This window comes from Carassius gibelio, chromosome B17 (assembly GCF_023724105.1).
Source record: "Carassius gibelio isolate Cgi1373 ecotype wild population from Czech Republic chromosome B17, carGib1.2-hapl.c, whole genome shotgun sequence".
Lineage (NCBI taxonomy): Eukaryota > Metazoa > Chordata > Actinopteri > Cypriniformes > Cyprinidae > Carassius > Carassius gibelio.
In genome coordinates this window covers 23,592,627-23,877,637 of record NC_068412.1, presented here as the reverse complement: position 1 = coordinate 23,877,637, position 285,011 = coordinate 23,592,627, and the positions used below count along the sequence as shown (strand labels likewise).

General features: G+C 36.7%; 16 protein-coding genes and 2 long non-coding RNA genes across 40 annotated transcripts; 10 read left to right on the top strand and 8 right to left on the bottom strand.

Moving 5' to 3' along the window:
• Positions 1 to 15,196: 15,196 nt before the first annotated feature.
• On the top strand, positions 15,197 to 20,308 carry gpn1 (GPN-loop GTPase 1). 2 transcript variants are annotated; one of them, XM_052581237.1, is made up of 14 exons: positions 15,197 to 15,406; positions 15,621 to 15,714; positions 16,191 to 16,230; positions 16,625 to 16,691; positions 16,792 to 16,829; positions 16,916 to 16,994; positions 17,091 to 17,185; positions 17,389 to 17,434; positions 17,645 to 17,791; positions 17,950 to 18,032; positions 18,882 to 18,921; positions 19,124 to 19,214; positions 19,622 to 19,726; positions 19,817 to 20,308. In XM_052581237.1, exons 1-14 carry the CDS (start codon positions 15,224 to 15,226, stop codon positions 19,906 to 19,908), a joined length of 1,200 nt encoding a protein of 399 aa, XP_052437197.1. In that variant the 5' UTR covers positions 15,197 to 15,223; the 3' UTR covers positions 19,909 to 20,308. The 2 variants fall into 2 exon arrangements, with proteins under 2 accessions (XP_052437197.1, XP_052437198.1); XM_052581238.1 differs by having other exon boundaries at positions 15,198 to 15,406; positions 19,631 to 19,726.
• A 116-nt stretch (positions 20,309 to 20,424) lies between these two features.
• Positions 20,425 to 24,073, bottom strand: LOC127976653 (uncharacterized). The gene is made up of 3 exons (XR_008157903.1): positions 23,701 to 24,073; positions 22,647 to 22,891; positions 20,425 to 20,558 (listed from the first exon to the last, which is right to left on the bottom strand). It is a non-coding gene; the product is annotated as an uncharacterized LOC127976653 (long non-coding RNA).
• Positions 24,074 to 26,056: 1,983 nt separating this feature from the next.
• stmn4l (stathmin-like 4, like) lies at positions 26,057 to 30,119 on the top strand. 2 transcript variants are annotated; one of them, XM_052581240.1, is made up of 7 exons: positions 26,057 to 26,146; positions 27,523 to 27,581; positions 27,712 to 27,807; positions 27,996 to 28,201; positions 28,390 to 28,581; positions 28,865 to 28,882; positions 29,563 to 30,119. In XM_052581240.1, exons 2-7 carry the CDS (start codon positions 27,569 to 27,571, stop codon positions 29,569 to 29,571), a joined length of 534 nt encoding a protein of 177 aa, XP_052437200.1. In that variant the 5' UTR covers positions 26,057 to 26,146; positions 27,523 to 27,568; the 3' UTR covers positions 29,572 to 30,119. The 2 variants fall into 2 exon arrangements, with proteins under 2 accessions (XP_052437200.1, XP_052437199.1); XM_052581239.1 differs by lacking the exon at positions 29,563 to 30,119 and having other exon boundaries at positions 26,085 to 26,156; positions 28,865 to 29,495.
• Positions 30,120 to 30,371: 252 nt separating this feature from the next.
• il17a/f1 (interleukin 17a/f1) lies at positions 30,372 to 31,491 on the bottom strand. Its single transcript, XM_052579982.1, has 3 exons — positions 31,447 to 31,491; positions 31,125 to 31,330; positions 30,372 to 30,792 (listed from the first exon to the last, which is right to left on the bottom strand). Exons 1-3 carry the CDS (start codon positions 31,489 to 31,491, stop codon positions 30,564 to 30,566), a joined length of 480 nt encoding a protein of 159 aa, XP_052435942.1. The 3' UTR covers positions 30,372 to 30,563.
• A 5,755-nt stretch (positions 31,492 to 37,246) lies between these two features.
• Positions 37,247 to 38,290, top strand: LOC127976540 (interleukin-17A-like). Its single transcript, XM_052581013.1, has 3 exons — positions 37,247 to 37,298; positions 37,481 to 37,647; positions 37,972 to 38,290. The coding sequence occupies exons 1-3, from the start codon at positions 37,266 to 37,268 to the stop codon at positions 38,192 to 38,194; spliced, it is 423 nt and encodes a 140-aa protein (XP_052436973.1). The 5' UTR covers positions 37,247 to 37,265; the 3' UTR covers positions 38,195 to 38,290.
• A 3,203-nt stretch (positions 38,291 to 41,493) lies between these two features.
• LOC127976539 (leucine-rich repeat-containing protein 57) lies at positions 41,494 to 46,273 on the top strand. 3 transcript variants are annotated; one of them, XM_052581011.1, is made up of 7 exons: positions 41,494 to 41,760; positions 42,231 to 42,317; positions 42,442 to 42,576; positions 42,659 to 42,794; positions 43,460 to 43,728; positions 43,821 to 44,006; positions 44,990 to 46,273. In XM_052581011.1, exons 3-7 carry the CDS (start codon positions 42,493 to 42,495, stop codon positions 45,029 to 45,031), a joined length of 717 nt encoding a protein of 238 aa, XP_052436971.1. In that variant the 5' UTR covers positions 41,494 to 41,760; positions 42,231 to 42,317; positions 42,442 to 42,492; the 3' UTR covers positions 45,032 to 46,273. The 3 variants fall into 3 exon arrangements, with proteins under 3 accessions (XP_052436971.1, XP_052436972.1, XP_052436970.1); XM_052581012.1 differs by lacking the exon at positions 42,231 to 42,317 and having other exon boundaries at positions 42,477 to 42,576; XM_052581010.1 differs by lacking the exon at positions 42,231 to 42,317 and having other exon boundaries at positions 41,495 to 41,760.
• A 486-nt stretch (positions 46,274 to 46,759) lies between these two features.
• Positions 46,760 to 50,374, bottom strand: LOC127976538 (breast cancer metastasis-suppressor 1-like protein-A). Of its 2 annotated transcripts, none has more exons than XM_052581007.1 (10): positions 49,880 to 50,374; positions 49,320 to 49,410; positions 49,085 to 49,230; positions 48,878 to 48,957; positions 48,563 to 48,659; positions 48,392 to 48,481; positions 48,241 to 48,305; positions 48,128 to 48,167; positions 47,789 to 47,915; positions 46,760 to 47,701 (listed from the first exon to the last, which is right to left on the bottom strand). In XM_052581007.1, the coding sequence occupies exons 1-10, from the start codon at positions 50,013 to 50,015 to the stop codon at positions 47,584 to 47,586; spliced, it is 990 nt and encodes a 329-aa protein (XP_052436967.1). In that variant the 5' UTR covers positions 50,016 to 50,374; the 3' UTR covers positions 46,760 to 47,583. The 2 variants fall into 2 exon arrangements, with proteins under 2 accessions (XP_052436967.1, XP_052436969.1); XM_052581009.1 differs by having other exon boundaries at positions 49,085 to 49,212; positions 49,880 to 50,373.
• Positions 50,375 to 51,569: 1,195 nt separating this feature from the next.
• LOC127976178 (ral GTPase-activating protein subunit alpha-1) lies at positions 51,570 to 123,720 on the top strand. 11 transcript variants are annotated; one of them, XR_008157744.1, is made up of 43 exons: positions 51,570 to 51,907; positions 57,524 to 57,634; positions 58,818 to 58,867; positions 59,427 to 59,484; positions 61,342 to 61,385; positions 61,658 to 61,841; positions 62,634 to 62,749; positions 63,068 to 63,206; positions 63,346 to 63,554; positions 63,939 to 64,184; positions 64,490 to 64,660; positions 65,289 to 65,417; positions 65,569 to 65,717; positions 65,809 to 65,932; positions 66,096 to 66,333; positions 66,482 to 66,646; positions 68,250 to 68,390; positions 69,665 to 70,903; positions 72,813 to 72,937; positions 73,242 to 73,455; positions 73,543 to 73,719; positions 74,804 to 74,956; positions 75,064 to 75,257; positions 75,374 to 75,472; positions 75,630 to 75,785; positions 75,867 to 75,995; positions 76,129 to 76,254; positions 79,002 to 79,060; positions 79,885 to 79,993; positions 80,678 to 80,788; positions 80,871 to 80,939; positions 81,670 to 81,801; positions 81,967 to 82,150; positions 83,765 to 84,752; positions 100,433 to 100,504; positions 100,670 to 100,793; positions 100,926 to 101,081; positions 106,963 to 107,121; positions 109,034 to 109,161; positions 118,878 to 119,002; positions 119,916 to 119,946; positions 121,278 to 121,392; positions 121,912 to 122,058. XR_008157744.1 is itself a non-coding variant. In XM_052580420.1 (42 exons), exons 1-41 carry the CDS (start codon positions 51,769 to 51,771, stop codon positions 119,942 to 119,944), a joined length of 7,470 nt encoding a protein of 2,489 aa, XP_052436380.1. In that variant the 5' UTR covers positions 51,570 to 51,768; the 3' UTR covers positions 119,945 to 119,946; positions 121,912 to 122,058. The 11 variants fall into 11 exon arrangements, 9 of the variants coding, with proteins under 9 accessions (XP_052436380.1, XP_052436379.1, XP_052436378.1 ...); XR_008157745.1 differs by having other exon boundaries at positions 121,278 to 121,342; positions 121,912 to 121,961; XM_052580420.1 differs by lacking the exon at positions 121,278 to 121,392.
• A 1,088-nt stretch (positions 123,721 to 124,808) lies between these two features.
• LOC127976182 (insulinoma-associated protein 2-like) lies at positions 124,809 to 126,716 on the bottom strand. Its single transcript, XM_052580439.1, has one exon. It carries the CDS (start codon positions 126,634 to 126,636, stop codon positions 125,101 to 125,103), a length of 1,536 nt encoding a protein of 511 aa, XP_052436399.1. The 5' UTR covers positions 126,637 to 126,716; the 3' UTR covers positions 124,809 to 125,100.
• A 6,861-nt stretch (positions 126,717 to 133,577) lies between these two features.
• LOC127976184 (NF-kappa-B inhibitor alpha) lies at positions 133,578 to 136,055 on the top strand. The gene is made up of 6 exons (XM_052580441.1): positions 133,578 to 133,845; positions 134,575 to 134,680; positions 134,789 to 134,996; positions 135,088 to 135,176; positions 135,267 to 135,533; positions 135,627 to 136,055. The coding sequence occupies exons 1-6, from the start codon at positions 133,625 to 133,627 to the stop codon at positions 135,660 to 135,662; spliced, it is 927 nt and encodes a 308-aa protein (XP_052436401.1). The 5' UTR covers positions 133,578 to 133,624; the 3' UTR covers positions 135,663 to 136,055.
• Positions 136,056 to 137,562: 1,507 nt separating this feature from the next.
• On the bottom strand, positions 137,563 to 141,610 carry LOC127976186 (proteasome subunit alpha type-6). The gene is made up of 7 exons (XM_052580444.1): positions 141,442 to 141,610; positions 140,884 to 140,978; positions 140,626 to 140,707; positions 140,340 to 140,495; positions 138,595 to 138,773; positions 138,405 to 138,499; positions 137,563 to 137,763 (listed from the first exon to the last, which is right to left on the bottom strand). The coding sequence occupies exons 1-7, from the start codon at positions 141,515 to 141,517 to the stop codon at positions 137,706 to 137,708; spliced, it is 741 nt and encodes a 246-aa protein (XP_052436404.1). The 5' UTR covers positions 141,518 to 141,610; the 3' UTR covers positions 137,563 to 137,705.
• A 1,102-nt stretch (positions 141,611 to 142,712) lies between these two features.
• LOC127976181 (mitochondrial ribonuclease P catalytic subunit) lies at positions 142,713 to 157,968 on the bottom strand. The gene is made up of 7 exons (XM_052580438.1): positions 156,598 to 157,968; positions 156,461 to 156,508; positions 156,235 to 156,367; positions 148,171 to 148,278; positions 144,353 to 144,501; positions 142,984 to 143,179; positions 142,713 to 142,907 (listed from the first exon to the last, which is right to left on the bottom strand). The coding sequence occupies exons 1-7, from the start codon at positions 157,593 to 157,595 to the stop codon at positions 142,776 to 142,778; spliced, it is 1,764 nt and encodes a 587-aa protein (XP_052436398.1). The 5' UTR covers positions 157,596 to 157,968; the 3' UTR covers positions 142,713 to 142,775.
• A 56-nt stretch (positions 157,969 to 158,024) lies between these two features.
• Positions 158,025 to 162,480, top strand: LOC127976188 (uncharacterized). 2 transcript variants are annotated; one of them, XR_008157747.1, is made up of 8 exons: positions 158,025 to 158,217; positions 158,920 to 159,051; positions 161,050 to 161,154; positions 161,267 to 161,424; positions 161,509 to 161,606; positions 161,721 to 161,789; positions 161,876 to 161,975; positions 162,208 to 162,480. It is a non-coding gene; the product is annotated as an uncharacterized LOC127976188 (long non-coding RNA). The 2 variants fall into 2 exon arrangements; XR_008157746.1 differs by having other exon boundaries at positions 158,027 to 158,217; positions 161,876 to 162,480.
• Positions 162,474 to 165,014, bottom strand: LOC127976187 (protein FAM177A1). Its single transcript, XM_052580445.1, has 5 exons — positions 164,864 to 165,014; positions 164,330 to 164,509; positions 164,169 to 164,235; positions 164,002 to 164,099; positions 162,474 to 163,871 (listed from the first exon to the last, which is right to left on the bottom strand). Exons 1-5 carry the CDS (start codon positions 164,930 to 164,932, stop codon positions 163,671 to 163,673), a joined length of 615 nt encoding a protein of 204 aa, XP_052436405.1. The 5' UTR covers positions 164,933 to 165,014; the 3' UTR covers positions 162,474 to 163,670.
• A 1,799-nt stretch (positions 165,015 to 166,813) lies between these two features.
• Positions 166,814 to 176,108, top strand: LOC127976183 (F-box only protein 33-like). Its single transcript, XM_052580440.1, has 4 exons — positions 166,814 to 167,372; positions 168,987 to 169,097; positions 170,154 to 170,821; positions 171,635 to 176,108. Exons 1-4 carry the CDS (start codon positions 166,963 to 166,965, stop codon positions 171,898 to 171,900), a joined length of 1,455 nt encoding a protein of 484 aa, XP_052436400.1. The 5' UTR covers positions 166,814 to 166,962; the 3' UTR covers positions 171,901 to 176,108.
• Positions 176,109 to 176,711: 603 nt separating this feature from the next.
• ctage5 (CTAGE family, member 5) lies at positions 176,712 to 195,184 on the bottom strand. 7 transcript variants are annotated; one of them, XM_052580431.1, is made up of 30 exons: positions 194,929 to 195,182; positions 194,616 to 194,749; positions 194,375 to 194,467; positions 192,735 to 194,061; positions 189,879 to 192,383; positions 189,411 to 189,719; positions 189,123 to 189,196; positions 186,117 to 186,248; positions 185,996 to 186,017; positions 185,798 to 185,886; positions 185,620 to 185,691; positions 185,387 to 185,497; positions 185,204 to 185,275; positions 185,012 to 185,116; positions 184,752 to 184,874; positions 183,922 to 184,027; positions 183,784 to 183,830; positions 183,501 to 183,591; positions 183,037 to 183,175; positions 182,823 to 182,924; positions 182,594 to 182,654; positions 181,995 to 182,030; positions 181,841 to 181,908; positions 181,678 to 181,748; positions 181,461 to 181,589; positions 180,291 to 180,416; positions 179,017 to 179,136; positions 178,613 to 178,665; positions 178,346 to 178,538; positions 176,712 to 177,548 (listed from the first exon to the last, which is right to left on the bottom strand). In XM_052580431.1, exons 1-30 carry the CDS (start codon positions 195,035 to 195,037, stop codon positions 177,367 to 177,369), a joined length of 6,801 nt encoding a protein of 2,266 aa, XP_052436391.1. In that variant the 5' UTR covers positions 195,038 to 195,182; the 3' UTR covers positions 176,712 to 177,366. The 7 variants fall into 7 exon arrangements, with proteins under 7 accessions (XP_052436391.1, XP_052436390.1, XP_052436388.1 ...); XM_052580430.1 differs by having other exon boundaries at positions 189,879 to 192,032; positions 192,384 to 194,061; positions 194,929 to 195,181; XM_052580428.1 differs by having other exon boundaries at positions 189,879 to 194,061.
• A 1,108-nt stretch (positions 195,185 to 196,292) lies between these two features.
• Positions 196,293 to 199,264, top strand: gemin2 (gem (nuclear organelle) associated protein 2). The gene is made up of 10 exons (XM_052580443.1): positions 196,293 to 196,551; positions 197,127 to 197,211; positions 197,299 to 197,388; positions 197,507 to 197,566; positions 197,950 to 198,063; positions 198,220 to 198,264; positions 198,358 to 198,426; positions 198,613 to 198,723; positions 198,858 to 198,916; positions 199,012 to 199,264. The coding sequence occupies exons 1-10, from the start codon at positions 196,433 to 196,435 to the stop codon at positions 199,046 to 199,048; spliced, it is 789 nt and encodes a 262-aa protein (XP_052436403.1). The 5' UTR covers positions 196,293 to 196,432; the 3' UTR covers positions 199,049 to 199,264.
• A 1,697-nt stretch (positions 199,265 to 200,961) lies between these two features.
• On the top strand, positions 200,962 to 206,937 carry LOC127976180 (pinin-like). The gene is made up of 9 exons (XM_052580437.1): positions 200,962 to 201,137; positions 202,158 to 202,229; positions 202,312 to 202,380; positions 202,489 to 202,564; positions 202,669 to 202,763; positions 202,885 to 202,960; positions 203,213 to 203,368; positions 203,486 to 203,624; positions 205,245 to 206,937. The coding sequence occupies exons 1-9, from the start codon at positions 201,025 to 201,027 to the stop codon at positions 206,441 to 206,443; spliced, it is 1,995 nt and encodes a 664-aa protein (XP_052436397.1). The 5' UTR covers positions 200,962 to 201,024; the 3' UTR covers positions 206,444 to 206,937.
• The last annotated feature ends 78,074 nt before the right edge of the window (positions 206,938 to 285,011 follow it).

The window sequence follows — 285,011 nt, the reverse complement described above, 5'->3', positions numbered from 1 at the left end:
CTAGTCAAATGTACATTAATTTAATCGTACTCTACGGTACATGAACAGTGTTGTCATCCGCAATCGTTACGACCATAATATGAGACTTCTTCCACTTGTTTTGTGATTTGTAAACCCGCACTTCAAGTTACCCACCATATTTCTTTTATAATCTTTTATATATCCCTTTGCACAAAATTGTGCAAAAACATTGTAGGACAAGGTTTTCACACTGACAGCTGTCAAAGTGAGACAGTGAGCAGCTCTGCAACAGTAACTAAGGGGGGGCGGAGCTTACTGATAGGTCAACTGCGGTATGCAAGAGAAATCCACAAAGATTGGCCTAAGCAATGCAAATACAGTTTGCATACATTTAATGTAAGAGGATTGATAGTAAATAGGAAAATAAACCCAAAACCAGACATTTTAGGTGGAAAAACCCAGCCAGGAGATGTCCAGGACAAAAAGCCACACTTCAGCAAGACAAAAAAGCAAGACAGGTCCTTGTCAAATCTTAGAGGCCATATAATAAATCCATCTGGCTTCATACTACAAAAACATTCTCCATTGAGTGCATACAGGAAATTTCTTTGTTTTGTTTTAGAATTGCCTTTTACTTGGAAGAGTGGGCAAAGTCAATTCACTAGTGACTTCCACCCATAGTTAAAAACTTCCAAAACGGAAACACACCTCCATTACTGGTAATGTAAGACTGGAAAAGAATACATCCCATGATCTTTGTCAGAGTCACTTATACTGTTGCTAATGGACATGAGGGCTCTGTCTTACAACCTCAATAAACCCAGCTTAACTGCTGTCCACTTTAAGCTCTTTTAGTCCATGTTTATAGCCACTTTAGTGCCTCTCCAGATAGTGCAGCTGCAAACTAATAACATCAGCTGGCTGTTGTAGAACACGGATGTGAAGTTTCCTGCTTAGCACAAACTTCCCACCCCTGAAAAAGTACCGCTCTGTCATAGCTTAACATTTCTGACTCCAGCGCTGCATGTTGACACTAGTCAAGAATGATCAGCATCTTGAATCTGGTTAAGTTGATGTACTGTAACATATGTTATCTTAAGGGTGTACAAATCTAAGAGGTACACCTTATTTGTCCCTAAATGGTGCATAATAGTTCCTTAAACAGTATCTACTGTACATGTACATGTAAAAGTGACTTACTGAAATATTCCCTGCTTTGTATATGTAAATATACAAAAAAAAAAAACAGCACACAATGTTGTAAGGGTTTTGCCCAGTATACATGACAGTACATACCTGTAAACAAAATCCACACTGATTCAACAGATATTAAGTATGATTGCGGTGTTTAATAGATTAACCTTGTCTTCAGAAATAAATGTCCTGAAAAGAAGGGACTTCAGATCCAGTTGTGATTGTTAACTAATATTAATAACAAAAACTTCTATATTTTCTATGTGTTCATGAAAGAAAATGCAGCAGATGCAGTGAAGAGAGAGTAGGTTAGTGTGATATAGAAGGAAAGAGAGACAATGTGTGTCACATGAAGAGCATTTAAATTAGTCCTCCATAAATTGTGCAAAACTAAATCTCTTCATCCTAAAAAGAGAGACGGATACCTTCAATCGGCCATGATGAAGTACTTCAAGTGCCTGTGGATTTTATGATATTGCCAGCTTGATTTGTTCCTAAACTGATTTGTTTTTTCTTCTTGTGGTCTGGGATTGATCAAATTTGTCTCCAGCACCACATTTCAAATGCACTGATCCTTCGAACTGTCTTGTTTCCTTAACATCACACTCTTACAGCAGTAGGTGACTATGGAAAAGATCAAACTGTGCATAAGCCAAATCTTGATTGAAAGGGAAATGTGTTTAGATTTAAAAACCTTGTCCATTGATTTCATCGCCGACTTTCCCATTGGGATACTTCGCTTGACCTCCATGGTTGATGCGGCCTCTGTATTCACTATAGATCCAAGTAGACTGAAGTCATTAACAACTTTTATTTCATTAGATATTAATTTCTGTACTAATTATTTAAACTTTCTAGTGTTGAAAAAGATAGAAAGCGTTTCCTGCTTTCGAAGATGCTTGTTTTACAAACAAGGCCCAGTTTGACGCCGGATTTGCACATCGTTTATTTCTTAAGGATAATGGAACCGCAGGCGGTGAGCAAAACTGCTTCAAATATCTCTGTGTTGTTAACTTAGCTATCGGCGCGTAAGCACATCAAGTAAACAACATGCGATGTTGTCATCAAACTGCACTTTCCACATGTACAGCTTAAAAAAAATACAAAAAATAAAAAGACGACATAAATTGGAACTAAGTCATTTTCCAAAACCGCTAAGCAAATATATACAGTTTCAGTACATACCACATAGAGACGTTGTTGCTGATGCTGCTCTTGTTAAATTTCAGCCTCTGGATCTGATTCTGGATCATAAATATACGCAGAATCTGACTGTTAGCCATGGTTTGTTATGGTTGGTTTTGTCCTCACGATAATGTCACAGCTTCCGAACGCTCTCAACTCAAAAGCCTACTGGCACTCGTGATTCTTCGGTACAGACTATCTTTCTCTTATAAATATAATAAAACTAAAGACTTTTTGGAGTTATGAAGGATGCAGTACTACTCTATAGGTACTCAAGATTAACAGGATATTGAGTGAAAACGAGCATTTCACCCCCCCCCCCCCCCCCCACCCCCTTTAACATATTGCCTGTTTATTAGTGCTTATAAAGTACATATAATGCATGAATTCCATAATCCTACCCAATAGCCTAAACTTAACAACTAGTTTATAAACTATTAATAAGCAGCAATTAAGGGGTTATTTGTGGCAAAAGTCATAGTTAATGGTTAGTTAATAGTGAGAAATGGGCTCTAAAATAAAGTGTGAATGCAAAAGGTTTCACTCTATGAACGCGTTAATAAGCATTTTTTAAAACTGTGACATTATTTTACACACCCTTCAACCATCGATCATTAAAAAGACATTTTAAAAGTGTAAAAGCATTAAAGGTATAGTACACCCAAAAATACAAATTCTGTAATAAATTACTCACCCTCATGTTGTACCTAACCCGTAAGACCTTTGTTCATCTTCGGAACAAAAATTAAGATATTTTTGATGGAATCTGACAGTTCTCAGACCCTACATAGACAGCAAGAATATTATGATCAATGCACTAAAATGTATTAAGGACATTTAACGTAATTTTAGGAAGCTACGAGAATACTTTTTATTATTGTAGACAACACTGATTACGTTGATAACGTTTTGAGGTACTCTCCAAGATTGCAGAAGACTGTACCTCGGGGAGAAGAATTGTTTAAAGAATTTGAGCATTTGAGTAGCTTCGTAAGATTGCAGTTGAACCCCTGATGTTCACTGCCATTTAAAACTATGGGATAAGTAAGATTTTTTAAATACTTTTATTCAGCAAGGATGCACTGAATTGATCAAAATATATTTCAAACAAACACCATGTTCTACAACACTCTTCTAACTTTATATTCATAAAAAAAGCCTGAAGACTGGAGTGACAGTGACATGCCTACCTCCTGGAGAGGATTCTCCGATCATCCACCACTGTTGTCCTCTGTGGATATCCAGGCCTTTTTATGTTGCCTAGCTCACTAGTGCATTATTTTTTCTCAGAATGTACCAATCTGTTGATCTGACCACTGCTAATGTTCGTGCTATCTCTCTGATGGATTTGTTTTGTTTTTGAAGCCTAACAATTGTTTGTTTCACTTGCACAGAGAGCTCTTTTGACCACATGATGTGGGTTCACAGCAACAGCTTTCAAATGCAAATGCCACACTTAGAATCAACTCTAGAGCTTTTACCTGCTTCATTGATGCAGGAATATGAAGGAACAGCCCACAACTGTTCATTAAACAGCTTTTGAGTCAACTGTCCAAATACTTCTGGTCCTTTGAGGGAGGTACATATTAAAGAGCTGTAATTCCTTAACCGTTCCACCAAATTTTGATGTGAATACTCTTAAATCAAAGCTCATAGAGTGTGCACTGTAAGCCCATATTCATTATATAACTTTATATACAGCAGAAACGTTATTACAATAGGAATAAGTTACTGTAGACACTATTCTAATTGTGCTGTTTTTACAATGACTCTAAAGATATGGTCTTTGTCTAACAACGACAAACGACAACAATAAAAAAACATAAAACATTTTAATACTGCAAAACCTTTGACTGTCCTGTTTGTCCTTATCCCTTGTGGAAATATGCTATGGGAAAATCTGAAACCACACAATGGAATGAATTTCAGCCAAAAGTGGGGAACTCTTTTTTTTTTTTTCTCCACACTGGGACTCCGCTATTGTTAATCCTCTTTTCTGGTGATGAAATTTAAACCCTGCTGCCTTCATTCGCCCTCTTCTCAGCCATTCCAACGCTCTTACTCACAGTGCTCACTTCTTTCAGTCACATGAAGGGGTTAAAACTGTGAGTTATTCCCTGGATATGAACTCCTTGACCCCTGTACTCTCTCTCCTTATGTATCCATGTGCTCTGGATAAATAGGCAGCTCTCACCGGGGACCACTATGAGCGATGGTTTTACTCTTTACAAAGTCAAACTAAAGGAAAACATTTCTTTTTATTTTCCTCCAAGGAAATCATAGCTACTATGAGCCCCTAGATTGAACTGAAGGTATACATACACATATTTCTTTTAACCAAGACTACTGGCTTCAAACAAGGTAATATAGATGGTGATGGTTATACAATCCATAATTAATACCATCCAGCTGGTATGAAAATAATAGAACAATCGTCCTTATTTTATTCTAGTTTCCATGGTGTGTTTTCACTGTGGCAAAAATACAGTTTAAACATATTGCTAATATAAATGTTCAAATATTAATCTGCAATATATTTAGCATATATCTGAAATATAGTTGGACCAAAAAAGGAATGGCGGTTGGTTATATTAAGTAATTTGCCGCATGTAAAATGCAGACAGGGAGTTGAGTGGTGGCTGCTGTTGTCGAAATGGATCTCTTCACATCTGAGTCTCTTTTTTTCCCTATAACTTTGACAGAGCAGTGCTTCAGACATATACTGCACTATACCTGAGTGCAAGTCCACTGTCAGCTGTAGAGACTTATTTTTTCTCCAGATGGGATGTGATTCTCCAACCTGTTTTTATTGAAAGCCTTTACATCTCAGGTACAGTATATCATTACACCACTTTTACAGTTGATGTGATGAGAGATGGATAAAAAAAAATGCTATGTGACTAGATAGAATAAGTCTATCTCGAGCAATGGGTGGCTCAATTTATACTTTATTTTATTAGACTTTGGGTCATAGTGAGAAATATTGTCTTACTTTTTCTGTGCCATCTAAAAGAATTTATATAGTTGTCGAACTCTGCGTCAGAGTTTTATTTAGTGTTAAAGGAATAGTTCACCCCCCCAAAAAAAAAAACATTTTCTAAAAGTTTAGTCATCCTTAGGCCATCTAAGATGTTTATAAATGTTCTTCTTCATCAGAACAGATTTGGGGAAATTTAGCATTACATAATTTGTTCACCATTAGATCCTCTGCAGTGAATGGGTGCCGTCAGAATGAGAGTCCAAACAGCTGATAAAACATCACAATAATTCACAAGTAATCCTCATGACTCCAGTTAATCAGTTAACAGTTTGTGAAGAGAAAAGCTGTGCAAGAAACAAATCCATCATTAAGATTTTTGTAACTTCAAACCTTCTCTTCGAGCTAAAAAGTCTTTCATCCATAATATTGCTTTCTCCTGTGAAAAAAAAATCATTTAATCTGAATCAGGAGAAAAACATCCACAGAACAGTCCAAAAGAGTCCTTAACAAATAAGACAACAGGGAACAGACTTTGTTTTTTTGTTTTTACAGTAGGAAACTTTTTTTATGGATTACGGAATGGTATTTTGGCCAGAAATAACATTTTAATAAAGTTAAAATGCCTTTATTTGTTTCTTATAAAAATGCAGCTTTTCAATTCACGAGACATTAGTTAATGGGCTGGAGTCATGTGGATTACTTGTGGATAATTGTGATGTTTTTATCAGCTGTTTGGACTCTCATTCTGACGGCACCCATTCACTGCAGGGGATCCATTGGATCCATTGGAAAAAATAAAATACAAAACTCTGGGTGAGTACATTTCAATTTTTGATTGAACTATTCCTTTAAACAAAGACACTCATAAAACTCCCTTTGCTTTCATATGTAGCCACTTTTGAGCAAAGCTGCTTTTGATTAAGGCTGCAGTGGGCAATGTGCTAAACCTTTTATTCATCATGAATCTGACAATAGCAATGAATCTGGCACAATTCACAAACCACAATGTGTTGTGCAATTTGCACACACACACACACTAAATGGAAATTATAAGCAATGATATTTTCTTGAAAATTCTGGTTTGTCCACTGCAACGAATATTTGTATGCACTCCTAGTTTTGCATGGAGATGGATTTGTTGAAAGCTACTACAGCCAGCTATCAAACGCTTGAACTGCAACATCACCTTTTCCACATATGGCTGCCGGGAGACAAGGCATTGCTCTTAAATATCCCAGCAGGCACCGCCGTCTTTTTGTGAGTGACTTCCATGCTTCTTGAGATGATGTGGAGAGGCTGACTGGAAGGAAAATAAACAGAGCCTGTCCTTTATTTGACCTTCATCAATGGGCAGCATAGGATTTCCACCACTCATAAACAATGAGGCAACCAGGGAGGTCTGCTGACATCATCACTCCAGAAAGGAAGTCTAGGGGAAATCGATAGTGTGCAGAAAGAATAAAAGTACTGTGTAAGGGTGTTTCCATTCACAGTTTGATTACTGCTATTGTGTTTACTTATGTTTTCAGTACATACAGTACATTTTCTGCTACTGTATTGCTCTGACGTGATTCGAAATTAAATAGCTACCTTGCTCAAGGGCATAACAGTGGCAGCTAATGAATCACCTCTTTGGAGTTTGAACCTACAACCTTCGGGTCGCCGACCCACATTTTTTAACCACCAAACTATCTATCCTTCATCCACTTTGTGTAAGGTTTGGAATTATTGACTAAAAAGTGAAAGATCAGGAACAAGTTCAGCTAAAAATTAAATTCTGTCATCATTTACAACGCTTGTGAACTTTCAAACCCCTTCTTTCTGCCATAAAAAAGAAATATGTTAGGAATAATATAAAATGTAATCATATTAAGTTATTTCAACACTGTAAAGATTCAGAAATGACAAAAAAGCACCATAAAAACAGTTGATGCAACTTGTTAGGTCTTTCATATTTTTGTAAATATATAATATTAAACATATTTCAAGATATATATATATATATACACACACACACACAAACAGAATTTTTTAAATTGTATTACTGCTAATATTTATTTAAAAATATATATATATTAATATAATTAATACGTTTATACATTTTAGTTAGTTGTATTTAGTCAATCATTTTTTAAATGTCAATCTAAATATTTATACTGTCCAAATATACACTTAAAAAGAACATTTAGCATTTATTATTGCATTTGCATTTTTGCATTTTTGCATTTTTGTATGTTTTGTAATTTTAATGTTTAAAATGAATATACTTTGAATAATAATAAAAAAACTGTATGTTTCATTACCTGCAATCGCTATATTTCACTTGACAATGAAATGCTATAGCTATCAAATTTTCTGCATTACAGTTGCTCGCAACATTAAAGCTTTAGCAACATTAAACATTTTGGTTTCTGAAGCTATTGTTTTGACAATGGCAATATGATGTATTAGGCATGATAATTTTTGTGGAGATTTTATGAAGCTTTTGTTTTTTTGCAGTCATTTATGGAACTTTGAAACTTACTACTGAAAAGAGCAACATTGTGTATTCTATCTCCTTATTTATTTATTTATTGAAGACAGAAAGTAATTTGATGCGTAAATGATAACATCTTTTTTTTTAATCTTTTTTTTTTTTTTTACTTTTCCTTCAATAATATAACTCTAATAAAAGAGAGAGGTCAAAATTTCATAAACAACCATGACTGTCTCAAACTCAGATAATGCTTATTGAATAAGGCAGGGGAAAATATGAAATTATGCCCATAGCATTTTCCAATGAATGGGAATCACAAAATTGTCAATGAATAGACTCATATGAGATCGATTTGGGTTCATGTGTCAAGAACGATTCCAGAACAACAGGAAGTGCTACACAATAAAAAAATAAAAAACACCAGATGGAAGTTAATTGCTTCATATTTTGTTATCAAAGCCTGTTGCACAAAATGGAAGCAACTCCCAAGATATCTGGTTTGCATGAGGACATCCGTTGACGTGTTCCACAACCTTTGTGACTTAAGTATTTTTATCCAAGGACGTGTTGGATCCTGACTGGTTTGACTGGTGAATGTGTGTGACTCAGCTGACATGAGCATCTTTCCCAGCAGAGGTGTGGTGCTGCGGCTTTTTTTTTTTTTTTTTTTGCAGAGGAGGATGAACTATTGTTCTCTGATTCCTCCTTTAGCCATCCATCTCTCACTTCCACACATACACACATATCACTTCCTACAACTTGTCTACTTGATATGTGAATCTGGATCACTGGTTCTCAGTTCACAGAGAGTTTTGTCTAGTCTTCTTCTTTCTTTTTTAATCAAGAGGAAAAAAACAGACATCAACCTTTTAAAATGGTACTGATATAAATGTACTGATATAAATTATTTTTTAATTTAGTGCATTAAACCCACTAAGAACTGTTGAATTTGCATATTTTAGATGAACTCTGCCTTTAAGTGCCATTAGAAAGTCTTAAATAACCAACCACAAACTCCTACCACCACCTGATGGTAAAGTAAAAACACGATTGAATCTGAACCACCTTTAAGGGAGTTTCCTTTTTGTCAGATTTGTTCGGACTAAAATAATTACATTTTATGGAACAGGGTCTGGTGTAAAAGTGAGAAAACCTTTGGAAATAACATCCATGCGCAGGTTAGGATACAGTCAAATTTTCCGGCCCTCTCAAGCTCAGAAAATGAGATCCGAGAAACCCTTGAGACAAAAAAACGAGGGAAATCTCAGTCAAAACATTTCTATTTAAAATTAACTACAAAAAAAACCTTGCAGAGCACAGTGAGATGAGTGTCGTGTTTTTCTTTTGCTAAAGTTTGGAGAAAGTCCCTCTCTAGGTCTGCATCATCACTCCACATCTCTGCCTCGCCATCTGTTTGGATAGCTTGAGAGCTTCCTGTCTGTCATTGTAGAGGTTTTGAAGGTGCAATAACAGAGGAAGAGAGAGGCCATGTTGAAAAGCATGCAGCTTCTCTACAACATGCCTTTTCCCATCCGATCATCAAGTGAGGGCAATAGTTTCATTGAATATCCTGTTTGATCAAAGTTTAAGTGTGTGAAGAGAAGGAATTATGGTTTCCTATGCTTTACAGGAATTTAAAAATCATGCTACATGCTGAAACTGATATCGAGGATACTAAAGCAGATGGCAACAAATGTGTCATCACTACAGGAGGTTTTTTTTAGGCGTTTCCGACAAAAATGCTTACTGCAAAACAAAAGGAATGAGTTAGCCAGAAAGCGATCTGGCACATGCAACCTGGCTGTGGTTTGGATCTTTCATTGTACAATGAGATGCTGTAAACACACATACAAGCCTGTGACATTTCATGGTGACCAAGACAGTTCACAGATCACCACTGTCAAGATCCAGACAGCACACAATAAGAGCAACATAAATGTTCTAGTTGTGCAGATTTCTAAGACTTTGTGTGAGAGACATAAAGCAAAAATTTAAGTCAATGTGCACCTATTATTCTCATTTTTGGCTGTTAAATATCATTCTCTATTCCACATTAGCTATGACACATTTGAGAACCAATGCCTTTTGCTGTCATTGATGATTTTTATATGTAAATGTGGAAGTGAATGAGATTCTGGAGCTTCAGTGAAGGGAAATGCACAGTATGCACACATACTGTTATTTGTAGTTGTGATAGTTCACCATATTGTCCTATATCTGTCTATTTGTCCAAAAAAAAAAAAAAAAAAGCATCAGGTTAATAAAAGTTTTTTGTGTGTGTGATGAGCTGTTGGATCTGGGGAATTTCTTGCTAGATAAATTGTTTTCAACCTAACTTAATTAAGAAATAGATTATGGAGTTTTGTGTATAACAAAGGTATACTGTTAAATTAAAAATTGTGATTTATCCTGATTTATGTGATTTGTTTTTATTTTGTGTGTGTGTGTTCATGGTGCATACCAATAGCAATACTGTGAAATTTATAATTGGGATTCATCTTGATTTATGTAATTTATTCACAATATATATATGTATTTTCAATACATTTATAAATATTTATTTAGTTAGTTAGTATTTAAAGAAATAAAAATAATTTTGTAGAGCAAGTGTTGCACTTTTTTCTAGATTTGAAGTGTAAGTTCTTTAGCAGAAATATATAAATATAATATATAATGTCAGATAATTTTACATTTTTTTCCATATACTTTTTTTCTGATAATATATAATTTATGTTTGAAATATTATTGAAATATTTTTAAGAAGTATACAGTTATTCAAATTATTCTTGAGCTTTGCCAAATGTAAAGTGTAATATTTACAGTATAACCCAAATTATTCATTTTTTTCCGTGGAGCAACTTGTGGTAATCATCCGCTGAATTAAGACAAAGACTTGAAATGCTTTCAGAACCATTAGCATAAAGAGAAAAAAAATGTAACAGCTGCTCTGAAATGTGAGAACAACATTTTAGAAAAACAAATGGAGCAGGTTTCTCATGAATCTGACACCTACTGTTCCATGGACGAGTGCCTCTCGCCATCAAGAGGAAATTACCTGTTTACATGTAAGGATATGCAACTAGGGGGAGTCCAGTATCAAATAGCACCTCTTAAGGAAGCAATTAGACATATTTTATGCTGTGATTTCTCAAAATGCTCAGGGTCAAACAAAATGAGTGCACACTATACACCAAATAAGGGTTGCTATGAAGACAAATGCATTATATACAGTGCATGAGCCTCCCTATGCAGTGATGGCATATTTCTTTTCATTGCAGTCCTATTACAGTTGCATTTGGCTGTTTGCCGACTATGACTTCAGTGCTTCCATCATAGCTGGGAAATTTTGGAAACCCCTGCCTCAGACATAAATATGAACTTGTTTCAATATGGAATATCTGAGGTTATAATGATGGGTGTTTTTTGTACCTTCTTTTGGTGTCGCTCCTCTGACATCATTATGGAATGATACCCAGTGATGTAACAATTGAAAAATCACACACAGATTTGAATGTATCAATGTTTCTGAATGCACTCGTGTGGCGAACCAATAGGTGTTTTCCAGGTGGTTTTAGGTTTATTTGTTCTTACTAGAGCCAAACGAATCCACACTCACACAGAATATATTGAGATATTCTGGGTTCTTGATATGGACATTCCTTCAATATAATGAAATAATATTTTTCACAACCAGAGAATTATATGTTATGTAATTTGTTTACAAAAAAATGAGCATCTAAATACTTTTTTTGAAGTACTGCAGGGTTATTAAAAATATATATAAAAACATTTCTTGTTTTAATTGAGTTTTAACTAAAAACGAATTAAAAACTATATGAAAAATACAAAAAATGACAATAAATAAAATAAAAATACAATGAAAAAATTATTTTGTAAAGTAATAGTATAATATAGTACGTCAGTGATAATACAATTGCACTGCTGTTTGTGGAAAGTGTAAAATATTCTCTAAAAAAGCATGTTTTAAGGACATGGCCTGTATTAGATATTTTCATTGCACTGAATATATCGGTGTAGGATTTACTTGAAACAATTTTCCCTTAAACAATTGCTAGTAAATTGCACAAATAATTACAAATATACTTTCGAAGTAGAAAGACTTCAAAATAGTATTTTCTTGTCAAATGTACTCCAGCAATCTTTGTTTTATTTACAACTATGAAAACAAATTGAAAATCATATTACAATATGCTTGAGTCTATGACATTTAGCGGACTCATGTTGATATACGTCTGTTGTCTTTGAAGGTCTTTTTGAGGTCTCTCTTTGATCGCGGATTAAAGGTCACCGGCAGAAGCCTTTCATTTTCCCTTAGATTCTTCACTAGACAACATGTTTGCTTTCACTGTCTCCAAAATCTGATTAAACCGACAAGACCTGAGAAGAGTCCCGTAGAGGCCATAAGTCTGAGATCAAACGGAAACTGACATCACCTAAATGGGGTTTAAGTTCATGACCTGTAACCACAAAGTCAACCCTGCACGAGTGCCATGCCGGCCACAAACCAATACTGACATCCAACACTAGATTTATCACCGATGCAAGCATCACTATTGCTCACACTTAGGTTTATGGGTTTCTAAAGCACATTGTGTTGGTGCTATAATATTTGCAATGACAATTATCACTATTAATATTTCTCATATTTGTATTGCACATAAATAAAACAACTGTCAGTATCCTCCATGCTTTATAAGGAATATTAGATCTACATGCAGCAGACTCAACTGAAATAAATGATAAGCAACAAAGGAATACAACATTCAGTCTCGGATTTCGTCGAGAAGTATCATCTTCTCCACTCTGGATTGCTCATAATGAATTCAAACCACATGCACATTTCATTTTCCATTACTCAGAGCATTACGGAAGAGGCTGGAGACCAGCGGGGGTCTCTGAAAGAAGCCATCAGTACAGTATCTGTCTCGCTGTAATCGTATGCATCTGCAAAGCACATTTAGAGTGCATATGACCTTTTAAACAAAGCTACAGATGCATTATGTCCAAAAGAAATCATTTATTTAATGTATTCATGATTTTCGAGGAGAAACTGCCAATATTGGATGGAACGTGGATCAGGTTTGTGTCCAAGGGAAAGGAAATTTATCTCAGTGTGTTAAACAAATTAAATATGCTCTCCATGAGAAAACAAACCACATTTGCTATCAAAAAACTGAAATATTGTAATGTTTGTGTTTAAAACAAGAAGAAAACAATTTGCCAGTGGGCTAAATAAAATAAACAACATTCAAGATGTAGCACAAAATTTGTCTAAAACTATTTAAAAACAATTTATACAATTAAGAAAATAGCAAAAAAAAAACATCTCAGAAATTGCTAGTAAATCCACCCCATGCCCCCCCACCCTAAAAAGGAAAAAAAAGAAAAAGACTATGTCACATATTATTTATAGTATTCTCCTGTCAAACATATTTATTTACAACTTTTTAAAATAATTTTTTACATTGTGTGTGTGTATATATATATATATATATATATATATATATATATATATATATATATTGTTTTTCAGTAAATGAGATATCGGTGAAACATGATTTACTTGCAGAAAATGTTGATTATCAACCTCAGGATGTCAAATTAATATTACAGAAATATTAATAAATACTAACTATAAAACCATAAAGATAAAAAAAATGAAATTTTAAGAAGAAAGGGTTGCCAATTTAGCCTAAATAAATTAGCTGTTTATATTTAGATATTTTAACTGGAAAACAAGACAAAAGTTCAAGGTATCTGTATCTTGTATGAACAATGTCCATTATCTGAAATGTCCTATATGAACAATGCATTTTATTTTGAAAAATTATATCTAAAGATACTGTGCAAAAAACATGGTTATTTATGGAAGAAAGTAGATAATGGCAGGTCATGTTCTTGACATTTCAACTGAATACCAGCCAAAAGAGACAGAGTTCTCAATATGAGACAGAATGCATCCAGTAACAATGGTTCCAAAAGCTGTTACTGGGACAAACCCTTTCAAAAGATATACCTTTGTACCTTCTTTACCCTAAAGGATATATTTAAGTTCCAATGCTACATACCTAAAGTGTATATATTAGTATCTAAATTAGTACCTTTTGAAAAGGTACCGCCCCAGGCTTTGTATATGAGTATATGAACAACTCTTGAAGAGATCAGTAAACAATAATAAATCTGTCATCAGACTCACCATGAAAAGACTAGTAAGGAATTTTGTTGGTCAGTTGTTGATGGAGAAAGTGTGAACAGTTCTAAACACTGAAATATACTGGAATATATACTGACAGTACATCTGACTGGTTCGCAGTTAGTTGCTCTAAAAGTGTAGCATTTAGAATGCCTGCAAGCATACCATGTTTGATCTCATGTAGTCCATCTACTCTAAGAATATGAGGCAAGCTTACATAGTGTCTTGTAGCTTATCTAGAGCCACCAGCGCTGACACCTTCATGTAAAGAGCCTCTCATACAGACACGGCTGAATAAATCTGTTAAATAATACACACAGAGCACACTAACCTAGCTCTCTACAGTGATGTTTTTCTAGGAGTAAACCATCTGAAGGCCCTGTGCACACTAGCTGTTTGCCCTAGCAAGACTCAGTCTGTGTTAATGCAGCACTGACATGAGGAAGAGCAGAGCCGTATGGAAAAAAACACCAAGGGTTCATGTTTGTGTGGATACAGACAAGATATATAAAGGCTATTTTTAGCATATACAAACGGTGCCAGCAAATGCTTTAGATAATGGGAAAAACAGTAACAGGGAAAATGCATATGTCACGTTTACATATGGAAATAATACTTAGGTGAATCTCAGTTGAGTTATATTCCACCCCCAAATCAAGATAATAAACAAAACATAAAATGTTCTTGACTTAAGACATGAATTAAGCAGACTCCCATTAGTGTAATGTGAATGGGAAAAAAAAAAATCTCACAGTAATGGAAATCATCCTGTCGAGAATCTTTTTTTAAAAAAAGAAATTGATACTAAAATTAGTACAACAAATACTCCTAATTTAATTCCACTTATATTCAGGAGGTTAATTGTTATGAAAATATATATATATAATAATTAATAGTCTGAATAACAGTAATTGATCATTTTATTATTATTATTATTATCATCATCATCATCATCATTATTGTTATTATCATTGTGTAATTCAAATACTAATACTTAAATTTTTTTAATTTGGGAAATAAAATTATCCAAATAATAATAATAAAAACTATTTGAATGTCTCTCATCCTATTCACAATCAGTCGCGTTTTATAAAATCAAAGAAAATCCTATTGAATCTGCTTCCATCTAGTGGTCGTGTGTAATAATGACAGGATGGTTTTCGGCATTTTACGCCAGTATACTTTACGGTTAGTTTCCAGCAGTAGAAGCAGCATGGCGACTGCAGCAGCAGATATTAGCGACGGAGCTTCAAATGAAAGTGATAAATGTAAAGAAGATGGAGATAATAACCCAACACCGAGCCAGAGTTCATCTAACGAACAGAGCACAGAACCGAAACCGGTGTGTCTCATAGTTTTAGGCATGGCTGGGTCAGGAAAAACAACGTTTGTGCAGGTAAGGCTGTTTTTATATTTTTTATTATGTAACGTTAACATTTACTCGATTAAAATAAGATTCTGTCAGTTAAATATGATAAGTAATTCTGATAATATTATCTTAACTATTACGGATCATGGAGAAATCCAAAACACATTAACTTGAATTTCTGATGGGCAATAATTATTTACAAATCAACGTAGCTTATATATAGTGTTTCTTGTTTTGTCAGAGGCTCACCGCTTACCTGCACTCCAAGAAAACACCTCCATATGTGATCAATCTAGATCCTGCAGTTCACGAGGTCCCTTTTCCAGCCAACATCGGTATGTTATTGTCAACAACTTAACCTTACTCCTTTTCTGTGCTGCTTCTCGTACCTGAGCGAAAAAAGTTCAAATCCAAACTACTCCACTTCATTATTTTAGTGATTTTACAAGTCGCTTATGACACTTAACTAATTTTTTTGTGGTTGTTAGCATATAATTTTTTTTTAATTCAAATTAGAAGGAAAAAGGAAATGTTAAAAGCCAAATGAGTTGCCAAATAGATTTAGAAAATAATCTTGACGTTTTGAGAACATATTAAAAATCCAGAATGATTTGAGAGCAGTGCTTTAATATAACAGATTGGCACTGGAGCCAGGACCATGTCACAGCAGTGGAGTTACGCTCAGGGTTCATTTATTAATTAAATGATAAAAAAAATAAGATGCTTTTGGTTTTTATTGTGAATAAATGTTCATGATTGGTTGATTAGATTAATGTCAAAGATTATGTCTGATTGTGTTTTTTCCTTACAGACATCAGAGACACGGTCAATTACAAAGAAGTCATGAAACAGTATCCTTTCGGTTTGAAATGAGGCACCTTGTGCTGTGAATCATAATTGTCATGCATCATTTCACTGAAATTTGGATAGTTTTACTAAACATTTAAACCTTCACTTTACATCTTTACACAGCCCACAGTCATGGAAAACTTGAAATATTAGGGATATGTAAGATTACGATTTCCAGACCTGGACAACTTGCATATATTAAAAAAAAAAGGAAATATGTATAGTTGGTTTCTAAATTTTTTTTTTTTTTTAAATAATATAATTATGCACAGCTTTTAGTGAGTGCATTCTCTATTAAATCATTTTTTAAAATCCTTATCCAGTGAATCACAAATGACTGGAAAAGTTATAGAAATTCAGCTTCATGTCATCCGCTTGTCTTTGACTCTAGTACAGATATGGTTTAGGGCCGAATGGAGGAATCGTCACATCTCTCAATCTGTTTGCGACACGATTTGATCAGGTAGAATTGCATTTGAAGAATCCAGTAGATGGCACTTTTGTACACATTTATATCCACATACTTCTGTTTTAGCTTACCATTTCTGTCTCTCCTCTGTTAGGTCATGAAGTTTATTGAGAAAAAGCAAAGTAACCACCAGTAAGTTTGTGTTTAGTAGATTTAGGTGATATCCTTGTATATTTCTTATTGCTACAGTCTCATGCATGGAATATTCTTCTTTGCAGATATGTTTTGATTGACACTCCTGGACAGATAGAAGTGTTCACATGGTCTGCATCTGGAACCATCATAACTGAAGCACTGGTCTGTGACTCTCACTCTTAGTCTGGTTTATTGTTACTTAGATATTTCTGCATTGCTTAATTTGGAGTGTTAAACAGTATAAAGTTTCCTTTCTAGGCCTCTTCTTTTCCCTGTGTGGTTATTTATGTGATGGACACGTCTCGAAGTGTAAATCCGGTCACCTTTATGTCCAACATGCTCTACGCCTGCAGGTCAGTGTCTCAGATTAGTTTTTTTATTTCTTTTTTATGCACTATTTTTGCAATATAAACTTCACTAAACATGTTCATGTTGTTTTCGAGTTCAGTGCATATCTTAGTGTTACATTCGACTGTATAATTCAGTGTTGACGGCAGGATGAAAGTTGTCATGATTTGTGTAGATCTTACCAAAATATCTTGTTTTTTTTCTCTAGCATTCTCTACAAGACCAAGCTACCTTTCATAGTTGCCATGAACAAGGTAATGTAATAATACAATGGTTTTGCTTAATGGTATTTTCTCAATGGCTTTTGCTGATAACTGATATCTAGAAAGCAAGATGACCGATATATATATTGGATGATACATACAAACAGTTTCTGTTCAAAGATTAAACAGCAGGTTTTATCCATTGACAAGGCTGTTGGTGGATAACACATGTAAACATGTATTCCTCTGCATCTTTATCAGACTGACATCATTGATCACAGTTTTGCGGTGGAGTGGATGCAGGACTTTGAGGTGTTCCAGGATGCTTTGAATCAGGAGACGTCCTACGTCAGTAACCTGACCCGCTCTATGAGTCTCGTCCTGGATGAGTTCTACACCAACCTGAGGGTGACTTCATATTCATCATATTCTCCACTCTAGATTTGTAAATCTAATTGCTTAGAAAAACATTCAGTCATTTAGTTATTATAAGCTAGCACCATCAGAGTTGCAAGAGTGTTTTGTGCCTTTGCAGGAGCGTAACGGACTCTCTTTGTGTCCTGCAGGTTGTCGGTGTGTCTGCAGTCACGGGATCTGGGCTTGATGAACTGTTCGTACATGTTGCTGATGCTGCTAAAGAGTATGAAACGTATGTATCCCAACACGAAATTCAAACTTAGACTATTGACTAAAACGTTTGTAAACACTATAATAGAATATAAATGCTACTAATATAGCACTGTTTTCTACACTGAAAACACTTAGCATGGCCCAAGAAGCTGCTCTTCAGAAAGAATAAAAATACAAATATTTTTGGTCTTTTTAATTGGTGTCAAATTTAATTTGTATGGATATTGAATAAATTTTACCACTATAAATATATATATATATTTTTATCTAGCTAGATATGATCAAAAGACATCTATTTTAATAGCACTTTCAGTTTTGGTCTAATATTATGGAAATATGGTGCCGATTCATTGTAATGTTTATTATAATGATGTATGGGTTGTTAACCTGCACCTGTTTTCTTAATGCACTGGTCACAGTACTTTACATACATGTATTTGTTCATAATGTACATATAATTCCTACATTGCATTCTTATTTATATTTTGTACATACTCTGCTCAATTCTGTATATAGCAACTCTACTGTACATTCTGGTAATACAAGGTAACTACATGGGGTAGGGTTAGGTTTAGGGGTAGGTTCAGGGTTTGTACCTAGTTATTACATAGTTATTGTAATTACTATAATAAGTACATAGTATGTACATGAGGAACAGGACTGTAAAATAAAGTGCTACCCTTATATGTATACTATACTATATTCTTTCACTTCTGGTTAGATGCTAACTGCATTTCATTAGCTCTGTACTTGTACTCCGCATAATGACAAAAAAGTTGAATCTAATCTAAGGACAATATAGATTTATGTTTAAAGATGAATGATTGCTTTTTTATGTAAACAGTTGATGTGTTTTAATGTCTTGCAGCGAGTATCGCCCTGAATATGAACGTCTACACAGAGAGTTGGTGAGTAATCGCTGATGTAGGCTGATGTACTAGTCATAAATCAGCCACCCATTCCACAAATATCCTTCCAGCACTTATTAAACTATATATTTTTTTGAAACTATATAGATGTTATTTCAAAGGCAAATAAAAATGTCATTTTTTTTGTTCGATAAGAAAAGGTGAAGTCCGACTGTTATGAATGTTTTCATCTCACACTCAGGCTGAAGCTCAGAATCAGAAACAACAGGAGCAGTTGGAACGCCTTCGGAAGGACATGGGAGCAGTTTCCATGGAAACAGCAGTTCCTACCGGTACATTCATTCAGAACGGTCACGTCTCTGTTCATTCAAAAAAAAAAGACATTTGAAAGTCATTAATCAACTTTGATCTCTTCACATATAACGTAAGATCTGATATTTAGATGAGATCACAAAGGTGTTTTAAATTTGTTTAGAAAAGTGAGTGGGCTGAAGTTTAGGGTTGGCAAGATTTTATTTTAAGAAGTCTCAAGGCTGCATTCCTTTGGTCAAAAGTACAGTAAAAACAGTAATATTGTAAAATATCACTGTTTACTGTTAAATACATCCTTGCAGAATAGAATAAATATCCTGTTTCAGCATTCATCTGGTCTTTGAGAGTGATTCGTCATTAGCATTGTCTTCAAAATTGATACATGTATCCTTTATACACTGGCACATCTGGTTATTTTATTCTTCAAAAACCCCAGATCTTGGTGGACCCAGTGACCTCATCTTTAATCGCGGGAACCCTGATGAAGATGAGGAAGACGCTGACAGTGATACCGATGACATCGATCACACGGGTGAGGATGCTTCAGATGGTTCTTGAAGAACCATAATTGCTGTCACACCATGGAACACACATGCTTATGATGTCACTTTTCCCCCAACAGTCACAGAAGAAAGTAAAGAGGCCGGTGCTTTCAGCACTTTTCTGAAGGAGAGAAAGGATATAGTGCAGGTGCGCAACAGGAAGTCAAATTAAAGGCAGGAAATGGTCACTATGTTTGTATACTGTTCCCCATCATTGACCTTTCCACATTGAAAGACTCTAAAATAAGTTGTTATAGCTCACTTGTGGCTACTTGCTCATCCTTGCCTGCGCTGAGATTTCAGAACTGCAAATAAAGACATTTGTGTTAGAATATAAAAACAGGTTAAGGATGTATAAGCATGTTTTCAAGAAAAATGTCAGAACATAACTTATCTTTTGCGTAATATATTTATGTACACTCTACAGTCTTAATTGGCTGTTAATAAAATGTAGTATTGCCTAACAACCTGGAACAGAACAAAATCTGCAGTTTCTATTCTGACTTCCTGTACCTTTAAAGTTCACGTTTCTATGATGGGAAATAAAATATTTTTTATATATATACATACAAGATCTGCTTTGCTGTGAACTTTCTGCTGTGTCTTTTCATAATGCTCTTGGAGTAAGAAGTGTTCAGCGTGTGCTGAGAAGACGGGTGGGCAGTAGTGGATTTGAAGCCATATGGCTGAAGGATCCTGTGGGTGTAGTGAGACCGTGGGATACATCTTCACGCCTTCATGAATTAAGATCTTGTAGACCTTCACATGTGTGAAATACCACTCGGCCAGACCTTCAGCTTTCAATATCTTTGAATGAGAGTACTGGAGAGGTAATGAAAAGTCAACTTTTAGAGGAAATGACTTAAACATTTATTTACTGTTCTTTTGTTCACTGTATAGATGCTAGAATGACCTTGATTTAATAATTTGCATGCTGAAATTGCAGTCAGCTATTCAATCAGCTAAGTGCTGTTTTAAGATTGGCTTTTAGATATATAGATGGATAGATCTTTTTGGGCCAGTTATTTCAAAAAAATATCACTGCTTAATTCACCTTTCCACAAATCAAGGCCTCAAATAGGTGCAGAAATTGTAAGTTCATAATGACACTAATGTTGCACGCACTGCAAAAATGAATATCTTGCACAGTGTTTTGGTACATTTACTGGAGATGCAAAATTAAGATACGAAGTCTAAAACGGAACAAAGTTAGGTTTTCTGAGCTATTTGGTAAAAATGTATTCTTGTTTTAATTACAAACTTCTCAAAGTAAATTGATCTTTATTTAAGAATCTTTTAGACATTTACATTTGCAAACGAGACAAAATAACTGAGGATGGACTACCTTGTGTGATCAAAATGTAAAAGTAATTCCCATATTCTAGTGGTTAGGAGCAGATGTTAGAACCTGTTTATTTTAATAAGATTATATAAAAAGATCTGTTGGCAGCTGTATTTTTTTAACTTTATACATTTAGAGGACATTGTTGTATTATGTGCCCTTCAATTTATGAATTAAATTATTAATGTAATTTAATAAAACCTGCAAACAATAACCTGCACACATATAAGGATTTTTTTAAATTGTGGTGATTGATTGTCACTATAGGCTACTTCAAGACTCATTCATTGCATCATTGATTTGTATTTTCTCAGAGGATTGCTTTAATAGTAGTCGTCTGTGCTTTTGAAGACATTGAAAGGTCATATTCTCACTGCCATAAGCTCCACTCGGTGCAACTGCAGACTCTTAACTTCAGTCTGTAAGTTTCTAGAATAGAGTAGTCGTGAACAGATGCGTGCACGCTTTGGCTGTGTGGGTGACTCATCACAATCTGAGGCGTGTAGGTTGTGTGGCAAACCTAACAATGGCAGATGCCTTTGGATTTTCACAGAGCGTGAGTCACTATGTGGTTGAGTTTACCAGCGCTCAATCTTAACACCACCCTTGCATGCTGCCACCACACACATACACATACAAATTCTCGTTAGCCAAACATAAAAGGAGAAAGGATGAGTTGAATGGAAGCGGGAAGTGTCAGGACGCCTACTATAATTGCATGCCTGGGAGGAAGATCATTGCCTGGTGAAATGCAAAAGTCAGTTATAACTGGTTTCTACCGGTCCAATGTTAACGGTCAAAGAGGTACAGTATTTCGTAATTGTTCATTCATAGACACCACTGCACTGCTTGGATGGCAGTAATACTGTATAATACTGTACTGTGCATGCACTTGATGGCCAACAAATGCTTTCCAAGAGAGGAAAGAATAGAATCTGTTACTATTGCATATTGGAACATCGGAATGACATATTATTATTATTTATGTGTATAGTGCATTCATGTGCATATTCATGTGTATAGTGTGGTATTCAAGGAATACTGAATAATATTATGCAACCATTCACTAGGATCCATTGGTGAGCAAGTGATGTATGCTACATTTTTCCAAAACTGTTCTGATGAAGAAACAAACGCATCTATATCTTGGATGTCCTAAATAAAACTTCAGCAAATTTTTATATTAGGGTGAACTAGTCCATTATTAATGCATGCCATTGTGGACCATTTTAAGACCAAACTACAAAATCACTGCCAAGAAAAAAAGACAAAAATTTATTCAAGTGCTACACTTAATATTAAGTGTAATACTTCACTGTATTGAAATATCAAGTGCTACATTTAATAGTAAGTATGGTAGTATGCTATTCCAAACTTACTGATTATGTGATGAAAACAAAATAAATGGATGCCATTCACTGAATTAAACATACACTGAGGTCAAGTGGCAACAATAATAGCATGTTACTGTTTAAAACACTCATCATGATATTGCATTGCTGCTTCACATACTATTTTTAAGAAATAGCAAGTGCTGTTCAGTACACCATATTCCATTTTCAACATACCTGAAGTCTTTATCTTTTTTTGACTGTATGTGATGTCATCATCTTTTGTTCTCTGTTTATTTCTAGTAAACAGCATGTTTATGTAGATTTTGTTGACCGTAAGTCCAGGCCTGAGAGATACTGACATCCAGAGTTAAAAGCCATGAGTCATGCAGCACGCGACCATTAGAGTGATGTCATGTCCTGAGTTTAGAGCCTGCAGATATGACCTACTCTCCCATCACACTGAGCAGAGCGCTTCGCACCTAGAATAAAGAATCAGATCACGTAGAGCTTTGACTTATACGTTTAAATTCGAAATGCTTTACAGCTACAAATGATACATAATGGATTGTAACATTTGGACATGTGGATTGAATGTCAAGGCTGCAGAAGAAAAGTAGAGTTCTAATGCCTCAAAAATAAATTGTACATTTATTGCAACATAAATCGACTTGGTATTTAGAAAAACAACACTTGTCCTAAGAATGTAATTTAGCAACAAAAAATCAACATTATTTAGTTGACCTTGATATATGCCACTGTAGACAGTTTTGAGACCAAAATACAACATCAATGCCAGGAAAAAGACAAGCATTTGTGCATTTTTGACTCAAAACAAAGCAGGACTGTGAATTATTCATTGTTTTGGTCTGTATTATTCAGGAGGGGTGTGTCAGCATGAGCTCATCACAATATGTTCTAATATAATTTAGCTGGAACACCGTAATATTCCTCTTAAGCAAAGTGTTCCCATCAGTCATTCTGCCACCAGTAGACTGATGTGTTACTGATGTCAGGATACTGAACTGCAGCTGTGCTTTACTGTGTATGTATAAAAATGATTTAGAAAAATGAAAAGTATTCTGTATAAATCTCTTATGCTCCATTATCACCAAATCTTGAACTTAGTCTTTTTGTTTTGTTTTTCAACTTGTTTTTGAACAGTAAAAAAACATTATTTGTGGATAATTTACACAGTTTTCAGATAAAAACTATGATCAGTTCCAAAAAAAAAATATATATCCCAAAACGTAAAAAAAAAATTGCGTTGCAAGTTTTTTTTTTTTTTCACCTGTATGGCTTGTGCTTGTATGCATGATTAGCTTCATCATCGTCATCATCCTCACTGCTGTCAGGTCAGATGTGAACTGGAAACTGCATCATTCTGACTTGAGAATCCAGCGCACCGCTCCTGATTGGCTGGAAATGACATCATAGCAGGGTTACCAGAGATGATCAGGCTTTCCTTGCGGGCACATTGTTTTCTTTCAGTACATCCCCCACCCTTATTTTCAGTCCCTCGTTGTCACTCAGCAAAGGATTTTGATGCACCTTTTGCATACAATTCCCAGTATGTGTTCTTTTTTGTCCTTCATGTCTGTGTGAATCAGTTCCAGGACCTCGTTTGCTGCATTCTTTTCTCTGTTGCCATGTGAAAAGGAAAAATCCTGTATCTTTGCACACGACTCTCAACCTAGCAGACAGCTGGATGACATCATCGCTAGAGCACTGCCGTCTCCCCTCCCCCTGTGGCCCCCTTCAGTGATCACATCCAGCATATACGAAACCCAACACTCCCCTCCAGTTTACATGGTTGGCACATACATGTGCTTATATAACATTTTAATGTATTATTAACTGCAAAAAAAAATAATTAATTAATTAAACTAAACAAATAATTATGCAGGTTTTTATTTTGCATTTATCCATGTGCATTGAGTTCCATTGTTCTATTCACTTACATCTTGGTTGGAGATGTATGGCAGGTAATTTAGTTTCGTTTGATATTGTAAGTGCCTGATGTCAGTGTTCTTGAAGCCACTGGGAAGTAAAGTAGGTACAGTGTGTTCTGTTCCGCCATATTCAACATCCATATCAGACCGCTGGGAATATTTCCACCTCACCTGAGAGACCTCTAAACTGCAAACAGGTTCAGATAAGGGCCTTATATGGATGCTGAAATCATCAAAGAGTACCCTGCACATTACTGGCCACATTCACACGGCAACAGAATTACAGTTGCCAGTCTTGTATTTCATTAAAGGGATAGTTAAGCCCCAAATTTTATTTTTTGTCATCATTTACTTAGCTTCATGTTGTTCCAAACCTGTATGAGTTTCTTTCTTCTGTTTGAATGCAAAAGAAGATATTTTGAAGACTGTAGATAACCATTTGCTGGTAGCCATTTACTTCCATAGTAAAAAAAAAACAAAAAAAAGCATGGAAATCAATGGCGACCATACTCTCAGAACAACACGCTTCTGTGCATTTAAGTTCTCCATTCTTTACCGAGGTATAAAAGCTTCCGTCGGTTAATTAAGATTTAATAGATGAAGCTGCGCCTCAACTGAACTTTTGTATTTTCAAATGTGATACAGTTCATACAGACTGTATTCAAGCCTCTATAATACAGCAACGTGCAAAACTGCGAAGTCTTATCACATTTGACAATACAAAAGTTCAGTTGAGGCGCAGCTTCATCTATCAAATCTTAACACACATGAAGGTATGTGTATGAAAAGGAAATTTTGAGACTCAGTGCGGTTGTCAATTTAAAAAATATCGACATTGTGAATAGAGCCTTTTACAAATCCCATACTTAAATGTCATAAACCTCATGAAGAAACTATGAACTCTTGAAATTAGAGATGCAACAGGCATATATTAAATATAATCTTGGTTGTAAAATCAGGTTTTTCTTCATAAAAGGAATGCAATGTTCTACAAGCTGTTTTTGGAATTGTTAAAACACCAGTAATTGATTTGGCACAGGACCAGAGCAACAGATGGGCCATTGACAGACTGTTCAAACAGGCCCAGTCTGCCCGTATCCAGACGAGCATGTTGGCAAGGTTACTGTGTCATAGTCATCAACAAGACTCCAGCCATGAGTGAGTGAGAAGATGACACATAAATCCCTGTCCTCCTCCGTTTTTAGACATGACATTTCGAACAGCTCCCCAAACCAGACAGAACTGGATTAGCAAATGATGCTGCACGTAATTAAATTCAAAACTGAAATGAACTAAAAAATTTATTAATGGATTCCAAGTCTTTATTTGCTAAGGAATGACATAAGGGAAAGCAAATGAAATAATCTTTGTGCTATTTTTAATAGCTCCAAATAGCCAGTTTTCCATTAAAAAAAAAAAAAAAAAAAAGAAAGAAAGAAAATATACTAATATTATTCAATATTTCTTAATTATTTTTGTTTTACCACATTTAAACATTTAAGAAGAAATAATGTTTTCTCTGCATAAAGCTGCAGAATCTATGCTCTTTCTTTCTCTGAAACCAGCTTTCAACAAAGAGTTAACCACCCCCTATCTGCACTCCAAGGCATTCTGGCCCATCAGGAGCCTGCATCCCTCTCGACCAATCAGAGTGCTAGGAGGTGATGTCATGCTTTATCTAGCAGAGGTGGTGCTGATGCTGCTAGGCTGAGCATCCAAACAGCAGCAGACTGTCAGACTGGACGTCAGGGAAAGACTCTGACAGAAGATCACAGCACACAGCCGGTGAGTTAAGGTAATATTGTATACCATAATCTGTTGTACTATTCTTTTGCAGGACAAACGGAGACTGGTGATCTGTTGGACTAAAGTTTTATTCACTATAGAAAGATACAATAATTCTATTTTTGCTCTGTTTTTAATAGCTTAGTAATCTAGTTTGGCATTTCCTTAGATTATGTTGTATTGGAGATTTTCATGCTTGCAAGATTTAGAGCATGCAGTCGAGTTTATCAGCCTTTTATATGTGCATAAATGCATATATAAACATGATTGTTTTGGGATTTGCGACTGTTAAGTGTCTTAATAGCATATCAGAATCAATTTAGCAATTGGTCTTGTGATATTGTGCATGAAATTACATTAGTCTAAAGAAAAGATGTGCATTGCATAGTGTAAAGTGCATATTTGTGTCAGGTGAAAAATAGCTTTGTGGAAAAAGTGCATTGCTAAATTTAAAAAGGCAATGTAGGGCAAAGTGTGTATTTGAACACACAATGGACTTAGAGGTCCTGCAGTGAGCGTGCTAGTCTGCGCTGTGGGTGGTACTGAGAGGTGAGATTATATAGTTTGTTGGTGTGCAAAAGGCCACAGCCCCTTCATAGAGCAGCACTTCCTTTGCTTTCAAAACAACAAGCGTTTATTCCGATCAGAAAGCAGTGGGAGGTTAAAAAATGACTTGCTTTGTGAGCTACAAACAAAAGCATGTGAATTTTTTATTTGTCTAATGTAAATGACAATGCTAACAGGGTTGTCTACCAAAGCGTGTATTATTTATTATATCAGCTGTGTTGCTGGCATCAGTAAATTAGGAGGGTTTTCACTTTGTGTGCATACAGTGTGTTAGAGAAAATGATGCATTGTGGAATCAACAGGTTTGCCTATTATGTTATCAGTTGACCCCTAAAAGTTTTTAAATGTTTTAAAGAATAAGCCTTTGCATTGAAAATGTCAGAAAGTTTCAGAGGTGTTAGCGGGTGCAGCAATCGTGAGCGTGGGAAATGAGGGGGCACAGCAAGGGCAGAGGCAGGATGAACAAGAGAGACTGATAGAGAAGGCACGTAGGTTGAGAATCGTACACCCTGAACAATCCTAATTCATTCATGCTGTCTTCTGCGAACGATTGCCATCAAGTATATTACGGGTGAATTTATTTGCTACCTATTTGTTTTGTGAATTTAAATATATAAAGTATGTATACTACTATGAGCTTAGATAAAAAGTGCTTTTTTAGTATAAAGGTTTGATTTGTGCTTGTTATTCACAATCTGCATTCGCTTGTGATGCTAAACCTTTATGCGACCTTTATGTGAGGACAAAGACATCCAGAGGAATCGATTGACTGTGGTTTCTGATTACATCATCGTTTCTCTCTCCTGTAGGATCAGCTGAGTTTGAAACGCCTCAGAGGACTCAGAAGAAGGAAAAATGACTCTTGCAGGTGCGTGTACATCCAGCTGCTCGTTCGCATGTGAACTTGCGAGTGTTTAATGGAGCTGAAGGAATGATGTGTGAGCACATGGCATCAGTGATGATGTTACCTCAAAATAACTCTGTCTCTCTTTTTGCAGCATACAGAGAGAAGATGAAGGAGCTCCCTCTAGTGTCTCTCTTCTGCTCATGCTTCCTACCAGAGCCTCGGGAAAAGCCCACCAAGAAAACACAAGGTACCTCAAGTCACCTTTAAAGGTGTTAATCTTGCATCGTTTCAGATAGATTTCCTTGTTTTTACATATTCCAGTGAGCTAAATGGAACATTTTACTGTATTTACAATCAGTTCTCAATTAAGTAGTTTAAAATTAGTTGCATTAGCATATATCCTTCAAATCAGTCATTGTTGATTTTCTGTTGTAGATGTTGTGGACCTCAACCTGGGCATCATTAAAGACATGGAGGTGATCGAGCTAAACAAGAGGTCATCGGGCCAGGCTTTTGAGGTCATCCTCAGACCTCCATCCTTTGACGGTCAGAGGGAATTCCATCCCACTTTCCCACCTCGCAGAGACCCCTCACTGGAGGAGATCCAGAAGAAACTGGATGCAGCCGAAGAGAGAAGAAAGGTAAGGAACAGAGATGTTTTTGTGGACGATACTCTCAGTATCAGTTAGTTAGCAATTAGTAATTATTCAGTTTTAATAACTTTAGATTAAAAGATCTAATATTTATATTTTATTTTAATATAATGCAACTGTACCGATAATGGATATGCTTCTATTTGAGTCTCATATAAAATGCATTGTCTCTGCAGTGTCAGGAAGCTGAACTTCTGAAGCACTTGGCTGAGAAGAGAGAGCATGAACGAGAGGTGGCCCAGAAAGCCATAGAGGAACACAACAACTTCATCAAGATGGCCAAAGAAAAGCTGGAGCAAAGAATGGAGATTAACAAAGAGAACCGGGAGGCCCACATCGCTGCCATGCTGGAACGTCTTCAGGAGAAGGTACAGTGGATTTTGACATCCAAATCCAGTTCCATTTTAAAGGTGCAGTGTGTTATTTCTGCACAACTAGTGGGACAAAATGGAATTGTTAGATGTTTGTTTGAGCAGCCCAACATAGTAATAAAAAGCACAGTTGATGGCATGAGTTTAGGGCGAGATCATCTGAATCAGTTTTGCAATTTCATTTGGTGCCACTAGGTAGACCTTTTCAAATCTTAAACACTTAAGAGTTAATTGGGCTATTATTTAATAGTTCTTCTTCTTTTTTCTTGTGTTTTTCCAGGACAAGCATGCTGAGGAGGTGAGAAAAACAAGGAACAGATGGAGCTGGAATGGCAGTAGAATGATATGAATCAAGAGCATTTCTTGTCCAGAATTTTCAAGAGAATCAACAAAACAAGGCCTAGCTAAGAAAGGCTGTTTTTTTTTGGAATTGGAAATGATTCGAAGGCCTATCATATGATATTTGAAGAGAAAGATTCTTCTTGTCTGCTGCCAGGCGAAGCACTGGATGTTGAATTGGGAATCAATTAGAAAATGCGAAAAATTCGTTTGATTTGTTTGCCGCCAAACTGTGTTCATGAGTAAATATCTATCCCTATAGTCTTTAATAATGGCTTTGCATGTACTGATGGGATATATCAATAACGAACGACAAAACAGATGTGTATTTGTGTTGTACTGCTGTGAATTAGCTGTTTGTAACAATGTCATTCAGTGTGGTCATTTGTACTTAGTACTGTAGCTTGGCTTTGTATTTATGTGTCTTAGTTTGTGTTGGTTTCTTGAAAGGATCATTAGCAGAATAATTGTTAGTTACCTGACAACAAATAGTGTATTAAATAAAAGTGGCCGATATCAACGTTTTAATGCTTGCATGCCGTGATACACATGATAAAACTTGTGAAAAGCCATTTGGTGTGTGACCGTGTGGTTTTTGTCCTGTTATTAATTGCTATATCTCTGAACTTTATGTTCCAGGTGCCTTGAGATCTTCTCACAACACATGCTGATCATATCGGAGACCATTCACCAAAGGACTGTCTATCACGCTGAGCTTATTAGCTTGGATCATAAGAGATTAGGACTCTGAAACCAGATTATGATATCGCTATATCATTGTGAGGTACGATGGCCATGTTGTCAGATGAACAGAACTGGCTGGCCAGCAAAGATTGTGATGGAATCTTTACTACCTTAAATCTGAGAAACGCAGAGACGTGTTTGTCTCTGCAATGAGCTTGTATGCCATTAGTGCCACAAAAGAGTGAATGTGAGTGGTAACTTTGTGTGTTTCTGACTATTTGGATGACGTTTGGACGGTTTCATGTACTTTGCCCCTGTGGATGCAGTCAGTTTGTCTTCTGTTCTGTCTTTAAGGCTCTATTTTTTGGTCAACTGCTCAAGCTTTTGCCGCTGTACATATGTTCACTTGCCTCATGATCAGCTGGTTCCTGATTTGGCTATATAATTCTGTACAGAAATTGTGATATATTTTAGAGGCCGAGGGAATTAAAGGACTGCTGGTATAGTTTTATCCTGGTGACTTTCTCATTATTGATTTTTTTAGTTTTTTCCGAAATATAAAAAAAATAGACCATCAGAACAATATATATTTTTTCTTATTTATTGCATCAGTCCTAACATTAACAGTCAATAAATAAATACTTAGTACAAAATAATTAAAAAATAAAAATAAAAATCCAGTGAAAATAAATATCCTACATTTGAAAGCACATGACATAAATACATTAGATTATTAGATGGATCAAGTCGGGTGAAGGGTTGAACTTGAATTGTACTATTGGCAAATATATAATCCATAAAATATCATGAACAAATATATATCCTACATTTTGCAAACATGTATACAAGATAATAAATAAATTATAAAGTCATAAGTCTTAACCCTTACGTTCTGGATTCGTATTACACTAATGATAAAAAGATAAAAAATCTATAACTCCATCAGGTCCCACATTTTAAACTTGTTGTACATTTGGACGAACGCAGGTGCATCCCACTGCAATGGTTTTGTACTCAAGTTTTAAGGAGTAGTTCTGCTTTTCTCCTCGAATTTTCCTCAAGACCATGATTTGGGTGTAAATGGGTTTGGAATGGAAATCCTCAGCGCCTCCTAGCAAACATCCAGTCAGCGAACATTTCGCCTCTGCGATGCTAGAAGGGTACAGGCTGTCATCATGTGTAAACCTATGAAACAATATGAATCATGTGAAATTTTAGGTAAGCGGGTTGCAACAGTCATATTCTACACACGTGTATGTGGATGTGATACTGAAATGACAGTTCATCTTCATCAAATCATACAAAAATGAACATTCCATAAAGAACCATTTCGGGTTCCGCAAAAAAACTTTTTTTAGTGAACAGTTCTTAGTGTGAAGAATATTTTAATAATCAATAGAACCTTTTTCCACAATAAAGAATATTTTTGTGGAATGGAAAAGTTCCATGGATCATGAAGTTTCTTCAATAAAAATAAAGAATCTTTCTTTTTAAGGGTTTATAAGTCAAGGTCTTACGTGTAGGTCCATGGAGAGATGGAGTCGTTGTTGATTGGATGGATCGGGTTGGCCGAGGATTTGAACTCAGGATCCAAGATCAACCGGTATGATGAGGATGGAAGGGATTCTTCTGATGACTTGTGGTTTGCTTTCTTCTGAAGAGGTTTTGAAGGTGCCCCCTCAGCTCCAAGTGATATTAAAACGAGCCCCATCATACAAGCCACCTGTGAAACACAGACATTGTCATTTCAGACTCAGTCGTAGTAGCATTGCGACTTGAGCAGCAAAAATCCTTAGGAGATAGTTAGCAGGTCGTCTTCGACATTTCAGCAATACTTACCATGAAGAACTGGATGTGTAGCGCTGATGACATAGTTGCATTCATTTGACCTCTGATGTCTTCTGTCAGTCTTAGGTCTCGCTGCTCTACATTTGAAGTGGTATGTGCAGTTTATATAGAGAGGCCTGTTCGCGGCGGTGTAGGTGCACTTCCTGTGATGAATTCTACCCTTTGATGGTATTTTATGTTGTCAATTTCAAAGTGTCAGCAAAAACCACTTTGAGTGCATTGTCACTACAATCACAGTGCTATTTTCATTTCCCAATATGTGGCTGACAAAGGGGTTTTATATACAATATTTAAACTCATTATATAATAAATAAATAAATGCATGTTGGTAGAGATTTTCTCAGAACTAACGTCATTTTACCACCCCATGGAGTTTGATGCCACCACAGGAAAAACAATTAAAAAGATAATCTCCACTTTTTAACCCACAATTCTGACTTTTTTACTCACAATTCCGGTTTTTATATTTGCATGCATTTCTAAGAAAAAAAAGGCAGAATTGTGAGATACAATCTCAGAAATCTACAAAAAAAATCAGAATTGCAAGATTTACAGTAAACTCAGATTTCTGAATTTTTTCTTGCAATTTTGTGTTCATATCTCACAATGATATAGAAGCTTGATTCTGCAATGGAATAAAAAAAAGTGATTTAAACTTATCACCTCACAATTTTCTTTCAATATTTATTTTAAATATCACAATTCTCACAATACTTTACTTCTTAGAATTGAGACTTCTTCAGATTTTTTCTTCCCAGAAGAGATATAAATATATGTATATCTCACAGTTCCAACCTTTATCTCACAATTCAATTCATTTCTGACAGTTGCGAGGGAAAAAAGAAATTCCCAATTACAATTCTTATTTTTTGTTTCATGGGTGAAACGTCCTTCCACACTTTTCTAAGCCTGCTATTAAATATAACCAACAGGACATATTTAGAGGATGTATGAAGTCATTGATGTCATACACATTCCTCTTACATTTTACAAACAGAAAATTATTTTTGAATAGATTTTGGTCAAATATTTAGTAACTTTTTATTTCACAGAAATGCTATTTTGTTTGATATTCCGTTAATGCAAATATATTCATACATTTTGTGTTTTTGAAGTGTCTAAATACATAGCAACCATTAAATACCAACATAACCTACTTTCATTGACCGCCTTCTCATAATCACTCAGATCAGAAGGCATATATTAGTATGATGAAATAAATTCTTGCTGGGTATGATTCTGTCCACTATACGTCAGCTCCCACATTGCCTTCTGTTAATGCCAGCAACCTCAATTGACATAGTTTGCAAAAAATCATATCGACTTGAAGACTTCCGCCCTAGTGTCTGTAATGGCTTGCATGTCTCCGATGCAGAGTTTCCCACCGGTGCTGGTTTACGATTGCGTCAGTTGCACAGCAATTGCGGTTTTACCCTCTACTACTCTGAAATTTCTAAGGATTGTGGGGAAAAGACAATGCAGCATGTTCGTGACTCAGAACTGAGGGCGATGGACATGCAAGTGACAGTAATACAATAAAAGTAATCCCCTAAAACAGTATGACAGCAAAAATTAGTGTGGTTTGTACTTTATTCAACATGTACTGTGTATTATGATTTAACTTAAAGAGACAGTGCCACCAAAATGAAAATTCTGTCATGTCATTTGAAACCAGTGTGACTTTATTTAATCTGGAACAGGAAAAAAAAAAAACAAATATGATGAATGCTCGGGTCTAAAAAAACATTGGACCCCACTGACATTCATTTTATGGACAAAAAAATATATATATGTTCCACTAAAATTTGTAAAAAAAAAAAAAAAATTATTAAATTATTAAATAAAAAGCCGGTGACAGATCTTTCATTTTTGAATGAAATAGTATGCCTTTAAAAGAAATACCATGATTCATCATCTTAGATCATTAAACTCCCAATGTTACCTAAAAACCATTGGAAATGTGACTCAGGCCTCTGACCTACTTCTTGGCGTTTCAAAGGGTCCAGGAATCTTAGATCTCCTACTTTATTACTCATGAATATGGTTTCCGTTACTTAACGTCCAGGAATAGGGGCTTTTATAGTGACCCACATAAGACCACAAATTTGGAGAATCTTTAAAAGAGCTGAAATCAATGACCTAAATTTCCACACTACATATTAGTTGCATCATTTGCATCATTTTCATCACTTGTGAGATTATTTCCACATGCTACTCTAGATTTTTACTACGGAAGGCATATTGTAATTATTTGATTCCGCATTGCCAGCTGATTAATCACAAAGTGGGAGAACCTTAAAGTTTCATATTTGAATAAGACAGTGATGAAGTTCAACTAAAAAGCATTAGCAGCTCAAAGCATAAGAAGCCATTTTTATTATTATTATTAAAGCAATTAATACTCTTATATTGTCAATGGTTTTCTTTTGGCTAATGTATTTTATTAGGGTGAAATTACACAATACAAGGCCAACTGATATGTCTAAAAAGATCTTTGCTACATTTTCCTTTTACCAAAAGCAGAATGGTAAAATGAGGTCAGCGATTTGCTGAGTAGCTTCCGCTCATGTAAATGGTTCGTCATCAGTCAATTTGAAAGCAAGTTGAGCAACCTACACAGAGAGGATTCCCGCATTGGGAGCTGCCACATCAAAGAAAGGCATGTCAGTGGCATAACTCTTGGTTTAGCCACAGGGTGCCCATGATAAAACTGCCCATTAATGGACATCACTCACTCAAACCCATTAACTGTCATCTTTGCAAAATGTGGTTTTATACTTTTTGAATGGCTGCTTAATTATTCCTAAATGAAGCATTTATAAATGTAAGATTTAAGACACACTTTTCCAAACAAACTCACATTATACTTAATCAAAATATTTCAAAACAAATACACCAAATTCAGAATACTGACCAAAAAAGGAGCTGTCTTTGCTAATGTGAATGGTTATGTGGGTGGTGAAAATAGGCCGGTTCACACTGTAGTGTTCAGATGCTATAGATCTCACCGCATAGAGACACTGTATCTTTGAAAACAATCTATCAAGAGCACTTCTCACTTTGATGCTGGGATAAGCTCCCATGCATAAGCACATACCAGCCACAGCGTCTATATAAGAATAAGCATGATTTACATTTTGCATGTATGCTTCTGCATGACGGAATTTCCAGAAAGACTGTTGAGATGGGAAATAGCTTAATGATCACTTTAGATTTTTGGTTTTGATTTTGGCATGTATTTGATAAAAGAGAGCATTGCATTGTTTTGTCATTGTTTTTGCTCATTCATATAGTTACAAATATTTGTTGATACACTGGCATAGCCTGTTTATTCATGCATTGTATTGGTTCAGTACTGATCTGAATCAAATGAGAGAAATGCAAAGACAGTGAGTAAAAGTAAAGTTGTAACATCATTTTACAGATGTATACAATTACATTCTGTTCTTTTCCATATAAAAAGTTTAATTTGTGGAAAGAACAAACATGGCTTCAACAATGTGCATTTAATTTGACTAATTTGCAATGGTTAAATATTCTAACCAGCATAAATTCCCTGCTCAAGGTTTCCAGCTAACAAAAATATGCTCTATGAATGTTTTGTTAAGATAACAATTAAAGGGTAACTCCACCCCAAAATGAAAATTTCTTACCCTCATGTATTTCCAAACCCGTAAAAGCTTTGTTCATCTTCAGAACACAATTTAAGATATTTTGGATGAAAACCTGGAGGCTTGTGACTGTCCCATAGACTGCTAAGTAAATAACACTTTCAAGGTCCAGAAAAGTATTAAAAGCATCGTCAGAATAGTCCATCTGCCATCAGTGGTTCAACGATAACGTTATGAAGCGTCGACAATATTTTTTTTGTACGTAAATAAATATAATGATAAGATAATGACTTTATTCAAGAATTTGTATCTTCCGTGTCACTTCACATCAGCGTAGCAGCATTTTGGCAAATCTGAGCTGTACGCAAGCAGCGTTATTTTTGTTTCATTAGCATACAAAAAGTATTGTCACCACTTCATAACATTACGGTTGAACCACTGATGGCAGATGGACTACTCTTATGAAGTTTTTCATACTTTTCTGGACCTTGATAGCGCATTTTACTAGGTAGTCTATAGGACAGTCACAAGCCTCCCGGATTTCATCTAAAATATCATAAATTATGATCAGAAGACAAGCTTAGCTTTTATGGGTTCGGAACGACATGGGGGTGATTAATGAAAGAAAATTTCATTTTGGGATGGAGTATCCCTTTAAGCAATAAAATAGTTATTTTTGAATATTCTCTGAATGTTCAAAAGCTCCAGTTTTATATGTGTAAAAAACTTTTTTTTTTATGGTTACGTGAATGTTAGAGACAACATTAAGGGGGACGTTTCATTTCATTATCAATAAGTTTTATTTTTAATGTTCTCTAAACCATCTTAGATGAACATCTAACTAAAATGTTTCTGAAAAAAATATTCCATAAATTATGTATAATAATGTTTTGTTTTGTTGTAACAATTTGAGAAATTAAAGACGAGATAACTTAGAATGAACATTCTATGACTGTTATTAGAAGAATGTTTGTCCATAACTTTGCCATCATGTAAAGCAAATTTCCCTGTTAGCTGAGTTAGTGGCTGTCTAGTTGGTGAAAAGATAGACAAACTATCCAGTAAAATTAAAGGGGTAGCTCTCTCAAAATTGAAACTTGTGTCATCATTTACTCACTCTGGTCTTGTTTCAAATCTGTATGACTTTCTTTCTTCTATGGAACATAAAAGATGATCATTTGAGAAGTATCTTCTATGGATGACATCACTGGTAACCAAAATAGTTTGGTTACCAACTTTCTTCAAAATAGCTTTTGTTGTTGTTGTTGTTGTTGTTCCACGAAAGAAGGTTACACAACATTATGGTGTGTAAATTATGAAAGATTTTCTTCTTTGGTTAAACTATCCCTTTAGATAACAACCAACAGTCTTTAAGGTGGTCTTAGTTGTCTCATGGGTGCAAACCAACCAACCGTGATAGAATACAAGCATTCAGTGCTTGTCTTTTGTGCTTTCTCAGTCAGAAAGCAGGAAATGTATGTTTATTTTTAATAGGAAATATATTCATCCATTTGGTTTATCCATTAGGCTGACTGTAGAAACCCATCATCACAAAGACCAGATAAAAACCTTAATTCATCATTTAAGAACTTTTAATCTTGCAAAAGTGTCACTATAAAAAAAAGGAAAAACAAAGGGTTTTCATAGTTGTTAATAAGACAGATACAATTATATGTTTTTAAAGAAATTACTATTTCACTGTGACTATATTAATTGTATTAGTGACATTCAAATCCATTTTTCAGTGTATTAAACTGGCATGAAATTAACGCAAGTTGCGTTTAATAAAAAATTCTAAATGATTCTCCATGCGTAAAACCTAATCAGACAAGACACAACCAAATAAAGTTCTGAAGTGTGACTAAAAGATTGATCAGAATCCAAAATCTTGATAACTCACCCCAAAAGCCTGATTATTATGATTCAGCATTTTTTGTTTCCCACTGAAATTCGGTGAAATGGATCCGCAACAATGCCAACATAGACTGATCTTTAATCCGTAGGTCAGATTACTGGCAGTGAGAGGAAAAATGTAGGTCTAAACGTAGCATCAATCACCTATCAATCTGATCTGATGAGGGAATCCAGGTCAGAGGTAGGCCATATTATCTATGCAATCACGATCAAGCATTGCATAAATAGATGGGGTGAAAGAGAATCATTTTCACATCACAAGAGAATAGGAAGAGGGCATTAAAGATGTTTCTGAGCTTCTTCAACGCCAAATACATGGTGAGATGATAACTTAACTCTGTTAGCGATGCTAATATGCTAGCACTATATGCTTGCTTTACTAGAGATTAATCTTTTTAGAATGAAGTTTAAATGTAATATGTGGTGAAAAAAAGAGTCCTCCGCTCAGAAATGGTTTGATTTCAATGAAATATAAGAACAGATATTGATTTTTCTTTTAGGTCATGCTGAGCTGTGTGCTGGCGAACCTCACATTGGCCAAACAAGGGCAGAAAAAAATATGTGACACTAGTTTGACGATTTCCAATGAGATTCATGCCTCTCTGGATGCAGACTCAAAGGGAAATGGCAACATCCACAACCGCTCATTATCTGCATGGACCTGGATGTAAGTTAAAAAGTCAATAAATGATACATTCGCCAAACTCAAAAGTGAATCAAAAAGTACTTGGATTTAGAATTACAGAGGTAGAATGATGTTTAAATGTTTTTTGTCTACGCAAATCATTTACAGTTCATGGCATACTGAAAGTTTGATGATGTACTGTATTGTTTGGGAGGTTAACATCAAGCTAGCTCTCATGGCTACTATGTGAGCATTTTTAAGATACAATGGGCCATGTGACCTCAGTGCGAAACAAAGATAGGTCTTGGTTAGTTCTGTGGGTTTTATCTCAGAGCAATTATAGCTTCTTGTTTTCTCTGCTTTCAGACCGAAGTATTCACCACGCAGAATACCACAGGTCATCTTTGAAGCCCAGTGCAGTTCAGAACATTGCACCCTTCCCAATGGCGTGGATATGAGACTGAACTCATTGCCCATTTATCAGGAGATCCTGGTGCTAAACCAGGATACGGAGGACAGGAAGTGCTTCAGGGCGACTTTTGAGAGAGTAATAGTGGGCTGTACATGTGTGTGGGCCAAATCCTCCTAAAATTACTTGATTGTTTCCATGTTAGAACTTATTTATTTGTTCCAAAGAAGCTGCGACTTTTAATATAGTTCCCGAATTAAACTTGTATTAAATTTTGCATTTATTGATTTGGCAGACACTTGGCAGATATTTATGTATTTAGTATTATTATAAAATATTTAAACATATTTTTGATAGTTTTATAGTAATCATAACATTTATCTATTACTGTCACGATCTTTATTGTGAACTCTCTGAAGTCTTGAGGTAGTTAAACATCGTAACACTTTATTTACATTTTTGGATTAAAATTGTTTTGCTGAAAAAAACATAAAATAAAAGAAATACCAAAAAAAAAAAACATGCTGTCCAGCTAATTAACATATGTGTGAATATTTAGCAAATTTTTCCTTCTGAACGTTCTCTGATAGTTTAAAAATACTTTTCTTGGTTATGTGCATGTGAAGGGATCATTCCATTTTATGATTTTGCAAACATACAGGAACGTTACTTTAGAATTTTCCATGAACATTTTGCAACAAATTTAAAAACAACAACAAAAAAAGAAAAGTTAGCATTTGTAACATTTTTAAAAATGTTAGACGAGCATCCAACTAACTTACAGTACTGGAAGAACGTTTGTTCAAAACGTTGATGTTAATGATACATGGGGCATCATTTTGAGCAATTTTGCCAGGCAACTTTTTTGAGTAAAGTTTCTTGGACACTATCTCATTGAGAATAGATAACACACTTCTATAGGGATATTTTAGATCGGTCGTGGCTCCTGTGTCATACCTGGTTGTCCATTCATGACAACATTGCTCAAAAAGTTACCCTGTGTCTCATCAGCCTGAGAGAACCTCGCCAGAACATTAGCCAATCTTCTGAGAACATTCTGTGTTAACTGGGTAAACTCTGCTATATAATATACTTCTATCCAATATAGAAGTTGCATTTAACATATATTATAATACACGAGTATTGTCTCTTAAGTCTTATCAGAATACCCTGTTGCTGAAACAGCATAAGGAAGACAAAAAGTGCAGCTTTTGAGAGAGTAATAGTGGGCTGTACGTGTGTGTGGGCCAAAACCTCCTAAAATTACTATGTTTCCATGTTAGAATGAACTTATTTATTTGTTCCATTTATGTATTTAGTATTATTATAAAATATTTAAACGTTTTTGATAGATTTATATTACTCGTATCATTCATCTATCACTGTCACAATCATTATGTGAACTCTTTGTAAGTCTTGAGGTAGTTAAACTTCTATACGTTTTTCAGAAACATTTTTGGATGTAAATGGTTTTGCTGAAAAACCATAAAATAAAAGAAATGCAAAAAAAATATGTGTGAATATTTTGCCAATTTTTCCTTCTGACTTTCTCTGATAATGTAAAAATATTTTTCTTGGTTATGTGCATGTGAAGGGAGCATTCCACTTTATTGCAAACATACAGGAACGTTACTTTTGAATTTTCTCTGAACATTTTGCAACAAGTTAAAAAACAACAGCAAAAACAAAGAAAAATTTACATTTTGTAACACTTTTAAAAATGTTAGACGAGCATCCAACTAAACATTTGGGTGGGGGGGGGGTTCTATGAATGATGCATAAATCATTATCATGTGATGTTTTGTTAAAATCTTTAAAGACTAGATAGCTTACAGTACTGGAAGAACGTTTGTTCAAAACTTTGATGCTGATGATACATGGGGCATCACTTTTTCGAGCAATGTTTCTTGGACACTTCGGACAGCCTGAAAGAACCTCGCCAGAACATTAGCCAATCTTCTGAGAACATTCTGCGGTAACTGGGTAGACTCTGCTCTATACTATACTTCTATCAAATATAGAAGTTGCATTACACACATATTATAATACACCAGTATTGTCTCTTAAGTCTTTATCCGAATACCCTGTTGCTGAAACAGGATATGGAAGACAAAAAATGCTTAAGTGCAACTTTTGCAAGAGTAATAGTGTACGTGTGTGCAGACCGAAACTTCCTAAAATTTCTTGTTTGTTTCAATGTTACAATATACTTAATAACTTGTTTCAGACTTGTGCTTTTACATGTGTATTAATGTGCACTGTAATTTTAATATTTTAAGTTATTACTAATATTTCACTGCTGGTTATATATGCTCTATATCATCATATATGTGATGAATAAAAATCTTCAATCTTGAATCTTTTGTAGACAAAATAGTTCCTGAATTACAGTTTTATTATATATTTTTGTTTATTAATTTAGCAGAAACTTATGTTAAAAAAGGAAAAAAAGAAAGAGTAATGAAACACGAAATTTTTATATATATATATATATATATTTGTATTTGACCAATTAATAAGTGACAATTAACATTTTATGAATTTATGAATATGTGTATAATAGCTTGTCACTGGAGAAAAACTGGGGAACAGTTTGACCTTATGTATGCCTAAAAGCTGCATTAATATCTTAAAATAGTAACTTAAAAATGTACCTATAAAGTACTACTATAAACCGTTTTTTAACCTTGATGTAAAAAGCTGTACATAGCTACTGCCCCAATGAAGGTGTGGCACCCTTAAAATTTTATTTTATTAACCGATGCTTTAGTTAGAAGAGAGAAACTAGTTGTTATATAATAAAGTAACTAAATAGCAACAATTGCATCTTTAACCACATGTCAGGAGTCAGGACGTGGATGTGGTCTCTGACACTCAACACTGTACAGCCCTGACAAACATTCACTATGGTAACCATAGTATCTGTTATAGACAATATTAGTTGTTGTTACTAACAATCATTGTCACCAATGTCATCCAAAAAGAACATAACTGAATCAAAGCTATTCTGAATGTTTCATACAGTTGAAGTTTTCTATTGTCGTAGACATCGTTTCAATATATGATGTGCATATTCCATGTTTGTTTTTTTCTATTGTGAGTATATCATTTTGATGAAATATCATCTAACATAAGTAGCTGGTTAAGAATTGTCTGACAACTTAATTTAGTTTAAATTTGCAATCCTGTTATCTTATTTATGAATAACAGAGCAGTGAATGGGATGATTTATTATTATTTTAACGTATTAATAGCTGGAGTACACTTAAATATGGTAACCCCAAATCTGTGTACGTTTTATAAGGGAGACCAGTTATTTATAATGCATAACATGAATGCATAGCAAATTTAGATGTAACGTAAATGTAACAGTGACTGTACAAGTCATTGAGGCCGTGTCACAGCCGAGCCACTAAGTGGCGATATACAGGAAACGGAGGATACATTGTCTACTACCGCTACTTAGCGGACGGGAGGTGCAATTACACGCTAGCGCTTCAGTCAACTGTCTGTTTATACATAAGCAAACATCATCCTGGGGATGGACAAAGTTCCTTAGATCCCCATTTGATCACCATCTTGGATCACCATCCGATAATATTTTATTACTGGGTTGAACATTTATAAAGCGCTGAATGAAGGTTCTTCAGCTCTAGCCAACGGTATTTTGTAAACTTTTCCTGCTGTAACGTTACACATAGTCAAACTGTGGATTCACAGATAGCCAGTCAAGCTAGCTGGCTAAGGTAAATATTAAGTTACTCTGAAATAAAACACAAATGGTTTTCAGTCGCGCATGTGCAGGTTTAGACTTCGCGCTAAAGTGCTGAAAGATTATATTTAGCTCTGCAAAGCAAAGACTGTTCAGTCTCCATGTGTTTGTTTGTTTGTTTGTTTGTAGCTCAGAAATGATTAACGTTACGTCATCTGGATTATATTATCTACTACTATGTTTTACTCTGGCAACTATATATAACTACGATTTTATCTTAAATGTTCAAGTAGTGTTTTACGAAATAATTTGTGAATGAATGAGTCGGTGAATTAATCTAATTAATGTGTATTACTACTGGAACCGTGTTTAAGTTGCTATTTTTCATAACTCATTCTATTATATTTTCTAAACTGTAAGAGTTGAAGGGTTAGTTCACCAAAAATTTATATTTTGTTATCATTTACTCGTCGTAAATTTGTTTCAACTTTCCAATTCTTGAAGCCAGTGGCTACCAGCAACTGTTCGGTTACCAACATTCTGTAAATTATTTCTATTATGTTCAACAAAAGAAAGAAACTCAGAACTTTGGTGAGTAAATTACCGAATTTTTATTTTTGGGTGAACTATTCCTTTAGATAATGATCACTACACAATAACCTTGGTAACTAACTAGCTGACTTTATATATAATTTTTTTTTTTTAATCTAACTAGTCTTCCAGAGGATTTACTGATATCAAATTTGGCAGCATCCAGATCCTGTAAATGGGGAACAGTGCGCTCAAAGCTCATTTGGAAACATCTGAGAAGACTGGAGTCTTTCAGCTGACTGGAAAGGGTTTGACAGAGGTGCTAATAGGCTTGTCGTAAACATTTTCACCACTCTGATCGTCATGGACTATTAACAGCTCACATGTCTTTGTTCATGTAGTTCCCAGAGGAGCTGCAGAAACTCACCGGAAACCTGCGGACTGTCGATCTGTCCAACAACAAAATCGAGGTGCTTCCAGCATTCATAGGAGTCTTCCAGCAGCTCAAGAGTCTCACCATAAGCAGCAATAAACTGAGTAAGTGTACACAAATAGCTAAATATGGCCAACATAAAGATCAACTTATCATTCTACACTTTTATTTTTTTGTTTGTTAATTTTTTGCCATTTTTTAGAATTAAATATTCTCATTTTGCTTCTGTACTTTTAAAGCTTTTTATGTAGATTACCTCTGTTGTGATTGGCTATCTATCTTTGCATGTGAAAGTAGTGATCCCCTGTCAAACTGATGAATAGTGAACTATTTTGGGGTAGTTAACGACAGACATGTTCATAATAGCTAATAAGAATTTATAATAATTTTTGATGAGTATTGGGGAAAGATTTATGCTGGCCAATGTTTTCTTTGAAGTTTTCCCCATTTTTAAATCAGTTTTTGACCTTCACTAATTAATTTGTGTACATTTGTTATTATTTAACTGTAATTTTTCTAATTGAATATATATTTAAAATGTAATTTATTCCTGTGATGCAAAGCTGAATTTCAGCAGCCATTACTTCAGTCTTCAATGTCACATGATCCTTCAGAATTAATTCTAACGTTCTGATTCGCTGCTCATTAAACATGTCTTACTGTGGTTTCTACATAGTAAATCAAAGTCATATTATTGCACAGTATTCTGTATTCTATGATATTAACCCTTAAGCACTCCAACAGTATATGATTTTTTTTATGTGTGCAGCCAGTCTACCAAACGACATCGGGAAACTCAAGAAGCTGGAGACTCTTATTTTAAATGGGAACCAGTTGAATCAGCTTCCTTCATCGGTGGGTCAGCTCAAGTCCTTGCGCACCCTAAGCCTCTCTGGGAATTACTTCAAGGAGTTTCCTAGTGGACTCGGCACCCTTCGCCAGCTCGATGTGCTGGACCTGTCCAAGAATAAGATCCAGGTGGTTCCTGCAGAAGTGGCCGAACTGCAAGCCATTGAAATCAACCTCAATCAGAACCAGGTGAGGTTTTTTTGTTTGGTTTTTATGTTCAGGAACTGTGCTGGTATAGATGTGTCAGGGTGAATTTTTGCGCTGTGTTTGTTCTGTTTCAGATTTCGACCCTGTCTCCAGAGGTGTCTCGTGCTCCCAGACTGAAGGTCTTACGGCTGGAGGAGAACTGTCTGGAGCTCTCCTCTATCCCACCCTCCATCCTCTCAGACTCTCAGGTGTCCCTGCTGTCCGTGGAGGGCAACTTATTCGAAGTTAAAACGTTGCGTGACCTAGAAGGATATGATAAAGTAAGTTTGTCTACTCTTATAGCTCTAAAACCTTTTATAAGAAGGCATAAAAATAGTTTTTTTTTCTTTTTAGTTTAGATTCTAGGTCCAGTGTTAATAGTCAGTTTTGTGTGTCTCATCCTCTTAAATAAATATCACGTTTTTCCAAGTTGGAGAATACCACAGTTTAAGTTTGAATGTAAAACAAAACTGGTCCAATTATTTGTTTTTGAAACAAAGTCAAATTCCGCAAAACCTAACCAGTCACTTCAGCAAGGTGCAATAGGATTTTAGAAGCGGCAAAAATCCAGGAAGAGATAATACTATAATTTCCCCCAAATATAATCATTTATTAATCTTAGAGCAATTTTAATGTTTCAAGCAGTGCTGTTTACACTGTAGATGTTATTTTGTGTGTGTGTTGTTGATTCTGAATGAAGATTTGACATCTAGTTCTAGTCTAGTCCACTTGTTATTAGTTCGCCCAAAACATATCTTACTTCCAGGTGTCAACAGGGCATCAGTTGAAAGCTTTATGAGTTTGATTTTCACTATGAGATTTTTATTACAATCAAGTTATAAGCAAACTTTTCATTTTCCAAAATAAGCAGATTGTTTATAATTACACTTACTTTAAACTGAAAAAATTCATTAAAATACGATACGATAATAATAAGACATTTTTCTTCAGAATCAAATAATCATATTAGAATGATTTCTGAAAGATCATGTGACACTTTTAATAAACTCAGTTTTAGAATTGAACAATAAAAAGCCGTTATTATAAATTGTAACAATATTTTACTATATATATATTTTTTGCTGTATTTGTGAGAAAAAAAAGCAGCCTTGATGAGCAAGATTGCATTTCAAAAACTGGAAAAAACGTGATTTAGGAGCCTAATGCCAATCTACATTAAAAAGACATTTTGAGCATTTTTTTTTTATACTTCATCTTTCTTGCATAGTAATATAATGACTTGCTTTAATCTTTTGTTTTTCAGTACATGGAACGTTTCACTGCAACCAAAAAGAAATTTGCGTGAACAGTCAGAGGCTTGCTGCAGATGTCCTCGGATCTGGGCTTACCGTTGAAAGGTTTCAGCTGAGACTGCTTGTGAAAACAGCGGGATGAGAATGGAAAAATGGTCAAGACTGCTTCACAACTCGGTAGAATGATGGCTAAGAAACCTCAGCCCTGCTGCTCATCAAATTACAATACAGTCAGCAGTGTATGGACCTTGCATCATTCTTTCTTTTGCAAAGATTTTATTAACCGAAATATAATGCAGACTCAGCTTCATGAGGACATTTATACTGGAGAATGGTTTGTTCTGTATATCCAGGTGCACTAATGCCACGTCTGTTTATAGAACATCCTTCTTTCAGAGAACTAACTAAAATATTATACGTCATGTAACCTTGTTTCTATTGCTGAGCATTTATTGATTCATTTATTTTGATTGAGCTGTGGTCTCAACTTCCATCAAGTGATATTTATGAAGCAGCCATTTTTTTTTCTGACAACAAAGGCTGCATATGAGTTTCAGTGTTGATTACTGTCCATGAAATGCCAGTCGATATTTATATTTATAACACAACATTCAGTTTTAATTCAGTGCACTTTGCTTTTATACATTCTGCATGTTTTCTTACCATAAAAGTGTGTAACTCAAAAAGCATTTTAGTGAAGGATTATGTATTTTCATGCAGTTTTTGAGATCTAAATCTATTGTTCTTTATGGTCATGTCTATGTTTGCATCTATCTTTTGCACACTTGAATGGCATCTCATTTGTTTAAAGCGATAGTTTATTAAAAAATTAAAATCCTGTTAACATTTACTCAGCCTAAAGTTGTTCCAAACCTGTATGACTTTCTTTCTTTTGCTGAACACAAATGAAGATATTTTGAAGAATGTGGGTAACTAAACAGGTTCTGGTCCCTATTGACTTCCATAGAATTTGTAATGTTGACAGTTTTCATTTTTGGGTGAACTATCTCTTTAGCCTAGTTTGTCTTTCAGTGAATGAATGCATGCACACTAATGGGAATTTTATAATCATAAATGTAACCTATTCCCCAAAAGCAGCCATGAGTGACTTTAACTCTAATGCAGCATTTGTAAAATACATGTTCCTTCTTCTCAACATACTATGTCAGTACATTGTTTTTATGCTGCAACATTCAGCCACAGAATAAAGGTTGCACTGTATTAAAATTACAACATCTTCAAGCTAATTGTACCTGAATGTTCCTTTCAGGATGAATAAAGTGCATCTATCGGTCTTTCTCCTGTACAGTATTATTACACTTGTGATTTTTGATGCAAGCAAATAGTGTGTGCTACATAAGACAGCTCAGGACATATCAATGATTCAAATGATTGCTTTTAAAGAAGTCATTTCAGTTATTATGAATTGTTTTTATCAGCTTTTTGTGATCTTATTCTGATGGCACCCATTTGCTGTAGAGGATCCATTGGTCATGAGCACATGATGCAATGCTAAATTTCCCCAAATTTTTCAGATGATGAAACAAACTCGTATACATCTTGGAGGACCTGAGGGTGAGTATATTTTCATTTTCAGATGAACTATTCCTTTAATGCTAACATGAGTCTGTTTTAATATTATCACTCCACTAAATAAGTTGTGCAAGGATTATAACATTACACACCTTTCCATTACAGATCTACTTCCCTGTCTCTTCGTAAACCCATTCTAAGAGGATATACGATATCTATATATCAATATAAATAAAAGACAACAAAGGTGTGATACTGAATTCTGTATTTGTAATTTTGTTCAATGTGAATTCATAATAACTCAAAAAATACATTCAGAACAGGCCTTTCAGAAATATGTATGAATCAGGAAAATCAAGAAATAAAAAAACTAAAGGCACATTACAACAAAAAAACAAAGGGTGGTGCTATAACCCAACATAGAAAAGAACACTGAACTAATGACCAGAGCTGAAATGCACATTACAATGCAATTCTCCATATATAAATGACTCTTTAGACTGTAAATAGAGCAGCAAGATCACAGCTTCCTAGAACACAATGAACAGTAAACAGCTGTTCAAAGAGCTGAGACTCCGAAAAAGTGTGATAACGTCTTGTTTATTCACTCCTTAAATACTTCAAATATCTGTATTTTATATAGGATGTTGCACAAGCAAGACCGTTTCAATATAAGCCACCAAAAATGGCAAACAAACTGTTTCATTAGTTTCTGAACACAGTGATGCGGCAGAAATATAAAAAACGTAGGAAACCATTTGCTAGCCAGACATGGCATTACAAATAACTACACGTCAGAACTGAAATGGAAAATGAGCCCAGTCAACAAAATACAAAAGTCCCACATTTCATGGTAATAACTACACCAGTAATTATATATATTTTTTTTACCTGTTTGGTGTAATACTCTTTTAAATGGTGTTGCATTGAATATATACAATAAAATAATATAAACTTTCCTCACATTACACATAATTCCAATGTGTCTGTTTTTAAACATCAAAAAAGGTATTTAAATCATGATATACTGTACAGAAAATGACACTATTAAACATATCAGACCTCAGGTAGATCAGGCATGTTTTATGGTGTATTTGCCTTTCTGAAGCTGTGAGATGTAGAGTTTTGACTTGCTCCCATCGACCCGTTTGAACCAGACTTCATCGTGATTGATTGTAGTTATTACAGCGCTGTTTGAAACAGAAGACGGGGGAAAAATAACTGACAAATGGGCTGCAAAATAATCAATATGAGCTCGGTCATTCTGGATCCCTCACCTCGTAGGATACTCGTCTTTCTTGTCGATACATATGGCTTGTCCACGACTGTACCATTCTCCGTCGTAAAACAAGCGTCCATCCTCCGAGCGGGCATTGTGCTGGTGTTTGTCACTCTTTGAAGAGACTAGAGCAAATTTAGCAAGTTCTATTATTACGAATGACACAAAAAACAACTTTAACATTACATAATAAAGAACCTATAGGATAAGCTGAAGAGAGCTTAAAAGACCAACTGTAGTAATTAGTATTTAACTACTAAATAATGTAATATTATATTAGAAAAATAATATACTTCAATATAGTTATGAAAATAGTAGCACAGAGAAATGATCTTACCATCAGTCTTTACTCTGTGAGGTCCTAATGTTGCCATGGCCTACAAGATATTAACATAAAACATCATTTCTTTTACAATAATAATATTTTCGTTATATTTTTGACAGTCTAACCTTTCGAATAGCAGTCCAGTCTTCCAGTATATCCAGGTCTTGCAGCATGTAAACTATATATGGCCGTGCACATGTTAAGAAATGTACAAATGACAGACTTTTCAAGCAAATTCTGATTATAGGTACATGAACAGGTTGAAGTAAAGGATATCTGACACAACGACAGGCTTTTTCTTTTTCTCTGGACTGAAGGGATCTTTCTTCTTATTTTTTCTTGATTGTAACTCATCGTTCCAGAGCTCTGTATGGGAAATATGACAAAGGTTGTATAAACAACTCAATAAAAAACCAAATTATTTGTGACTATTCACAATATCAATACCTGAGGTAATATCTATACTGTGCCGGTCTTCCTCTAAACGTCTGATCTTCTCTTCTAATTCACTTTGCACCGTATCAAATAATAACAGTTTTTCACTCTAGAAGAGATCATGTGAAACAAATTTAGAAGTTTGTTTAAATAAATGCATATATTAATGTGGTAACTGGCAGGCTTTTAGTGCTGTTAAGAGTATAAAACAGCTTCAAGTAATATAAATACTCTTGTATGGCTATGTTATGAAGACTCAACAAGACATTTCAGACATGCAACGTTGTTTAGGTGATAGTTGTGATAGAAGACATCTGTAAAGCTCACCTCCCAGTGCTGGAACGCTGCTTGGGTTTCACAGTTGTATTTATTCTTCACGGATTCCAAGCACAATTCTCTGTAGATACCTGCGCATGAATGTATTATTTCAACAATGAGACAATGCACTTTCTTACCTAGAAAAAAAACCAACTCGTATAAATGCACAAAATCAAAGAACAATAATCCAATGTTCAGTTTGGACATCAGACCGACCTGCAACTTTAGTTCTAATCTGCATGTTCTCCTGAAGATTTGCAAGGGGTTCCAGGTACTCTGGTGCCTTTCCTGACATCACTTCCTGAAGTTTGGCATCAACTTGATTCAGTCTCTCTTTATATAACCTACAGAAATTATGACCACTTAGTGACCAGTGTGGAAAAGTTTGTATGTAACTTGTAAATAACATATTCATAGACAGATTAAACACAAACAAGAGGATGGTACATACTGGTCTTTGAGGTCAGTGAACTGTTTTTCTAGATTAGTCATTTCGTCAATGCATTCCATCCTTCTTCTTTCACAGTCCTCATCGTCCATTTCTGCGTGTAAAATTTTTTATATATTTTTTTTCATTTAAAGTAACAGTTTACCCAAAAATGAGGACTTGATGAAAATTTGTTGATGAGTTTGTTTCTTTATCAAACCACATATGGAGAAACTTTGCATCACTTGCTTACCAATGGATCCTCTGCAGTGAATGGGTGCCATCAGGATGAGATTCAAGTCACAATACATTAATTAATAGTCTTGGGTCATATGGAAGATTTGTGGAAGACTTATCAGCTGTTTGGATTCTCATTCTGATGGCACCCATTCACTGCATAGTGAATTATGTAATGCGAAATTTTTTGCTCATACGAAGAAACAAACCCTTCTACATACTGAATTCTGTAATTAATTTTTTTCTAATTTGCATGGTTCTTGTTTTGCAATTTTAAGTGCAATGCATTTTAACATGTATCCATCTATTCCCATATATCTACGTAGTGAAAACCAAACGTCTCTCACCTGAACTTTCCCCATCTTCAGAGGCAGACGAGCTCTCAGTATCCTCATCTTCTGAGCTGCTCCCCTCTTGCTCTGCGAAATCCACCTCCATCTCTTCATGGTTGCTCTCCTTCTTTTCTCTCGAATGCACTGGCATCCCTTCTTTTTTTAAACTTAGACTACCGACAAATCTACTGAACTACTTCTCACAAATCAATCTTTTATGCAAGCAGATGTGTTTGTTAGCTTGATGTTATTGCTAAAAACAAAACAGACTTATACACGTCTAACGTTAGGTGTATCATGCTAACAAACGTTCGAATCCTGCAAATTACCAGTAACGTCAGTTGTCGTTTAGTCTAGATATGATGGAAAGAAAACAGGCATCTCTTGCTTATTAAATTGCTTGACCTATTTTAATACTTTAGCAAACCACAAAAAAGTACCCACTGTTTTGCTTTTTTAAACCCATGCCACCCTCTGAAAAGCTGGGACGCTGGCGCGTAATGTGCGCTGTTGTAGCACTCTGGGGTTTGTAGTTTTTATGGTGGCACCGATCCTTCCGGTACTATTGTTCTTAGCGGACTAAAGAACTACATTTCCCCGTTGTCACTCGTCCTGTGGAGAGCGTGTTTACGGCTGCAAATACAGGCTGTATAAACTGATGGACGACTGGATGAAATGATTGTGTTGTTTTATGCTGTATCAAGTAAACTTATAAAATCGAATTTATTATTAACCAGTTTTAACCAAATTCATTTTCAGACAATTTCACAATGCAACAATAATTCAGAATCTCCAAACATTATCATACACTTATTATTATTATTTTTTTTTTTTTTTTACATTTCTTTTTATTAATTTATTCTCAAAGTAATATATCACTCAAAATAACATTTCTAATATATAAAAAACACAAATACTTTTTCCTAACTGTTTTGGAAAAATTAAACAATTAAGATAAAGTTGAAAGATTTATTGTGTTTTCATTCATTCATCAATTCATTCATTCATTATATAATATATAAATATACTAACCAATACAGAACAGTATCAGGGCAGGGAAACAGCTTACAACTTATATCACTATTATCTTAAGATTATTAAAAACCTGGAACTTGTGTAGCATGTAAATTATTTTCCTCATGAACCAACAAAAATTAAAAAGAGGTTAAATTCAGAGGTTATTTCATTAAATAATCTATTTCACTCTGAAGTATATGTTATATTTAAGTTATACATGTAAGTATATGTTTATACTTTTAAATATGTAATAAAACACCACAAAAAGAAAATGCTTATTTTGTATTTTATTCTTTTTTTTTCGGTCAACCTCGGTCTATTCGGCAAGTTTTTTTTTCAGCAGAAAACGTCAGGGGTTGTTTTCAGTCTTGAAGAAATGAGCACAATAAATTAATACACTTATGGCATACAATGAAAACAAAAATGGTATATTAATTAAAACAGCTTACATAAAAGAAATACATAAAAAACATGAATGCAAAAACACATAGGCTAATAAACATATCTCACTACAACCGTATAGAAATGTCTTATACATTTTTTTTTCTATCATACTTAAAAATGAATTAATAGATATAGTTTATGAATGTGTAATGTTTCTCCTGTGCTGTGGATTCGATGACGTCTGAGCGTTGAATGACTCTGGCCTCGATTAAGCTGTTTTTCATGTCGCGTCGTCCGCCATGTTTTCAGATCTTCTTCAGAGAGGTGTGTGTAGTTCACAAGACACACACACACAGAGGAGGGCTGGCTGCTCTTTTCTTTTGTCTGACCTCCTCTGCAAAAATGCACGCCTCACTTCTATTTCCTCAAGTTTCCTCACAACCCATAACACCTTTCGAGCCGTAAATCTGACAACCCCTTCCATGTTTAAGGGGAATTAACGGATGATTATCATTAGCTCTTCAAAACATCTCGGAATGTTCTCTAAAAAACCTCATGGAGATGTCAGGAAATCGACACAGAAAGTGCTGGACCCCAAGAAGGACGTGCTGACAAGATTGAAACATCTGAGAATCGTTATTGGTGAGAAATAACATTATTTGTACGTTACTCGTGTTATGGTCCCAGTATTGTTTTGCAGGGAGCTAACACGCTAAGCACAGGAGAATGAAGGCACCATCAGCAATGGGGTGTTTACCAGTATTTTATGTTGAAAACATTTGACAATTTTTGACAGGGTTATCTTTAGAAGCGTGGCCAGGTATGCGGTGGTTTTATAGTGTTTTGAGTCGATCTGTTGTATGGTTGAGTGTTTTTATGTCTTTGCTGTGGGTGTTGTTTTGATATAACACATGGATTGGTTTGTCACAGAAACCTCTTTAGTTGTCAGTGAATCTGTTGAGAAGATGTTCTGCATGGACTTTTCACTTTTTTCACTTTTTTTTTTATACTAACTTACTAACTAACTATAGTTATCCAAATAAATAATTGTCATTCCAATGTTAGGTTTGTATATATATATATATATATATATATATATATATATATATATATATATATATATATATATATATATATATATATATATTTTATGTCAGTCACCCAATCGAAATTGAATGATTCACTCAGATTCACTGAGAATCAAATAATGATGATCAGCATGCAATGTGCATTCTGCAAATTGTAAACAATTATATTTACTCTTTTACACACATTTGCCCAAACATGCAATATGCCTAAATTAATAAGAAATTCAAATCTGGTATGAACTATGACTAATTGTTCAGAGATCTGAACTTATTGTTTTGAAGAATATAAAACAAAAACCCATTGTTGAACTGAGTCAGAGCAATTGGGAAAAACTGGAAATGTAGATTTACAGTCTCTCAATATCGACAAGAACTGTCAGGTTTGTGGTCTGTCATTCTTAAAACAATAAAGGTCAAATCGCCTGGAGATTTCTTCTCGATTAGTAGTCATGTTTTGGGTGGGGACAGCAAAGATACTGTTCTTCAGGACTGGGTGGGACGTCACAGAATAACAGAAATAAACCAGCACTTCCTTTGGGATTTGTCAAGGAAGTCAGAGAAGGAGTCTGTCTTAGGCCGGTTCCCTCAGATTCATGAGTTGTTTAGCTTTAAAGCTGCACTGGCTTCCTGAATGTTGGACATGAAGATGGTTTATGTAACAAGGCAGATTCTTCAGTGAAGGTGCAGTGTCTGTGGTTAAAGAGTCCTGTTTGAGGTGTTGGTCGACCCTGGAGTGGCTACTGTCCAATCACGACCCTGTTTCCTGAATTGCTTTCTGTGGTGTTATCTGGCTTCCTGGTGCCATTGTGTTATGCTAATGATGTTTAGAAACTGAAAACTATGTGATGTTGCTACGAACGGCAAGGAAAAGGTGAAAAGGGGAATTGTTAAAATGTCTGTGATTGTTTCATATAGTAACACTTGTGTAACATCAAATACTATGCGTTGATGTTGTAATGTGACTGATTAATGTGTATTATGTACATTATGGTATCATGATCCAGATATCGGTTTAATGTTGTATGACCATGTCCCAGCTGATTGATTCTACCCTGAATTTACAGCAATGGTGCATTTTTTATTATGTTTGGTCCATTTATTTTTTTCACTATAAAATGATAGACTCACCATTCATATATGAAACGCTATTCATTTAATGCTTCCACTTATTGTGGCCTAGATAAGAGCCTGTGCACAACAGTTTTTGTGCATTTGGGGACCTGAGGAAGTGAAATGTAGCCTAAATAAATGCAAACACACCGTTTGAGATTTTAAGAACTACCTTTAACTTAATACAAGTGGGACTGTTTGAACTGTGTGAACTTCTGTGTGAACTTCTGCATCTGTACATTAGCTTTTCTGTACAACAGATCAATCGGCATCCTTAGCATGCTGCCATTGAGAATTGCTGATGTGAACAACAGTCATATTTTATGTGAAGTCATTAAATGGGCTCTCAAAGGATTGCTGCACACTCAATAATTGTGAACTACCAAAGATCTTAAGGTTGATTGATATAGATATTGAAATGACTGCATCACTATTACTACGGCGCATATTTGGGGTTAGAGATTTGAACAAAAAAAAACAAAAAAACATGTGATTTGACCTGCACCATTTGTACTATGGATATTAAAGGTCTCTCATTAAGAAGAGTAATGCTATTGCTTTTCTAAGCAATTCAAATAATGATACAAAAATTCCATAGACTTCCATCCTTTTTACTTAACATCTTGACATCAGAAGGAGTGTATTTAGTTCTGCACCCTCATACATTGTGCGTACCTTGAAATTGACAGTTTGGGAGCGTCTGTGGCGTCGTTCTTTTCATGGTGTTCAGTTCATCTTTAAAGATGAGGGCCATTATCTTTGAGTGATTCTAATACACCGTCAGGCACTTGGGCTCGCTGCTGTGTTCTATTTTAGACCACAAATATTTCCGACAGCCAGTGTAGCACCATCCGTTGGTCTGTTCTCTCTCATGTTGTGTAGTTTAAGCCAAAATTCCCCTCCGTCTGTCTGTTCTCAAAGATTATTGAAATACATCACAATCTGTAAAATTCGTAGGGCTCTGGTTCACTACTGCACTGTTAATCATTATCAGTTTGAATAAGGGAAGGACATTGTGAGGATTTTTGTAACTGAGTACCCAAAGAGATCAAATTATTAATAAATCAAAGTTCAAATGGTTTCTAAAAAATAGCTATTAATAATGTTCATTCATTATTATTCATTAGCATTATTTTTGACATCCCTATATAATGGTGTTGTCAGTTACTATAAAACATAAACCAAAACCAAAAATAATTATTTTATTAATGTGCATGTAAAATATATATATATATATATATATATATATATTGTTTTATTTGCACATCATTAATAATGCCCTTATAAATAGTTTTTTTTTGAACGTGACATGAAAGAAATGCATTAATGAAAACATCAGGTTTTGACAATGTCAATAAAAAAAAAAAAAATGGAATTGTGCATGCTTTCTTGTACAGTATGTTTCTCATGTTTCTGTTTTCTTTGTAATCTCTTTATGAAAGACAATCCTCATTCTGTGGGTTGCAGGCAAGAGTGAATCATTTTGAGAAGATCAAACAGTATTTTTACTCTCTCAGTATTTCTAGCATGCCCAAAGTGATTTGCTGAACACGTATGACTCCTCAACTGCTAATGCTGTCTCCGTAATGGCATAAGTAACCCTTGGTCTGAATATTTATCAGAGTTTATCTGCACCAGGTCTCTGCATTGGCTCTGGTGTTCATGTTGGCTCCCAGATCTATAAACAGACCGGAGCGGGCACTTGACTGTGGTCTGAGCGTGCGACCAGAACCAGCTGCATTAGGGGTGATGAGTCGAGCTGGACTGCGTGGAGGAGCTTTAAAGTACAAATATTGACTTGTGTTGCTGGGCTGCGGCTTGCAATAGACATCAGCATCAGTAAAGAGACCTGCACGCATCCTGATTTCTGAAAGAGACCAATCTGAAGCTGGACAGATTGTGTTCATGAAAGAGAGACAGAGCATAAAGGGGCATTTTACACTGTACACATTTGTTTGTCAAGATCTTGGGGATCTTTTGATCTATGATTTCATGCATAAATGCAAGAAATTTGTTTTTTAGATTAATATAAAGTATGCATTTATTTTGCATGCTTCTCTTTGTAAAACTAACATTTTAATTAAGCCACGCTTAAGATATTAAAGAGCCAGTAAGATGAAAATTCTAAGCTTCCTATCACTGTTTATAAGTCCTGTACATTAGGTTTAAATCCATCCAAGGTTAAAAAACATTGTCATTTTGTCAAAATATCATTTTAAAATTACCTCAATTCTCAGAGATCCCCAAACGGTTCGCGCGAAGCTGTTCAAAAGATTCAGTTTCCTTAAACACCACCTTTCGGTAGCATACTGTGTTTTGATTGGTCATCTAACATAGTCAGGTTTGGTTGGTTATTCCTCACACACCTCCATGGTAAACTATGCGTTAGCATCTGTTTGGGGTGAATTATGTTTTATGTGTGGGTGTATTCAAGCCGTGCGCTTCAGTTTGAATCTGAATAGCGCGTTCAGCGCGGGGGCGTGGTCACATATAACGAAGGGAGACATGAAAAACAGACATCGCGTTGTCTTCATATGGATTACTTTATCACAGAATATCTGTTAGCAGCACTTGTTTAGTTTTAAAGTAGACATGTCAAGCTTTCTATAGATATCTCTCTCATGTCTCTTCGTTAAGTATTCACGGAGTTACACTGAATTTTAATGATGTGTTTGTACATGACGATCAGCGCATACAGGCTGCAGACAGCACAAATACTGATAAGACGCTCGGGAGAAAAAAGACACATAACTTCATAATCATACTTCGCGTTGTGATTCGGAGATGCTCGTTGTTCTAAATGAAGTTGGTAATGAACCATCTTTTATGGCAAACGCTTTTGAAAATCCCGCTGTACTCACCGAGATTAGAAAAGCAGTCATCAGTGAAATGTTGTGAACACAACAAAAGGGATTTGTTGTACTGCTCTGGTATTGTGGTGAAAATGAATTTTAGCCATTGGTTCTTCTGATCTTCATTCTTTGGCAGTGAAAATAAAACAAAAGGTCTCCTCGACATGATGCTCTTACACCAAACAGAGCGTCTGTGTGTGTGTGTGTGGGGGGGGGCAGGTCAGAGTTTCGTTTCTCCCAAGACGGTAGGCGGAGATTATTATGCAAAGTGTTCCTAGTGACGTACATAGAGATGGGCAAAAGATTTGAAATCTATAACGAGTCGTTTCAGCGATTCAGAGTCGACTCCTTACTTTAGAAGCCAATAACTTTATAAATCCTGTACTTTTTGGTTTAATTATTTGCACATTGTTTACACAGATGGACAGCTACATCATACACTGTAATACATGTAATTTTTGATTTCCCATCTGTGTGGCTCTTTAAGCACGAGTTGGATCAGATAGTGAAGGAATGGCAGCAACAAGTAGGCATTTGAGTACATTGGTAGTACAGATGATTTTCCCTTGCCACTGTTGTCTTTATCTTGTTTATTGGAGTTTGTAGGACATGTTTCTCTGCAAAACCACTGAGAGTCATATTTATTATGAAAAGTGCTGCACAAATAAAATTGATATCAATTGAAATATTTATATCCATATGTATACATTAAAGATCACTGAGTCAACTACACAATAAAAAAATTCCAGATAATATTTTAATCATTTGCTTTATACAACGGAAATATAAAAGCCAGTTATTGTATTTTTAAACAACATGTTGGTTATTATCACTCGTAATAATATTTTTCTCACACTCAGTATAATGGGCTGTTAAGTTATACATTAAAATATGTTTCTAGCTGCCTTTACATTTATTCAGTGCAATGGGATTATCATATTTGGGGGTTCTTGGCATCCAAACATTTAAGAAAAATAATGTATCAGAGAATGTTTGTCAGTGCTGACTGACTGCACACTGAAATATTAGCACAATAAAGTGCTTTCCAAGAAGTTTACATCTTACATTAATTATTTGAGACATGTTTTTAAAACACCACCAAGAAAATCATTCAGTTTTAAATTGTACAACTCTACACAAATGATATCACAAAGAAAAAAAAAAATGTCCTAAAATCATTAGTTGATTCATTGTTTTTTGTTTTGTAGAAAATGCGGAGCCTGCTGAACTCAAACACCTCTTCGAGCAGAATTACTCCCACATCTACTACGTGTTCTTTGAAAACTTCGTCACCATCGAGGTTAACCTGAAACAGAAAGGTTTGTATCTATCACCCATCTAGTGAGAATGTTCTCTGCTCTGTTGTTTGATAGTTTAATGTTTTTTAAGGTTTCGATTGTCTTGTTTTTCAGCTGACCTACTCATTGTGTGCTCTCAGCAAACACACAGTCAGAAGTCACAGTTGTAGTGTGCAAGTTTCCATGAAATGGCTTGTGATGAAATCTAGCCAGCCCCCAGTTAGCCATGTCCGTTCACACGGGCTCATTATAGTGCACAGAGAGTGCTATACACTGCACAGTTGCTCATTGAGTATTCAGAGAGCTGCTCACTGTCTTTGACCTCCCGTTTGATGTCTTAACATTTTCCCTTGTTCTGTTGCAGCTATGGTTCAGGTTGTTCAGATTGCTTCATACAAGCATTTGTCCCAGTATTTTCCCCTATGTACTTTCTTTATAATTTCATTTTTTAGGTAGTTTGCCTTGTTTTTTGTAGGACACTCAAACAGGACAGGACAGAAAAGGTGAGAGAGGTGGAATGGGTTTCGTGCTTTAACTTTTGCCACTTACTTAATATGCGTTCTTGTCTTACTCTTTGTGTAAAAGAGTAAAAACAGATATGTTATTATTCAGATAGTTGGCTAAAAACCTTTAGGGTTTAAGTTTAACTAACTTGTTCAGCAAGACTTTTTTCCAGACTGTTAGATAATTGTAGGAGGACCTAGCTTGCATTGAAAACATTTGCAATTCATTATGAATTGTGTTGTTGTTTTTTTGTTTTTCATAGAGTAGGTTCTTAATGTTGCAATGAAACGAAAGTTATGTCAGAAATGTTCTTCCCTTTTGTGGTGACTGCGTTAAATGGATTATTGTATTTATATACAATACTCTCTCTCTTTCTCTCTCTCTCTCTCTCTCTCTCTCTCTCTCTCTCTCTCTCTATATATATATATATATATATGAATGAATTGTGAAGATATCTGACCTTGCATTTTGCCTTTTGGTTTTAATAATAATATAATTAAACACACACACATTTTTCAATAAAATTGATGAAGAATATTGTTTTGATCTCCTGGTCTTGATGCCACATGTTGAGTGTCCCATGTCTCCTGCAGAGATGCGTAATCCTTGTTTGTTGAACTATTAATAGCAGCGCTGTGGGTTTCTGTGATCCCTTGGTGACGTTCTGTATGTTTTGTGTCCGTTTTTCTTTTTCCTACAGGTCACAAATCGCAAAGAGAAGAGCTTGATTCTATCCTTTTTATTTTTGAGGTAAGAAATATACATAATCATTGATGGCTATTTAAAAGCATTAGTTCAACCTCATCAGCTTTGACTCCCATCTGGCGCAATATGAATGTTCGCACTGTTACGAGATCCACTAAGATCATGTTTACTGAGGAATCAGTAATGAGATCATTGATAAGAGAGCTTGACGTGCACCTGACAGATAACTGTGAGTCTCTCACACAGAAAACAGGTGTTCTTTACCACACCCTAAATGCTTCTTATGAGTCACGCTGTAGCTTTTTCTCACCTGGTATGCCCCTATGGGCTGTTTGTAATGGTGAAGGCTTGAGACACTTCAGATGCCCCATCATGATGAGACAGGTGTGATTACCGTGTGTAGAGGAGCTATTGCAACATCACAGCCTGTTGTCACAAGGAAGTCCAGTAATGCGTGTTTGCACAAATCTGTTCATCTGTTTTGAAATGTAAAAATATGCTACACTCACAACATTTTTTTCTTCTCTTGTTACATTGATTGAGTTGTTTAAATGCATGTGCTAACATGATCACATATAGTCAACTCCATGTGCTTACCTTGCAGAAAATCCTACAGCTGTTACCAGAACGAATACAAGGAAGATGGCAGTTCCACAGCATAGGTGAACGTTTCTACTTTTGTAAATGCTGCTGTTTAACAGTTAGGGGTAGATACAGTTTTTAAAAGAAGTATCTTACTCTCACCAAGGCTGCATTTATTTGATGGAAAATACTGTAGAAACTGTAACATTGTGAAACTTTTTTCTATTAGCAGCCATTACTTCACAAGATCATTCAGAGATCATTACAATATACTGATTTGATGCTTAAGAAACATTTCGTATTATTATCAATGTTGAATATAGTTGTGCTGCTTAAATATATTTGTGGAACTGTTTTTTTTTTCAGAATAGAAAGTTCAAAATAAAAACATTTATTTGAAATCTAATTTTTTATAACATTATAAATGTCCTTACCGTCACTTTTGTCAATTTAATGCTTCCTTGCTGAAGTAAAAGTGTTTATTTAAAAAAAAAAATATATATATATTAGTCTTCCTTGTTAAGTTTAAGACATTATAAAATGTGTTAATGCACATTATACCTCTATGCTGAAAATTGTTTAGTATTTCACATGCCAGTTTATCGAAACCAAAAAGGGACTCTTATTATGAAGTTCCGGGCTGTGGGGGGTTGTTGTTGAACATGCGTTGTGACCAAGGGGCAAGGAACTCGACCGGAAGTTGAAGTCGGGTGGGGGCTGCCATCTTTTAGCAGAACTTCACTTGCGTTAGCATTCCCATTGACTCCCATTCATTTTGGCGTCACTTTGACAGCGAATAACTTTACATCTGAGGCGTTTAAAGACTCCGTTTGTCCATTATTTATTTCTAAAGATACACGACAATGTATGAAGGGCTCCATTACCTTCTATGTTACATTATGGCCCCGTATAAACAGTTTTTGTAAAAAATAGGCTAACGATTGCGTCATAACCACTCGGCTCTCTGTCGCATTACCGTACAGACAGGTGGAGAAGTTTGCAGGCAATTAACTTAATATGGTGTACTGGCGTTACAGTTTAAAATACTATACAAAATAATTCATCAGAATACTTACTCCTGCTCACTCACGACAAAGAACTCTCCGCTCAAGCTCGCCGTCTCTGCAAAATTAACGATGGCAGTTTGCACGCACAGCCACTTAGAAGATTTACATCTGGCAGACAGGTTGTTGACGTCGTCAAGCTTAGTTTGAGTCTGCGCGTCAGAAACGGAAGTGCTAAAAAACGGTAAAACCGGGCTTCATTTGTCTCAATTGAGTTCCAATGGGGTCACTGTGTCCATTTCTTTTACTGTCTATGGTTGTGACGAGGTGTGTTGAAGAGGAATAAATGGAGTGTTTTATTTTGTATAACATTCCTGACCCCAAACTTTTGAATGGTAGTGTAAATGGAGTGTAGCTTTGGACTATTAAAATAGTGAGCTTTCACGATAAAAAAAAAAAAAAAACTGAAACCAAGTCGCAGAAATCTTATTTTCACATGGAAGAGATCTGATGGTGATACTTCGTGCCTGGTTGGGGTGGTCGTCATATCATGTATTGTCCGGTGGTCTCTCCTTTTCCTCTGCTCTAAAGTCTTTTAGCAGAAGGATACATAGACCACCAAGATAAACACAGATAATGCCAAGGACCTGGGGCCCAGAAACACCCAGATCTGACCGAGAACTCTGACATTACAGTCCTTCATCAGTGAGATAAACAATATGTGACAATAACAATAACATGAAGGATTTTCAGATTTATTTGACTTTGCTCTTTTCTTAATAAACCCACATTCCATACAATCAGATAAACATCACTGACAGATTATAAACAAAGAGACCAGAGCAAACATGTTTTCCAGAATGATCTAGTAAGCCAGCTCATTTATAAACTATAAACTTGTTCCTCGGATTAAACTACTGTGTTGCTTCATAGGTCTCATTCTGAAGAAACTGCTACACACTGGAAACTCCCTAAAGGTATTGAATGTCTAAATAATTACATAACTTACATTATATAAAAGGTCAAAATCTCAGTAAACATGGTCATTGTATGAGTAATTATTCTTTTGTTTTTAATTTTAAATAAATATTTTGAAGTCCTTATTTTCTTAAATGGTTTTGTCTTAGAGTGTATAATTATTCAGTACATGTTAAGTTTTTTTTTTTTTTTTTTTGCCGACATAACCAAGGTTGTGAAGGCTGCCAAAAGTCTTTTTAACCAATAATGTGGTTGTATGTGTGGTGTATAGATCCGGAGGGAAGGGGTGCGTCTCTTCCTTCTGTGGATGCAGGCTCTGCAGCACAACGCTCTGAGAGAGCAGCTCTGGATCTTCGCCTGTCTAATCCCAGGATTCCCTGCACCACAGTCTGAGCTAGGCCCTCGAACACTGGATAATCTGATCAGCCCTCCTCTTAACCTTCAGGAGCGTGAAGGTTTGTTTGTAGTCTCTCGCATCTTATTTCCCAATCAGATAATAAAGGAACAAAAACTGATAAGCAACATCTTCCCCAGATTTTTTTGTATTATTTTTTTATACACTTTTGTAAAATTTTATGTAGTCTCTAAATGACACAGATCATGTTATTTAAGATTTCCCTCACCAAAACAGTCAAAATGTCATTTTTCATGACTACTTGAAATTAAACAGGATGTTTTTTTGTTTTTTTTTTGCCTCTGTAGCTTTAAGACTTATTTAAATTACCTTTGTTGGCTATATTAAAATGTTTATTAATGTTTATAATTATTTGTTTTAATTTCAATTTTAGCTTAAATTTCACTGTGTGCTTTTGTCTTTTTTTTCTAGTTTTAATTTTTTTTTCTGTTGATCTTTTTTTTGTTGTTGTTGTTATTCAATTATGAATTTAGTTTTATGTTTGCATGTAGAGGAGTTGTTGCAACATCCCAGATGTTGTTATTTAATTATAATTTTAGTATTTATTGTCTGTTAGTTGCCAAAGCAATGTTTCTAATATTCATTCATTCATTTTTAACAACAGATTGATTTACATCAGATTGATAGCAATTAACAAATTATTTGTAATTATTTTAGTTGTTTAGTTGTTAATAAATAACAAAACTGTCTCATTGTTGTGATACCATAACCGCAACTACTTCTGAATGACTCGGTTGTGCAGTTTAGCTTCAGTTAATGTTTTGTGTGGAGTGTGCAGGAAGATTTGTGTTAAGTATTTTCAAGGTAAACATATTGTCATCCATTTCTGCAGCTCAAGTGACCCCGGAGGAGATCAGTCCCCTGGTGCCGCCCCAATCAGGAGACAAATCCCAGGAAGATCTAACTGGCTACTTCCTGGAGGCTCTACTAAAATACATGGTAAACCAGGTACTCCCCTCCTCCTACTAACACTGCTGATGCTAACACGGCTGGCGCAGACCCAACGCTACAGCTGCGGAAAGCAAACTTACATGCCACTGACCCCAGATCTGCATGCATTTGATGCCAGATACCTCTGCTGCAGCGATGTGTTTCCCTGGCGCTGTAACGGCTGCTCTGCTTCACGCCCTCCCTATCATAAACAACAGCACCATGCACTGCCTGCCGTCACCAACTCCACTGTCCTCCACCAAACACAAACAGGCTCTTCTGTCCCAGCTGTTATGTATGTGCTCAGCTTTCCATGTGTGTTCTGTCTCCCTACAGGCCAAAAGCCTAGAATGGAAGTGCAAGGAGAACCACGAGAAGGGGTTTGCCTTCTTGTTCGCCAATTTCAAAAAGTATTACCTGCCCCATATCTTCCCCAACTTCTCCAAGGAGACCAGTTTGTACAATCCAATTCTGGGTAAGAGATAATGATCATTCGTTTTTGCCAAAGCAAACCTAAATTTAATTTCTCCTTGTTCTGAGGAAATATTTATCCAGTTATAACTGCTCAGGATGATAAGATGTCTAATTTGGATTTGTGTCCTGTTTTATAAAAGAGGTTCCACCCATGAGACCAAAGCCTTACTACACAGTTGTAAAAAGAGACCCAGAGACCAATGAAGCCCTGTACTGCACTAAAGAGAACTTCCTCAATGCCAGAGTCATATTTATCCGCTGGCTGGTCTCCTTCTGGCTTGAGCCGCGGACAAACACAGGAACACACATCCCTGGCATGGAAGGAGAAAACGTGCCAAAGAACATCCAGGTAGCAACACACAGATCTTCAGATGTGTGATGCTGTAATGGTTTTAATGTAGTTTTAGGGTTGGTGGGGTTTTTAAAAGGGATAGTTAATCCAAAAATGAAAATCTACAGGTTATCAAAGCTTCCATAAAGGCATTGTAAAACAAATCCTGATTAATCAAGCACTGTAGTCCAAGACTTGTGAAGAGATACATTTACTTCATGTGATGAATAGATTTAAATGGATCGTTCATCCAAAAAAAAAAAGATTCTGTTATTAATTACACAACCTCATGTTGTTCCAAACCTGTAAAACTTCGATCATCTTCGGAACACAAATTAAGATATTTTGATGCATTCTGAGAGCTCTCTGTCCCTCCCATAGACAGCATTGCTTCTGTTTCAGAGAGCGGCGGCAGGCATGGCTGCCCGTGGGGAGGATGGTGGCCCCAGACAAGATGGTCTGGATGGGGGTGGAACTGGCGATCCGGAGCAGTCTCACTCCAACACCAGCACCCTGACAGAAAGAGAGCCCAGCTCCTCCAGCCTCTGCAGCATGGACGAAGAACACCTCACTGACATTGAGGTGGTGCGCCGGGTCCTGTGCTCCTCTAGAACCAATGTCAACTTTATCACTGAAATCTTTCGACAGGTAATTCTAAATCATTGAAAGAGAAAGAAGTCTGCAACATTTTGAAGAAGTTGCATTGAGAGACGTTGATTGTTCTGATCAGGGACTTCTTTGTCCTAAGGTGATTGGAGTTCACAAAGAGGAACTGCTGTGTGAGAATTGTTAAACCATATTATGAAGATCTCAAAGTCCCTATTCAGAATGGTGCACTTGATGTATACAAAAGCCTTTTTTTAGTGCGACTTCTTTAGTCACTGATACCTCTAAGTACAGACTATCTGTACACTGATTCTGTGAATATAAGACTGTATTATATTTTTTTGCAGGCGTTTCTGCTGCCCATGTGTGAGGCCGCAGCCATGCGTAAGGTGGTGCGAGTGTATCAAGAGTGGATCTCTCTGCAGGATAAGCCTGTGTTTATGAGAGAGCCAGAGGAAGACCGATTCACAGGCCAGCTGGACTCAACCCACGAGCAGAGAACTGATAAAGAGGAGGAGGTAGGTGTCTCTGAAGTTGACAACAGAGGAACGCCAAGGTGGTTATTACACACTGAGTCAGCCTGAACAACAGCTTGGTCCCTGTTTTTTTGCATCAGGCATAACAGTGGTGGTATTGGCTAATGTCCACTTTTTTTTTAATTATTGGCTTCCGTCTAGCTAAGTTGATGTAAGAAGCTTATATCAGGGATAATTTTTTCCCAATTCAAAAAGTGTGTACTTTTTCTAAGCCAAGTTTCTGAAGTTTATAAAAATAGTATTTATTAACAGTATGGTTTTATTTATTTTAAAACACAGGATTAAATGGTCCACTGAGGTATTAAATAGGCGCCAGCATTTTTTACTGTCTATTATATTATAGTATATAACAATGCATTATAGAATAGTATATTATAGTGTGTTATATTATACCATTGATGATTACAACATTTAAATCAACAATGACATTTATTTTATTTGTAATAATATATAATATTGTAAAAATAATATTTGTAAGAATATTTTTTTTATTAAACGGATAAAACAGCAAATGTTTCTATATTGACCCTCTAAGCAATTATCGGTTATTAATTCTGTACTGCTGTTGTTTAAACACCAGTCATCAATGTCTGTTCTGTTTTGTGTGTAGGATATTGGGCTCACGGTGTCCGTTCACAATCAAAACCCTAATTGGTGTAGTAGGAATTCTGGGAGTAAATCCTCTGATTCTGAGGAATTGGAGTATAATGTCCATGCTGGTGTCCAGGCCACACTACAGGTAAGTTTAGGTGTTGGTGTGCAGGTGATTTACGATCTAGACTGGAAACCAAATGATTGTTGGTTGTAGATTGTAGGTTCAAACCCTGTGAAAATAGTTGACTCCTTCCATCTCTGTTCACCACTACAGTCTTTTTTTATTTTTTATACAGGTTTTCATCACCAACTCCTCTAACGTCTTCCTCCTGGAGGCAGCCAATGAGCTGAAGTCACTTCTGGAAGAGCAGGTCGACATGTGCAAGCGTGTGCTCAATATATACCGCAGTCTGGTCATGCATGAAACCATGAACCAGAAGACCTGGTATGACCATGAAACTGCACTTCATTACTCGGGTCTCCGGTGTCTGCTTTGTAATATCTGCTCATCCTGATTGTATTTGTGTCTGTCGCAGGGAGCAGATCTTGCTGGTGTTGCTGAGGGTAACTGAGTGTGTGATGAAGAGGCCTCCATCTATTATGCCACATGGGAAGAAGAGTAACACTTTATCGGGCCGTTTAGCTGGGGCCGTTTTTCAGGTACCACCCCACAGCAGTTCGCTTTTAAATAAAAATTATAAATACTAAAACTTAATTAACTAAAATAACTTGTTAATAATTAAATGAATTAATATGTAAATAAATAAATTAAAATAATTTCTGGTTCATATGTTGAAGTGTCTGATGTAGTCTTCCTGTTCAGACTCTGATCGTGGCCTGGATCAAAGGGAATCTGAATGTGTACATCTCTCGGGAGCTGTGGGACGACCTGCTGTCTGTACTCTCATCTCTAACCTGCTGGGAGGAGCTGGTCACTGAGTGGTCCCTCACCATGGAGACACTTACCAAGGTACTAGCACGCAACCTTTACAGCCTGGACCTGAACGAGCTGCCCCTGGACAAGCTCAGTGAGCAGAAACAGAAAAAACACAAAGGCAAAGGTGAGTTTCTACAAAAATACAAAATCACATTGCATACTTTTAATGCTTGCACACAGACGAAGGTAGTTGCACAACATGCCAACTTAAGCTCTCATACCAGCTTCACTATCATACATATACATGATATATTTGTCCATGCTACCTCTAGGTGGCGCCCACGAGTGCCAGAAAATCACTGTGGATAGGTCGTTCTCCAAAGGCTGGAGTCGAGACCCACCAGGCCAGGTTGCTGTTATGAGACAGCGTAGCGCTACCACTGCGGGCTCACCAGGCATCGAGAAGGCCAGAAGCATCGTCAGACAGAAGACAGTGGGTGAGTGTGCTTCAAACACTTCTTGTCTTCTCTTCCTGTCAGTTTAAACCTATTTTAGGTTGTTTCAAATGGTGCAACCTTTGCTTATGTTTTTACTCTGTTAGCCTGGTTCAGAAAGATAAGGAGGGGCAAAGATGTAGATATTTACAAGGAGAGAGCATGATTGTGTTAAACGATGTCCTTTGAGGTGTAGTCACATTAGTGTAATTTCGGCAAAAGTTTGTGGGCAAGAATGTCTGTTGTCAATAGTATCAAGATGTATGAAGCACCTCATAAGCAGATATCTTTTTTTAAACCAAGCAGCTTTTCAACACAATCCGAATAGTGTTTTCACGTAACCAACTTGAACCTATTGCGAAAATATATCATCCTAAAACGATATTCCATATCTATTGAAATTTTGCAAAGTATGATAAATGTGACTGCACAGATTGCATCATACTTGGCATGCACTTTTTTTGTCAGTGTTACACTTGTTTTAGTGTATTATGATAGTGTAATGTAATACAGTTGCTTTTGATACCCTATACTCTATTGCATACTTTGTCCATTAGCTTCTAGTTAAACTCACTATTACTACTGCTATTATGGCTATACTTACAACATTGTGAAGCTGAATAACTCACAAACTCCTTTTTATATTACAAGGACTGTGGGTAATATTAACCTATAAAGCATGGACTGATGTACAATAAAGCACTACTGCTCAAAGGTTTGGGGTTGCTAAGATTTTAAAATGTTTTTGAAAGAAGTTTCTTATTTTCCAGTATAATACATTCCTGTGATGGCAAAGCTGAAATTAACAGTGTCACATGATCCTTCAGAAATCATTTTAATATGCTGATTTGCTGCTTAAGAAAGATTTCTTATTATTCTCAATGTTAAACACAGTTGTGCTGCTTAATATTTTTGTCCAAAAGAAAAGCATTTGTTTGAAATAGAAATATTTCATTACAATAACAGTGTATTTAACATTCTGATTAACTTGATTCATCCTTACTGAATAAAAGTATTTTATCAAAAGTAAAAAAAAAAAATGTTTTTTTACTGATCCCAGACTTTTGGACAGTTGTGTGTGTACTGCATTGCATCTTGGTGCTTTCACATACTATTTTCAACACTGTCTGATGATAGAAATTTCTATTTTGTGATATTAATACCTTAATATATGTCACCTAACACCTAATCTAGCAGACTACATAGTGCACATAGTTTGTAAATGGGAGTGCAGCCTTAGGCTAAATAAAACGCTGTCATGTGACTTATCCAAAACAAGATGGAATGTCTTTAACACGTCATGTTTCTCCCATACACTTCACAATCTAGATATACCAGTGACATGATGTTCATGTGTATGTCAGTGCTGATCTGATATGCACAGATAAGGTCACTTCTTTACCTCTACTTTGCAATGCTCACTGCTTTCTGCCATCACTTTCTCTTTTTCTCTCTCTCTCCATTATGTCTTTCTCTTCACTAACTTCTCCCGTGTCCCTCCATCACTTCTTATCTCTCTTTGTCCCATTTCCCTTTCTCTCTCACACTCTCCATCTTCTTGTCGTTCTTCTCTTTTTCTCTTCCTGGGTGTGTGCGCGGTCTGTAGCTCTGCGTAGTTGCTCTACGGGGGACAGTCTGCTGTCCTCAGCCTTTATCCGCAGTGCTAAAAGCGCACCTGTCCTGATCCACCCCGTACACCCTCTCCTGCCTGATTCTGTCCTCACTCCCCTAGCTGACGAGCTGTCAGGTAGAGCCCTCTACGCCTGTATCGGCACTCTCGCCTCTGACTGCGTCCCAGCCTATGGATGTGCATGTTTATGTATGTGTGCTACACTTCCTCTAGTTAGCGCCCCCTGCATGTCTGTTTTATGTGTAGTATAGTCATTTTAATTTAATAGAACTGAATGAGTGTTTTGTGTGTTTAATGTGCAATATTTCCTTCTCATTCATCATCACTTTAAAGCCTCATGCATTGATGCAAATGCTTTCTGACAGGATGAATGTTTTGGTCACATTTATCCACAAATTCATATTTTGACGAAATACAAAATAAATGTAATGCTACTTTTACCATTATATTTTCCCATCTGGATTCATTTTATTTTTTTATTATTAGTTTTTTGGCTAGAAATGCATTAAAAAAATGAAAAAGTTTTACTATACAGTACAATTTGTTAAAAATTTTTAATTTAGTAGTCATCATAAACTTAACAATAAATATATATTTTCTTTACATATATTAGTCTAGTTTAATGGTCATTTCTTAATATACCCTTATAATTGTTCAAAAATTAAATAAAATGTAATTTTTTATTTAATTTTAATTTTTTATTTAATTGTTCAGAGTACATAAATGTTAATTCATTAGTTAAACTTAAATTAAACACCTATTAATATCTGTGGAAATTAGCATTTACATCTTATAATAATGCAAGTTAAGGGTTATTCTTTGTTAGTTTGGGGTGGAACATGTCCCAGACATTTCTTTGTGTGCACTTCACCCAACAGAACTATTCCTGCATGTGTGTGTTTGTGTCTGTACTGGTTTTTTTTCCTCGTCTTTGAAAATCTACAGTATTATCCTTCTTGCATCACCATTCATCCAATATAATCCCTCTTCACACCCAGAACGTTTGAGAAAAATACCCTCTACAGCATTTACCTAAATTTCATGATCATAATATTTATCTTGAAAAACTGAGAGAATGTCAAAATAGAAGCATTCATTTATGTTTCTTTTAAAGAGATTTGCTTTATTTTTGCTTGTGATCTTATATGTTTAATTTACCTTTTGAGGTTAATTTTTTAATTTCAGTAGATTTAATTATGTTTGCATGTGGTTTTGCATGTAAAATGTAGCCACTGTGGATCATTTAATATGATAACACTTTCTAGGTCTTTTCATCACCTCTTAGGTATCTGAAATTTTAAAACTTGTGTCTTTAAGATAATATTACTCAACATATTGCTGAATAAACACACTTTAAACATGCTGACCAATATATATCTGTTCGTGTACAGACCTGGAGGAACCTCCCATTGTCCAGCGCGGGTCACGGATCCGCCACTGCTCTCAAAGTGAGGAGACCCCATCATCCGAGGTGTTTCCCGCTTCCGGTGAGCTGGAGCAGCCTCCGCTCCCCCGCAGCAGCAGCGCTTCTGACATCATGGAGCCCTTCATCGCAGAACGGGTCAAAGGTGCACTTCCTGTCTCTGACAGTCCCTCTCTCTCCTCTCCCTTTACCACCACCACCACTGAGTCCCCCCACAGTTCCCCCGTCCCACACCAGCTTACTGACCCACACCAACCCCCCGACAGCCAGGCATCCCTGGAGGTGGGCGAAAGCATCTATGACCATCTCTGCCAGATGCCAGGGCAGCAACCCCCCTTTATCCCTGATTGGTCCTGTCCAGCAGCGACCTTGACCAATCAGATCGAGGGAGAAGGGGAGGAGGACGTCTTCAGCGCTTTTGGAGAGATTTGTAGCAAAGAGGACAAAGTGGAAGCAGGTGTAGATAACAGGCAGATGCAGTTTTGGGGCAGTGGAGATTGGGCGCTAGAATGGGATAAAGAGATGGAGCAGAGTGAGAAAAGTTTTTACGAGTGTTTAGAAGAATGTGATTGGGATTTAAGTGTTAGTACGCAGCCAGCAGAGGGCAGCAAAGTCACACAGTTACACCGGCAGAATGCCACTGACAGGGCTAGCGAGAGCGAGCTTAGTCCGCAGGCTTCCCAGGTTGTACCGAGGCCCAAGCTATCCCATCCTGACCCCAAAAAACACCACAGCGGTGGTGTCCACGTCAGCTTCCGCCCATCCACAGAGTCTGTGCAGTTCCACAACCCTCTGGACCCCAAAGAGGCACCCTGGAAGACCCGTCTCCGCCGTCTCGGCCACTTCAGCAGCCACTCGGTTGGGGCAAGCGGGGCAGCGGCGAAGGGTGTGGGGGAGGGGGTCACCTGTTGCGAGGCGGTCGAGCGGGATAGAGGCTCAATCAGCGGGGCTAGACGCGGCCGACTCGGCCGCCCGACTCTCCGCCCACGGGGGTCCCGTTCTAGGTCTCAGGAGTCAGGGTGCAGCCCATCACGGCAGCAGCAGGCGGCGCTGTTGGGCGGGGTGTATAAGTCTATGGTCCACGCTCTCTCCAAACCCAAGGCCCAGGCGGCGTCGCCCCAGCGCCACAGCAAAGCGCCTCCCTCTGAGGCCCACCTGAAGGACCTGTACACTCACGTTATGGGCTATTTTGGAAGAAAAACATCAGGTGAGGACTCGGTCGGCTCGATGTCAACATGGAAGACATGCAAAATGTGAACAAAGCGCCTGTGCGTTTTCCCTTTTTTTCTCTCTTTTCTTGTGACTGTTTGATTTTTGCTGAATGTGGATTGAATTGAAGCCTTTTTTTTTGTATTTTCGTTCAAAGTAGCTCAATTCCAAAAAAAAAAAGACTCCCAAAAGACCAACGGTCCCCTACCTGTGGGACGGCTTCCCCTCCTCCTCAAGCTTCTGGGACCTAATCTCTGCTGCCCCTATTCCCCTGGATGCTGCATGCGGCCTCGTGCCTACCTCCCCGCCCTCTGTCAATCTCTCACACATCTACATGCACACACATGCTCACTGACACATTCATAAAACACAGTGATCTTTAAAACAAGCTAATGTTATGTGTTTTAATTTGTACAAATCTTAATAATATAATTTTACTGAATAGTGCACCCAAAAATGATAATTCGTTCATTTTTTTTATAACCTCGGAATTTGCAATGTTTTGTATGGCCAGTAGAGAGCAGCACTATCATTCTCAGAGTGAAGTCTTGTGGTACTGTGTGTTAAAAGCTTGGCTGTAGTGTAGTAGCAGGCATCACATTAGGATGGCTCCTGTGGACAGTTCAATTGCACAAGCTGTTAGTTAATCAGGGCCCTTGTGACTTAAACACAGCTTGTTGTCTAAACTAACCAGACTTCTAGAAGTATCCAAATGCCCAAAGTCACCACCCTGCTGTATTGGTATGATTTGTTGTTAACCAGTAGTTCACTAACCCTTTGCTTTTGGGATGAAGGCTGCCTCGTCTTGCTGTGGGTGGCTCCTCTAACATACTCACTGCTGTCTCACTTTAACCTCAGTCAGCATAAGGCTCACTAACTCTTAGGTTTGGACTTCCAGGGTTTGCTCTGTCTCTCTCTCCCTGTTTGTCTCTGTTTGGGGACTGCATGAACTGTGAGTAACTGCATCGCTTCAAAGCTGAAATCAGTTTTGTGGTTGGCTTCCATTTAAGATTTTGTTTTCCTGTATGTGTTCTGGTTTAGTGTTTTATGAGTTTAATGTCAATGGATTTTGGTTGTGTTTAAAGGGCAATAGTGCTTAGTTTCATTCGCTCAGTTTTTCACCACAAACTATTTTACTGTGTTGTTTAACATAGATTCAAGCATCACATCCATGATTATTTGGTTTCATGCTAATTTTAGCAGATTTTACAAGTTTAAAAAGGAAAACAGTCACTCCTCTTCAAATGTTTGGGGTCAGTATGATGTATTTATATGTTTATTTTTTAAAGACTTACAATAAGGATGTATTAAATCAATAAAGATGTACAGTGAAGTTGTATAAACAAAGGTTTATAATATATATATAAAATGGTGCTTTGAACTTTCTATTAATTAAAAAATCCTATAAAAGAAATGTATCACAGTTTTCACAAAAATATGGAAAATATCAGTTTTCCAAAAGAAGATTGGAGTAATTACTGATGAAAATTCACAGGGATAAATTGCTTTTTTAAATACATGATTAAATATTAAAGATTTTAAATTGCAATAATTTACGATATTATTTTTTATGATATAAAACACCATACCCACCCCAAAACTATGAAGTAAAATATCAATTTAAAAATAAATCTATAAAAGATATGGAAAAAAGCGAATGTAAAACACGAGCAAAAAACTAAATGGCACTGTTGTCCTTTAAGAAAAACGTGTTTATTTACTCACTGTCCCCAAACTCAAATAAACAAATTGATAATTATATTCAAGAGCTGTAGAGAGAGTCAGACACCGCTACAAAGAGAGAGAGTCATTTAGTATATGTCATTCTGCTAGGTCACCTGTTTTTGCACCCTTTTTGGGAAGTACCTGTAAAATACCGATGTGTCTTTCTGTGCCTGTTGACTCAGCCAATAAAGATGAGCTGACACCGAAGATGAGGCCCATGTCCAACGATGCTGGCAGCAGCAACCCTAATGTCAGTGACCTCATGGACGAGTTCATCCAGGAGAGACTGAGGGCCAGAAGCACTTCTGTATGTCCATGCAAACATTCAGTATGCTTAGTTTCTAAAAGTACATCTCATTAAAGCATAGTTCCATCTAAACTTGAACTGCTTAGATGGTAGAAAAATCAAATAGTTTAAATATTTAAATTTAATGCAGTCTTTTCTTCATAATGAATCACACTAAATGATCGCTTTAGATTGAAATGCTTGATAATTATTGTAAACAACTAAGCAAATATAGGATCACATATCTGCTAAATGCTGCATAATGCTTAACTAATTATATATATTATTTGTACTGTATATTATGGTTTTCCTATGTTCTTTTTAGGGTATGACGAGGCGTGGAAGTAGCCCAGGAAGTCTGGAGATCCCCAAAGATCTACCAGAGCTCCTGAACCGTCAGAACGCCACGCGTCCTGCAGACGACCCCGGTGTGCCCTCTGAGTGGACCTCCCCAGCCAGTGCCAGTGGAAGTGACCTCATAAGCTCCGACAGCCAATCAGATTCCTTCAATGCTTTTCAGTATGACAGCAAATTTGAAAGTAAGTCGTTCAGGTGGAATTTAAAGGGACAAGCCAGTATTGGGTTTTAAAAGAAGTTGATAATGAACCTCATGTGTTTGTCTGCAGATTTCAGCTTCCCCCCTGAAACGTCTGCTATGGCCTATGTGGATCAGGATGGTTTGGGAGGAGCAGGTCAGACCGCAGAGGAACAGGAGCTTTCCAGTCTCACAACACTCCACATAGACTCAGAGACCAGCAGCCTCAGTCAGCACGGCCTGTCAGCTGACACTGTCACCATTACTGGTACACACTCATATACAACACAAGATAACTGAAAGTTTGTGTGTTATGAACTGCTATCATCGCTGTGAGAAACATAGATAACCAAAGTCATCATTTTAAGAAGTCTATAATTTTAGGGGATGGAATGATTGTATGTAGTTATTAGTAAATAAAAAAGGAAATTAAATGAATAGATTAAATAAATGTGAAGACTGTATATTAAACTGGCATTTAATTCAGTGTAAGTTCTTGTGGTTTGAAATTCGAATTTAAAAACTTGCAAATACATACCATTTGTAAATGCATATTTGATGATTTTTCAGTATTGTATTATTTGATTTCAAACCATTCACAAGTTTTCTTTAGGTTTACGTTTCAATTTTAACATGCACAGAACAACACATATGTTGTAGTTGCATTGCATGTAATTCAAGAATGTGAACTGCTCACCGAATGTAGATTCTGCAGAAACCAGCAGCAATGAGAAACACATTATACTGTAAAAGGCAAATAATTCATTATCAGTAGTGGTTCCCTCGGGCAATTATCCCAGATTGCTTTCATTCCGATTGCATACCATACTCAAGTCCACACAAACGACATAAATTCTAACCTTTATATTCAAGAGCACTAGGGTGTTTCCAAACTAACCTAACCAACGAACATTCCCCATGTTAAAGGGATAGTTCACCCAGAAATGAAAACTTTATCATTTACTCACCCTCATGTCATTCCAAACCTGTATGAGTTTCTTTCTTATGTTGAACACAAAAGAAGATATTTTTAAGAATGCTGCTAATCAAACAGTTCATTGACTTCAGTGGGAACCAACAACTGTTTGGTTCTTGAGAATTCTTCAAAATATCTTCTTTTGTGTTCAACATAAGAGGTAAACTCATACAGATTCGGAACAACATGAGAGTGAGTAAATGATGACAAAAATAACTATTCCTTTAAGTGTACAGAAAGTTTCTTTGGGTAAAAGCATCTGCTGCTTGATTCCTTGCTTCAGAACACTCTGGTATCAGTCACCGTGTTCCCATTGCAACGCATTTCTGTGTCATGTTTAGAGATCTAAGTGTTGATGTTCTTGATTTTTCCTCAGGTTCTGAGAGTGCGTCTCCAATGCACTCTCTGGGAGGCTCACGATCACAGACGCCATCCCCCGCCACGCTGACTGCTGAACACGTCCAGCATAAAGATCTACAGCTGGATGAGAAAATGCACCACTCTGTGCTGCAGACCCCTGATGACCTTGGTAACATATAGATAGATAGATAGATAAACATACTTAACTGTGAATATGCAAACTAGTACTCTATCTGTTGCATTTTTGTAATGAGCCTGCTTGATTGTACTTTTCAGAAACCAGTGAGTTTCCGACAGAGGACTGTAGTGTGATGGCTGGCGGCACTCTGTCCGGCTGGCATGCAGATGTCGCCACAGTGATGTGGAGGAGAATGCTAGGAATTCTGGGAGATGTCAACTCCATCAAGGACCCTGAGATCCACGCACAGGTCTTTGACTACCTCTGTGAACTCTGGCAGAACCTGGCCAAGGTGAACGCACACACATTCAGAATCCTTCAGAGTGCTCCGAAAAGATGATTTAGAGTGCCGTTACTAATCAAAAACCACTTGAAACATTCTCATGTGTTTCATTTTTGTTTCTCTAGATCCGAGACAATCTCGGGATCTCTCTTGACAACCAGTCGTCTCCACCTCCGCCAGATCTGATTCCACCTCTGCGGATTCTGACTCCCTGGCTTTTCAAAGTGAGTTCATCAATATTTTCAGCAAATCCACTTTACTGTTTATCATGGTTGACTATTACTTTATTATTTTTTTTTGTTTATTACCATACTTTATTAGATCTGTGCGTCTGTCGATTATATAAATTGTTTATAAAGGTTTTGTGCTGTCTATGTGCAGGCCACTATGTTGGGCGAACGCTATAAGCAGGGGAAACTCCATGCCTATAAGCTCATCTGTAAGATAATGAAGAGAAGACAGGATGTTTCACCTAACTCTGACTTCCTTACGCACTTCTACAACATCATGCACTGCGGCTTGCTTCACCAAGACCAGGTGTGTTTGTGTGTACCTGGTCAACATATGGCTTGACAACTTTGCACAAAACTTTTGTTGACCTCTTCCTCTAACTCCCAGGACATTGTGAACACCATCATTAAGCACTGCTCTCCACGTTTCTTCTCTATCGGACTTCCTGGTGCCACTATGCTCATTCTGGACTTCATCGTGGCAGCGAGTCGTGTAACTGCCTGCTCGTCCCTCAATGTGAGAAACCACCAAACTGCTTTCAGATATCACTGCCTCTGCATGCGTTAACATCTATGCACATGTGTTTGTAAATGTTACATCCAATGTGCCTTTAACTTGCTGTTGTCAATTGCTTTTGTCTTTCTCGCAGGCTCCACGGGTGGAGGCTCAGATCTTGTTGGGTTCCCTGGTGTGCCTCCCAAACTTGTACAATGAACTTCCTGCCCTGCACCCCACAACTGCTGAAATCCTCATGACGAAATTCACAGATGTCAAGGTATCACATCCTAGCCCAGGAAATGTTTGTATAAATAATACTTAAGAATATAAAAGCAAAAAAAATTCTGGATGTGCCAAGATGCATGGATGTAGTAGTGAGGTCAGGTTTTCTACCTCGTTTTTTCCTTATAATAATAGTTTTTTTATATATATATATATATATATAGTTTATTAATTATTTTATGGTTTTAATTATTATTTATTTAATTATTTAATTGGGCATTGTGCTTGGTGGGTTGACCAAAAATCTGTATCACTATTTTTTCTTTGACAGTGCCTTTATTAATCAGAACCATGAAACAGTTGCAGATCCTCTGCATTTTAATCACGATCCAAACAAACATGCTAAATGTGGCATAAACAGTTTTTGATGTAAATTAGATTGCATAATTTCAAAATTTTAAGCAAAAATACAATGGTCTAAACATAGCTTTGTGAAATGATGCTACTTAAAAACATCTGTACGAATCAAAAACAGCAGATGGGCTGAATAAGACACAAATTCACTCTCTGACAGCAGGTGGCGCTTATGGACCAGCAGTGCTGCTGTCTTTTTTTGGTTACTGCTTTTAACAAAGCACCCTTTTTTAAATGCTACATTAATATGCATTATATGGAGGGAAGATGAATCGAAAATACCATCTAAGCTTTTCTGAAGACAGTCAGTTCCTCTCCGAGATACATTCATATAAAGCCCTACCCACAATTCAGTATTTAAGATTTTCTTCCAGTATTTTGCGCATGATGAAGTGAGTTTGCTCTACCTTCTACAATAGTTGTTTCGTTATTCCATCTACTAAACAGTTTGGAAAATATGCAGTTTTGTGCATCTTCGCTACAAGTAATATCTGATTTCATTCAACTACATTTTGACCACTGACTCCCTCATGTGCTTTTATCCTTCATCTGAGTTTAACCTCTGATCCACCGCCTGCCCTTATGCAAATCCAAGTGGCTGAATGTATGCCACTCCAACGGTTGTTTAGAGTGCAGGGAAATCTGCTGTAATTGTTCCTGCCCACACTAATGTGCTAATGGGTGATCAGCAATGCAGGGTGCATTGAGCCAAGCTCCATAGAGCTGTTGTTATTGTGTTGCCGTGTTGTTCTGAGCAACGATAAGGAGCTAATGCCATGCGTGGAGGCGTCCATCACTCGCATGCAGAAATTCACATGATGGCATCTGATAACCAGGAGCAGGCCATGAATGACAAGAGCATGGTTAACGTGATCCTTTTCTGTGCGTGTGTGTGCGCGTGGACAGATGCTTCTTTTCCAGATGGTTGGATATGTCATGTTCCGAGTTGCCAGATTGCTGGTTTTATGTCAGATTTTGTGTCTGTTGTGAACGGTCCTGATCATTATCTGTTTGTCTGTCTGCATTATCTCGCTCTGGTGGGAGTGTGTGGGGTATTGTGTATGTTTCTGTGAGCGAATGTGCTGTGTGGCTGGGTGCATATTATCTGACATGCTCTAGATGGAATGAAATTGATCGGTATCAGGATGTCGCCAGATCCTTGAACAGGATTTTATGCACCCTGTATTTTCATTGACTGTCATTCATTATTGTTTATTTGTTCTGACGCAAGGGTGTATTAAATTGATCACAAGTACCAATAAAAACATTTATAATGTTGCACATTTACATTTAATAATTTAGCAGACGCTTTTATCCAAAGCAACTTTCAAATGTGAACAATAGAAGCAGTCAGACCAACAAGAGAACAACAACAGTATACAAGTGCCATGACAAGTCTCAGTTAGTCAGTTAGTTAGTTGCAAAATATTTATATTCCAAATAAATGCTGTTCTTTTGTTTTGCTTTCAGCATTGATAATAAGAAATGTTTGTGATCATGTAAAGACTGGAGTAGTGTGTGCTTAAAATTCAGTGTTGTTATTACTAGAATAAATTACACTTTCAAATCATTTAAAACTGAAAGATATGGAATAAAAAGGTTATTTCATCACAATTCTGACTCCCTTTTTTTTTTTTTTTTTTTTTCAATTTTGAGAAAAAACTTTCTTTGATGGAGGAAAAAAATCTAAATTGCAAGATATAAACAAGCTTTCATATAAATACGTTACTTTAAATTGTAATATAATTTCACAGTATTAGTATTTATTAGTTACTGTACTTTTGAAAAATAAATTTGGCCTTGGTGAGCATAATAGACTCCAAACTTTTGGATAATAGACTCCAATAGACTCCATAATAGACTCCAAACTTTTGGTGATGTGCATCTCTTATATTTAATATTATATTAGACATTTTTAATATTATCTAATTGTTTAAATTATATACAGTATATATATATATATATATATATATATATATATATATATAATTTTTTTTTTTTAAATATATATACACATACAATATATCTTTTTAAAAATATACTGTATATATTTACAAAAAATGATAATTTTCTATGTGTATCGAATGTACATATGATACAGTTTTATATATATATATATATATATATATATATATATATATATATATATATATATATATATATATATATATATTTATATATATATATATATATATATTTATATATATATATATTTATATATATATATATATATATTTATATATATTTATATTTATATATGTGTGTGTGTGTGTGTGTGTGTGTGTTTGTATATAATTTCATTTAAATTTTTAGGGCACTTAAATGTGTGAAAAATAAAAAAATAAAATATGATTCCATTAATAGTGATTGTTTTGTCTTCTGTTTCAGGAGCATATAATCAAGCACATCCTGACCTCTGCCAGAGATGAGCCTTCTGCACCAGCAAGGTACAAGCCCTGAACACAAAAACTTAATCCTAGTCAAAGCTGACTTAGAAGTTAACACATTTACTCTGGCATGTTGTGCTGTAGTGCTTAGGTAAATGCTCACAGCAAATGTAGCAAGTTCCAGGTCCAGGTGCATCCTCCTTGTTAGATTTGGATTTTTAAAATAAAACAAGTACACACCCCATGGCAGACAGATTAATAACTCTGTACATTACGGTCAGTGTTCGACTGGTGTGGGGCTATGTGTCTGGTCATATCTAGACAGATTAGGAGCAGTGTCATTTATAGTAATCCAGGACTCAGTAGGATTAGAGTGGATTCTGATGGGGCTCACGCCATTAGAAGGCCCCATAACTCCCGGTGGAAAAAGTTTGGGTGTTTTTCAGGGAAAAGCTAAGGAAGCCTTAGATCATAGAAGGAGCAGACAGGAGGCAGGATTAAATATCTTTATGGTCTAGTGGTTCGTACACGTGCCCCAACACATTGAGCTGTAGGCCTCATTCAAGCCATGCACATTTGAGTCACATTTTTATTTTATTAAATTTTTTTATGTGCAAAATGTATGTATAGATGCAGAAGAAAAACACTTTTATTCAGCAAGGATACTTTAAGTTGATAAGAAGTGATAGTTAAGGCAAATAATGAAAATAAATACATGTAAATAGTTAAAAATATATATATATATTTAAATACACACAGATTTTTACTTTTTTATTAATGTTAATAAATGTTTTAGCTTGAAGTAAATTATTTACAATGCAGATGTAAACATTTCCTTTTCCATATCTAAAGCACAAATATTATGTCTTTGTTTCTTCTTGCAGGTGTGTGGCTCTCTGTAGTCTGGGTATTTGGCTCTGTGAAGAACTGGTTCATGGCACTCAGCATCCGCAGATCAAAGAAGCTCTTAATGTCATCTGTGTCACTCTCAAGGTAATGGATGCTTGATTATACAACAAAATGTACATCTATTCTGCTGTTAAAGATTGATTATAAATGGAATAGTAGCATCTGTGTTGTAAAAGAACCTTCACTGGCAACATAAGTGAGCACAGCAGAGAAATGATGGCATTGCCCTTGGCCTGAGTCTTCTGAAGCCGTTCCTGATGCCTGGGCTCACTGCACTGGCACAAGTGTGTTCTGTTCATCCAGAAGAAGATTATTCCATACTCCCTGCACCCACCCCTACCAGCCTTCCTAAATCTGGACCGTCAACATGTTTGGCTTCTCTGCTTCTCACAGACAGAAGGCTAATCCACTGAAGAATGCACGCTTCAGAGACTTCGAGGAATTATTGCATTTCTGTCTGAAATGAAGGCTAGGGCCAACAGACACACACACATATACACACATACTCAAACTCTGGTCCAATCAGAAAAGTCTGTTTGAGATCGGGTCGATTCTATTGGCTTTTCAGAGAATCAGGTGTCAGTGGAGGGTTAGACATGAGGGTCTCTCTCCTTTGGGTGCGTTCCATGAAGCAGAATTAGGCAAAGACTCTTTGTCTTAATCAGCTCAGATGAGGCCCACGACAGTTTTTCTGTTTTACTCCACACGTCTGAGCACATTAAAGTTGCTGATTGCATCCATTTTAACCATTAAATACCTTTCTTCCAGTTCTCAAATAAAACCGTTGCTCTGGTGGCCTCAGACATTTTGCACCTGCTCATCAATTATGTGGACGAACTCCAGAAATTCCCGCCTGACACTCCAAAGAAAATAGTGGAGGTAAAGTCAGTAACACCACAAGTGAGCTGAATTTTAAGTTAACCATGGTTTAAATGTGTGATGTTTATTTTCTGCTTTTTAGGTCCTTATTGCAACCATCACTTACCTTCTTCCAGCCACAGAGTCCTCCCCTCATGAGCTGGACAAGAGGGTATGTCTTAACAAATGCACCCCAACACAATGAAAGAACACTCTCATGTTCATGTGAAATAAATGCTTTTTTTCAACCAACAGCTCATGATGGTTTTTATTAAAAAGAAAGTACACTTAAAAACAGAACAGTTTGTCCTGTCCAGAAGGCAGTGCATCAAGCAATTTTCCTGTACTTACTAAAAAGAAATGCTTTATAAAGCAACTAAACAGCGTGTTTGCAACATTATGAAGAAATGTGATGGGTTTGTGTGAGGAAGAGGCTTAAATCGTCATAACTGTTTTAGTTGACATTAGGGTAATGCAGAGTTTCCATTTTTGGGTGTACTGTTACTTTAAATTGGTCACCAGATTTACTGACTTTCATCATATTTATATATATCATTTACTTTGACTTTTACATTTTTACCAAACAATCTATTTTAAATAAATTTTGAATAAAAAATGTTTAGTTGAAAAACGTAACACTGTTTCTACAAAAGATATTAAGCAGCACTGTTTTTAAAACTGATAATAAGTAATGTTTCTTGAGCAGTAAATCAGCATATTAGAATGATTTCTAGAATGGTTTAGAAGGATCATGTGGCACTTAAAACTGGAGTGATGGCTGCTGAAGAAATTTTATTTGCAGGAATAAATTAAATTTTTAAATCTATAAAAAAATAGAAAGCATTTATTTTCAATAATTTTTGTAGTAATTTATTGATTTATTTTTCTTTGACTCTTTCCAGCTGGTCGTGTCTCTGCTGCTATGCTTGCTGGACTGGGTGATGGCTCTACCTCCAACAACTCTCCTGCAGCCGGTCCAAGGATCCTCAGACAAGGAAAAAACTGACAAGTCCATCCTCAGCTGCATCTATAAAGTATGAGGACAGCGCACACATCTGCTATTAAACAGAATTTTTATATCTCAATATGCATCATTTTATTTTGTATCGCTCTTAATTTTTTTTTTTAACTCGACACATAAACAAGTGCACCCCACTCTTTATTTCTTTGTATTTCTAACCCATCTGTCCACCCCTCAGGTCCTCCATGGCTGTGTATATGGAGCTCAGAGCTTCAGTAACCCCAGTTACTTCCCCATTCCCCTGTCAGACTTGAGCAGCCCAGACTACGACCCCTTCCTGCTACTGGAGAACCTGAAGGAGCCAGAGCCACTTCATTCACCCGACTCTGAACGCTCCTCTAAACTGCAGCCCGTCACTGAAGGTGAGCGCATGTCTTCGGCCTCTCTCTTGTTCTTGTTTTGACCTCCCCAGTTTCAATTTTTGAAAATGAACACAATTTTTGACCAGTAATACATTATTGTCGGTCAAAATGACCTAAACTTATTTTGTCATGTAATTTGATTAAATAACAACTTTTTACTTGGACTTTTTAACATACAACAAAATGTATAATTTCTCGCTGTTGCTGCAGGATAAGACAAATACATGGGGAAAGACAGCTTGTTGCACAGTATTAACCATCACCCACCACATTTCTCCTATCTTTATCACCTTCTGTAGTTAAAACAAGCAGAACAAATCAGAAGAAGCAGGAATGAACTAGTTAAATGTCTTCATCACCGAATCTGTTTGCTCCCTCATGCTAGTTTCGGTGTGTATCAGGGAGAGCACGGGTTTGAGATTGACAGCAGGGGGCTGGTTTCCTTTGCTGCCGTTGCTGTGTCTTTGTCCATCAGGCGAAAATAACTAATCATTACAACCCTGAGTGAGACATGTATCCAGCACTTTCCTACCCTCTTTACTCTTGAAATTACTCCTAGCACTAGATTCTTGGTAGATCGGAGGGCACTCGGCGGCTGAGGTGGTCCGTACAGAAGACTGCTTCATCAGGATAAAATCCCTCCCCCTGAGAGCTCCGGTCTAAGAATGTTTTGGCTCATTAAGGCAGTAGAGAGTGTCGCTGAATGTGTTTGGTGTGGTGTGTTGATTGGGGGGGAGTGGGCCTCTGGCACGTCGAGTGTACTGGTATTGGGCTGCTCTCTGCATGGTTTCTTTGTGAGTTCTGGCAGTGTGTGAAGAAGGAGTGTCTCCATCGGGAGCTTCTTACCAGCATCTAGGCATCTGCACCTCTCCCCAGGCATCCTGCATTCTTCATCACACCCTAATGTTCCTGTATTGACACGAGCCGTCTGCACCTTCAGTCATCTCGGCTCCGCAGGAGTTTAACACTGATAGATCTGAAAACCACTACATCCCTGATGAAACGAGTGCCTAAACTCTATTGCTTTACTTGTTACTAACACCTTTTCATCATCCCTGCAGTCTCTCCATCTCTCTCACTTTCTGATTTTTGATTAAATTCTACACAATAGATTTAGGGATGGATCACCAAGATTAGTCGATAGTGAGGTCAGCTACCTAAATGTAAATTTTTTTTTTTTTTTTTTTTTTTTTTTTTACAATTTCTTAATTTGTTCGATTTTTTTATTTTATTTCAATATGTTTAATGTTCCTAATGTTCCTGTTAGCTTGCACAGTAAAATTTCTCTAAAAAGTTACATGTGTGTTGTGTCTAAAGTACTACTAAAATGTTCAAATTGTACCATAATGCTTGTTCTTTTTGCTCCATCTTGTTGATCACATGAAACATGCCATTTTATGCAATCTGTATTATATCTCATAATAAAGATTGGTCAATAAGATGTTCGGTCAAGTTAATCTAATTCCTAGAGAAAATATTTAAACTGAGCTTGAACACCGAAGTAGTGGGATATGTAGTAACTTGATGGGCACTCTAATTGTCTTTGAAAATCTCTAGAAATGTCTGCACATACAACTTCCTTAAATAGATCTTTGGCTTTCTTTCTGTTTGTAGTGAGGAGTCGTATTCAGCAAGGCCTGATTTCAATTGCGGCACGCACAGTCATATCCCACCTGGTCAACCACCTGGGTCACTATCCGATGAGTGGTGGTCCAGCCACTCTGACCAGCCAGGTATGCGAGAACCAGGATAACCCGTACAGCGAGAGCGCAGACCTGACCCCTGAACTCTTCGACGCACCCAACTTGCAGTTCTTTGTGCTCAATGGCACCACCCTGCTGTCCTATCTACAGATCCGCGCAGAGGACGGCCTGCCCGGTGGCGGGATGTCAGCTGGCCTCACCACCACCAGTGCCTGTGTTCGAGTGATCGTGAGGGACATTTCCGGAAAACACTCCTGGGACTCTGCTGTACTGTATGGCCCACCTCATTGCATCACTCCTAGTCAAACTTTGCACCTCTACTCGTCATCCAATCAAGCAGGGGGCGATAGAGAACGTGGCCAAGATGAGGACAGTCTAGAAAGAAGCAATCAAGAAGAACCAGATGATGGTACTTTTCAGGAGAACGAGGAGGACCTGGATGAGCACGTGGAGGATGTGAAAGAAGACCGGGAGGAGGAAGAACTTGAGGAAGAGGATGAGGAGGAAGAGGCAGGGCTGGAACTGATGGCCCCACAGGCCAAACGGCAGTGCAGAGAGGTGATCCCAAGCTGGGACTCCCTGCATGATGGAGAGGACTCCCTGGATGAAATGTTGCAGTACCTGGGATACTCCAGCCCAGAGTGCCTGCAACGTACTGGCGCACTGCTCAACATTCCAGCTCCGCCGCCCACCTGCGTGTCCGAGAAGCAGGAGAACGAAGTCATTAATGCCATCCTGAAGCAGTGTGCCGAAGAGCGGGACTTTACGCTGCATCGTGGGAATGACCTGAACATGAGGGCCGTAGTACAGCAAGAGCCAAGCCCACAGAGACCACAGTCAGCCTTTTACTACTGCAAACTGCTCCTCAACATACTAGGCATGAACTCCTGGGAGAAGAGGTAAGACTCTGAACTGAACTGAACTAAGTCTGAACACATTCCAGTTGCAAATGTTTGGGAATCCTTCAGGGCAGGGGTTCTGGAGGCCCCCCAGAACTAAAAGACACACCCAATTCAGATTTTCCAGTGTCTCTTCTAGCTGAGCTGATGAGTTGAATCAGGTGTGTTAGATGAGGCAGGCATGTAAAATATGCAGTGCGGAGTGGTCTCCAGAACAGGTTTGAAAGCCCCTGATATAGAGTATACATAAGTACAAGTCGTATATGCAACAACGTGTTATGGGATGGTGTACCCCAGCGTTTCCCAACGGTGTCCTGGGAGGCACCCCAAAAGTACACATTTTGGATGCTTCCCTTATCTGAGCCATTTCAGGTCTTGAAGTCTCTGCTAATGAGCAGAGTTGATTCAGGTGTGTTTGATTAGGAAGAGTTTGAAAATGTGTAGTATTGGGGTTCCTCCAGGAACAGAATGGACAACAGTGGTTGCAGGTATGGGATAGTAACTCAAAATTGTAATGTCAAACATGTATAGGAGGGATCCTTCAAAAAATTCAAACACCAGGAATCGTGTTGTGCCAATGTGGTTCCCCATGCTAGATTTGTTATTTAAAAAAATAAATAAAATAACATTTTAATCCTGTCCGAATCTGCCACAATTTCTCACACAACCTCTGTAATAATTCTATAGTAAAATTTTCTGTTTTTGCTTCTGTTTTCTGGCAAACTCAGCGATCCTTACAAATTACTGCATATATACTTAGAATAATCATCATAAATGTGCTCACTACTTGAGTTGCAACTGGCTTGACAGGAGTTCAGCACCCGAAGTCACGTTTATTTTATTGCAGTGTATTTTTTAATTGTTCATTATTTTTAAAAAGCCTGTCTCAAGAATCAGTTATCAAGTTTTTAATTTCATCATGTTCATGTCAAAATCAACAGAAAAGTTTATTGTGTTGTCTGTTGTTAGAGTGTGCTACCAAAGCTAGTCACTTTTTATTTTATTTTTTGTCAATATTGAGTTTTTGGGCAGTGTATTACTAATAACCATTTTACCATAATTCCGCCAATTCTGTTGTGTCTTTATGTTAGCATTGTTTAACCACCATATTAGAGAGTTTAATAATTTGGTCTAGGAATGAAGTGATCAGCAACAATTCATCAAACCATCCTGCCATTTTTTTCCCCAAAGAATCACACTTTTTTTTTTTTTTTGCTTGAGTTTGTTAGCACAATCTGGGAGACGCTGTTGTTGAAGGCCGATAATTCATGTAAACATCCTGTTTGCTCGCACCTCTCCCTGATTGCGCAGAGCCATGTTAATCTTCTTTAAACAGTCAACATTTTTCTGATTAGCTTATCAACCAATAGAGACTACAGTGGTGTTCACTCACTGCCCAAACCTCAGTTTCCGTCCCAATCCAAAATGCCTAATGGTTCCCCTCAATGCGTTTGACTGTGAGGGTTCAATGATCCCATTCCATTTTGTGGTATTACAGAGAATGGTTAAATATTTCCAGATGACAAATAATTGGAAAATTGGGGTTATTTTTCACCTTGAATGTAATGGCATTAATTGTAATGATATACATTCTCTGTGTTACGTGATTTAATGAAGGAAAATTGTTTTTTCACCATTCCCTCTTAGAGTTTTCAGGAGAGAAAAAGCTTTTCTTTAGCAGCTCTGCGTGAATGGTGTGTGTGTGTGTGTGTGTATGTGTGTGTGTATACGCAGCTTTTATGGGGGGATTAATTCTTGAGGGGTCTGTTATCTACTGAGCAGCAGCGGTACTTTTCATTCTTGCCTGATACGTCAGGTGAAAATAAAAGGCTGCTACCTTTCGAATGTGGCTGGAGGGTTATTATGAGTTGGAGAGCTGGGAGAAAATGCATAGGGGCTGTTTAATGAGGAATTGTCCTGCTGCCGCTCTCCAGGCATTCATGTATCATTTATCCGTGGTCAGAGACTAAGGCATTGCAATCCGCCGGGCCATTGTGTGTGTGAGCGCGCGCCTAATGTCGGCCTTTTATGCCGTTCGCGCATTCGCCTCCTGAAATGGCTCACTTTCAATGGAGAAAATGAAGACCATTACATTGCAACAAGCTAATAAAGAGACTCCTGCTCAAAGAAAAGGAGAACAAAACAAAAAGTCCTTTTAGAGAGCATCGTGTGGCTTTTCCACATGACTCACGCGGCCACTTGGAGGGAGTGAAAGATAAAGAGGGGGAGAGGGAGAAAGTAACTGAACTCTGAACTATAAAAGCTACAGACGGAAGGAAGTCGCATTATCCTAATTTATTATCTCATTTTTAGTTTTTTTCATGACGTGTAGGTTTTTGTTTTACGGCTCATCGCGTCATAAGGTGTTTTTCACCGCAGGATCTTCTGTTGTTTGTTTTCATTTGCGTTTCTGTCGTGGGGTCAGATCTTCCGGGAGACTGTGAGAAAAACAAAGAAGACTGTAATTAAGCAGGCGGCCGCTTAATGAAATAGACTCTAACTCTAACTGACAGACTAGAGCAGCTCTTCTCTCGCTTAATGAAAGAGATCTAACACACAGTCTAGAGTAGCGCTTCTCTGAAAGGGGGTCTGCGAATAATAGCTAGAGTGTCTAACTGTCATTAGGGCTCAAGCCTGGAGGGCGAGAGCCCTATTGTTTTCCTTAGGATTATTTAGGGCTCAAGCCCAAAGGGCGAGAGGCCTATTGTTTTCCTTAGGATTATTTTTTATTATTATTATTATTATTATTATTATTTTTTTCCAACGTCTCGGGGGCTTTTGGGGCCCTTAACGTGCTTAAAAAGTCTTGAAAATTGGCACACAGATTGGAACCTGCGGCCATTAGGGCCGGGCAGAGACTGATACACGGGCGTGGCACAGGGGCTCTACAGCGCCCCCTGGAATATGGAGGGCCATATATCATACATTCTTGCTCGTAGACGTATGAAACTCGGTACACATATAAATCTCATCAATCCAAACAACTTTTGTATTGCATATCATGGGCTCCGCCCAACAGGAAGTTGGCTATTTAGGGTTTAGTATTCAAATTTTTCGTCAAAGTTGTGGGGGCTTTTGGGGTCCTTAACATACTCAAAAACTCTTGAAAATTTGCGCACACTTTGGAATCTGTGGCCTTTAGGAGCCTGCAGAGGCTGGGACCCGGGCGTGGCACAGGGGCTCTACGGCGCCCCCTGGAACACAGTCAGAAATGTTGATGTATAGCTCACACATACTTGCACATATTCATATGAAACTCAGTACACATATAGATCTCATCGTGCCGAACAACTTTCGTATTGCATGTCATAGGCTCCACCCAACAGGAAGTCAGCTATTTAGAGTTATGTAAAAAGCGCATGCTCTGGAATTTGAAATACTTGTCATAGGTTTTTTTCTCGATTGCCGCCAAACTCGGTCAACATGATCTCAAGACACTGGGGATGAAAAATTGCCAGGGGATTTTTGATATCTCGAACGGTTTGCTCGTGGCGAGGCGTTGAAATTATGGCGAGAAATGAGAAACAGGAAGTGTCTAATACCATCCACATACATTTCCTGATTTTAATCAAACTTCATCAGATTATTCGTTGTATAATGTCGATCGCATATATGTGACTATTAGGAGTCAAAGTTATAGCGCCACCAACTGGCAGAAGGAAGTGTGTCATTTTCAAAATGATTTTAATTCAGCATCTTATTATTACTCGATTTGCTTCAAACTTCATCAGAATAATGTTAAAACACAGCTGATATAAATCTGTAAAGGGGGATATTGATATCTAAAAAATTGTTGCCGTGGCAACATGTCAAACTGGAATACTTCTCAGGTGATTTTGAGGCAAATAACATACTTAGAATTTCACAAAACTCTGAACACACATCAGTATTTCTGATAGGAACTTAAATTGTGAATGGATTTTGGATAGCTTGAATGGTTTTGCCGTGGTGATTTTTTTAAATGACCTTACAAAGGGAATCATTATTGTATTTTTAAATTGCAGCTTCCAAACACGTCAAAGAATTTTTTCATACAGATGAAAAAGTCATTCTGAGGAAATATGCATAGTTTCACGACTTTACAACACTGTATGGATAACAGAAAATTAAAAAACTGTCAGACATCTCATCTCACTCTGTCCCTCTGTTTGAGTATATGTGCTTCAGACTTCCATTGTCTGAGAGAAATAGCGCCCCTACAGGTTCAATTCCCGAACTTTTACTTTCACTTTTAAATCGGTTAAAAATACAAACAAATACTTAGATTTAATTCACACTGACAAGCTAAACCAACATATCTGATTATTACCGGTTCAGGGCTCATGGATAAATTATTTCTGGCCAGAGATACGTGAGAAATAGGAGAGATGAATCACCGCTGTGATCACGAGCGTCTGGAGTAAAGAGCTCAGAGAAAACGAATTTATTCCTGTTTTAAAGCTTTTAAAAATAAATTATTACAGCGATATCACACAATCAACCAATTAGAACACACCAAGAGCTAAATTAAGATGTTTTTGAACTGTTTGTGTGAAAATGAAATATTTGTCGCTGCCTAACTGAAATCACCGCCTCCGATCAGCGCGTACAGTGTCCAGCTCAAAACAAACGAATTTATTCTTGTTTAAGAGCTTTTTTAAATAAAATATTACCACAAATGCACACAATAAACCCATTGTAACACAACAAGAGCTAAATGCAGGTGTTTGTGACCTGTTTAAGTGTGCAAGACTATTTGAAAGCGCGACTGGCAGAATAACATATATCTCTCGAGCTGCAGGATTCTGGCTTTCGTCGTACGAACGAACACATAACGGACAAGATTATTTCAAAACACATAATAGCTTGGCGACTATAAACGAAAACAGCCACGTGAACATAAACTGGATCTACTGGATTTGAATATTAAAGTGACCACATTTACCACTTGCTTCTGTCTTCAATTTTAATCTATATAAAAAAGGAAACTCATTCGACTTGGCTGCTTTTTTAATGTGTGCGTATTTATTTATTTATCTTTTTATACATTTTGTATAATTTCATAGTTTGTGTATTACAATAAAAACAAAATCTCATGGATGTAACAGTACATCTGTTCAGCTCACAGATCAATACTAAGCTGTAATGCAAGCAGAACTTTCACAAATGCTTATGAGTCATTTAAGGATTTGATAACACTGTAAAATAATTTCTAATTTGTTAACATTAGCAAATGCATTGATAACACTTTATAATAACTGCACTCATTAGTAAATAGTCAGTTCATGCTTTATAAAGCCTTGTCCCAATATTAATAGTCAGTAGTAAGCAGTTTATAAATACAGCTATAAATAGCTTGTCATTGGTTTATAAGCACATTTATTAAAAAGAAGAGTAAGTTATCTTCCTATGAAAAATAAAAGATAAAAAATAAACAAACAACAACACAGATTGATACAGAACTCAGAAATTTTATTGTGGATTTATGATAAAATCAGCCTGTAAATGAATTCATACTCCTCCTCATACTACTCCATACTCCTTTTTCAACATGATGCCAATATACTGAGATGTTAAATTGTGAATGGGTTTAGGATAGCTTAAATGGTGTTGCCATAGAGATTTATTAAAGTAACATAAAAAAATACAATAGTTATTTTACTATATCTTTACAAATTTTCATTCTAACTCTTCATAATTTTTTATATAAGTAGAAGTCCTCATTTGAAGGAAGCACAGTAAGTTTCATAGCTTTATTTTTTTCAAGAGCCAGCATAAAATTAAAACTATCATAACTTATAAATCAAGCTTGCAATTCTTAGTACCTATAATGGCCACCAGAGGGAGCTATATGATTACTTTTAAATAATTATTGTAGAAACTAGTTTGATTTAAATCATTTATAGAAATCTTTCAAATAAAATAATATGTATTTTAGGAATTTTACTGATAAAATGACCCTCACTTAATTAGAATAACAAGCTGAAGTATTGTGAACTGTATAATGAATTTTGGATAGCTTGAATGGTTTTGTCGTGGTGATTTTTTGAAATAATAGTAAAAAAGGAACCAGTAAATGTCTTTTTATTTTTTTAAAGTGCAGCTTCTAAACACTTCAAAAAAAAAAATGTACACATAGAAGACAATTCATTCTGAGGCATATTTCCTCAGAATGACTGGTCTCATGACAATAGTTTCATGACTATACAACACTGTATGGATGATAGAAAATTAAAAAACTATCATACATCTGATGTCACTCAGTCCCACTGTCACTGTGGGTAGTGTGTGTGTGTGTGTGTGTGTGTTAAGTGAATTAGGTGTGAAACTATCAGAGAGCATTTAGTCTCCAGCGCCAACATTTTACAGAACTGCCACTTTCCTGGAGTCTCCAGAATTACTCTGTGTCATGTTCTGAGAGACTTAAGATTCCAAAAAATGATTTAATTAGAATACCATGAAGTATTGTGAAATACTATATATTAAGTCTTTATATATAGGCTTTATGAACTGATTAGAGTGACTCGTGAAGGACCAGCACCACCTCCTCTTGTTCGATGGTTTGAGGAGTATATCTTCCAGAATCTGGGATTAAGATTTAGGAGCTCATTTTTATTCCACCTCCTTTCCTGAAAGTCTGTCTTGCAGAATTGACTAAAAATTAATCTTCACATTATTTCCTAATTATTTTGCAATTCTTTTTGTCAGTTCTTCTTGACCTGTTTTTCTCTTCCAGCTTTCCTGGACTATTGTATAGCACTCATAAATGATTAAATAAAAAATAATGGTAGTTATTAAGATTGATATGGTTTGGAATTGGTAAAATTTGCTTGGAAAAAAAATCACAATAAAACAATGTTTTAATGTTTAAGTTTGGAATATTAACTGACATGAATGAATGCTATATAAATATTGTTCATGTTAACATAATGTTTATGAATGGAATCTTATTGTAAAGTGTTACTAAAGTTATATATATATATTGTTCTGTGAATGTGATTTTAAAGTCTAGATCAGTGGTTCCCAACCACGTTCCTGGAGGCCCCCCAACACTGCATGTTTTCCATGTCTCCTTAATCAAACACACATGATTCAGTTCGTCAGCTCATTAGTACAGACTCCAAGACTGGACATGGTTGTGTTAGACAAAGGAGAGATGCAAAATGTGCAGTGTTGGGGGGCCTCCAGGAATGTGGTTGGGAACCACTGGTCTAGATGATTCGGATTAACCCTTTAACTGCCATATCCTTTAAAACCTCACTGCCAGAGGGATATTGTGAATGCATGTGCCCGCTGGGCACAGTTTACCTGATGCCACCGGGGGTGGCGATGGCATTGGTGGCTTGAGCCCGCCATCGCTGCTTGCAGCTATATTTGTTATTATTAGGGGCCAAGCCCAGAGGGCTGTAGCCCCTATTGTATCTGTACGTTTTATTATTATTATTATTATTCTTCTTCTTCTTCTTCTTCTTCTCGTCCAATGGGAGTCTATGGTAGCCCTATGAAGGGAAAAAGGGAAAATGATGAAATTTGGCACACTTGTAGAGATGACCATTATTAGTGATCTGACCAACTTTGGGGTCTCTAGGGCAAACTCTATAGCGCCACCACCAGCTCAAAAATTCAACATTCAAACATTAATAACTCTTGAACCACTAATTCTATTAAAATAAAACTTAGTACATCTGTTTTGTCTCTTCATGGAGATTCCATTCCATATCTTACATTAAGACTCCGCCCATTACAGTAGCAGCCATTTTGAAAAGTACAGTAATCAGTCTAAACACTACTCCTCCTTCAAAATTGGTCCAATTCTTCTGAAATTTGGCACAGATAATCTTTGGACTGAGCCGCACAGAATAGACTGAACAGAATTTTTTGAACACTAGTGAAAAAAAAAGTTATGATGCTGTGAACTTACAGAGGTTGACCTCAAATCGGTTGAGATGCTGTATCTCGGCCAAACTTTGATCAATCGATACCAATCTTGGTACACTTCATCTACACCATGATCTGGGGGTCCATGCTAAATTTGGGAACAGCGCCACCTATGGGTGTTGAGATACCAAAAATGCACTTTTTAGCTTATAACTTCTGAACAATTCATCAGAAAATTATGATCTTGATGTCTATGGTTTCTGTAGATCATTTCGAATCTGTGGATGTCAATTTTGTCAAGACCACCTGGACCACCCGTCCGCCATTTTGAAATTTGTCAAAAATTGCTCTAACTTTTGAACTACTGTACAAATCTTCACAAAAATCGATAGGCATCATCAACACCATGTGCCGGAAGTACCCCGGAAGTTGGAAGACAGCGCCACCTAGTGTTCAAGAGATATAACGATTCTTGCAAAACCCCTTATAACTACTGTAAATGTTGATCGATTTTTGTTATTTTTATGTCATTTTATTCCTTTGGTTATGCCGATTCTGAGGATGTCTCAATTGTCATTTTCCAACATGGCGTCTGTCCGCCATATTGAATGGAATGAAATACAGTTTTTTCACTACTCCTCCCTGAAATCTTGTTCAATTTTGTTAAAAATTTTATCAGATGAACTTCAGACCGGGCCTGACAGAAATGACTCAACAGATTTTTGATATTCACTCCCGTTCCAGAGATGTACAGCTCCGAAGTTGACCGTGCCTGTGCTTGTTGATTTATGCTAGTTAGCTTAGCATGCTAATGAACTAAAATGCTAACACTTTTCTATTCACTCTAATGGGTCTCTTGAGCAATCTGGTTAACTTTGACAATGTTAGCATTTTTTAGCGTAGCATGCTAATCTGGCTAAAATGCTACTTCGGGCTTGTGAGAGAGATCATTCTCACACCTTAACTTCTCTTCTGTGCCGTGTAAGTTGTGTGTCAACTAATGTGGCACACTTAGCTAAGGCGTTGGTACTGAACCTGTGAGGTTGTGGGTTCAAAACCTGTATGGGAAAAGTTTAAAATTGGGTATAAAGTTGTCATTTCAATTCCTTTATTACATGGGTAAGAGCTGTACTAAAGTTTCTTAATATGGGATCAAAAATAAGTGTGTTTTTGTAACTTCATTCTGCGTTCGTTCTCATCAGACCTTCTGATTTCACCTTATCTGTAATTCTGAATCTATCTGTTCTGTAAAAAGTGCTGAAAAAGTTGCTTGAAAAACCCTTAAAAGCCAAAGAGCAATAAGGGCTTGGCCCCAGAAAGGCTGCTTGCAGCTTTAATTATTATTATTTTTCTTCAAGGTTTCGGGGGCTTTTGGGGCCCTTAACATGCTTAAAAAGTCTTGAAAATTGGCACACACATTGGAACCTGCGGCCATTAGGGCCGGGCAGAGACTGATACACGGGCGTGGCACAGGGGCTCTACAGCGCCCCCTGGAATACTGAGGGCCATATATCATACATACTTGCACGTAGACGCACGAAACTCGGTACACATGTAGATCTCATCAAACCAAACAACTTTCGTATTGCATATCATAGGCTCCGCCCAACAGGAAGTTGGATATTTAGCGTTTAGTATTCATATTTTTCGTCAAAGTTGTGGGGGCTTTTGGGGTCCTTAACATACTCAAAAACTCTTGAAAATTTGCGCACACTTTGGAATCTGTGGCCTTTAGGAGCCTGCAGAGGCTGGGACCCGGGCGTGGCACAGGGGCTCTACGGCGCCCCCTGGATCACAGTCAGAAATGTTGATGCATAGCTCACACATACTTGCACATATTAATATCAAACTCAGTACACATATAGATCTCATCGTGCCGAACAACTTTCGTATTGCATGTCATAGGCTCCACCCAACAGGAAGTCAGCTATTTAGAGTTATGTAAAAAGCGCATGCTCTGGAATTTGAAATACTTGTCATAGGGTTTTTTGCCGATTGACACCAAACTCGGTCAACATGATCTCAAGACATTGGGGATGAAAAATTGCCAGGGGATTTTTGATATCTCAAACGGTTTGCTCGTAGTGAGGCGTTGAATTTATGGCGAGAATTGAGAAACAGGATGTGTCTAATACCATCCACATACATTTCCTAATTGTTATAAAACTTCATCAGATTATTCATTGTATGATGTCGATCGCATATATGTGACTATTAAGAGTCAAAGTTATAGCGCCACCAACTGGCAGCAGGAAGTGTGTCATTTTCAAAATGCTTTGAATTCAGCATCTTATTTTTACTCGATTTGCTTCAAACTTCATCAGAATAATGTTAAAACACAGCCTATATTAATCTGCAAGGGGGATATTGATATCTAAAAATATTGTTGCCGTGGCAACATGTCAAACTGGAATACTTCTCAGGTGATTTTGAGGCATATAACATGCTTAGAATTTCATCAAACTCAGAACACATATCAGTATTAGTGACAGCTAGACACTGGCAAAAGTTCATAAGAGGGCGTGGAAGAGGCACTCTATAGCGCCACCTTTTGTCAAAAGTGGGGGGGTTAGTTTTAGCTACAGACACCAAACTCAGTACAAAAATTGTTCTTATCAAGACGGACAACTTTCTAATTCACAGTCATTAGCTACGACCAACAGGAAGTCGGCTATTTTGATTTGAATGTGGATTGTTTTTTACATTTAGCTGTGAATTAATGCATACTGCTCAGAGGAGAGTAACACTATAAACACCAAACTTTGTCTACATGTTGAAAAAACATTGAGGAACTTAAATTGTGAATGGGTTTTGGATAGCTTGGATGGTTTTGTCGTGGTGATTTTTTTAAATGACAGTAAAAATGGAATTATTAATTTTCCTGCATTTTTAAATTCCAAACACTTCAAAACATTTTTTCATACAGAAAAGAAAGTTATTCTGAGTAAATATGCATAGTTTCATGACTTTACAACACTGTATGGATAACAGAAAATTAAAAAACTGTCAGACATCTCATCTCACTCTGTCCCTCTGTTTGAGTGTGTGTGCTTAGACTTCCATTGTCTGAGAGAAATAGCGCCCCTACAGGTGCATATCCTGAACTAAAAAAGGGAGGAGACTCTCTTTTGGTTTCACTTTTAAATCGGTTAAAATACAAAATAATACTTGGATTTAATTCACACTGACAAGCTAAACCAACATATATGATTATTACCAGGTCAGGGCTCATTAATAATGGATGTGTGGTCAGTGATACGTGAGAAACACGAGAGATGAATCACCGCTCTGAGCAGGAGCGTGTGGAATGATGAGCTCAGAAAAACGAGTTTATTCTTGTTTTATAGCTATTAAAAATAAAGTATTGCAGCGATATCACACAATTCACCAATTAGAACACACCAAGAGCTAAATTAAGATGTTTTTGAACTGTTTGTGTGATAATGAAATATTCGCGGCTGCCTATCTGAAATCACTGCCTCCGATCAGCGCGCACAGTGTCACAAGTTCAAAACAAACGAATTTATTCTTGTTTAAGAGCTTTTTAAAATAAATTATCGCCATAAATGCACACTATACACCCATTATAACACAACACGAGCTAAATACAGGTGTTTGTTACCCGTTTAAGTGTGCAAGACTATTTGAAAGCGCGACTGGCAGAATAACATATATCTCTCGAGCTGCAGGATTCTGCCTTTCGTCGTAAGAACGAACACATCACGGACAAGATTATTTCAAAACACATAATAGCTTGGCTAATATAAACGAAAACAGCCAAGTGAACATAAACTGTTGAGAAATAAATCTGAAGTGGATCTACTGGATTTTAATATTAATTGACCGCATATACCAGCTGCTTCTGTCTTCAATTTTAATCTATATAAAAAATTAAACTCATTAATCTTGGCTGCTTTTTTAATGTGTGTATGTATTTATTTATTATTTTGCTCTAACAAGACTTAATCTATATTTAATTAAATCAATTACATTTTATTTTACATTTGATTTGTCCATTTCTGCATCTAAACGCCTAAAAACCTAAAACATGCTCTATTATATTATTGTTAGCAATTTCTTTATCGTCCAATTTATCTGGTGAACACACTTTTATTTTCATAATAAACTTTTTTGTTAGATTATACACAGTTGCAGTGGTCTATAATAAATATTAACAGGTTTTATTCAAGCTGTTTAGAATGATTGCCATAGGATAATTTTTTTAATGTAAATCCATACAGCTATAAATAGCTTGTTCTTGGTTTATAAGCACATTTATTAAAAAGGAGAGTAAAGGGTCAGTTATCTTCCTATGAAAAATAAAAAAATAAAAATAAACAAAAAACAACACAGATTGATACAGAACTCAGAAATGTTATTGTGGATTTATGATAAACTCAGCCTGTAAATGAATTCATTCTCCTCCAAGAAGACACAAGTAGTTCACACCTGTTTTACTGTTTTAACATGAAGCCATATACTGAAGATGTTCAATTTCGAATGGGTTTAGGATACCTTAAATGGTGTGGCCATAGCGATTTATTAAAGTAACATAAACAAAATACAATAGTTATTTTACTATATCTTTAAAAAAATTTTAATTCCAACTCTTCATAATTTTTTATATACGTAGGAGTCATCATTTGAAGGAAGCACAGTAAGTTTCATAGCTTTATCATTTTCAAGAGCCAGCATAAAATTAAAACTATCATAACATATAAATCAAGCTTGCAATTCTTAGTACCAATAATGGCCACCAGATGGCGCTATAGGATTACTTTTAAATAATTATTGTAGAAACAAGTATGATTTAAATCATTTATAGAAATCTTTCAAAGAAAAATAATATGTATTTTACTGATAAAATGACCCTCACTTAATTAGAATAATATGCTGAAGTATTGTGAAAACTGTGTATTAAGAATAATTCTTTATAGGCTTTATGGACAGATAAGTTTGGAGTGACTCTTGAAGGATCAGCACCACATCCTCTTTTACCACTGTTTAAAGAATTTATCTTACAGAACAGGTGCGAATGAATTTTGGATAGCTTGAATGGTTTTGTCGTGGTGATTTTTTGAAATAACAGTAAAAAAGGAACCAGTAAATGTCTTTTATTTTTTTAAGTGCAGCTTCTAAACACTTCAACAAAATGTACACATAGAAGACAAGTCATGCTGAGGAAATATGCATAGTTTCATGACTATACAACACTATATGGATGATAGAAAATTAAAAAACTACCATACATCTGATGTCATTGTCCCTCTGGGTAATGTGTGTGTGTGTGTGTGTTAAGTGTGTGTGCTGAGTTTGTGTGAATGTGTGGGAGAGGGGATGGGCTTGGTGTCAGAGAGAGAGAGAGAGAGAGAGAGAGAGAGAGGGGGGGGGGGGGGGGGGGACTTAATCATCTCTTTAATCACCAGCAGAAAAAAAAGCAATTTGGTGTTGTTGTTGTTTTTTCATCATTACAGCTTAAGAAATATCTTAGGCCTCAACATCAACTGTTGCTAGCCTACTCCCAAAATTAATAGTCATTAGTAAGCATTTTATAAATACAGCTATAATTAAATTGTTCATAGTTTATATGCACATTAATTTTGAGGAGATTAAAGGCTGTAATCTTCCTAAAAAAAAATAAAAAATAAAAAATAAAAAAATAAACAAACACAGAACTCAGAAACATTTATTTCAAGATGCAATAAAAGAAAACTGTACACTATATATATATATATATATATATATATATATATACACAATTAAATAAGTTTATATTTAATTTTTTTTATCAAGTGTACAGCTAATAATAATAATAATAATAATAACAATAATAATAATGCATTTTATTTAAGGCGCCTTTCAAACCACTCAAGGTCACCGTACAACAAGTAACAACAGTAACAATATTAAAACAAAAAATAACAGCAAATAACAATGTCAATAAAAAACCACAATAATATTAGAATAGCACAACATATTGTGGAATACTATATTAAGACTTTATATATAGGCTTTATGAACAGATAGGTTTTGTGAAGTGAAGTGAAGTGACATTCAGCCAAATATGGTGACCCATACTCAGAATTTGTGCTCTGCATTTAACCCATCCGAAATGCACACACACAGAGCAGTGAACACACACACACACACACACTGTGAGCACACACCCGGAGCAGTGGGCAGCCATTTATGCTGCGGCGCCCGGGGAGCAGTTGGGGGTTCGATGCCTTGCTCAAGGGCACCTAAGTCGTGGTATTGAAGGTGGAGAGAGAACTGTTCATGCACTACCCCCACCCCCGATTCCGTCCGGCCCGAGAATAGAACTCACAACCCTTCGATTGGGAGTCCAACCCTCTAACCATTAGGCCACGACTTCCCTAAATGAAATAACTGCCATGAATCTTACATTAATTTATTTTGTTAAATATTAATATTCCATTTTTGAGAATGGTAAATGGTAAATGGACTGCATTTATATAGCGCTTTCAACAGACCACATGGCCGCTTTACAATTTGCCTCACATTCACCCATTCACACATCGACGGCGGTGTCTGCCATACAAGGCACCATCCAGCTCGTCAGGAGCAGCTGGGGTTAGGTGTCTTGCTCAAGGACACCTCGACACTTGGTCAGGTGGAGCCGGGGATCGAACCACCAACCTTCCGGTTTGTAGACAACCTACATGAACCACTGAGCCACTGCCGCCCCAATTTGAGAGATTCTTGAAGTACTAGCATCACCTCCTCTTGTACAACGGTTTGAGGAATATATCTTCCAGATAGTACCGCCGCTCCCTATATGCAGAATACGCAGTCTTCGTAGGGCACCAACTCCCAGAGGGGGCACCATCCCAGTAGCTCAAAAAAAATAAAACATGCGCCATTCTCCCATCCGCGCTCGCGACCGCTCGGACATTTGCGGATGAATGTTCGTAATTGATGGATGGACATCTATGCCAGGGTAAAAGACATCAGCAATCCAGCACAGAGAAAAGAAAAATAAAGTAAAAAACAAAACAAAAACAGGCATAAAGTTGTCTTGACATTGGACATTCGAGAGTCTCAAATTTAGGGACCGTCTCTAAAGTTACATGTGATATTGTTATACACTTTTCTAACGTCAGTAGCATTTGAAGAGAATGACTTACAGTCATAAAAACAACTGTAATTGTTCATCTAGGTGACAGCTATAATGCACCATTAAATTAAATGTTTGATATTTATTAAAACAAACTGTAAGTCATATGTACATTATGCTACTTTTTCACATGGGCTCAAAAGCAAATTTGAAGCTCAATAGCATTTGAGGAGAAAGACTTGCAGTCATAAACCAATTGTAATGTGTTCATTTAGGTGTCAGCTACGATGCACAACTTATACATTTTTTATATATATTAAAATAAAGTGTTACTAAAGTTATATATATATATATTGTTCTGTGTATGTGATTTCAAAGTCTAGACGGGTTGGATTAACCCTTTAACTGCCATATCCCTTAAAATTTGATTGCCAGAGGGTTACTGTAAATGCTTATGCCCGCTGGGCACAGTTTTCCCGATGCCACCGGGTGGTGTTGCACTGACGGCTTGAGCCCGCCATCGCTGCTTGCAGCTATATTTCTATCTATCGTTCTGTCTATAGTTCTATTATTGTTCTTCTCTGTCTGTCATATATGTCCATCTATATATCTTTTTTTATTACATTAATGCTATTGTTGATCGCCTGTCTATGTGTAAGCTAATTAACCTGAAGTGATCGAAGATGAGTCATCTGCTAGAATATTTCTCTTCATTAGCTCTTACGTTTAAATGTCCTGTCTCCAGGAACAGTTTCCACCTGCTGAAGAAGAACGAAAAACTACTGAGAGAGCTGAAGAATCTGGATTCAAGGCAGTGGTATGTTATGCCACTTTCTATTCAGTGTTGTTTCTTTTTAAGCTATTAGGAATGATCTTGTCAGGGCAAAGGGATATGATTTTCTGAAGTCTGTGAGACCACCTAACAAAAGTGCATAACCTGTTTTGCTCCTAAATATACTTTCTTCTCTATTTGCTTTTTCAGTCGTGAAACGCACAAGATTGCTGTGTTTTACGTGGCAGAGGGGCAGGAAGACAAGCACTCGATTCTGTCCAACACCGCCGGGAGTCAGGCCTATGAGGACTTTGTGTCAGGCCTGGGCTGGGAGGTAACATCTTGATAATGAATTGCTGGGTGGCAATTCATTAATAAATGTCCTAATTATATATTCAAATATGACTCACAATATTTATATGATATTAAGGCATGGGCCCTAACAAATTATTTCCTCATTGTTCAGGTGAACTTGACAAGTCATTGTGGTTTCATGGGCGGCCTGCAGAGGAACAAGAGCACGGGTTTGACCATGCCTTACTTTGCCACCTCTACAGTCGAAGTGATGTTTCACGTTTCCACACGCATGCCTCCGGACTCAGACGACTCACTCACTAAAAAGGTAAACTCATAGAAGTCGCCATTTCGAAACCAACGTACGATTTTAGTCCGGTAACAGGTTACAGGACAAATTTCCACAGGAGTTTAGTATTATTTAGATACTATTTTAGCATTTTGAATTTGCTTTTGTTTTTATGTTTTCAGGTTTCATGGTAGTTAAAGTTTCAGTAATTTTGTTATGTGCTTATGCCATTTAATTAGTAGGTTTTTTTTGTAAATCTATTTAGTTTCTATTTATTTGTGTTTCATTTATTAGTAAATCATCCCTTTTTTTCAGTTAGTTGCCAAGAAAGTATTTTGATGTTTAACATTTTTTATATATATATTTATTTAATATTGATTGCATTCAATTGTAGTTCTAGTTTTAATTAACAGTAAAAAAACAGATTTGTATTCTGTATGACATACTATCTAAAGTATGTAAAACTAGTATTTCTGAACAGTAGGTATGTCTACATGGACACTTTTTGCTTCCAACGAAATGAATTCATTCTGATTGACGAATCCGAACGTAGTGTTTACATGAACGCTGAATAAAGTGAAATTGTTGATTTGCGCATTTATATCTTACAAGCTTCTGATTCTGATTTACTCTTTGACATGCGCACACTATTTGAATATACAGAGTTTCCCCACTGTTGTCGCATGCTGTTTTAAAATCCACACGTGATATTTACCTATTTTGGGTTCTAATTAAGTGACGAACAGAGCATGAACTGTTGTGCAGTACTGTTTACTTGTTTTGTTTTTGTTTTTACTGTTTACTGTCGTCTGTTGATGAGTCTTAAACAAGGACTGGTGGGATGTTGTCCTGCTCCACTTCACAGACGCTGAGTGAAAGGGGAGTTTTATGATGATTAAACACTCATTTATTACACTTTATTCACCAGGAAGAACAGCTCCTTCCACGCGTCATATGTCATTACGCTATTTTTACGTCACTGCACATGCGCAGTACTTTCCAGTTTCGGTTTTCATTCCGATCAAGTGTTTACATGTCCTCTCGCTCAGATTACAAAAGGAATAAACCACCCCTTACAGTCCGATCGAAATTTTAGTCGGATCGGGCTGATTCAAACTGATTGACGTGTTCACATGTGACTTTTTTAATTCTGATTGTGCTTCTATTCCAATTACGATCGGATTAGTACGGTCCATGTTAACACAGCTTGTGTTATTTTTTACGTCTACGGGTTCAAAACATCTAAATAACCAATTTTGCAGATTGGCCAACTAGACTGAAGCTTTGCCTCATGAACACTTTGTCTGCATAGTGCCCCAATCTAAAAGGAACAAGGAGAAATCTTGTTTTCCAAAAGCGGATGATTCTCGAAAGAGTTAAACTTCCCCCCTTCCAGCTCACCTGTGGCAGGCTTTTTAGATTGTGGTCTGTGTCATTCTTTCATAGCTCTTCTATCTAGAGTTGTCTCCAGCAGTGCGGCTCTGCTCCTCCTGTGCGGTGGATGAAGTGGGACACAGAACCTCAGTGACCTGTGTGTTCACACCTCATCATTAAACCTAACCCAGGCTAATCTGAGGGGTTGGACACTTATACCTGCAGAGAGCTGCGTTTTTCAGTTTCTGGGTTCCCCGTGGAGAGAAAAGGTCCTATCTGCTATCAGAACAGAGAAAAGGAGAAAGTAATGACTCCTAACAGCCGTACTTTATTCTCTCATTCTGCCTCTTCCACTGGCTTTTATCTTGTCTCTCTTTTACTTAAAGAGGGATGTCGCACCCTTTCTTTTTCGCACTCTTCCTCGCAGTCGATGTGACCTTATGGAGAAACATTGCTCTCTAGTTTTTCTCTTTGTAATGGTGTTAAGGCACTTTTTTGCCCAGTGGGGTTTTATAAATTAAACTCTCTTTAAACATAATTTTTGCATTCTGACTAGTTTATGTCTACTAATAAAATCCAACAGTGTACACACATCTCAATTGATGAACTGTTTAACGGTATTCAATGGTGGAAATGACGATAGCAAAAAGATTACTTTGTCTTGCTCAGGCTAATTCAGTGGCAAACTTGTATCCTAAATATGCACAGTTAATATTTTTATATTGTCTTGCATAAATCGACACAATCAGATTTGGACTGGAAATGATGCAAGTAAAATATTTTGTGCAAGTAATATTTACTTTTCTTTACATATGATGGTAAACAGGTATAACTTTTGTAGAAAAAATAGACAAAATCATTAATATTATAATTAATGGCAAAATTGTTAATGGTAATGAGAAAGTTTTTATATATATATATATTGCTCGATACTTTTTTAAATGTTAGTATTAGTATTAAAAAATGCCAATATGTTTATTGTGGATTTTCATGTTTTAAGATTGAAGTTCTGGATCTGGGACAAAGGTAGAATCCCTTTATCCATTAAGCATGTTTTATTAGGTTGTGCTGGTGTTAACCCTTTGAGAAAACTAACTAACTCTTTTAGTTAACTCTTTTAGCTGTTTTGGAATTTCGAACTAAAATAAATGATAAAAACATGATATAATTTAGCCATAATTGTTTTCACTGTGAAAATAGCCACATAAGTTGGAATGGCATTAAACACAAACAAACTGAGACAAAAAGGTAAACAACAAAATAAGAGTAGCAGAAATAAAGGCATGGTAAAAAGTAGCCATGCCAAGTCAGACAAATATATAACAAAAAGAACTGTTACAAGTTGTTAGTTTTAATAAAAATCAACCCCTGGGACATTAAAGTGTCCGTACTTGAAGAAACACCCGCAAATGTAAGTCTGCATGGGTATTTTTTTCAATTCACATTGGCAGCACAAATCTAATAATGTGCAGCATTACCTTTAATGAGCTTGGCTGGAAGGCTGTGATATGGGGCTGTTTGTGGTGCGGCCAGCCCCATGCCGAATGACCAATCGCTTGTCATTAGAGCTGTCCCCTCACTTCCTCACCCATACGTCTTCTGGGGCAGAGACGAGGCGATAAGGTGCTAATGCGCCCCAAAGACTTAATGAACGCAGATAGAAATGTGATATTGGGGAGGGAGGGAGGGCTACAGTGGACCGTAAGAGGGACATTTCATGGGGCGCTTATTGGGTAGTAAAGGGGGGCTCTAAATAGATTACCACGTTTAGTCTGAAATGGTCTCGCCTACAGCTTATTGTATCTTCTCTGTTTTTATGAGCTGGGCAGGTATGCTGAAAGGGGGGTTGTGGGATATTGTCGGGAAGATGTTGGACTGTAATTGGCTTTAAGCAGAAGGATGACAAGATGTTAGGTCCGTTTTTGTGGCCCACTTTTTTAAAGCAATATTTGTCCCTGTTGAGAGAAATGGAGGATTACGAATGACATGCAAATTAAAGTCAACATGATTTTACTTGTGTGCCATATTTCTGACTAAAACTCAGAAAATACTTAATCAGAAAGAAATGTAGAACTGTAGATTTGCAGATCAGTATTAGATTGATCTTCATATAGAAGTTAAAACAGACCAGCGAGAGGGTGATTTTAAATGATTTTAAATTAGTGAAATGAAAATTCAGAGAGAAAATTAAAAAGCAACATAGATGTACCATGTTGCTCCTGTAACACAATTTCTCATTACGGACACTTTTTCTGTTCATTTTTTCTGGTTTTTCTTGTTCAGTTCATCACTTCTTTTCCTGTACATTTGTACAAATTTGAGCTCAAATGATTGTAAAATGTACAAATGCACCAAACAGTGTTTACAAGAAACTATCTTTTTTTTTTAAATCAATTTAAACTATCTTTTTTTTTTTTTTTTTTTTTCATTTTAATGCATCCTTGCTGAATAAAAGTATAGTTTTTTTTTATCTTACTGACCCTAATCTTCTAAACAGTAGCAAAAATTGTTAAAGGGTTAAAGTCATCTAAAATATGTCACATATACATGAGTTTTTTAGGAGGAAAATAAAATGCAGAACTATACAAAACGTATCTTTTTAACACCGTAAAATCAAGGATTTATTCATTCATTACCATAACTGTGGTAAGCCAAATCACTTGTCTTCTATAATTCAAACTTTTCTTTTTTCTCTGTTTTTGTGTCATTGAAGTGACTGAGCTCATCTTGCAATAATAAATTTAATTCAGATCTGTATATCTTCTCATCAAAGGAAGGGCCTTTTGAAGTTCTACCAGAATGTTGCCACGATCTCCACTATGGGCCGCCAATCGAATGTGGCATTTCTCAGAATGATATAACATGATTAAACAAAGATGGCTGAGAGATGAAAGAAATCTCTCAGTCCAGACCACCTTATCGTCCAATAAAACTCCAATCATTTTGTCACACGGACACACACCCTGGAACTAAATGGCAGTCCCTGGTCTGCGGCAGTGCAGCTGAAGGCTGGATGTAATTCATGGCTGTAATCTGAGCACGAGGCATGAGGTGAAGTGGCGTGTGGGACGGTTGAGCCAGTGAAGGGGTTTTGGACTGCCGTCCATGCCCTGCAGGGGAGCTGAGGGGACCTCCACGCCATACACTGCTATAGTCCACCCAAATTAGATTGGGTCTGTCCCTGTGCTTCTTTGCCTATCATGACTTCTCAGAGGCAAATTGGATTTGCAAGGGCTGCTGGAGAGGTTATCCAGAGCATGATCTTCCGATAGCAACTCTAAACCATGTTAACTAGACACTAAAGCGTGTCAGCGCAGCCGCTGGTGCCACAGCACACACACATTGATTTCTCTGCTTTTTTTTCTTTCTTCTACTTACAGCTGCTGTTTATACTCTCTGAACGGTTAAAAAAAGTTTACTTGCCAATTGAAAGTGAATTGAGAAAATTTGTCAGCCGTTATTGTCCATGAAAATTATAATGAAAAAAAATATATTCTAGAATATATTTATTAAATATGATTTAATTATAATTATTTTAAAAATTAAATAATCTGTGAAATTAATAAATATTATTTTTTAAATATATTTATTTTTATTATATATTTATTGTCTTTCTGGCACACAATTTTGACTTAATTCAGAGAATTTATTGTATAAAAAACATTTACACTTGCCAATTGCAAGGGATTTGAGAAAATTTAGTGGCCATAAATTTTGTTTGTACTTCATCAAAATAAATCAGCACATATGTTTTTATTAAATATTTGTATTAAATCTATTATTTATCATAATGTTAAATAGTTTTATTTTTATTTTGTACTTTTATCTACTTATTATTTGTTATTTATATATTATTATTATTTTGTTACCTTAAGGCAGTTATGGCAATTATTTTGCTGCTTTGATTTTTTTGTTGTTGAACCATATAAAAACTAGTCACTCACTGCTATATTCATATGAAGGTCGTAGGGTATTCATTTTGGACCTGTTCAGCTTCACGTTCCTATGATCCTTGCTGTTTTAAGTAACTTGAGCCATAATTGCAAAGCTGTTAAAGAAATAAACAATGTCCATTGCTGAGTCCAAAGGACAGAGTTTGTCATTGACTGCATAAAGGTTGCAGCCGTCGCCCGGGACAGTTGACGGGTCGCTGCGCCCATGGCCCTGGCAGTGATTGAGCAGGTCCCGGGGAGATGGAGTGATCGGTGGAAGATAGATGAGAGGAGGAGAGACGGCAAGGTTAATAACACTGGAGTGGATAGCACTGTACCACGGCTACATGCAGTCAAGATTCAGTTCAAACCAGTTCAGTTTTTTATTTGTTTTGGAGAGCATGACGGTCATAAAATATGACCAGCATAGAAAACTCAAGGCTTCTTGTATTGTTTCAGAGTAAACTGACCCCACAATGAAAGTGAGGTATCACCATTCAGCATTAAGTTACTATAGAGGAACCATATCTTTGATAAGTATGCTTTAAATCTGTTTTGACAAAACCATAATCTTAATGACATCTTTTATGTATTCTCTCTCTCTCTCCATACAGCTGAGACACTTGGGTAACGATGAAGTGCACATCGTTTGGTCCGAGCACTCGCGGGACTACCGGAGAGGCATCATTCCTACTGAGTTTGGAGACGTGCTCATCATCATCTACCCCATGAAGAACCACATGTACAGCATCCAGATCATCAAAAAACCAGAGGTGAGCTCTACAGTGAACCAGTAAGGACAAAACTGTCATTGAATCATTTCTGATTCCTGTCTGTAACTGGACATGCTACAAACAAATAATTGTATGAATTAAATAATCTTGAATTTTTTTTTTTTTTTTTTTTTTTTTTTTTTTTTTTTACTTTTTACATGATGTACAAATTAAAACAAAGAAAATCTAACAATACAACCATACAAAAAAAAAAAAAAACAACAGGACTAATATAAACAAGACCTAATCATACATGAATTGTTACAAAGAGAACAATAATTATACATTATTCAGACTTTGAGGAAATCCACGAAAGGCTGCCATATAAATTGAAATTGGCGGTGAGTTTTGGACTCCAAGGACCATATCCTTTCCAATTGTATGACGTGAAACAATTCACTTAACCACACTTTGAACGATGGAGAGTCCTGAGATTTCCAGTTTAAAAGTATAATTTTTTCCGCAAGAGTCATGTGAATTCGTTTTTTTAACCAGTTTTTTGATATGGGCCTATGGGCTTAATGCATTCGAATTCCCTGAAACCCTGGTCCATACTTTAAACAGGAAAAAACTATTTTAACGGCTGCTGAACAGAGAGATCAGTATACAGTAAATCAGAGATATTTGTTTGTGCATCACATCCATTTGTTTTTCTGTAAACGAGCTCAATGTTTCGTACAGGAGACAGTGGAAGCATATCTGTCTCTGGGCACTACCAGCCATTGCTTCCTGCTCAGTTATGTCAGGGCTAATTGAATGAATGGGATTCTCAGAATCGAATTCCGCTGTGGAGATGGATCCGAGACGAGAGGCTCAGTCTTTCATGCAGTCTGAGGAAATGTAGAAAGATGGAGAGATAAAAAAAGACGAGGTCTGGCTTTTATGAAAGTCCATTTAGACCCCATTTCAGTGCATGAGGGCTATTCAGTGTGTCTTTTCTGCTTAATGTCAGGGATTTTTTTATGTAACAGGCTGAAATATGTTTTGACATTTCCATGCCTCCTTTTATTTGAAGGATAAAGCTGCTAGCTTATAGGATCAGTAAAGTCCTGTTCACAAAAAGATGATGAAACTAAGTATTTGCAAACAATGTTTTAGACCCAAACTATTCATTATGAAAACAAAAGTTTTACTGAATATAATGTTCTTTATCTGAAAAATGTCAAATTCACTATCATTCTAGAGTTTGGAGTCGATAAGATTGTTATTTTGAAATAAATGTATACTTTTATTCAGCAAAGACACATTCTGTTTATATAAGTATAAATCATTACTTTTATAATGTTGCAAAAAAAGTCAAACAATTGCTGTTCTTTTAGACTTTCTGTTCATCAAAGAATCCTGAAAATGTATCATGGTTTCCACAAAAATATTATGCAGCAATGATTTCAGCATTGAATTAAAAGAATGTTCATATTGCATATTAGAATGATTTCCGAAGTTATGACTGGAGTAATAATGCTAAAAATTCAGCTTTGATCACAGGGATAAATTACATTTCAGAAAATATATTCCATTACAAAAGTTATTTTAAGTTGTACTGATATTTCACTCTATTTTTTTTTTTTTATTTTATTTAATAAATGTAGCTTTGATCAGCATAATAGACTTCAATAAAAGCATGAAAAATATCTTAAAGGAAAACAAAATCCCAAACTCTATAAAATAAATAGGATCAGAATAAAAAAACAAACCATCACAATACAATATTTCAGACTCAGTGTGAAGGAGTTTATACAGATTCATTGTTTCATTTTATAATCTTGTCATGGACATTTTTCATGCTGAAAATGTGAACATCTGTGAGTGTGAATAGGCCTTAATACTGATTGAAATGTATGTTTTGCTGTTCACATTTTGCTCTTCATGGGCCATTAAGTGTTCATATATCATGTCATCTCACTTTCCACAGGTGCCGTTCTTTGGTCCCTTATTTGATGGAGCAATAGTGGATGGAAATATCTTACCCACAGTGGTGCGAGCCACAGCCATCAACGCCAGCAGAGCTCTGAAATCCCTCATCCCTCTTTACCAAAATTTGTATCCTTTTCCAGACTTTAACGAGTGCACATGATAGCTTTTGTCATGTTTAAGGTGGCAGAAGCCTATTATCAATGGTTTTCTGCTCTTTCCTCCTGCCATACAGACCTGGCTCACGTGTGACTTGTGAGCTGTCAGGTTGATTCTGATGGGAGCAGGTAGAGCCGCTCGATAATTATTGATGTCTTATTTCTCAGCTCTGCACATGTAGAGCACAGCTCTCTGTTCACCCAGTCATGCGGGTGATGGAATCATTCTGATCACTCTTCAGTGTCTGCTAACCGTGATGCACAGCCATTTGCTTTTGAAAGTCTTCTCTGGCAATTTAGTGGGGGTTTTTTTCTGTCTCCCTTTTTCTCTGTCACACGATCTAAACCTCTGCTGTTGTACTTAATCTTTTTTTTTAAGGCTAGTTAAACCTCTTTATTGTTATACATACAAGTTATTATTAATTACCATTACGTAATATTAGAGCTGTCAGCTTTAATGTGAAAAAAGTTAACTGAAATCTGTTTTTATAAATGATGTGTAAATGAAGTGCTGCAGGCTTTTATATATATATATATATATATATATATATATATATATATATATAATAGAACAATATACATTTCTTTACTGTCTGTTTTGATTAAGTTAATGCATGTTTTACTGACCGCAAACTTTTGAACAATAATGTTTATTACGTATTATAGTTTTGGGAATCTGTGGTTCCTATTTTGATTTAATTTTGATCCTGAACACTGCATTTAATTTATGAGATTAATTGCAATGTCTAGATCTAATGAATTGTCAGTCTTAATAATTAGTGGTGCTTACCAAGGTTGTTAGTTAGTGTGTTTTAGGGTTAGTGATTTGGACCTTTAGTATTAAACTTTAAAGCTATTGCTTTAAGTGATTTGGACTGGCGAGTGGAAAAAAATCTCATAGTTTTACATTTACATTACATTTATTCATTTAGCTGACGCTTTTATCCAAAGCGTCTTGCTCAGGGACACATTGGTGTCAATCAGTGGATTCGAACCCAGTTCTCTCCGACCAATAACATGCGTCTTATCCACTGCGCCAACACCACCCCAATTGCATTTACATTGAAGGATGAACCTGAGCCATAACTATAGACCAGAATATTATTAATGGTTGGCTCTTTTGACTCCTAAAGTATCATCATTTTGATAAGAAAAGAAAAGAAGATAGAAGAAAGGTTGAAGGCATTTGGTCAGAATGAGACAAGCAGCATGGATTTGAACTTGTTAGCAACAAACCACCCATCATCATTTTTGCATGGTCAAGTGCTACTATAAAAATCTAGTTTCTTTTCGTTTCCCAGTCTACTTTCTTTTGTCCAAAAACAGTTGTTGCTAACTAATTACAGCCACTGTATGCTTTAGATAATGTTCAGTATCCAAATGTTTCCAAGTCCAAGCCTCTCTGGTCTCCTTTTCTTTAAGAGCGCTCTTTTTTTTTTCTCGAAAAGATGCTACTTCCAGAAAACAAAGCGAAGTCGGAGAGGAGGGGAGAAAAGGGGAGAGAGAAGGGGGGGGGGGAAGCGATTCTCATCTGCCATGTCCTCCAAGCCAGAGAGATTGTTTGGCTCAGCTTGAGTCTTTCGCTCGCAGCAATCTCGCCCATCTGTGTGCCTGCGCGGAGCTCGATAGTGGACTGAGCTATTGATTGGCGTGAGCCGCACAGGTCGATGCTCCTGACAGCCTGAATTACAGTAATCTGTCATTATCGACGGATGTCTCTCCAAACCTTTTCTCTCTCTCCATCTTTCTCTTTTCTCTCTCGTGGTCTGTTTTTTCTGTTCAGTCTGATTCCCTTTATTTCAAAACTGTCCCTAGCTCTCTTTTTTTTCTCTTTCTTTGAGCGCCCCTCGCACCTTCTTTTCATTCTGTCCTGTGCGAATAATTGATGACTGGGAGGGATGGATGGCAGGCTAGTAGTGATTAGAAGGTCTATGTGCCAGACAAGCTGCTCTCCTGCAATGAAAACGGGCCGTGAGACTGAGAGGACCCCAGGGTTGGAAGGAAGGAAGTCACAGTATCTCCTGCTTACCTGTTGATGGTGCCGCCACATGCAGTCAGTGCCAAAAAAAAGAAAGCCTAATTGTCCCTCTAACATCCTCATATCTCTGAATCAATCTCTAACAGGAGGTGTGGTGTAGTAGTTAAAGTGCAGAGCTGGTAAAGTTGCTGGTTCAGTCCCCATAAGGAACTAGTCGTATAATAGAATGTGTGTTAAGTCACTAAAAGAACTGGACCAATAGAATATTTTGTTTTGGGATTTAGGCTACATGCTTTTGATTCACTAAAGAATTGAATCTTAAGAGTCAGTGATTGCATGAATTGGACTTCACTGGCAGCGCTCACATTGTTTCGGTTGATTTGTGTAATTTGAAAGATGTGGAAGTAGTTCAAATAAGTACACTTGGAAAGAATAAGTTGGATTTCAAGTGTTTTTCCATCCGTATAATCATACTCATTGTCTTCCACTTGAATTGCGTTGCACACTGAGCCTCAGTTTACCACTTTAAGTTTCACAGAAAAACTAAATTAGATTTGGTCTTGATGCAAATGTCAGGTGCTGTTCTTGCTGAAGAGGTCCTTATTTAGAAATGTTCAAATGATGCACCAGCTGACGCATGATCACAAAAGCCCCTCTTTAGCTCAGCAGAGACATGTGTTGTGAGGTAAATGATCTAGATTTAAGAAAGACAGACCAGCATTTTCCTTTTATAAAAAGTCTGCATTATGTTTTTTTTAAGCAATGTCAAAACATCTTTTTTCCCAAAATTATTGCCCTGAAACAAACTTTTTAATTAGCTGTTCTCACTTTTTTTTTTCCTCCTTCATCTCTTCTCTTTTCTCATTCTGCAAGCCAACACGCCTCAACCTCTCTTGTGCCTGACTCTAAGTTCCAGTTCCTTCTCTTGGCCCCGGGCTGCGTCCATCTGCCTCCCCGCGCACTGATCCCTCATTCGGCATGACTGTGAAATTAGGGCCTGGAATGGATAGAAAGGCGCCTCTTTGGTCTTAATGTCTGTTGGAGGGAAAGGGGGGAAAAAAACTGCAGATAGCAGGTAGCTGGCGTGGGTCAGTGTTATGAATGCTGGGCAGACAAAATAACAGGGTTCACCACAGATAGCACAGGACTAATCCAAAGGTCCATGTGTGGAAAAAGAGCCCAAGCTTGGGGCCTTCCAAGCAGCCTTAGTCTCTGAGGGCACCATGTTGGGTCTGAGTGATAAAATGTTCTGGGCTGCCATATGTGGAAGTGTGTGTGCGTTTTAAACACCCCACTTTGATTAGAGCTAGTTGACCTGTCTCGCCCCAAGGCTACCGGATCGCTACAGCTGCTAGTCTTCTTGTAACGCATCCTGGAATGAAGTGGATCTAGATCTGGTCCTTCAAGCCCTGATTGCACGGTGAGAGAAACCCACATTATCTGATCTGTCTGGCTCACGGCTGCGAGTTGGCCGGGGGGAGATTGGGTGTTGTTGGCTTGGACTCTGCAAGAAAAAAAAAAAAACACGTAAGTCTAAGAGTCACGGCCATCTTCCATCTGTCAGTGGTCGATTGGGATGCAGGGGGAGAGCAGGGGACATGCTAAGCAGCTTCCCAATTGGCCGTGCCAGTCCAGTGGTGTGTGTGGGACCGTTCCAGCTCCGGCATGACAGTGGGGGCAGGCCCGCTGGCTGCTGATTGGCAGCGATAAGTGCCGGGCTGCTGGGGTCAGCATATGGCAGGGCGTGATAGCGGAGAGAGTGGAAGAGCTTTGGGTCATAGCCTCCTTCCTTCTGACTCTGGCTTTTCCAAAGGCAACCGAGCTGATGGAAGCAGCAGGCCAGCGCTTCCCCTTTTGTCCCCATGCTTGAGCGGCCCGCGCGCACACACACATACACACTCGACATAGCCACAGCCAAACGCCTAACGGGCAGCGCTGCCACACACTGCCAGCTCTCACAATGGGCCTATTGTGTCCCAGTAACAACGTGGTTTGCTGGTGTGTGTGTGTGAAGGGGGATGGAAGGTTGCACTATTCACTAATTGTCCCATCAGTGCGATAAAGGGGGTGGAACAGATTAAGGGGGGGGGGGGGTAATGGTGGGGTCAGTGCTTAATTGCTTTTGCTATTTTCTTTCTCTTTCTGTCTATGTCTTTATTCTGTTTATTAGTCATTACTGTAACTGCACAAGCGACACCCGTCGCTGTTTTGTTTTTCCAGCACAGTTGACCTCAGTGGCATTAACATGTCTGTCAATCACTGAGCCAGCCACTCCTCCTAACTTCTCTCCTGTTTTGACCTGTTAGCACCGACAGCTTCATCCCCAGACTTTCCAGTCAGTCAAGCACAGACCGTGTGTGAATGAGTGAGGTGCAGGGTGTGTTGTTGTGTGGCCCCCTCCGGCTCGGGATAGATTGGTAAACAACAAGCTCCCTGGGGGTGCGTGGCAATGGGGAATGTGGCTCTGACTCTTACGAAGTGTTTAGGATGTGCTGCAGGCTTCTCTCATGGAGTTTGTGGTTAGTGTAGCACAAACGCATGTCTGTCTCTATCTGTCTGTCTGTCATTTTATTGCTCTGTTGCTCTGTCATTTGTTCTACCGTTATATCTGTTGTTCTATCTTCCTATCTATCTGTCACTCTATCATTCTTTTTTCTGTTCTTTCTTCTGTTCTTTCTATTGTTCTGTCTTCTGTCTGTCTGTCGGTCTCTGTCATTCTAACATTCTGTTGTTCTGTCTATCTGTTTGTACGTCTTTCATTCTGACTGTCTGTCATTCTAATTTTATCTGTCTGTCATTCTATAATTTTATCAGTCATTCTGTCATTTGTTCTACCATTATATGTTGTTCTGTCTCCCTGTCCTATCTTACTGTATGTCTTTCTGTCTGTCTTCTATATTTTGTCTGTCTTTCATTTATTCTATTGTCATTCTGTCTGTCTATCTGTCCATCCATGTTTTTTTAACTGGTAGAGCTGTGAAGATAACCCACAAAATTGGCTAAAAATATATTTATAAGTATATAAGTATATTATAATTTTGTCCAGTGGCGCATCAGAACCTGCTGAAACTTGTTTGAAGATAAACACTCCTTGTGCGAATTCAGACCTTGACTGTTTCTGCGAAACTAAATGTGATTAAAAGAATTAATAGCCGTGGCATTTGAAAGCCATGGTGAAAAATCTCCACTCTCAGTAAAACCACAAAATCAGGTTACTGTTTAAAAAAGACATGCACAGGAGGCAGATGGCAAGCCCACCTTCACTCATTCATACTAATCAGGCCCACCACGTACGTGTAGCTCGGCGTACACGCTGCCCTCTCTGATAGCATTAGAGCTGACTTGCACATCGTGAATGTTAAATAAATGTTGCATTTGCAACAGCAGCACGCACATCACTTTCCCCCTGGGGCGCGGGGACAGGACACAGGGCGATAAATCGGGCCGAACGCTCTCGGGCCTGTATTTCACAAGCCCTTCAATTTGGTTTCAGCGGAGATTAATAGGAGAGGCTGTGATGCTGGAGCCCGGGCCCAGATCAGTGTCTCGGAGCCCCAGGCAACGGTGCATTAGCCTGGGCTATCTCTCCTCTCATCTGCTTGTGCCACGCGGAGACATTGGCCGTAATGATGGGACTATGGCAGCCAGCCGCTGCACCGTGCCTCGCTAATAAAATCACTGTTAGGGCCACGATATCAGCAGGCATCAGATGGAAAAATAAACCGATTAGCCTGCACTTCAGGGCACACATAGATTTCTGTAATTATACTCTGTAAAACTCCTCAAATTTGATTATTTGTGTGATGTTTTTCTCTGTCACTTTTCTGATCTCTTTCCCTCTGCCTCTCCAGCATTGGTGAGGATGTATTTGTATTGGCGGATTTTGGCTGCTTATATGTTCATTTGTAAGGTTTTTTTCTAAGTAGGTTTAATCAACATTTTAATATTTGCTGCAGAATTTTTTTCATGTGTATAAGTGGGTAGATCTGATTAGATTTCTTTATCGATGGCAGTCCTCTATTAATACCATTGCATTCTTCATTGGAAGTCATCTTATCTGAATCAAAAAATGTAATTAAACGAACACATCAAGCATAGTTTACAAGTGAAAACAACAGTCTAAAACTTTCCTTTTCATTATTATGGATTATAGACCGACTAAAGGTATTGATTTAAAGTTAAAGTGCCTTAAATTGTTTTTTTCCTTACAAACGTAGCTTTTTGCATCACAAGAGGCTAATTTAGAGACTAAAGTGGATTGCTTGTGGATTATTATGATGTTCTTATCAGATATTTGGACTTTTATTCTGACGGCACCCATTCACATTGGTGAGCAAGTGATGTAATCTCTTATCCGTTTTGATAAAGAAAGACACTCATCTATATCTTTGATGTTCTGAGGGTGAGTAAATGTTCAGCAAATTTCATAATTGGGTGAACTATTCCTTTAAGCAGCGTGACTGAAACTGTAAATCATCTAAGTGATTTCTCACAGGGTTTGACAGACGTGTCCTGACAAAAGCACCTGTGGAGACCCTGCGGTTTGTGGTTTGAGTGAGCGGACTCCTCTGTGCATGTCCCACCGGGTTGTGTGTGAAGACACGAAAGCTGTTCAGCAGCCGGACAGTGTCTCTCTCTGTGGGGCTGTGGATCCTGTTCTGGGTTTCTTTTGTAAGGTGCCAATGCTGTCCTACAGAGGAATTCTCAACACAGATAATAACAAGTGCACACCATGTGGAGAAAATGACTGATCATGTGTGTAATTAAAATGAGGCGTGTGTGTGTGTGCGCGTGATTTGGGACAAGCGTTCTCACTGGAGCTCGTCAGTTACTGTGCTGTGTTAATTTGCAAGGGGAGAGCAGGGAATAGCTCTGCTCTCAAAGAGTGGAAATATTGGCCGTGTGTCATCCTTTTACTGTCACACATTCGACCGTCCCAGAACTCTCGGATGAACTGCTGTTTCCAGGAACAAATGTCCTTTGAGATGCCCTTTTTTATTTGTTCATATTGTATTATATTATTCGGTTAGAAATTAGTTCAGTATAATGAATATGTTGTAGATGAAATTGAAAATTGGATTTTATTTGAGGTGACAAACTGGATGCAGAATTAACTTCAATTTAAAAATTTGAACGTAAAGAAAGTGAATTGAATTGAAATTCAAGTTCATGTAACTAACTTTTAAATAGAAAACATAAAACTTAGAATATTGAAAAGTTTGGGGTCAGTAAGATTTTAATTTTTTTTATGTTTTTGAATTTTTTTATGGAAAATAGAGTAAAAACAGTAATATTGTGAAATATATATATTTTAATATATTTTGAATATTTTAATATATTTTGAAATGCATTTAAAAATAATTGTGATGGCAATGCTGAATTTCAGCAAAATTACCCCAGTACAAAAGATTTCTATTTCAGATAAATGCTGTTCTTCTGAAACTTTCTATTCATCAAAGAAACCTGGAAACATTCTACTCTGTTTTAAACATAATAATAATAATAATAATATTAATAAAAAAAAATCTTACTGTTCAAAAATGTTTGACTAGTGTATTTCTGTGAAAACAGTAATGTCAAACGGCAAGAAAAAAAAAATCCTACTGACCCCAAATTTTGCAAACTGTTATTGCAAGTTAATTTTTGTTGATCCGGGGTGAAATAAAATTTCACTTCACAGAATTATCTGTGTTAATTATTTAAATTGTCATTCCAATTCATATTCCAATTCCAGTTTCCTGTGGAGTGTGGCCAATTCACAATCATGAATTAAAAGGGAGCTAATTCTTCAAATTTTCACATCATCATTGTTTTCTTTAGCCATTGGTTCTGACGTCTCTCAGAGGTCACTGGCATCTGCCTAAAAGTGTTCGCCAGACACCATGTTATCTTAGAGGAGTTGTCGGGTCAAAGTGGCTGACATGACTTTAACATCATGAAAAGCTTCTCCTCCTTTCCAGATGTGTGCTTCTGTTCTCCAGCGCTGCCACCGGCTTCGAGAGGAGGAGGGAACAAAATCAAGAGTAGCAGGAGTGATCAATTTGGAGGCTATCAGCACCAGCATGTTCAGAGTGCTGAATTAACACACCACCAGGGACTGTTCCTGGAGCCCACCATGAGCCCTTCACTCCTAATGTGCTAACAAGCTCACTTTTGCTGTCTCTTCAGTGGCAATTTCTCTCGTTCCTTCCAGGGCCCAGGAGTTCAGCGCGGTGACAATGAAAAGCTCCGTAGGAGGGGGGGAAGAGGCCAGGAGTATTTTCCCCCCTTCTGCCTTTCATCCACAAGGAAAATGAGTTTCTGGTAATGCACAAAAGGCTCTTTTTTATCCTCCTCTGCTCTTCTAGCATGTGATGCTTGAGAGGGCGCGAGAACCCGGCACGCACTCTCTTAAAAGGACTTTCTCCTTTTTAACAAGCCGTCATAAAAAAAACACCACCCATCAAAAATTCAATTACAGTGGATGCAAGGTCTGGGTTATTTGGGTGAATACATGGTGCAAAAAAGAGAGAAGGGAAAAAAGAAGAACTGTTTTTCTCTTTACCTCTCTCTTTGTGACACACAAAGAGCATCTGAAGTCAAGAGCGGAGAGGATTTGTTGTCTTGGTGACGGTGGCATTAGAGGCTCATCTCAGGTTCAGGATGGTGACCACATGTTGGGCGGCTCTGAGAGAGCTATTAAGAAGCACAGCAGCGGTAGTTATAACATTAAATATATGTTGTGTATATACAAGTCTATTTAATTTCTTGTGTATATAGGATTTTGTGAATGTATTTTTCCTGGCACGTTTTGTGGAATATATAAATTAGTCCATGTCTGTGTCCGTTATCTGCTAGTGGTTCATGAGACAGAGGCACTGTGCAGAACAGGGAGGCCACAGCTGAAGTCTTAAATTCATTTGTAGCAGTCGTGACTGAATATTTCAATCAGTGAGACTGTATGAGTGCTATTCTGAGCTGTTAACACTGCTCTCAAGGCTCAGTCACGTTCTGCTTACGGTTGTAGTACAGCATGTGTCTAATTACGTCGCACCCACAGACACTTTCTCTAGCTGCTTTCTCTTCTCCTCTGTGGGAACCTCTCACCCACTCGCGCTAGGGTTCACTGTCAAGCAGCGGGACCCGTCGGAAGGAAACAGGTCTGCTGGAGACAGGAAAAGGCAAACGACAGAACCGCGTGAGTGTTGCGTTTCCTAATGGAGATGCTTCCTACGTGTTCCTCTTCACCGGCAGAAACACCTAAAGATGTCTATAGAGCTGAGAATATCTTCCTCCTGTTCGTCCCAGCAGGACTCCTCCATCAAGTTTCTCCAGTGACACCGCATCCGTCGTTATCCGAACAGTGTGCTCTTGGTTTACTAAGTTATGAATGCAGCATAGACCATATGCCACTGGTCTACTTAATCAAATCGTCTCCATTAACAGAATCCCTCTGTTTTTAAACCCATACAGCAACTTAATCCAATCCCTTCCATTTACTCAATACTATCATTTTTCTTAACCGAATAACACAGACAGTAAGATGTCCATTGATACCCAATGTCACCATACATAAAGCAATGACAGCTTCGTAATACGGTTTACAGTATGATGGGAGAATTATTAACCCATGGCATCCTGGCTAACTGTTTGACCCCTATTGATGTGTTTTTGTCGCTTATGAAATCGATGCACCAATCTTGTTTGACTTTAACTCGTATGATTATCAGCTATGAAGAGAGAGCGAGATATCTGGAGACGATAGTCCAGCACCACTTGGAACCGACAACGTTTGAGGACTACGCGGCTCGAGTTTTCTGCCCTGCACCTTTCCACCATCTTCCCTCTGAAGCAGGTGTGCATTTACCAAATTAACTGATTCTAAATTCATCTGTCATTTGACACCACTCACTGCTCACCTTCACTCACAATTTCATTCAGTTACAAGCTTATAGGATCACATGCACACTTAATTTCTGTCAAGTCATTATATTTAAATTTTTATGCATTTTGCAGATGCTTTACGAAAACACTACCATTCAAAAGTGGTGGTGTTATTTTTTATTAATTTTTTGGAAAGAAGTCTGTTATTCTCACAAAGTCTGCATTTATTTGGTCAAAAAAGCAATTAAAAAAAAACTGTAATATTGTGATATTACATTTCAAACTCCAACTGGAGTTGATAACTGTCGTGCATCTTAATATTGTTGCAGAAACCAATTGTTGCAGTGATGCATGGAAATCAGAAAAACAACATTTATTTGCATTGATAAATGTCTTTAAAACTACTTTTGACCAATTTAATGCATCCTTGCTGACCTCAAATATTCGAACATAAACTTTTGTTTTCTGGGAGTCAAAAAAGCCATGGTCTTGGCATTGCTGAACTTGAAGCAAAGGCAGTCCCGAAGTAGCCGTAAGCCATTTCTGAGAAAACTAGATTTTTTTTTTAAGAGAATTGATCATTTCCCCCAATCACTCACTGAGAATGTAATACACAAATAGAGTTGTTATGCAAGCCTTTCATTGACACGCATGACTTTACACAAATTAATTTATTTAGTTCAGTCATTGCAACACAATTTGCTTTTGAGCCAAGTTGTGTATTTTATGCAAATCGAGTTGTTTTTCAAACCCAAAGCTTTTATTCTGGCTTTTTCCTGGTACCTTCTAAACCCAAATGATCATTTTTCTTTTCTTTCTTTTTTTCATTCCCATTTAATTTTTGTTATTTTTGTTATTTTGTTTATTTTATGTTTCCCCTTCAGATCATAATCTTTCACTTGTGTGTAACTAAAGGTAAGATTCCTGAAGATGCCGCACACTGAGGCTGCCTGATTGTCTTTTTCGTTGGTTTGGCTTGTAACAACGTTATGAGCTTCTTCTCTTTTCGCTTCATCTTGTTTGTTCGATTCCTTTCTACTGAAACGTGTTCCATTCTTTTTCAATGTTTTCTGTGTTTTGTACAGTGGGAAGTCTGGAGCATTCATTGCATGGCATGTTCACACAAGATTCACCCTAATACTGGCCAACATTTAGACTCCTCTTCACCTCTTTCTAGGTTCCTAGCATTCAAGTGTGTGTCCGGCATGATCTCTCACATAGCTTCACTCACCTCATCTTATATTCTCTATACCACACATGTCTGTCTATATGTGTAATTGTTGAATGGAATCACCAGAACGGTACAGTATAACAGCTTTCATGTGGATAATAGAGCTCAGCAACTTTTTTAGCAACCTTTGTTCCGGAAGTACTTTTCCTTTTTTTTCATAAGCGTTTTTGAAGATTCTTAATAAAGAGTTCTTCAAACAACTCTTGATCATAACAACACAACACAACATCACAGCATAACATGACCCTTAAGACTGGAGTAATGATGTTGAAAAACTTTGCATCAAAGAATTAATTTAATTACTGCTAATTTTAAATTATATTCAAACAAAGAAGTGTTATTTTCATTGTAGTGATATTTCACAATATTATTACTGTTTGATTGTATCAAACAAAGCATTAAAAATCATATCGAGCCGATATTTTTGAATGGTAGTGTAATTTTCTCTTTTTCAACAACCACAAAGCTCATGTGCAGGTATTTTTTGCAATGTTTTTTTATAAATAATGTTGCATTAAGTGAATGGCATTTTACTTCCGGAACCCTACTGCTGAGCACAATTGCTTTACAGAAGTCGTTCAGGTCCAGCTTTTTGCAGATGGTTTCCTTGTATTATTCAAAACCATTGAGTATTACATGAGGTGTTGCAGTATCGTTTCAGTGAGGTTGGTGTCACTGCATTTGTTTGTAGACTTAAGCTACTATTGGGTGGTAATCCTGACATCTTTTTGCATTGTGTGTGTGTGTAAGTCGAGTGTGTGTATGAATAATAAACCTTCATGAGCGTGTGGAGAGATCAGCTCTTGCGTTTTATGTGCACCTGCTACTGTTTTCCCTCTCGGCCTACTCACACCTTTATCTTGTATCTCTTCTTCTCTTTTTCTTCCTCCTGTCTTTTTTTGTATTCTTTCTCTACTTTCTCTTACATTCCACATCACTTTGCATCTTTCCCGTCCCTCCCCTCTCTCTTGACGTCCTCTCTATTTGCCGCTTCTGTCCATTCTCGCACCCTTAGAGAGAAATGCTGTGATTTTTCTGCTCCTTCCCAAACCTCAACTAGAAAACATTGGGCCCATCAAGGTAAAGGGAAAAGGCTTGAAACGGAAGGTCTTTCACGCTAGCTGTGAATGGTATGCTGGAACTGAAAACGGCAATGTACCTTCTCTGTTTTTTTCCCTCCCCATTTCTCTTTCACTATGTAGTTTGTGTATCGTAACTGCACCCCTGTTGGTCTCATCGAGGCACGAGGTGTCAGATCTCAGCGTTGATTAGTCCCAGCATCCCCTGTGAACTTCACCCACAATGCACTGGTGCATAAACCTCTCACGACCCTCAGGAAGGGGTTTTCACACTTATTTTGCTCTCTATTGGTTACTTCTGCCCTTTATGTACCATTTGCCAAAATTAGTCTAACCGAGAGGTTTTTCCCATTCCAATCTGAGTGAAATTCACAATGATCACTTTAATATATACATTTATTTCCCCCATTTCAACCCAATATGTATTTCATATTCTAATTCACAAACCCGAGCTACATGTAACCCTGTAATGAGATGTCATATTGGAGGTGTAGATGAGTTTAGCGTGTGAATGTGACCTCTGTGATCTCTTGTCTTTTCTTCTTCCTCCACCCCATCCCTCCCCGACAGGCTCATGCATCGAGAGTCAGCTGGCCGAAAGTCCAGCAATACAGGTAGACGGGAGCGACTTAGCCTCGCCAATGTCACCTCGTGCTAGCAAGAGCCGGATGTCGATGAAGCTTCGCCGTTCCTCGGGCTCCGCCAACAAGACTTGACCTGAGTGAGCAAACACGCACACTTCACTCCGGAACTCCGCCCACTGCACTGTTAGAGACAAACCATGCCCTCTTGTCTGCAGTAACCATGCCCCCGATGCTGTCTGACTCCTCCCATTCAGAGCCAGAGTGATCAAAGATGACTGAAATGTTTATTTTTGTCAATCGCTGATGGGTATTGCGTTGCGTTTTACTTCAATAACTTCCTCTGCTGTTGTCGTGGCCGGTGCCACTGAAGCTGCCCACTACTAAGAGTACCAGTGGTCATAAAAAAAAAAATCATATTAAAAAGTTTTTTTTTTTTGATTGCCATTGTATCAACCACAACTTTTTATATTTGTACAGAAGACGCGACAAATTGATGGCGAGAAAAGTGTTCGAAAACATGTTTGTTGAGCAGATTTGCGTTTAAACTGAAGCACTTTTTGCTGTTACGCATTTCAGTTTGTTTTCACTCCTAGTGTGGAACATGTTTTTATATAACATTGGCACTCACATTTGTTTATTTGCTAGTTTTCTTTATGGATCAAGGTTTATTGCAATTTGTATATTCCGTTTTCTCTTCATTAGAATGATACTGATTTTTTCTTTCATGATAATATTATACTGCCCCTTTGTCATTTGTAACGGTTATTTGTGCGTGTATATATCTATAAATATAAAATATATGCATATTTAATGTATGTGTATAGTGTATGAACAGTATCTGATCTGTGTACATATTTAACAGTATTTAAATCAACCAAAAAAAAAAAAAGTCAAAAGGCCACATAGAACAAGTCAAAAAACAAGTCTTCAGCTTGATTTTCTGTCTGTATGGCTAGATTTTTCATCGTTTTGTTTTGTTGCACAGCAGCCTTAGAGACGAGCCCATGCAGGTTTATCAGCATTAATCATTTGACTGCAACACTTTTTTTGATTCATCTTATCTTAGATGGGATTTTTAAGGAAAGTCTGAATGAGTTGCCACATTAACAGGTCTAGCAGGGGACATCGAAGTTGCCAAATTGAACCGAATTACCCGCTTCAGGACTAGTTCAGCTGTGGATGGCATGTTTTGAGACAGTTGAACAGCCTTTTTTTTTTTTTTCTAAATGTGTAGATTTGGAAGTATACAAAAAAGTTCTTTGGTCTCCCCTTTTCTGGTTAATTTTGAACGTTTAAGGGATATAAGGGTATGTGGCCCTGTAGATGACGGATGCAAGCTATAACCATTACCATGTTTAAGATAAAATCCAGTTTGTATATTTTCTTGAAAGCTATGCGAGACTTCATGAGGGTCAGATTTTATTATTTTAATTTTTAAATCATTTAGAAATTTATCAGAAAAAAATATATATGTTGAGTTGAAATCATGCAGCACCCTTCTGGATGTGTATTAAAGGCCTGCACACAAGCAACTGAGAACTGTGCGTGATTTAAAGAGGGAAAAAAAAACATCCTCATGGATAGATTTTGTGTATGTTACTACTGACCAAATGCTGCATGATTCCAGTACTAACTGCATGTGTTGAGATAACAGCTGCACAACACACAAGCACATGCACAGACCCACAATACTGTCATATGCTAGTATCTCTATCTATACATTTGTATCGGATGTCGAAGGAGAGTGGATGTGCAACTACACTTAAGAATAAAAGTATTCTTACAACATAGCAAATCCTGTGCAGTTACTGGATGCATCAAATGTTTTACCAGTTGTGATTTCTTTTTTTCTTTTTAAGTGTACTGATTTAGCTCCAGTGGATTTGCAAGTTTATTATTTCCAGTGCAAATAACACATATGCTACATTCAAAAGGATATTTGAAGACTTGATTTATTGACCTCTTGATTCCCCCTTAACAGCTGAAAATGACTACATATGAAAAAATAAATATGACACTTGTGGTTTATTACATGTAGGCCTCTAAAAGTCTTGATGTATGCTATGGCATTTCCTGGCAGTTATGATATAAATACATTTTTTGCAGCTATTGTTGAAATGCACAATGCCTTCATGATCTAGAAATCAAAGCACCTTCTAAGACGATTGAGAATATACATGAGCTTTCCATGGGAGCTACTTTTACAATGAGACACAAAATATATTAATACACTTTTCCCATAATATAAAGACATACTAATGAAAAACCTGCTGTGAGCCTTGAGTTTCAGCCTGATAGATTTGGTGTTTTCCCACTATGAACATTTATTACATTTAATCTGGCAACATTAAGTACCTTTAAGGAGTAACAGTTTATTTCTTAAGTAATAATTTATATAGATGTGAAGAAAACCTGAAAGGGGTTATAATAATCAGATTTGAATGTGTATGAGCAAAGTATTATATACAGGGTTCACATAGTCATGGAAATATCTGAAAAATTCAAAGAATTTTGATTTTCGGGCCAGAAAAGTTATTGAAAATAACCAGAAATTATGAAAATAACTTTTTAAATGTAAAAAGAAAAACATGTATTTTTTTACGTTTTAACATCTATATTTCTTGGTTTTCTCAGTTGTGATACATTTAGTTGACAAGAAAAAAAATCAATATTTAACATGTAGATTTCTTGTTATTCTCAATACTGATACAATTGCTTGAATTTATTTTATTTTTTATTTTATTTTTAATCTTTAAAATAATAAAGACCATGAGAAATGTCTATAGTTAATATAATTTTCATCTCTTGATTTGCCTTTATATGTATTTGTGTGTGTGTGTGTGTGTGTGTGTGTGTGTGTGTGTATATATATATATATATATATATACACACACACACACACATACATACATATATACGTATTTAGAGCGAGGATCAACTGGGAAATTCATGCTCAAAAATGAAGGCTATATGAACCCTGCATATAATGTCTGTTAATAACTTGGTGTACTAATGGAGGTGATAAAGTGACACCCAAGTTTATCAAAGGTTACATAAACTATTTCTGCTGTCGACAAAGAAACCCTGCAAGTTCAATATTCCCACATAAAGACACCGGACCTATTATTAGTGATAATATCAACAAGTCGTTCGACTTAATCTGAAGTGTCTGAGATCAGCATCCCGGCCTGACGGCCATCTGTAAGAGCATCACCTGTCTGTTCTCTGTCGGATGAGTCTTGTTGATGTGTCTGGTCAAACCTGGAGAACTGAAGAACGTGGAGGGACAGTGTTTGCATGAGAATATCTGCTGTTCTCCAGGACTCAGATCAGGTCTGAGGAGTAAGTCGTCTCTGACCGCGTGCCAGAGTCGGTGTTTGTCCCTGATCTCCGCGGAGGGGAAGTGCGCTCCGCACAGGTGACACGGGTAAGTGATGTGTCCGCTTTCAATGTGAACGTATGTGGATGCTTTGATCGTCTCGTGCGCGGCCAGGTGTTTCCTCAGGTAGGCTTGCCTGCGGAACTTCTTGCTGCAGTAGTGACACTCAAACACTTCTTCCGGAACAGACGAGGGCAGATAGGGGGTGCTTGACCTGTCGGGCTCCTCGAGACAGTGATCGAACAACCTCGAGCTGTCCGCGGAGCCGATGCGCATCTCAAAGCACTTCTCCGAGGACGGTAACCTTTGGTCCAGAGGAGGGTCTTGGGATCCCCTGTGCATCATGTTGCTGTCCGGTGCTGATCTGTGCTGTTGGGAGCTGTCCGGACTCGGCTGGTGCTGACTGTTCAGTCTCAGCTTGCTGGCATTCTCCTTCCCCTCCACTGAGGTCTTCTCGTGGTTGCGCGCCTCCAGGGGAGACTTCTTCGCGTCTCCGGTGCTCAGGTTGCGAGGTTTGTGCCATCTGCGATGGGACGCGAGGTTGGCAGGACAGCTGAAAACTTTATCGCACTCCGGACAGCGGTACTCAACCCGGATGATCCTGGAACATTTGTGTTGGGCTAGAGAAAACGGATCAGGGTATTCTTCCTTACAAAGCTGGCAGATGAACTCACCAAGCGGTTTTTTTCTACCACTTTGCGGTGCTGGTTTTGACTCGGGGCTTTCTTTTTTTATTTTAAGCCCTAGAACCGGTGAGGTGGTGACTTCGTCTTCAAAATTTAGCTTTCTGATGACTTTAGGCTTTTTGGGTGGTTTGCTTTTGCGCTCTGAGTCCATAAACGCGCGTTTTACGCACTGGTGAAAGGCAGGGTAGGTGGGCACCGATGAGGGCACCGGTGTGCCAAACTTCATGTCAGAGTGGTTCATTAGCAGACGCTCGATTGAAGACACTGGGGTGGCCAAGGGGAACGACTCAGCCATGGCTGGTGAGCTGAGACACCTGTCCCAAAGCTCCGTGCTGATGGGTTTGATGGGGCTGTAGGAGTCGGTGCTGTTGCGCGGAGATGACGCGCTCGGCTCCGGATGGCTGAAGTAGCTCTGTGCGTAATCGAAGCTCTCTCCAACAACCCCTCCAGAGTCCTCCAGAAGATGTTTAGGACTCACATCACTTGTCCATGATTCTGTAATCGGTTCCAGCACATCCTGCACACTTGCATTTGGAGTTTGGTTTGGCAAGTCCTCTTTGCGCGGCTCTTTTTCTTCTTGCGCTCGCACCTTGTAGGATGCAGATGAGGCTCGCTTACTCCGTTTCACTAAAAATCCTCGTGGCATCTTCACCCAAAGTCCAGATGAAAGTACTAAGGAGAAGATGTGGGCTGGATACTGTCGTCGTGATTCGCCCCGCGCGAGTTTTATCCTTTGGGTCGCCTTCAAGTTCTGTGTGAGGTCACTCTCAGTGCCGCTGTGGTGCCCAATCAGTGCTGACATTCACGAGGAGGGGGCGAGCATTAATGAGCTGTTCCAGTTACGGATTCATTTCTAATGGGCACCAGATTGTTATCTCAAAGGTCTCAAGGGATCGATGGGCTCTTTAACCTTCCCATGTTTTACAGTTTACTGTTCAATAATGTGCGATTAGTCCACCAAACAAGTTTAACATTAAATCAGTTTTAAATATGCTACCCTGTCCCGAGACAAAATATTATTTACTAATACCAGTAATAGTAATATTAATAATTACTTATATTATTTTAATATTATAATTATATATATATATTATAATATATATATATATATTAATTTAATTAAACAAATAGGCTAATAGGTTTTTGTTTTGTTTTTATTCTTTATTATTTCGATTCAGTTAGTCTGCCAAACGGTGTAGTTCAGCAAATATTGTTATTAGCTTTAACTGTTGCTTTGATTTTGTTTTTATTATTTTCTTTATTTCATTATTTTGTAAATAAATGTATAATAATAGTATTATTCCTTAATAAGTTTATTCAAATAGCCTATGCAAATGAATAATTTCCCCTAAATATAAATTTAAATATTTTTTCTTCATCTCTTTTTTTAAGTGAAATGTCCATATACAGAAATCGCTTTCTATTAAATTAAATGTGTTGTCTTGAAGGTATTTTAAGACCTGTTCTCTTACACGCTCTATTACTATCGCAGTGTTTTCTAAAACAACAGTACAGGCTACAATACAAGAACAGATCATATAATAACTGGTGGTCAAACACAAGTGTGCAGTGAACGCTGGGAATCCGCGCCGCTGGTTTTCTCATGTTGGGGTGTTTGGGGTCAGTCAGCTGCTGATAACCTGCAGAAGCTGCGGACGCTGATAACAGACGCAGCTCTTTATTCTGTGGAGCAGGGGGCGGATCGAATGGATGCTGAAGCCACAAACCTGTTACCATCCCATTATGCTGAGCTGGGATTCTCCTCCCAGGACACTCATCTGGACGGCAAACGGGCGTGAGAAAGCGCCGGTGGAGACGCCTGCATGGCCGGTTCATTGAGGTGACGATCATTTGCACACTGGTTAAAGAGAGTTTACTGATTGAGAACATAGTAGCATACACATTACAGACAGACAGACAGACAGATAGACAGATGATCAGCTCCAGCATCAGACTCTGGCAGCTTTATACAGACAGACTGTTGAATAATTCATGTTTAATCATCTATAATGAGGGCTTGTGTTGTATTTATCACTAACACAGTTATGGTCCATTAGCTTCAAATTACCACATGCACGTCATATCGATCAAATAAACAAATAAATATATATTTAGAAAAAAAAATGTTTAAGAAGAAGACAAAAAAAGGAATGGTTCACTCCATTAATGCACAGTATCCATCACTTAAAAAAAAAAAATCAGTTTACCAGTTTACCAGAGTAGGTGCTTTTGTAAGAACTTTTGCATTAATAGACTAATTAGAATCTTAAATGTTTTAGTTATTTATATATATATATATATATATATATATAATATGCATATGTATACATCTATATTAATCAAAGGTGATGGCTGCGTGTGATTTATGTGTGAACTGAATTTCCTGTTTATTACAATCTGTCGCTCTCTTGTGGAATATTCGAGTAATTGCGCTTTTACTGTTTATGCCAAGACATTTCCTTCTTTTATTCATTCACCATCTCCCTCTCTCTCTCTCTCTCTCTCTCTCTATCTCTCTTTCTCTCTCTTATTATTTTACTGTGTCTCTTTCTTTCTTTCCGATTTTTATACAAAAAAACATACAAAAACATACAAAATTAAAAAAAAGTTTAACACTGTAATAGAAGTATTTCATAGATAGATAGATAGATAGATAGATAGATTTTAAATAAATAGATAAAACAAACAAAACGAACCTAAGCATTTAAAGTATGTGGAAAGTTCAACAAATAAAGAGTATTTAGCACTAGTTTATATTTTTGCCTTCTCAATGTACCAAATATGGTCATTTCGATAATATTCGATAATAAATAGAAAATAAGTCATAAATCGATTATTCTTGACTGGCAGCAAATTACTAATACTGACCTGTTCTGGGCTTCAAGTGCAGGTCAGTTTCATGTGTAAATACCAAAGACTGAATAGTAGATATTTTTATCTTAACGTAGTTGAGTGTTAAACTGCTTGTATCTGTTAGCCCCATTATAATCATCATTCAGAATAATGTGCTAAAGGACATCAATATCGATTGAACATTTAGCAGACACAGATATTCACATGGATTTATTGTAACGTACAGGGAAGGGAGTGAGAGACAGCAGCACGAAAATAATATGATTCACAGCCATTTACACTTATTAGAATTAGTATTAGAATTTTGCATTAAACATATTGTACTAATTTGAAATTTAGCCACTTTAGAAAATGTTTTAATTTACAGCCAAAAGGTTTTGATCAGTAACATTTTAATGCCTAGGGGTAAAAATATGTCCTTTTAAGAATACTGCTCCAGTGACAAGCTGTTGTACCTCAAAAGGCCCCTTTTTTTCTGTGTGGCCTGGCTGAGTGTGAGATTTCCTGGCCTGAAATTGCGTCCCACTGTCTAGTTTTGAAGAAACTAAAAAATGCATGGTCACTGTGGTGTCTGTAAATGCACCGAAGGAACAGGTTTGTCCATCAGAGGGCGCTAATGTGTGGAAAATCCCTCACAGATTACGTCTGCGCCAGATAAACGTTGTTATGCTACTAAATATTTTCAGTGGATAAGCTGCTTATTTTATTTTACTTTTGCGTCACTATTTTACAGAAAACTTCACAAATTCCATGAGTTTTCACGTTTCTGTTGCGTCTACAAGACATTGTGTCTGCATGCATAAAAGCATCTGCTAAATGAACAAATGTAATTTGCAAAAAACTCTTGTCACTGTATTCAGTTCTAGAACTGAATTGTCTCACTAGACAAAAAAGGGGAAATACCACATACTACACTACATGCATATGCTTTGTCCGGGCAACATTTGCATTTGAGGGAGAGAGAAACCTATAAGTGAAGTATGCAGGGAATGCACTGGCCCTTTAAAATCAATAGTCTCTACAGCATAAAGGTTACAAAACTACTCAAAACCATTGCATAACTTGTTGGACTGCTGCTCCCTTTCAGGTGAGATTGGTGTGGAATCCCATTCCATTCATACTGTTTAATCAGTTTGAGCTTCAGGATTCCCCCTGTTGTAAAATCTCCTCTTCTTGAAACTGGGAAAACTGTGATGACTTGTTTAAAAGCCCTTTGCAGTGACACACACTGCAGAATCCCCATTCACACCTCTGGGACTTTAAACGTCATGTCTGGTGATGGAGAGATGGGGGAAACCTGAAGGTAAAAGGTTAGTGATTTACCCTATTTTCATGTTTAAAAAATGTCATTAATGTCAAATATAAATAAGAAAATGTAAGTGACACTAGAGGACTCTGGAAGAAAATGGAAATTCCAGTGGTGTTTGGAGAGGGTGGGTCACATGTCCTAAACCTTCAGTGTCATTCAGTGTGAGTCAGCAGGTGGTGTGTCAGAACATGCCATTTCATGTGAGCAAGTTTCATATAAAATTAAATTGTGTTTACACATTAATCATATGATATGATATTAATTAATTTTTATAACAAATTACTGAAAAAGTCACCATCATATATCAAAGGACACCGGGTGACTTGTTTAATCAGGTTCTGGAAATATTATTTTTTTTTACAGGAATTTACATATATTACCATTCAAAAGTCCCTTGTAGTCACCAAGCCTGCATTTATTTGATAGAATATACATTAATATAGTGAAATACTATTATTAAAATAACTATTTGAATATATATTAAAATGTAATTTGTTCCTGTGATGCATATCTGGATTTTCAGTGTCACACGATCCGTGTTGAAAACTGCTGAGCTGCTTAATATTTTTTATGGAAACTGTGGTACACTTTTGACGTTTTTTGATGCATAGGAAGATAAAAAGAAAAGCATTATAATTAATATATATTATTTGTCACATTATAAATGTATTTACTGTCACCTTTCAATTTAATGCTTGCTGAATAAAACTATTTATTTCTTTTAAAAAAAAATGTCTGACTAAAATACCAAATAAATATATCAATATTTAACATTTTAAAATATATATTAATATATACAAATATTGTAATCACACAAGAGGTTTGTATCTTGTATCTAGCCTATATTAAATACTGCAGCACTGCATAAAAACAAAAGTGCAACAATTAAAGACAAATGCATATGCATATGAAACATATAGGTATAATTCATTCCTTCACCTTCGTCCTGTTCCAAGGAAGTCCATATGGCTTCCATGGAAAAGAAACAGTTAGATTCAGCAAAATGTTCACACAACTCTTTTCAAATGTACTGAAAGTGAATGCTGAGTGACGCCATCAAGCTCTAAAAAATGATAACAAGCATCATAAATGCACCAGAATATTTCAAGCTTTCTGAAGCCATGTGATTGCTATTACAAGGAAATTATTGAAATATAAGTCACTCTTCATCCATCATCAAAGGATTATATTAAAATATGGTCACATGTTACACAAAAACCCAATGATTCATTGTGGGTGAATTATTCCTTAAGCATAGAATCCAGAAATGTTATTGTTTTATTTGACATGGCAACAATGCTACATATTATGAAGTGTATGAGATGGTACGTGATGAGTCAGTGATCATGTTTAAATGTGATGGATGGGGTCTTGTTCCTAATGTTCAGCGTCTGAACTCAGAGGAAGTGTGTGTGTTTCTGCTGTTGTCAGAACTGCCTCAGCAAAGAGTCTCCCACCAAACATTCCCACTCAACATGCTGATCACAGCCTTCGTCAGCTATCAGTGTAAGATCCCAGAGCTGGACAGGACGTCCTATCCACACTGATCACATGATACCGGAAAGGAACATTTTCAGAGTTTCCAGTATTTGATCAGGTTAAATGAGTTGGGACTTCCTGATAGCACTGCAAAGCAATTGCATTGTGTCGATTTGTAAGTCACTTCCCTACTTTTCCACTCATCATCATCTTATCTTACTTGAATTAATTCATCAGAGACCAGTTACTGAACCTGTTTCTAGGTCACAGTGATATAAGTTTACAGTAGTAGAAGCATTCCCTCCTGGGAGTTCGCTTTCTGTTGTGCTTGTGCACAATGTGCATTGCAAATGTAGTTGCGTTTTAGTGGAACACCCTCTGCCCTCGGGGTTGGTTACTGTTACTATGGAAGTTGTGTTTGAGGACAGACTGTCTTGGATTGTACACATGCGTCTTGAGCAAAAACGACGCATTCTCTGCTTCCTTTGTGTGAATGCCTTTGTGGGCAAATGCTGACTGCAGAAATACACACACAGGAGTTTCCCAATCTTCTCATTATGAGGAAGCACTACTATGTTGGCACCATACTTTACATTAATGTACATTAAATTACTATATTAAAGATAAAAAAAACTAATGCTAGGAAATTCATTTACATTTTTACATTTTAGATTTTGAATTTTTAATAATAATAATAATAATAATAATAATAATAATAATTTAAAAAAATACAAAAATAAAATAAAATACAAAAAGTACAAAAAGTCAGCCCAACCTTGACTTCCTGGACTTCACATTAATGTACATTAAGTTACTATATATATATATATATATATATATATATATATATATATATATATATATATATATATATCAAAATCACTTATGGATCCATGTGTATATATCTGTTTGAAATGAAACATATTTTACATATTCAATTATTTTTATATTATAAATTATATGTACCACCATATTTTAAGAATTATTTACTTTTGTTTTGTTCACGTGTTCCGAAGTCAGAATTATAAACCATCTGAAATCTATGTTTGATATCTTTCTTCAAACATTATTTAAAAACTACATAATTACTAAATTTGCTAAGTTTTCATTTTAGAATTAATATTAATAATTATTATATAGTTTAATAAAATAGTTTTTAATTAAAATTATAAATGTAATTGTTAAAATATAGAATGATAAAAGTAATTTTAAATGGTACAAATGTAAAAAGATTTTAAAGGTTGCAATATCTGAATCATAGACACCATTTGAAATCTATATGCATGATTTGATATCTTTTCAAATAAAATAATAGTTTTTTTTTTACCTTTATTAAAAAAATTAATTATAAAATTAATAAAATTATAATATAATTTTACAATTATATTAGTAATAATTACTATAATTAGATATTTTAATAATATAATTTAATAATTAGATTTTTAAATGATTAAAAATATAATTACAAAATATTATTAGTATAAATATTTTAGGGTTTTTAATATTATACATTATATGCATCATCATATTTTATGCATTATTTTGTTCCAATTATGCAATATCAGAATTATGGAAACCATTTGAAATCTGTATGCATGATTCAATATCTTTCAGCAAAAATTCTGAGATGTTTGAACATGGGATTTTTTTGCAAACCACTGAAGTACACTTTGAGATGTTGTGCACTAAATATTTTCTTTCCTGACACACAATGTTTATTTTTTATTTCTTTTTTTATTTCTTTTTTTAGCCGGCCCCTGCTGGATTCTGGAATATTTTGCAAGTGGAAAAGAGAGGCTTTCAGTACTGATCTGATAGTGTGTTTAATGATCAGAGAAAATTTCCCCAAACTCCTAGCTGCAGAAACAATTCAGACGTCAATCACACTGGAAATCCCCCACCCTCACTCAAGCTCCACCCCTTTTCTCTGTCTCTTTTAACTGTGCTCAAACTCTCACAGTTCACAAGAGCTACACAGACTTCTGACATAAACATGGAGCTTTACCGAGGCAGCAACACCAACCAAATGGATTATAACGAGGATGGCCGCGGTCCAAAATCTGGGAAAGTGCTTGCGAGCATCGACGACCGTTTAGACAGCGGTTTGGATTCGCTTAAAGAGGAAGAATGCACGGACGTGGAGTCTGCTTTCGAGCGTTTGAAAGTGGACGGGGACGAGCCGTGGAAGAAAGAACTCACCGAAGACGGAGACACGTAAGTGCACTGAGGTTTATAAAACAGTATTATTATGCAGCTCATGCAAAGCGTTTACGTGCATCTGATTTTTTAAAGGGATACATATGATGTATAATGCATGAAAAATAAACAATTCTTAAGTTGCGGAGAACTATTTATTTAGACCCTATTGTTGTTGTTTGTTGTTGTTATCAAGTTAATAATGTAATGCAAAAAGCCATTCGTCACAGTTATTTTAATCATAGACTAAAAAAAAAAACTTTTAGTTTTGTAAAAAAAAAAAAAAATTGTTTAATTTTATTTAGCTATTTATATATTCGTTTTTTAAGTACTTATTGCACTGCAAAAATAAATAAATAATAATAATCTTCAAAGGTTATGAATGTTCTTGAGCACATTTAAAGTCCTGCTCATTCCATTCACAAATCGTAATGCGCATGCGCAGGCGCCCTACAGTCATAATGGGCTTTATGTAAACAGAAACGCTTCATCAGTACGGACTGTTCTCTGGCACCGCGTTAATATGGGCGGGGCTTCTGCAGGTCTCTGGCCTGGCGTCAATGTGGGCGGGGCCTCTCGAGCTCGGAAAGTCCCGGGCTGCGCGCCAGACAGTCAGACGCGCGAGAGCTGCGCATGTCCCTTCTAGGAAAAATACAGTTCTCTGCACACCAAGAAAAAAATGTTGTTTCATAAATACAAATGTTTTACAGTTGCATAACTATGTTGTTCCTTTTTTTTTTTTTAAAGGTATCTACATCTTGCCGTCATTCACGAGGCCACAGAGGCTGCAATACAAATGATTAATTTGTCCTATGGTGACCCTTTCCTCAACATACAAAACAACCAGAGACAGGTACATCAAGACTAGTTTCACAAACGTGCATATAATAACAATATTACCTCTTTATTAGTTATATTTATGACTATTTAACACATACTAAACCAACTCCTCTCATTTCAGACTGCATTGCATTTGGCCGTCGTCACAGAGCAGCCGCTTATAGTGGAGCAGTTACTGAAATCTGGCTGTGATGCATCTCTGGTGGATGACAGTGGAAATACAGCCCTCCATATCGCCTGCAGGAAAGGTTCTCTGGCCTGCTTCAGCCTCCTAACGCAGGGCTGTCCGCAGCAACTCCCAGCCATCCTCCAGACACCAAACTATAACGGTAAGATGGTGTGTTTTTCATGTGTGTTTACTTGCCATGATCAGCTATCTGGACATTATTGATCTGATTTGAATCTCATTTTACTCTCCAGGTCAGAAATGCATACACATGGTCGCCATCCAAGGCTACCTGTCGCTGCTAGAAAGCCTCATCCAGCTTGGTGCAGACATTAATGCACAGGTAAAAATGAGTTTTTCTTATTTATTTATTTTTTGTATCTTAGCTGCATTGTGAAACTAAATGGCTAAAAATACTTGTTTTTGTCTTTAGGAGCAGTGTAATGGACGTACTGCTCTCCACTTAGCAGTTGACCTCCAGAACTTTGAGCTGGTTAAACTTCTAATCAACAAAGGCGCTGATGTTCACAGCTTCACATACGGCGGTCACATGCCTTATCACCTGACCTATGGCCGAGCCAACACAGACATCCGAAAAGTCCTTTATGAGCTCACGGCGCCACACCTAAGGGAACTTCCGGATAGTGAGTCAGAAGATAGCGACGGGGATTATGAAGACCAATGTATATCTGATGATGATGTAAGCATTCATTTTCTGGTGTTCATTTGAGTATTTTCAAATAATAAGCAAGTTTATGCAGTTCTAATGTCTTCTTTTTTTCTTGTTTCACAGGTTTATGATGATATTAAAATGATGGGGCAAGTGTAAGAAGGACTCCTGGTGAATGGAGAAAGAGATTGATATTCTCACTCATGGATCCAGGAGCAAGTCCGCACAGGAGCTCGCAGGGTCTCTGATGGCTCACGGCTCATTAGCGGCGCAAGTACAAGACAGATGGAAAAGGAGGCCCGGAAACGAAGGGTGTATTAGAGCAACACTGGAGAGAGGCCGACTAAAGCACACCGTCGGCTCTCGATGATGGACTGTACTGTCGGCTGAAATTAACAGCTGTGTTTCTGTTGTACTGTGATGTAAAATATTGTTCATATAGACAGATTTATTTTTATATTAATGTGTACATAAATATATATATAAAAGATTGAAACTTTTGGTTTGTTTTGTGGAAAGATATAACATTTTAAATTAAAACCTTCAACTCAACTTTGTGTCCTTCCTTGGAAATGCGTGAGAACCGTTCTACAAGAGAAACGAGGAAGTTAAATATCGGTTTATGTCACTGAGGAGAAGTGTTTTTTTTTTTACAGTTTTCCGTCAGCCGAGTTCACTGGAATTTCCTGACCAGGAAGGGCCATTCAGATTAAATTGGCAACGTTGAAAGTTCCCCGATTTCCTGAATTCCCAAAATAAGAAACATTGTGGAATTGCACAATGCTGGTTTATGAAGAATTCATGAGGATGGTAGATTAGTCAACAGTTTACCCACAGGGAACTTTTTGCCATTTGCATTCCTAGAAAGTGCTGCCAACATTAAAGATCTTGGAAAAGGGTGTAGCATGTTATTTGAACATTATCTACAACTTGAGCTTGATCTTGAGCTAATATTAACACAGAACCTAAATTTCCTCATCCTTCATTAGCATGGTTTAAATCTTCCATTTAAAATCACATTTAAACCAACAAAGAGAAGTGAAACTCATTGAAAATTTCCTCAAGCTTTCATATTCACAAGTCATGCAGTTCAACTCACTGTCACACTTTGCTTTCATCTTGCCCTTTACAGTAAAGCGGAGTCGAGAAGTTTATGTGGTTTTCTTGATTTGAATACAAACCTGAGATCTCTAAAGGGAATCCACCTTCATCTTAACCCTGCTTATTTCCAAACTTAAATCCGGACTGCATGCTTTTTGATTCTGAGATACCGTTGTGCATCTTCAGTCCCTGAGACACCTCTTGAAAAGTTCCATGCAAATGATGTAGTCATAGCGCTCGCTTTCCGAGCCCTGAGGAGTCGGGCTAGGACACGTAGGGCCCTTGACAGCTGTAATGGCAGGAGAATACTTATATGATTCAGCCAGATCCGAGAAATGACAACAGGCCGGCTATCTGGAAAATCCGACTTTTTTTTGAAGTGCCGCAGCACTTACAGCTATGCAAATGCTATGTCTGGAGGGGTTTCTTAAGTGAGAGTTTAGGAAATGCTATTTACATAGAGTGTGAGAAAAGCAGACAAATGCTTCCCATAAATGAAGGAGATTGTGAGACCCTTCCTGATGGTTGAAAAGATAAGTTACTGATAATTTATTGGCGCCAATTGAAATGTATTGGAAAAAGCAGGAAACGGATTCATGCAGCATAGAAGTTGATAATCTGCAAAATAATATGGTGACTCATAAATTCAAGTTTAAGTTTAACTTAAATGTTAAAATTGTATTTAAATGTATTTAAAGGGCTTTTAAAGAGATACACACACAAATATACTTAAAAGTTAAGATATTGAAAAAGTGAAAGACATTAAGTTAATAAAGATAATGGTATTGATGTAAAATTAAAAATAATTATTGAGAATAAAGTAATATTGAAGAGCCAACACTTTCTTATAATGCAATTTGTAAATAAATAAATAATTACATGTACACAAAAATACCAGAGAGAGAAGCATTTTAAATCTGACTTGCTTAAAAAAAAAGAAAAAGAAAGAATTAAACAGTTTTCCAAAACATTTTTTTTTATTATACTGTTGCAAGAAAAAGCTACATAAACAGCAAAAAACATCAGTTGACCTGAATATTGATGACATGATTGTAATTCTCAGACTTTTTTTGTCACATGGGTAGTCTCGTGCAGATCTTCTCAATCCCGTTCGGTAAGGGCCATGAGGTGGGTGTCGATTTCCGACTCGGACAAAATTCTGAAAAACAGATATATACATAAATGGACCTCAGAAATGTACTCAATCATTTTACACAACAAATGACAACAGAAAGTTACACGACCTAGTGGTTTGGAACACAGACTACTGTTGAAAAGTTTGGGGTTTGGAAGAGTTTTTTCTAAATGTTTTTGAAGGAAGTATCTTATGATCACTAATTTTAAAATGGTATTTCTGTGATCACTCCAGGCTTCAGTGTCACATGATCGTTCAGAAATCATTTCAATATGCTAATTTGGTACTTATAAAACATTCCCTTATTATTATTATCAATGTTGAAAACCTTTGTGCTGCTTAATATTTTTTCTGAAACCATTTTTCTTATTAATAAAAAGATTAATAACAGCATTCAAATATTTTACAAGATATAAATACCTTTACTGTCACTTATGATCAATTTAATTTGCCCTTGCTCATAAATTTCCAAAAGTTGAACCTCTACTGTAGATGGTTTGAAAGTGCAGAGCTAGTAGTATTAGTAACTGTGCGTGTGCCTAGTGGGGATTTTTTTCCGTTTGTAAAGAATGGTTTGGTGGTTGACATACAGCAGGACATATGTAAATGCTATGTAGTGATATGAAAATATTACATCCTGTTCTATTTGAAACATACAAACACACCTGAACTTGGGCTCTTCTGTGGTAACAACCCCGATCTCCAGCTCTGAAGGCTTGAAGTCGATGGCCAGAACGGTAGACAGGCAACTTATTGCAGTCTGTGTAGGTGAAAAGTGCACACAAAAGAACTCAATGTAGGAGGATACAACCACAACTAAGGGTATTCATTCCATTTGGGGTGAATGTATCATACCTCTACTGTTTGGTCAAAGGTCCAATCCCACTTCTTCTTCACTTTCTTTTCCAGGAAGCTGGTGGCTTCTGTTTGTTTCACCCCTGCAGCAGTGGCCTTGAAGCCGCAGTAGTAACCTGCAGGATCGCATTTATAGACCTGCGGCCCCAGCTCCTCATCCACGCCAACCACAATCATACCTGACAGATTAGAACAACGCACAATATTGACAAGCATGCCTTTACATTGATGCCACATACACATGTAACAATAACTACCCTTAATATGGAATTCTGATATGTACAGAATGATCTACTACTATGTCTTTTCTTATTAGTAATGCAGTATTATAATGTGTGCATCATTTTTGCATGCCTAAAATACATGGATTTCATACTAAATGTCCACATACACAACTGGAGAACACAATGTAATGTTTTAGACTTGATATTAGATATGAACAACAACTAGCCTCAAGTAACACATTTTATTATTATTATTATAAATGCTAAAAACATTTGTGCTGCTTAATATTTTTTGTGGAAACCATGTTATCTTTTTTTAGAATTCTTTGATGAATAGAAAGATCAAAGAATACTTATTTGAAAGAAATCTTTTGTAATATTCTTAATGTCTTTACTGTCACTCTTGATCAATTTAATGCATCCTTGCTGAATGAAATGACAAACAAAAAAATAAATCAAACATTTGCACGGTAGTGCATGTAGATAGTCTAAAAGTACTAACCGTACTAACCTAGTACTTTTTACAGTTTACGGAGTATGGTTTGGTGGTTTACACACAGTACATATACAAATACATGTACGTAAATGCGATGTAATGTTATGCAAATGTTATATCACACATTGCAAGGTGTTGGACTCGATATTACATACTATCTATTTATAGGCTTATTATTCATTGGGCTATTAAAACCTTATGTGTTTGGAAGATTATCTCTCTGAGGTCTCATGATAACATTTGAACAATACTACACTTTAAATATTTACTGTTGCATAACCAGGTTGTTTCACAAGCTACAGTATTTACAGTATTGCATAATATGTAGTTAATGAATTGAAACAGCTGACTTGAGCTGAATATTTACATTTTCTTCCATTTATGCATTTTTCAAGCTTGACCCTGTTACTGAACTAACCTGAACCAACGCTGAACTAAATTGAGCTAAAACAATGATTGTCATCTGAAGAGCTGAATCAAATTCATTCACCTTTACAATGTCACCATTCACCATTCAACTAAACTGAATTAACAGAGAACTAACTTTAAACTGAATATTAATACTAGTTGTAGAACTGCTTATGAAATACATTCAGTTCAGCTGTAATTCAGGAACTTGGATTAGCTGCTATAAAACTAAAATGAATAAACACTGAACTATATTCAGCTGAAACTTTTTTTTTTTTTTTAGCTAAATCAAATTCATTCATAGTTGATGAACTTTGGAACATGAATAGTCATTGAACTGACCTGAATCAACATTGACTCGCAGAATATTGATACTACTTATAGCTAAATAAAAATAAAAATAATAATTGATTAACTCTGCCACCTTGATATATTTACCAAAACTGAGATAAATTATAACTCTTTTCTTCTGTGTAGCTGCGATGAGCTGAAATTTAATTAATTCTTTTGACATTTTCAAGATATTTTCCTATTTATTTCTGTGTAGCTGTACAATGTGTACAAATAAATGTGACTTGATTCCATTGGTACCATCCTGAATTAGACTGTATACTTACAGCAGCCCAGTGGCCTCATCTCTGCGTTCTGTGTGTACACCTGTGAGATGTCTGCAATGCGCTTGCACAGCATGTCTACTGGGATCTCATAACCGTATTTATACTTCCAGTTAGCAGCTTCGTATCGCGCCCTCTGCACCTGCGACCTGCTGTCAGCTTCACAGAGAAACATAATACATCACATGTGGTGTAAAATAATCCAGAGATTTACATTTCACCACGCAAAAGAGCCGAATGAGATATTCTAAAATTCACTTAAGCTGGACATTTGCTGAGATGAGTTTACCTGTCATGCCAGACATCACACAGCCAATGTTTTCTGTTATTCTGAATAAATGAGTGACAGTGGACTCATCAAGAAGCTTATCCTGGGTATTATAAAGAGAAAAACGTAATAAGAGCATGCAGAGACATTGCTCATACAACTGCCATCGAGCCACCAAAACATTTTTTCCATAGGTGATATGGAACAGGTTGCAGTTAAATTGCAATAGTTAAATTGAAATCAAACTGAGTTTATATTAAACAGCAAAAACGAACTTACTGGGACTTTCTTTTGAGTAATAACAACTGCACAGTCATTCCCTCGAACAGCTACTGATGTAAGACCTCCCTGATTAATGGCCTTGAATGCATATTCTGTGGAAAATAAAATGAATATGTTAACTATGATCATAAATTGTTCAAAAAAATATAACGTTACACATACACACACACACACACACATATACACGAGCTGCTCAAGTGAAACGCGAACAAAACTGAATAAAACTGCATGCATGCATATAATATTAATAATTATAAACATGAAACCGAAACCGCTTTTATCATGTTATAAACAATGAATTCAGATGGATCTGTCGTGTAACCTAAAACTGAAAATTACGAGAACAAATGAATGAGTCAAAACGCTAATTTTATCAAAATATTTCGCTCGTGCTTTTTTTTTGTTACATTTTGCATCTTTTTTAATCACATTAATGTTTAATGCTGCAATAAACACATAAGTCTGAGCAAGACAAAGTGCAGAATGGTCCTGGTGCAAAATGACTGGGCATTTATTCTTTCGGTTTATTAAAGACACACTTTCATCGATACGCACCGACTTGATAGAGTCTCCCCTCAGGAGAAAAGATGGTGATGTGTCGATCAAACCCCGCGCTCGAGCCTCGGGACATAATGCGAAAGATTTACAGTTTAATATTACAGTTTGTAAACAGATCTAGCCACACAGCTCTGCTGTACACAGGAAATGATAACACCGGCTCAAGCATTCATATCCGGGTGAGACGGCATGACGCGTCGCACTCAAATGGTTAAACGGGCCAAGAAGTTACCAAGAACAGTTTTATTTGGGATATAGTTTATGTTTGTATAATACGAACATGTTCATTGCATTATGTTTTAGTATGTAGTGTAAAAATGTATTGTGTAATAGTAATACACAATGCATATATTTCATTAAGTAATTAATTCTTATTCTGATTATTTACATAGAAAATTAGTGTTAATTAACTGAATAAATTGAAGTATTTGAGGCAAATGATTTTTATGGTAAGGTAAAAATGTCTAAATACAAATATTGCTCCTCAATGAAGTAGTTAATTTCTGTCAAAACAAGCATTTGTGCTATGATCTTTGGTCCAAAGAAGAAACTCCCAATTTGTGCTGCTAACTAGCAATAATTCATGTAAATGAGTGTTTGATGTGGGCAAGGTAAACAGGTGTTTCAGAATTCAAGTGTTGTACATATTTTGTTTCCACGACTAGAATAAGTAAAGAGCAGCAAATATATGTTTTATTAATATTTATAATTTACCTAATGAAAAATGCCTTAAAACACAGTGCATATTGTCAGTTAAAATCTACCTTTATAATAAAACAGAGCCTTGCTTTAAGGTGTACCATTAACTAGAAACCTACATATGCTAGTGAAAAAAAAGGATTTATGCAACTGTACTTTAGACTCACAGCCTTATAATAATATAAAGATATGGCCCTTGTGCTTTAAAAATATGGGCCTCTGAGGATTTTATTATTTATTTTTTACATGATGCAAGAAGACAAGAAGCAGTCAACATTACATCATCTACAACTGTTCCTGTCATTAAATAATATAACAGTAGATGTGCAATAAAATCAACAGAAATTTACAATTTATATAGTAGATTTAAAAAAAGAAAAGTCTTATTAGTGCGGTCAAACGATTAATCACATCCAAAATAATAGTTTTTGGTTACATAATATATGCATGTGTACTGTGTTTATTTATTACGTATTTATAAATACATACACATATTTATTTATATTACAAACACATTTATGTGTGTGAGTGTGTTTATACATAAAAGCATTAGAAAAAACACAAATGGACATTTTGCAAAGCATTGTTTATTTAATATTTCTCAGCAAGTACACGAGTAGTTAACTCCAGCCTCAGTGTTCCTGAGTGAGGCAGAGCCATTTCTGAGGAACCTCATATGTGGCTCTATCTCCTCTATTCTCATCATAAGGAATGTGCCAGGAGCTGCCAGACCTCTGAATGATGGTGTCATAAGCTGAGATCCTCTAGAACACACAGAGCAAAGCCAACAGTCATCCTCATAATCCTGATTATAGAAGATCTCTCCATTCATACACCTACCTGAAATCGAACTCTGTTTCCTGGGACGTAATGACTGATCACCAACTGATGGCCACGTTGCCACTTGAAGAAGAGGCGTCTGGTTGCACTGTCTGACAAGCAAGCTTTGTGATCTCTCATCAGATCACGACTAAGAAAGTTACAGTGAACGCCAGAGTGCAAAGCAGCATACAGCAGGAACGGGTCGTCCTCAGATCTGTGGCAGCCATCCAAGAAAATCAGAGTACTCTATCAAAAATACCTTTCATACTTGGTGAATGAAATCATTATGGGTTTATATTGACTTGCGCAGAGAAGGGAAGGGATTGGTACATGCTTCACTATACACATTACAAAACTGTTACAAAACAAACACATACACACAACTGTTCATATGTTAGGAAATAAGTATGAAAATAATGTTTCTGAAATAAGTCTCTTATGCTAACCAAGATACAATAAAAATACAGTAAAAGCATCATTGTGAAATATTACAATTTATAAGAATTGTTTTCGTTTGAAGGTAATTGTTTTTATTTCAATTTATTTCTTCAGTAATCATTCTAATATGCTGAATTGGTGTTCAGTTATTATAATTTTTTTATTTTTGCTCAATTATTAATGGTTCTTCTTATTCATCAATATTAATGATGATCTTAATATTTTTGTGGAAACCTTATTTAAGGATTCTCTGATGAATACAAAGTTCAAAAGAACAGCATTTGTTTAAAATAGAAATATTTTGTATTATTATAAATGTCTTTACTGTCACTTTTGGTCAATGCATCCATACTAAATAAAAGTATTTATTTATTTATTTTCTTTTAATTCTTTCTTACTCAAAACATTTGATTGGTAGTATATAATGGTTTCCACAAAATATTAAGCATTTAAAAAAATAATAAAACAAAACAAAACAAAATATTATAAAAAAAAAATCAAAAATGTTTTATACATGGGTCCTAAGCAGCAAATTTGAATGATTTCTGAAGCATCATGTGACACAGAAGACTGTTGATGAAACAGTAATGATTATGAAGTAATGGTGAGTAATGATGATGAAAAATCACAGGAATAAATTATATTTTAAAATATATTAAAACAGAAAACAGTTCCTTTTATTTTGTAATAATATTACCAGTATTTTTATCAAAGAAAAGCAGCATTAGTGACCATAAGGGAGTTCTATTAAAAGCATTAAAATCTTAATTATTCCAGACCTCTGTCTAGTAGCTAACAAATGCAAAATTTATAGAGTGGGATGTTAGTGTGTTGCTTAACTTCTATTATGATATTCCAATTAGCATAAAATGCAGCCTATGTAGGCAGCTTACTAGGTTTTGGAAAAGCTTGTGCATTACATGATTGAGGAAAGTGGGGTCATACTAACATGTTCTCGGTGAAGAAGCAGTGGGCTTTCTGCTTGATCTTGTTCATGTTTTGTCTATCCCAATTCCGGGAAGGTTGTAGCATGTGCTTCCTGCCAAGGACCAGGATGTTCAGTCCCTGCTGTTCCAGCTCCGACACAACTGCCAGCAACTGCAGAGATAATTCACACTCTCGGTGACCTTTTTACCATTTCTGTTTAGATATTAGACATGAATGAGGTCATTCATGATTTCTTTAATGAATGAGAGACCTCGGTTCATTCAGATGGTTCTCTATGAAATAAGCTGCAACTCATTACTTTTTTTGGAGGAATTTCCCTCGGCATTACCGATGAATTTAGGACCTTTAGCAGATCAGCTGTAGGGAAATTATTCTTGCTCACATTGTTTTAACCTACTTCTGTACCACCCACTTACGCACAAACCAGGAGGGGGAGTTTCCTGATTACACAGGAAGTTGTTTTTCCAATACCCCCCATACAAAGTACAGGCAGTAAAGGTTACAACTGTTTTCTAAAAATATCCAAGGGTCTTTGTATGTAGATTTTCATATTTAACACTCCATACTTGCATGAACTATTCATAAGACAGGTCTAATTATTTATAATATGATAATTTTTTATATATATATTGTTGTAATTTTACTTCCAGCAGTAACAAAAGTCTATCACCAGGAAGTTGTGACTAATTTACGTTTCATTTTTAGATGGATGTTTTATTTTTATATTAACAATATGTTAATGAGTAGACAATCTAGAACAGTAGTGCAAAAAAAATAATTTTTTTATATTACATATAACATGAAATAAAATAAAATTATTAAAATAAAATTAAAAACAGTAGTATAATAAAATACTATTTTTAAAGATTACTTTTCCAGCAAATCCAGCAAAACATTCAATTTTGAACCAGTTGGTTAGAAAACAATGCAATTATTGTGAAAAGTTAGATCAGAAAAATATTTTAGTTGTAATAACAGTATAGATACATTGCACAGATATCTAAAAAAAAAACAGTTATAAAAATAAATGCTATATATATGTGTGCGTGTGTGTGTACATATGCATGCATAACACCATTGCATAGACCAGCTGCATTGTCTTATCTTTCTAAATATATTCCTCACGAAAATTTTGATAACTGTAATGATATCTACAGTTTGAATATGCAAAGTGAGTCCCAATGAATTCCAGTTTCTCTTGTATCCTTTCTTTTGCTATTTCAGACATGAGGAAGTGTTAAATGTGGAATTGCAGGTGTGATCATTTTCTGCTAATTCATGATAAGGAAGTGGACGGTGAGCCACAGATGGGCTGTTTCACTCTGGAAAGCACCGTACACACACAGTACAGTAGCACACTGTTTTACAATCCACCCTTAACCTCTGTTTATAGTCACCTTTACTTTAGAATTTCTAGATGCACTTCCTTCCAGCATGTTAGTCTTGTAAATTTACAATCACTTTCTTGCATACAGTCTGGTTTCTTAGCCTGTAAACAAATCATATAGGCCTACTTTGGCCACAGATTCACTTCATTTCCCTTTCACACCCTGCTCAGACTGTGTGCAGAAAAATCCGGTTAATTCTAGCATATCAATGAATGCGCCAGTCAGCGTGGAAGTAGGGTAAATGTTAGCACCAAAAATAAACTTGCCCACAAAAGGCACATGTCAGACTTAAAATACAGGGTTAGTCATAGCAAAATGAATGTAAAATCCCCTGCCTCCGTGTACAATTGCTATGGGGAGCGTCCGTGTTAATAATGTGTGACTGTGTGACGTTCAAATGGAAGCCATTGATGAGTGGGCAGAAAGCAAAAGGATCTGGTCGAAGGTCAAGGGACTTTGTGTTACATCAGAATTTGTAGCTTAATGTTATCATATCTGTTGAAGCAAAACACTACAGGAATAAAAAATAAAATAAAATAATAATGCACTGGTAAATGTATTTATTTTGGGCTATTTTGCTTCCATAATTTGTCCTCTTTCAGTCTCGTGGAAAGAAAATGTGTTAAATACACATTTAAGTGTTAATTTTATTACACTTTCATTACAATTACAATACTGTATTTGTGGTTAAAGGCCGTTTTCTTTAAATGAGTTTCTTCTCATGCCCCAAGCAAGAAATCTCCACTTCTGTAACACTTATTTACAGCAAACGTACTCGTTTTATTCCTATTAACAGTATATTCTTAAGGATTTTACAGAGGAAATAGTTTGTGTCATAAGTTCTAATATACATTTAGATTTTTATTCTAGTTGTGGACAAAGCCCTGAAAAATAATAACAAAAGTAACTTCAAATTATCATCACATAATTCAGATTTTTTGTTTCTCAGAATTGCGTAATACAAACTTGCAATTCTAACTTTTTTTTTCAGAATTGAGAGATCGCAATTGCGTGTTATATAAAGTCAGAATTGTGAGATATAAACTCAAAATTCTGACTTTTTTCAGAACTGCAATTTTATATCTTGCTATTTTAATTTTTTTTCCCCTCAGAATTGCGAGTTTGTATTATGCAACACTGTATTAAAATGAAAACTCGCAATTGCGCAAAAAAAGTTAGAATTGTGAGATAAAAACTTGCAATTACCTTTTCTATTTTTAAAATCACTGGTGGAAACAGGCTTCCATCATTTTCTGATTTACTAAATGATAAAAATAGATATCCAAAATTCCCTCTGTAAAAAATACAATACGTCAACAAAATGACACAAAGAGTTTGAAAAAGTTTCAAGAAGCTTGTAATACAAAGTCACTGTCTTAATGAACTTTGATTACCTAACTGGGGAAGTAAGGGGATTTATGCTCTTAAAAATGAAGGTTTTCAAATGGTTCTTTTGGAGAACCTTCCCATTGCACAAAATCCTCTTTGTAGTCTATAAAGTTTATTTAGGCTATAAAATGTTAGTTAAAATTTTACTTTCTTTACTTGTGGTCTCTTGCCTTAAAGGGAAAGTTCATCGAAAAATGAAAACTCGGTTATTATTTACTCAACTGTATGAGTTTCAAAAGAAGATATTTTAAACAATATTGGTAACCAAAGAGTTTGTGGGATCCACTGACTGGATAAAATGCAATGAAAGTCAATGGCTACCACCAATTTTTTGGTCACCAACAACTTTAAATAATATTCTTTTGAGCTCAACAGACGAAAGAAACTCATACAGGTTTGGAATAAGTGGAAGGTGAGTAAATAAAGACAGAATGAGCTGTCTCTTTAATGTTACTCAATGGTCCTAGGCCATTGAAAGTCACTGGTTGTCGGTTAATGGGTGGTGGGTATGGGTACTCATCTAAAAATATTAGCCTATTTGTTGGCAAAAAATCCCTTAGGTATTATTATAATGGAGCATAACCAATTTTAAAGCCATTTCTGTCTGGGACTGACACTACCTTGTAGGAGGGAGGGTGTGTAACACGTTCTGTTTAACATTACATGGAAACTGAATTTCCCTAATTTTTAATATGAGTAACTGTGGGTTTCATGGGTTTTGTTAAACTGTTTTTGGGGTCTTTCGGGTTGGAAACTTTGAGAAATTGGCACTGTTCCCTAAACCTGTTCTGCTGCATTAAAACCATGCTTAGCATTGCTCCCTAGTGGCACATATGGCACTTACTTCTGGTTTTATGTGTTTTTTTTATTTATTCTGACCAGTTGAACACTATAGTATTAAGGTAAACAAACATATTTTTGGCAGCTTTAAAGCATTAAATCAGAGTAGGTTGACTGTCTAGACAAATAAGTGATTTAAAAGGTCACAGACAAATCAGCCCTGTCTTGGAACATCCAAAGCAGTGAAGTTACCATCACTTACCGTCTCAGAGTGGGTGGCTTTGGGTGTTGTGTTAGCCACATTAAGACCGTCAATGACAATATCAAAGGGTGGTCTCTGCTTCACGAAACTCTTAAAGCTTTTAAGCTCCTGTACAGAACACAAACAAGCATGTTATATGGTGATACAGTTAATATAATGTCAAATGGGTGCTCTATATATATATATATATATATATATATATATATATATCTATATATAGGGTGTAAACAATATCCATTGCAAAAACAATTACAAATTTGCAGTGCAATGTAGATATATAGTCAAACATTGCAGTATTTCCATGGTGTTCTAATGCTAAAACTAGTCAGAGATTAAAACTCCATGCAAAAAAACAACAACAACATAAGGCAGCGAAGACGTGCACTCTAGTAACCGTCCTTCAGTTTTTTTCAACTAAAGGAACAGACGGTTACCTGGATGTATGGGGGTTTTCTATGTAAATTTCCTCACTTTGGTGTTATGCAGCACATTGCACAAGAGAAAAGCAACCAGTGTTGCACAAGACAGGAAGGACAGCTGAAAACATTAGTTAGCTCTTAGAATGGACAGAATTAATATCAAACCAGTGTTGTTACGGTTAACTACAACTATTAAAAAACATTCAAATATATGAAATACAACAAATATTAGATGACAGACTCACACTTAAAGTGTCTCTATATTATGGTTAATGAAAGGTTCATATTTTGGTTTTGGGAGTCCCCAGCTGCAAGCTTACATGCATGCAAGGTCAAAAAATTTCATTGTCTTTTAATATGCATTTATTTTTTTACCTTACTTATTCAAAGACTTCCAAATGATTCGCTCAATGATTTAGTTTTTCCAAACCCCTCCTTTGCATGATGCTAATCTGCAGCGGTTGGTCCAATTGGTCTCATATTTCATTCATATTGCCTATACTGTAATGCCTGATAAACAGTGTTGGGGAAAGTTACTTTTAAAAGTAATGCATTACAATATTGCTTTACTCCATAAAAAAGTAACTAATTTTGCTACTTGATAAATAAACACATTATGGAAAATAATTTGTTACGTTACTTTTGCATTTCTTTTTAAATCTGGACAGGGCTTGCTCGTTTGTTTTTAAAATAAAAATAAAAGTTTTTGGCAAATATAAAAGCCTTTTCACACCAAAGGTGAAATGAATATGCCTCTGGCTGAAGAGAAAAGTAAATTTAAATTTACGTACAGTAGAATGCAGAAGAAGAAATTTCAACTACAAATGTTTGTCATGTTTCTCTAATTTTTGATTAATAGTATGGTTCAACTGGATCATCCAAGATCAGAAGCAAAGACATTGGTTTGCAGAATGGGATTAAATCCATAAAATATATTTGTGTTGTTTAACATTGAATTATTGCAGGTTTGTGTCCTTCTGAGATGCATTATTTTTGAATCTGTGAGTAGTGAGATGAATTAATGCATATTCATATTTATTTTAGAACTACAGTAACAGATTTCTGTCGACATGGGGACAGGAGAGATGTCAATCAATAAATTGCAAAAGAAAAAAAGTAACTTGCGTTACATATTTGAAAAAGCAACTTTATATATTCTTTTGTAAATTAAAAAGTAATGCATTACTTTACTAGTTACTTGAAAAAAGTAATCTGATTACGTAACTCAATTACTTGTCATGCGTTACCCTCAACAATGCTGATAAACCACTTGTGACAAAGTCCTTTTAGGCAAGGCACTAAGGCACTTTTACTACGCATGCGCAAGGGTTCCTCAATTGTGCGCATCAGTGGAACCAGACGATAGGCTTAAGTGTTTCCCGGCTTGACTGTTAAAAGCAGATGATTGGCTTTCCAGCGAGAGTAGCGGGACATGTGCATACAACCGCCATCTTTGCTGTCATGGGTTTTCCTTATATAGTTGTATTGAGGATTGTGGAAGTGGCATGTCTCTTATAAATTTTCTCTGCTTGTGAGCATAGTGCTGCTTTGTGTACAGAGTTACCAGGAAACCGTTATTTTATCGCTCCAAAAGCGGCACTTAGTGGCACAGAATGAATTTACATTTTCATTCAGACTAGAGGTGCGTTCCAAATGGGATATATCAGGCTCCAGAGGGCCCTTCGGAGTGAAAACAATCATGGCCGCGATATTGAAGGGTCGTTCCAAACCGAAGTGCTTAAAACTGGCCACTTTAAAGGTCCGTTCGAAATGAAGCATTTTGAAGGCTACAACTGGTGGACACTTCGGGCTCATATGATCCTTTGCGCAGATTTTATTGCATCTCTGTGTGGGCACGTGATGATGATGATGCAGAAGGGCACTACAAAAAACAGTTGTTTGGTCCCCTACACCCTTCAACCCTTCGATTCTCATTCTGAAGGGTAAACCCCTTTGAAGATATTAGGGCGTAGGGAAGAGCCCTTCCGAATGGAACATAGGGCAACGCGAAAAGACCAACAAGTGGGTGGGCAATGTGCTAATGTTCCATGTTGACGTTAACATGAAATGGCTTGGGATTCGTTTTAAAAATGACTAATTTCAATGATCCAGTCAACTTTCTTTAGAGAGACAATAACTTTATACACGGTGCACTTTCAGATTAAAAAATTGCAGGATCTTTTCATTCACTCAGAGCTGTGTCACACTGCATGAAAGGTAATAAAAATAAAAAAATCAATAATAGGGACACGTTAAATGGAAATTAGAAATGCTGTGAGGGAAAAAAAGCACATTCAATAACATTTAAACAAGTACATTTGAGTTGCAGTAATAAATACCAGTTTTAAAATGAATAAAGTACTAAGGAAAATATAAAATTAAAATTAAAAACTAATAAAAATTAAAAGCACAAAAATTACTAAAAAAGTAAAAGAATAAAGATTTATTCAAAATATTAATAAATGTCATAATAATATATATATAAAAATACTATCAAAGCAAGCAAAGGAGGATAACATTCATTAAATTAGGATTTTAGCTTCCTGGAACAGCTGAGGAAACAATCTTTATATTTGCATTTCCATTCGGTGATGCTAGTACACAGAAATGACACATTTTACCTTTAAACAAGATTATTGTTTCAAAAAAAAAAATCACGAGGACCGGCGGGTGACTCTTATAGCAAACAGATGTGTCATTGTAAGTGATCCTGGCTGAAACTCTACATATCAGATTAATGAAAAAAAGCTGAGATATGTGCAGACAAGAATGTACAGGAAGTATAAGTGCAAAACATTCAATAGAGAGATAAAGCAGTGTCTTCACAGATAGTCCGACAAGTACTGGCCAAGAACTGAACATACTACCTTCTTTTTGTCAGAGCATTGTATAAAAACAACTTTTGTTGAACAATGTTTGACTTTTCCTATCTGTCTTAAGGGATATTTAAGCATTCGTTACTGGCATACAATAGAGCTTCAAACAGAACTTGACCACACCTGGCTCAACTTCAAAAACGTGATCAGGTTGTGTTTCGCTGAATAACACAAGAGCATATATGGGCCCCTTGAATAGCAGGGCCAAAAAAAAAAAAAAAGCTAGAACTTCCTCCTTCTTTGTTGTTGTTTAAGAAGATGTTGAAATACCTCCCAAATTGTCCTTGGGACAACATATAAACAAAACAAGGGAATTTCCAGCTGGACTGGGGCCATGTCACTCCCTCACCTGTCTGTCCTCGAGCCTCAGAGCAGCAAACGGCTGTTGATTCATTAACTTTAGCTTGATAGCAAAGTGTGATAGCAAAGTCATGCACACTCATGCCTAGAGTTCATCAGTGTCAAAGTACACAAAAACTATACACTATATACATTTACTCTGTTGAAACATTACATAAGTAATAGTACTAACCAGACATTAATTTAGTCCAAAAAAAAAAACAATTGTATTTGCATACATATAATCCACAATTAAGCAAGCAATAATGTTAATAATGCTGCATATTAATTTATTTAATCAGCTCAGTGAATTTAAGTGAACTCTTAACTCAAGATTTGCTCCGATAGAATCACTGAAATTTCTTAAAAATTATAACAAAAATAAATAGTAGCTAGTTGATTTCGCAAATAATTGCAGAAATGTCAAGTAACACTAAATTAAACATCAAATTGTGAGGTAAAAAGACTCTGAAATAGCATTTAAAACATATTAGTAATTGTGTTTTAAGGAATAATTAGCAGTTTATAAATAACTCTAAAATAACACTGAATCAGATCCATCGAATTCACAAATGAATCATTCTGTGGAATCTGTAAACCAGTTCAACAGGCACATTGATTCATCTCAAATCACATGTCGTTTTCATTTTCCTAATGAACAAAAGTACATTTCTTCTGAAATGTAGAGGACGGAAAAAGTATTATGCATTAAAATGCAGTCAAGCTGAGATGACAATTCTCCAACAGATTAAAGACATCTGTAAATGAAGTTTTGTAATAGAGGAAAAAATATCTGTATCACGGTTCTGAGTAAACTGCAAAACTGTGCAAGTTCTTCCTCAAAGCTGAGGAAACAACAATGTGGTCAAGTCCAACAGCTAATACACAAGCTTCTGTTTAATACACACAGAGCGATGTTTGTGAAAACCACAGGTATTCCTGGACTGCCAGGTGGCTGGAAACCAGTGCTTTCATTTCTGCCTGAAGCGTGAGAATTCTTTCTTCTAAAATTCCAATTTCCGCTGCTCCAAAGCACTAATATGCAAAAACTGAAGATTGCAACCCATGTGTGAAAACAAGACACCAAAAACGAATAAGTGCAGCTACTTTGCATTCTAAAAATCCTGTTAAGTGTGTGTCAAGTATCTAGTGTGTGAGAGGATGCATGACTGGAGGAGGGGTGAGCGCCACAGAAAGAGAGGGGGAAGGGGAGCTGGATATTTGGGGAATTCCTTTTTGGTTTTGGTGGGGGTTAGCGGTTAGAGATCGGTTGTTCAACTCTTAAAAAATTCTGCAGCATTGAGTAGGGTTAGTAATTTCAGCACTTTGATGAATTTAATCCAAACCTGCATTTTCACCTGGTTTTAACTACGTGCAACGCAATGAGATGTTGAAGACAAAGATCTAGCATTGTAAGTGTGTTTTTATTGTGTTTTGGTTTCGCTCCGCATCGTCTCGTGGCCATGGAGAGGTTATATTGAGTGGGAATAGAAACACAGGGGATTCCCTGATGGTGTCGAGAGGTCACGTGCATATGGTACCAGCTCGCCCTGCGCCTAACTCTGAACCTACAGAATGGGTGTGTCGGGAATACACAAATAAATCTGTAACAGATTTTATAGTGATCACAATCTCATTTTTGGGGGGGGGACATACACAATAGCCCATGACAATTAAAACATGCACCTTCAGCCTCGAGTGATTATTAACACAATGTACACTTGCATGATTTAGCTTGAATCATTTAAAACAAATTAACAGCATTTGATAAATCCTCAGAACCTGTTCTGTTTTGTTCAAAGCATGCATGAAATTCCAATAAAATTAAAGGCAGCCACACACAAAATTGCCAAGAGAACAAAGAAATTAGATGAATTAGAGTACATGTAACCCACACCGTGCCCCACGGCAGACATTAATGAAAAGGCATCTGCATGTCCTGTACTTTTCCTTATTATAAGCTTGGTGCTTTTGAAACGGGAAAAACAGGCTCCCCCAAGCTCACACTTGACCTGAAAAACTGCTGGCCACTGACTGTAAGGAAACTAAAAAAGGGCCTTTTTAGCAAAAGGTTGATATGCTAATCTGATATTATACTTACTTACTGATTTCTGAACCTGTTAATAACCATATAGTGCATTAACAGAACACATTGGCCACATTTAAAGTCCACTGACAACTAAAACTGTAAAAGGTTTTTTTTTTTTTTTTTTTCACACCAATGATTTATATTTAACACAAACATTGAATCAAAAAACATTTTACCTCTAAATACACTACCATCCAAATGTTTATAGTAAGTCATTTTTATTTTTTATTTACTCCGCAATTATGCACTAAATTAATAAAGAATGGCAGTCCATTTCAAATAAATGCTGTTCTTTTGAAGTTTGTATTCATCAAAGCAAATCAGAATATTAGAATGATTTCTGAAGTGAATATTCATCTTTGCCTTCACAGGAATAAACTACTTTCAAAATATAATAAAAAACGTATTTTAAATAGTAATAATACATATATTTTAAATAGTAATAATACATATATTTTAGATTTGTAATAATATATTTTAAATTGTAATAATATATTTTAAATTGTAATAATACATATACATACATATATATATACTTTTTTTTTTTTTTCTTGTTTTAAAGCACAAATATTCCATGCAATCTCACAGTTACTATTAGGTCATGTCAAATAAATATGCAATATTTTAAAGGTTTATTAATTTGTCACAGAGTAGGACACAGTTCACATCAACCACCCAAAAGCACCACATTTTTTCCCTTTAAAGGCAAAATGATTGTCTAGGGGTTTTTAAATGCCTCTGCAGAGTTTTGACTGGGGGTGTTTTAACTGTCTTGCACTGGTTTCACTTCATAAGGCGGTGCTGTAGCGATGGCGAGGGGCTGGAGTCCATGCAGTGCTGCAGAGAGGCAGGCCGGGACTTTCCAGGGTCACTCATGTGAGAGGCTTTTGAGGGCTGAAATGTGAAAGCCCATTGTGTTGCGCTTAACGACAGCAAAAAGCACATAGGCAGTACACATGTCTCAGCATCAATCATGTGCACGACCAAATTAGAGAGCGTTTATGGCTATACTGAGTATTTTGTTTTTCCAAGATGTACTGTATAAAAATGTTCCTTTCTGAGCTTGGAAATTGAATGCGTTTCCTAACCGTGAGAATGGTGTTTGCAAACAAACACGACTGTTCTCTCTGGGGAATGGAATTTCAGAGGAGTTGCACGCCTTGTGACCTTGTGTCTTCGGTTGGACTGTATTCATGGGCTTTCTAAACGGGGACCGGACAGACACATGAAGGAACATGTGTTGGAAAGCCCCTGCATCATATCTAAATGTGGAACTAGACAGGATCACATGCTTATGACATCTATAGACCCCAAGGCCTGAAAAAAGCAGCCCACCGGACAACACCATCATCTAATTCAGGGGCAGACTCCATTTAAGATGGAGCTCAAAACTGCATGGAACATCTTCTAATTCGGGACGACTACCAAACTTGTCTGTCCTGAAGTTGCAACCTATTTGGTGCAACACAGAAAATAGCTTTAGTTTTTAGTCGGTATCTGTATTGTTTTATTATTTTTAAGGAGAACATAATCTAAAGGCATTTGAAGATTAGGTAATATATAACGTGTAACATGTATATAACATGTTTAATCAGTCATGTAGAAATGTGAATACAGGGTGTATAGGACGCTTTCGCCATCTAGTGGAGTGAAACAGAACTACATAATAAAACCTTTACCTTAAAATAAAACTCAAACTTATAAAGGTGAATTTCATAAAACGCACCCAGGTCACAGTTCACCAGAAATTCAAAAAGATAAAAAAATGTTTGCATAAAGATTCAAGTTTTAAGACCCTTACAATTATTTGGAACATGTATATTATTATGCTAATAAATTCTTCTAACAGAAATTGAGATTTATAAAAACATATATTATACAAATATTTAACAATACAAATAATATATTGTGTAAGTATAGTATTTATTAATATTTTGAATTGCCTTTTATTTTTATATTTCCCGTTATCATTGTCATTTTAGTTCAAGATTTAGTCATTCTATTATGTGCTTTTATAATTGCTATTCTTTTTTTTAAGTTATATTTAGCTATAATTTATTTTTATTTCAGCTTTAGTTTTAGACAATCAAGCACTTAAGTTTATATTTTTCGTATAGTATTTATAATACATTTCCAGCTTCATTAACAGATAAAAAGAGTATTATTAGTTTTAGTGTAGTTTTAGCTAAATACTGGTATAACAACACTGGTTTAATGTTCATTTGATCTATCTATCTATCTATCTATCTATCTATCTATCTATCTATCTATCTATCTATCTATCTATCTATCTATCTATCTATCTATCTATCATTAGCTAATGATAATGTTGGAGACAGACCTCTGGGGTGGTTTTCTTGAAGACGTCACTTCCTTCTATGACTTTCTTCATCACTTTGTCCTTCAGCTCAGCATACTCTTCCTCAGTCAGCTGAATGGATTCAAGTGATGCCTTGCAATTTTTGCACTCTCCACTAAAGCACAAGATATTTCCACACCAAATAATCAGTTAATAAAAGTCGAAATTGACAATATTTTTACCTGAAAATGAAAACTGAAATTAGTACCTGGGGGCCACGTATGAGAACTTCCCACTCCATTTCTTTTCCGGGAAACTGTGGAGATGGAGAAAATAAAACAGTTCAATCAAATATTTATATGATATACATTTATATGATGTAATCATTTTTTTTTCTATATTTACCTCTCAAACCAAGCTTTGATAGTTTGAATCAGCGGCTCCTCCGGGTAGATCTGATTATCTCTCATATATGAAAGAACAGAAAAGAGCTTGTCCTCCTGTCCTCGCTGGGTGATGCCGCTCTGAAACAGACACTGCCAGGTGTCCTGATTAGGGACGAGACCCAGTTCCAGGAGCTCATTGTACAGCATCCAGCTCGTCTCGATGTCACCATGAAGTGCCGCCCCCGCGATGGCATCACTATAGTTACGAGGAGATGGAAGGAGGGCCTTCTTCATCCCCTCCAACACCACAAGCGCCTCCCTCCAGCGTTCAGTTTGACCGAAACCTTTAATAAACAGGGATGAAGCGCCCGTGTCGAGAGTTTTAAAGCAAGTTTTCATGATGTCGTAAGTGTCAAACACCTCCGAGTGGTGGCCACCCGTGACACACAGCGTGAGATATCTCAAAAGGAGTTCATAGGAAAGGGTGCCCTTGTCCTGAACCACGTAGACCAAGAGAGATTTGGCGATGTTGATGTCTGCATTAGTGGCCAGCAGTCCTTCCATCATTTGCATCTCGAAGCGTTCAGGTTTGGAGGAACTCTCTTTGAACTTTGCCCATTCGGATGCGGTCAGCGGATGATCAGGAAGAGCAACTTTTACAGATCCTCTTCCTCTCGTGGATGTATTATTTGACAGCTCTTCTGTATCCGCCCCAGCTCTCTTTTTCATATATTCAGCAGTTCTTCTGGCCGTTCCAGCAGTGAATACTGAATTGGGGAATGCAGGTCTCGTTCTGGGAGTGAACCCTTTTTCTTTGGAAACCCGGCTGTGTGCTTGTTTGTCTCCTTTTGTGCTGTAATATTGTGTGTGTGGATTTATGATGAACCTGACAGCATGCACAAGGTTTTGTTGTGGTAAACAAGCCAAAGCAGGCCTGAAATACAAGGGGTTGACAACCCATGATGTGCAGAGATACTTAATGCAAGTCCTTGATTTTGACACAACTAGAGATCCCATTTCTCTAGCCGTCTACTTGCTACTTTAAAGGTGCTTTATGTAATAAAATATATTTAATAGCTAATTCTTTGCGAATTAAGGTCCGTTTTACAGTTCAACAAAAATACAATAATACACACTAACTTTAAAGAGTTATATTTAATAGTATTTATATCTACAATTAATAGATATAAATAAAATTCAGCCAATTATCCTCTAAAGAATTGTGCTTTTGTATTTAACACACATTCGTGAGTTCCTTACATCACTAAGATATCTAATAATTTCATTTTAAACCCAATTATGTCAATACAATCACCGGTAATTTAAACAGGAACATCTAACTCACAAGATCTGTTCAAAAGTTCGTGAATTCTAACCAGAAGGCAAGTGCATGCCGTGCGAGCAGCCATCTCTTGCGTGGTCGCTCTTTAATTACGTCACTCGTGCGCCTTTAGGTCAGAGATGTAAACAGTTAATCAATCACCTCTGCTACACGAACATTCCACAATTGCTCAAAAATCAGTGTACATTTTGTTAGTTTAAAATATATTATGATTAAATAAAGTTAATAATGGCAAACAATTAATAAAACCGCACAGTGGGAAGATTTACAGCAAAAGAATAGCCTCTGCGAAACAAGGTAAAATGATGACTGTTAGCTAACTTACTCAGGAATTATAGTGATTTTTAACAAGATCAAGGAGCTATTGTTTTAAATCATATATATATTTTTTATATATGTGTTTAAATCAACTGGTATAATAACGCTAGATATCGTTAAAAGTCGCTTAAGAAAATACATTAACATTAACTTACCTGTGGTTAACATTACATTTAGTGGAAATTTTGTGGATTTAGACTATACTAAATATTTTATATTAGAAGACTAAGAGATTAGGGATTAGTTACAACAGATATTACCATAGTGTGTAACATTAGTTCCTGTAATACAAAATCTTATGAAAAATGAATATGATTGTGCTGTAATTTATAGAAGTACTTCTGAAGGGTATATACCAGACTTAAACACGTATCCTTCAGTCAAGCTTAGACAATCAAGCTTGACTTTATAAATGATGCATTTATTTAATTGTAATAATGTGATAAATGATTACTTGGCTAATATGATTTCAATGTAAAATCGTAGTAAATCATTTGAAGCGTTAATATTTTATCTAATATATTAAGACATGAAAAGTACTGAATACAGTAGGAATGGTAATGAGGAGCCATCCATGGTTTTGCTAATGATTACTATAATTTACTATGGATATGAAAATATGGAGGTCTGAACAGTGTGAATAATCATAATGTGTGGAAAATCTTTCTTTGTATTGAGCAGCTGGCAGAAGGAGGAGGAGAGGAAAGCAGAGGAAACTGAATTGTTCACAAAGTATTATAGCGAATGAAAAGGAGGCAAAAAAAAAGAAGATGACTAATTTAAACACATCCCATGCTTCTACTACGGTACTGGGTGAGCTGAAAACAATCTTAAAATGATTTGATACATTTCGAATTGATTTGATTACAAATTATAAATATACATTTCAGTTATCAGTGTCACATGATCCTTCAGAAATCATTCTAATATGCTGATTTGCTGCTCGAGAAACATTTCTTATCATCACTTTTTAAAACAGTTGTGCTGCTTAATATTTTTGGAAACTTTTATTAGGATTCTGTGATGAATGGAAAGTTAAAATTAACAGCTTGAAAAAAATTTCTTTACTGTCACTTTTGATCACTTTAATGCATCCTTGCTTAACAGAAGTACAAACCTGATTCCAAATAAGTTGGGACACTGTACAAATTGTGAGTAAAAAAGGAATGGAATAATTTACAAATCTCATAAACTTATATTTTATTTACAGTGGAATATAGATATCATGTCAAATGTTGAAAGTGAGAATGTGAAATGTCATGCAAAATATTGGCTCATTTTGGATTTCATGAGAGTTACACATTCCAAAAAAAGTTGGGACAGGTAGCAATAAGAGGCTGGAAAAGTTAAATGTATATAAGGAACAGCTGGAGGCCCAACATGCAATTTATTAGGTCAATTGGCAACATGATTGGGTATAAAAAGAGCCTTTCAATGTGGCAGTGTCTCTCAGAAGTCAAGATGGGCAGAGGATCACCAGTTCACCCAATGCTGCGGCAGAAAATATTGGAGCAATATCAAAAAGGAGTTTCTCAGAGAAAAATTGCAAAGAGTTTGAAGTTATCATCATCTACAGTGAAATTTAAAATGGACTGTGGCAAAGTGGAAAACTGTTCTATGGTCAGACAAATCAAAATGTTAAGTTCTTTTTGGAAAACTGGGACGCCATGTCATCCAGACTAAAGAGGATACCATGGAAAACCTTTTTTTAATCACTTACCCTGTATAGTTGGTGCAGAACTTCATTTCCAGTAATCCTGTCTGATCAAGAGCACATGCATAAATATCAATGATGTGTTCATTGGCAGCAGCACGGTTGGCCAACGCTTCATAGTGCTTCAAGGGAATGAAGTACTATTTTAAATGTGTACAGAAACACCAGTTAAACTTTTAACAGAACAGGAATAGCTCAGATAGAAACGCATGGCATTATCAAAGCAAAGGTCATAGGTTTGATTTCTTGGGAAAGTAAGATCTGATAAAATGTCTGCCTTGAATGCACTTGGCTAAATGTGTGGTAAAATGCATAAATATAGATGTAAGGATGGTATGAGGTTGCATGAGTGTGTGTGGCATGGGCAGCTTACACATCTGGAAAGGCACCATCAATGCTGAAAGGTATATCCAAGTTCTAGAACAACATATGTTCCCATCCAGACGTCGTCTCTTTCAGGGAAGACCTTGCATTTTCCAACATGACAATGCCAAACCATATAGTGCATCAGTTACAACATCATGGCTGCATAGAAGAAGGATCCGGGTACTGAAATGGCCAGCCTGCAGTCCAGAACTTTCATCCATAGAAAACATTTGGCGCATCATAAAGAGGAAGATGCGACAAAGAAGACCTAAGATGGTTGAGCAACTAGAAGCCTGTATTAGACAAGAATGGGACAACATTCCTATTCCTAAACTTGATCAACTTGTCTCCTCATTCCCCAGACGTTTGCAGACTGTTAATAAAAAGAAGAGGGGATGCCACACAGTGGTAAACATGGCCTTGTCCCAACTTTTTTGAGATGTGTTGATGCCATGAAATTTCAAATCAACTTATTTTTCCCTTAAAATGATACATTTTCTCAATTTAAACATTTTATATGTCATCTATGTTGTATTCTGAATAAAATATTGAAATTTGAAACTTCCACATCATTGCATTCTGTTTTTATTCACAATTTGTACAGTGTCCCAACTTTTCTGGAATCTGGTTTGTATTAGTTTCTTTAAAAATGAATCTTTCTGATCCCAAACTTATGAACACTGGAGTACGTATTGCCTTTTTAACCTTAACACTCCTATATTATATATCAGCTTCCTGCAGAAGATGAAGTCTTGCTGCAGAAGCTCAGAGAAGAATCGAGGGCAGTGTTTCTCCAGAGGAAAAGCCGGTAACTACTGAACAATGAAGAGTTACAGGTAAGAGAGCATTTTATTTGGATAGTCTCCCAAACTAAACATTCATCATCTGCTTTAGTTATGTTATTAAATGTTTTTTTTCCCTACTGAACCTTTGATTTCTTCTCGATAGCATCAAGTGCCGCCCACGAGTGGTGACGAGGCCATGATCAGTTATAAGAGTTTCCTAAAGGTTGGAGAAAAAGCAGGTGCCAAATGCAAGTGCGTGCATCATAGAAAAGTGTATCAATGATTGTCACTCGAAACCATGAGTATGACAGGCTGAAAACTGTAAGTCAGTGTGATTCGTAGGTGGACAGTGCATGACTCATGACTCACTGAGATGTTCATTTCACAATCATTACACCCCATCAGGTTTTTCTTCACCGCCCAAGTCTACGCCAAACTACTTCATAATGATCCATATGGGAGGATATCAATTATGCAGTTCTTCAATTATGTCATGAGAAAAGGTAATGCATTCTCATTATATGAAGTAAGTTAATTATGAGTCTTTTAGTTCTTTTCAATGACTAAATGAGATGTGTAGCTGAATCACATGTTGCTCTGCGTTTCTTCTCTGGCAGTGTGGCTGCACCAGACCAGGATTGGTTTGAGTCGTTATGATGTAGCAGGTCAGGCTTATCTCTGAGTCTGTAAGTAATCTCATTTTACCTTCAAAAACCATTAAAAATCACAGTATTGATCTTTTTAGGAGTAAAGTTGTGTTGTTGTTCTGCAGGATTTGGAGTTAATTCCCACACTCCCCCAATCTTTCTACTCATTTTATGTTTGCACTGCTGTTCACAAGTTCTTCTTCTTCCTTGATCCTCTACATACTGGTAATTCTCCTGTGGTTGTGCTGGTACAATTCGCATTTTGATTTACGTCAGAGCACCTGCAGACATTATTTAGATTTTACCCTGCGGATAAACTGGAATGAAAAGAAGAATCATTCTAATGTTTTGTAACACAAATTAATTAAGGCAAACAGTCATTGTATAAAGCAGTCTATTAACCTGTATGGAGATGGGTGTTTTGGGTCATAAAATGATCAAAATTTTGTGTCTATAGGATGAAATCTTTTATATGGTGAAGTTTAAAAATCCATGTTAAGATCATACTACAGGACCTGGTGACCATCGCTCAGGGTGAAACTGTCACTAGCATCCTCATCGACCTCAATGGCTTCTGGACTTATGACATAGACAGCAACACAGTTGATTTAGATGACACGTGACATCATTCCATGAACAAATCAAGTTGTGCTATTGGACCAATTGAGCTACTCTGAACGAGGAAAAAAAAAATCAGCCAAGAGGAATACACAGAACAGCTCATTTGTATATGGAAATGTTTATTAAGTAATATGTACAAAACAAACTGTATTTTTTCACCTACATTATAGAAAGATTGGTGTGTTTTCACCTACATAATACAAAATTATTATACACAATAAATTACACACTGTCCAAATGAAATGCTTTTTTTCTGTGCGTGTCAGAGGAGTGGACAAATTGAAATCAAATCTCATGTGTAAAGTTCACATTTACATGCACACTAAAAATAATAAGTTCACATAAAAATAATATTTGGTTACTGAAAGAGGTCACTTAAGAAAGAGGGAATATTCCCATCTGACAGTTTACTCTAATTTTTAAAAACTCCTAGCATCACCAGTAACATAGAAATATCTAATATTATAAGTACTTACATAATACAGAATTGTAAAAGATTAATACATAAGTAATACATGCAGTTGTTATAGTGTTTAGCTTACGCTATTTTACGTAACAATGAATTGTGGTGACTCAGAGGTTTTATATGTAACATTTTCACCTCAGAATAAAAAATATGTACATTTTCTGAAGAAAATGGGAGTGGTGCTCAACGTGGCAAAACTTAGCACTGGGCAGTTACTGCTACTTTTTTATAATTTTTTAACAATTGGACAGAATTTTAAATTTGTTCCACACATGACTAATCGCTATTAGCATGTAGCTATTCACTGCTGGCATTTGTAGCATGTTGGAAGTCCTACTTGCTAACATGAGTCAAAAGAGCCAAGTCCCATGTCTACACGATGTTCTGATGCAGAGATATAGGTCTTGCTTAACGGCACTCTGATTGGTTGCTAATTGTGACTTTTTTTTATCTTTCAGACTTTTTTCTCAGAATTGCAAGTTTATATCTTGCAGTTGTGAGGTTTTCTTTTTCTTTAAATTTAGGTTAGGTGAAAAAAAAAAAAAAAAAAACGGAACCGCTAGATGTAAACTCAAAATTCAGAGAAAAAGTCTGAATTGTAAAGTAAATTTGCAATTACTTCTTTATTATATATATTTTATTCCATACCAGAATTAAGCTTCCATAGTTTTATGTATGATTATTAAATCAGTTCTGCAATGTCAGCTATGCATAAACAATGTTACCCTCATGTTTAACTTCACGTAAACTTCCCCTCCAAAACCAAGCACACCTCATGTGTAAGGTTTATATGGCAAAAAACATCTTATATGCTCAATCAACTAAACAGAATTTTAAGAGGGAATGGGGGAAGGCATCTTATTAGCATCAGATGTAGCATGTGATTCCTGCTCCAGTTCAAAAGTCACGTTCACAAAAGAAGCAGTTCCTTCTGGCTGCTCAATCTTTGGCTGCTGGCCGTCCTGATTGTGCTGCTCCTCAAAACGACGTTCTGCCTCCTCAGAGAGACGGTTCTCCTCCTCTTCTTCCTCCTCCTGCGGATTACACATTATTAGGGTCTGTTCTAAGTCTCTCAAAGCATGTACAATAGTAACTGTACATGCTACTTTTATGAATATCAGTAAATACATGAAGGCTGTAGAATTATAATAGCACTGTGCATACCTCTTTCTTAATCCTGTAGTACTCATCAATTGCATATTGATATTTTGGCGTCGTGATTCCCAGCAGTGAGGCCATTTTCTCTCCAAGATAGTCACACACTGAAATATTTGGGTTGAAATTTTAAATTCGTATGATTAAATGTCACAGGCTGGAAAGAGTTTCATTACCTGAGATGGTTGAGGTAGCTACTCTCCACATATGGAACCAGACATATGGACCCCAGGTCAACTTTGACTATAATCATAGATGCAAAGTTACTAAGACATTCAGGTTATTAAAAAGAAGCAACTGAAATGACACTTATATATAACGATTTGATGCAACTCACTGTATCCACTGTACTTAAGGTTTTGGCTTTCTCTGGTTCTTCTTCCTCCTCTTCATCTGTACTGTATTCTTCCATGGTTTCACCAGAAGCAAAGTAGATTGTTCTGCGAGGAATCTTGGGCTTCTTTTTGCCCAGATCTCCGAGTTCCACATTTTCAAACTCCTTCACCACTGTAGAACTCTAAGCCAGCAGATACATTTCAATTTAATTTACCAAGAACATTACACACTGTTACAGAGAGGTAGACAGGCCTATATAAACTAAGATCTTAATATTATATTACACTATCTTTGTGTAAATTAAATTAGAAGAATATACTTCCGTAAATCACATTATTATATATCACTAATATAATATAAATAATATATTTATATCTTACATTATGTGTATTATTATCAAACTAATTTTAATCGCTAGACTAAGATGTAACGAACAAGGAAGTAGAATCATATAACGTTATCTCGTCTGCAGTCAACAACAAAACAAAGTATGTAACTCCATGACCTCACTTATTATATTTAAAATGTACTTAACCTTTTCTGTGTCCATAGTTTGCCCCAGAGACACGTTAACGTTTGTGAGGTACATCGACAGTTCAACCATGTCTTCTTCAGTCCCTTCTGTTGCTTTCTTTCAGCTCTAACGGAGCGTCAACGAGGAAGTGACGTCACATGTAAACAATTTCTACTTAAATAGATTATTAGAATATAAAACGTAATTAAATCGTTAAAACCTTGACAGTTTTACAGAAGACATATAAAGGATCAATAAACAATCATATAGAAAGTCATTTTTTATTCAAGATGAATTTTATTCATTTGAAAAAAATTACATATATTATAGTAACAAGGAAGCCATACTCAGCCAAGTATGGTGACCCATACTCAGAATTCGTGCTCTGCATTTAACCCATCCAAAGTGCACACACACAGCAGCGCACACACACCATGAACAGTGGGCAGCCATTTATGCTGCAGCGCCTGGGGAGCAGCTGGGGGTACAGTGCCTTGCTCAAGGGCACCTCAGTCATGGTATTGCCGGCCATAGATTCAAACCCACTACCCTAGGGTTAGGAGAACTCTCTAACCACTAGGCCACGACTTCCCACAAAGTATATATTTATGTCCATATAATTTATATTATACATAAACATTTCAACATATTTTTCTGAAATACATACATGCATTACATTTACGTACTTATATATACATAATATATATACACAGTACACACATTGTATAAATAAAAACTTTTATTTTGGAAGTGATTAATCCCGATTAATCATTTGAAAGCACTATTTTAAATTTACACTATTTTCTTTATTTCTTTTGTCTTTAAACACAATCACAGCATACAACCAATGCTTTACGTGTTTATTACTATTATTGTTATTATTATTATTATAATTATTATTATTATCTCACTTTTTATCACATTGCATCGTCTTAATACTGTAATAATATTTAGCAGTCTTTGTATATTAGACAGGGGCAGTGTGTTTCCCAGTGTTTCACAGCTAAAGGCACCTTTGGAGTCCTAACTATGTCAACTATAACTTTTGATTGCTTCCATTGTAATTTCCATTGTAAGTCGCTTCGGATAAAAGAGTCTGCTAAATGCTAAATGTGGCTAAATGACGTGGAGGTTGTGGCCTAGTGGTTAGAGAGTTTGACTCCTAGGGTTGTGGGTTTGAGTCTCGGGCCAGCAATACCATGACTGAGGTGCCCTTGAGCAAGGCACTGAACCTGAAATTGCTCCCCAGGTGCCGCAGCATAAATGGCTGCCCACTGCCCTGGGTGTGCACTTTGGGTGGGATAAATGCAGAGCATGAATTCTGAGTATGGGTCACCATATTTGGCTGAATGTCACTTCACTTAAATGTAAATGTAACTATGTGCCAACTTTTGTATTCCTTTCAGGTCTCTAAAAGTTATTTTCTAATATTTTTTAAATGGTAATTCCAACAGTGAAATACATAAAAGAACATACAAGTCATTACAATTACAGTATTACTTTTTCATCTTGCATCTAAAAATTAAACAATCATAAAATCAGTGGAAAATAGCCTACCATTTGGTACAGCTGACATATGCATTGATTTATGTATATAATATTCCCATTAAGGGTTAGACTATAAATAGTATTATTTCTCCATGTTACCATGTGCACACGGCTGGCTATTCGATTGCAATGATAAAAGAGATCAGAAATTGATGTTATGGTTAAAAGAAAAATTATTGCGCCCTCTTTCGGCCACTCGTTGTATGGCAAAAATAAGGCATTTTCGGAACGAACCACTGCAACCATCTAATTTACAAAAAATGCATTACACGACATAAACAGTTAAATTAATATCACCAGACAATAGTTGTGTCTACTAATATTTCTATTTCGTTATAATATAAATACATCTCATTTTCGCTCAGCACGTGCTCATTATCTTCTGATCAATTTCTTGCCGACCCTATTAGGAAAACGAAAGTGGACTGATCCAGTAGTATTGAAGGAAAAGCTCATCGCTCGGTTGTTTGTTTTCAGTCAGGCGCAGTAGCAGAGTGGAGAGGAGAGGAGAGGCACGGAATTGTGTAACGGTTACGTTTTTAATCTTCATTGCATCTTTCTAGGCTCTTGCCATGGCTCTGTGCAGTAGCGACGGAGCCTTGGCGTTACCCAGCGAGCTTATCGTTCACATATTCTCCTTCCTGTCGGACCGTGACAAGCTCCGGGCCTCGGCCGTGTGCTCTCGCTGGAGGGAGTGTCTCTTCTACCCTGCGCTGTGGACGGAGCTCAAGCTGCGCGTCGGTGGCGGAACCAATGGCGGCGGGTCTGGATCGGAACAAACCCCGCGATTAGAGTTCCTCATGCGCAAGTTCGGCTCGTTCGTGCGGGAGCTGCAGCTGGAGTTGGCCCCGCTGGACGGCTGTTTAAGCCCGCTGCAGCACGGAGTGGACGCCGTCGAGAGTGACCCGCAGTTCGCGAAAGATGCGATGGTGACATATTTAGATCAAGTGTTGTGTGTGCTCGGCAGTCTGCGTAATAACAGGTATATGGACCTGGGCACGGTTTGCATGTGTTGGTGTTGACGTTACACCTCATTTCTTGCCGCTTTGCTTTGCTTACATTTGATAAGCACCAGCAGCCATAAACAAACCCTGCGCATTACGTAACGCTCATGTCTGAAGCATCGCATGGCTGTCTGCTTTGTGCATAACTGCTATCATCACCTATAACAAGCCGAACTAACTAGTACCTTTTTTGTTACTAGTACTGTATGTTGCTAAAAATTCATTATTTACTAATAATTAATCCAATAATGACTAGCAATTCTCTCAGTCTCACTAGCACTTATATTCAATGGATGCAAGTACTATTTATTGTTCCGAGGGTACTGTGCGAGGGTACTGGTAACAATTTTTTTTATATATATATATATATAAGTACCACTGAAATGTATAAAAATCAGTTTTTTTCTCTTTTCATCTATTCCTGTCAATTATTGAAATAAATTGATACTGATTTGAGTTTAACATGCACTGAAATAAAATAAATGATAAAAACATATTATTTTAGCTATTTCAGCAACATTTGTACCATTAAATATTTACCAAAAAATAACTAAGATCTGTATCTAGCTACACAGTATTTATTTATAATTTTGAGTATAGCATATATTCAATTGTTACTGGGTGAACTGTAATATATTATTATTTGGTTAGTAAAAAAAACTGAAATAAATAAAAAGTGAAATAAAACAAGTATAATACATTCTGATCTAAAGAATACATATTGAATTTGATGGCAAAATATGCAATTTGTAATAATTAGCAGTGACAATTGTATTGGGACAATACATGGTGGTAACTGGTGACTAGTAACAAACCGTACTTGTATGTAATGAATATTTGCTAGTGAAATTTAAAAAACAACAACATTCTAGTTACTTTTGTTACTAGGCTCACTTGGAATGAATAAGCATTTTAACATAAAATAAATGCTAGTTAGTTCTAAGTAGCATGTTAAAACCGTTGTCTAAACTCCCACAAGCCTTACTGCATTATTAACATTCTAACAGAATCTTTAGAATCTTACAAAACAATTCTTAAACAAGACTGGCTTTGTGTTTCGTGATGTTTCCTGATGCTGATTTAAACCTACAATTCTGTTTATGCACAATAGAAAAGCACTAGAAGGACTCATGGCCCAGCACTTCCTTTAAAACAACAGGCTTTAGTTTAAAATGTGCAAACAAAAGAAAGAAAATAGCTGAATATAGGTTCGTTGGTGTAGAGTTTGATAGTTTGAGAATTTACTTCAAATCAATTGGTTGATTCTTTGTGTCAGACACTTAAAATATAAGAATAGCTCATGTTGACAAAAGTTTCTGGCGCAATATTTTTGTGTTGTGAATTCTAGTTTTGTATTGTAATGAATGAAACCAGTTCCTCCTTGTTCTGTTTTCATGTCGTGTTTTGTTTATTTATATTTGGTGGTCATTTAATATGGTTAATTTTACATTATATACTGTTTTCGTATGATTTCATGTGTTACATGTGAATTAAGAATGGAATATCTGATATCTATTAATTAATTTGCTCTAGCTTGCAAATGTAAACAAGCCAGGAGACTCATACTTCCTCGTTTTTTTTTTTCTCTCCAGAAACCTCCAGAAGCTGAGTCTCTATGGGGACACATGCATTCTTCAGGATGATGGCATTTTGGACAGCTCTTACCTCAGCCAGGTCGACCAAGGGGGCAAGAAAATGAAAGAGTATGTTTTAAAGCTACCTTTCACTCATGTAAACTGATTGCAATCTTCTACTAAATTGGCACACTCAGTGGGGAAAATCTTCTGACTATCTTGTTAGTTTTAGGTATAAAGTAGATCCATGAAGCATGTTTTATTAGATTGTGCTTGTTTAAACATAAAAAAATAAGAAAAATCTGTTAACACTTTCGAAAGGTAACACTTAACAAAAGTTTTTTTTCATTTGAGCAAAAATAGACTGTAAAAGCCTGGTACATAGTTTTACCATAACATTTTCTTGCCATGGAAATAGCCACAGAAGATAGCATGGCATTAAAAAACAAACAAACATTTGTTTTGGGCTGTGATCAGATTTGAATACTAGCATATTGTACAGTGTATATACCATATACTTCCTACTGGTTAAAAATAGTATTGCTAATGGAAACAATAAATATATTTTTTTAAACTGTAATAATGTTACATGTCAATTCTACATTTAGTTTTCTGATACTAGTAGTGGCATTGAAGCATTTAGCACTTCATCTTTAATTATGCTGTCATTCAAAGGATTGGGATAAGTTTTTTTTTTTTTCATTGTTATTAATTTTTGTTTTTGGAAGTCTCTTATGCTCACCAAGGCAGGTTACAAAATAATAAAAAATAAATAAATAAACAGTAATTCTGTAAAATGTTATAACAATTTTGAAATTTTCTGTTAAAATAATTTTTTCAAATAATTTATTGTATTCCAGCAAAGCAGCCATTACTAGGCTTCAGTGTCACATGATCCATCAGAAATTATTCAGATATGCCGATTTGATTGTCAGGAGACATTTCAGTTTTAATATTTTAGTTTTTTCAAGATTATTGTATGAACAAAGTTTAATAGAACAGTTTGCATTTGGGATCAATTTAATGCATCCTTGCTGAATGGGAAAAATAGTTTCTTCTTCAAAAAAGACTGCCCCCGTACTCCTAAATGTTAGTGAATGTCATGTCTCGTGCTGCCTTTATTTAACTTTAAAAATGAAATTCTTATTGAAAACATTTTTAACTCTTTTTAATGTGTTGTTTTAGGATCCAGCAGCTCTTTGAAGAGATCCTGTCCAACAGCAGGCAGTTGAAGTGGTTGTCTTCTGCGTTCATGCTCGGAGTGGTGACCCCCTGCTCTCTGGCCTCTCTCTCCAACTCCAGCACCAGCTCCCTCGAGCACCTCAGTCTGATCGACAGCCAGCTGCCCAGCCTGATTTCCTCCATCGAACTGGAAAGGCTCACTAACCTGCGTTCTCTGTCGCTAGACTTCTGCGACTTCACCTCAGACATGTGCCGTCTCCTCGCCGGCGGTGACCGAGCGCCCCTCCACCGCCTCTCTCTCTTGCTCAACGGTGCTGCTTTGGACGTCAAGCCTTTGGATGGTACCACTACTGAGGACGACTGGAAAGCCCTGGTCCGTCGCAGCACCAACCTGCGCGTCTACATCATGGCGATGGATGTGTGCAGCCAGGACCTTCTGCGCGTGCTGAAGCCTAGCGTGCCCCTGGAGCGGATCCATCTGGACAGCTACAGCACGCCGGTGACAGATGGTGTCCTGGAGCTCATCTCGCAGCAGTACCACAAAACCCTGAGCCATTTCATCTTGATGAGAGATGAAGCTGGATTCCCAGACCTCAGCGTCAACCGCAACGAGGACCCGCTGGTTCTCCTCGCTTGGCGCTGTGTGCACCTCGCTGTCCTGATCATCCATGGTAAATGGAGATTTTGAACTTTTCACATGATGTTGATAATCCACTGATTTGAGACATGGGACAAAACAGACTAATTTTTTATAATACTGTCAGAAAACTTTATTTTTTTCAGAAACATGTTCAAATTAATATTATTAAAAAAAATTATATATCTGAAAGGTAATATGTCTATTTGGGAAGTTGTTGTCGTTGTTATCGATATCATGTGTTTTTTATTCAATGTGTGATTTTCTTTCATTTTTAAATTTATTTTTTCATCCTTTCCAAAGCGCATATATCTCTCTCTCTCTCTCTCTCTCTCTCTCTCTCTCTCTCTCTCTCTCTCTCTCTCTCTCTCTCTCTCTCTCTCTCTCTCTCTCTCTCTCTCTCTATATATATATATATATATATATATATATATATATATATATATATATATATATATAAAAACATATGTTTTCATTCATATTTCATTTAATGTTTGTCTGGTAAAAGTAATTGTGTGTTTATATTAAATGGTCTAAACATGAAAAATCATTATTATTATTATTATTATTAATAAGTTTCAGCTCCATAACTTTTTTCATAACTTTTTTTTTAGATAATTTTTCTCTCCTTCTAAATCAGTGACATTAGTAGCCATTAATTTTGTCATGACTGCAAGTCATCTACTATGTCAGATTTTTTTGTCTTAATTCAATAGATGCATCTGAAATTTGAAATCTTCCTGTAATCTCAATTTATTCATTCATCAATCTGAATACTAGATTTGCAATATGTTTTTGTATCTGACTGTATTTTACCATACTTGTTCTCGTTTCTCTCCCTCCACAGGTTACACAGTGTGGTCACACAACCTGGTGGCCATCTCTCGCCTGCGTGGGTCCAACCTCAAAGTCCTGGAGGTGTCCGAAGAGAGCATCGACTTTGACCCGGACCAGTCGGTGTACATCGAGGGCGACCCCGTCCACAACCTAGTCAAGGAGGTGTCCCTGGGCTTGGGCCGCGTCTGGCATCCCTCCATGGACAACAGCGTGGTCCTGAACGAACCCACTCAGCACTTCCACCGTGAGATGCAGAGTTTCAGCGCGGGCATGTAGACGCACCAAGGGCCCTTTACCAATCGCCCTCTCTAACCCTGTGCTTGGTGACCTTTACCTAAATGGGCCCTTCTCATTTTACATATTGTTTCTTTTTCTTTTATTGCTTTTTGATTTTGTTTATTCTTGTAGTGTGAATTTAATATGCTTTATATGTGCTGTGTTTAATCAGTATTAGCTCTATATTTATATCTATATCTATATATCCTGCTTATTACTAGGAAAGTATAGTTGGGTATTGGTTTAGGAGCTAATTGAGTGAATGGTAGAGAGGGGCTTTTATACAGCTAGCTTACAAGTTGTACAGTGAGTTGTTCATTCTCTCGCTTTGTCTGTTTGTTGGTTTCCCCCCTAGAAAGTGTGGAGTTACCTCAAACTTTCAGTTGATCCTTCTTGGCTTAAGCAACGACGAAATCCCACGTTCACGTTGACCTTTTTCTAGGGAGATTAGTCTTCCAGCCAAGGGCTGATCCACAGCAGTTACGACCCTTCCTCAGTGTGTAATTGTTATTCGGAAATGAGTATTGGTGGAAACGACGTGTTCGGGAGGCAGATCCCGCTGGTTTTTCTCAACCTGGAATTAGACGCACCTCTGCTGGTGAAACCAATCGTAGAGGTTTTCAGTCTGGTGTTTGACACCTGCATGCTGACCGCCCTGCAGCACAATATCTGGGCCCAGCCATAGGTGTTTTGTTCCTTTTCTTGTTTTCGTGTGTGTTGTTGTTTTAAGAAATCCTTCCCATCTGTCTCAGGTAGGCAAATATTATACGACAAGGAAGATGAAGATGAAGGTTAAGATATTTTGGTAAGAGTGAAAACAATCAGCTGTTCCGTCAGTTTTAATTGTTCTTCTTGAGTCACAGTTGCCTTGAACACTCCCCCTTACTTCATAATCAATGTGATTTTGGCCTCGGCCTCAGTCGGTTCGGAGTTTACGTCCTTGTAATTCCCTACCGAAGTGCGTCAACTTGATCGAAATAGAGGGTAAAAGCGCTCCGAATGGATTGAATCCAGGCCGTGGTATTTCATCTGTAAAGCATTAGATGGCGGGAGACAGACGTTTGCTTGTTCCATATCTCAGGATTCCTGCACTTGTGGTACTTTTCCAGCCTGAAAGCTTTTTTTGAAGCTTCGTTCGAAGGCTTGGCGTGCTCGATGGACAAGACTTTGTGGTGTTTTTGGAGGAAAGAGAGCTCTTCCAAAAGAATGCGCTTTAGAAGTTGCTGGTTTTATTTTTTCTTCCTAATTTCCCTAGTTTAGCAATTGAAATTCTCAGTGTGTTGTTTGCTTTTACAAATATTGTCTATTTGCGCTTCTTTTTTTCTTTAAGAAAATCATAGTCGAAGGAGGTCATGGTGGCTTGCATAGCTGAAAAAGTGAATGTCAAACTAAGCCTTCTTGAAAGCGGTAGTGTTTTTGCTCTGCAGAATCCCCTCTTTCATGAGCATATCTTTGTTTCGCTGTGCTCGAATAGTGAAGTGAATTGTCGAAGAGCGAAGTACTTTTTAAAACCATTAAGTTGCCTCGCTAACCCGTTACTGTCAAGTTTCAGAACTTCCTGTTATTTGGCTGTATTGACTACCTGAAGCCAAACCAGGTTTGAAGCAATCTCCCCAATTTTCCTGGAAGATCTGCGTTTATGACAAAAACAACGTACAGCCAAAGCAAAACTTCGTAGAGTGAAAACCATCTTTATATGCAAGCTTATCAAGTGAGGGGTGACCTAACAATTTTCTTGGGATTTGTCATTTGTGGTCCAAAAAAAGATTTGAAGCAGTTAACCAATGAGGTCGAACAACTCTTGGCACGTGCACGAAGGGTTGATATAAGTCAACGTTTTATACGTGCGAAGCAGTGATCCAGCTTGACTAAATGTTGACAAGTTTACAACCTATTGCAGTACCCATGTCAACATTGGTGAAAACGGCAGATTTTTGTGGTTGGTGGCACAGAACGTAAAAAGGGTCGCTGTGGTTTAAAATCTGTTAAATTCACACCCTTTTTGAATAAACCACAGTCTAAAAATGCTGTTTTCAGGTGCGTTGACATAGGTGCCAAACATGCTGTAATGAATATGTGAGAATGCTCTTAAACGTGTGCCAGGATTCTGTGTTTTTTAGTTAATTTAAAAAAAAGTTCTACTTAGTACAGCACCAAAAATGATTTCAGTAAGTGTGTTCTTAATTCGGAGCTTGTTCGTCATTGATTTTGCAGAGCGACTAGAGTTGGCAGAGAACAACAGCGTACGATAAGTTACAAACCGTGCCTAAAACCCAGACTAGCTTTCATTTCAAACCCACGTCACCGTTTGTTTCCGGTCGACCAAGTCTGCGAAGCGTTACAAAGACATAGCATCAGTGTTTTCGTCTCGTTCTTCTTTGCAATCTATCTATGTGTGCGTGTGAGTGTGTTGTGTAAACATTCAAAAAGTGCATCCATCAGAGAAGGTGTGTGTTCCGTACAAAGCGTACCACTTCCTCAGCAGTGAACAGGAAACAGCCATTCTCAGGGTTACTGTTAGATGTGTGGAGGAAACAAAACGGAGTCAAATAGCTCAGGCCTCTCACCATGAAAGTTTCCATTAACGAAGAATCTTCTCAACAAAGTCACTGGATTTAACTTCTGTCAGCGCAACATCTGCCAAAGATTACGGTGATACGATTCCTTTTTCGAAGTGCCCGCATGCTGGCAGAGGGCAGGGCCAATGGCTGATGGGCAGAGATGTACTACTACTATTGTATTACGACAACTACTATTAGATAAATGTACTAATGGTTGGACTTGGACGGTGGTCCACAGCTGTGCTGTGGCTTTGGTCAACATACATTAGATCTCTCTTACAATGCACCTGTTTCACTGTGAAGAGTGAATGTAATTTAACTATTGAAAATCAAGGTTGGTTCTATCAGACCTATAAGCTGCTATGAGACGTGTTAGGAACATTCCACTGGGGAGTTAAAACAAACTAAAATGGCCAAATGTCTGCATGAAATGATTAATTTTTTACTCTTTATTCTGTTTCGGTTCGGGCAGGGACGGGATCCTTTAATCAGCTTTCGACTGGTCCTGCTATGAGATTCTTGAGCCATTTGAGAGCGTGCGTAGGTTTTTATTCCCGATCGATGCGACCAGTCGGTTGTTACAACTCAGTTGGATCCCAGTTTTTTTTTTTTTTACTGTCGCTTTTCTTTAGCAAACGTTATATGCATTTCACAATCTCGTAGTTAGGAGAAAGAGGGCTGCTATGACGCCATCTGAGACGGTCAGTGTTTTACAGCTTTTTTTTCGACAGCTATATTATCAACCTCATGCCAGCCTTTGGTAAAAACAAACAGTCCGAGTTTCCACTGCAGGTCCAATGCAGGCCTCTCTTTCTCTCTCTCTCTCTCTGGTCGGCTTGCGTTAACGGCAAAGTCAAAAACTATGCAAACGGAATGCATACGATTTAATGGCTCTTCATTCGTTTTTCTTTCTTTGGATTTTTATTTTTCTGTCACTCAAATGGAAATAACCTAACTTGCAATGATACTTGGCCTTATTATTGTTATTATTATTGTTTTAAGATCTTGATTCTTCGGAAGCCAACTCAGTTTCAAGGGCGACCGTGGGTTACAGACATGGTCTCTATGAGACTGGCCAGAAGGCCCCAGTTATAAGTGGTACGAATGTTGTGCATTTGTTTAAAATCAGGACAGTTTGCAATAAAGAAGTGGCCATCATGGGGCACCAGCAGTGCTAAGATCACGCTGCTACCTTATAAACTTAACGGGGAGTTAAATAAGATAACATAAACGTGCATATGCGTATATATATATCAACGTATATACTTTTATGCAACATGTCCAGGTTCTATTTATGAACATTGAAAAAGGTTTATAAGCGTTGTTTTGCAAAAATGGTTTTACCATCTTAAATGTTTAATATTTGGGCAGGTGTGTTCTGTCTACTTTTTTGTCTCCGGTGAGCACATAGCATTGGATTTTATATGTACATCTGCAAACAGGAATTACTCTGGCACAGGTGTGAACATGCCAGGTGGGAAGATTTTAATGAGAAAAAGTGATCTTGAGGTTCCACGATAAAGAAAGAAAACCTTTGAAAAACTTAACTGACAGAAATTGGGTAAACCAGCCGAATGTTGATTTGAATTTAATGTTGAACGAATGCATTTTCTTTTAATCGGTAAAATAAAAGCATAGAAAAATCAATGTTGTCTCCTGTTTTGTACAGTTGTAATGTACAGTGCTTTGTTTTATGCTTCAAAATGTGAGACTTGATGGATTAGTAGTAACTTCTCACTCCTTTAACCAAAGTTGAAGAATTTATTTATTTATTTTGCGTGGTGATTACACTTGTAAAGCTCAATTTCTATGAGTTAAAGATTTTAGTGCTTGGCCTTGCTTTTCCAGGTCTGGAAATTTAGGGATGCATAGTAGGCATGTTCTTGTATTTCCCAAAAACTATAACAATGTACCTTCAGTGCTCTGTTATGAAAATAATTTTTCCTAAGTAATTTCTGAAGCACTATATTACTAGCAAAGGTCATTTAATTCTATGCAAGTTCTAAAACAAGCACTTTCGATTATTGCATAAAACGAATGAATACATAATTCTGCTTATTTGTTAGGGATGCACAATATAATGGTACCATATTAGTTATCTGATATTAGATTTAATCGTGAAAACTTAAGTCCCCTTTTTACATTTTGGATAAAATAATATTTTTTTCATACTGTACCTTATTTTGTGATGCCTAAAGCACTATTTTTGTTTAATATTTAAGTTAATTTTCAGTTATCAGGCATAACATGAAAACTTTCATCAACTTTTATTTTCATATTTGTGCATCTCTGCTGGTCTTTTTCTTCCAAACATTAGCACAGTCTCAGCAAAAAATCCAATATTTTTCAAATGACATCTTTTATTATTAATGTACATCATTTCATCAGACCACCTATTTTAAGGCATGAGTTGTTATTAGAAGAAATTATAAATATATTCGCTACATGGACTGTTCTCTTTGACTGAGTTGTTGGATTTGTCAAGTTACTAAAGTCTCGTTTCAACAGCATCCTATTCACAATATATACTTCGACTTTCTATATACACAGTTTGACAAATATGAGGACCTTTTATCAACTACCTTCAATTAAGAAAAAAAGGATAAGAACATCACAAACCTGAGCACCTATAGTCTTGTTAAAAGGCAGTCTAATTGACTTTTTCCAATTTACCTACAGGTTCACAAAGGCTGCACATTTACACTGTACCTGAAATCAACTTTCTCCTTATAATATTATAACCAGTGGCATGTGCTGCACCCTTTGCCATGCTTGTGCTGTCAGCTAAGACGGAAGTAAGAGGTAACCACAAGGCTACTGTGGTTACATATCAAAGGAAACACCCCCTGAGCACAACAACAGGAAGTCGGAAACAGTTCGCAGCTGAGGAAAAGAGCGTGAGAGATCAGATGACATCATGTGGAGAGGGCGACTGGTCGGGGGGCTGCTCGCTGCCCGGTGGGGAGGGTCTGGGTGGCGGTCTGGGGGAGAAGCTGTCAGACGGAGGTCTTGGTGGCAGATAACCCATATGTTGAGGGAGCGGCATTGGAGCTCTGGGAAACATTCCCGGGGGAAATGGCCCTCGCACTAATGGAAACAGTAATAAAGATTATCAGTATATAAAAAATTAAGTAAAATAAAAGCATGTAATGATATTATTAATACTACTAAAATAAAAAATCTATTTGAATTAATAAGGTTTTCAAATAATCGGACAGAAAATTCTGAAATGATGTTACCTTAAATTCCCATGTATAAATCTAGAAATAAATTAATGATTTTATACATTTGTAACTCCTATCTTGTGATAAATCGAATGGAAAAAATGTCTAATAATAAGAATACATTTGATAATGTGTAATTAAAATCCTAAATGATAAGAAATTACATAAAATTATTTGAAAATAATATGAACCAATATCAACTTCATAAAAATCGCAAAAAAAAAAAAAAAAAAAAAGGCATTTCCCTAAATCATGTCCCAGTAAACATGCTTTTTATTTGCAACTATTATCAATATTGACCAAAAACTTTATATTTATTTATACATCACTACTGGAAATAAGTTCATGTTAATGTTGGTGGGAACCATGTTGTAAGCTTTACTTTAAAACAATTAGCAAATATAAAAATTGAAGTCCCATCTTTTAATAAATCAAATGACAAAATTACAAATGTGAAATAATAAATTATATAACAAATAATAAAAAAATATCAACTTTACCAATCAAATCACTAAATGAAGACTTTCCCTAAATCATGTCCTAATAAATATGCATTTAATTTGTGAAAATGTCTCTTTGCAGAAGTTAAATGTGCTGCACTTTCACTGTTTCTTCAAGCTGTGAGAATACAAACATTTAGAGTGGAAAGAGTTAACTTACTGCCCATGGGGGGACCACCAGGTCCACGAGGGGGAAAGAACTCCGGAGGTCCATAAGGGCCCCTGGGTGGGAAGTGTGGGCCCCTAGGGTCCATCAGTGGGGGCATTCCCATTAATGGGGGGCCAAGAGGAGGTCCCATTCTTAAATCTGGATCAGGGGGCAATCTCATGTCACCAGGCATCGAGTGAGGACCCTGTTAGGAGACACATTTTAGCTATCGGCATGTCAAAAAACAAGTTTTTCCTCATCAATCAGAGGTTGACTCACGTCTCTGTTCTCATTCTCACTAATGGATGAACTGTTTCTTAGAAATGATGAATCTGAAGAGAGAAAAAAAAAAGAGGAGAAATACTCTTAGGTTCTTTGAGCCAAACTCCAAACATTTTCATTTGAATTTAATTCTTAAGGATTCCTGAAAAGAGCGCTCATTCATGCCTTGGTAATGCTATTATATGAGCTACACACAAAAAAAAAAAATTAGGAGGGAGTTTCTGCCACATTATGTCACTATGAGAATACATACCTCTGTTATTCATTATTAGTTACTAAGTTACTCTAAGGCTTGTATATGTGAGTCATATTGGCTACTTATAATTCCACAGGTACAAATGACCTTTAAGAGAAGTCAAACATATTCACATAGTCACATGTTGTCACATGGAAAGACTGACCTGATTTATCACCAAAGTATGTCTCAGAAGGAAGTGGAGGTCTAGGAGGCAGCGGACCCATATGATACAGACCTGGAGGAGGCCTCCTAAAGGGCATACCCGGGTCTGGGAGAGGGTGCCCTTTCATAAACACATAAAAAAAATATTGATATAAAATACATTTACTTATATAAATGTATTATCAAGATCATAATTCATGTAGTGTAATATTATGTATTTGTATTTATTTATTATAAATAAACTCGAGCCATTACATTTTAATAGGGAATCAGAAACATATATAATACATTTTGAATTATATTATTATACTCAATATTCTAATATTCTCAAGAGCCTTGCAAACACTTTATGTGGGATCAGAAAAATTTATAATTTTAATTCATTACAATTAAAAACAAAAACATACAAATTATATTTAAAAAAAATTATTTATAAAATGATTTATATTTATTTTATATATATATATATATATATATATATATATATATATATATATTACACACCATCCAAATTCAAAACACTTTCGAACCATATTATACATTGCAAATAAAAAAATAAGCATTTGAAAATGATTGGCCATGAACACAGAGGATGTAATAGGGATGATGCACTACACATAAAAAAGAATGGTCATGATGATAATGACATTAAAAAAATACAGTGATGCTCTGTGTTATTCACAGCCACAGTGTGAAATAACTACCGGTAATCACTAGCCCACAGCATTCGGCCCAACAGCGAGGAGCAGCAGGGGGCAGTAGGACAAAGCCTGACATACAGGCCAAAAACAAAGAAGACCCAGTTGTGTGACTCTTCAAATAGCTGAGCGGCTGAGTCAGCGCTTCTCAGACACCTCTGAATAACTGAGTTTGAGCACCAGTAACAGAAACGGCACTCACCTCACACTGCTGGCTAAATTACAGGCAACAGACAGTTAATTAATACTGAAATAAGCTAACAAGCCTCCTAAGGCTGCATATTCTACATATCTTTTTAGCATTTATAATAGTATATTTCTTGCATCATAATATAGTTTTATGCAACCATTTCCTCCGTCTCTGATAATTAGAAATAAACAGCGTTTTTTTTTGCTACACTGTACCTTTAAATCTGAAAGACCTCTTATGTTTGGCTAAACTGTTAACATGTTATAAAAATGGGCAGTCATGTTAATGTGCTCATAGTTTTTCCATCACTAATTCTTGATCATTGAGAGCTAGAGAAGTATTTCCTCCTGCTACGGGGGAACTACAGCAGTGGGAACATCACTGTACCTGGAGGTGGGGGAGGGCCCCTGCGTTCCCTGTCCCAGGAGGGAGACAGTGAGCCACTATCAGAGTGAGGGCCACTCCGCTCAAAGTCTGGCCCACCACTAGGGGGCTCTACCACGCCACGGGATGCTGGTTATGGACAGTGAGGGTGAAGGAAGATGAATGGAGTGGAGAGAGATGGCACATCAAAATGTTTGAGGGAATTAAGAATAGAAAAGAGAGGAAAGGGAGACAACCAACAAAATATTAACGAGGCTAATGAAACACAATATATGCTTATATGCAAACTTAGGGAATAATTTCTACCCAAAGTTTAGTAGTATGCATTTAAACTGCACAAATTATTATTTTTTACTCCAGTCTTCAGTGTTTCAATTATTTTGCTTCTCAAGAAACATTGTTATTATTATCAATGTTGAAAAACTGTTTAATATTAGGTGATATATACCATATTTTCCAGACTATAAGTCGCACTTTTTTCATAGTTTGGCTGGTCCTGCAACTTATAGTCAGGTGCGACTTATTTATCAAAATTAATTTGACATGAACCGAGAGAAATTAACCAAGAGAAATTAACCAATAGAAAACATTGCCATCTCCAGCCGCGAGAGGGCGCTCTATGCTGCTCAGTGCTCCTGTAGTCTACCTGTAGCGCCCTCTCGCGGCTGTAGACGGTAATGTTTTCTCTTGGTTCTAAATAAATGCGACTTATAGTCCAGTGCGACTTATAGTCCGAAAAATATATAGATTTTTTCAGTATCAACATAATTGATTTTAAAAAAAAACTGCAGCATTATTAATGTCTTTACAGCCATTTGCCTCCTTGTCAAATAATTTCATATTATATAATAATGTTTTAATTTCGTAAAAAAAAAAACAATTGAATGCCCTAACTTTTGAACAGTACTGTATAGGTAGCTTTTATTTACCAAACCATATTGAAACTGTGACACAAACCAAACCGTGAGAAATTAAACCGGTTACACCACTAATGCAAACCTTTAACTATATCTTATGTAAGTGAACATGATTCATGCATGAGCTACACAGACACACACATAATACTACCATGCTAAACTAAAGATTGACCATGCAAAAAAATGAATCACATTTTTCATACTAGCTAGAAGACTTTTCCCAGATTTAAAAAAGGGAGGGATGTGCGTTTATCACCTCTTCCTGGACCCATAAACTGAGGTGAGAGTCGAAGGGGTCCATCCATTAGTGTCGGAGGGGACAGGAAGGCCCGTGTTTCTGAGGATGGTCGGCTAAGAGGAGAGGGTCCAAATGGAGATCTTTCACCTGTGAGATGGGGAAATGCATATCTCCAGGTTCACACCATTTTAAACATAGATCTGTACGAGCCAAAGGAAAGTGGAAAGTATCTGACCTCTAAATAAAGGTCTGCCCTCTCGTAAATCCTTTTCAAGTATCTCAAACTTGAATTGGGCATCAGTCAGCCTGCAATAGTAAATGCATTGATGTGTATGGATAAATACAGGTTCTCCCGTTTATAAAACAGTACAGTAAAATACTCTCTATTCAATCTCAACCTCTGGCGGAGATGAGCGTTTTCTCTCTTGACATCAGCCAGGTCTCGATCTGCTGCCCTTGCGGCTAGCTATAACACAGAGAATAGGAAAGTGTAAAAATAACGCTACTAATGACTGGTATGGATCAAATATAAGTGGTCTGAAAACAACTTACCCAGTTATCATGAGCCTTTTTCTCATGAGAAGCAAACTGGTGGAAAAAAAAAGGACAAACATATATAATAAATATTCACATATAAAAATTATATTATATGAATATTTATGAGACATATTTCTCTTTTGTGGTGGTATAAGAATAGTTCACATAATAGATATTTAAATAAATTTATTATTTAATTTTTTACGAATTAAATATTTTATTTATTATACATCCTCGTATTGGTCATACATACAAGTCTTATTTGTGGTAGGAAAAAAATAATAATTTACATAATAAATATTTATTTAAAGTAATTAATTAAGAAGTATACATCCTCATATCAGTCACATAGCTCTATATCACAATGATAGACTGATATAAGGATGTACGTCTCCCCCTAATGTCAGTTCCAAAATCTGCCAACAATCTCATCAACTGACATTTTGTGGTTTCAGATGTTTTTATATAAAAGTATTTTGAGAAAACGTGTATTAAAATAATAATAGGCTATAATAAACGTATATTCAGTGTGGGCATCATCAGCATGTGTAACTGAAGAACTTTTATCAATATAAATCATGTAGAGATGTTGTAACTCTATATAGCATTACTACCTGATTCTTGTAGGCCTGTGAAGTCCTCTCCAGTTCTTCCTCGAGGTCTTTGGCTCGTTGTCTACATAAACATAGTAAAAGAGACTATAATGTAAACTTCCTGTTTTGTTGAACATTCGTCTCGCACCCTGTTTCCTGCCCTTCTCAGAGACAATTTCCTTAGATTTTATCACATGCTATATCATACTTAACTTAACTTCCTCATGTGTGCGATACAAGTTGCTCTGACCTATAAGTGTAGAGCTCCTCTGCAGCAAGACTGATCTTCTTGCCTGCCTTGTTGAGCTTCTCCTCCTTCTGCAAGCGCTCCTTCTCCTCCACTGTCAACATCCTGACAAGAGCACAAGAAACAATTGAATTATTAGCATTAGTATTTGAATTTCCAATAAAAAGAGACTGCAAAGTATAACGAGTGGAAGACGAAGATTCTCCATGGTCCAAACCTGTGTAGTTTGAGTTCATTCTCCTGGTACATCTCAGTCATGATCTGGAGTTTCTGCTGGAGTTTCTGGCTTTCACTAGCATAGTTGGCACTTTCTGATTCCAACACTTCCTTCTGCTCCTCAAGCTGTTTGATCCCCTCTGAGAATACAGAGAAACAAGAAAACGAGTCTTCATTTACAGTCTGAATGATCGTGTTTGATATAATCACGCCAAAGCAAATCAGATCCACTTTTATTGCTCAGAATATTTGCAGAGCAGGTGTTTTCCTATAAAGTCATGAAGGAAAGCAAACACGTTGTGATGTTATGATTAATTCAGGAGGATAAGAGTACAAATCATTTGAAAATAAATCCTAAACGTTCCCATTATGGAGGAATAAGTTCAATCAAAATGTACTTATTTATGAAGTTAAAAGGTTTATGCATCAGCACCTGTTTCGACTCTAGTGGAACCAAAGTTTTACCTTGGAGATCTTCTTTGGCTTTAATTTCATCTGCGAGTGTAGCGAATACTCTGTTCTTGTCCTCCTCCATGGACTTCAAGTCTGCACTCATCTGAGACAAAGAGGAGGACTAGCATCAGATCTGTTAGCAGCATATTCTGGATGTAGACAGATGTTATTCATTTAATCTGACACAGAAGGGCTGTGTTTCAAACCCCAGCGAGCTGCCATTCTTGACAGCATGTCTGGCAGTCATATGTGGTGTCTAGGTGTTTCACTAAGTGTCAGATTTCAGTAGGAATACCTTGGCCGCTTCAATAAGTTTCTGTACTTTTTGCTTCTGATGGAAATCTGCAAGCACAGAAAAATATACGAAATGATATTTCAAGATCTGACTTCAAATCAAACTAACACTATTCCCAAATGACCCTCGAGTTTGTACCCGAACTGTCTCCATTCTCAGCTCCAGCTGTATTAGTGCTACCGTCAACGCAGCTCTCGTCCTCAGAATCCCAATCTCGCATCTTCAAAAGGTGCTCCGTCAGTGACTGATATAAGAAAAGAAATGAAAATTTTTTTAGAAATGCAGTTTTACCATGCAGTGCACTAGACTGTATGCAATATATTGCCTAGTCAATTAATAATTTTCTGTTTTCAAATACTTTTGAGTAAAGTTAAATAAATAATGTATATTTAAGAAAATATTTTATTAATTATTATTATATATTGTTTAATTATTTCACATTCACTACCATGTGGGGTCAGTAAACAATTTTTTTTTTGGAAGAAATAATTTGTTATAATTAAATGATCAAAATTGACAGTAAAGATATTTACATTGCTATATATATACCCTGGAGTATATTTGTAGCAATAGCCAAAAAATACTGTATGGGTCAAAATGATTGATTTTTCCTTTATGCCAAAAATCATTTTCATCAACATGTTTTTCTCAGTATTTAGAATTTTTTTTTTTTTTATTATCAGATTCTCAATATTTGTATCTCGGCCAAGATACAAATATTGACCGATCTTAAAAAAAAACCATACATCAAAGAAAAGTTTATATTCAGCTTTCAGATGATGATGTATAAATTTCAATTTCTCGAAATTGAGACTTATGACTGGTTTTGTGTTCCAGGGTCACACACACACACACACACACACACACACACAAAAATATTTACTGAATATATACTATATAGATACTGAAAAAAAAAATACTTTTTTTTTTCTTTGAGTCTGGTGTGATTTTTCTGGTGTGTTTTATACCTTGATGCGATCATCTTTATTAGCGCAGTCCTCCAGCATGCTAGTATGTGATCTTTCACACATTTTCATCTCCTCCTCCAGCTCACCGAGACGTTCACCCCAGTCCTCTGCCTCCTGCACCAGCTGTATAAGAGATGAAAACACATAGGTCTTCATGTTACACGTTTGTTTAGGCAGTAAGCCATGAAGCGGCTTGCATTACCTTGATTTTATTGATCGGTTCATCTTCTCCAAACGGAGTACCCTAACACTGATCTCACCTGTGCTTTACTCTCGAGCAGTATTGCGTGCTCTTCTTTGGCCGCCTGCAGGTTCTTCTGCAGTCGCTCGGTGTTGATCTCATGGATCTTCAGCGTTGTGTTGTCCTACAGGAGAAACAGATAACTTGTTTAATGTTAAAGTGTTTTAAAAGGAAATATGACTGAAACATGCGTCATATACATAGTCAATACCTGTTCTAACTGGGACTTTCGTTCTTTAGCTTCCTCTTCTAAATTTCTTAAAATCTGCTCGAGTTCAGCAAGCTGTAAAACAAATATAACAGCCTTTAGGACAGACAACATAAAGGGCATCAAGCATGAAGAGGGTATTTTAGATATGTTAAGTGAGTGTATCTGTGTGAATGACAACATCACCTGATCCTCTTGCTGTTTTCTTGCTTTGTTTTGTTGGGATAGCTCTTCTTGCAGCCTCTCGATTTCATTTTTCATCTGTGCATTTGATTGTTCGAGCTTCTGTGATGCCACCTAAGGGCAGTATAATTGGATTAGGTAACTTGTGATCAGGGAGACACATTTATAAAAATCAGTAAGCTAAATAACGGCATGTTTTTTAACAAGAAGGACTAAGATCATAATGACCAAATTACCTCTAAATTGTCTTTTTCTGCAGCTTGTGCAGACATGCCATTGTTCTGCAGTGTGGACTCTAGTTTGTCAAACTGTTGAGAAGGACAGACATTGTTTAGATGGACTGATTCAGAAGAGTGCATTTATACAAGCATGGGTGTAAATTATGTGTTTAGAGCATATGACAGCATTTCTCACCTTCCGTTTAACCTCACTGAATGTCTCTAGCACTTTGCATTTTTCATCAAGCAGTTCAGCCACTTTGAGCGCCATTTGCTTTTCTTTACCTGCAAACAAATAAACAGACAGGATTGGTTGAGAGCTGACAGTGGAAATCAGATAAAACCGATAATGAGGATAGGTTTAAAGCCGATAAAGAGCTAGAAAAACACTCACTTGCATATAGTCGACTTCTGATCTGCAGAAGAAAAAAAATCAGAAAACGCTTATTTAGTGAAATGATTACACTCATGAAATACCTTTTTATTTTTTTATTTAGCAGTAATACATGACTTACAGAATGAATGAACCTGCAGCTGAACAGAAGCAGTGTGAATAAACCTAAAAATCCAGTGAAAACCACAGCTTCCCATGGCAGTCCATATAAGTCTGGGCCAGGCCGGATATCATCAGGAAGTGAAGACACAACCTAAGACACAGAAGTTAAACTGATATATGAATTCTCAAGAAAAAGAGAAGTATAAATTAAACAACTGTACAAGCTTTCACATCATAAGGCTTTCCTTAAACCTCTCTCTGTCACACACACATACAAAAGTGGACAGGTGTTTTTAAACAGGATGTTCAATAAACCTAAAACCACATTCACGTGATCATACACAGACACAATTTTAAGTAGTTTAACATTATCATTATTTCTTAAAGTAGCAGTAATGATAATTAATATTTATATCACAAACTTTTGCAAAGAACATTTTAGCACTTTTAACTTCACTGTAATATTTTTTATTTGCAGTCAAGAAATCAAAAATATTAAAAGGTTTCTAACAAATCTACATTTTATACGTTTCAAAATAGATATTTTCAGACCTCCTCCTCTGTCAATAACTGACCAAAACCAATGCCACTGTAAGATGAAAAAGACTATGTACAGTGTACACACACCTATCAATACACTAAAGCTAAACCGTCATAAACCGGTAAACAAGGCCAGTTAAAGACAGTGGAAGTCATTGTAGATCTATAAATCAATAAGTTTAACACAATCACACAAATCAATGGTTATTTGAGATGAAATGAACAACATGTAACGTACAGTACCAGATGCTTCAATGCTAACCAGCTGCATATCTCTAAATACAAAACGGTTTTCACAGTATACATCTAATCTAAACTACTAGATACTGCACTAGAATAAAATCTGTGAACTATGATAGATGACTTAATAGAAATATACATGACACCTGCCATACACACTAAAGTAACGCTGTTTCATCATCATACTATGCCACATACATCTTTGATTTTCTCCACGGCGAGTGTGTAGTAAATCTTCGCTGCTCCTGTCATGTCAGTCGCTTCTGTGACGACCGACTCGGTCTTAACTTCGTCTGCCATGATTATATTAAAACTGAGCTATTCTATATTCTATAATCTACTCATTTATCTGTTGTTATGCCATGGTGCCGGATGCTGTTCTCTTCTCTGACTCCTAGTGCGCACTGCGCTGAGAGGAAGAGCGCACTCTTGTGTTTTAGGGAGCATTTGTAAAGAATATGATCTTTTGTCTCGAAAATTTAAACAGAGTTTACCTGATATTTGTTTAAATATTCATAAAAACATATTACTCTATGTTATGTGCAACATAAAGCAATTAAATTCAGATTTTTTAGCGAAAAATGTTAAATCCACCAAATACAACACCCCTACAATCGTCATGGTTTCTTCCACGCGTCACCAATTGCTGAATGCCACAACGTAACGCTCGAGTTTTAAAGAGACAGGCGTATCGACATTAAGAAATTAGTCAGTAAGTGTACACGCAAAAATATTTGTCATGAGGTAGTCATGAAACGTCATAGTTTGAAATATGGGTAAGTGTGTTTGATTAGTTGGTGTGTCATTTAAATATATCTCTTTAAACAAAGCTCATTGATCCACAGATCGGTTGAGCAGCTCAAGTCTGTCTGGATTGAACTCAACTCAAAATCATGAACGTTACTACTTAACAAACCTTTGCGTCTGCATTAATATATATTTATTTATCACCTATGTTGGTTTTATAGATTATTTAGTTGTATAGACAGTAAGTATTTTTCTGTTTCAATCAATCTTGACTTTACTGCAAAATACAACACTTTTTGTTGGTACGTCAATACAGAAAATAGACTGTAGTCGTCTGCGTTTTCCACAAATATATTGCGTTAAACACTTCAAAAAATATTTTGAACATAATGTAGCTTCAGAAAATATTGTTATCCTCAGGAGCTAAACTAAGTATAATATGAACTTTTCCTTGTAAAATTTGGGGAATATGTATCAGTTACTTTAGAACCACTGCACGTATAGGTAGAAACACCTATATACATAAAATAAACATCATAATTAAAAGATCAATAATAATAATAATAATATAATATTAAGATAGCCTACTAGAATGAATTGAATATCCAATCATTGTTTTAAGTAAAAAATATTAGGCCAATACATTATTGACTGATTTTAATAGTCCAAATTACTGCTTTTTTACCATATATATGGTGAAACTCAAATTAGAATATCATGAAAAAGGTTATTATTATTATTACGTATTATTATTCATTACGTTAAGTAAAAAATTTCAAAAGTATATATATGTGTGTGTGTATATATATATATATATATATGTATATATATGTGTGTGTGTGTGTGTGTGTGTATGTGTATATATATATATATATATATATATATATATATATATATATATATATATATATATATATATATATATATATATATATATATTAGAGCTTACAGCTCATGAAAGTCAAAAATCCAGTATAAAAATATTAGAATATATTTGCTGTGTGTGGCTTTCCTAATCAAGTCCAGTCAGTATAATCAAACACAACTGGACTGAAATGAAGGTGTAGAACCATCTCAAGGATGATCAGAAGAAATGGACAGCACCTGAGTTAAATATGTCACAGCAAAGGGTCTGAAAACTTAGGACCATGTGATATTTCAGTTTTTCTTTTTTATTAAATCTGCAAAAATGTCAACAATTCTGTGTTTTTCTGTCAGTATGGGGTGCTGTGTGTACATTAATGAGAAAAAAAAAGAACTTAAATGATTTTAGCAAATGCCTGCAATATTACAAAGAGTGAAAATTTTAAAGGGGCCGGAATACTTTCCGTACCCACTGTGTGCTGTGTGTGTGTGTGTGTCTATATATATATATATATATATATATATATATATATATATATATATATATATATATATATATATATATATATATATATATATATATTTAATGTTTGTGTGTGTGCTTTTAGCAGGCTACTTTTTCTGAGACACCTACCTTGTTCACTATAGATGCAATTTCATTAATTGTGACTTCAACAAAAACTGCCATCTGACGAAATTGCCCTTCACCTGTCATACAACAGCAACAACAAAACACATTTTTTTTTTTTTACAATGTGTATGCAATGTGTGAAATGTCACACCTCAAAACTAGTTTTTTTTTTTCATAATGGTTTTGGACCAAAAGGAGGAAGGAAAGGCAAATTATGATATATTTTTTTTGTTTTAGGATGAATTACTTATTTGAAAAAGTCAATAATTTTAAGTCCAAAAGAGGGATTACCTTTCTGTGATTCAACATGCTCCTCAGAGATAAGACCATGGTTTTGGAAAGTACTTTTCTTGGTTTCAGAAGATGTCCAATCTTCATGCTTTTGTATATCCTGCTCATCAGTCTGAACATCCTCCACATTAGCTCTGTTTGCTGAAAGGTCCTTTTCCTCAGAGACTGGCTCATTCTGAGGATTGCCCAAATCATTTATATCAGCTCTGTCTTCGGTAACTTGATTATTTTCAGCCTCTATTGTGGAGATTTGTGTATTCTTATTCACATCTAGACATGCTTCATGAACACAGTCATCTTTGCTGATCCCTGTGAGGACAGAGAGGGAACATTACTTTCACATTACCAATCACTCAAATAAGATTACAAAGCAGTTTTTGTCCCATGCAGTATTCATCAAAATTTTGAAATCCATTATCTGTCATGCTCTTATTATTTTCGAAAATGATCAGTACAACTCATCAGTACCTGGGCTTTCTAAACTGTTATCTGTTATCACTGGTGAATATTTCGTTCTTTGAGAAGATAAGAGGGTTAACAGTTTTTGTAGTGCTGGATATTCTTTAGCATTATCCCTGCCAGGAAAACCATTATCTTGTTGAATATGTCCCAATTTGGTGTTCATCTTCATATGGTAATCCAACAGCTGTTCAAAGTCACCAAGTTCATCAATGTCATCATTATCTTGACCTGCATTAACATTTCCCATTTTGGAATCCAGCCACGACAACTTCTGGTGTCCAAATAAATCTAAAAGGTCTTCAATATTCTGTTCGCTCAGGTGAGGATATAAGTTTGTATATTCTTTAGAGGTTTCTGTAGGTTCATTGGCAGTTTTTTTGTCTTGAGTTTCAAGGCTTCCAGGCTTTTCTTCATCACTATGTTCTTCTTTATCTTTTGACTTCACTGCCATGTCACCGTCATCACTTTGATCCCAGATGGCACCTGTGCCACTTTCCTCCCTTTGTCTGACACTTTCTGAATCTGTTTGACAATCCTCATTATTTGCTGTGTCAGTCTCCACTTTGTGCTCAACACTTTGATTTTGCTCATGCATGATATTAATATTGCCATCCTGAACAGAGTCATTCTTTGAGAAGAATTCATTTGTCAGTTCTGTTTCTGAGGAAGTTGTAAAGCCATCTAGGTCTTCAGCCACAGCATTAGGAATATTATCAATGTCTGCATTTTTTGGTAAACTGGGATCATGACCTGTATGTTCGGAAACTGTATCTGGTTTCTCTTGCTCTTCATGAACTATAGCCTCATCATCATATTTACCTACTGAATCAGTATCCTTAACAATACTTATACCTGAGTTTTCTGTTACCAATGATTCATGATGCGATTCACTGGTATTATCTATCTCATAATCTGTGACATTTAGGGATGAATTTGACTCAAGCTCTGAATGCAATTTTTCTTCACTAGTTACAGTTAATTCATCTGCTACAAGAGTGTGATTAGGAGAAGATCTTTCATCAAGAGGATTTATGTTTGTGCCCAGTTTATGTTCATTGCTCATTTGCATTGCACGTGCTTCTGAATCTGATAACTTTTCTTGATGAAATGTGATGTCTTTTGGTAGTACTTCATCTAACTGTGCCTCATTTCTTTCCATAACTAATTCATCTTTTCTGTCTATAACTAACTCATCATTTTCTTTCGATATACCTTGATCGCCTTCAGCTAATTGTTTTTCATTATTATATTCTGATAATGCATCCATAATCAGTTCTGCATTTACATCTGCATTTACACTTTGACCAGCCGTGAGAGTTTCAGTATGAGAGTCAGCGTACAAATCTGCAACATTCGATTCTTGTGTTTTTTCATGATGTAACTGAGTACCTGTTTGAATATCTGACAGTTCAGATGTATTAGCATCAGTTACAGGATCTGCGCTAGTTTCATTAGCATCCTTTTCTTGCTGTTTGATAATGTCTAAATTGCCTTGATCACACAGACTTTGTGTCAACTTGCCCTTTGAAATGTCATCAGCTGAATCAGTTAAGTTGTTTGTGCTCTCAATAACTTTATCGTTTGTATTTGCAGACTTAATTTCATCAACATTTTGGGCATTCGATTCTTTAGAAAAGTCATCTATATCTCTAATGTAATCAGATGCAACACTGTCTTTTAAAGTAATTGTTTCATCAGAGAGAACCTGAGTTTCACTAAGTAATTCAACATCCTTTGTGGTTGATTTCTGCTTGACAACATCAGATATTTCTTCATTATTCACATTCTGTTGTTCAATAAAATCACCCCTGCCTGAATTTGCCTCCTTTCCTGTCTTTTCCTTATCACTTTGCACATCTTTCATATTTTTCTCTACAGCGCCATCTAAAACATCAGCATTATTTTCACTTTTAACCTCTTCAGTTAAATCATTTGCTGACTTGGTTTCAAGGATTTGTGAATCTATGTTATCTTCTGTCATTTTAGATTCTACGTCTAGCTGTTCAATGCTATCAGATGCAATGCTGTCTTTAAAAGTCATTGTTTTTTCACTTAGCATGTCAGTGTCTGTTGGGTTTGAGTCCTGCTTATAAATATCAGTCAACATTTTATCTTCTTGATCCTTGTAATTATTTTGTTTCTCATCAAAGTCTTCTTTACCTGGATCTTCTTCCTTTCCTTTCTTTTCCGGATCACTTTGCACATCTCTTGGATTTTGCTCCACCTTTCCCTCGAAAAAATCAACATTGTTTTCATGTTTAACTTCTTGATTTAAATGATCTGCTGACTTGGTTTCAAGGATTTGTGAATCTATGCTGTCATCTGTCATATTAGATCCTACATCTAGTTGTTCAATGCTATCTTTTAAAGTTATTGTTTTATTAGACAGTGACTGAGTTTCCATATGTACATCAGTGTCTATTGGGTTTGAGTCCTGTTCATAAATATCAATCAACACTTTTTCTTCTTGATCCTTGTAATTATTTTGTTCCTCATCAAAGTCTTCTTTACCTGGATCTTCTTCCTTTCCTTTCTTTTCCTGATCACTTTGCACATCTCTTGGATTTTGCTCCACCTTTCCCTCGAAAAAATCAACATTGTTTTCATGTTTAACTTCTTGATTTAAATGATCTGCTGACTTGGTTTCAAGGATTTGTGAATCTATGCTGTCATCTGTCATATTAGATCCTACATCTAATTGTTCAATGCTATCTTTTAAAGTTATTGTTTTATTAGACAGTGACTGAGTTTCCATATGTACATCAGTGTCTATTGGGTTTGAGTCCTGTTCATAAATATCAATCAACACTTTTTCTTCTTGATCCTTGTAATTATTTTGTTCCTCATCAAAGTCTTCCTTACCTGGATCTTCTTCCTTTCCTGTCTGTTCCTCATCACTTTTCACATCTCTCGTAACTTGCTCCACCTTTCCCTCAAAAAATTCTGTAATGTTTTCATTTTGAAGTTCGTCAGTTAAATTATCTGCTGACTTATTCTCAAGGATTTGTGAATATGTGCTGTATTTAGTCATATTCGATACTTCATCTAGTTGTTCCAGGTTATCAGTTGCAACACTAAGTACATCAGTGTCTGTTGGGTTTGAGTCCTGTTCATCAATATCAGTCAACATTTCTTCTTCTTGATCCTCATTATTTTTTTGTTCTTCATCAAAGTCTTCCAAACCTGGATGTTCTTCCTTTTCTCTCATTTCCTCATCTCTCTTTACTACTGAGTCTGCTTGAAAAGGAAGCTTAAGCATTGATGTCAGGCTGTTGACTGAAAATACGGACTGTGAACTTGATTCAGAATCTTTGGTTTCAGTGGTCTCAGTATTTGTAGCAGATCCAGGGCTTTCTAGTTTGTCATTGCCTCCATCATCTTCATCATCTTTAGTTTGCTCTTCTTTGTAAAGGTTTGTGATTCTGTTGTACATATTTCCATACCATCCTGCCTGCTCCTCTTCTTTTCCATTTTCTGTTTTCCTGTCCTCCAAAGGACCATCCTTATTTTCCACACTGCTGTCAAGGTTGTTTTCATCTCTCTGTATGTTGTCATCAACACCCATGTTCTGACTCAGGTTAAGAATACTCTCGTCCTGGTTGTTTAAGTTTTCATCTGTTTTCTCAGCTTCATGTTTAGTCGCAGCTTCAGAATGGTCTTCACTAAGGTCCAAGACATCTCTACCCATACTTTCCAAGGAGCTAGACTGCTGAGATGAGGTATCTTCATCATTTGTTGGGTTCTCAATATTGTCCTGAGCATCAGTTTTTAGATCCTTGTTTCCCAACCCAAAAGCATTGGTTAATTCACCGCTGATCCACCCAAACGTTCCAGAATTTGTCTTCTCCTCCACATGATTCTCCTCAATATCCATCTCAATTTTTCTGCTTTTGAAGGATACTTCACTGATCTCATCCTGTGGTTCATCATTGCTTTGTTCATTCCTGCCAAACCATCCACTAACAGCAGAGCCTATCCAGGAAGACCCACCTTTTTCTGTCGTCTTGGGGCTGTTTTGATCAGAAACATCTTGAACAGAAATCTGGCTGGGTTCACTCTCTTCTGTTTCCGTAGGTTTATCTTCGACTTCATTGAGATTGGTTTCTTGTGACAAATCTTCCAGATCATCAAATTCACTGCTGGGCTCAATCACTAACCCCTTATCATCAAAGCAGATGAAGTCATATTCCTGAGGAGAGAATTAACATTGATAAATATGTATGTTCTTTGTAGTCAATTTTCTTACCAAATCAGCATACATGGCATAATTAATTCTGTCAGATAATTAAGATTTCTTTGGAGTTAACAGAAGCTACGCCAGTTTATTTGAGTCAGATTCTGTACACTGTAAAAAGTGAAAAATTATCATTTTTACCTGATCCAAGCCTTAAAAGATGTGAATGTAAATTAATGTATTGATTTATTGTATGGATCTAATGTAATGGAAGTTGTAACATATCTTTTCTTCTGTCAAACAGTTGCTGTAACTGAATGTACATTACCTGGGTCGGCACCTGGATTTCCTTTTTTTCATCAATGAACAGTTGATCAACTTTGATGGCATCTTTTGGGAACAATCCAGACAGCTTTTCTATCTGCAAAATGTAAAATATTGTCAATATTATTAAACAAATGAGAGTTTATATGTCAGATTAAAGCACAAATGTTGTATATTGACTTTACTTTATTGACTTATACATGCATATTTTTAATCAAGACAAAAAAAAAAAAAAAAGTACTCACACTTCCTGCCCAGAGATCATTTCTTTTTCCAGTAAGTTTGTAGTAAACCGTGATCATATCCCCTTTTTTGAAGTTAAGAAAGCGGCAGTCTTTAGCACTATGATCTCTCTGTGCCTGCACCCGACTTATCATGCCTGAAGAAATGGACGAAAACTTAGATAAGCGATAGGAAAGCAATAACCTGAACACGAGTCACATAATTTTGCATGAATCCATATAATCATTAGATAAACAGTAATCACACATCACAATTTCAGTCTAATCTTTTTGTTGTTGTTGTTTTTACATATATGAGCATAAATGCTGATCTTACGTTCACATTCGGGGTCTCCACATAGTTTGTAGTCTGAAATCAAACCCAAACCCTGGTGTAAAAAACTGAAGACAATCTGAAACAAAATTAATGCATATACAGCTGCCATGTTTGGATTTATCCAGCAATCCCCTTCATCTCATTAGATCAATTCCTTCATGTACATTTCCAAATCCATTAGTCAGAGGAAAAGACAGGCAAGGTCCCGGCGAAATGTCTTTCCCTTGGTCTTGTCACAGAATGAGCCGGTCCAAGGAGATCACAGTCTGACAGGCAGAGACTGGATTAGAGGTTACTGACAGTAAATCATTAACATCAACACACGCCACATCACAAACTCACATTGGACCAAAGCCACATTCAAGCAGATAAGGTTTCACAATATAAGACTACTTGAAGTAGTAGTATTTTTACATTGTTTGGATTTAACCTGAGATATTATAGTGAATAAACCTTGTGAAACAGGCATACGAAATATTAGCCTCATTAAATTATAATTGTGTTCAATTATAACTACGATACTAAAAGATAAATAATTTAGAATACATAAAAAATATGAATACAGAAAATATTCTGCACACTCTTAATGGTTCTAAAAGAAGGTTTTCCCAGTGATGCCATAGAAGAACCATTGTTTAGTTCCCAAAGTTTCTGTCAGTGAAGAAGCTCTTAAAATAACCATTTTTACTTGGTGTGAAGAACATCTTAAAACCCTAAAGCAACTCTTACCCCTATATTTATCTAAAGAACATTTTTCCACAATAAAGTAACTTGTGCAGCTGGATGTTAAAGGTTCTTTTTGAATCCATAGATCTTTTTATTTTATTTAATATAACAGATCAGAGTGCTCTTTTCATTACAAGAGTTACTAAATAGGACAAATAAGATGCATATAGGCAACACATCATCAGCTAGCACACTCAGTGGTGTTACATTGTTGTTAAAGGAGAGATTATTGATAGGAGTGACTGACTGAGCAAAGGTCTGTAGAGTGAAGTTCTGCCAGCGGTACAAACCATATTTGAGATATCAGTCTATAAATAAGATGGATATTTGGAATCTTTATTTCATTTAGCTATTTTAACTAATATAACATGATTGACACAAAGCAGTCTCCTCATGAAAATTTTATTAACGTTACCTTATGAAGTTATCAACATGACCCTGAAATCACATCCAGGTGGCAAATGTTGCCCCTTAAAAACCTACACTAATACTTAAACACTGCAAGGTTGAAACTGAAAATGATTCTTTAACTTCTGTATTACTCTGTTTATACTTCTTTTCCTATTCCTCCTAAACAACAGATGTCACTACACATCTTTCCGTCTTTCTATCTGTATCTTAGCGAACGAGTCACTACGGTAACCGTCGCGTCTATTTGTCGTCATCATGGCCGTGTTTTCAAACTAGAGAGGTTGACAAGCAGATAGAGAACGTACAGCAACGACTCGTCAATATTGATATGTTTTGGATGGTTGCGCATAGAAAATAACGTAAAGACATGAAGTCAGACGTGGAGGAGTTAATGCCCAGAATTCTGCCTGTGGAGTCCTGCGACACAGAGGAATATAACTCAAACGAACCGCCCAGAAACCCTCAAGAATATCTCAGACAGGTCCAGTAAGTCATTCTTCATCTGTTCTTTAAAATCAGACGTACAATAAGTGCAACTTTATGTAAGCACCATTGTGCTTTACATACGTACAGTACATAAATAAGAACACTCATATTGGAAGAGAAAATAATACATTTGAAAGTTTTGTAATCTGAGATTTAATAGTTTAAAAGTATATTCATGCAAAACCAATACAAAAGAACGTTAAATATTGATTTGGGAAGTCTCAGTGATATAATGTGCATTGAGATAGCTCTACCCCTTTTTCAAGTTAAATTTTAAGATATGCATGATTTAGCTTGTGTAAGTTATATCCCATTGCAAAAGTAAAAAGACTCTTCATGATTATTATTGAGAAATTAAGTCTGTACCAAACAGGGATTTTTAAAAAATGAAAATCAGATTGCAAAACTTTGTAATTTATCACTTGGTTTTATATATATATATATATATATATATATATATATATGATTTTGTTGCTTTCTAACATATTTTAAAAATACCTGTATTTGTTTATTGTCTAATTATTTTTTAGATGCTCATTGTAAAGATTCATAATGTTGCATCATGTTTTTTACAGGAGGGAAGCATCTCTGTGCCCAGAAGTTGTTGTGGCACAAATTGATCCAAAGAAGCTGAAGAAGAAACAATCTGTAAATGTTTCTGTGAGTGTGACAAGTGCACAGTGGCTATTAAATTGTAAAACTTGTTGTGTGTGTAATCATTTTGCATATTATTATTTTTCTGAACAGATCACAGGTTGTCTGGCCGCACCTCAGGGTTTGTCTCCCAGCTTGAAATGGCAACAACAACAAGTCAGCAAATTTTCAGAAGTCAGACAGGTTGCAATTTTAACTTTTACTTGTACAAGTACTTTTACAATGGTATCTAGCATTTGTCTGTTTGCTTTTTTAATTAAGAACTATTAATATAACTTTTTTTTCTTTTATCTTTTTTCAGAGTGTTAACAAACATCGTCAGCATTGGAAATCTCAGTTTTTGGATGATAATGTCGTCATGGTAAGGCAACTGATATCTGGACAGAAGACATATGATATGATATGATATGATATGATATGATATGATATGATATGATATGATATTTTATTTTATTGTCAGACTGAGTCTAAAATGTTTGGAATTATCCAACAAACAATCAACATACCATTAAACAGTTCCATACACTCAATCCACACGATATATCTTACAATCACAAATACAAAATTCCACACATTATACAGTAGGCTCACATAAACAGTACATTAGGCAGACATTAAACATTACACTCAAATAAAACATACTTGTACGTTACAGTCCTGTAGTACATTCAGTTACTGTACTTATGATTTTTAATTAAATTATGAAAAAGTTTCTTTAAATGCAAAGTCTTTCCCTCACTATAGCCCAAAACGGAGAATGAGGATGGATGGAAGAGGTTCTGCTTGGGTGAGAATGTTTGCCTTGACATCCAGCTAAAAGAAGAAGACAAAGTTAACCCAGGTCTTGATTATATCAAGGTAATAATAATAAATCCCCCCTTATAATATTATCAACACACTGTGATAATGGTTGTCAGTATAAGTAGATTACATTGGGTTACAATGAGTAGATTTATTATTACAAAATACAAGCATTCTGCCATGATTTGATGTTCTTAAATCTCTTTATATCAGACAGGTTTCCCACCTTTCCTAAGCATTGTCAGCAAACTAAGCCAGGTAACTGCCATTTGATAGCAGATGTGATTATTATACACATATAAATCTCAGATTTTAATATTTAATTGTCGTTGCATTGCATTCCCTGTTCAGTCAACCATTTCAGCTGTGCTTGAGTATTTAATCAATTGGTTTGAGGAGAGAGACTTTGTACCACAGTTGGTAAGTCCAATTTCTCTAGTGTGTCACATAAAATATACATTGATATATTTAAAGAAATGTTTAAATATTTATTTCTTTTTTTTTTCTCTAATAAATTGTATGTTTTGCATTTTTGCTCTATAAAATGTAAAGGTATTATTGAACTGTATTTCAGTTTAGCTGTACATTGCACGTTTATCTACACAGGGCAGATGGCTTTATGCATTACTAGCGTGCCTTGAGAAACCGCTGCTTCCTGAAGCACATTCCCTTATCAGACAGTTGGCACGACGGTGCTCTGCAGTGCGTGCCAATCTGGTAAACACCTTTTGGTTTGCTCTGAATTAAAAGCTGGGGTATCATTATTTTCTCCCTGGCTTCTGTTGCAGTTGCACAGGTGAAGGCTTGTTTGTTGACAGCCTAAAATAGACTATATTATTTTTCTCTTCCAGGAGAGCAAAGATGATGAACGTTTGTCAGCTCTTAACTTGATGATTTGTATTGTTGCCAGGTAACTGACATGGTGCTGTTATAGCCAGATTTAGTGTTCCCTGAAATATGTGCAGGTGTCCTTATGAAGTATAATAACACTCCGGTCTATTAAAGGTATTTTGAGCAAAACGATTTGGCTGACAAAGAATGAAAAGAACATGGAAACAGACGGAAGAGCTTTTGTGAAGAAAATTCATGTGCTGGAAAGGAATCATGACGGATTATCTGGAGAGTTTTTGAAAGACTATACAATATCTTGCCAATGCATTGAATTCCATGCAATATTGGAGTACACCTGTTACAACTATGAATTACTGTCAAATAAAGCATTTTTATTGTCAAATAAAACTTAATTTCTGACATAAAATGTGAACGTCTTTGGCTTCTTGGTATTTCATTGTCAAGGTAGTGTTGTGCTGCATCTGCTAAATAAAACCATGTCAGATTTATTAAAGAACTCATCCTCATTTTTATAAAAAAGATAGATAGATAGATAGATAGATAGATAGATAGATAGATGTCATAGTTGTGGTATGCAAGATAAAGATATTTTTTTTTGTCCAAAATAATAATGATTTCTATTATTATTTGTATAATGATACATGACTGAAAAAAACATGAGACGTCTGTTACCCTATTATATAAGGCAATATGGCGAGTATCATAATAAAACAAATGTTGCAATGAGGGGTAGAAAAATTACTTTGGGGCACGAAAACATATTTTCATCCAACAGCCTGGCACTGAAATTAATGAATTTGTCATTAAACGGTGATCCTGTCAATCAAGGATGGTTCTTGCGCAGAACCTTACCCAGCTTTGTCCTTATAAGTCAACCCGAAAACTTGTTCATCTATTGACTCTATACTATATAAATTCTTGTGGAAAAACAAAACTGAGTATGTTAAAAGGAAAACTCTCTCAATCAGGTTTTCAAGAACGGTTGGATTAAACGGTGCCTGAATACTGATTCTAATTTGTTATGGTTTGTTATGTTTCACATACCTTAATTTATATTTGAAAAATGTGGAGAGTTTAATTTTTTATTATCTTGCGATTTTAAATGCAACAAACTTCCGCTTAAGCTTGCTAATTTTCATAAGCAAGCCTTGGAGGCCTGTAAGCTTGCCTTTTGCCACAATTGTTCCCCTCATAGGAGTATTATATGGAACAATCAGAATGTGCTACGTGGAAAAAAAATCTATCTTTATTAAGGATTGGGATGACAGAGTCAACCTTTTAGAGTTCAAAAGATTAGAACTGGGTTATTAATTCTATTTCACCTAAACTTTTGCATATGGTTAGGTTATACTGTAGCTTCAGAGTATCCGTTTGTAAAAAAGCCCCAGTTGTCTATTGAGAGGTTCAGAGCTTTCCAATGTCTATTTAATGTAACAATTTTTGGATTAGAAGATTTCTTATTAGGAAAATCAGCTGTCATCCCAAAGATGTTTTTTTTTTTCAGATGGAAATTAAATTATCCTTCTCTTTCTTCCATTAATATATGGACTGGCATTAATAAGTTTCTGTTACCTAAAAAGTGGAAAGAGCTTCCACTTAGAGCTTATTTTTTCTGCTTATTACAAACTCTTTACTTTTGAGGTTGTGAATGTGCTGTTCTGTTTTGCTTACACTTATGAAGTTATCTTCATAAGTGTAAAGTAACTTTTTCAAAGCCCAATTTGAGACTTTTTTGTGTTGATTTAAAATTATTTTATGACTCTCTTTGTCAGCTAATAAGAAAGCTGCTAAAACTTCTTTGTTGCTTAAAAAAGTTGTTGTTTCATTATAAATTACTTCCTGGTCTTCTGAAGATTATTATTTATTTATGTATTCCCATTGTTATTTATTTCTATTTACTTATATTCATCTTTTGTATTTGTAGTTTCTATGAATCTTTTGTGAATTGTTATTTTTAGTAGACTATCCCTTATCTACTACCTTGCTTCACTTTGAGTTTACTGTCTTAATTTTTTTGTGTGCTTGATACTGTATCCCCTGTGCTTTTTATTCAATAAATAAATAATAAATAAATATTGCGCGGAACCACGTGATCAGTCCTATGCGCCTTCATTGAGCCGAGCGCATGCACGACGCTTCACGCTCCGCTGGAAGACGAAGAGCAAGATGGCGGTGGCCGTGCGAAGCTTGCAAGACCAGCTGGAAAAAGCCAAGGAAAGCTTAAAGAGCGTGGACGAAAATATTCGAAAACTAACCGGCAGAGATCCAAGCGAGTTAAGGTATTACTTAATGAAGAGTTTTAATCCGTAACATTTGTTTTGGGGGGGAAATAGACCGGGGCCTGTTAGCAAGCTTAACGTTAGACTGCGGCTAACGTTAGCTCGCAAGCGAAACAATCACGTGTTTTATTCCAGGTTAAAACAACGATATATTACACTAATCCGTTTTTATATTTGTGCAGTGATATCTTGCAGCTATGTATATCACACAGGCCGCCATAAATAACTATGCTAGCATCAAGTCTGCAGTTTGCGTTTGAAAGCAGAATGACAGGCCTCATAAAACACCGTGTTCGCTTTAATTCTTCGTAATGAGGGTTTGTTTTAAATCTAGCCTATGTATCGTGTTAATTCAATTATAAACAAGGTTCTCTTCAAATATAGATTTTTAGAGTTTAACATTTTGCAAAGGTGATAAGTCATGAGTCCTGCAGGTACTTCCTGCTTTGTTTGAATGGTAAGTGACGTGTGTTAGTGGATTTGCTTCGAGAGCTTTGCTTTGGATAGCAGCGACACAAAACAGTTCCGTAATTGTTTGTTTTATGAAAGTAACACACTTTTTCTTAAAGATCCCCCATATAGCTTTAGAAGTGCATGTTTATATGCAACATTTAGCTTGGGCATGATTGAAGAGACTTTTACTTTTTTAATAGCCAATAGGCTTTCAGTACGTCACAGCACTGGACGTGATTTTCTACGTGTCAGCTGGTATGAAGGGGGCGTGTTAGTCTCATTCTACAGAGGATTTGATTGGGCAAAAATCAAAATCTTTTTTTTTTTTTTTTTTTACTGTTGAACGATTATGTAAATATAAGTTGAAATGATACAGGCTTCAGAAAAAATCGTCAATTAATTGGGTCTGGAATTACTAAATTACGATTTGAGGGATACTAAGTTATGCAATTGAGAAGCTTGTGTACGTAGCTGAGCAAGAAGTCATATAGTCATAGTTGGGTCTGTTTATTTTTTATAAAGGTATAACTATTAACTCTGCATCTTCCACCCTTTGCCTTTTTCTAGACCGGGTCAGATTAGGAGAAATACCATCGCAGGCCCAGGTGGAGGTAGGGGGCGTGGAATCAATTTGCTGAGGTAAGAATCTGTTCTTATGCTAGTAAGTGCTTGTGGCAATTTCATATTAGATTTACTGTTAATGTCTGTCGATCCTCATTAGGCGTGGACTCTCAGATAGTGGTGGAGGACCCCCAGCCAAACAGAGAGACATCGCAGGGGCACTCTTGAGGTGAGGCATCGCTTACTAGCTACCTGATTTCTAGATATGTTATGATAGAAGTTCATTTCTGTTTAGCATGTTTCCAAATGTATTTACAGTCCGTTTATACTATACTAGGCTGGCAGGGGATGAGCGAGCAAGGAGAGATTCACGCCATGACAGCGACGCTGAGGACGATGACGATGTCAAAAAAGTATGCAGACGAATTTTTTTTAAATCATTTTCACTTTCGTAGATTTGTCTGATTATGTTTTTAACATCGTTGCTCTATTTTTATTTTATTTTTTTTATCTACAGCCAGCGTTGCAGTCATCTGTGGTTGCTACCTCCAAAGAACGTACGCGCCGAGATCTTATTCAGGATCAGACCATTGATGAGAGAGGAAAGCAGAGGTATTGCTATTGACATAGGCATTGTCTGAAAAGCTTTTTATTATTTGATATCCTTGTTTTTTCACCACACATTTGCTTGAATGTCTAATTAAACCTTTAACCATTTTATCTGCTCATTCAGAAACCGGCGCATGTTTGGCCTATTGATGGGAACATTGCAAAAGTTTAAGCAGGAATCTACTGTGTCCACAGACCGGGTGGGTATATACTATGAATACAAACAAAAAAAAGTGTATATTTGTGAGGCAGTGTCTTTGAGATATTTGTCTAGAATAAATATTATTTTTCTCATCTGGTCCTCAAAGTTGAATTATTCCCCACTCACGCTATTTGTATTCCGTTCAAGTTGAGAATCAAGTCAGCGAATTGCACCGAACACAAAGTCAAACCACGTCTGAAACAAAGTGCTGCTTTAATTTGAAAACTTCATGTTTTTTTCCCCCCTCCAGTTAAAAAGACGCCAAGAAATTGAGCAGAAATTGGAAGTGCAGGCAGAACAGGAGCGTAAAAAAGTTGAGAGTGAAAGGAGAGAGCTCTTTGAAGAAAGACGTGCCAAACAAACAGAGCTGCGGCTTCTGGAGCACAAAGTGGAGCTCGCTCAACTGGTATGTCTTAGCTGCAGGGAGACTGCAGCTCTTTTATTGTATACCTGCAGTAGTTTTATTTGGATAGACTGTTCTTAGTCAAAAATTTCCATGCATTATGGTGTTCTTGTGTTTCAGCAAGAAGAGTGGAATGCACATAATTCAAAGCTCATCAAGTTCATTCGCACGAAGACCAAGCCCCCGATCTTCTACCTGCCGGGGCGAATGTGCTCCGCTACTCAAAAGCTCCTGGAAGAGTCTCAGAAAAAATTAAATGGTAAGGTGTTTTTTTTTGGATTGGCTTCTGATGTCTTATTCTTTTTGTATATATTTTAGACCTTGTTTACACTTATTTAAATTTTGTGTGGTCTGGAACATGCAGTTATATTGCAAAATGCAGCCTTGCACTCCTGCATTTACCATGTGGATTTTTAAATGGACATTTTTCATTTTTTGGAATTTATTTATTAGTACAGTGTTAGTTGTGTTGATGACCTATTTATTCAGTAGTTTTCATCTTAAAAAAAAAAATAATCAGTTTCAAGCTATTTAGTAAAAATTGTATTACCGTATTTATCGGACTATAAGTCGCACCTAAGTATAAGTAACACCTAAGTATTAGTCGCATCAGTCCGAAAACCCGTCATGACGAGGAAAAAAAAACAAGTCGCACTGGACTATAAGTCGCATTTATATAGAACCTAGAGAAAACATTACTGTCTACAGCTGCGAGGAGGCGCTCTATGCTGCTCAATGTAAGCTACAGGAGCAATGAGCAGAATAGAGCACCATCTCGCGGCTGTAGACCGTAATGTTTTCTCTTGGTTCATGTCAAATAAATTTTCGGGTTTCTCAAGACATGTGGTGCATTAGACCAGGGGCTTGTCTCCTGTTTCCGAAATGCATCACGAACTGCTCGAGAAATCTGTAAACGAATTCCACATTGCACAAGGTGCAAACAACCTTACGCCTGTTTCACACACAATCCGTCTGCAGTGGGTATCATTGCGTATTTATTTATTTTTTTACAAGGATTCCAGCATTCACTCGTTTGCGGTCCGTCAGTGCATTCCAGGAGCGGTGCATCTGCAGCAGTGCAGCGATCATTTACGTACCGAGTAGCGGACTGCAAACGCATCCTGTGTGAAAGCACAATGAGTATGAGTCCCTACTGCTTCAGCATCACATACGTAATGCACACGGACTGCATACGCACTGCAGACAGAGTAAATGTAAAACAGGTGTGCGTCTTGTCAAGGTTTCCATATGGAAGCTTCTTGTAAAATTCCCTGAAGCAAACCCGGTGGCATCTTAGCTGCATCCATGTTAGCACGTCACTTTTGATGTGGTAATTTCACAGTAGGCATACACGCGGGTTTAAAGACTCGTTCTCGCCCCCTACAGATTCGGCTAGGTATACATCTGCACTAAAATATCAAGGTGAAATTTATCGTAACTTGCGTAGTATAGACCCAGCTCTCAACCCAACTTTGAGAATAGATTAACGGTCGATATAAGAGTCTCACGTAAACGCAGCACGTTAACACCGATAATGGCCCACAACTAGTGATAACATATATATCAGTTTAATGTTGTATACCATGCTCTAAGATATTAGCATCAGGCAATAAAAAAAACTAGTATTAAACAAAACACAGTAAAAATCTGGATTAGATTAATTCAACGTTTTGTTTGAACACAGAAGTGGATGTACTGTGGTGTGACATTCTATATTCAATCTTAAATGATTTAAAACCACATTTGCTAATTCTTGTAAAATGTTCTTTGCAATTGAGTTTTTACTAGAAGACTTTGCCTTGTAATCTACACACAGTCTACCTCTTTTCACAATTGTTTTTAAATCTCATTAATGGTACCTCCCTCCTCAATTTTCAAGGTGTGTTTGATGAGAGATGTGAAGCCTTTGCAGAGCAACTCAACAAAATGGAGGCTCGGCCAAGGCGTCAGTCCCAGAGGACAGGTGACAGAGAAATGGAGGATAGCCGTCGGGCTGAAGAGACGAAGAAAGAAGATCAAGAGGAGGGTAAGGCTGGAGTAGGGCGGACAGGTAACAGGCATGATGTGGAAATGGAGGACGAGGAGGAAGATGTAGTCGAGGAGGAAGGAGAGGAGAGCTTAGAGATTAGGGAGAGGGAGGGGGATCAAGAGCAGGAGCAGAGTGAGAAGGATAAACATGAGGAGAGTGAGCAGAAGGCAGAGGAGGAAGATGAGGACGAGGAGGATGTAGGAACAAGTGAGGCTAAGGAAGAGGGGGAAGAGCAGATGGAGGTTACAGAAGTTGTGAGGGAAGATGAGGCACAGGGTAAGTTGCAGGTTGAGAGTCCAGAAGCCACAGTTGAAGAGGTAGGTAATGTGCAAAAGGAGGAAGAGCAGGAGACAGAGAACGAGACTCAGGAGGAAGTTGTAACAGACTCGCAGCAAGCCCCCGAAAGCCAGATGGAAATACATCCTGAAGAGGGTAAAGATCCTCAACTGGACGTCCCGGCCCCTAGTGTGACGGAACATGACCCCAAACAAGTTGACACGGTGCCTGAGACCCAACAGAGACCACTTGAACCTGACCCAGAAATCCCTCAAGAGCAAAGCCAAGAACCATCAGTCCAACCACAAGAAGCCAAAGCAGACACAAAGGAAGCTAGCAAGGAGACCGATGAGGCTCGTGGACGGGCCAAAGTCAGTGCCAAGAGGAGCAAGAGCCGAAGTAGCAGCAGTTCTTCTTCCAGTTCTTCTTCAAGCTCCTCCTCCAGTGGCTCCAGCTCCTCTTCCAGTGGCTCCAGTAGCAGTTCTTCTGGCTCTTCCTCATCGTCTTCCAGTTCACGCTCCCGCAGTCACGGCAGGGATAGAGACGGCCGAGACCACAAACGCCGCCGGAGACCATCAGACAGGGAGCGTGGAAAGAGCGGCAGCGAGAGAGGACACAAGTCCTCAAAAGGCAGTGGACGAGAAAGCAAGGGCTCCAAAGACAAGAACCCCAAACCAGACAAGAAAAGGATGAGTTCGGAAGGAAGCAGGTCAGGGAGGAGGTCCTCCAGAAGTGAGAGGGATCGGAAGTCTGATCGGAAGGATCGACGTTGAAAAGATGCCAGTCTTGCATGGTTTCTTCAAGGCAATTGTGTGGTTACCCTAGTTTTTTTGAGGCGCAGTTGCCTTGCCATTCTTCTTGAGTGGATTTTACTTTTGAATTCTCTATCTCCCAATCTTTTTTTTCTTCTATTTTTGTCTGGCAACTGGTTGTTTCAGTGTCTGTTGGAATTTTTAAGATTTATAAACTGCTTTTTAGAACCATCACTCTAAACGACCGTTAGACCTTCCACGTTATCTAATGAAATGTTTCTTGTGCTGATCCTTCGTCTGTTCCACCACGGTGTTCTGTCATACAGTAGCTTAGTCACTGATGTTTTTTTTTAGTTATGCGACGCCATACTAATGTGATTCTTAACATTCAGTAAATCTAAAAGTAAAAGCTTCCATTTTGACAGTATCTTACAGTGATTCAGTTCTTTTCTTGAAGCAAAATTGTCTGCTTTCATTAACAGAAAAAAAGACATTAAAGACAATTTCTCCATGTATCTGTTCTTGGTTTTTCATATTTGCATGTTTGAAATGGTTATGCAGTCTCATCACTCAAAATTGTGTATGCACACAGCACTTTGAATGTTTTCAATATAATGACAAAACTGAAACATTCATGCTGAATTTAAATTGAGATGAACATGAGAATTTCTCCAAATTTAGCTTCTTAAACCTAATGCATTTTTTTAATTGCTTTCTTTGCAACTCTTCTAATGAGCAGCTGAGCAATTCTAGACTCTTAAGACCCTATTAAAGACCAATTCTTAGTCTTATTTAAATAATCTCAACTAAAAATAAAAAAAGAATCCAAAAATCAATGGTTTCTTATACTATAAACCCTTCATTAATTATTTTCTGATTGGGGGAAAATGGGTAGAAACTTCAGCTGAGTTAGACATTATACTCTGTGCGCACACAGTATAAAAATCTTCCTAGGATGTAAACAGTTGTTTCCCGAACTGCTTATGATTAAACAAGCATGTTTAGGTGTTCAGCTGAACATGTGAACAATCAATTTTATTTCAGAGTGCATGGGTCATTGAAACCTGTTGTGATGGCTTCGAGGTTACAGTGTTGGATTTGAGATCCAGTGGCTAAATATACTTGTTGGTTCTGATCCAGTGAGGCAAGATTGAAGCTATTTAGAAGTTAAAAGTAATTGCTTGAATCATGAACTTGTAAAATTCAGCCTTTAGGAAGAGTCAACTTATTAATTTTAGTAGCATGTTCTGTTCCTCACCTCATGGTGGCAGTAGTGCTTTGCAAAACACCATGAGAACATGCTGTCTCCCCTCCAGGTCTTCTGCAGTGTTTTTGTCAGCTGAATGAGTATCCGATTGTTTCCACACAGTTACACTCAAAATAAATCCAACTGTGCATAAAATTTCTACTCCTCACAAACTTGGCCATATTGAAATGGATGTATAACTATGTTTGTAAATGGATATGCACTCTAGCCTTCCATTTGCAAGAATAGGCCTTCTTTCGGCTAAACAGATACCTAGATAATTAACTTTAAAACAAATTACAACTTATTATTGCTTAAACGGTTACATTTGAGAACTATTCCCAGCATCAATAATAGTCACAGTAGAAGAGAAATAAAGCGATATATATAAAGTTTGTGGAAATGTACAAAATGTCTTTATCCTAAAGACAACATTAAATCACAGATTGCCCGATTTACTTAATGCACAATCATGACATTATTGTTAGGGATGATTGGATAATGTTATCTTTATAAACATATAGGCCTATAAATATGTTCACGAAAATAACCGTTTGTGATGAAGTTGCATGCTTTTTGATGAGTGGTCATTACAATTTCTTGTAACTGTGTTTCTCTTCCTAACCCTGCGTGCCCCCTATGGTCCTTCCAGCTCTGGAAAGTGAGTAGTCAGCTGCTCTGAGCCTCATTAGTAGTGTCTGTCTCTGATCAGCGGGATGATGAAGCCTTTTTATTGATCCGTCTCCAGATGAAAAAGTGCTGGGTAAACAGGACAGTGTTACAGCTCAGAGGGGACCGGCTCGGGCACCGTGCTCACAGAGGTGATGCAGTGGAAAGAGGAAAAACATATGCTGATAGTGTCTACATCTCATTTGAACTTGTACGTGTCTCGGTGAAAGGTCATGACACCTGCAACAATTGAGATAACCCTTTATAGGATGACAGAATCTGAAGATTATCTGGAGTTTGAATGCAAATGTATTTATAAATTACATGTTTTATAGTCTGATGCTGAAATGAAACGGTTTCCACGCACATGGAAAACTGGAAAATATCAGGTAATTCGATTTTCAGGACTGGAGGGGTCATGATAGCCAATAAATCTTTAGAAGTCATGGAGCTTTCCATAATCAGTTAAGTTTTTTTTCCCTATACTTATGCTCAGCCCTAAAATATTTAATCAACTAGAATTGTTTTTCTCTGTGCTATCTCTTTAAAATCCTTATCCAATTATAATTGAGCAATGATGTTGTTGAAGTTCATTGCAGTGAACCTTGTTTTAAAAGTGCTACATGGAAACCTTTTGGCTCTCTTTTTCTATATCGTGTTTATTTTTTCTTTTTGGAAAACCTATGCTGGGTTTTTGGCACAAAGTAGACACAAATATGTCAATTTCCACTTCCTAAACTAAGAAGTTGAGAGTAAAATGGCATTTAAACTAAAATATTTGTGTTGTAAATACACAGTATTTATACAAAATATATTACTGACTTTTATATTGGAATTTATTACACTAAGCCAAAAATAGTTATTCAAATATTATCTGGAGAATGTAAACTGTTGTTTAATGTTTATTTCTACCCCTAAATAATGTTAAATGTAATGTTTTAATACACACACACACACACACACACACACACACACACACACACACACACACACATATATATATATATATATATATATATATATATATATATATATATATATATATATATATATATATATAAATTGTATTACTAATTGCATTTCAAAATAAAAAAGTGTGATATAGGCTACTATAGAAATGTTTGTAAAATTAGATAAGTGACTTTTGTATTGGACTTCATCATTGCATTAAAGTAAAAAAAAAAAAAAAAACATAATATTATCTGGAAAATGTAGGCTCTTAAAAATGAACAATTTACAATAACTAAAAGCAGATCTTCAGAGAACATTGCTGTATAACCCAATCGAACAGCTGTTTATTTGGATTATACAGCAACTGTAAAAAAGAAAAAAAGCGCTGCTTTGTTAAAGGTACTGTTGAATTTTAGAAAGCAGAACATTTAAAACATTTCTTCCTCCCTGACGTTTTGTCTAGCACTCTGTAAGAGTCCCCAGAGCCTAGCTTGAAGTTTTAAAGTAGTTTGAGTTTAAAATGTTAAAGTTTTAAAGAATCAAATGGCTTACTGAAGAACGCTATACAGAAGAAATATTTCTTCATAAGGAAAGCATTCTTTGTAGAACTATTGAAGAAGGTTTATTTTCAAGAAATGCTTCATAATATCACCTGCTCCTATAAGAGCAATAAGAACATGTCCTCATTCAATTAATTTAAACAATAATTTTTTAATTAAATTTAACTTTAATAAGGCATTGTGAGCTGCTGTCCAGGTAGTTTTTATTCACTAAATGGGTTATAGTTGAACGGTACTCAGGACATGCATTAATGATTTTTTCCACGCTTTATCTGTGGGTGATCGTGCAGCACCAATCAGTGGTCAGTGTTATTTCTCAGCAGTCATGTGAGAACAGTTTGATTTTTAGATCAATAGCAAGATTCCTTCCCCCAAGCATCAAAGACAGAATGATTGAGCATAGTTCAATGAAATCAGGGTCTTTTAATAAGCGGGTGTTGGAGTCCCTTATAGATGGCTTAACTGACTTGTTCACTGACACTAGTGTGTGTCACTTAGGCTAGTTTAACAGTTTATTCTTTCAAAAGTGGAGATGGTGAGGCTCTCAGGGGATCGGAACAGACTCCAGCCTCAAGAGTGCATCTGTCCGTGACTCTTGTTGTAACGGAGAAATTAAACTGTTGTTAAGTTTGCTTTGGTGAGCTCGGTCAACTGGTGAGTCTCAGTGAGACATCTGCTACTGCATTGATTAAGGCTAATTTTCACTCTTCATGTCAACATCGATTATGCAACTTGTATTTACACTACACAACACTATATACACTATCTTATAAATGATACAACAATCCAACAGACACACTTAGGACAATGCAGTAGCGGTATTAGACATTATATTGATTACAAAAATGTTTATAGTTAGCCAGGAACATTGGACATTGGATTTGAGACCTAATGGACAAAAGTCCATTATAAATAATGAATTATAAGGGCGATAACATTAAAAGCGATTAGTACTGTCCTCTACGCATCTATATCAATACAAGACAACTGCATGAAGCCTTATAAAAATGAATGCATGTAGAATTTATTTCATGACTGCATGGGTTGAAGTGTACATACAGCTGTAAAAATAAATGAAGAATATAATTCCTGCCTACAAAGAATCTTAAGTCCAACCAGGACGGACAAATGGGCTGATTTAAGATAAAATGGGCAAATATGCTTGATGGCCAAGTGGTTAAGGTGTTGGACTTAAGATCCAATGGACAAATGTTCTCTCGGGTTTAAACACCACTCTTGGTAATTTAGTAGAGGTTTTCTATTTGATTTTTGTGTGCAGATTAAGCCTTTAAAATTACAACATATAGGGGGTATATTGAATTTGAGGGTCCGTTACACTGTAGCAGTATTGTGTCCCAACCTGGCCAAGTAATTGAGGGTTAGAAATTAAGATCCAATAAACAAATGTCCCTGTGGTTTCCAACCACACTCTTGGTATGAGAGTGGGGTTTAAATGACATTAGAATGACAAAGGTCTATGCTAATGTAAGTTAGCACAGGAAATCCTTTTTCTTATATGTGATATATCTTGATGAGATAAAACATACACTTGAAACTATATTAGAAAAATAATTTGTACAACTACAAACTAATAAGAACTACCCGGATTGCCATGTGGTGTAGGCATTGGGTTTAATATACAATGGACAAATGTTCTTGTGGGTTTAAATTAAATTTGTGGTTTTCAATGGGATGTTTTTGCGCAAAGTAAACATTTTTACTAATGAGGGGTATACAGTACAGTCTGTTACAGTACTATCGCTGTGTCCCAACCAGTTTGGCAGAGTGGTTAAGGTTTTGGCATTAAGATCTAATAAACAAATGCCACTCTTGGTAACAAATGTGTATTTTAACTTGAGCTAGCAAAGGGAATCTGCTTTATCTTATAATGATGAGATAAAACCCACACTTGAAGCCACATTAGAATACTAAGTTGTACAACTACAGCCTGGTGAAAAACACTAGGAAGGTTGAGTGGATAAGGTATTGAGCATAAGATCTGTCAGACAAATATCCTTGTGAGTACAAACTGAACTCCTGGTAACAAATATCTATTCCAGAATCAATACAGGAAATCTGCATTAAAATGATGAGATAAAACTCCTGCCAGTAAAGTTTTGTGTTTTTAAATTGAAACATGCTTTGTTCACAAACCAGTTAGGTCTAGTAAGTTCTACACACACTTTATCAAGTGGCTTTCTACATTCCCAGTGGTAGTCGCTGCGCATTTGCATAAAATTGGAGTCTTCGATTTAAATGTATTGCAGTAAGAGTAATATGCTAGTATGCTATTCCAAATTCAGTCAATGAGACCAGAACACATGGCAATTAGTGCAAGTGATACACTGTTGAACTTAGTATTTGCAATCATTTAAGTGTTGAGTGTGGCACTGTGGCAGTTGTGTTCCAGTGGGAGATGGCATTCAATCTTTCGTTTTTGATGTAGTGTGGAAAGCCCTAAGGCACAGAGCAGAAATTTACACTATGTTTGCACCACCACAGAGCTTTGCGGTTTCTGATATCAAATGTTCTGAAAGATCCAGTGTGTTTTCCTCAAAGACTACCCTAAATTGTTAAATAAAATGCAATGCTGAGTCTTCCTCCTAATTGTTATTCTGTAGGGCTCCCTTTATATTTCTTTTAGACTCAGTTTTTTTTGGCTTGGTTGGGTTCCTGCACCGCCATCCGGTTGAGATCCTTGAACTGGTTTGGAATGCAGCACACAGATTTAGACGTCATGCGAAGTGCCATGGCAACAGCAAGTCTAGCAATCTGCAGTGCAAGTTACACTTATCTAAGCAAATGCACAGAATTTTGAAAATACTAAAACACTGATGTCGTTTTTCATCTCTCCCTGCATTTTGTTTAAGTGACCTTACATTGAAAACTGTCAGACATGTGATCTGAGACTTTATCTACGAAGATGAAAACCTCTAGTTTTACCCTGAAATCTTGTGTCCGTTTTTCCAAAAATACATTTGAAATGGCATCAAGTAAGGCATGAAATGAAATACAGCTTAAACTTTTAATGCCCTCTGTTTAACTAGAAGATTTGCAGTACTTCCACATCCATCAAATCACAGTATGTACTAATAATACACAAGCGATTCCATGTATTTATATACATATATGCTCAAGAGTCATGCACACCCACATGATGTCCACAGATGCCCACACATAAAATAAGAGAGTAATATCAGCAAATGCACATCCAGCACACTGAGACCTAAATATCTCAGTGTTTTTCGCCTGAAGTGGGACAGAAACTCTAGCTGTCTCCCACTCGGGCCTGCAGAGCAAAGGACAAACTCATGCTTATATTGTTCTTCTGACAAATCCTACTACAAAGCTCTGGCCTGCTCTCCGTGACTCTCTCTAGACTCTGGATTTAACTCCAAAGCCACTGGCTCAAGTATCCACAGTCGGTTGCCGGGTCTCCAGAACCATCTGACACACATCCCGTAGGAGGCTACTGAAAGGCCAATTCTTTCATCCCGATCTTAAACCTACCAGCCTCCGCAGTCCCTCGAGCCATAAAACAGACAAGCCCGTCATTTGTTCTGAAGTATAGTAATCTCTGTGAAGGGCCGGAGCAAATGTGTTGCTGTTGCTAAATCTTGGAGGAGACTCCAAGTGGACTGCACGTCTTTTTGGGTGGAGGAAAAGCACTCAGAGATGGATGCACTGCTCTTCCACTGAAGCACTCTGACAGAGATGAACTGAAAATAGAAAGGGTGTTTTATTTACCTGGGCAGTAAGTTTTTCGTACTTTCCCCTAGCGATATGACTTTGATTGTGATTTTTTTAATAATTGATGGGCAGCTCATTCCATTTTTTAATGCATGTAATTCCATTCATGTAAAGTATCATAATATAATTACAATAATACATAATCAGACTGCTGCCAATTTTATGCTAAATACTGCACACTGCATTGAAGCATTTATTTATGTATTTATACATGTAACAGTGACTGAATGGTTGACTGATTGCATGAATGGTGGGAATAATAAATAAATAAATAAATAAAAAAAAACGCAAATAAGCGGTATTCTCGACTCCACCTTAAAGGTATGGTTCACCCAAAAATGAATATTCTGTCATAAATTACTGACTCTCATTTCATTGCAATCCCATAAGAACTTTGTTAATCTTGGGAAAAACAAATTGATCCAAGAGCTTTATGATCCTCCATAGACATTCAATGCAACTACCACATTCAAGGCCAAGAAAAGTAGTAAGAACAATATTAAAATAGTCCATGCGAAGTAAGTAGTTCAACCTTAAATTTATGAAGCGAAGGGCAAATACTTTTTGTGTGCAAAGAAAAAAAGACTTTATTCAACAATTTCTTCTCTTTACTGTCAGTCTTCAATGCATGTTCATGACAGTACCGCACATGCGGGTTTGGAATGAAATTAGGGTGAATAATTAGTGACAGAATTTTATTTTTGAGGGAATGATCTCTTTAAAATATCCCTTTACTTACGGATAACATTGCCAACATCTGAGTACAACTTGGAGTGAGAATTCCCACAGTGAGTTGGCTGGAGGGGGTTATTTGGGGTTATTTAGTATATTTTTTTTTGTGTGTGTGTGTGTGTGTGTGTGTGTATATATATGGATTTGTCTGACATCTGGACAATGCCTAGTTAACATCATGATACTGTGCTTCTATCATAAAATTTTATGTAACTCTTTAACACCTCATTAATAGCAATGTACAGGGAGAGAATTGCTCAACGCTACAAAAATATGTAGTAAATAAAAACTGGAGCAATTACTAAATATGTTTTGCCAATATCCTATAAGTACATTTTCAACTGAGTGTACTTTTATCTGCGTGGGAAAAAGAGTGTTAGAGCGTGAGGAAAGTATAAACTGCGTGAGTTGGCCGCCCTCATCTATCCAATCCAATCCAATCCACTTTATTTCTATAGCACATTTTACAAACATAAAGTTTCTAAAGTGCTGCACAAAAGACTCAGAACATACAAAGCAATTAAAATATACAGAATAAAAAAGATTTAAAAAATAAAATAATAATAAATTCCACAAAGTACCACACAACTCACGTGCAGTTAAAAGCCAAAGAATAAAAATGAGTCCTTAGACGAGCCTTAAAACACTCAACTGTACGGGCAGTTTGGACACGGAGGGGCAGAGCGTTGCATAGTTTAGGTCCATAATGTATTTGTGCAATAATTTATGAAAAAACTATGGTACATTTTTTAAGGTAAAAACATGTTTATTTTAAGCCACTGTTGATATTTTCTTTATAAAATATTTTTTTTGTCATGAATCATGCAGTAATTGGAGGTTAGAACAGACTAATTGAAATTAAAGTGAGGAGAAATAGAATTTCTAGTTCTTGATTAATTCTTGTGTCTGGAACTGTGAATATGAACACATATTTATTTTTTAGACGCTATAAAGATATTGTCAGAACAAGACTGCTAATTATACGTGTCCAAAAACAATCTGTTTTCTCATTTCTCATAATAGGCCTTGTTAAGTACACATTTAGTTTTTGACTTTCCTCAAGATAACTTTGCACCCTGACAATTAATTACCTCACGACAAACACTGAAATCACAGTTTCTCACTTATCCAGTAACCTCACCCACGTTAAGATCAGATTCTGCAGCTCTTGGTTTCTGCTCTTCAACAGGTTTCACGAACGGACGCTAATTCGATGGTTTCTATTTTTAAATGCTCAGATTCTCAGGTGAGGTTTATTCCTGCACAACGAGGTTCCAGTCAGCCAACTCCTATCAAAGAGATAACGCCAGTTGCTATGGAAACCCGCTCTCCGCTCAGGTTATAAATCACAAACCCATGTATACACACTCACACTTGTTTCTTTGTGGAGTGCAGCTTCACAAAAGCGCTTCTTCATGATCTCTCTCCCAGCAGACCTGCGTTTTGGGTATAGTGACTATGAAACAAGCGATCCAGACCGCTCCACGTAATCTTCTGTGGTCCTGCATGGAGAAAATGGTTGCTTGTTTGCAGTTTTCTGTGGTTATAACTCAACAAAACTAGCTTTGCGTTTCTGTTTGCACTTTGTTCCAAGGCTTCCTGGCCCAATAAATCAGGTTCTCCATCGCCGCCCAGAGAGACGGAGAAACAGGGACTGCTCCATGTGACAAGATTGCAATTCTGGCCTCTAATCACATTACTCTTCCCATTCTTTGCCACTGCTGTTCCAGGGCTGTCATTACAGATACTGCCAGGGGACCGACACTGGCTAAGGCTGTTGGCTTTAATTGCTTGCCTGTCACTAGGTGAAAAATCTACACATTGGATGTAGGCAGTAGGACTGGAGATGTAATGCTGAATCAGTGGGTATAGTATGTTTCCCCTTCCTTCCATAAAAGCGAGATTGTCTCGCAGTGTGGCCACTGCACTTTGTGGTTGAGGCGTTTTCTTTTAACTGCTGCATTGCTTTGCGTGTTTAACCGGTCAGAGTGTGGTCACTTTCTGTGCTTATGTGTTGCCGCCAAGAACTGTGTGTCCCTGATGTTCTGGGGAAGTACACTTTGCACACGTTCAATATTGCGAGTTAAGTACATTTAGCTTGATTCTGCTGTTGTCTGCTGTTTAAATTAAATGCTAAACTGTTTAAGCTGTGTAATTGAGTATGAAAAAATGTATTGAAAAAATATTTTGAGATCAAAGATGCAATGTGCAGCAGGATTAGACTCCCATGGGACACAAAAATTGCACTCTTCTATAGAGTTTGGAGGAATTAATGTGTTATGTGGCCATAACACTCAAAGGAGTTGCCAACTTATTGTCGGTGTTAAGTGTGGTTTTAATTTCGTAACATTCAGAGACAGAATAAACTTTATTGCCAGGTATGTTTTTTTTACATACAAGGAATTTGTTTTCGTGACAGAAGCTCCGCAGTGCAACAGAATGACAGCGACAGAACAAAAAACACACAATAAAAGAATAAAACATACAAATAAGTAGGGAAGGAATGACACATAATAAAAGCATAAAAATACAAATAAGTAGGTAAAGAATGAAATTATGCAAATTCACAATTGTACTGTATGTACAGGTATATTATGTGCAAAAATTGAAGTGTACTTAGTACGTGTGTTAGATGAGAGTGTATGTGTATATAAATAGTTAGATTAGAGTGTATGTGTATGTAAATATAAATAGGTTTTATGATTCAATGTCATAAAACACATTCTCATTTGTGAAATGTAATCCCTTGCTGTCTGATTTTTAGATTTCTTTGGTTTAAACATTTATACGCAGCAAAAAAGTCCGACATCGTCCATCAATTTGAAGTACAGGCGAAGATAGCAGCGTTACCTAGCTAGCTACTTTTCAATGATACCTTCTTGTTCAAAGATGGCGGTGGTTTTGACGCATGCTTAGAACCTCAAGGCAACATCTAGTGTCTATGTGTCATTACAAGATATTCCCCTAATAATAATGTCATGTAGGGAGCGAAATCTGAGTGGGTCATTTTTTTTTCATATGCTTGCAGAGAAAGTATTTTCTTTTTTCTTGGTTGGTAGATGTACCAGGGATCTGATTATAGCACTTAAACACAGAAAAAGTTAGATTTTCATGATATATTTCCTTTAAGTGATTTATTTTCATGCAGCTTTTTAATTATTATACACTTTATGTTTTATAGCAGGTGGAATTATAAGCAGGTGGGTTAAATGAATGTGTTAAACAGGCCAACAGAAATAGTATTGTTCAGTCCCATTTGGCCTCTTCCCAGCATGCACTTGGGCATGAATATTTAATATGTTTGAACTGACTGTTTGATAGTTTTATTTCTTTTGTTGTTTATTTTTGTTGTCACATTTATTAACTTGTTGTCTTGTGATGTCAGGATGAATTTGTTTCACTACTCAAAAGGATGAGTTACTTTGTTGTTTCCCGTTTGCTGTAAGTCTTGAGATCTCTGTGGCGTTTCAAGGTATTTCATCAGTTATTTATGTCTTGTGAGTTTCTTGTGATGTAGTTAATAGTTTGAGACAGCACGTGTGTTGCTTTTCAAGATGTTTGTCATAGTGAGCATGAGCTGAAGCACATATTGGACAATGAAAATCCATGTAGTGCAAACAGTTTTATACTCTTTTAAGTCCCACTTTATATTGTGTCCCTAATACCTGTGTACTTACATAGTAACTAGATGTGTACACAGTATGTAACCACAGTTTAAGTACTGATTGGTGCATAGTATTAACAGCTCTAATGTTTTTGTAACTACACATGTAACAACCCACTGAATGGTATGTGTAAGTAATAATGTGTAACAGGACTAATAACAAGTTTTGGTAAAGAAATTGCTACACTTTATATTATATTTATCATGTAATTACTCTTTTTAGGGTTAGGGTACACTTTATATTATGAGGATAGTTCCTGAGAAGTTACCATGGAAGTACACTGGTATTAAAGTGGTGCACCAACTCCAACTTGAGATCCAACACCTAAACCTACCCATCTACCCATCTCCACCCTGTGGATCCCATTTCCACCCCTAAACCTATCCATCTCCACCCCTTGGATCCAATTTCCAACCTTAAAGCTACCCATCTCCAACCCCTGGATCCCATTTCCAACCCTAAACCTATGCATCTCCACCCCGTGGATCCCATTTCCACCCCTAAACCTACCCATCTCCACCCCGTGGATCCCATTTCCACCCCTAAACCTACCTATCTCCACCCCCTGGATCCCATTTTCACACCTAAACCTACCCATCTCCCCCCTTGGATCCCATTTCCAACCCTAAACCTACCCATCTCCACCCCTTGGATCCAATTTCCATCCCTAAACCTACCCATCTCCACCCCGTGGATCCAATTTCTACCGCCAAACCTACCCATCTCCCCCCTTGGATCCCATTTCCAACCCTAAACCTACCCATCTCCACCCCTTGGATCCAATTTCCAACCCTAAACCTACCCATCTCCCTCCTTGGATCCCATTTCCAACCGTAAACCTACCCATCTCCACCCCTTGGATCCCATTTCCAACCCTAAACCTACCCATCTCCACCCCTTGGATCCCATTTCCACCACCAAACCTACCCATATCCGCCCCTGGATCCCATTTCCAACCCTAAACCTACCCATCTCCACCCCTTGGATCCCATTTCCAACCCTAAACCTACCCATCTCCACCCCCTGGATCCCATTTCCACCCCTAAACCTACCCATCTCCACCTCCTGGATCCCATTACCACCCCTAAACCTACCCATCTCCACCCTTGGATCCCATTTCCACCCCTAAACCTACCCATCTCCACCCCTTGGATCACATTTCCAACCCTAAACCTACCCATCTCCCCCCTTGGATCCCATTTCCAACCGTAAACCTACCCATCTCCACCCCTTGGATCCCATTTCCAACCCTAAACCTACCCATCTCCACCCCTTGGATCCCATTTCCACCACCAAACCTACCCATATCCGCCCTTGGATCCCATTTCCAACCCTAAACCTACCCATCTCCACCCCTTGGATCCTATTTCCAACCCTAAACCCTACCCGTCTACACCCCCTGGATCCCATTTCCACCCCTAAACCTACCCATCTCCACCCCCTGGATCCAATTTCCAACCTTAAACCTACCCATCTCCCCCCTTGGATCCCATTTCCACCACCAAACCTACCCATATCCGCCCCTGGATCCCATTTCCAACCCTAAACCTACCCATCTCCACCCCTTGGATCCCATTTCCAACCCTAAACCTACCCATCTCCACCCCCTGGATCCCATTTCCACCCCTAAACCTACCCATCTCCACCTCCTGGATCCCATTACCACCCCTAAACCTACCCATCTCCACCCTTGGATCCCATTTCCACCCCTAAACCTACCCATCTCCACCCCTTGGATCCAATTTCCAACCCTAAACCTACCCATCTCCCCCCTTGGATCCCATTTCCAACTGTAAACCTACCCATCTCCACCCCTTGGATCCCATTTCCAACCCTAAACCTACCCATCTCCACCCCTTGGATCCCATTTCCACCACCAAACCTACCCATATCCGCCCTTGGATCCCATTTCCAACCCTAAACCTACCCATCTCCACCCCTTGGATCCTATTTCCAACCTTAAACCCTACCCGTCTACACCCCCTGGATCCCATTTCCACCCCTAAACCTACCCATCTCCACCCCCTGGATCCAATTTCCAACCCTAAACCTACCCATCTACCCATCTCCACCCTGTGGATCCCATTTCCACCCCTAAACCTACCCATCTCCACCCCGTGGATCCCATTTCCACCCCTAAACCTACCCATCTCCACCCCCCGGATCCCATTTCCACCACTAAACCTACCCATCTCCAACCCCTGGATCCCATTTCCAACCCTAAACCTACCCATCTCCACCCCTTACGTACACATTTAGTTACTAGGGACACTTCATATAAAGTGGGACCTGAATTGAACTCAGAAAAGCCTGGCAGAGAACAGTCCCTAAAATAAACTTTTTTTCTTGGTGTTATGAGCATTTTACAAGAGTCTATATGACATTCCCTCTCATGCTTATACCAAGCAGATGTTTTGGAGATTGAAAATCATCCACCAGGATTGTGTAATTATGTTCTGCACTAGGGATCTATTTCTCCCCTATAGCCTTCTTCTTTCTCTAAATGCTCAACAAACATTGATTTTCAGCATTGGAGGCAACTCTGAATCAGGCATTAGCCTCAGTCTGTCGTGATAATAGATGTTTGTGTGTGTGTGTGTGTGTGCGTGCATGCTCATGCAAGGGTATGATCTGTTTAAATCAAACATAAATTTTGGAAGTGAATTGTCTCGTTTCCAAGTAACATTTGAACCAGTTAACTGTAAAAATGACAACTTATTAAGGGAAAAGGGAAACACATGCTCTGATGGTTTTCTGGCTGTGGTAAAGGTGCCTATCCATGTAAAAAAAATAAAAAAGTAAAACAAGAGAAATCAATTTTGACTCTCTGAAGTGAAAGATCATCATAGTGTTCAGGAACATGAGATAGGAATATGTAAAGTAAGGCCCAGTGTGCTTTATATAATGAGGTGTAAAACTAATTCTGGTGTATGTGTTGAAAGGTAATTATGCAGGGAACTTTGCTCTTTTTTTACTAACAGTTTTAAGAACTTGTCACCTTGTCATGTTTCCTTCTTTTTTACCATTCAGATCTTCAGGGGGTGATCATTAATCAAATCATTTTTAACATCATGTCAATTAAGAGGATAGCTAACCCAATAATGAAAATTATGCAATAATTTAATCAACTTCCTGTCACTTCAAACCTGTATGACTTTCTTTGATTTGTGGAACACAAAAAGTTTTTTATTTATTTATTTATTTATAAATGTTTTGCTGCTGTTTACTGCCAAGATTGTTTTGTCATTAATGAGTTACATTTTGTAATGAGTTACATTTTCTAAAACAAAACTATATATATATAGTTTTTAGTTGTTTAGGATTTTATTTAAAGTATTCTGTTTATTTATTTGCTATCATCATGCTATAATATAAATAATAATTACTGGCTAATTTTATCTATCTACATGTATCATATTCCACTTTCATTTTATACCGAACAGCAACTTAGAGATTCTGCGTAATATTTCATTTTAAGTTTTACAGAAGAAAGTCACAGAGATTTTGAATGACAGGTTTAGTGAATGTGACAGAATATTTTTTTTCTTTTTATGATTTCCTTGGCATTTACTATTGTACACACTAGATGTTGCATCCTTCACATATCTGTGAACTATATATGATATGTAACATGTCTGTGTATCAACAGCACTGTATATACCAAGCAGACTGTCACGCTCCAGTGAGATTTTCAGCCTGAGGGGAATCGTGTACCTCTATTTCTTGTGAAGTTATTTTTCTGATCATAGAAACATGCCACTCAATTCGATTTGTGCTTTATTACATGACAGTCATGAAACGAGAGACCATATAAACCTCACAGAATATCTATCTATCTATCTTTATAGAGCGTGATTAAGTCACTCTAGACTGAAGAAGTGTGCACTGAATGAAGCTTTAACAATCATGTATGGAGTCTGACGAGCGGTTTGTGTTCCCTCTGATCAACAGCAGTTCAACAAGGGCAAATTTAATGGTGGATTGAAACCATGCTATTTTTCTTCAGGCAGCAGGTATTGATCGACCCCATTTCTGTTACTCTATTAATCTTGGTGGCCAGAGGTCATGTGATCTGTCCCGGCCAATCCAGAAACTAGTCTCGCCTCCAAGGCGAGATTCTTCGGCTCCAAATAAGACACTCTTAGAGCACTTGATCCGGCGCTCTCCTCCTCAGTCCTCCAACCTCCGCTTTCATAAAGACGTAAACATCCCTTTGATCAACTGATCTTATCTTACAACCCTGAAAACTCTTCGAGGTTACAGGCGAAAACACAAATCTAAATTGAGATTGAACTATCATGAGTTATAATCTGAAACATAGTTTTTATCTGCAGTCGTCAAACATTTGAACATCCACGAGTTAAAACCGCTGATGCACCCGCTGATAAATTCCACTCATTTTCTCCTCACAAACAAACAATGTGCTGCCAGGAGTTTATCGGAGCACTCGTAACAAAGCCAATCTCATTCGGGATGGCAGTTGTGGGATATGGCAATGGAATCCACATGTTCAAACAAAAGTTTTCCACCACTTTAGGGGAAAAACGCTCACAACGGGTCTCTGTTTAAGAGTCTGCTCCATAATACTCATCGGTTTCAGGCTGTTCAGGAACCTGGTTTAGGCACCAGACATCTGCAGACCTGCCAAGGCTGGCTTTGTGGCTACGGTTAGATCATTTGAAAACGTGCCATTTGTGGCAGATCAAAACGCTTGATGTTTAAGTCCAACTGGCCCGAGGTTTTCAGGTGCTGCCTGAAAGTTGTAGGTGCCAGTTGAACAGATCAGCATTTTCTTTGTAGTTCTCTGTGTGCAAAACAATGTTAAAATACTTGCTTTCTCAACTTCGCCTCAAAATGAAAATTCTGTTTCTATTTACTCAGCAACTTTCATTCTTCTGCAGTACACAAAAAAGATGATGAACACCAAATAACATTGGATGCCATTGAATTTTATTGTATAATTGCATATTATTATTTTTTTTTAAATATATCTTTTATTTTACACAGATTTAAAACAGCATAAGAGAATAAAAATTTTTTGGGGGTGAACTATGCATTTAACATGTAGAGATGACTAGTCTAGTTTACAAGAGGAAATCTTGTGCTAATATTTTACTGGATAAATCTTTTTCTGTTTTTAATATTCATGACTATAATACAGCAGCAAACCAACAGCCCTTTATGTCTGTTTCTGTCTTTTTGTTTTGTCAAAGCTAGAACAGTCTTGTTATAATCAGTGAAGCCGTCTACATCTAGCACTTGCAGTACAGACAGTTTGTTTTTTGTATATAGCAAGACTGTTCTAGTTTTGTTATGTTGCTCGCTTGCAGATTATATAAGTTTGTCAAGTGTTTTAGTCTGCCTGCTACTCTGTTGGAATTCTCAAATCAATTGCTGTAGCATTCCTAAAGGCTCGCCTAAATAATTTTAGTTTTTCATTGTACGGTTCATCTACAAGACCATATGCTCCCAAGATTTTGGGGTCAGTAAATGTTTTTGACAGAAGTTTGTTATACTCACCAAAACAGTATTTTCTTTGTCAAAAATAGAGTAAACTGTGTGATTTTTTTTTCTTTAACATTTTTAAATATTTAAATGTAATATATTTCTTCGACATTAAAGCTGAATTTTCATCAGCCATTGCATTATAAAAAATAAAAAGAGTCGTATATATCCTAAACTTTTGAAAAGTATGTGTAAATTCAAGCCTATGTTGTGCACAGCACTGAAGGAAGAAACTCTTTACGGTTTCTGTGCAACTCGATCTCTAATAAAAAAATAATACAAACTTTGTAGTGAGACTCAGTTGTGTCTTAGATTTCAGGCCTCGTTGCGTGTCCATGAGTCTGTTCAAATGCCGTCTCACAGTCTCTATCCCATACACGCATCTTCCTCATTTCATCTTTTTAAATGTCAAGTTTTGCATAAAGTCCAGAGAGATGGGCAAATTACAGCAGCAGCTTCCAGTGTTCCAAAATATCTCATTGTGATAGAATCTTTTTCAAATGTCTCCCCCTGCCAGCTTGGTTTCTCTCAGGGGATGGGTCATGTCAAGTATAAAGGACTTGAACAGATGTGGATAACTTCTGGAATTGTTTCACAATAGCAAATCTGTTTCCTTTATTTTAAGGAGTGAGGTAGCGGTTTAAACTTAAGGCTGTAACCATAAATTTGCTTATTTAATCATGAATCATATGAATGATTTGCTCATTAAAAATCAAGAACTCAATGATTGTGTCTTTTTCTCACACACTGGCTTAATAATACAAGAGTCAAAATTCGACAGCATTTCTGGTAATTTTGTTGGTATTACCATGCTAGAATCTATAGCACATATATATATATATATATATATATATATATATATATATATATATATATATATATATATATATATATATATATATATATATTTACTTTATCTTTTGTGAAGATCATATAGATCATGACCTGCCATCTAAGACTACTGATTGTCTTTTCTCTTTAAATTTTCCATCTGCTCACATTCTGTATGTGTAAACTCACTTGACTATCTGATGTTACAGAGGTCAGATTCATAATAGTTTTATGTTTCTGTTTATATACGGTGTTATTTCCTGTGTGGGTGTCTGTTTGTTGTTTCAGTGAAGGAATCTTTAAGGTTAAAAGTGCTGAAGGAACTCTTGAATTTCAGAGTAAGAACCATGGCAGCCAATGGCAATTCATTGATTTGTCTAATGCTGGAAACCCATGAACGACACAGAGGTGCAGGTGCGTTTTCAAGAGCACAAGGTCAAAAAATTGCTGTAATAACAGTTCTTCAATAGGAAATGATTCTTAGTTTTTCCAATACAAAACAATGTGAACATTTCTATCTATATTCATTTTTATTACTTGCTGTATGTCAACAGTTGTCTCATTTGTGCCTTCTATTTCTCCAAATAGATTTAAGAAGAAACATCTCTGCACACTTTGACACCTAGATGAATCTGAGTCTCCTGAGCAATGAAAACTCAACTCCTGAGCAATTTCTAATTCTTCGGGGTGGGTCCACAATGCGCAGAACTTTTCTTATGTTTCTTGTTTTAGCTTTTAAAGATTCCCCAACTTGCAACGTACATTTTTGTCGGAGATTTTTCTCAGTGTGACATTCCATCAAAACATGTAACTACAAAATAGTGACCCTTATCTGGTTAGTTCAGACTTGACACAGAAAGTTCATTTCATTGTCTTACTGCAAGAAAAGCAGTGACTGGAGAATGTCACTCCCACAGATGTCTTTTGAAATGAGGATACATTCATTAGGAAGGGTAATTAAGCTAACAGCGGGATACGCATTCAGGTTTCTGTCCTCTGATGTGGCTGTAATGAGGGAGAGGAGGAACATGCCATGTCCTGTGGTAAACGTTCACACATCCACCACTAGATTGGGCTCCTGTGATGTTCTCCTTTGTCTCGTCCCGTTCTCTTTAAGCTTTATGATGCAGAATAGAAGATATAGATGGCAGCCTCTGATTCGGTTGTGCTTTGTAAAACTTTACGTTGAGTCTCAAAGTAAGTCAAATTTAGATTCCTCCTAGTTTTATGTAGGTCCTAGTTTTTAGCCTTTGGAAGCAAATGAGAACGAAAGGCATGTGTTGGCAGCCATATAAGAATAGCACACCTTTTTTTTTATTTTGGGTTATTGTGTTTTTTTCTATCTTGCTATTTTTCAACCTCATCCAGAAGGCAGGGCAATAAGAATCTCTCAGTCAAGGCTGCCGAGTGAAAATATTGTGGAGGAGAGAGCAGTAATGATTTCAATAAGGCCTATCATCTCTCATTCCCAGTGTGGCTGAACTCCGAATGGGGACAGCTCTCAGGGGGATGGATATTAGAAAAGATGTGTCAAGGTCTCCTCTGCTGGTTCTCGCTAGCTCTGGAGCAAAGGGTGCCGGAGAGAGGGGAATAGAGGGACCGGCTCGGGGAATTGTGTGTAACCTTTCCTGGCTTTAAAACAATCAAAGGCAATATCCATCTGGGCAGGCTATAATAATCAGTTTCAGATCTGAAATGAATCCATCGTTGAAGAATATGGCTTGGAATGGTGGTAACGCAGTTTGCCTAATCTTCAACATTTATTATGGGAAAGTATAGACAGGTTTATAGAATGAATTTTAACTAGATTACTTGGTGTTTGCACATTTTAGTACCAAACATGGCCACTTTTTACGTCTTGGTGGAATTTAAATGTGTAGTTAGTTCTTCAGGTTTGTAAAATAAAATAAGAAATGAAGCTTTTTATTCATTATTTATGTGATCGCAAGTGACAATAAAGACATTAGTGTTACAAAAGGCCTTTAAAACTTTCTATTCTTATAAGAATCCTGAAAAAAAATTTCCAGGAAAAATATTAAGCAGCTCAACACTGATAATAACTAGAAATGTTTCTTACGCAGCAGTTCAGAACATTAAAGTGATTTTTGAAAGATCATGTGACACTGAAGACTGGAGTAATACATCACAGGAATAAATTACATTTGAAAATATATTTAAATAGAAAACAGTACTTTTAAATTGTTATTATCTATTTACAGTATTTTAAATAACAAAATCTGAATTAACTGTAACTTTACATTTGTAGTGTATAGACGTTAATGTAAAATACATACAGTAGTGCGATACTTGCATTTGCTGTTTGCGGTTAACTTAATATGGACACTATTAGACTTTTATGCTCTGTGTGTTGTTCGCTTTGCGTTGTACCTTATTCAGTTCATATTTATCAGGCAATATATTCAAATTAGGGGCACTAAATTTGTACATCATTATGAATTGTCAGGATGTAAAGGTCATGCGTATTAACTGCCAGTTAGCTCTGTTTTGTGGTTTATGCTGATATAGCCAATATAAATCTATGTCACCCAACCTTTTTTTCCCCACAGACTGAACTCAAATGGCTCTCGGAATGAGAATTATGACATAAGCACATTTGGATGCTAATTGTTTGTCAGGGTGATGTCTATAAAAGAACATTTGCATGCCTCATCCATAATAAAACTGCATTCTTGGGGCAATTAATTCACAAGAACGATGGAATTGCATCTTCATTTTCTATAGGCCAAGTGCATCCTGCCTTCATTATGGTCCAGAGAGAGCATGATATTGAAAATCAGGCAGCTTAAACAGCTTAATTAAAAGAAATCACCTTTGTAATACACATTTGGTCGCTAATATTACTTTAGTTAACAATATGTTACATCCATTCATGGTTTCTGATTTTCACTCTTTTCAGCCTAAATTTATTTGCTGGTCTTATCTGGTTTAAGTTACACCAGCAAACTCATTTATGGTGGTATAAGATGTTTTTTATTTTTTTCTGCAAGTTTATGCATTTTTTTTTTATGCAAGTAAAATTGAAAAAAGTTTTGATAATAGAAATAAAGCTGAAATAAAATAAAATGGTAACACAATTTTACAGTACTGTACTTACTATTATAATAACAATAAATTATGCATAATTACATGCAACTAACCCTAAACATAACCCTCATCCTAACCCTAACCCTATAGTAGGGACATGTATTTAATTGATATAAGTACTTAGTACTTAGTTAAGTACTTATATGTATAATTACTCTGTAACAAGGACACCTTAAAATAAAGTCTAACAAATAAAATATAAATATTAAATGGAAAACTTTTTAGAATGTTAATGTGGAAACTTGATGCAGAATGTTTCTAATAAAAAAAGTAAGAAAAGTAACTTGAATTAAAAGAAAAATATAAAAGGAAAAATAGAAGAAAATTAGAAAAAAAAACTAAATGGAACAAAAAAAAATGTAAATAAGAAAAGATAAATGAAAACTGAAAATAATTTAAATTCAAATTTTTAATAAAAAGTAGTAGAAAATAAATGTAAAATACTAGGATGTAAATAAAACTAAAATGAAAACATACTCTAAAGGGGGATTCACTACTGCATGTGCCAAACACACAAATTCTCATTATCTGCAGACATATCAGATATCCCCACTTACTGTAGCAGGATTTTCACAGCCACTTTTGTGCCAATTCCGCCTTGTCAACTCCGAGATGATAATAAACTGAATTAACCATACGACCCTGGTGTTTGTCAAAAAACCATTCAGCTGAGAACATTCACCTGGGTAATGCAAGAAAAAACTTATTCAGAGTCGGACAGCAATAAATTGGCCTGCTAGCTCATATAAATGCTGAAATTACATCTCCATGTTAAACAGCTTTCATCTAATTATGGCTATAGACACCTACGAATCAATTCGCAGCTCCCTGATGGTGAGACAGAGAGTCAGAGAGTCAGAGGGGCAGTCTGTGAATTGCAGCCTTACAAATGCTAAATGCTAGTAAGATTCTATGTCATACATTTAGCAATTGTTTGTTTGTTTTTTTAGCATTTGGCATTATGCTAATATGCCACCCAGGTCTTTAGCAAGCTTTTAAGGGTCAGCACAATTTCAGTGATGACCTAGATTGCATTCTAGCAGTCTCTCATGTACAATGCTTCTGTGGCTCTGTAGACAAAACATCCTTTGAGACGTGAGGATGCAGGTCTTGAGTAGAGAACAAGCTATAGTCTGTAAATATACCTCTGCTCACTCCTAAAAATAAAGGTTCTTTTTTGGCATATATACGATTTCACGAAGAACCTTCAACATCCATGGAAACTTTACATTCCACATAAATCTGTCCTATTTTTTTAATTTAGGTCCAAAAATTATTGGATCAAGAATAAACTAAGAGGTCTAATTTACCCGAAGAAAGCTATCCATTAGGATTTCCATTGATAGCAAAGGTGCACTCAGCCCTTTACATTTCATCCTTTTAAGAGCCCTTGATAAATGTTACTGGTAAAATATTGACTAATATTGACCTTATGCTAAGAAAAAAAAAACATAGTCCACAAAAATAGGTTATTTGGGCAGTCCAAAATGGTTCTTCTATCTATGACATCACTGTAAAAAAAAAATATATTTTTAAGAGTGTATTGGTGAGTATCTGTGAGTACTTTAGTCTAAAGTAATGTTTTAGCCATTTGTAACTGTCCTGTTTTTGCAATGTTTTTGATTGCATAAACAAGAACTGGACTTTCAAAGATACATTTGATAAGGCATTATGTTGCTTTTTGGCCACATAATGCATTTTATGGAATCTACCAGCAGGGGTTAACTCCTGCTGCTAACCAGCCAAAGCTTGACCCCTGAAATAACATTATTTGTTATAATGAAAAACCACACCTGCTTTGTGTCAGTGGATTGCACATGATGAATTCCCGCCTGTATCCTTTTAAACTCCAGGGGTCACTGTTACTCTTCATTATGTTTTTCTCATGCTGGTCTAATGTTCTAATGTTCCTGAGCATGAAGCATTTATGACACTCAGCCAAGACAGACAGTTTGACCATTTGATGCATTTTATAGGTACTGTAGAAAAAAAGTAATTTTGTAATTTTAATGAAAGCTGTTTTACACAATCCTGCTATACAGGAAAGGTACAAAGGCCAGACTAACAGTAAATTATGGAATGGCTGGTCACCGAGCCGTCCTCTCTCTCTTTCTCAATAACAAGGAGAACTAGGAAACAGCAACAGAATCCGGAGGGAATGCTTGTTTCCTCGAGGGAGTTTAAAACTGGCACCTTTGTCTGTGCTGTGTTGAGATAACAATACTTTTTACCTCTTCCACATGGTGATTCATTGCCGCAAGTTTCATTCAGTGACAGAGGCTGATGAATCTTTAATAAGAGGATGTGTCTTTATCTGATTCTGTAACCCCTGCGGCAACTCAAGCATCTAAAACTAAAAAGATGACATTTTGCCACACTGATTTTATCTGTCAAGATCTTTATCACAGTCAGTGTCTCTCAAACACAAGAACTTTTGAGAGTTTTGGGTTATACCACTGAAAAAGCATAAGCATCGTCTTGCTCCATTTGCATATATTCCGGAGGTCGGTATAATCAGTGGATAGGAGTGCCTTATTGTCTACATGGAAAAATTAGCATTTAAAACAGAACATATGCATAATTTATAAAGACTATTTAATGCAGATGCTGCATAAATGTATTTATATGTATCACAATTGTGTGAGTCAGTGAATTAATTCAATATCTATATGGCATTTGTTTACTCATTAGCCCAACTTGAATCAACTGGCTGTAAAAATGATTTAAGAGAAAATTTATAGTAAATGTTCGCGATCACAGCAATAATACCTTGTTAAATAAATAGACAAATAGTCAACATAGTCTCTCTGGGACTGATAATTCATTATTAAATTAAAGTAAGTAACAATGAAAGACTGTACTGTGTCCTGAATTGAATTATGGATTATTTGTGAGTCAATACTGGATGAATCATACGTCTCAGTGAGACTATTCTGAATATTTAGAGCAGGGATAGGCAACTCTGGTCCTGGAGGACCACTATCCTGCAGAGTTTAGCTTCCGCCCTCATAAAAACTCACCTGCCTGTATCTATCTAGTAATCCCGAAAACACTGATTGCCTTTATCAGGTGTGTTTAATTACGGTTGGAGCTAAACTCTGCAGGATAGTGGCCCTTCCAGGACCGGAGTTGCCTATTCCTGATTTAGAGCAATTTTTGGATATCTTTATAAATGCTTACTTTATTAAGGTATGGTTACCGACATGAAATACTTAAAATGAAGTCTGAGAGTTTTTACCTTTTTAATTTTCTTTCCTTTTTCTTTGTTTCTTTTGAGCTCCTTTTGTCAAATGACATTTTGTTCAGTCTTTTTCTGTCTAGTCAAATTAGCAAGTCAGTTTTAAAGGTTTCTAAGCAATTAAGTGTACGATGTGCCGCAAGACAATGAATTTGCAAGCATTTACTGAAAATGCTTGAAGATGCAGTCCTGCCAATTTTCTTAAAATGTTTGTTTATTATAATGTTTTTTTTTTTTGTGTTTACTACAATAATGACAGAGTCCTAAACTCCAGCTGTTTGTTCATTTAAAGAAAGCTGAATGACGTAGATTCGAGAATGGCACTGTCGTGCTGTAATTTGTGCTGCATCCGTTTGAAACGTTTGAAATTATAAGTTTGATTTGAGGTAAAATACACTATCCGAGTAATCATTTAGTAATGCATGTGGCGGTCTGACTTTTTTTGCGAACATACATGGCCTGATCATTGTGTAAACGGCTGTGAGTCAGATGCACAAGCCAGCCATCAGCCTCCCCACAAGCTCCCCCATTAAACTCTTTTGACAGGAAAATACCTCAAACATCATATTGACAATTTATCCCTCCCTTTCAGACTGGAACTGCAATAAATGCTCTCTTCACTCCATGAAAGAGGTTTAGTTTGAGACATCTGAGGTGTACAGGCGGGCAAATCTGACAGTAAAAAAAGAAGAATGCTTTTCAAAGCATTTTCACTTCAACTGACACGTTGCAATGTAGATATTACCATAAACCAGACTTATGGATATCTACTAGTTCTTGCATTGTGGTGTGACAATATTGTAACTCAAGCTCTTCATGTACACATAAACTTCTTACGTTGTGTGAAATCTTATCAGAATAGTGCAAAATGGCTGCAACGAATCCTAAAAGCCCGACAAGGCTACTATATCCACCCATCTCTACTATAAAAGATCACATAATTCACTCTTTACCTTCACAGAGATGCTCCTGTGGCTCTGTATCTGCGTTTTTGGCATAGATTAGTATTCTTTTCCGTCGTAGCTGTTGGTGGTCTGACTATGAGTCACTGAACTGCCAGCTACCCGCTGTAGAAACAGGTGTGATGGTGTCACTGCAGCCCTGGCCAGGCTCCACACCGAATCTATGGGGAGTTAAAGATGAGTAGTTCTGATGATTTTGTAGTTAAGGTCAGTTGTAACATGCTGCCGGGCAGAAAGAGTGTAAAATGAGACAATGAATGGCAAGCATTAGCCTTGGGGGTTTGTTAGAGGTCACTTGATTTCTGTCTTTTTCTAAGTACTGTTTGTATGTTAAGGTGAAATTTGATTTTTTTCATATTTGTTTAATATTTAGAGACAACTTAGCCATTTGTTTGTTGAAAGGTTTGTTGCTTTGTGGTGGTAAAGTGCTTTTGATGTTTCTGGCTTAAATACGGATGCACCGATATTAATGGTAATTATTTTTATAGGTGATTAATAGCTACTATTCAAATATCTATCATTATGACAAAATAAATTAAATATTATTTATTAAATATTGAGATGAAATATATGATTAAATATGAATTCAAATACAGCATTAAAAATGAAAAGCAATCCTTTTTAACACAGCAAGTGAGTTTATGGAAATACAGAAGTATAACGTAAAGTATGAAAAATATAGATATAGCATACATATGGGAGTTAACATTTAACAATGTGATTCAGCTTGTGTTTTTTTTATTAAAGATTTCTGTAAACTTTAAATGATGATCTAAATAGAAAAATAAGGGGACATCAACCAATATACTGTGCATTTCCCATATTGACCATATTGATACATTTTATATTGCATTTAATGGACAAGAGATACATAAATGACATACTTCACCTTTAAGTAGTGTGCTTATGCGGCCATATTGGTGTTTGTTACCATTTGTCTAATTTTTTAAGTTTGGCGCTCTAGCGGTTAATTAAGAGAACTGCGTGCGTCTTGCAGAAAAAACAATGTAGCCAGAGCTACTTTTCTCTGTTTATGTCTATGGCGAATCATGCAGGTACTGGGCTACTCTGCAGCAGTACCTACCCAAACCAGTCTAAATAGATCTAATATAAACATTTATTATAGGTGTACCGTAGTGATTCAGGACAAGCCAAAAACACAGTTTGGAAAATGGATTCATGGTGTTCTCGCTTATTATATAAATTTAGTCCATTTTGAACAAAAAAGTTATGGACTGTAGCTTTAGGTCACATTACAAAAGAGTGCATAATTACATGACATTGCTTTGCAGAATGCAGAACTCAAAAGGTGGTAAAATGAATACAATTCACCCTCAGAAATTTAGCAATTGATTCTGAGCTGTCGACGTTTCTCCTTTTTTCTTGCTTGTACTCTTAACCTTGCAAAACGATGTAAACAAAATATGTGGGTGCAACACCTGTTCTTATCACAGTATAAATGTGGCAGTAAGTGCTTACTAATGCAGCCAGTCGGCAGGGATATAAGTGCATTATTGTACTTCATTTTTTAGAGTTCATGTTAAGTTTATTTAATTCAGGGCAGGTTTGTTTACTGTCAAAAAAAAAGGACTTCTTAAAAGTGTTCTATCCCCCACTTGTCTCAGTATGAACTGTACAAAATGTTTGTGCAGCATAACAAATAGCACCCACTTGCAGAGAGTTTACAGCAGAGAACCTTTGCAGTTTAGTCACTCAGCTTGCACTTTTTCCAAAGTTTTGCCCAAAGACAGTCCACCTGGAGCGACCTGAGAGGAGGTGTCTTACTCAAGGGCACAATGTCATTTTCATCGACATAACAATCCTTTAACAGATAACATTTACCCCAAATTTAAATCTACAAAAACTACAAAAACACCTCCTGCTCACATGCCAGCTACTGAAAATCAGCATCAGTTTTATGCAACAAGACTGCTTTCAAGGCTTGAATGCTTTCTATGAAATGAGCACTGTTGAAAGTAAGCTGAAGGCATCCAGAGGGGCATTTGATGCAGGTGGATGCCATTTCTTCAGCAATTTCCTCCTGTCAATAATGACATAATTGCATGAGAGTCACTATATGCAATCTGAATACAGCAAGATGCATGATGTCACCGCTTTAAAATGATTCATAGTGTTCATAAAAGTCATACATGGAAGTGATCCAATTATCCTTTGACAGTACAGATGCTTTCTGCAAAAATGAAGGTACATAAACACCTACCTTGGATTCCTGAACCACTTTTAAGGTTTATCTAAATTATTATTATTATTTTAACTGCAAGTGCAAATTACATTGCACCAGCTTTGCACTGCAATTTGCACTAAAAGTGTTTGTTGGCAGAGATGTTGTTGGCCGCGAGGCAAGAGGGAGAAAAAAACATCTTCTTTAATATCTTCAATGCAACACTTCTCCAGGGATCAGGCCTGTAGCTTCTCATTGAACCCTGACAACTTTTCATTTCCCTGGAAGGAGCTCACAGCAGCATGACATTGTTGTCTTTATTTACACGTTTGTCTGGCGCTGCTTCTCTTGTAGAATAGATACATTTTGACTGTGTTGTTACAGAACGTCAATGTTTTTATGCTGAAACATGTATGCAAACATGACTGGGAATTATTTACACGTGATTTTCTTTCTTTCTTTTGTTGTAGCCGTCTAGATGTATTAATGTGCACAAAACAATTGCATTTTACTAACAAATGCTAAAACATTTCAAAGGTTGCATAACATCGTAAGGTTGAACTGTTCATTTTCCTTTTTTACTTCATTGTCAGGGCTTTTCTCTCGACAAATTGTGTTTTTAACTATTTTAACTATTTAATGTATTTTGTCATCTTTTTTACTTGGACTCTGTAATAGCATGTCATTTCAGTTTGCTGATATAATATTTGTTGTCAAAAATGTGACCGACCTTAAGCCCAATTTTCAATAATTGATTAATTGATGATTGAGCTTTTCTGAGTACCAAAGTATTCATTTTCATGAACAGTGTGCTCAGAAAATTCTTATATTGCAAAGCGTTTTATCAGCATTTTTTTGCCAAATGTTAAATTGCGCAGTAACGTTGAGCAGGTTCTCACCAATTAAATAAATATGTGGATGTGAAATATCATTTTTGATCACTTAAGTTTAGGGTCCATTTCTATTAAGAAACTATTAGCTGTGACTTTTGCTTCAGTAAACAGGTAGTTGTTAAGTTTAGAAATAGGGATGTAGAATTTGGTCATGCAGAACATCTGCTTTGTAAGTGCTAATAAACAGCCAAAATGTGGGCACCAAAATGTGTTACCAAATATTTAATCATTTTATCTCAAAGCTTCTGTTCATTAAATTGTGTGATTTTAACTGGAACAGAATCAAGATGAATACTGCAACATTATTAAGAAATATTAATACTGAAGTCCTCTGTGGTCTTTTTCATTACATGCGGTAATGATTTTATAAAAAGCGTTGCCATGGTAGACACGAATATATGGAACTATCAGATAGTTATCACAATCAACCAAATCAACCAATTGTGGTTATGTATTGTTACTGTGCATTTTTTTTAAATCCAATATTTGCTGTTGAAATGAATGACAACAACAATAATAAAATAAAAATTAAATTTTAAGTAACTTTGTTGACTGGATTGAAATGCCATGACTTTTTATCTTTGTTTTTTTCATGCAGTTTCTGTTCGAGAAGTTGCATCAAAAACAGCTCATGAAACACAGAAGCTTGCCAAAAATAATTCTAACCAGCCCTTAAACAAAGTACACATCGTAGCATGAGAAATGCCCTGACAGTCAACCCGAAAAAGCACTTTTATTCAGCCCTAAACCCAATTTGTGAATTTTTCCCAGCATTATTTTCTGTTGTGTCTGGCCAGGTAAGATAACACACTTTCCCTTGTCTCACTAATAAGAATATATGAACTCTGTTACCCAGGTTTAGAGGATTGTCATGGGGTTAGAACAGTACTTGTGTAAATAAAATCGAGGAGACAAAAAAGCTTGCAAATGCCAGGGCACAAGATTCACTTGGGTGAAATCGTCCTCTCATTGTATCCCTGAACACACTGGTTAACATGCAGTACAAACAGATACTCTACGGGATAGAGGAGAGAAACCAAAAGAAGAAAATCCTCGCTTCAAAAACTGTGCAAGCTTTTGACAGCAGTGTTCAAGGTGATTTGGTCAGTGGTTAAATAAGAAGAAAAGATTTATAATGGTATGCACAAAAGAAAAACATGGTGGATACTTTATATTTTATGCATTATTGCCTCGTTTTAAAGTTAAGTATGAGGGCATATTAACTTTAAACACATCTTTGTCCTTTTCGTATTGGAAGCGTAGAGTTGTATTTGCCAACTAATGTTGCACTTAACAGCATCATCCAAACAGAGTTAAAGATATAAGTTTCCATTGGAACAAATTTGGTGAAATTTAGCATTACATCACTTGCAGTTTGCTAAATTTCTCCAAATTAGTTAAAATAAAGAAGCAAAATATCTCATATGACCTGAGATTGAGTTCAAGCAAATGTAAATTTTCAGGTGTACTTTTACTTTAAGTATTAAACTTGTGTAGCTTGTTCAGAAATGTTTTTCCTATGGGAATGAATAATAAGAATACACAATAAAAATAATAATAAATATTTCTTAAACACCAATCAGCAAAACAATTTCACAGCAACATTCATACATAATAATAATAATAATAATAAATCATATTCACATTAAGGGCACAGGCATAGTTTTCTATTTAATGGCCATTTTGCAAATATAACCATACAATAGACTGACACAAAAAATAACCCTCATAGTAATGTTGACATAAAACATTTACACAATTCTATTTATGTGGCTTAACTATAAAAGATCAGAAAGAATATCATTGCAAAATTAGAAGAAAAAAAAAAGATCATAATGATATCATTTACACTCTAAATGGGAAAACAAGTTTGATTGAGTTTAATTTTGCATGACAGTAAATGTTGTGAAGAGCGCCTGTCTGCTTTTGTAGAGCCAGCATGTTCAGTAACTCCCACCAGGGCCACACAAACAGCTTGTATCGCTCTTAATCAGTAAACAAAAGCCTACATCCATAAGCTTTACGAACAGAGTGATAAGTGGCAAATATCACTAAACCACAAAGCTTTTGTCCAGCAGGATGTTTGATGAGGAATATGCCTTGACCCACGCAGCCCTGTGCTGGAGGCACATTTAAATCCACTTGTGCTCTTCAGATTGATGAAAAGGCCTCCAGGTGAATGTGTCGACTGATTTGTCTCCTTTGTTTAATATGGAAAGGTCCATATGTAGAAAAGCGAGAGGTTTATCATTGTGATTAATGCGTTTTGGCCTGTGACAGTTTCTCTCTGTTTTGTTTTTGCTCACTCTCTGTATTCCCTCTGCGCTCATCTCTTATCCTAATGCTAATGAGTTGGGCTGTCAATTTAACATTTTAATTTAGTGTAATTCATTATGTATTTAAAAAAAAAAAAAAAAAAACAGTGCCAGAAATTGGTGTGTCGGAGAGCTTAAACAGTCATTGCAATCTCCAAGCATATTAATATTGTCATAATTATTAAGTCATAACATGATTTTCTTCAAGGTATTGTGCGAAAACTACGCTTTAATAATCAAAACTGTAAATTTGTGTGAAAAGGAATAAAAGGTTTCGGAGTTTCACTACCTCTAGTGTTCATTTATTTTGGAAAATGCAATGATGTACTTATTGGTACATATTTCGTGCTCGCTAAAAAGTGCACCCAGGTACATTTATGCCATGAGACCAGGGCTGCAATTCCCAAAAGCTTCGTAAGCCTAAGAAGTTCATAAAAACAATTGTATGACTGATCTTAATATTATGGCCTGTTTCCCAAAAACATCTTAACTTAAGTAGCACTAGAAGATCATTGTAGAGATATTAGTGCTCTGGAGTAAGCCCTATGTGCATCGTAAGAAGACAGATTTATGTATTTATGTGGTCCCCTGCAGGACAATCATCAAATTAATAAAAAAAAAAAAAAAAAAAAAAAAAACTAAAGCTTTATTAGAATGTTTTTTTTTTGACTAAAAGTCCTCTAATCCATAATATTGCTTTCTCCAGGGAAAAAGTTGAGAGAAATATTCACAGATCAAGCATCGTTTATAAGCAAAAACTTTCCAAAACAGTTCTAAACAAATACGTTGGTAAATTTTGATGTGAGAGGACAAAAGGTATGGGCTTTTCCCTGGAGGAAGATTTATTATGGACTTGTATTTTGGCCAGAGTGGACTGTATAAAGTTAAAATGCCTCTATTTCTTGCAAACATGCAGCTTTTCACTTCACAATAATGTTAATTGATATACTGGAGTAATGAGCTGGCGAATAACACACGTCATAACCAAACATTATGTGATTGGCTTACGGCTAACCAATGATTTTAAACTTAAGACAAGCAACCCCCCCCCCCCGCCCCACCAGAAAGAAAACGCTTGTCAATTATGCCCCTTCCAGACTCTGTCTATGAAGCAAAGTGAAGTAGCAGAGTTTGGTATTACCAGGCTAATGAGATAAGGGCACAGGGAAGAATCATTTGAGTCTTGGGACTGTTGCAGTTTTTGTTTCATTGTCTGTACTTTGGTACTCTGTACTCACTGTACTGTACTGCTGACAGCACTGCTTTCTAACGAAAACACCCTCATTTTCTACAACTATAATATATCCCACTGGGGCCCCTCTTTCCAAAAGGGCTTTGGAGACAGAACACCAAAGCAAGTCAAATATCCATAAGCAAGAATGGCGTTAAACCTTCGAGGGGCACACTTTGCTGTTTGTCTGTTTGGCTGAATAAATGACCTAGCTGGTGTTTGGAGGCTTTTTGAGGTACAACCAATGAAGAATAGACTTTGCTGTAGTCAAACAGCAACTGCTTCATGGTATGTGAAAATTATTTAGACAGAAATTATTTGAGCTCTAAGTAGATAGTGTGCTGCCTCTTTTGCCCCTTACACATTGTGTTATTCTTTAGAATTAAAGGAAATGTCTGTAAACTGAACTGATAATGTCCTGACAGAAAATTACTTAGTAATTTTCTATTTTTCTGTGCATTGTTGTCTTACAATATATGCAAACACATGCAGCTAGATAGACATTTTTGACAGTTGTACTGATTTTTATGTAAAAAAATGCACCTCGAGACCTTGTGTTTTTTCCATTCCACTAACCTGCAAAAACATGATTTATAGAAACAACCTTCCAAAAGTTTTTTCTAATGCATAGAAAATGAAATATTAAAGGATAAACAAATGCAATCAAATAACACTAGAGCTTTTCTAAGAACATACGATCAACATACATATGTATCTATCTATCTATCTATCTATCTATCTATCTATCTATCTATCTATCTATCTATTATAAAATATGATATTATATGATATGATATTATATTATATTATGCAAACATATATTTTATTTATCAAATTATTATTTGAAAAGTATAGTACTACATTACGTTATATTGTTATTTTCAAACATCAAGATCCGATTTTCACACTTAAAATCAAACTATAGATTATTTTTATAAGTGTAAAACAAAAACAATCAATTTATTTGATCGAATGATAAGTGTGGAAACATCACCTTGATTATATCATTATAAAATTATACCGGCTGGTTTAGCAGCACTAGAGTAATGTGGACTAATGCTCTGTAGTGGTTGATGAACATTAATTTAAACAATTTCTTCGGGGTTTTAAATCACAATGCATTAATTTTCAAGGCCTCAGAAAGCCAGACAGCGAAAGCACTCTGGCAAGGAGCGAGATCTGGCACCGTCTGAGCATTTGAAGTGAACTCACAGCACTGAAAATAGAGTGGCGCCTCCTGTGTGAGAGGAGAATTAGACTCCCTGCCTAATTGAGTGAGGTGTTTATTGCAAATTAATTACAAAACAACCTCGTAATTAGATTCAGAATCATCCTCCTCTGAGACAAAGAGACACACACAAGGAGACTTGTGGTACAGAGGCTGAGGGAAAATGGTGCAGACAACATGGTCAGAGGTAGCCAACACGGTGCCCATGGGATCAGAGTGGTGCCCGAGGAGGAGAGCTGTCAAGGCATTTATTCCTGTTATTTTGTAATTACAAAGAAACGGGGCACAGCCCTTCATCCAATTTTGGAGCTTTGTTGATCAGTTCATCCGAACAATTGGTTTGTGACAATCAATCTGTCAGACGCTTATTTTCACATAGACATTTACCACTCTCACAGGAAATTCCTCAGATTTGCATAATGAGGCACAGTTTATGAGTTTCAAACTATTCAGTTTGGGCTATCTTTAGCTCCAAGGATTTTTTCCAAATGTGTGGAAGCAGCCCTGTTGCTGTTAAGGAACAAGGGAATAAAAATATTGTCATACACAGATTATTATCTTAAATGCTCATCATCGAAAGAGCTAGCAGTGAAAGACGTAGGGATGGTGTTAAATCATCTCAGCAGCTTGGGGTTAAGGATTAACATGAAAAAGAGCCGTTAGGCGCCCTCTCAACAAATAGAATATCCAGGGCTCAGCATAGACTCTCTCTCTTACCAAGTCACACTGGCAAGTCTTTCACACAATGCATTGCCTGCTTTCAGATGGGGAAAGTGGTTCCGTACAGACTGTGCTTATGAATACTGGGTCTAATGGCTTCTGTGATTTTTGTAGTACATTTGGGGTTGCTTAGAATTTGGTATTTTCAGCGCTTGATTCGCACAGTTACATCTGTGCTCTCAGTAGCATCTCAGCCGGCCGGTGAGAATTACTCGTGTGCGTCAGAGCACTCAGGAATTGGAAAAGTCCAGAGATTCTCAGAACGGGGATTCCCTTGGGGGCGGTGTCATCGAGAGTCACTATGACGACGGACGCATCCTTAAAAGACTGGGATGCGACTCTAAAGGGCAGAGCTGTGAACGGCGTGTGGCCTCCGCAGCTGAATCACAAACATATAAATTATTTAGAGTTGCTAGCAGTGGTTAGTGCTGAAACATTTTCTGAGTTCATCAAAGGGCAGTACGTGTTAAGGAAAACAGATAATTCCACAGTGGTTGCTTATCAGTCGACTGGGGGGCACGCACCCCCTTTAACTGATTTAGTTGGCAAAGAGGCTGATCACGTGGCGCGACACAAGGCTTTTATGCCCAGAGCAACTCACATCCCAGGGATTTTAAACAGAGGGGCAGATCTACTGTCCAGAGAAAAACCCTATTATGGGGTGTGGAAACTCCATCCCCAAAATGCACCACTGGGTGTGGATGCTCTAGCTCACCCATGGCCAGATGTCCTGATTTATACATTCCCTCCTCTGAGCGTAATTCCCCCCACTCTAGCCAGTGTGAGGGAACAAGGTCTGTCATTAATACTGATAGCTCCATGCTGGCCATCCAGACATTGGGTGGCTGAGATAGTTCAAGGGTATTTAACTGCTTAAGGGCATGAGAGCCCACTCCACTCAGGGGATGGCAACATTATGGGCCTTACTCATAGGTGTTTCTGTTTAAGATATTTGTTCAGCAGCAAGTTGGGCTATGCCACATACTTTTGTGCAGTTTTATAGACTTGACGTGTCTGAGGCATCCTTAGTACACACAGTGCAGGTCTGTGCCCATTTAATTGCTTTATAGAACAGCAGTAATATGGGTGCAATAAGGGGAGTGGTCTATATCTCTTACAGTGAATAACCGTGCAAAGTTAGAACGATGTTTAACTTAACATAAACTCAGGTTCTTTGATAACAGATGTTTCACCAGCACTTCCCTCTTTGCATGGGTATTTGGAGAAATCTCTCTATAATGATAATGGCAGGGGTTTGTCAAAGAAAAACGTCTTAGGTGTCTTAGGAGCTTTGGAGTCTGCGATTTCCATAGTGAAACACCTCACTCTGTAATCAAAGATACAACCCCGACCCCCTCTCCCCCCAAAAAAAGAAAAACATGTCAGAAAAGAAAGAAAGAAAGAAAGAATTACTACTAAATTACTATTAAATTACAAAATGTGTGTGTATGTCTCATTTGCGGGGTGACTGTGGCGACGAAGTGATCGTTTGTACAAGAATTAGCAGATGTTTAACAAAATTCTACAAAACTATCAAGAAAGATATCTGCAAAAATATCAGAGATGTAATAACTGTGGATTTCAAATGCTGAAACAGGCTGAGAAATAAATATTGTCACATATTAAAATATATCTGTTTTTTTTTTTTTACCATTGTTAATAATTGTTAATAATTGTTGGGAGGGATTATTAACATAAACATGTCATCAGGTAGTCTCTTAACATGTATGAAAATGTATTATTAAAGTCCGACTGAAATCAGAATTGACCAAATTTACTTTTTTTTTTTTTTTGCTTAAATTGATCGTTTATTGGTGAAAAATTCATCCATGCAAGTCAATCCACAATTTTTTATTTTTTTTTGGCTTTGTAATCTTTAATCAAAATGTGAAAACGCCCCTCCCCTCTGCATTGGAGTACCTTCCCTGTTGATGTCACAACACTGGAGAAAAGTAATTTGCAACTTCGGTTCACGTGGACTTTAATAATAATATTATCATTTACTGTAAGGTGAACCATGCAGCTTTGTTATTCAGGAAGTTTGTATTAAACAAGTAGCACTTCATAGCACTCAGTAACCTTGAAATAGCTCTCCGTTTCAAAAAGGTTTGTGACCCCTGGTGTAGATCACGGTAAGAGTTGTTCCATGCAGTGATCCTTTCCAGAGGTGCCAGTAAAAGGAGTTAAATCAAAGGAAGTAAATTCGTAGGCGTTGTGTTTCCTGTAAGGACTGGGACCATCCTTCAATGTTTGGGTGGCCCCCACCCTAAACACACTCTCATACATTGACAAACTCAACACTTATTTGCCTCCTGCATCTGACAGCATGGGGCCATTGTTCTATCTCGCTCGCTCTCTCTTATTATCACCCCCATGGGTCCCGATGACATAGAGCAAATTTAGAATGGAGGAATGTTAGCGACTGTCAGCCTACTGCACACAGGCACCAGGCGGCAAGGAAGTCGACTGGAAGTTGAAGTCGGCTGCGTGCTGCCATCTTGTAGCAGAACTTCACTTGCGTTAGCATTCCCATTGACTCCCATTCATTTTGGCGTCACTTTGACAGCGAATAACTTTACATCTGAGGCGTTTAAAGACTCCGTTTGTCCATTATTTATTTCTAAAGATACACGACAATGTATAAAGGGCTCCATTACCTTCTATGTTACATTTTGGCCCCGTAGAAACAGTTTTTGTACGGTACTCTCTGTCGCATTACCGTACAGACAGGAGGAGAAGCTCACAGGCAATTAACTTAATATGGCGTACTGGCATTACATTTTAAAATACTATACAAAATAATTAATCAGAATACTTACTCCTGCTCACTCACGCCAAAGAACTCCCCACTCAAGCTCGCCGTCTCTGCAAGATTAACGATGGCAGTTTGCACGCACACCTACTAGAACATTTACATCTGTCAGACAGGTTGCTGACGTCGTCAAGCTTCGTTTGAGTCTGCGCGTCAGAAACGGAAGTGCTAAAAATGGGCTTCAATTGTCTCAGTTGAGTTCCAATGGGGTCGCTGTGTCCATTTCTTTTACTGTCTATGACAGGCACCCATAACTAATGTCCTACAACAACAAGTTCTCCTTGGAAACACATTGCTTTTTATAGAAAAAATATGTTTTAACACAGAGAGAGAACATCGGCTGAACATCTTAGGTCATCTAATAGAGTTCTAGCAGGTTTGATGCTATGTGTGTGTGTATACATTTATTTTAGGTACATTTTATAAATGTCTTTACAGCCACTATTGATCTATTTAATGCATCATTGCTGGTTAAAAGTGTTTATTTCTTCTATAAATATATATGGTTAAAACGTAAGCCTTTTTCATTCATTTTGTCATTTTTTTAAAAACATTAATATTTTTTTGCCATGTATCAAATAAATAGTTTAAAGAGAAGCAGCTGAGAAGAATAACGTGGCTCCAAATTCATCTCCATTTTTCCCCCTTTGGAGCTCATAAGGAGAAATTTATTTTCACAAACTCTTAATATATTAAAATATCAATCTTTTATTTCTTAAAAATCCCACAAACACCATAAGTCTCACTTAAAGTTCTCTGAAGTCATACATCAATATTCTGAGTGAGATTTAGAACTGTTTTCTGATAATCTTACTTTTTTCCCTCTAGACTACTTTTATGTTCTTTTAAAGTGCTTTTTGTAGCAACAAACATGATCACTGTAATTTTATGCATGAAGATCTCAATTTTTTTTCTTTCATGCTCCACAGGAAAACAACAACTTTGAAAAAAAAAAAAAAAAAAAAAAAAACAGGAGGGAGAGTAAATAATTTCACATTTTGGATTTTTTTTGTGTGACCTGTACCTTTAAATGTCAGGTTTATAAGATTGGGAATAGAGTTTACTGCCTCATTGTAGGTAATGTAGCTCTGATAAGTTTTTGATTGCTTGAATGCCTCGCTGCACAGACTATGCCTTTAAAACTGTCCATTAAAAAAAAAGAAGAAAAAAAAAAAAACATGCACGCAAAGGTATGGATTAGCAATGAGACAGGCCTTATTACAAAAGGTAGGAAACCAAGCCATTAATTCCCAAACCAATTTACAAGAACATATCCGAAAGAAGAGCAAAATGAGGGTCTGAAAATATGCAATATGAACATCAAAGAAAACTAATAAGAGGGAGTATATTAGCATTTTTCTCAAAACTTTGTGAATGAGAGCAGGAGGAGGGCCGCTAGCTTCATTAGCACTAGTGCACTGCTCTTTCACTGCTTTGCTTCTGTTAAAGAGCATTTTTGAGTAGTTAATCCTCTTGATTGAAAACGCAACATGCTAGAGATGGTCTGTGTGAGCAATTTGTGTTAATTAGCCCTTCCAGCCCTCGTATTCTTTTAGATTTTACTATGAGTATTTACTGGCAAAGGTGCTTGCCCAACAGAAAATAATTTCTGAACCAAGGTTAAAAACATTGTAATTGAACCTCTATGGACTTTGGACTATAAGATGAAGGTTTTATAATGTTTGTTAGCAAATGTATCAGACTTGAATCCATTTAGTAGTTTGTAGTCTGAACCGAGGTGGTCTATTATACCAGGAAATGCTATCTGTTAGCATTCTAGTTCATCTCAATAGCAGGAGATGTGATTTGAAAATTCCAGCTTTGCTCATGAGAACTTAACAGTTCTTTTAAATTGTAATAATATTTCACAATATTCCTGTTTTTACTGTATTTTTTAATCAAATAAGCTCTGGTTAGTAGAAAACATTTCTTACATTACATTTTTTTTCCATTTAAGCTTTGCTCTTAAGTCATTACTGTTGCAACCCATTACAAGCACCACCAGATCATTGGTACAAACTGATAAATGTTTACCAGTATTATGTTGTAAATAAATGCATCTTCCAAATGAATTTAAATATACTGAAAATTGCCTACACTGTCTGAACAAACAGATCCAAATTCATTACTTGCTAAATCTTCAGGGTGACCAGTCAGTCGGTCAGATTTGAAAAACAAATTGGGTGCAAAGTTTTCGATGTAAATTAGTTCTGAATGGTTCTGAAATGTAAATAAATATTAATAAAAACAACAGAACCTGAATATGATCCATTTGAGCAGGTGTAAAATTCTGATGTGTTGCATCCAGGAACAACCCAATTTCCTCCCCTGAGTAGCTCACCTGCTAAATTGTGACACAGATGTCTGGGCAGCTAAGTGCTTAGAAAAAGAGCTGTAGCTCTGGCAGCCCCACACGTCCGTGCCTGGAATCTCATGAGTTCTGATTTTAGACGGCCACCTGTGACTGTGCTAAGTGCGACTAGCAGATGCTTCTGGATGTTAATGCTTGACAAAGAGTCACTGCTCTCTGTGTCACTCTCAGGCTTTTTAGGTGTGGGAACGGTAGTGGTTCTAACACCACAGTAGCTGTACAGTTTTCTTAACATACTTTCAAGATTATTTCAAGTCATTTTTCACCGTCATGTATCATTCTGCAATCTCTAGAGAAGCAGGCAGATGGTGAACCAGCTCCAAGGTAAGACTAAAAGTAGCCTAGTGTTAGTGCAATTAGCACTTCATAAAGAACAAGATATGGGTGATATAAATTGATTTTAATATGACTGAATTTGTATTTAACACGATTACAATTTAATAAAAATGTAAGGTACTAATTATAACACTTACAATTTTAGGGTTATTCAAACAGCAAATTCATTATATACAAAAAGCGAGCAAAGAACATTTAGATTATCAAATTAGTATCTAGCATTTAAGCACTCTCAAAAAACTCCCGTTATAATCAATGAAGCTATCTACACTATCAAACATATATCTTGCTTACATTGTACCTGCATCCGCAATTTGTTATTTATGATGAGAGAATTCGCGAGGGAGTTAAAAAAAAAGCATGTCTTAAAGCATTTCTGGTGGGGATCTCTTTCAAGGTTGACGGGAGCATGCTAATATTTTTCAGATGCACCAAGTAGATTTCAATCTACTTCAATTTTTTAAAGTGTAGAAACCTATTTACTTCATTCATGCTTGGAGAGCAGCGGGCAGCTTCTGCAGCTCCCACAAGTGTCTGATTGTTAACCAAGTGAAAAGATTCATTTGATATAATTACCCGCTGCAGTCTCGCTAACATTCTGCAATTCATTTTGACCTAACAGTTCTCAGAAGAAGACGATTAAACCCCGCATGCTCTTCCTACTTTCCAGGTTAGTGCAGCCGATGCAGGAAATTTTGCCATTTCAGCATGGAAAGTCAATCAGAATAATAGGAGAGACTTTCATAGTAGACTGATGATTAGCATTTGGTACTGTGCTGAGACTAGTAAATCTTAGTAATTGTGTGCACTTCTTCATGTAGGGCAGAGAGGAGAGAAGTTGCAGTCGAATAATTTTAAGTCTCTTTTGAAGACAACAGGCCCATGCGAACAGCTTGTGTAAATGCTGTTCTGTTCAACTTTCTATTCATCAAAGGTCCTGAAACAATCTAGTAAGCACAACTGTTTTCATCATTGACAGTAATAAGAAATGTTTCCTGAGCAGCAAATTAGCATATAAGACTGTGCATGAAGGATCATGTGACACTGAAGAATGGAGCAGTGATGCTAAATAAAATCAGCTTTGCCATCACATTGTAACAATATTTGCAATATGATAGTTTTACTGAGATTTTAATTAAATCTATCCAGACTATTTTCAAAAGCTTTGTTAAATTGCATGAAACCCAAACTGTAAATGGTTATATACTTCATGTATATGGAAACTTATTTCCATAATGGTATAAAAAATACATGAAATGTCAGGTTTGAAATTTCATGATCATTAGTACATAATGATATAACTGTAATTTTTCATTTAATATTCTATGCAGTTTGTCCTCAACAAGGCGCACTTTTTTGACAGAAAAGGCCTGTGGTTAAAAATTCATCAGGATTTCTGTCATAAACCTTAATATCCTGTCTGCACCTCCTGACACTCATTGACAGTGACACGTCAATCTTGTTTTTATTTCCACGAACAAAAAGGCCCTATCCATATGTGTCACTCAATACATCCATATTTGTTTTCATTTTCAGTCATGGTCGTGTCTATCAGACCAGATTGTCACCGATTTTTCTATTTATGTCAGAAATGTTATTAAAATGAAAGAGGTTTCAGCTGATAAGTTAAACCCCTTTCGATAACGATGAAAACCAATAAAAGCAATCGCCTTTGAATGATAAGAGCACCAAATGTCCTGTGCACTAATTCAAAAAGTAACCCTTCAAAAGGGATCTAAGCCAATTAATACAGAGTAGACAAAACGTTGTTTATTGTGTTAGTTAGCTGTTTTTTTGTAGTTATTATTCTTTATTCAAAACAACCCAACTGCAGTTTGATTGATATTAACTGGAATGCAGGATAAAAAAATAAACATGACTTTTGAACATTTTTAAAAATGGAGTTATCTGTTTTTGCAAATGAAATTTTCGTGTTTTATATATATATATATATATATGACAACATAATGAAAATTATTTTATTTAACAAAAATATAACCTTATATATGGTACATATTTTTGTTAAAAATATATAATTAATAACAGTTTGTAATTTATAAATACAGATATTGTTATAATTTATTATTATTATTATTTGTAATATTGATTATAAATCTGTGGGATTTTTAAGATGTTGCATGGCTCTATTAGAAAAACATTAATAAATAATTATAAATATTAATACATATTTTAAATAATCTGGGCCAGACTTCTCTAGCATTTGATAATGGCTAACATCCAAAAAGTTTAAGTTGATATTAAAATATTCAAATTTTCTCATCCCAGCTGCACAAACAATAATGTGTTGCAATCCATATAGCAGATCTCTGGTGTCAGCCAATGACAGCTTGTCGGCTGCTTAAAGGGGTCAGTCATATGATGCTTTTTTAAAGAACATTATTCTGTGTATTTGGTGTATGTTAAAAACACATTATTTTTCGAATACTGTACATTACAGTCCCTCCAGAAAAACGTGATTACACAATCGCTTGATTTAATGCATAATCAGCCAAAGGCTGCATATTTATGCGGGGTCGCATTTTTTCAAACACGCTGCTCTTTTGCCGCATAAATTGCCGATTTCAGGAAGCAAAATATGCGGGGCTAGCATGATTTCATAATCCCTGTATTTTCGTTGCAAAAACACACATATATCTTAGCAAAAAGTTGAAAAATTTTGCGTTTACTTCACACAAGTAAAGCGCCATTTTCCCCCATTGCCATGGGAACCTTATGAAGTGACGTAATTACGTGACGTGGACATCATCTGCAAACCCAGCGGTGAAACCAGGGTGAAACTTGAATCGTGCAAATCATTCTTATTTGCCAACAAAAATAAGCACAAAAGAACGCGCAAAGCAGTTTCCCGATTTATTACATGACAGTGGAGACAAATTATATTGCGAAAACTTGCGAAAACTGCGGTTTGATGAAATAGAGAAAACTAGAGAACACCCCCTTCCCATTAGGCTACTAACACTGTTGTAGTTTCATTCAGAAATTGATGCAACTTTACAGTTGTAAGATTGCACTTTTTTGTTACAGAACAGTACCAAAAACTTACAGTTGCAATTATTTTAGTAGTATGTAAAATATTAACGTTGCAGTAAGAGATTGCAACTAAAATATTCTGTGATTTAGTATGCTCGCTTATCATAGGAAGTAATAAGATATTACTCTTTACATTAAGGTAGTAGCCTAGAGAGAAAAAGTTCACGCAATTTCATCGTATAAAATTGCAAAAATATCCCGCATATTCTATCGCATTTTTTAAGAAAACGTGCTGCAAAATCAAGGATTTTTGCCCGCAACAAATCACAAGAAAAATCCGCGTTTTTCTGGAGGGACTGACATTAGGTCTGCTATGCCCCACCTCTCTCAAATGCATTGTTTTCTACAAAGTACCACCTTCCGACAAGCGCAGTCTGCTCTGATTGGCCAACTCAACTAACCCAGTGCATTGTGACTGGCCAAACACCACAATCACTTGTTGGAAATGTAATGCCCCTTTCCATAATCGTGAGCTTCATCTTTCAAAATAAATGTAAAGACAGTTAATAATGTCCTTAGTTTTACCATCAATTCAAGCCCGAAAGAGGAACAGAGTCGCGTATAAGACACAGTGATGAAGCTTGTATGTGTTTGCAGTACACAAGCCACTGACAGACAGATTTAGACAGCTGACTCCACTGTGATGTGACCCCCCCTCCCATTCTCTCTCTCTTTCTCTCTCTCACACACACACACACACGCGTGCAATGCACAAACTCCGCATTTGAACAGTCAATAGCAAATACTTAAACTAATAACAAAACTTACTTCCGGTAGCTGATTCAGAAGCGCCAGATTGTCGTAACAAACTCAGAATTACCTCCTCTCCTAGGTTCACGAAACGGAAGTGCTGACTTGACTGCTTCAGCAGTAACTGTGCTTACTGAAACCATGCCTTCTTTCTTTGTGTGAACATCTGGGTGGCATTACGCCAATATTTCCACATAGTCACATAGACATGGGGGCGTGTTTGAATGAGCCGTTTTAGGGGGAGTGGAGTCTTAACTTTGATAAAGAATATCTCATTGGATTTGAGACTTTAGTCATTGCAACTTTACAGATCTTCTTCATGCACCAAGAGCTTATAACACTCCAAAGAGAAAGGAACATTTTAAATTGCATCATATGACCCCTTTAATCAAAGTGTTTTATGAAGCTTTCGTCTTCGGCAGATGACAACACGATGGTGTAAAGAAACCCAAATTAAAGAGTGCCTTTAATTTTCATGAACTAAACAACCAGAGGAAAACTGCAGTCACAAAAGAGCCTGAATCAATTAAGTTTTCTTGTGTGGAGACGTCCAGGAGAGCATCTCCAGCAAACAGCGCTTGATATTTGGCTCTGCTATGAGATGGAGCGATGCCCCTGAGATCAGTCAACCTGATGGTGGAAAGACAGCCCGTCAGACTGAGATGTCCATATGCAGACAATCCCTTATCCCACTTTAAAAAAAGAAAAATGAGAAAAGACTGGCTCAGTGTCCCAGTATGCTCTTCACTGCAAATTGCTGTCCATCTGTCTTGGCAACCTCCCACATCTGGTATGATAGAAGCCATCTGCGGCCAGTGTGGGTCTGTGCATGCACGTATTGGTCTGCATGCATGCGTTCATGTCTGTGTCTGTGTGTTTGTCACGACAGATGTCTCCACGTCACTTCATGTTTCCTCACTCTGTCTTGTCGTGGACTCAGAGAGCTGTAAAGATGATGGGTTTGACTGGCTCTCAGTTTCCTCTGTGGAACAAGAGCTGTTCGTCTCTTCTCTGAGTCATGGACACATGGATGGTTTGCTTGCTTCCAGGTTTGACCACAGGTTAGGAAGGCATTTGAGGATTCACACGACACACGGTTGTCAAACCTCACGAGACCTTGATCTCATTCTGAATGCTCAGGAGACTTCATGGAGTTCACAGTTACATTTTTTTGAAGAATTTGTTTTGTCCCACAGATCTTTCCTCTAGGAGGAGAAATAAAAACTAATACTATTTTTGACAGTAAGATTACAGATCTTTAAAATGTATATTCTTAATCTTTATTGGCATCTCAAAGATCCAACAATTCTGAAAATAAAGATTATAAAAGGAGGTTTGGGTAAAAGATTCCATAGAATAACTATTTTTGGTTCCCTAAAAACCTTCTAGTTAATAGTTCTTAAAAGAAACTTAGTTTCTTCGGTGGAATTCAGAAGTTCCATAGATGTTAAAGGTTCTTCATGGAACCATCAATGCCAATAAAAAACCCTTTATTCTAAAGATTTTAGAACTTTGTAAAAAAGTTTCTTCAGATTGTTAAAATGTTCTTAATACTAAGAATTTTTTTTTTTTTTAATAGCACTACTGTGAAAAATAAAAACATTTTGAAAACTTCATTTTTAAGAGCATAGTCAGGAAGAATTTGATGAGAAAATGTTCTCATTGACTCTTGTGAAACTTCAGTGGAGAAATATGTGAGAGAAAAATAAAGGCACACAGAAGTCCCCTTTTAATTGCCTTGTGGTCTAGGAGAAACAATGAAGATCATACAACCTGAAAAGACCTATAGTAGAATGCAGTCTGATACATGAAAGGGAACTTGAGTCTAGGACATTCTACTCCTGGAGCGTATATGCACGTCACTGTTGATTTGAAGGGCAAACACTGATCTAATGTCGCCCACGCTGTCCTGCCCGCTTAAATTTAGTGAGTCCACAAAGGATGTCAATTTGTCAACATTGTTTTGGAATGAATTTGCTTAATTGTCTTGTTTGCTTGTGCCTTGTATGTAAGAATAAGTAAGTCAACAGATGGTAAAAAGTTAAATGATAGTGATTATTTGAATACTGTTATAATTTAGAACTGTTATAATTACATTTTAAGGTTTTAAAATGTATTATTTCAGGATTATAATCAAATAACAGGTTTCATAATAAATAATAAATGTATCATTAAACAAACACCAATGAAATTAAAATGAAATGTTTTCTATTTAATTTTTTTTTATATATATTTTATTTTATATTTTTTTCTATACCTCTTGTTCTGGAAGGCAAAAATATTCTTCTAATGGCTTAAAATTCGCCTGAAGGCTTGTGTCAAGATTATTTTCAGCAATAGAGCTGTATGAAGACTGTCAAGGACGCATTATGGATTGGCAAGTGACCCAAAGGTCACACAGCATGAGATGAAGTGTGCTGAACACCGAGGCCCTTTGTGCACAAGGACCGTGATCTGGACCTGGAACCTGTGCCAGTGAGATATGCATCTTTGACTTTAGGAGATACTGTGAGATGGGGGGGATACGATCTCTCTTTGTCCAGCCTGTTCCAATTACTGCGCTTCAGAAGCACTAATGCGGTAAGATAAGAAGGTCAGCAAACAACCTGTATCATGTAATTGACTGATGGACAGTTTAATTAACAGGAATCAAATCTAATCCCTCCTATACCGTACAGCCACTATCTGAGTAGGTACAAAATGACAGGACATTTCTCTCCTAATTCATTTTAGGTCCAAAATATTCTTGTGCGATGTAAATGAGAAACGTGCTTTGCATGGGAAATAAACTTCTTTAATATGAAAACTAGCTCAAACTCTTTTAAAATAATGTTTAATTTTGTGCAAATAAAAGTTTGTCCAATAATGATTCAAGCTGAATTTACTTAAATTTAATTTTATAATAATGTATGGTCATATTACTTTGAATATGCAGACAAAATAGGAATATTTTTAAAAGTTAGAGATGTGAAATTTGTGCCCATACACTCACACAACCACATAGTGACATGTGAATGTGACTTTTAATCACATAAATCATCTGATAAATATCAGAGTAGCAGAGTTCATTTGCTTGTTAACAAATTAATAACTGTCATAATGGTTTGACATGAAGTCACTACTTTTATTCACAGCTGGTCAGGGTTGTGGTTATGTAAGGCCTCCATCTAGATTTGATCCAACTTTAATCATCAACTTATTTATCCAAATGAGGGTTGTTTTTCACGAATGAATGGACAGTTTATGGATCTTAGCAGAAATGCTCATATTTGCTGAATTTCTGAGTGCTACTTTTAAAAACTGTGGTGTTAATCTTTTAAGAGGAACACAGAATAAAACTGTCATGACTGGTAGCCTTCATAGACTATGGCTTACTTCACAAAAAAACTGCTAACCAGTACTCAATCAAAGAGGTTGAATCCCACATCTGAATGGATCAATACATAGTGAAGTCAAAAAGCTATATTTCTAAAATATACTGATGCTAAATTGAATTTATGGATTTAAACCCCACTCCTGAAAGCTGAAAGATTAGCAATTTATATCTCATAAATAATTTCTGACTGTACTGGTTCTTAAAAGTGACTAGCTTAGGGGTTATGGCATTGGACTTGCATGGGTTCAACACCCACTCCTGATAATTAAACAGATTTTTTCATTCTGATGTTTGTGTGCAAATTAAGCATTTAAAATTACAGCATATGAGTAGTAGGTGAGCTCTGAAAATCCTGGGTCTATTACAGTAAAAATACTTTGTCTTGACCAGGATGGCCGAGTGGTTAAAGGGTTAGTTCACCCAAAAATGAAAATCTCGTTCCAAACCTGTAAAACCTTTGTTCATATTTGAAGCACAAATCAATATATTTTTAAGAAATCTGAGAGCTCTCAGACCCTCGGTAGACAGCAACACAATTGAAATGTTCCCAGGTCCAGATGTGTAGCATTGACATTGGTAAAATAGACCATGTGACATCAGGGGTCCATAATTCTTCTCCTATTCCTGTCAGTTGAGGCGTGCCACCATTGTGGAGAGAGTATTGTGACGCATGCAGTTGCTTCTGCTTCATGTAAACAATGCATGTGCATGATGCTGCTGTGTATGTTGAACATGCACATGCAGCGTTTACATGATGCGGAAGCAATACATGCGTTGCAATACTCTCTTCACAATGGCTGAACTGACACAATGAGGAGAAGAATTGTTGAAAAAAGTCATTATTATATATGTTTTTTTGCACAAAAAAATTTTGGTTGAAGCCCTGATGTCACATGGACTGTTTTATCAATGTCCTTGCTATGTTTCTGGACCTGGGAACATTTCTGTTGTGTTTCTGTCTATTCAGGGTCTGAGAGCTCTTGGATTTAATTAAAAAACATCTTAATTTTGAGTTCCAAAGATGAAAGAAGGTTTTACCGTTTTACGGGAACATTTGTTTCAGTTTCATAACTGAGCAAAACAAATCATGCATTGTTTGTTCATCCAGTTCGTCATGTGAGCGAATCTTCAAGGGACGTAGAATTATGAATGCATTAAAATATTTTTTTTTTCTTTTTAGTCTTCGTTGATAAGTTATTCCAAGCAGTTGAAAGATGAAAGGAATGTAGGGAAATTTTATCTGCTTGGCGTCATTTGTTAGGTTAAAAAATATATTTTGTTTGAACACTTTTTCTGGAGTCTTTTTTTTTTTAATCGGATTATTTCTATTCTGAACTAACAAACCTGTTTCATTGACTCAATCATAAGAATCCAAAAGACTTGCCATGAACTTCTGGAGAACGTGACGTCACTCAATGAATCTCGCAATATATTTGAGTCATTAGATGACTCGAAACACGGAAAATAAGACACGTTGGAAAGTGTCCTCAAAGATTGCAATGTCTAAGTAAAACAACGAATAGCATCCATGGCCATTTACCAAATCACCAATTATAGATTCATGGAATATCAGTTTACTGCACCAAGAGAGTTTCAACAGGGAAAATGATGTTGAGGTATTGTTTATATACTTGGGTTTCTATTGAAAAATGTTCAGAGCTGATGACTGATGAGGTCTGACTTCTGAAATGCATGTCTGTTTTGGGTGTGTAGAGTTATGGAAATAATATTGCTGCGGTATCTTAATGGTACTAAATTATTGAAGTTTTGCTTGGTAAAATAATTTGTCCACAAAATTGGTCCGGCTTTATTCGTGTGGTGGAGCACAAATGTTTTGAATCCAAGTCAGTGGCTGTAGGTTTGATCCTAAGTATGAATGACACAGAGACTGGACAGTAACCAAGGATTTTCTTCTCCAATGCCCTTTAGCAAGACACTGAACGCTAGCCAGCTTCCTGTTGACTGTCCTTTAAATTAGTGTTCTGTGAGTTGATACAGATACAGAATAAATGTGTGCTAACTATCAAGTAACGTTGCAGAAAATAGCATCGTGAATTTTACTAGATCCTTTATGGTTGTTATCAAATAAACATATTGGATAATATGGCATTTAGACTTTCTTCACAACTCTTATTCAGCATTTGTTACTTTAGTATAATTTAAATAATATTATAGTTTTTATAAATATATTTTTTAATAATGTTTTATACATTTTATTTACATATATATTTGTATTTACGTTTTAGCTTTAGATATTTTATTGCATCAAGTTAAACTAAGTTAAACTGTTTTGACAGCTAGCTGATATTTAAAATAAATGTATTTCAGTTAAATATTATTTTTAAAGTAACTTTTTTTTATTTTTTATAATTCTAATAATAACCTAGTAACATTCCCTCTCTGATTGGGAGTACTATGGTTTAACTTCTTAAAGAATTATCAACTTTGGTTGGGTATTGATGCTTTAAATTAGCACAAAGACATATTTTAAAATCGAAAAGTCATTGTTGTTATATATATATATATATATATATATATATATACAAATATATACAGTACATATAAAATAATTAGGCTAGCTTGATGAGAGATGGCATGTGCAAATAGGCGAACTATAAATATGGCTGATCATGAGTAAAAAACATTATATCTTTTTATTAAAAGATTGTTATTTTTAATTTTTAAGCTGCCATTTGGTCAATATATATATTTAGTATTTTGGTACAAATAATTAAACTAGTATTTCTTTGTTTTTACTTGTTGAATCCTGCTTATCACATGGTCAGATGCTCAATGATATTAGTAATCTTATTTATCATACATTTAGATAATATAATTTTTTATATAGTAACATTTTGACTTTTTGACAAAATTAGGATATTATTTTTTTCAGTTGTAAATAAATGAACGGTATTGTACTGTATATTCTCATACTTAAAGGCATGTCTATTTGGAAAATATGAAAAATGTGTCCTGTGCTTAAGCTTCATCTCAGGCTGTTTCTTTAAACTGCATAGTTTAGACTCAACTCTCCCTCTGTCTAACAGCGAAACATCAAGATAAAGTGAAGTGGAAGCAGGCATGTGTGGCCAAAGAATTTACAATAACTCCATGAAATTCTCTTAGGAATGTTTCCAGCATCTATTTGAATTAATGCCTTGTTGAACTTTATGAGATAAAGACATCCCACTTGTTTCCGTCTAGCTGAAGTAAACTGGAGAATGTACGTACACATATATAGGATGTGGATTGTACCAATGTATTGCAGTGTATTGCACAGGAAAAATGCTGAGGTTTAAAAAAGTTTCTATATTACCTTCTGACAGCCTGTTTCATGAGTGTGTAATAGCAGCTCTGGATATGTCTTCTCGAGATGTGATATCCGCTGTATCATCACCTGTCCTCCTCTACTCTGCCCACTGAAGTGGCTAAACGCTGAAGCTCCTTGAAAAGTCTTTGGCAGCAAAAGCAGAACAAGGCGATTCTCAAATGGTTTTCTGCACGGCGTAACAATTGATCGGATGAGTTTGTAAAGGCTTTTAGTGAGAGAGTTGGTGGTTTACATTGGTTTATGTTGAGTGGAGATGGTGACATGTGCAGTGGACCTGTACTGAAGGAGGTCAAAAGCAGTTCATAGTTGGTGGATGTTGTTTCCACTGGCCCATTCACATTTCCGTCTCACTGGATCCAGTAGGGCTAAACAAATCCTGTGATTATTTTGACATTGCAATATTGCTGCTGATATCAAAGTTAAAAAGACAAAAGGTATACGTTGATTGTTTTTTTTTCTCTTCAAAATTAAGTCATGTTTTGCACATGCTTTACTGCAGGAAACATTTAGTCTCTTTAGGAGTGTGCACACTTCTCTCAAATTTAGACTTCTTTCAACTAAAAATCAACTAAAAATGAACAAATTGAAAAAGGACCTTGTTATATAAACATTGAAAATTTAACTTGAAAGTGGATTTTTAACTTGTTTTGAACCTAGATTAAATATAATTTTTCTTATTTATTGTTGTTTCTGTTGTGTGTGTGTGTGTGTGTGTGTGTGTGTATATATATATATATATATATATATATTCTGTCCTCATATTTTTATTTTCTTGTAGCATGTTTTATATATATATATATATATATATATATATATATATATATATATATATATATATATATATATATATATATATATATATATATATATATATATATATATATATATATATATATATATATATATAATTGAAATCACGAATATTTATTTTTAACAACATTAACAATTTATTAAACATTTAGCCAAATTTTATAATTTTTAACTTTGAATGGTCTAATCTTCTAAATTAACAAATCTGTAAAAACAGAGGTTTACTGTTAAAATTAAAACAGTGAATAATTGTATAGTATTCCTTAAAAAGTAAAGTTTTATTATAACTACATTCACATTTAGTAGACACTTTTTATCCTAACATGTGTTCCCCTGGGAATCGATCACACAACCTTCTGCGCTGCTAACAAAATGCTCTACCACTGAGCCAGAGGAAGATTATTATTAATACTTTGCTCCAAAGATGAAGTTCATGTGATGCCATATAGCCTAGTGAGGGGGAAAATGCACTTTTTGCATCCATATTATGCTTTGATTAAGTGTACAGCCCTACATTTAATGTATTCTAAAATGCTATGCTAAATTTTTAAACATTCTGTGTTATATTGTAAATTAAATTTTGGAAAATTGGATTCTGTCATTCTGGTAGTATTTTCTGCATTGCATAAATCTTACAGGGCAAGGTAAGATGGTCTCTTAGAATAAATGTACATTTTGCTCTATATAAATTAACAAATGTTAGCAACCCACCCCCCATCTAGAATAAGACAGAATTGAGTATATCACCTTCACTGTAAAGTTTGCAGTGCTTGCTAAACAGTATTTAATTGCAGCCTTTTGCAGTTTAACAGTCACACACAGCCATATCATGATTTTATTTTTTTTTATTTATTTATCTGTTCTCAACCCACTTCCTGTCCACATGAACTAGCACTGCTACCATCTACCAGGAAGCTGCAAATCTTAATTGAGAGTGATAGATACAGCTTGGGACACTTAGGCCAGTCTTTCCTGTACAGACCAGTTTCTTATTTTATATGGGAAGAAGCTGGGAGGAATCAGATGCTTCCAGTTATAGTTAAACTTAGACTGGAAAGAAAACCATTAGACACAATGCCCTGGGGTGTGAGATCCTGTTTCTGACATTTGAATACAGCATAAGAAGCTTCAAATTTCAGTTTAAAGCTCAGAGACTTCCCAAAAAAGATATAGGGAAGTGAAAAAACATGTTTGAAGTTCATGAAGTTCACCTTCTCTTCAACTTCAGCTTGTTGTTCCTGATTTAACGGGAATAAGCCAGCAAGGTTGCTTATGTAAGCTTGTACTGTCCAGCAGTACAGTCTCTGGATATGATTGACGTTTTATAATTGAAGATAATGCGCGAGTCGCCATTAAAAGCCAGTGCAGTTTTCTTCTGTGTCAGCAGTGATAGAGATAATTCCCCCAGCCGGAGAAGCTCTTGAGAATCCTCAGGTTACATTCATTAGAAATGCTGAGCAGGAGAGAGCTAAAGGATTTCACTGGGTTCAATTCTCCCACGTCCGGATCATGTCTCTCCCCAGAGAACCGGCTCGTACATGGCCCTGAACACGCTTCGCAACCCTGTCTCTCAATATAACATTCTGCATAATCGATATTAGCGCTCTCAATGTCGATGCTGAGATTCTCATGGCCATGATAATTATTTAAATACCAGCATTTTATTGATTGATTCATGTTGGGCACCTGCAGAAAATGGACAGCTTCCTGCTCGTATGATTATAATAGTTTACCACTGAGAATTAATGCATTTGGACATGCATGGATGTTTTATCATTCCTTTATTCATAAATTTCCTTTTAAATACAGGATGCACTTCAGGAATTTCAGTGCTTTCCTATTATGATAATGATATTTTTTGATAATTATTTTATTGCTGTAAGTTTTTTAACTATTGTTTTTTTTCGCTTACTTGAATTTATCATTTCAGTCTGCAAAAATGTTTTTAGTATGTCTTTAGTTTTAGTATGGAATAATAACCCTAGTTTTAGATTTCTTGCCTCTGTAGTTTTGGCAAAAATTAGCATGTCAGGCAATGTAAAGCCTTCACACAATATGAAAGACAGTTAATCTCAGACTGAGCATGTATGAGCTTCCATAAGCTAGTGAGTTCCCAAGACTCACAGTTGTCGGGGAGAAATTGTACAAGCTGTAACTGTGTAAGGACTGGCGTGTCCATGTAAATCCATTTTTATCACCACGGCTCTCATTCTCCCTGTTCAACACCAGCAGCTCATGAAATTCAAAATGGAGTTAGTCATCAAGGAGGTTTATACATTATACAGTCACAACCAGGATCCCGTTTTTTTTTATGTGCAAAATCTATTTTAAAATCAGGTGCAATCCACTTACAATATTAGTCAAGAATTTAACTTTTTCCATTTTCTGCACTTTGCATAACCCCCCCCCCCTTTTTTTTGCAGCTGTACCTTTAAGACTTATGCAAATTACATGATTTGAGCAGGCTAGCAATAGTTGACTAATAATAGTCATCTCAAAAGGGCCTGGGGGGCAGCTTGCAAAATACTCTCTGAAGGGCCCTCAGATTTCATTGCATGCACTTGACAATAACCACAACATGAAAATCAGCTTTGAGTTCTTAACAAACCTAAAGTTTGCACTCAGATTTTAGGCTCAAGTGTTGTTCTGGTGAAATATTCATCCAGCTTGAACAATCCATAAGCTCTTGCTATAGGGATGTGAGGTTCCTTCTGAGCTTACTGGAATAAGCTTGACTCTATCCTGCCTGTACAACCGAATGTCTACAGAAATTCATCTTCTCAGTCCTCCCGCCGAGCCTCTGCTCACCTGTGCCGAATCAAAGATGTAGAAGTGGACTACATTTATGTCGTATTGCAAGACTTTACAAGAGTTGTTCATAAGGCTTTTATTACACAGATATGTTAGTAATATGAAATAGTGATCAAAAGTTATTTTACTTAAAGTGAATCAAACATAGGATTTATTTTAAGAAAATATTCTTCAAAGTTTTAAATATAACATCATTGAAATAAGTTTTACAAGTATATACTATTTCAGTCTTTCTACTTCAAAAGCTCACATTTAATCCCACGCTACTTGCCTTTTCTGAAGTTTACTAGTAATTGCTGAGTGAAACTTTTTTTCTACAATGACAATTTTTTTTTAGAAAAATATAGAATTTAAAGTAAATTTATGTTAGAGTAACTATAATAAATTTAACTTTGTTCTTATGTAGAATACAATAACTTAGGTCACTTGTGCTATTGTAATACTATTTATTCATTTTTTTAATGAGAAACTTTTAATTTGTGCACATTTTAAAACAAATCTTAGTTTAGATAAACTAAGAGAACATTGTGGCCTATCTCTTAAGAATAAAAGTTTGACTCCTTTATTTTTTTCTTTACATTTTTCTTTAAATGTTTTTAATGCAGGTTTTGAATGTCAATCATGATAATTTATTAAATGCAGTGTGATCATTTATTTAATGATCCTGACAAATCATCTTGATGGTACAAAGTATGCAAGAAGATTTATGAATAAATTTATATGTTGCATTTAGCCCTGTCAGTTCAGTGTGGTGACATTTAATAATTAAAAATAAAACCAATTAGAAATGCCTTTGGAGCAATAATGTACTGCTTTCAAATGATCATAAAACATTAATAAACAGACAGTATGCGGTTAAACTGTTGAATTTTATTTATTTATTGGCACATCATCAATGAGATCATCATTTTTTACTGTTTATCCACATGTCAGTGCTGAAAAATGCTCATGCCTGATGATCTGTTGTGGGGGATGGAGTTCACGCAAGCGTATCTAGACTTCTAGCTCACAATTTAAGTTTTGCGAATCGGATCTACCTCATTATGAAAGGTAACACTTCCAGTCTATTTTCTAACCTTTCTCTTGGTGGCAGCCATAAATCACATTCTAATCCCAGTGCAGGTAATGTGCAGTCATGATTAAAGAAAATGCTGCCCATAATGGCCATGTGCCGCCACACACGGAGAGGAAGCCCGTCGACGACCAGGGCCATGCCAGTCTCGGGGATAATGATAATACGAGATGAAATAATGACTTTTCCCACCTTGTCCGTCCCTGGCAGGTAATTTTCTGGAGATTAACTCCCACCCTGAGCACAATTACTGGGACAGAGGAGACAAAGTCCGCACAGTAAAAATTTAATTAATGGGAAGAGGAGTCATCATTAAGAACATGTTGAATGGAGACCTGGGGTCGATGAGAGGGAGGCACTTTTGCTTAAAAGCCTACTGGCGGTTCTCAGTTCATATCGCACAAATAGATTCAGTTTCATCAAATAGTTTTGGGTCATTTTGTCGTTTGCGTTGTATGTTAATGCTGGAATATGATGGGCCAACATGTTATTAACAGGTTGATCTCTTTGCTTTGAATAAGTAGCTGAGGTTAACATATAAAACAGTATATTTGATTGGCTCTGTTTAATGTTAGGGGTTCATGTACTGAATCGTGTGTCAGGCCATGCAGTTATAGCTTTCATAGTGTTATTGTAGAATAGATGCTCAGTGGGAGTTCATTCAAGTAAGATGAGGTGCATTGAAGTGCATGTAATTAGAATTAAATAATAGTGTTTTAAGAGAGAAATAATGGCCGATTAAATTGTATACGTTGTTGGTTGATTGGTATTTGCATTGCATATTTTCCTTCTTTGCTTTGAAGGTTGTTTTTATAGTTTTTTATCAACTTTAAATATAAAATATTTTGGGATTTTGTACTATGTAGACATATTATAACGTCTGGCCAGATCATTTAAGGAAATAAATATGGATCAGAAATGTAGTGATGATAGTTTCTAAATAAATGGCTAATTCATGGTTTGTCATTAAGGAAATATTCCAGTATTTTGATAAGGCACTTAAAATAGAAATTAACATGGCCAATTTTTGACAAATGTATATGTAGAGATCATATCAAGAAAGCTTATAATAATAATAATAAAAATAATGCATATCTGTTAAAACAAACTATTTGAGTTGTAGACCTGTTTAAATATTTTTTAAAGCCATTGTATTTGCAACAAAATTGTAAAATGTATTTAACTTTACACATGAAAGGCTAGCAAGTGATCATGTTAACATTAGTGCTGTCAAATGATTAAATGCAATTAATCACATCCAAAATAAGTTTTTGTTTGCATATTATATGTATATGTTTATTGTTTGTGTATTATGTTTATATAAATACACACACATTCAGTATATATAAAAAAATATTGACATGTATATACATTTATATATTTATATTAATATAATTTTTTTTTATAGATTAATGTAGTTAATATATAAACATAACATAACTTTTAAAGGAAGCACTAGATAACATGCATATAGTCTTGTCTGTACTACTGTACTACTGTACTACTGAGTTTTTTTTTGTGTGTTTGTGAATCGGCCCCAATCATAAAAAAATGGACAGATGAATTTTTGTGCCACATATTCCTTTAAGGAACACAAGTGTTTACCTTCATATATCAACGTCAAAGCAGGATTCAGCAACTAAGCCTACCTTGATGAGCCTATGTGCTCAGAGCTTAGCCAATCATAGCAGAAGTCATACTGTAAATATAAAAGCCTCAAAGGGCAAACCAGCAACCAACTGAAAGAGACCAGCTTTTTTCAGGGTCAGAAAGAAGGTGGAAAATGGTAGTGCAAAACTAAATTACAGCTGTTTTTGCTGCAAATAATCCTTGTCTAACATTATAAGTGGACTTTGGGGGGAAAAAAGTGTAGAAAATAGACCCTTCATTACATTTACGAACCAGAAAGTTTTATATTTCTCATTTTACTGATATGAACTTCTAAAAGTTCTGCCTTGCGGTTTAATGGTCTTATTTACCGCATTAATAACTCTACCCAAACCTCATACCTGTCAGGTAAAAGTGATTCAGTGCTAGTCTCTACAACTTTGCAGGCAGGTTGTAACCTAGCAGATGATTGCTCTTACCTACTGCCCTGTTCACTGGAGGCCTCTAATCGCTTCCAGGCTGATTACCTGTCCTCTGAGACCACTGGAGACATCTACTTCTGAGAGCCCTTGGCATCATCATTTCTCCCTCAAGAGCTTTTACCAACAAACTAGCATGAAGTATGAGCACCTGATAACCTCTAAGCCTTTACAAAAAGAGGAGATACCAGTGGAAAACTGAGGAGAAACAGCACAGGAACCTAAAACACAGTTCAATAACTTTTGAAGTTCATGCAGCTTTATGGAGCTATAAAACAAAACTGGGGTAAACAGAATGGCGTCTGGGGCAAATTACACAGAAGTCCACACATAAATTGGCTATAAATTATTAATAATAAATTGTAGTATTATGGCACCTTTCTTTATAAATCAAACTACTGACACATCTAAATGTGGAAATAGATCATATGGTGTTAATAACGCTGTCTTGAGGAAACCTCACATACTGTAGATGGGTGGCACGATCGCTGCATGAGAAATTTGTGATGAGAACAGATTCGCATGACTGGTAATGAGGACTTGTGGAAAATGGTGACATTCTACCTAAAGGCATTTAACGGCCTGAATGTCTGTCTTCCACCGGGCTGTAATGAGCCCAACATCCGTAAAGCTCAATTTGTAACGGTGCAAATTCTCTTATTAGCCTGTCTGCCTCTCCGACAACCTGGTAACCTTCACAATGTGTTATGAGGAATTTGGAGATATTTGGTGGAAACAGCATGGAACAAGGTTATTAGTAGGTGATATCTAATGCAGACGTTTCTGGGTGATAACATACAAATTGCACAGTACAGCTGTTTGTCGCAGATAAATGAGTCAGTTTTGGGCTATATTTATGAAAGATGTTAGATGCAAACCAACTTTTATGTTTTTTGTTTTGTTTGTTTATGATTTGACACTGATTTGACTATGTCTGAGGACATGTTTTCCTGGGTCCTTTGAGAAAAAGGTATGAGGAAAGGCCTTGGTCTGCTTCTAAACAAACTGAAATTTGAAATGTAAATGCAATACTGGCCAAAGACACCTAAATGAACCAAAAACTGGATATTAAAATATCTTCTATAAACACAGGGGGCCTGCATTAAATCCATTTCACAGAGAACAGCCACAATGGATTGATATTTTGTTGTATAATGCAATGACATTCATACATTTTTAAGTTTAATTTCCTACTGAGAGTGTGCCAGTACTGATGCCCAGTTTGGAAAGGTTTGGGATTGTGAGGTTGGTATGAGATCCTCACCAAGAAAAGTTCTTGACTCAAGTGTGTGGAAATGTTTTGAGAGTTCTGGCACCAGCATATTGGTGGAAATGTAGCGGTTTGAGTGTTGTCTTAATGTTTAGAGGTATTTGAAGTACGAGGAAGCCAAGGGATTCTGGAAACGCTGGAGGTGTATCGATGGTTCCTGTTTTTCCTTTTTCCTTTGGGTTCAAAGTCTTGCAGTGTTACATGCACATGCAAAATCTGCTTATTGATCGCCGTACAGTTCTGAAGCATGAAAAATGTAAGATCACTTCGCTGGAGATTGTTGAACCGGTGTGTGGGTGAGCTGAGTGAAAAATAAGAAAAACATCCACTTTGGATCCGTGCAAATGTGCATCTCAAGAAATATGAACCATTAGTGAGTTTGGGATACATTTCGATTTCAGATATTGTTGCCTGTTATTCAGTTGGCTTTTACTCTAGTCCGGTTTTCAATAGGAAAACCAATAGGATTTGGTTCTTTCATTCTGTCTTTTTATCTGTCGGTCATTCTTTCTTTCTTTCTTTCTTTCTTTCTTTCTTTCTTTCTTTCTTTCTTTCTTTCTTTCTTTCTTTCTTTCTTTCTTTCGTGTCTGTTCACTGTTCTATCTATCATTTTATCTGTCTGTCTTTCTGTGTCTGATATCTGACTTTCTGTCCATCATTTTGTTTTTCATTGTTTCAATCCTTCTATTTTTTTTGCCGTTCTATTATTCTATTGTTCTTTTGTTCTACTTTTAGGTTAATTTATTGTTCTATTGAATGGCACAACCCTGTAGATGAAATATAAAACAAGTTGCTAGTTCGTACAACACTAAAGAAGCAAATTCTGTTCTAATACCAAGAAGCAAATTTCACAAAAACTGTTAACGAGTAATAAATAAGGCTGCTGAGCTTGTATGGATCCCCCTGTGTGTGTTTAAATGATACAGATTCATTTTTTAGGCAGGCGTTTTGTGTTAGCAGTATTTTTCTGATTAGCCTTTTAACTTCATTGTTACCAGAAATGTGAAAAGATTAAAGCAGGATAATTGGGTTTACATTTTTAAATGAAGTTTAAATTATCTAAATGATCCAATTTACAGAAGGTTAAAGAGAGATGTTCATTTTGAGACTCCATAGATATGGTTCTGTAGACGTCTTCTGTGAACAGCTCTTATAATCATCCCTCACACTCCATAACATCCCATTATTCCCCATGTGGGGATGAATAATAGTTTTCCCACCCCTGTGGAGACCAGGACCACCCATCTTTACTGCATTAACCACTGAGGAAGGGAACGCTTCGAAAAGCTCCACTGCTTTTCACCTTGAAATGAGACAGTACATCACTTGAAGGTCACTGCGTGATCACTTTGAGCATTTCAATTAAACACTCATTTAGGACATTCCTCATCTGTGATTGAATGTCCTTGTGGACCTATCAGAATGTTGTTTTCTTTATTTTCATGACTATGAAAATTGTCGAGTCACACTGAAGGCATCAAGGGCTATTTGAGCAAGAAGGAGAGTGATGGGGTGCTGCGCCAGATGACCTGGCCTCCACAGTCACCGGACCTGAACCCAATCGAGATGGTTTAGGGGTGAGCTGGACCGCAGACAGAAGGCAAAAGGGCCAACAAGTGCTAAGCATCTCTCGGGGAACTCCTTCAAGACTGTTGGAAGACCATTTCAGGTGACTACCTCTTGAAGCTCATCAAGAGAATGCCAAGAGTGTGCAAAGCAGTAATCAAAGCACAAGGTGGCTACTTTGAAGAACCTAGAATATGACATATTTTCAGTTGTTTCACACTTTTTTTTTGTTATGTATATAATTCCACATGTGTTCATTCATAGTTTTGATGCCTTCAGTGTGAATCTACAATTTTCATAGTCATGAAAATAAAGAAAACTCTTTGAATGAGAAAGTGTGTCCAAACATTTGGTCTGTACTGTACTGTATATATATATATATATATATATATATATATATATATATATATATATATATATATATATATATATATATATTTGCCTCTCTTATTCTCATTTGTATTCACTTCTAAACTTATAAAATATGTAAAGTTCTTTCAATGTAATCATGTATATGTTTTTTTAAGAGAACATTTTGTTCATGACCATTGTTTTCTTTTTGACCCTTAGAGTTAAACAGGCTGTTTTTGCTACTGTATTGTTAAGACTTCTATATGTAAATTAGTGTAGTTATGATTGGCTATCCACTTTGCATGCAAAGTGAGGGCAGAACTGCCGAATACTGAATAGTCATCTATATATAAATGTCGGCATCTATGCTTCCATAAATGTTTTGGGTGGACTTGTGTGGGAAGTGTTACACTGTAAACATTAATGCATGTCTGCATAGTAAATTGCGTTCTTTTATATTAAAAAGCAAGGAAATATTCTTTCTCATTTTGTTCCAAACTGTTGAGCATATATATGCACTGCCATTCAAAAGTTTGGGATCAGTAATATTTTATCATAATATTTATTTTAGTAATAAATTGTAATATTACATGATTTTAAAATGTATATTTTTTGTACTGCCTCATGGCAGTTCGTACATATTTTACGAGGTTTTGCTAAATCGTATATATTTTATGAGTTGCACAATTCATATGAATTTGTATGAATTACCTACACCTAACCGAATTGGTTGTGATATAGTGTTGGACATTACTCCAGTTTTCAGTGTCACATGATCCTTCAGAAATCATTCAGATTTATCAGCAATATGATGATTTATAATCAGTTTTGAAAACAATACCGCTTAATATTTTTTTGGTAACAGGATTCTTTGAATAAAAAAGTTTAAAGTAACGAATTATTCAAAATAGAAACTCTTCTGACCATACAAGTCTTTGCAATCACTTTTTTATCATTTTAACACATGCAGAAAATGTACTTTTTGTTCATCAAAGAAACTTGTAGTTTGTCGTATTCGAATTGTCGTATTTGCATAGTTACGATTTTGTTGGATCTCTAATGCAAATTTCTCTAAGGTTGATGGGATTCTTCAGGGAACAGAATTCATCTTGACATTGATAACCCTTTGGAAAAGAAGTAAAAAACCTGACAGTGACACCTTATCAAACTCACATAATGGAGAGATCACATTTCACTTCATATCATTTCTCCAAAACCGGACTCCATTATGACTGTTCAAACTGTCACAGACACAGAACAACTACAACATGATTGAGATGTCATGCTGCAATAAACTGCCAACATGTCAAATCACAAGCAGAAACAAAACCAGCAACAAATGCGCAACAGAAATCAATGCTGCCCGCTGTAAACCAACATCAATATAACGGGGCAGCTTTATTCATTCACTCGCTATAGTCCACACCTAGATGATTGACAGCTAAAGAACAGCTTGTAGTCTGGGAGGTTTGGCAGTTGCGTTTTTTCCCTGCTGCACGACCGACTGAGTGCGGGATTGCAGCCCCTACAAAGAGCCTAGCCTCTGGGTAACTTCTCAAGAGTCTGTGTGCTTCTGTTTAGGGGCCACTGGCTGTGCCCTCCACTGGTCTCTCTGTGCCACCCTCACAGGCTAGCGATCAGCATTTCAGACAGCTCCTCTACTCACACAAACACATTTGTGAGACAAACCGCACACTGTGCCATCAGAGACAGCAGGGCGTTTCAGACACATAAATTAAGGGCGGGTGGGCATGTAGGCACTTGTTTTTGTGTGAGAGAGCTGATTCATAAATGGTTTAGAATGTTTCTCATGCATTTCATCAATGCCAAATAGAGGCAGAATGTTAGTGGTTTGAGGAACCATCTCTAGTACAGTTACTAGTGCTTGGGATTAGGGGTTTGTTGAGATCACTATATATTAAAATTTGTTGAATAACTCATCTTACGTTGTGGTAAAGATATGAATGTCTGAGTTGTTGTAATTAATCAATTAACCTCTTGAGCGCTGAGGCATTTTTTTTTTTTTGCATAAATTTGACATTTCCAAATGTAAATATTTATTATTATTATTATTATTTGCATGCAATGTGTTTTTGTATTTCTATGTTATGAGAAGCATCTTTGCCTTCGTCATTATTTATTTATTTTAACATTTCTATTTCTTTTTTTATTTAATCTTTATTTCAGTTTTAGTTTTAGTAAAGATTTGGGTTTTTGTTAAATGTGAGCCAAAATCATCACAATAAAACTAAATTAAACTACTTCAGTCTGTGTGCATTTAAATTAATACACGAGTTTCACAATTTGAGTTAAATTATTGAAATAAATGAACTTTTCCACGATATTCTAATTTATTGAGATGCACCTGTATATATATTCTTGGTTATTCACTGAATCTTTGTCAAGCATTTCTAAAATAGTGATTGCTGAAAAAGCTGTTGTTACAGATGGAGGAAGCTTTGAACTGTGAGCATTAAAAATATTGCATCAAGCTTTTTATTTAAAAAGCGCACAGAGAAGCTTGTTGTTTGTTATACATGTCACATTTATTTCAAACAAACAGTCACACTTCAGCAATATCTGTCTGTTAGGACTATAAGCTGTTTTGAAGTGTTGCAGTCAGCATTCACTCTAAATGAGAAAGCAATCACCACTCAGCCAGTCGCTATAATTACCATGCTTTTCTATCCTGAGAATCACTTCAGCACGTAAATATGATGACTCTGAGCTGAAGTGTGCATACCTTTTCACAAGAGACGTGAACGACTCTCAGCTACATAATTCAGGCCTGAGAGCATCTCCATGTCTCCAGCACAGCAGCATGGGAGAAAATGAGGCGCAGGACGTTTTGTAGCACCTAATCATGTTAGCTGGTTTAATCCTGGACTTGTGCTATGCAATTCAGGTCTCTATCATTTTCCTGTTGTTTTTCATTTTCAGATTCACGCTTGCATGAAAACGTTGAGGGAGACATGTTCTTCATTACAGGGAAACAGTTTCAGTATGCTGCTTTGAGAAAGTCAATCACCAGAAGAGATGTAGGCGCCACTTAACCGCGTTCAGCTTTTATTACATTGCTTTTTTCATGAACATCAGGGAAAATGTAACAATAGAAGGCTTGTGATTGGATTTATTCACCCCCCAAGCAGTTCCAAAACCTTTATGCATTTATTTACCTTTAGAATTTCCTAAGTACAGCATTAGTTACAATGGCTTTCAAATGCAAAATGATTTGCATTATAGTTCTTTTAAATAGTTTGATTACATTCAGATTTAAAGGCTCTTGATTTAGGTTCATATGGGCATTCTCTTTTCTATACATATAGCTAGATATAAAATATAAACATAAATATATAAAATCAGAGAAAAAAATAGAAAAATCTCAATTGTCCCGTTGTACTATATAAAATATTCCATCCATCTTAATGTAATATATAAAGATATTTGTCAGTTGCTGTAAGTTGTAAGTAAAATATTTTAACAAAGGATTCGTCAGTTTGATTCAAATGAGTCAGGTAGAGTGAAGTACTGGAGTTGTTTTTGTTTTTGATTCATCAAACAGAATTAGCTCATAAGAGTGATTTGTTTTTGACTCACTAAACCGAATCAGTTCATAAGTCTTTTTTTTTTTTTTTTTTTATCAGACTGACTACAATTTGTTTCACTGTTGCTGAAATCGCTCACTCATTCACTCATTCACAAATCCCTGTATAGTAGTGTATGGGAATTTAGTTCACTATATCAGGAAGTTGTGAACAAATAAGTGAACGGATTGGGACGGTGACGTATACACTGCGCGTGAGACTTGGAGCTGTTGCAAAAACATTGCCATGTGTACTTTTATATTACATGTACCTTATTTTAGAAAATAATATTAATAGCAATAATACTCAAAATGACTTTATATTGCAATTATACATACCTCCGCATCAGCTTTGTGGTTTCATCGATGGTACATAATTTTTTATAAGTCAGGCAAGTTTGACAAAGTCTGCTCAAATCTCTGAAACGCGTTTATGTAATAGTTTTAAAGTGTTGTTTAACAAGCCCTAAGACACTACGGATTGAGCATAAGGTGATGGCAGGAGGGAAGTCAGAGCTTGTAAAGGCCTGTTATGCTTTTATGAAGAAGCAATATATTTTAAATAGGTGTTTATGACCGATATATAAATCTTTTACTGCGAACCATGTGGAATTTATTGCCAATAACAGTTGTTGATAGTCTGTTCTCTCACCTGAGTATCATTTTAGGGGTCATTCTAGCCATTTGTAATTGTAACACAAACACACACACACGCACAAAAAAAAAAAAAACATACAAAAACTACCTTGCTGATACTAAAATAATAATATAGTTTTAATGTAGGCATTTTCAAAACACATTTACCAAAATTATTTATATTATATTATATTTATTACATCTTATTGAGAGTATGACTTAATTGATATTCTTTTATATATTATTTTATAATTGTTTATTTATTTATTATTTTATTTGAATGCATTTATAAAAAACTGCTGCCAACCTTCTAAAATGTAAATTATATTTTAATGCATAAAACTACAAAAATATCCCAATGCATAAAATGCATTATTAATTTTTTTTTTTTTAATTTTTTAGGTACTGGGATTTATTAACATTTAAACACATTCTATCAGTCAAATTCTGACAGAATGCTTAAAATCTTTTTTTTTTTTAATAGGTCAGTAATATTTCTAAAGGATCTGATTGTGGTACCATACACAGTACATAACATTCCTTTGCTGCCACGGCACAATTTTTGCTCCTTCATAGCAAATTTGTAAAAGTGTTTTATTTTATTTTTATTTTTGAATACAAAGAGAAAAAAATTATCTACAAAGAGAATAATTTCAATAAACCACCAAGTATCTGAAGTGAGGTTTATGTGTGGGGACAGTGTGTGGAACCATTAAAATACTCTAAGCCTTTGATCCAAGGAAAAAGCAGTCACTGTTCTGTCACTGAAGACAGGCGATTCAGGGAAGGTCAATGAAACGAAGCCTTAATTGCTGGATAATGCTACATGTGCCTGCGGTTTGCATGACAAATAAAAGCAAGCTCACAGAGGTAAAAGCAGAAAGCAGATATTATAGCAACGAATGCGCCCGAGCGAGTTGATGTGTCTTGTACATACATTGCCGGTACATTTCAAAGACTCTTTGTTTTGGTTACTGTGGCGTCTTTGTTCCAGAGATCAGAGTGAAGGAGTCGTGAAACTCATCAGCATGCGGCTGCATAGTCCCACAGGGTCAGAGCTCTCATGAACACTGTTAAAGAAATACACTGGTGTCACAAGATGATTCAACAATACCACAGTGATTCATTTAACCCTTGACTCCTCAGACGTGTGTCCAGCAGCGCAGTGTTTGACTCCACATTCACGATGGGAAACTTCAGGGCAGGGTTTCACCAGCCGTTATGTAAAGTTCATAGAAGAGGCTTAGTCACGGCTCCAGTCAAAATACGAGGCTCCTAAATTACACTTTTAATATGAGATGTGACACATGTATAGCATCTCTGCTTCATGTGTCATGTGCTCACTTTGCCAGTTGCACAGATCTAATTAACAACTTAATTACAACTGAACATAACAGTCATCCACCATGGCAGCAACCTTTGTGCCTTTGAATTGTCCTGCTTTAAAATGCTTTTCCATACTTTCTTCCTTTTTTTCTTTTCTGTTGCTTTCAAATTCCCCTCTCACGCACCTATTTCTCCACATGGCAAAGGTGGCAGGTAATTTTAGTCCTTCCCCTAGAGATTCTAATTGATTATCTCCCAGTCCACTGATGAGCAGCATTTGCATTTAACATGAGCAGTTAAGAGCGCGGCACACGGCACTTCAAAAGCCTGTATTTTCTAATGGAGCCGGGCTGCTGGGTAATTAATCACACAGACACATTAAATGCTTATACAACACTTAAACAGCTAGTAAAGATAAAATACAGGAAGAAGCATTCTGCTACAGAGAATAAAGAATGGCTTGCAATAGAATCTATCGAACGATGCTGACGGTCCAATTTTGTGTTTTTAGAAGTTATGAAATGATGGATTGCCTCTTGCTGAGCAGCACAGAAGGCGTTGCCCTCACTCAGAAGCTGAATATTAAATTCATTAAAATTAATTAATTGGGCATTGAACTTGAAGTCAAGAAGAACAGAAACTTACGATTAGCTCATGTGACCTCCAGGGCAAAACTTTATCTGTTGTTGATTCAGTCAGTTTTTATTTAATTTTTTATTTTAGTACTGTCGAATATTTTCTACTCTTTATTTTTCAGGCACTGCCTGGAAAACGGCCTGTGCTTGACATTTAATAAAAAAAATGTAGTTGTTGTTTTTTTTGTCACGCACAGATGCTGAGCCGAAGAATCACCCTCCCAACAGACATGAATTGCTTTTGTGAGTCTTATCAGATCTGACGTACTCAAGAATTGTTTTGACAAGAAGTGCATCTCCAGCACTGTTTCTCCCCCGTCTTCCTCGTTGAGCATCTTTCATGAGAAGAAAGCTTGATTCTGTCATATTGTGTATCCGAACAACTAAGCTAAAAGTCTAGTGCCTCACTTTAGTGCACAGGGGTCTTTGTAAATGCATGAAACGGGAAGTGAGAAAGTGCTTTTGTTTTAGGACTCACGCAAACCTTTACTGTCCTGTAACTCACACACATTTTGCCTTAGAGTGACCTCTGATTAAGTACCCTGGGTATTTTTAACCCTCTGGTTCTCCGCAGTTGTCAGTCAAAAATTAGCTTTTTTTGAATTCAGGGGAATCAATGTACTATATTTTATTTTGATAATGTTTTTATTTTGTAGTTTAGGGGACTTTATGCTACTAAATTATATTTATGCAGTAATATAATCCATTCATTACTTTTTTTAATCTATTTATTACCGTGGTCATAAATAATAAATATAATAATAATAGTAATAATAATAATAATAATAATTATTATTATATATATATATATATATATATATATATATATATATATATATATATATATATATATATATATATATATATATATATATATATATATATATATATATATATATATATATATATATAATTTTTTTTTAAAGAAGACACTTGGCAGATTATTGCTGTGAAATAAAAAGAAAAGAAAAAAAGGACAAGATTTATTGTTATGAAACTGCTCGAAATACAAAAGTTACAAAAAAGTTTGTTGTTATGAAAAATGCTAAAATTGTATATAATATGTATTTTCCCAGACATGCTTTACTTATACAAATTAAAGCCAATAATCTAAAAAGTTGTGTTCCAAATTTGAGGTTGACATTTAAAAAACTGAGATTTCAGTAAAATTTTATTTGGGTGTAGTTCCAAACATTAGCTGGAATTCATTTCCCAATTGTTTCCAATGTTGCCATTTTTAAGGGTGATCTATTTTATTTTATTTAATGATTATTTATTTATTTTCTGGGCCATTATACCTTTTTGAATCATGTCCATCATTTTTTTTATTTTTTTTTTACATTTTATTACATAGTAAATGGCAAAACCTTTATTAAGTTTCATACCATTCCGATTAAGTAAAAAATATAGAAAAAGCAAACACAATTTTTTTGTCAAAAATTACCAAAGAGCAACAGAGTGTTAAAGTTGTTCAATGCGTTTCATGTTTTCAAGACAATATTTCAAGTTCATCTGGATCTTTCAGGACCCTTTTAAATTCTGTTCTATTCAGTTGCACGTCTTGCTGTTCACACACAATGTGATTGCCCAACTAAACCTCTCCAGAGTGTTAATTCCTGCCCCGGACTCAAATTCACCATGTGCAGTGGAGGTTAACTTTTGGGGAGGGATGTCTATATGTCGCTGGAGATTTTTGTGCACTGTATGTTATTTATGGTATATTTTAAAAGAGTTTTGTAGCCCGAGTTTTGTGCTGCACATTAAAATATACATGAAATGTTGGCTACATTAGGTACACAGGTGAATTCAGGGTAAAAGGCAGTTTGCATTGAAACCCAGTGGTGATATAACTGGAGATGAGATTGAAGCTTTCAATTATATTAATAGCTTGACTGCAACAGAATGGAGCAAAACACAGGGATCTTAAATCACATTACTCAGAGCTGCACTCAGAAAAGGTTCTGTTACTCACTTCTAATTTTTGAATCACTAAATGGTTCCAAACGAAATCCTTCATTTCAAAAGAGACTTATGGCTTCTTTATTGATATGAAAGCTTTGAAAGCATAAGATTTCACCCTCCCTGCATAATCACTCTCCAAAGCCACGCCTACTCCAAAACACATGAATGTGCACAGGCAGACCAGAGGCTAAACAGCGACACAATGAGAGATGACGTTGGTGGAGAATTGAATACAATGCTGTCAGATTACCTCATGTCTCATTCCCTGGTGTGAAAACACTACAGTACAAAGCACATCATTTTACAGTAATAACACCTTCCCTTGTCGCTCGGTCTGCAATAACATAATGGAATGCTATGATGACGCACGGTGTAACAGGATGCACAGAGGTATGCAAATGCAGTGACAGGCAGGTAGGACAGCCTATTATAGCCCTGGGACCAAGGGATATGATATGACGAACATTTTACATCCCTACGCATTCCACAGACGATGCAAATACATCTAGACCACTTAACCTAATGATTGTTTTCTCAGATCCCTATTGTATGCCCTCAGAACACTAGAAGTATGCAACATGTTGCACTGGACAATTTTGAGATAATCTTGAACATCTTTAATCACTGTCATTATAGGGATGAGAGCGAGCCAAACTTTTCTGTAAATTCCTCTGAAAAAGAAAGATATGCATATAGCATTAGAAAATCACAAGATCACTAAACGGTGACTTATTTTTTTTATTTTTGGTAGAATCGTCCCTTTAATATATATATATATATATATATATATATATATATATATATATATATATATATATATATATGTATATATATATATATACATATATATATATATATATATATATATATATATATATATATATATATATATATATATATATATAAACTACAGTATTGATGCTGTCTGGTGAGTTAGACAAGTGCAGCGTTATAAAATGTCACCGTATCGTAATGAAATGTTTTGAAGTTTTTTCAATCGATCATTGATGACAATTCATCCTCAAACTCATCCCTAATTAAAATCTCACAGACTAGAGAGTGTCATTGGGAAAATGAGCCACTCGATTTTAGCAGTTTGCAACTGGACTGTGGCCTCAGTCAGGAGACACACCAGTAATTTGTCAGGAGAAGTGTTTTGCTCTAGTTAGAGAGATTGCCTCTGTACATTCACTGACCCGCTGAACCGGGATGTGGCACATCTCTCAGCGAGAGCTCTAAGCACATGCTTTTCTGTCATGCTTATAATCTGGGCCCCAGCAGGTACCGTCTTTGTCTCTTCTGTTTCTCTCGTGCCACCACAGATGACAATCGGACACATGTTAAATGAAATGTTCTTTGAAATGCGCACACTCTTGAAGGAGCAAGGTCTATAGCAATCTATTCAGCTCCTCCCATTCTACCTTCTCGGCAAGCGCTACAACTCAATCATTGAGCGTTGCACTGCGGGAGTTTAAATATGAATGGACAGATTCAGGTTGTGTAGAACAGCACTTCAGGGTTAAACGCGACAATTTGTGCTGCGCCACGCTGATGCACTAATGTGGAAGAAATTGCTTCAGAGCCTTGGCTTTGTCCATTCTCTTGCAGAGTTACTGAGTTTCTCCACAAATTAAAGAGAAAACAACCTTGATACTGGGTTTGAAAGTCCCCCGGGGGGATGAATAAATCGCCTCACCTGGGCTCGTGGGGGGTGGAGAGGCTTTAGGGGTGCGATTCAGTAATTTGTTGCATAAGCCTGGTCTGTTGTTTGAGAAAATTAACACAGAGTGCATTTGTTAACATACTGAATATCACATTACCCAGTAGACACTGTGTTTATATAATGCTTAACCACTAGGGGTTTAATTAGGTGAGAATTATATCATATTGTGTCTAATTTTCAGATCAGGGTCATGGTTAGGAAACATGTATTAAACATATAATAATAATAATAATAATAATAATAATAATAATAATAATAATAATAATAATAATAATAATAATAATAATAATTATTATTATTATTATATATATATAGTGCAGACCTTTTTAAATATTTTTGCCTATATAATTATATTACAAATCTACTTATCAAAATATTTATTTAATGTTTTATAAGAAATAGAAAATAGAAATATACATGTATGGGTCTGTCTTTCTGATCTATCTATCTATCTATCTATCTATCTATCTATCTATCTATCTATCTATCTATCTATCTATCTATCTATCTATCTATCTATCTATATATCTATCTATCTATCTATCTATCTATCTGTCTGTCTGTCTGTCTGTCTGTCTGTCTGTCTGTCGTTCTTTCTTTCTTTCTATCTGTAGTTCTGTTATACTATCTCTCAAACTATTTATATACATTTTTCACATGTTTAGATTGTACATAATATATATTTAATATTTTTACTAGAAAAATATCAAAAATATTGGATACGGTGACATTTTATAACGCTGCACTTGCCTAACTCACCATAAATACACCTATTTCATATTTTTATAGATAAAATATTGTACATTTAATAATCAAAATATTTTGTTAACATTTTAAATTACACTCACATAATATCGGCCTTTCTTTGTATCTATCTACATATAGTTTTACATTTGTTTGTTTTTTATTTATTTATATTATACATTTACCAATCAAAATAGTTTGTTAATATTTATAATCCATAAATATTTACAATGCGTTGAGCTGAAGGTTTATCAGCATTGATTAGTGAAGTTGTGTTTCAGCAGCGGCAGAAGTCTTAAGGCTGGTTCACACGGCAGGATAATTAGGCCGATTTTAGCCCCGATTCACCCATTCCGACAATCTTAGGATGCTCCGATTATCGTAAAATAATCTGGTCAAAAATTCCTGCCGTGTGTGGTGTGTTAAGACTGCTCTCCTCTGCTCGGAAGAATGTCAGGACCGCTCCGATCTCAAATCGGGGATATCCAACATGTAGGATTTATTTGGCCCGATTTCTTCTCGTGTGTGGTGTCCCCCGAGGACAAACAATCACGCAGCCTGTGGACTGTGGCGTGTAGCCAATCAGAAAGCGAGGTGACGAGGCAGTGATAGTACCGGGAAACCAAATCAAAACAGCCGGCGTATATAATATAACAAATACAAATAAATTCGATGGGAATAACTACATCCACAACTGCAGTCCACCAGAGTACATGGAAACTAATATATGAACATTTATTTCAACGGTTATTAATCGGTGGAGTACGTAACAACATTTCTATGAGATAAAACAACTTATCTCCATATTATGATATAGCAAGTATAGTCCATGCTTGCGTTGTCTCCACCTCTTTGACCATCGCCTTTTCTTGTTTTTCTTATGTTTTTTTTCCGTTAAAAACAAAGCACAAACTATGGCCACTGCATCCTCTTCGTCCGCCATGATTGTTTACTCTGAAGTCACGTTTGATTTCGAGGGATTTTGCGAGATTTCCTGTCTGACCTGGGAATGCTCGGGAATCAAATCGGTTCGTGTGTGATGTGTTGATATTGCCGTGTGGCTGCACACCACACACGGAACGACCAAAACTGTTAGACCCGTGATTTTTTATCGCCGTGTGTGGGGTCTCTCATATTTGGAAAATCGGCCGACAATTTTAAAATCGTCCCGTGTGAACCAGGCCTTAGTGTTCACCTGCAGCTCTGATCTCTGCCCACCACGTTATGATTCAAAAGTGATGTGACAGTTTGCTCAAGCTAAAATTAATTATTCAGTGGGGTGACCATGTACAATGTGAGTCAAACAGGGAAGATCAACAGAGACCTGAATATGACTAGTAAAAGATTAAATGAAAAAAAAATCACATTAACCAGATTTGTATTTCCCAGGCAATGCCATTTTAACTTTTTGATACCATAAAAGTTGTCCACATGACTTGTGTGCTATAAGTCTTATGAAAGCTTGTGCAATGAACAAACCCAAATTTACCAGTGAGTCATTATTCACTGACAGTCTTTCCCTCTAGCGCACTATTAGCTTAGGAACTGCTGCAATGGGATCACTGAGTACAGGATTTTCGTTCTTGAAGTTGTCTGACATAAAACGTGTTCATTATTTGACAGGTATAGTGTTGCCATGAGTGATAGATAGATATTATTTTTCAATGAGCCAAATCTGCTTGTTCAGAACTGCCTGTGTGGGCACTGGCTAGACACCATGCAAGGAAATAGTGACATAACCTTTTATTATAGGAGCTAAAAAGATGATTCCAACCTACAGATATTACGATGATATAAGACCAGTGTGAAAAATATATACAGTATGAAAACATTTTTTACTGTGTATCAGCATTCACAAACAAACAGAATGCAAAGGTAGTATTATATTTAGCACCAGATATCAAAATGATAAATTATAAATTTTTTGGGGGGGGGGATTTCTACTTTTTGTCAACATCACAGGTAATGTCCTTGTCCTTCATCACGGTCCATCAAAAGCAGCTAATGAATTTAGAGCTGATTCTGCAGGTAATCCTTCTGAGAAGCCTTTGAGGAGCTTCGTTCAAATAATCAGTGATAAATGACTCACTAGTAAATTGTTTTGCTAAGGTGAAGCTGTGTAAACATTGTTTTGGTACACAAATGCACGAGCGAGCTCCTCTCTCACACAAACATTTCAGTAATTAAACAACGTTAACATCGCGCTGCCGGCAAACACGCTGATCCGCATTCAAAGGGGACCGAGTGAATCTGGAATAATTGATCAAAGACGGCCCTGGGTGCTGGCGTGCAGGAGACAGAGGCTCGCATCACGCACATGTTCAATTTTTGATAACGCACAGATAGTAACACAGACTTTCGAATGGAACGATTCCCACAGCTGTGGCGTAATGGTGTCTGAAGAATATCCCATGTGACGTTTGGCCTCAGAAGTGCAACCCGCCCTCTGAGCGCTGCTGAGACAGTCTGACAAGCCTCACATTTGTGGGAGAAAGTTTGAAGTGTACTGTAAACGCTGTGCAAGGTTGCCCAACTTAAATTGGTAGAAATGTACAGCTGTGTTTTCTGACTCATTCTTAACTCGATGACACAAACACACTTTGTGGGAAATATCTACACCTTTTGTAGCAGTTTTACATCTAGAAAGTGTTTCATAAGTCATAGAAAACCTAATTTTGTCTGTTATGCAAACAATTCTCCTTGAGTTGATTCTTTCGAAGTTCAGTTTTTCCTTCAAAAACCATTTCAATAAATTCACCATTAATTGGATTATTTATGATACATGCGTTTAGGAAAAATGTCCTTGTAGTTACTTTGAAACTTCATGAAAATTGTTGTTATTTTTTGTACCCAAAAAGCACATTGCTCAGCATGACAGTTTTTCTCATGCTGAGAGTCTTTCGTAGGTTTCTGGGAAAGTGGCACACATCAGACTAATGCGTTTGTGCGTCTGCGACACAAACTAAGCAGGACTTAAGTATGACAGCGTGAAGCAGGCTTTCAGTAAAAATGTTGTAGAATGCGCTCATGTTTCCCATTTTCCCATTTTTATGTGTTACCAGAAACTCATTATAGAAAAACAAACCATTAAACCATGAAACCTGTTGCAGAACATCAATGTAATCATATTAGTAATTGTAAGATTTGCACGTCCTTAGAAATTGCTCTGTCGCAAAATTAAAATAAATTGAAAGTTATTACAAAGATAGAGCGAGTGTGGATCCATTACTTGAAAGTGATGTTACTGATTGATCTACACACCCAAAACTGAAGTTGAGCACAGTGAATTTTTATTTTATTTTTATGTATGTGCAAATACTGACATATCTGATCAGGTAAATAGAAAATTGAGTTAGTCTGTGATTTTATAGTATTTAGTCAATTCTATTAATTAAAAAAAATGTTCAATGACAAAGGCACATTTACCTAATTTGACATTATATTGATTTCATTCTTTATATTTAAAAATATTATTAGAATATTAGGATTAAAAGATTCCTTAAACTTTACAAATCCTTTATAAGTTATGGATTCTGTCACTAAATGTGGATATATTCAGCATATATCCATATGCACTTGTAATCATAATATAAGAAAACTAATGCACACATACAGAGAATATATACTTTTACACAGCGTTTATTAACAAATAGTAATAGTAAGTGCAAATGGTCCGCCTTGTTTGCAGAGGCTATTTGTGCTAACTCCGCCCATCAACATGTGATTGGGCTAGTCAACACTACAAAAGATGGCTGTCAAACATCAGTCTTTTTGACACAATCGACCCAAGTTCGAACCCACATTTTGAAAACTTTGGGTCATTCTTTTTAAATCTCATATTACACCGGAAAGGCATTCATTTTACATAAAAATTAAGAAAATAATAAAAAAGTTTAAAATAAATGTAGGTGCTAGGAGGGCTTTACTATCCCAGTTAGGTAGCATCTATTTAATAATTGGAATTAAAATGATAATTTACACTTAATATGTTATTGCATACTGTTTTATAATGAACTACAATACTTAGGTGACGATATTTGCTACTATTTACATCAAGTAGAATAAATAGCAGAAAATCCTATTTACTATTTACACTATGTTAAAATAGGATTTTCTGCTAAAGAAAATCTTATATAGCTATTTGCACCAAATAGCATATCACTAAAAAGACTGCTATTTTCACATTTAATTGCTATTTGTACTTAGTGTAAATAGCCTCTATCACTATTTACACTTCTAGTGTAAATAGCTGCTGGCTGCCATACTGTAATGAAGGTTCAATCAGAATAGAGGAAGGAGACCAGAGTCGGCGTACGGGGCTCGTGAGAGGCTTTATTCCAAAACCAAAACAAAACAAATAAACAAACAAACAAGCGCGGCAGGTGCGCGCACTTTCTAACAGCACTTCGGCCATGGATACTGCGTCTGGTTTGCTCGATCGCTCTCCAGCTTCCTGCGCTCACGAGTCCCCGTCTCTCTTCCCTTTCGCCGGCTGTCGCGCTCCTTAAATGCGAGTTCCCCACGCCAATCACTGAAACGAGATCCAGGTGTTACTTGTTTCTCACCTGAACCACTTATCGCCGCTCGTCTCTTCACTCGCTCTCCCGTTGCAGACTTCGCTAAACCACGCCTCCGCCACATACCCCCACCGCCCGACTCAGGCCGGGGAGCCATCCGGCCTGCAGCCCCCCCCCCCATTCCTGGAGAGGAAATCGGCCACAGCCATCTGCGCCCCCGGCCTGTGAATCACCTTGAACTTAAATGGCTGTAAAGCTAGATACCAACGGGTGATTCGCGCGTTGGTATCCTTCATGCGGTGGAGCCACTGGAGGGGCGCGTGGTCCGAGCAGAGGGTGAACTCCCGTCCCAGGAGGTAGTAACGAAGGGTGAGAACCGCCCACCTGATGGCCAAACACTCCTTCTCTATGGTGCTGTACTTAGTCTCTCTCTTGGAGAGCTTCCGACTAATGTACAGCACCGGGCGGTCTTCCCCCCCCACCTCCTGGGACAGGACCGCGCCCAGCCCCCTGTCCGATGCGTCGGTCTGCAAAAAAAAGGGGAGAGCAAAGTTAGGAGAGTGCAGGAGCGGCCCGCCACACAGGGCCGCTTTAACTCGGGTAAAGGCCCGTTGGCACGGCTCCGTCCACTGGACCGTATCTGGTATCTCCTTTTTAGTGAGGTCAGTCAACGGGCTGGTGAGGTCCGAATAATGAGGAATAAACCTCCTGTAATATCCCGCCAGCCCCAAGAACTGCCTCACCTCCCTTTTGGTCTTGGGCCTGGGACAGGTTGCAATTGCTGCCGTCTTATCAATTTGGGGACGCACCTGCCCGTGGCCCAAGTGGAAGCCCAGATACTTTACCTCCACCCGCCCAACTGCGCACTTCTTCGGGTTGGCCGTTAGCCCCGCCCGTCTCAGCGCCCTGAGGACCGCCCTCACATGCTCCATATGCCGCTGCCAGTCCCCACTATAGATGATAATATCATCCAGGTAGGCGGCGGCATATGCAGCATGGGGCCGCAGCACTCGATTCATGAGGCGCTGAAACGTAGCCGGGGCCCCGAACAAGCCGAACGGAAGCGTAACAAATTGGTGTAATCCAAACGGCGTGGTGAAGGCGGTCTTTTCTTTGGAAATGGGAGATAAGGGGATCTGCCAATAACCTTTGGTTAAGTCCAATGTCGAATAAAAACGAGCCGTGCCTAACCGATCGAGCAACTCGTCAATCCGCGGCATTGGATAAGCATCAAATTTGGAAATTGCATTCACCCTGCGATAGTCTACACAGAACCGTACCGAGCCGCCCGTTTTGGGCACCAAAACTATTGGGCTCGCCCAATCGCTGTGTGACTCCTCGATTACTCCCATCCCCAGCATAGCCTCTAATTCGGTCTGAACTACCTTTTTTTTGTGTTCAGGCAATCTATATGGCCGGCTGCGAATTACGACTCCCGGCTCTGTCTCAATGTGGTGCTGAATCAGGTCCGTACGGCCGGGTAGGGGCGAAAACACGTCTGCAAATTCTACCTGCAACTGCGCGATGTCAGTGAGCTGCGAGGGCGAGAGGTGGTCCCCTCCTAGAGCCAGTGCGAGGGGTTTTCCTTTAATAATCGCCTCTGGCCCGAGATCATCCTCCCCACTCACTACCGTCGCTAGCAACACTGACTCCTCCCCGCTCCATTTTTTAAGGAGGTTGAGGTGGTAGATTTGCAGTGAGTCGCCTCTATCTGTCCGTATTACCTCACCTTAACCATGCGGCCCGTATCCAATGCCCCGGATTGTATCAGGCTTTGATGGATGGAGGTCTTGTTACAACCTGAATCCACCAGAGCCTGATAGGTACCCCCCTTAATACTCACGGGTATTTGGTACAGCCCGGCTTGATCGGGGGCAGCCTGCGGGTCGTCCGGGATCCGGACCAGTGTCCCCACCTCCATCATCGGGCACCTGTCCACAAAGTGGCCCGGATCCCCGCAACGCCAGCAGGCTGGCCCGGGTCTCCCCGCTGCCCTAGTGGCGGGAAGTGGCTCAGGGGATTGACGTGGGGAAGCAGCCGGAGTGTCTTCACTCCCCCGTCGCTGGGGAGCGGCCATCCCTCGTGCGGGACCTCGGGCCCCGGCCGCAGGCTCCATCGCCACCCTCCAGCGGGGCGCAGCCCTCGGTGGCCCCACCCAACGGGACCTAGGGAGAGATTTCGGAGTGGGGGGGGAGGGGGAAACAGAGAGAGAGAGAGAGAGACAGCAGGGAGGGGCTCGCCGACCCCGGAGCACGCCGCCAGCTGATCCTCCGCCAGTTGGATGGCCAGATCCAGCGACGCCGGGCGGTGGCACTGGACCCACTGGGCGGACTTCTTTGGAAGGCGGGAGATGAACTGCTCCAGTACCACCGCGTTGATGATGGATTCGGCATCGCCGTCCCCGGCCAACAGCCATTTGCGGCACGAGTCCCGGAGCTGCTGCGCCAACACAAAGGGTCGGCCCGCCTCGGCCAGCTCCAGTGACCGGAAGCGCTGGCGATGTTGTTCTGGGCTGAGGCCCACCCTCTGGAGGATGGCTCGTCTGAGGTCGGCGTAGACCAGGAGGTTCGGGACGGGTAGTTGTTGGGCCGCCTTCTGGGCCTCCCCCGACAGCAGAGGGATCACCCGTACGGGCCAGCTGTCCACCGGCCACCCACACGCCTCCGCAGTCCGCTCGAACAAGTCAAGGAAAGCCTCCGGGTCGTCAGTGGGTCCCATCTTGGGGAGTGGCATGTGAGGGGGCGGGGCGCTGGGGGAGGCCGTCCCCGTCCGAGCCTCCCGGTCCAGCAAGCTCCGGACCAGCTCGCGGTCCTCCTGCTGGGCCCGCATCATCGCCTGGAACCGGTGGTCTTGGTCGGCCCGCAGGTCCAGCAGGGCCTGGTGGTGTTCTTGGTGCAGGCCCGCGAGCGATGATATGATGTCCGCAAATGGCGAGGCTGATGTAGCTGACGGAGTCTGCATGGCGAACACTCTCCTTCCTCCCGGGTTTCGGCACCAGTGTAATGAAGGTTCAATCAGAATAGAGGAAGGAGACCAGAGTCGGCGTACGGGGCTCGTGAGAGGCTTTATTCCAAAACCAAAACAAAACAAATAAACAAACAAACAAGCGCGGCAGGTGCGCGCACTTTCTAACAGCACTTCGGCCACGGATACTGCGTCTGGTTTGCTCGATCGCTCTCCAGCTTCCTGCGCTCACGAGTCCCCGTCTCTCTTCCCTTTCGCCGGCTGTCGCGCTCCTTAAATGCGAGTTCCCCACGCCAATCACTGAAACGAGATCCAGGTGTTACTTGTTTCTCACCTGAACCACTTATCGCCGCTCGTCTCTTCACTCGCTCTCCCGTTGCAGACTTCGCTAAACCACGCCTCCGCCACACATACTTTTCAGAGTGTCAGAGTAGTCAGTTCAACGATTTCAATGAAAATGGTGCAGTACATATGTATGCTTTCAGAAGTCCAATTTGCTGTGTTGACTTTTGATGTTGTCTTTTTTAGTTCAGAAGATTGAGGGCACCTCAAGTTGCATTTTTTGTGTAAAGTAGCCTACATCATGTCCAATAGATGTCTATAATTTTATGTCTTTACTCATTCCCAATAGAAGTCAGTAATAATAATTGTTTTTAAATGTATTCTTTAAGAAAATGTGAGAAAAGATTATTCAGATTTGGCCTGTTTGTCATCATTTTAAA

Excerpts from the sequence above, each read along its gene's own strand:
- gpn1 (XM_052581237.1), top strand. The coding sequence starts at position 15,224 with ATGGCGACTGCAGCAGCAGATATTAGCGACGGAGCTTCAAATGAAAGT. Across the intron at positions 15,407-15,620 it reads GAAAAACAACGTTTGTGCAG|AGGCTCACCGCTTACCTGCA; the intron begins GTAAGGCTGTTT and ends TTGTTTTGTCAG. Across the intron at positions 16,692-16,791 it reads TTGCGACACGATTTGATCAG|GTCATGAAGTTTATTGAGAA; the intron begins GTAGAATTGCAT and ends CTCCTCTGTTAG.
- stmn4l (XM_052581239.1), top strand. Across the intron at positions 27,808-27,995 it reads GCCCACCAAGAAAACACAAG|ATGTTGTGGACCTCAACCTG; the intron begins GTACCTCAAGTC and ends TTTCTGTTGTAG. Across the intron at positions 28,202-28,389 it reads CAGCCGAAGAGAGAAGAAAG|TGTCAGGAAGCTGAACTTCT; the intron begins GTAAGGAACAGA and ends TTGTCTCTGCAG.
- il17a/f1 (XM_052579982.1), bottom strand. The coding sequence starts at position 31,491 with ATGAATGCAACTATGTCATCAGCGCTACACATCCAGTTCTTCATG. Across the intron at positions 31,331-31,446 it reads TACACATCCAGTTCTTCATG|GTGGCTTGTATGATGGGGCT; the intron begins GTAAGTATTGCT and ends TGTGTTTCACAG. Across the intron at positions 30,793-31,124 it reads ATCTCTCCATGGACCTACAC|GTTTACACATGATGACAGCC; the intron begins GTAAGACCTTGA and ends ATTGTTTCATAG.
- LOC127976540 (XM_052581013.1), top strand. The coding sequence starts at position 37,266 with ATGTTTCTGAGCTTCTTCAACGCCAAATACATG. Across the intron at positions 37,299-37,480 it reads TCTTCAACGCCAAATACATG|GTCATGCTGAGCTGTGTGCT; the intron begins GTGAGATGATAA and ends TTTTTCTTTTAG. Across the intron at positions 37,648-37,971 it reads TTATCTGCATGGACCTGGAT|ACCGAAGTATTCACCACGCA; the intron begins GTAAGTTAAAAA and ends CTCTGCTTTCAG.
- LOC127976539 (XM_052581012.1), top strand. The coding sequence starts at position 42,493 with ATGGGGAACAGTGCGCTCAAAGCTCATTTGGAAACATCTGAGAAGACT. Across the intron at positions 42,577-42,658 it reads CTGGAAAGGGTTTGACAGAG|TTCCCAGAGGAGCTGCAGAA; the intron begins GTGCTAATAGGC and ends TTGTTCATGTAG. Across the intron at positions 42,795-43,459 it reads CATAAGCAGCAATAAACTGA|CCAGTCTACCAAACGACATC; the intron begins GTAAGTGTACAC and ends TTATGTGTGCAG.
- LOC127976538 (XM_052581007.1), bottom strand. The coding sequence starts at position 50,015 with ATGCCAGTGCATTCGAGAGAAAAGAAGGAGAGCAACCATGAAGAGATG. Across the intron at positions 49,411-49,879 it reads TGAAGATGGGGAAAGTTCAG|AAATGGACGATGAGGACTGT; the intron begins GTGAGAGACGTT and ends TTTTACACGCAG. Across the intron at positions 47,916-48,127 it reads TCACAGAGTAAAGACTGATG|TCTCTTCAAAGAGTGACAAA; the intron begins GTAAGATCATTT and ends AATTTGCTCTAG.
- LOC127976178 (XM_052580418.1), top strand. The coding sequence starts at position 51,769 with ATGATTATCATTAGCTCTTCAAAACATCTCGGAATGTTCTCTAAAAAA. Across the intron at positions 75,258-75,373 it reads TCTGGCAGAACCTGGCCAAG|ATCCGAGACAATCTCGGGAT; the intron begins GTGAACGCACAC and ends TTGTTTCTCTAG. Across the intron at positions 75,786-75,866 it reads GCTTGCTTCACCAAGACCAG|GACATTGTGAACACCATCAT; the intron begins GTGTGTTTGTGT and ends TCTAACTCCCAG.
- LOC127976182 (XM_052580439.1), bottom strand. The coding sequence starts at position 126,636 with ATGCCACGAGGATTTTTAGTGAAACGGAGTAAGCGAGCCTCATCTGCA.
- LOC127976184 (XM_052580441.1), top strand. The coding sequence starts at position 133,625 with ATGGAGCTTTACCGAGGCAGCAACACCAACCAAATGGATTATAACGAG. Across the intron at positions 133,846-134,574 it reads CTCACCGAAGACGGAGACAC|GTATCTACATCTTGCCGTCA; the intron begins GTAAGTGCACTG and ends TTTTTTTTAAAG. Across the intron at positions 134,997-135,087 it reads CCAGACACCAAACTATAACG|GTCAGAAATGCATACACATG; the intron begins GTAAGATGGTGT and ends TTTACTCTCCAG.
- LOC127976186 (XM_052580444.1), bottom strand. The coding sequence starts at position 141,517 with ATGTCCCGAGGCTCGAGCGCGGGGTTTGATCGACACATCACCATCTTT. Across the intron at positions 140,979-141,441 it reads GGGGAGACTCTATCAAGTCG|AATATGCATTCAAGGCCATT; the intron begins GTGCGTATCGAT and ends TATTTTCCACAG. Across the intron at positions 140,708-140,883 it reads TTACTCAAAAGAAAGTCCCA|GATAAGCTTCTTGATGAGTC; the intron begins GTAAGTTCGTTT and ends TATAATACCCAG.
- LOC127976181 (XM_052580438.1), bottom strand. The coding sequence starts at position 157,595 with ATGGGATCTCTAGTTGTGTCAAAATCAAGGACTTGCATTAAGTATCTC. Across the intron at positions 156,509-156,597 it reads ATCAAAGCTTGGTTTGAGAG|TTTCCCGGAAAAGAAATGGA; the intron begins GTAAATATAGAA and ends CCATCTCCACAG. Across the intron at positions 144,502-148,170 it reads AAGCCACCCACTCTGAGACG|TTGCTGGCAGTTGTGTCGGA; the intron begins GTAAGTGATGGT and ends TTATCTCTGCAG.
- LOC127976187 (XM_052580445.1), bottom strand. The coding sequence starts at position 164,932 with ATGGTTGAACTGTCGATGTACCTCACAAACGTTAACGTGTCTCTGGGG. Across the intron at positions 164,236-164,329 it reads CCTTAAGTACAGTGGATACA|TCAAAGTTGACCTGGGGTCC; the intron begins GTGAGTTGCATC and ends CTATGATTATAG. Across the intron at positions 164,100-164,168 it reads AGCTACCTCAACCATCTCAG|TGTGTGACTATCTTGGAGAG; the intron begins GTAATGAAACTC and ends CAAATATTTCAG.
- LOC127976183 (XM_052580440.1), top strand. The coding sequence starts at position 166,963 with ATGGCTCTGTGCAGTAGCGACGGAGCCTTGGCGTTACCCAGCGAGCTT. Across the intron at positions 167,373-168,986 it reads GGCAGTCTGCGTAATAACAG|AAACCTCCAGAAGCTGAGTC; the intron begins GTATATGGACCT and ends TTTTCTCTCCAG. Across the intron at positions 170,822-171,634 it reads CGCTGTCCTGATCATCCATG|GTTACACAGTGTGGTCACAC; the intron begins GTAAATGGAGAT and ends CTCCCTCCACAG.
- ctage5 (XM_052580428.1), bottom strand. The coding sequence starts at position 195,037 with ATGGCAGCTGTATATGCATTAATTTTGTTTCAGATTGTCTTCAGTTTT. Across the intron at positions 186,018-186,116 it reads GCTGCAGGTTCATTCATTCT|ATCAGAAGTCGACTATATGC; the intron begins GTAAGTCATGTA and ends TTTCTTCTGCAG. Across the intron at positions 182,655-182,822 it reads GAGGAGCTCTACACTTATAG|ACAACGAGCCAAAGACCTCG; the intron begins GTCAGAGCAACT and ends ATGTTTATGTAG.
- gemin2 (XM_052580443.1), top strand. The coding sequence starts at position 196,433 with ATGAAGTCAGACGTGGAGGAGTTAATGCCCAGAATTCTGCCTGTGGAG. Across the intron at positions 197,212-197,298 it reads AACAATCTGTAAATGTTTCT|ATCACAGGTTGTCTGGCCGC; the intron begins GTGAGTGTGACA and ends TTTTCTGAACAG. Across the intron at positions 198,064-198,219 it reads CAGGTCTTGATTATATCAAG|ACAGGTTTCCCACCTTTCCT; the intron begins GTAATAATAATA and ends TCTTTATATCAG.
- LOC127976180 (XM_052580437.1), top strand. The coding sequence starts at position 201,025 with ATGGCGGTGGCCGTGCGAAGCTTGCAAGACCAGCTGGAAAAAGCCAAG. Across the intron at positions 202,764-202,884 it reads GATGAGAGAGGAAAGCAGAG|AAACCGGCGCATGTTTGGCC; the intron begins GTATTGCTATTG and ends CTGCTCATTCAG. Across the intron at positions 203,625-205,244 it reads GTCTCAGAAAAAATTAAATG|GTGTGTTTGATGAGAGATGT; the intron begins GTAAGGTGTTTT and ends TCAATTTTCAAG.